The sequence below is a fragment of the Pleurodeles waltl genome, chromosome 1_1 (assembly GCF_031143425.1).
Source record: "Pleurodeles waltl isolate 20211129_DDA chromosome 1_1, aPleWal1.hap1.20221129, whole genome shotgun sequence".
NCBI lineage: Eukaryota > Metazoa > Chordata > Amphibia > Caudata > Salamandridae > Pleurodeles > Pleurodeles waltl.
In genome coordinates this window covers 252,962,814-253,224,906 of record NC_090436.1, presented here as the reverse complement: position 1 = coordinate 253,224,906, position 262,093 = coordinate 252,962,814, and the positions used below count along the sequence as shown (strand labels likewise).

At 45.0% G+C, this 262,093-nt stretch overlaps 1 protein-coding gene across 2 annotated transcripts; it reads right to left on the bottom strand.

Moving 5' to 3' along the window:
* Window positions 1-20,276: 20,276 nt before the first annotated feature.
* Window positions 20,277-144,484, bottom strand: ZNF131 (zinc finger protein 131). Of its 2 annotated transcripts, XM_069221490.1 has the most exons (8): window positions 144,347-144,484; window positions 127,797-127,926; window positions 117,905-118,006; window positions 115,972-116,116; window positions 97,944-98,304; window positions 97,619-97,841; window positions 47,851-47,981; window positions 20,277-22,094 (listed from the first exon to the last, which is right to left on the bottom strand). In XM_069221490.1, exons 2-8 carry the CDS (start codon window positions 127,918-127,920, stop codon window positions 21,441-21,443), a joined length of 1,740 nt encoding a protein of 579 aa, XP_069077591.1. In that variant the 5' UTR covers window positions 127,921-127,926; window positions 144,347-144,484; the 3' UTR covers window positions 20,277-21,440. The 2 variants fall into 2 exon arrangements, with proteins under 2 accessions (XP_069077591.1, XP_069077590.1); XM_069221489.1 differs by having other exon boundaries at window positions 20,397-22,094; window positions 97,619-98,304.
* Window positions 144,485-262,093: the final 117,609 nt, after the last annotated feature.

Sequence of the window (262,093 nt, the reverse complement as noted above, 5' to 3'; positions counted from 1 at the left end):
ATGGCACTCCCCTCAGGGTGCCATGCCAACCTCACACTGCCTATGGCATAGGTAAGTCACCCCTCTAACAGGCCTTACAGCCCTAAGGCAGGGTGCACTATACCACAGGTGTGGGCATAGGTGCATGAGCACTATGCCCCTACAGTGTCTAAGCAAAACCTGAGACACTGTAAGTGCGGGGTAGCCATAAGAGTATATGGTCTGGGAGTCTGTCAAAAACTAACTCCACAGCTCCATAATGGCTACACTGAAAACTAGGAAGTTTGGTATCAAACGTCTCAGCACAATAAATGCACACTGATGACAGTGTTGGATTTATTCGAAAATGCACACAGAGGGCATCTTAGAGATACCCCCTGTTTTTTACCCAATTGTTCAGTGCAGGACTGACTGGTCTGTGCCAGCCTGCTGCTGAGAGACGAGTTTCTGACCCCATGTGGTGAGGGCTTTTGTGCTCTCTGAGGACAGAAACAAAAGCCTGCTCTGGGTGGAGGTCCTTAACACCTCCCCCCTGCAGGAACTGTAACACCTAGCAGTGAGCCTCAAAGGCTCAAGCTTCGTGTTACAATGCCCCAGGGCACTCCAGCTAGTGGAGATGCCCGCCCCCTGGACACAGCCCCCACTTTTGGCGGCAAGTCCAGGAGAGATAATGAGAAAAACAAGGAGGAGTCACTGGCCAGTCAGGACAGCCCCTAAGGTGTCCTGAGCTGAAGTGACTCTGACTTTTAGAAATCCTCCATCTTGCAGATGGAGGATTCCCCCAATAGGATTAGGGATGTGCCCCCCTCCCCTCAGGGAGGAGGCACAAAGAGGGTGTAGCCACCCTCAGGGCTAGTAGCCATTGGCTACTAACCCCCCAGACCTAAACACACCCCTAAATCGAGTACTTAGGGGCTCCCCAGAACCTAGGAAACTAGATTCCTGCAACCTAAGAAGAAGAGGACTGCTGAACTGAAAAACCTGCAGAGAAGACGGAGACACCAACTGCTTTGGCCCCAGCTCTACCGGCCTGTCTCCCCACTTCTAAAGACACTGCTCCAGCGTCGCGTCCCCAGGGTCCAGCAACCTCTGAAGCCTCAGAGGACTACCCTGCATCTAGAAGGACCAAGAACTCCCGAGGACAGCGGCTCTGTTCACCAAAGACTGAACAAAGTTGCAACAAAGAAGCAACTTTGAAACCACACACGTTTCCCGCCGGAAGCGTGAGACTTTGCACTCTGCACCCGATGCCCCAGGCTCGACTTGTGGAGAACAAACACCACAGGGAAGACTCCCCGGTGACTACGAGACCATGAGTAGCCAGAGTTGACCCCCCTGAACCCCCACAGTGACGCCTGCAGAGGGAATCTGGAGGCTCCCCCTGACCGCGACTGCCTGCTTCAAAGACCTGACGCCTGGTAAGGACACTGCACCCACAGCCCCCAGGACCTGAAGGATCAGACCTCCAGTGCAGGAGCGACTCCCAGGTGGCCCTCTCCCTTGCCAAGGTGGTGGCTACCCCGAGGAGCCCCCCCCTTGCCTGCCTGCATCGCTGAAGAGACCCCTTGGTCTCCCATTGATTTCTATTGTGAACCAGACGCTTGTTTGCACACTGCACCCGGCCGCCCCCGTGCCGCTGAGGGTGTACTTTCTGTGCTGACTTGTGTCCCTCCCGGTGCCCTACAAAACCCCCCTGGTCTGCCCTCCGAAGACGCGGGTACTTACCTGCTGGCAGACTGGAACCGGGGCACCCCCTTCTCCATTGAAGCCTATGCGTTTTGGGCACCACTTTGACATCTGCACCTGACCGGCCCTGAGCTGCTGGTGTGGTAACTTTGGGGTTGCTCTGAACCCCCAACGGTGGGCTACCTTGGACCCAAACTTGAACCCCGTAGGTGGTTTACTTACCTGCAAAAACTAACAAACTCTTACTCCCCCCAGGAACTGTTGAAAATTGCACTGTCTAGTTTTAAAATAGCTATATGTGATTTATGTGAAAACTGTATATGCTATTTTGATAATTCAAAGTTCCTAAAGTACCTACCTGCAATACCTTTCATTTAAAGTATTACATGTAAATCTTGAACCTGTGGTTCTTAAAATAAACTAAGAAAACATATTTTTCTATACAAAAACCTATTGGCCTGGAATTGTCTCCGAGTGTGTGTTCCTCATTTATTGCTTGTGTATGTAAAACAAATGCTTAACACTACTCCTTTGATAAGCCTACTGCTCGACCACACTACCACAAAATAGAGCATTAGTATTATCTCTTTTTGCCACTATCTTACCTCTAAGGGGAACCCTTGGACTCTGTGCATGCTATTCCTTACTTTGAAATAGTACATACAGAGCCAACTTCCTACACCCAGTAATTACTGCAATTTCTTAAGTGTGTTTGGAGGCTGTAGTTGAGCACACTTCTCTAGAAAGTGCGGGCCAGGCTCTTCCCCTCGTTTGATAGCTCATATCCCAGGAATAATACGCTAAGAAAGGCTATCTTGCTTTTCGTAAAATTGAATTTGTAACCAAGGTCTGCAAATCCCATAATGATCCGATCGACCCTCGCAAGATGAATGTCGAGGACGTCGTCTGTGAGATAGATGTCATCCACATAGGACAATGCCTCGGAATCAATATCATGTAATATTGATGTTACATGGGCTGAAAATAGTCCTAGGCTATTTTTATAGCCTTGAGGTAAATGACAAAAGCGTTTTTGAGAGCCAAATGAGAATGCACTCAGGTCCCGACTTTCATGTGCTAAATTCTGGCAGAAGAATCCATAGATATGTCTAATGTTGTTTTATATGTTTTACGCACTATATTGTTTATCAGTGCCGTGCTGTGTGAATTCTGTATAGCATACGTGCGTGTATGACTATTTAAGTGTCTATAATCAACAACTATTCTATATGAATGGTATGGCTTTGCAACGGGGAATAACGGATTATTCATTGCAGATGTACAGGGCTCAATCACTCCCTGGTACTCAAGTTGGGTGAGGATCTCCTTCACCGGAGCTTTCGCTTCATGTTTGATAGGTTATTGTGGCTGCGGTTGGGGTGTAGACCTAACAGGAATAATATGACAAGGAGACTCCTTGTCCCATCCTACATGATTGCAGTATAGCGCAGGTGCCTGCGCTAAAGCCCATTCAGCAGCATATATTTATTTTGCTGCTTCCGGAACAAGATAGGAAAAAGGCGGCAAAATGATATCTTCCCCATGCAAGAGCTTGCGGACGTGTTCAGGTGGCCAGTCTCTTTCGGCCAATAGGATATCACTAGTAAGTTCATCCCAAAATATCACACTAATAGTGCGCTCCACGTCTTCCTCTATCTGAATTTTTAAATCATAAACCCCATCGGGAGGGAGAACGGGGCCATCCGCTGTTTCAACCGCGACGTAATCGCTATTTGCATCCAGATGATCTTTCAGACTCTGGCGACATATTGTGACTTCTGCCGCGCTGTCTAACAGAGTCACTGCCCAAGTCTTGTTCCTCAACAGTGTTCTCAATTTTACTGGCATTTTTAACTGTGAGTGCTGCCACCTTCTTCTTTTTAAACTGTGGCTTTTGCTGAGAAGTCTTTCTTCTTTTTTAATGGTAGACTGTTGTGAGTCTTTCTTCTCTTTCACGTATTCCGGACGTCGATCTTGACGGCCCCCTCTCTCGCTACGTCTATCCGGTGCGTCCTGAAAGGAACGAGACGTATATCTGTCTGGAGTTTTAATGTTCTCCCTATTTCTGAGATTATATCTCCTTTCGGAGTTTTCCGGATGTGAAGAATCAGTTCTCTTATTTCTTCTTTCTTTGAAATCTTTTGGTTTGTCCCAGCGCTTCTTAGAGCACTCTTGTGCCTGCTTTGTACCCTCCTTGTGGGCGGTACCTTGTAACTCCAATTTTTTAGGTTTGGCTCCCAAACTATCTCGTCCTATACTAGTATAGGTATCGGAAATTATTTTCGGTAGCTGTCTCTCTTGTTCCTGGTGTGGAGTTTCCCAGAGACGCTGGCGAATTGCCAGTGCTACCGCTTCCCCCTTAATATTACTCAGTATTATTGAGGATACAGCATCAAAGTTACGCATTAATTTCATCCCCAAATCCAGGGCTGGTGCAGCCCCATGCTCATTGTGTATTTGTTTGAACACTTCCGGTAAATTGGCAAGTGTCGGGGTACCATGTGTGGTAGTATATATGGCAGCGAAGACTGTACCCCATGTGGCACAGTCATCCTCCGAGGGAACCATCCCAAAAGGCAAGCACATAGTGAGCAACCTATGTTTTTCCTGTGGTCCCGTATGGGGAAACAGCTTCCAGCTGATTTGTTTTCTGGGCAATCCAGAACGGTATTTTTTCCCGTTCCGTGGGCACTTTACCCATAATAGTATGCACTGTTTTTGGATTAATCCCAGTAGCCAATTGATACCCACCAGCTACTGGCGGTGCTGGACGCGCTGGTGTTGTGTTCAATGTTCGCATTACGAACTGGACTAATCGTCTATATAATGCCACTAATTCATCATATAAAACTCGTAGATCTGCTATTGGCATATTCTGTATGCCTGGGTGAGGTGTGTATGTGGCAAACATAGGCCATGTAGGTCCATCATTACCTAAGGGACCTAACCTCACTCTTCGTAGTACATGTGGTAGGGCGCCTTCAAACCAGTTCGGATGACCCTGGTATGTGAGCGATATTTCATGATACTGGTATGCTTGGTACCGTATAGGTACGTTTGCAACTTCATATGTGTGGAATGTGTGCGTTCTTTGGTCAACCTCAGGAAAGGTGACCCAACAGTAAAATGTTTGTTTGGTATGCTTCATTAGCTTCTATTATCAGAGTAACATCCCCTCCCTCATCTGTAAGCCATGCGTTAATAAATGTTGTGTTAGTGCTTGTCTAGCATTTTCAGGAATGTCAATGGCATAAGCCATATTTGTTTAGAAAAACGGAACACCAAAAATGGGTAGTAAAGTCCTTTGATGAGTTCGAACAACCTACAGCTTAATCAGATGTTACCTTTTCAGCTGAGGAGGATTCTCCCAAAGACCACGGACGTCTCCGTATAATGGTACTTAGGGTACCTGTTGTCTGTGAGACAGTGATAGTCGGGGTATCCGTAAATTAGTGCCTAAACACCCACGTTGGGGGCGCCATGTCGTAGTTTGGACTCTTGCTTTGAGCAAGACTGCTGGTTTAAGGATGACAGTACTTTTGTTTGTAGGCGACTACGCCTTGCCTACAACAAGTCGCAACTGTTGTCCCAACCTTACCGGCTCACTAGCAGCACCTCACCAGAAACACAATAGTAAAAGGTGATTTAGGGCAGCCGTTACGCATGGACTCGAGAATAAGACATCTCAGGGAGTGTCGTGGTTAAACGGAGATTACCCCTTTCTCACAGATATAACATGTCTCATACAAACACAGGCAATGACAAAGATGCAGTAGAGTTTCAATAGTTTTTATTTAAGCAATTTGCGATAAGTTGCATGGGCTGCAACGACGAGGATAATGAATAATGCAAGAAACAGAATTGTGAAGACGAGAGTCATTATTACGAAGACCCCTACCATCTTGTCATACGTAAAAAGACATATAAGATGTAATATGCCCGAATACCCTAATGTGAAAGGCCTAACCTCCTACCTAAAGGAGAGATGGGTTTTCTAAACCTAATCTGCCAATGCCATGTCCATGAGAGGAGCCCCTAACCCTCGTTACCTTGGAATGAGGTCTCTATCTCAGACTCCGCTGGGACACGAAGACTGGGTCAGCGTCAAGACGACTGCAGCATCGGTATCAGCGATGGTGGCGAGGCCCTCTGGTCGGAATCCCTCTGATTATCTGTCTAAAGTCTGATGTATTTATACAGATCTACAAGGACCCCTGACGTAGGTGTGTTCCTAAACAATAGATAACAGACATGCTTGGGACGGCAATTAATATAAACAATCCCTCGAAAGTATAGAGAGGGAAAATCCCTAAGTGAACACCTACTGTTAGTTTGTCTTTGGTGCTTGATCTTGACTCCTTGGGCCGGTGACGCTGATAATGTTACCCATAACAAGTGGCCTATCTATAAACAAGGCAGCCATCTTAGAAGAAATAAATAATTAAATGGGCTAAGACAGAGCAAGCTAAGTAGGTTAAAAGTCACTAGGTGACGGGGGCACGAGTCTGCGAGCCAGAGGCTAAGCTAACTCCTGTTATCCCATTAAAACAAACTAGGATTCACTACAGTAGAAGACTCTTTACTTTTTCCCTTGGATGTCTCAATACTCTTCCCCTGCTGAGGCTTTGTGACCCCTTTCTTTTGGTCACCCCCCTGTGGAAGTCTTGGTCACCCTTGTCTTGACCCAGTGATCTGCCTTCTTTCCCAATTCTTGGGGAGAAATTGGACCTAGGTCTACCAGATGCTGATGCAGTTTATCATTGAAAGAATTACTTAAAAGGTGTTCCTTCATAAACAAATTATACAGCCCTTCATAATCATTTACACCACTGCCATTAATCCAACCATCCAGTGTTTGACTGATAAGTCAACAAAATCAACCCAGGTTTGGCTTGAGGATTTTTGAGCCCCCCTGAACCTAATCCTGTACTCCTCAGTGGAGAATCCAAAGCCCTCAATCAGGGTAGCCTTCATGAGGTCATAGGATTCTGCATCTTTTCCAGAGAGTGACAGGAGTCTATCCTTACACTTTCCAGTGAACATTTCCCAAAGGAGAGCACCCCAGTGAGATCTGTTTACCTTTCTGGTTGCACAAGCCCTCTCAAAAGCTGGGAACCATTTGGTGATGTAATCACCATCTTCATATTTTGTTACAAACCCTTTGGGGATTTTTAGCATGTCAGTATTCTCTCTTACCATATTTAAGTTGCTGCCACCATTGATGGGAGCGAAACCGATCTCTTGCCTTTCCCTTTCTATGGCTAGGAGTTGTCTCTCCAAAGCCAGTCTTTTGGCCATCCTAGCTAACAGGAGGTCATCTTCATTGAGGCTGACCTCAATGCTTCCAGAGTTACTAGTCTCCCCTATGGAAGAACCAACATCTCTGACTAACACTTGTGGAGTCAGGGTTTGAGGAACCCTGGTCTCCCTAACTAGGACAGGAGGTTGGGAATTATCCTCCAGGTCACTAGTTTCCCCCTCTGTAAGGTTATCCTCAGAGGGGTGATCTCTAGCAAACTCTGCCAAAAGCTCCTGGAGCTGTACTTTGGTAGGGTTTGATCCAGTTTTTATATTTTTTATTTTACAGAGAGTCCTTAACTCTGATATCCTAAGATGCAGGTAAGGGGTGAGGTTGAGTTCTACCACCATCTCATCTGTGCTAGACATTATCTTTCTAAAAGTTGGGATACTTTTTAAGAATCTAAAACTATCTCTAGAACTTAATCCAAACTTTCAAAAACTTTTAAACTCTAAAAGAAATTCTCACAGGGACTTACACAAGGCCCTAGTAGGACATTGAAAAATTAAGAAAAATTGCTCAAATTGCAGAAATCTGTTTCTAATGACAATTTTTAGAATTTAGTTGTGTGATCAGGTATTGGCTGAGTAGTCCAGCAAATGCAACGTCTTAGATCCCTCCGCTGATCCACCAATGTAGGAAGTTGGCTCTGTATATACTATTTCAAAGTAAGAAATAGTGTGCACAGAGTCCAAGGGTTCCCCTTAGAGGTAAGATAGTGGCAATAGTAGATAATTCTAATGCTCTATTTTGTGATAGTGTGGTCGAGCAGTAGGCTTATCAAAGGGTATTGTTAAGCATTTGTTGTACACACACACAGGCAATAAATGAGGAACACACACTCAAAGACTTACTCCAGGCCAATAGGTTTTTATATTGAAAAATATATTTTCTTAATTTATTTTAAGAACCACAGGTTCAAGATTTACATTCAACACTTTAAATGCAAGGTACTTCACTTAGATATTTTAGGATCTTTGAATGAACACAATATCATGTACAGTCTTGGTAAAAATGGCAATAAGCTATTTCAAAAGTGGACAGTGCAAAAATCAACAGTTTCTGGGGGAGGTAAGTGAAGGTTAGTTTTGAAGGTAATTATCACACTTTTAAGTCTCAAAGTTGGGTCATAGGCAGCCCACCGTTGGGGGTTCAAGGCAACCCCAAAGTTACCACACCAGCAGCTCAGGGCCGGTAAGCTGGAGAGGTCAAAGAGGTGCCCAAAACACATAGGCGCCTATGGAGAACAGGGGTTCCCCGGTTCCAGTCTGCCAGCAGGTAAGTACCCGCGTCCATGGGGGGCAGACCAGGGGGGTTTTGAAGGGCACTGGGGGACACAAGAAGGCACAGAAAGTACACCCTCAGCAGCCAGGTGCAGTGTGCAAACAGGTGTCGGGTTTTGTATAGAAAGCAATGGAGAGACCCGGGGGTCACTTCAACGATGCAGGCAGGCACAGGGGGGGCTCCTTGGGGCAGCCACCACCTGGGCTAGGCAGAGGGTCACCTGGGGGTTGCTCTTGCACTGGAGTTTGGTTCCTTCAGGTCCTGGGGGCTGCGGGTGCAGTGTTGGTTCAAGGCGTCGGGTCCCTTGTTATAGGCAGTCGGAGTCAGGGGGAGCCTCTGGATTCTCTCTGCAGGCGTCGCTGTGGGGGCTCAGGGGGGTCGTCTCTGGTTACTCACGGGCTCGCAGTCGCAGGAGAGTCCTCCCTGAGGTGTTGGTTTTCTGCAGGTCGAGCCTTGGGCGTCGGGTGCAGAGGGTGAAGTCTCACACTTCCTGCGGGAAACGTGAAGTCTCTGTAAGTTGCTTCTTTGTTGCCAAGAAGTAGCTAGTTTTGAACAGAGCCGCTGTTCACAGGAGTTTTTTGGTCCTTGTGTGCAGGGCAGTCCTCTGAGGCTTCAGAGGTCGCTGTTGCAGTTTTCTTCGAAGTTGGGAGACAGGCCTGTAGGGCTGGGGCCAAGGCAGTTGTTGTCTCAGTCTTCTCTGCAAGGCTTCAGGTCAGCAGTCCTCCTTCTTTGTTAAGGTTGTAGGAATCTAGTTTCCTAGGTTCTGGTGTTTAGGCCTGGGTGGGCAGTAGCCAATGGCTACTGTCCTGGAGGGTGGCTACATCCTCTTTGTGCCTCCTCCCTGTGGGGGGGGGGCACATACCTAATCCTATTGGGGGAATCCTCCACTCTCAATATGGAGGATTTCTAAAAGCAGGAGTCACCTCAGCTCAGGACACCTTTGGGGCTGTCCTGACTGGTGGGTGGCTCTCCTTGTTTTTTCTAATTATCTCCTCCAGCCTTGCCGCCAAAAAGTGGGGGCAGTGGCCGGAGGGGCGGGCATCTCCACTAACCGGGATGTCCTGGGGTGTTGTAACAAAAGGGGTGAGTCTTTGAGGCTCACCGCCAGGTTTTACAGTTCCTGCAGGGGGAGGTGAGAAGCACCTCCACCTAGTACAGGCTTTGTTCCTGGCCACAGAGTGACAAAGGCACTCTCCCCATGTGGCCAGCAACATGTCTGGTGTGTGGCAGTCTGGCAGAAACTAGTCAGCCTACACTGGAAGTCGGGTTAGTATTCAGAGGGCACCTCTAAGGTGCCCTCTGGGTGTATGTTACAATAAATTGCACACTGGCATCAGTGTGCATTTATTGTGCTGAGACGTTTGATACCAAACTTCCTATTTTTCAGTGTAGCCATTATGGAACTGTGGAGTTCGTGTTTGACAAACTCCCAGACCATATACTCTTATGGCTACCCTGCACTTACAATGTCTAAGGTTTTGCTTAGACACTGTAGGGGCATAGTGCTCATGCACATATGCCCTCACCTGTGATATAGTGCACCCTGCCTTAGGGCTGTAGGGCCTGCTAGAGGGGTGACTTACCTATGCCACAAGCAGTGTGAGGTTGCCATGGCACTCTGAGGGGAGTGCCATGTCCACTTAGTCATTTTCTCCCCACCAGCACACACGAGCTGTGAGGCGGTGTGCATGTGCTGAGTGACGGGTCCCCCGGGTGGCATAAGACATGCTGCAACCCTTAGAGACCTTCCCTGGCATCAGGGCCCTTGGTACCCGAGGTACCAGTTACAAGGAACTTACCTGAGTGCCAGGGCCTGGTTAGCAAGGTCCTAGCACACTTTCAAATCATAAATCAACTTCAGCAAAGGCAAAAAGTCAGGGGGTAACCATGCCAAGGAGGCATTTCCTTACAGTACTGATGAAGTATGTAGGGAGTCATCTTGCCTTCGTTTGTTGTTGATGTGTCATGCTTATCAGGTTCATTAAATCGCAGTCCATTTTGCCAAATGCTCCACTAGTAGGAAGAAAATGTTAAACAGCCCAATGTCATATCTTTAGTTCAGAGGTTGACAGCTGGGGTGCATGCCCCTGTGGTAGCTGTATTGTCTATGTGGATGATCACTATTTTATTGTGAAGAATGCTTGTAGCACAGCTTGCTCTACCATTATCTCTAGGAGATTAAGGTGCATCATTTCTTAATGAGAGGACGAGATACCATGAATTCCAAAGTGGCCTAGATCTGTGGTAATGGTCACCTGCAGTAGAGGTTAATGTTCTACAGAACAAGTTACTTACCTTCGATAACGCTTTTTGTGGTGGATACAATGGCTACCTGTGGATTCCTCACCCTATGAATTCGTCCTTGCGCCAGCATCCAACAGAAGGTTTTCTTCCCAGCTCTCCACGTCGACGTCACAATTGCACGGCTCCACGTGACTCCGCCTGACGTCACGGTGCCAATAAGAGGTCCTCGCCGGTGTGCTGACGTCAGTTTCACCCATTTTTACGTGCCTTTGAGGCGAACAGGTGATAACCGACCCACAATAACACCAATAGATGTATACATACAAAAAAAAAAACTTCATGATGCAACATAAACGCATCATTAACAAATACGAGAAAAACATCAAAATATACATATAAAATTCATATATCCAAATACCACATATCCTAGTGCAATCAGGCAGGCAAAGGGGCGGGTGGGACTGTGAGGAATCCACAGGTAGCTATTGTATCCACCAGAAAAAACGTTACCGAAGGTAAGTAACTTGTTCTTCTAATGGATACAACTACCAGTGGATTCCTCACCTTATTAATAGAGTCCCAAAGCAGTACCGCACTCTGAGGAGGGTGCCTGCCCGATTACACTAAGAAATCCTGTAAGACAGAACGCGCAAAATGGCCGTCCCTCCTAACCTTCGAATCCAAACAGTAATGTTTTACAAAGGTATGCAGGGACGCCCAAGTTGCCGCTTTACAAATGTCCATCACTGGAACACCCCTTGCCAGTGCCGAAGTGGTTGACTTATCCCTGGTGGAATGGGCTCTGATACCCTCTGGGGGAACTTTCTTTGCCAACGAGTAGCAAACCTTGATACAAAGAATGACCCACCTGAAGATTGTTCTTTTATGGACTGCTCTGCCCTTTCGCTGTCCAACATATCCCACGAACAGTTGATCCTCCAGGCGAAAGTCTTTTGTCCTCTCAATATAAAAACTGAGAGCCCTTCTGGTGTCCAATCGATGGAGTCCCTCTTCCTCCTTTGAGGGATTAGGAGGGGGTAGAAAGATGGAAGGGTAATCGTTTGCCCCATATGAAAAGGAGTGACAACTTTTGGCAGGAAAGCCCTCCTGGTTTTCAGAACCACTTTATCAGGGAAAAACAAGGTAAAAGGGGGGTTTCACAGAAAGAGATTGAAGCTCTCCTACCCGCCTAGCTGAAGTTATTGCAACTAGAAAAACAACCTTAAGGACTAACAACCTTAACGAACATGAGTGCATGGGCTCGAAAGGCGAACCCATCAAGTAAGTTAAAACGAGATTTAGATCCCACTGAGGCATATGAAAAGGCGTGGGTGGAAACATATTAAGCAAACGCTTTAGAAACCTAATTACAATAGGTGACTTAAACAGAGAGGGCTGATCTGGGAGGCAAAGAAAGGCTGAAAGGGCAGTCAAATAACCCTTAACTGTAGCCACTGTACAGCCATTCTTTGCTAGTTCTAAAGCGAATAATAAAATATCAGAAAGGTGGTCCTTCAAGGGACCAATCTCTCTCTCTCCACACCAAACCACAAATTTTGCCCACCTACCAGCATAAATGGTCTCAGTGGAGTGTCGCCTGGCCGATAAAATAACATCCACTACATCCGGTGGGAGAGAAAAGGAACTCAGGTTGCCCCGTTCTATCTCCAGGCATGAAGGTGCAGGCTCTGGAGGTGAGGGTGTAGAACCTGCCCCTGCAACTGCGAGAGGAGGTCTGCCCTGTGAGGGAGACGGCGCAGTGGGCACAGTGAGAGTTGGAGAATGTCTGTGTACCACATCCTTCTTGGCCCGGAGCTATTAAAATGACTTGGGCCGGTCTTGGCGCATCTTCCTCAGAACCTGAGGAATCAAGGGTATGGGCGGGAAACGCATAAAGCAACTGGCCGTTCCCAGGACAGCTGAAATGCGCCCCCAAAGCTCCTTGTACCGGATACTGGAGGCTGCAGAATGTCGGGCAGTGCGCGTTCTCCCGAGTGGCAAACAGATTTACCTGAGGAGATCCCCACATCTGAAAGATGTAAAAGGACCAGGTCTGGATGGAAACGCCTCTCGTGATCAGCCGAGAAGTGCCGACTGAGACTGACCGCACGTACATTCAAGACTCTGGCCAAATGATTTGCCATCAAGCAAATCTGATGTTCCTGAGCCCAGGACCAGAGCCAGAGCCGCAGAGCCTCTCTGCAGAGAGGGTAGGACCCTACTCATCCCTGCTTGTTAATGTACCACATCGCGGAAGTGTTGTCCGTCAGGACTTGAATCGATCGACCGTGAAGGGAAGGGAGGAAGGCCTTGAGAGCCAGACGTATCGCCCGCAATTCTAACAGATTGATGTGAAACATCTGTTCCACTGGAGACCAATGACCTTTGATCTCCAGGTCCCCCAGATGAGCTCCCCACCACAGAGTGGAAGCATCCGTTATAACCGTTGTCACCGGTGGTGGTAGCGAAAACGGCCTTCCTCAAGAAAGATTGCTGTTCACAGCCCACCACTGGAGATCCGCTGCAGCATCCCTGGAGATCTTTACCGATTCCTCGAGATCTCCTCTGTGTTGAGACCACTGCCAGCGGAGGCACCACTGAAGAGCCCTCATATGCCAGCGCGCATGAGTGACCAACAGAATGCAAGAAGCAAACAGACCGAGCAGGCGTAAGACCTTGAGGACCGGAACAACCGCTCCATTTCGAAATATTGGAATCAACGCCTGAATGTCCTCAATCCGCTGAGGTGGAGGATAGGCTTGATTCAATGTTGTGTCCAGTACTGCCCCTATAAACAGGAGGCGTTGAGAGGGCTCCAGGTGAGATTTGGGCACGTTTACCGAAAAGCCCAGATCGAACAACAACTGGGTTGTCATCTGCAGGTGATGCAGCACGAGCTCTGGAGACTTGGCTTTGATCAACCAATCGTCCAGGTAAGGGAATACCGCTATTCCCTTCCTCCTGAGACTTGCTGTAAACACCGCCATCACCTTTGTGAAGACTCGAGGTGCGGAAGTAAGCCCAGACTGAAGGACCGCAAATTGGTAGTATTGCAATCCCACCACAAACCGGAGATACTTCCGGTGTGACTTGAGTATAGGGATATGAAAGTACGCATCTTGCAAGTCGACAGACACCATCCAAACCTCTTCGCCCCAACGCCAGAAGCACCTGCGCTAGAGTCAGCATTTTTAATTTCTCTTGCTTGAGGAACCAATTCAAAATCCTCAGGTCCAGGACTGGTCTTAAACGACAGTCCTTCTTGGGGCTCAGGAAATACCTTGAATAATAGCCCTGACCCCTTTCCTGCTCTGGGACCAACTCCACTGCACCTTTTGACTATAGGGTATGAACCTCCTGTTGCAACAACAGGAGATGGTCTTCTGAACAAAACGAGGGACGGGGAGGGATGGGAGGAGGAAACTCCTGAAAAGGGAGAGCATATCCCTTTCTCACAATACTCAGTACCCACGAGTCCGATGTAATCGACTCCGACGCGTGAAGAAAAAGACGTAGCCTTCCCCCTACAGGAGAGGTATGGTTGATAAAGTGGGGAAAACTAGGACTGCTTCCCTTGCTGTTGTACTCCAGAGGAAGAGGTTGACAAAGGGTGCTGCTGGAGGCCCCCTCAAGCTCTAGCCCTCCCATACCCTCTAAAGGATCGATATGGAGGATTGGCAGGCTGCTGGACTGAAGACTGGGGCCTTCGAAAAGCTGCCCCACGACCGAACCCCCTAAACCTGCGAAAGGATCTAAAAGGGGTAGCAGAAGTGGCTTGTAACCCTAAGGAGTTTGCCGTGGCCCGGCTGTCCTTAAAACGTTCCAGGGCAGAATATGCTTTCTCGCCAAACAGTCTTTCTCCATCAAAGGGCAAGTCTAATAATGTATTATGCACATGAGCTGAGAAACCCGAAGACCTTAGCCAAGCGTGTCTGGCAGCAATAGATGTTCCCATTGCCCTGGCCACAGAGTCTGTGGAGTCCAGACCAGACTGAATAATCTGCTTTGCCGCAGCCTGTGCATCAGAAAGGAGCGCCCCAAATGGTCTTTGAACCTCCTGAGGCAGATCTACAACCATAGCCTTTGCCGAATCCATGAGGGTGTGGACATACCTGCCCAGCACACAGGTAGCGTTCGCAGCCTTAAGTGCCATGCTGCAAGATGAAAAGGTCTTTTTCGCAGATTGCTCCATCCGCTTAGATTCCCTGTCAGATGGGTTCACAGGGAAAGACCCAGGAGCAGACTTTGTGGAGCAAGAGGCCTGAACTACCAGACTCTCCTGGGTTGGATGGCGTGACAAAAACCCTGGATCACCAGGCGCTCCTCTATGCCTCCTAGCCAGAGCTCTATTAACCGCTGGAGACGAAACCGTCTTTCTCCATAGGTCAAAGATGGGTTTTGTTAACACCTCATTGAAAGGCAGCAAAGGGTCAGCAGAAGTTGTAGAGGGATGCAGCACTTCCGTTAACAAGTTGGTCTTTATCTCAGCTGCAGCCAAAGAGTTGTGATGGTGCCGCTTCTTATGCTTCTTCAAAGAAGTATGGGAAGATGATCTCTTATGGCCTCTATGACTCTTTATGACTAGCTTTTGCCAAAAAGAGCTTGGCCTCCCTCTCCTTCAATGCCTTAGGGTTCATGCTCTGGCGCGACGCACACTCCTCGACGTCATGCTCAGATCTAAGGCACCAAAGACAATCTTCATGTGGTCTGTGACCGACATCCGACCACGGCACTCTCTGCATGGCTTAAACCCAGATTTCTTCGGGGGAGACATTGTAACCACAAGAGCTACAGTAGATACACTAACCGAAGCTAGCCAGGAAACAAACATTAGCGTCGAAGGCACGGAAAAAAGGAAACTGACGTCAGCACGCCGGCTAGGACCTCTTATTGACACGGTGACGTCAGAAGGAGTCACGTGCAGCCGTGCAATTGTGATGTCCTCCTCGACGTGGAGAGCTGGGAATAAGACTTTCCGTTGGATGCTGGCGCAAGGACGTATTCATAAGGTGAGGAATCCACAGGTAGTTGTATCCATCAGAAATTTTTGTTTCTGCTGAACTCTATGCCCTACCAACACTACACCCTCTTCCTTAACTTGCCACTTGTGACCATTGTCTAACAGTACACTCCTGTAGCAGGCACATTTGGAAGTCAGCATTGGGAATTATAACTAGGCAAGAAGCTAGTTTTCAGAGCAGTTTTGTGTTAATTCATGATCACTTTTGTGATCTAAAGAACATGTTCTGCTATAGATATCAGGGCAGTAAAATTGTTGGGCCTGTCAGAGAACGTGGCATCTGGTAGATGGGAAGCATCCTTTGAAATGCCATCACTATGTTGTTGGAGCCTGCTTAGCCTGTCACACTGTTTAGTACGATTTCCAAGATGGGTTGCATCTGGTGTGGAGAGAGGCATGACTTTTGGGTCTTTACCATAAAGCCTAACTTATGAAGGAGTGACAATCCTTGCTGAGTGTGGGTTTGGCATGCTGTTGGCTGTTGCTCTTTATTTGCAAGTTGTCCAGTTATAGAAAAACATGAACGGTAGTGCAAGGTAGATGTGCTGTAATTACCAAGAGACATTTTGTAATACTCATGGGGCTGGTGCGTTCCCCAAGAGGTAGTACTTTCAAATGATGGAGATGCTCACTTGCCATGAACCTGCGGAACTAGTGGATTGCTGGGCAGATGGGGATGTAAGTGTGTTGGGACAGGAAAGTCCTCTGCATGGTGAGAGACGTGTACTTCTTGTCATGAGTGCCCAACTGAGTTGACTGTATCCCCAATGCTGATTTTTTTGTCATAGGCAAACAGATCAGGTGTGTGTGCCATAACATAGGCCTATGCACAGACTGCCGTCTTGCTGGATCAGCTCTTAGTGGTGGAAGGCTACTGCCTTCACCGAGAGTTAAACAGCAGAGGCAGTGGTGACAGCATCCCATGTAGTGGTAGTGAACAGTTCCTTTAACCCTGGGTCACCGAAGTGAGACCTACAGGCTGACTCACCTTTTTTAAAAGGTCCGCTATTGTGTGTTTAACTCATCCCTGGCCTACATCAGGTTGATGTGGAGGTGTGGGCAAGGTGAAAACATGTTAAGTTCATGTATGCTCCCAAGGGTGTACACTATGCATAGGATGAAGTGTGCTACAGTGCTCACACGGTAAGTATATGGGTGCTGGTAGGGTGTGCTTTTAAATAACATTCTGGAGCTGTACAGAGGCTACATTATTGAACAGTGTGCGCAGATTAATTGTGCTGCATGTAGGAATGCTGGTGGTAGTATGATATACGAGGACAATATTAGACTTTGGAGTGTGCTGTGGACATACACTTAGTGCAGAGGTGCCTGCGCAAGTACAGGACATGGAGGACCTTGGTTTCCATTTTAGGAAGCCCAGGACTGCCTGGTGACAATATGAGCAGCAGCATCCCCAAGACAGAATTGTATATTGTTGCATTCCCGTAAGATGGGCTGGACATGCACTGTAGGATGGGACAGCCAGTCCCTGTGTATTTCAAAGCGCTCTTCGATTCAGTGACCGATCACAAGCAAGCGGCCTGGACACATCTCAGGAAGAGGGAGATGGGGCTGATAAGAGACTCATAAAGGGTAAGGCTGAGGGCCCAGGATAAAAACCTTTGATGCACATGTCACTGTCTGACCTTCAGGTGTGAACTCTGGTCACTCCCATGATGGGTTAAATCAGCTTTGGAGTCCTACATGCTGATATGGCAGACATTCTTCAGGAAGTAGAATAAAGGGGGGGGGGGGAAGATGTCCATTAAAAAAAAAAAAAAAAGCACAACACAAACAAACAAAAACTTCAAATGTGCAGACCGTAGATCACATTTTGCGTCTTGAAAAGAACTATTAGTAGGGGAGTCTGAGAACCCATACTTTGTCATCTGCTGAGCAGTCAGCTGAACTTTATGCGGAGAGGAAGCAGTCTTCTGCCTGTGACCAGAAGAAGCGGGCCCTGTCTGCTAGTCACCATGCTGGTTGAAGGGACATCAACCTAGGGAAGCCAAGATCACCTCCTTGGAGCACCAGTGCCTACTTGCTTGCCTAGACCAGTGTGCCTGTGAGCATTGGAGAGGGCGATGGCCAGAAGTGAGCCCTGGTGTGAGGAATTCAGCCTGCACCGATCAGGCCATAGCCAGTGTGCTGGAGTGATTCGGCGACCTGGTATGCCAGGAGGATCTGCCGACAACTAATTTACATGAGCACAGTGGGAGAAACCTGCTCCCTGCACCAACCAAGCAGTTGCCAGTATGCCTGCAATCCCGTATGCTAGTAGGACCCACTGCAGACTGCCGAAACGTCTGGGGCAGGAGAAGCCAAACTCTGCAACAATCGGGCCATTGGTGACCCCGTATGCATGGATCAGAGTCTGTGGTGGCAGTACCCCATCCCTGAATCGATCAGACCATTGCTTGGGTGTTAATGTGGCTTTTTAACACCCACCCCCCTCACCCCCAAATGCCAGGAGAGGCCATCATGACCATCTACGTGGTGCTAGCATGACTGGCGTGTGAAGCTGGAAGGGTGAGCCCATGTGCCAGGAGGGGCAGCCAGAGACATTAAAGCTGATGAGTCTGGGTCATTGCCCAGGAAACTGTTGTAACCAAGGTGGCCTCAACCTGAATTTATGGACTGCCCCCACAGAACGCATCAAAGCAAGGAACCCCTCCATCCTCCGCTGAGGAAGGTAAAGACTTACTACATGACTGCCGGTCCCGGATCACTTCACCTTTCTGGAATTTGCAGGTGGCACAGCTCAGGAGGAGAGCTGGCCCCTGCCAGGTGCTGCCATGTGTGGCTGCGAGAGGCCCAACTCAGCCAATCCCGAACAGGATTGCACTACACCACTGTGGGATACTTGGCTGCAGGAGTGGGTACGCCGAGAACTGGGCCTTTTGGGCCCTGGAGGACATACCACCATTGGTGCTACTAATTCCTAGTTTGAAGGAGGAAATCTGGAGTATGGCCTTTGAGTTCACAGTCCCTGGATGCTGCCAAAAGTGAATGAAGAATAAAAGCGAACCTGTTGCATTAAAGGTAGGAGGACAAGGGGTGGCCTAAAAACCACTAGACCCCAACCTCACAGGGACTGTGTTATTGCTTTTAAATTATCGTGTATCTTTACATGTGTAGATTAGAATGTGTTCCCTTCACTGGCTCTCCACTGAACAGCGCATTAACTTTAAAGCTGCCTGTTACGTGCATTCCACAATAGGGTTCCAGCCTTTCTTAGGCAAATTATAACTCCTTACAACCCCCAGAGATCACTTAGATCTTCCTCCTCCTCTTTGATCAATACACTTTAGTGTAATAAAGTAAGATGGGGAGACAGGTTGTTTGCCTTCAAGGCGGGTCACCTATGCAATTCTTTACCACTGGAGCTTCTTTCACAAAACTCAGAACTTCAGTTTCGTAAAAAGCTCAAGACCTTTTTTTCCCCCCTTTGTAGTTTGTCAGCTTTATCTGTTTAACGGTCCTGCATTAGCGCTGGGAGGCCTCTGGGTAGCCATGCGCTCTACAAATATCTAATAATAATAATACTTTTTATATCAAAAACAAGTCTTGACCCTGTTCCCCATGGGAACAGTCCAGCCTGAACTGCCAGGTCCTCCTTGGATCATAAACAAGCATCCTGGGACCGGTTTCAGGGCATCACCCCCTGAAGACTGATTTGCATATGGCTGGGTCCAAACTGGAGTGGTGAGCAAGAAAACAATGGATTAAACCCTGATCTTTGTGACTGGGGGGAATGTTTGCATTGTTCAGCATTCCGTCTCTCATCTGTTCTTTTTGCATTTGTCACCCTAAGTGGGAAGGGTACGCCCAGACGTGGGTCCCGTGCTCACTGCACCACTGGATTCAAGATAGCCTGGCTGATGAAGGGTGATACCCTGAAACCGGTCCTAGGATGCTTGTTTCCAGTCTAGGGAGGGCCTGGCCTGAAAGTTCGGGCTGAACCCATGGGGAACAGGGTCAAGACTTGTTTTTGATAAAAATAAGTATTCTAATCTACACATGCAAAGATGCACGATAATTTAAAAGCAATAACAGTCCCTGTGAGATTGGGGTTCTAGTGGTTGTTAGGCCACCCCTTGTCCTCCCACCTTTAAAGCAACAGGTTCGCTATTATTCCTCATTCACTCTTGGCACAGAGCACATCCCTCAGAGCGCATGCGTCTCTGGCCGTCTCAGGCAGGCCAAACACACATGCGCAGTAGGCTCTCTCCAGCCCAAGAACACAGTTGTCGATTCCAGCCAATCTGGACACTGCTTTGGCCAGCGTCAGGATTGGCTGCAGCGCAGGCTCGGAACCTGTGCCTGTCTGCCTGGCCCAGAGACGAAGCAGAGGAGCGACACGGCACAGCGGTAGAGAAGGTAAGTGTTTTAAATGTATTTTATTTTTTTAATGTAATGTGTCTCACCCCTCCCCGGCGCACCGCCCCGCACCTTTTGCGACACGCGACTGGGTCAGAACAGTTCTTGCTAAAGGAACTGATGACATGCCATTAATATTTTCTACAACTCTTTTGAAAAGGTTCCCGCTTCCTACAACCTGACTCATTCAGATGTAAAAAATAACTCCAAAATCCACAGATTATAGAGCTTCTCTATAGGAGTATTTCAGAAGCGCTTCCTAAGGATGGACAGCCTCTTTCAGTCAAATGTACTTACTATGCAAGGTAGATGTAATATAATACCTATACTATACTACCTATAAGTATAGTGTACTCCATTTCAAAGAAGCTCAAATATTCAGTGTTCTGTGCTTCGTATTGTTTTATTGTCCAGTAATACCGATTAAAATATGTACACTCCTACCTTTAAGTCCACAGTTTAGTATTTCTAAATTTATGGCTTTAAGTTTTTTTTTTTTTTTTTAGCACAAGAGAGGTGGGTAGTAAAAAAATAATCTCAAACAGCTTGATAATTCTTATATATACAACTATACACATCTTAACCCACGTCATAATATAATACATTAATTTTTAAATTAGGCTATTTCTTCCCAACGTGTAAAAAAACTATCTGCGTGGCAAAATGCCCACAAAAAAAAATCTTTGTTTTCATATCGGTACTAATTACAGGAATAATCTATTATTCAATAAATCCCTTTCATAATAAAATAGTAACACTGGTCACCGTGTGGCATGCGCCCCATTTCGCTAATTGAGTTACTTCTGTCTAAGTTCTAAATATACAAAAAGCTTTTATCTGGAGATCATTGCACTTTCCAACAAGGCACATGTTTGCCGCCGTTCAGTCCACACAGAAAAATTACATTTCTACGCAACAGTTTGGACGTTCTGATGTTTAAGTGAGTGAAGGCATTCCAGAATCATTGGTAATTAAATATGTTTATCATAACAGCGTTGCTGCTGAAACCGAAAGAACTGTGTGTCTATGTAGGCATACAGTTCAACCATGTTGATAGAAAAAGCACAACTTGGGTCCTAGCGGCACAAAGGTGAAGAAATCGTCTAGTAGTACAACAGACTTTCAGTGCAAGCATTCGTAAAATGCTGAATTTGCATGGTTGCACTCGAGCTTTTCATTTAGAAGAAAGGGTGTTTGGACGTGCAAAAGAACAATATTCTTAAAATTAAAATGTCATTCAAAACGTACTGAAAACTTAATTTGAATACAAACAGATATAACCTATCTGAAACTGTATGACTTCTTGGCAGATATGACCATTTCTAGTTACAGCTGTTGCAACAGGACAAAACATAAGAATTGACAATATGTGGATTTACACCATCTGAAAAGCTTCTGAAATGTCCTGGCTTTGGTCCACCTGTCCAGTTTCCACCCCAAGGACAGATAATCATGAGCTGACCACGGAAAGTGTAAGACCCAACATTGTTGCTATTCAAGAACACATTTGGTATTTTATTTCACAACTGCCACATGCAGTTATTTGTCCTAGCCATCCATGGTTTCTGTTTCTTCTATATGTCTTACACTCAAACTGTCAGCATGCTCATTGTCTACTTCCTGGTGCTCCCCATTATCTATAACTGGTAGGTCCGACTCGCTCCCTTCCAGTTCTTCTACTTCTAGGTCGGCTTCCTCCAGAATTTCTGTCTGTACCTCTTCCATATGTATGTGGTTCATATGATCTACGTGCAGTTCTTCCATGTGCACTTCTGAGCCCGGGTCTATTTCTAAATGTTCCACCTCCAGTTGGCCCATGTCTACCTGGTCCTGCAGATCCTCCAATTGTTCGTCCTTCAATTCGCTGTCCTCCAACAGTTCCTGATGTAAATGCTCAATAGTCAATTGTGTTGTGTCCACTTGCACTTGTATCACTTGTTCAACAGGCACCATATGGACTTGCTCCACCTGCTCCACAAAAGTCATTGAAGCCAACTGTTCATTTTCCACTGCTTCTACTGGAAGAATCAACTCAGTCACTATTCTCTGTGAAATATTATGTGTGTCCCTTAGATGCCTTCTAAGCTCACTTCCTTGCATGAACCACAAGTCACACAATGTGCAATGGTTGGGTTTATCCCCTGTGTGCAATACTAAGTGATCCTTAAACTGGTCCCAACTGTTGAAAACGCTGTTGCAGACCTGCAATTATAAAAATATGCAAATTATTATTATGAACTGACACTTTCTTACAGAAAACAAATATGTATCTGGAGTCGGAAAAAATGTATTAGCTTTGTACAGGAAACCCATAGTTTCCAAATGACTAGATTACTGAAAATGTTTTACTTATGTTCTTGCAACATGCAAAATATTCATACTCTAATTTACTCAATAACCATGTCAATGTGCCCGACAAAAGGAGGCACAGTGCATGGCTGCAAATTAAATACAAGGACAGGAATTCTTTATTTCAAACAGGCGAATAAAGTGTTCTGTCCCATTCAGTAAGTGATTGCCTAATAAATGTATGTTCCAATACCGGCCCTTTGGTCCCTCACCATTCAGACAATACTAGGATAACAAACATGTCCAAAGACTGCGATTGCACAAAAGTGATGTCACATGGTGGCCAATGGAGTCTCAGTAAACATTGAACAACTTGCGATTATAAAGCAGAAAAACTGAACAGCCTCTATCGTAACCCACTCATATGTAAAAACGACACTGAAAGGAAAGCAAATTTCCTGTTTCATGCAATGGGGAAGGCTGCAATAATCGTGCACTGGTCCTCAGGGGTGCAGAATGACTGGACTCCAGGGGGTGGGTGTTGCCCGATTTCGGGACAAAGCAGCCCCCACCAAATCATTTCAAATTCTCAAGTATGCTACAATCACAACAGATAAGGATGCAGAACGGTATCGTGCAAACAAAGAAAATGTGCCTATGTTGGCCGGGGTAAAAAAACAAAACAAAACAAAACAAAAAACACACACATTGCCTTAGTGGAGAACAAAGTGTGGAATACACAATATATCATAATTTCGTACTTCTAAAACTAAACATTAGGGGGTGATTGCAATAATTATGTAGCTCAACATAATACATTGGCCAGTAGAACGAATGCAACCACACATTACGGTAGTATTGGTCTCCCTACAGACAGCTTTACCTGTCTGCAAAGATCTACTGTCACCATTAAACACAAATCCATACATACAAAGAAATGGGCTTTGAGTTAGCCTTCTTCAGGCACTAGTTGATTTGGCAGAGTCCCCTACTGGAACTAGTTTGCTGGGTTGCCTGCACAGATTCTGGGACCAGCCCAGGGAGTTTTGAGAACTTACAATGGTCTGCATACAAAAATGACAATGGAGACTGGGACTCAATGTAGCTCATCTACAGAAACGGTTTCTCTTCGCAAACCCGCTCAACCTTTTAAAATAAATACACTGGTAAAGTTAACAATAAGCTTTAAGTTGTCAGCACTGCCCTTGATCCTAGGCCCCAAGGGCTGCGATGGCGCAGCGGTCAACATAACACACTTTGGTCAATCCAGGCTCCAATCAGATGCCAGCCCGTACGCCATCCTTGTGAGGGGCATACAGGCTCTGTACATGTGATGTCTGACAAACAATTGAGGAGACCAGGCACTGTGGCTGGATTCTTCCCATAACATTCTCCCTCCTTTGCTGCAAAATTCTTCCTAATGTATGCTTGATAAAGGCATAACCAATCTGGTGGCAATCGTGCTGCCATAGATATAGTTCTCTAATTCATTTTTACCAGGCTAGCGGTCATCTTGCAATAGAGGCATTTCTCCTAGTTCGACAGAGAAACATACATTTGCTAAATATTCTGCTAAGTGGAACAATTATGCAACATTTGCCGTTACAGGAAGGGCATTTGAATCATACAGAAGGAGAAAAGTAAAAAAAAATAATAATAATAATAATAATATTTACATTACACATTTAAAGAAGAACGTACTGCAATGAAAGCATTAAAACGAAGAATGTATTTATACTTCATATAAAGAAAACTTCTTCAAATAAAGAGCCATTTCTTTCGAAAAAAAATGGCTTCACTGTTCAAGTAGTCGTGCTACAGCTGCAAGAGAAGACTGTACCCATGTCCACTGTGGACATGGGCCACTGCGGTTGGAGTTGTAGAATTAACCAGCATTTGCAGTGCAATGTGTCTCGCATTTGCTAGAGTTAGATCAATTAGCACTCTAAACTCCTCACCTGACATTTCTTGCCACATAAATTTAAAGACAAAAATCAGAGCACAATCGCGCTATGTAAAACCCAGCGCGATCGTGCTGAAATTGAAAAACCAAAAAAATGAGCGCGATCAAGCTATGTAAAACCCAGTGCAATTGCGCTGCATGGAAAATAAACAGATAAAGTAGTGCAGAAAACAGGCTGAAAACATAGAGCCTCGTATGTTTTCAGTAGTTGGCCGGTGCACTTGAGGAGGGCTAAACACCGGAAAAGGAATGACGTATGCATGCCTTTCACTAATGAAATCAAGTGGATTTTAAAAGGCAAGCCCACGAACCAATGAAAGTGACCGGTGTGACATGGGCATAGTTAAAAGCCTAAAGACAGATTACAACAGGGACGGAGCGCTTGTGTGTGCGACCCTAAAAATGGAGAACTCTGTGATAAGTCTAGGGTGGCTTGGTCTGTTCTTAATTGTGCAGGGTATACCTTTGTCTGGTAAAGCACCATACTCACTTAACCGTTCACATGCTTGCCAAGGCAGAAGTGAGGACTGAACCCAAGGACAGAAAGAGAAGCTGAGTTCAGAATGGCTGTAGAGAAATAGGAGTGGAAAAAAAGCCAAGCACGTTCATAAAAACAGCTGCTGCTGGCAATATTCGGAGCGGCAAGGTGAAAGAAGATAGACTTGCACAGAGAAAAGTGTCTCACCCTGATGTTGCCCGCAGGTAACAAGGCTTTGGGCCAATAGATTTGTGCCACCAGGTATCAAAGCGTACACCCCCCTGTGAATTTCGTACCCCAGTTCCGGGGCCTAGCATCTCCACTTGGACCGTGTAAGGAAGAGGTATTATATTTACCCCAACTGACATGGAAAATTAGAATTCTATTGCAGCACAGTCCATGGAAGGAGTTACACCGTCTGAACATTAACACCAGGGGTTAGACTTCTATTGCAAGCAGTACCAGAGAGCAAACAGCCCTGTCTAGTGCCTCATTCAATATTGCAGGTGCCTGAAATAAACCTACCAGTCATATGCACTGCATGCATATACAAAAGATGAATAATGCGAACAATTTTCTTTATGAAAAAGGAGTTCTGTGTACATAGTACAGCCCACAACAAACGTGCATGAGCTCAAAAGGCATATTCAGAACTGCCTGCTGGCCCTCTGGGTTTGAGCTGGAGCAGCGAAGCAAGGCATGACTGCTTAGAAGGACCATAGTATTAATCTCTCTGGCTGCAGTGTCTACTACATCAAGGACGTACCTGATGGAATTATTGGTGAAGGTTTGACACAACCAAGGACAAATTGCTGTCTCCCACTTTATGGTGCTCCTCAGGGAGATACTGTAGTAACTGCTTCATCTCATCCCAATGGGCCCGATTGTACCGGGCCAAAAGGGCTTGTGAAATGGAAAAACCAACCAATATAAGGCACTTGTTAACTAATGAAAACAATCTAATAGAAAATGAGATATGAATACCACATTTGTTCATAGGCTTAATATAGACATAAAAGTTCAAATATTGCAAAAACAACTCTTGAGGAAGTTAGTCAGTCTTTTTTGGATTTATTCACAAAGTAATTTGGAATCCAAGTATTGGTGAAGCTTCTTCAGAAGAATGCGTCAAATCCATATGATGCACCTCATAAACATTTCTCAGTACAATGTAGATATAGTTCCAGAAAACACAGCCCACCGTTGATGGGATCTTTAAATCTTGAATAACTCCCCAGCCAACATGTGTTTCGTCAAAGGGGAATAACCCCCTCAGGGCTGAAATATCATCAAAACACAAACTTGAAATAAACAATGCCATGAGAACTGTGTCAAAGCCAAGCCACCACCTTGTGAATATGAGACCAAAAGGAAATAAGCTGGACGCTGCAGATAGGAAACCAGAATAAAAAGAGAAAACCAGGGATAAAAACCCAGAGTGATTGTTATGCAAATTAGTAGTGACATGTGATAACACTGAAATAAACCCAAGAGACAAACACCCTGTGGGTCCCCAATGCTTACATGTATAGTAACAACATCCGTGCCTTAGTGTATTTATATGGACCAAATGTAACCATTACCTGATAGAAAAATCGAAGATCACGTTTATGATCCAGAATGGAGAACAATGCTGTATAAGCAACTCTTTTAGTACAAGTAACCACCAATGTTAAGCGTCAACACCAACTGTTGTATATGAACACAAGACAGAATGCCACAATGTATCTGATAGCCACGCAGAAAAATCGAACAAACAAAGGACAGGTCAAACCAGAAAATATATAATAACTATCCGGTTTCAAGCTCACCTGCATGCAGAGTACCTTGATTGCTTCAATTTCAATCAAAAGCCGATTCGCGAGTACGCTAACCGGACCGCCAAAAGGAAATCGTTAAATAGCCCACGTGAGCATACACATAGAAAGCGGACTACTGTGGGGAGGACGATAGAATAAAAATAGAAAACAGACTGGTATTTATGAGTTATAAATATCTTCCGGTGAAAGTCAGACTAAAAGAGGACAAGTAGACGAGAATTATATAAAGACTGTTTCTTCTGCTAACTCACCTCTGAAATAAATATTTCTAACTGCATCAGTTTCCATTAGAGTCTGATTCACGAGTACGTTAACCGGACCAATGAAAGGAAGTTGTTGAATAAACTACACGGATAAACATGGAAAACAGACTATTAAGAAGGGTATGAGGGGATAAACATGATAAAATACACATAAGAACTAAACTAATGTCTAGGACTTGTATCAAGACCATAATGTCTATCAATGAAGGCGTAAAGAAATATTTTAACGTGAGTACACTCAATTGACACAATGAAAGGGAATACTATAAACAAACCATGAACAAGAGGTAAGTGTAATAGCTGGGAACAATCACCATGAGGGAACTAGTGTTACTAAATTGCTAAAGGTCAACATGACATATCGTGTAAATCACCAATAATATAATAACACCAAATAACTAATGAAATCACGAACGTGTGTGTGTGTGTTAGTAAAGTAACAGAAGCATAGCGATTGTAATTTCAAGAGTGTTATGAGAAAAACATTTTCCCTGTTTGTAAATACAAACTAAAGCAATTGAAATCAATCATAACATACAATCAAAATTAAATAAAAATAGCAAATATCTATCATGAATAAACATAATACCAATACATTGTAATGAAATGTCCCTTTTGATAAAATAAAAGGTTAACAACAATATGCATCAAAAAATATCAACAAAGCTATAAGATCATGATTCCGAGATATATGTGTAAATTAATAACATCCAGTTAGACCCCCCAAAAATACTCCAATTCTCCATCAGTGTTAAGGCCCATTTCAACTGCTTGAAGTCTCATTTTCCAAATTGCCTCTTTACTATGTAGAGTAAGTTCCCTATTGCCCCCACTCGCATTCCTTGGAAAATGTTAAAAACCAAAAACTTATTTGCGACTACCCTGCGACTCACAGGCCAAAATGTGTGTCACTAAAGGATATCTCTCATCCTCATTTTTAAGTGCCCTAATATGTTTGCCAAGCCCGATCTTGAGAGGGTGAATAGTGCTTCCGAAGTAAGCGTGAGAACACTTGCACCGTATCAAATAAATCACAAAGGATGTATTACAATCAATAGCTGATTTAATCCTAAATACCTGATCAGTTGTTACCGAAAACCCTTTGGTACCAGGACAGGCCCAACGACATACTCCACACCGTCCACATTTAAAAAAAAAACCTCTCTATGCGTGGAAAGCCAAGTGTTAAGGGGTTTTCTCACTGTGAAAGTAGGACTAAGAAAATTTTGCAAGGATCTGCCCTTGCGGAATGTAGTAACCACCTTGTCCGTTATAAAGATTCTCAAAGTCATATCCAGATATAGAATGCTCCAATATTTGTTAATAATCCTACCTAGGGCAAAAGACACACAAGTATAATCTGTGACAAGTCTCACCTTATCAGATTCAGTCTCCAATCGGTCTTGGCTCCTAGACTTCAATGTATCACTTCTAGCAATATGTCTGACCCTATGTTGAGCTTTCTTGATCACATTTTTAGAGTAACCCCGTGTCTTAAATCTAATACTCATTTTATCAACACAATGTAAAAAATTGTCATCCTTGCTGCAATTACGTCTGGCTGTCACCATCTCCCCAAACGGTATTGACGTAATCTGATGTTTCGGATGTGCACTTGTAGCGTGTAAAATAGAGTTGCAAGACGTAGCCTTGCAAAATAATCTACTATGAATCCTGTTGTCTTCTATAAAGAGTTCAAAATCCAAAAACTCAATTACCTTGGAACTGTATTGATAAGTAAATCTGGCATTCATAGAGTTAGAATTCAAAAAGTTACAAAATTCAATTAATTCTTCTACATTACCTGTTCAGATCATTAGACAATCATCTATGTACCGACCCCAGTACAGAATATGTGTTTGCCATTGAGTAGAATCTGGTCCCCAAACCCATTTGTCCTCAAACCACCCCATAAAAAGATTTGTATATGATGGGGAAAATCTGGAGCCCATCGCTACCCCCTTGTCTGTCCACATCATTCCTCATTAAAAGGAAATTGTTTGTAAGGATTATATCAATCATTTCAATCAACATCGCTGTATGTTCCCAAAGGCTAACTGACCTCCTGTTCAAGAAATGTTGCACAGCTGCTTGTCCTAGTTCATGGTTTATACAAGTATAGAGTGAAACAACATCCAGTGCAAACAACAACATGTTGCTCTCCCATTCCACATCATTCAAAATATGCGCAGTGTTCTTAAAAAAATATAGACGATTATAAACAAAAAGGTTGTAAAAAAAAAAAAAAAAAAAAAGGAAGGTCCACATATTCAGAAAGTTTATCGGTTGGACCTGCAATGCCAGATACAATAGGTCGTCCTGGTGGAAATGGTAGTTTCTTAAGGATCTTAGGCAGAGTATAAAGACAAGGGAATCTCGGATGATCAACCCTAAGTTATAAATATTCATCTTTGTTCAATAAATCCTGATGGTACCATGTCAACAATCTACCATTTATTACATTCATTAAACCAGGAATTGGATTATACGTGATATGTTCATAACATAAAGCATTATTCAATTGTGATGTGATTTCATAGTCATAATCCACTTTATTCATGACTACAACATTCCCACCTTTATTAGCCTGCCTTATGATGATATCTTTCTCCTGTTGAAGTGTTTTAAGTGCCTGCAGTTCTTTAGAACTTAAAATATAGTGAAGTTTACGAAATTTGCCCCTAGAAAGCTATTTATCAAAATCGCTGCATACCAAGTCAAGGAACAGATCCACATTATTGTTACTCGTAGATTTTGAAGTCCAACGAGATTGCTTCCATAAACCACTAGCGATGCTAGTGTTGGATGTAATATCTAAATCCTCCAACACTTTCGAAAGTATACTAGGGTATACAGCAATTCATTTGCTGAAATATAAAAAGTTAAAAATAGGTATCAAGAAAACCTTTGTATTTCCAAAATGGCCACAAGATAAGGTGTTGAGAAGCAGTGGTTATTTGCACATCTCTGAATTCCGGGGTGACCATACTAGCATGTGAATTACAGGGCATTTCTCAAATAGACGTCTTTTTTACACACTGCCTTACATTTGGAAGGAAACAATGTAGAGAAAGACAAGGGGCAATAACACTTGTTTTGCTATTCTGTGTTCCCCCAAGTCTCCCGATAAAAATGGTACCTCACTTGTGTGGGTAGGCCTAGCGCCCACGAAAGGAAATGGCGCAAAACACAACGTGGACACATCACATTTTTTCACAGAAAACAGATGTGTTTTTTTACAAAGTGCCTACCTGTGGATTTTGGCCTCTAGCTCAGCCGGCCCCTGGGGAAACCTAGCAAACCAGCATATTTTTGAAAACTAAACACCTAGGGGAATCCAAGATGGGGTGACTTGTGGGCCTCTGACCAGGTTCTGTTACCCAGAACCCTTTGCAAACCTCAAAATTTGGCCAAAAGAAAAAACACTTTTTCCTCTCATTTTGGTGACAGAAAGTTCTGGAATCTGAGCGGAGCCACAAATTTCCTTCCACCCAGCGTTCCCCCAAGTCTCCCAATAAAAATGGTACCTCACTTGTGTGGGTAGGCCTAGCGCCAACGAAAGGAAATGCCCCAAAACACTATCTGGACACATAAAAATTATCAAATACAAAACTACCTGTTTTTGCAGGGGGGCACCTGCGTTTTTGGTCCTGGGCTCAGCAGCCTTCCAGGGAAACCTACCAAACCCAGACATTTCTGAAAACTAGACACCCGAGGGAGTCCAGTGAGGTGTGACTTGCATGGATCCCCCAATGTTTTCTTACCCAGAATCCTCAGCAAACCTCAAATTTAGCTAAAAAAATATCAAATTTTTCCCACATTTCTGTGTGGGATCACCGCACTGGGACACATTTCATACCACCCAATGTTCCCCTCAGTCTCCCGGTAAAAATGATACCTCATTTGTGTAGGTGGGCCAAGTGCTTGTGAAAAGGAAGAGCCAAAAACATGTTGATATTGAGGGGGAACAAAGGGGGTCCAAAAGGGCAGTTTGCAAAAAAACATTTTTAGGCTGACAAGTGCAGCAGAATTTTTATCGGTATAGATGAGACAATGCTGGGTGGTAGGAATTTTGTGGATTCCTGCAGATTCCGGAAGGTTCCATCACAAAAAACGTGGGAAAAATGTGTGATTTCCAGTAAAAGTTGGAGGTTTGCAGGGGATTGTGAGTACAAAAATGGTGAGGGTGCATGTGAAACACACCACCCTGGAATCACCCAGATGGTTAGTTTTCAGATGTGTCTAGGTCTTGTGGATTTTTCTACATGGCAACGTCCCAAAGTCCATAAAGTGCAGCCCTCACCATTCCAAGTGGGACGATTTTGAGAGTAAGGCAAGTTCTCATGGCCCAAATGTAAAACTAAAACCCAAAATAATGACATGTCTTCTTGCTTGCTGTGGGATAAGATGTTTAAGAGTGCGGGGGAGAGCTGAAAGACTGTTACCCCCTTCAGTTGAGGTGGGGGCGTAACCAGGCCCCTACTGGTTGGTAGCCACCACCCCAATATTTTTAGTTTTTTTAAATTCTCTGGCATCTAGTAGACTTTCTGCCCCCGGGGTGTGGATCAGGGGTAATTGCCCATATGCCCACTGGTGGGCAGAACAACTTTGGCTCAATTTATTTGGGGTGGGGGTATGGCCATACCCCCACCCTCTTTTTTTTTTTAAACTTCCCTGGCCTCTGGTGGGCTTTTTGACCCCCCCACCCCCTTGGGGGCAGATGGGCCTTCCAGAAATAGGCCCATCTGCCCCCAACAGGGGGCAGATATGGCCAACAGTAATGTGCCCCCATGGGGAGCGACCCTTACCCAAGGGGTTGCCCCCCTAAAGAAAACACATGCATACACACACACCAATCCCTGGTGCCTAACGCTCCCCATCTCTAAAAAAGCAAACAAACAAAAAAAAAAACACACAAAAAAAATTAGCCCTGGCGCCTAGAGGTTTCTGCCCCCCGGGGGCAGATCGGCCTAACAACAATAGGGCAGAAATGGCCTAAAACAAATTCCCCCCCCCCCCAAAGGGGGCAGAAATGGCCTAAATACAATTTGCCCCTCCAGGGGAGCATCCGTTGCCTAAGGGGTCGCTCCCCATCTGTAAAACAACAACAAAAAATCCCAGGTGCCTAGTGGTTTCTGCCTCCCTTGGGGCAGATCGGCCTAATTAAAATAGGCGGATCTGCCCCCCAGGGGGGCAGAAATGGCCTAAAATAAATGTGCCCCCAGGGGAACGACGCTTGCCTAAGGGGGTCGCTCCCTTTGCGTGAAATTCACGAGAAAAAAAAACTCCCTGGTGTCTAGTGGTTTCTGTCCCCCTTGGGGGCAGATTGGCCTCATAAAAATAGGCCAATCGGCCTAAATATAATTTGCCCCCTAGGGGAGCGACCCTTGCCTAAGGGGTCGCTCCCAACCTCTAAAAAACAAAAACAAAAAAAATGATCCCTGGTACCTAGAGGTTTCTGCCCCCCCTAGGGGCAGAAAAGGCCTTAAAAAAAATGCCCCCCCTGGGAGCAACCCTTGCCCAAGGGGTCGCTTCTTCATGTCAATTTCCAATAAAAAAATAAATCCCTGGTGTCTAGTGGGCGTTTTAGGAGCTGGATTGCTTCGCCCTTCCATTCCTGCCTGGGGGTGGGGAGAAACCCCTCAGAGGGAGCGGCTCTGTGCCCAGGACGTAATGGTTACGTCCTGGGCACACGAGCACTGTGCCTCAGGACGTAACCATTACGTCCTGGACACAGAAGGGGTTAAGAACACTACGCGTATTTTGAGCATTTTGAATGATGTGGAATGGGAGGGCAACATGTTGTTGGTTACATTGTATGTTGTTTCACTCTATACTTGTATAAACCACAAACTAGAACAAGCAGCTGCGCAACATTTCTTGAACAGTAGGTCGGCTAGCCTTTGGAACCATACGGCGATGTTGATTGAAATGATTGATATAATCCTTACAAACAATTTCTTTCTTTTTCATGAGGAATGGTATCGACAGACAAAGGGGTAGCAATGGGCTCCAGATTTTCCCCATCATATGCAAATCTTTTTATGGGGTGGTTTGAGGACAAATGGGTTTGGGGACCAGATTCTACTCAATGGCAAACACATATTCTGTACTGGGGTTGATACAAAGATGATTGTCTGATGATCTGGACAGGTAATGTAGAAGAATTAATTGAATTTTGTAACTTTTTGAATTCCAACTCTATGAATGTCAGATTTACTTATCAATACAGTTCCAAGGAAATTGAGTTTTTGGATGTTGAACTCTTTACAGAAGACAACAGGATTCATAGTAGATTATTTCGCAAGGCTACGGCTTGCAACTCTATTTTACATGCTACAAGTGCACATCCGAAACACCAGATTACATCAATACCATCTGGGGAGATGGTGAGAGCTAGACGTAATTGCAGCAAGGATAATTAATTTTTGAATTGTGTTGATAAAATGAGTATTAGATTTAAGCAACGGGGTTACTCTAAAAATGTGATCAAGAAGGCACAACATAGGGTCAGACATATTGTTAGAAGTGACACATTGATGTCTAGGAGCCAAGACAGATTGGAGACTGAAACTGGTAAGGTGAGATTTGTCACAGATTATACTTGTGCGTCTTTGGCCCTAGGTAGGATTATTAACAAACATTGGAGCATTCTATATCAGGATATGACTTTGAGAAACTTTATAACGGGCAAGGTGGTTACTACATTCTGAAAGGGCAGATCCTTGCGAAATTTTCTTAGCCCTAGAGTTTCACAGTGAGAAAACCCCTTAACACTTGCCTTTCCAAGCATAGGGAGGTTTTTTCAAATGTGTACGTTGTGGAGTATGTCGTTGGGCCTGTCATGGTACCAAAGAGTTTTCAGTAACAACTGATCAGGTATTTAGGAGATATCCTGTAGTGACACACATTTTGGCCTGTGAGTCACAGGGTAGTCGCAAATCTCTTGAATTTTTTGGTTTTGAACATATTCCAAGGAATGCGAGAAGGGGCAATAGGGAACTTACTCTACGTAGAAAAGAGGCAATTTGGATAATGAGACTTAAAGCGGTTGAAATGGGCCTTAACACTGATAGAGAATTGGAGTGTTTTTTGGAAGACAAATTCGATGTTATTAATTTACACATATATCTCTGAATAATGATCTTATAGATTTGTTGATATTTTTTTATGCATATTGCTGTTTACCTTTTATTTTATCAAAAGGGACATTTCATTACAATGTATTGGTATTATGTTTATTCATGATAGATAAATATTTACTATTTTTATTTAATTTTGATTGTATGTTATGATTGATTTCAATTGCTTTTGTTTGTATATACAAACAGGGAAAATGTTTTTATAATAACTCTTGAAATTACGATCGCTATGCTTCTGTTACTTTACTAACACACACACACACAAGTTTGTGATTTCATTAGTTATTTGGTGTTAATATATTATTGGTGATTTACACAATAGGTCATGTTGACCTTTAGCAATTTAGTAACAATAGTTCCCTCATGATGATTGTTCCCAGCTATTACACTTACCTCTTGTTCATGATTTGTTTATACTATTTCCTCTCATTTTGTCAATTGAGCGTATTCGCGTTAAAATATTTCTTTGCCTTTATTGATAGACATTATGGTCCTGATACAAGTCAGACATTAGTTTAGTTCTTATGTGTATTTTATCATGTTCATCCCCTGGTACCCTACTTAATAGTCCATTTTCAATGTTTATGTGTGTAGTTTATTCAACAACTTTCTTTTATTGGTACGGTTAACGTACTCGCGAATCAGACTCTAATGGAAACTCATGCACTTAGACATACTCATTTCAGAGGTGAGTTAGCAGAAGAAACAGTCTTAATATAATTCTCATCCATTTGTCCTCTTTTAGTCTGACTTTCACCGCAAGATTTTTATAAATCATTAATACCAGTCAGTTTTCTATTTTTATTCTATCGTCCTCCCCACAGTAGTCCGCTTTCTATGTGTATGCTCACGTGGACTACTTAAATATTTCCTTATGGCGGACCGGTTAGCGTACTCGCGAATCAGATTTTGATTGAAATTGAAGCTATCAAGATACTCTACATGCAGGTGAGCTTGCGAGAGGATAGAGTTATTATATATTTTCTGGTTTGACCTGTCCTTTGTTTGTTCGATTTTTCTGCGTGCCATTAGATACATTGTGGCATTCTGTCTGTGTTCATATACAACAGTTGGTGTTGATGCTTGACATTGGTGGTTACCTGTACTAAGAGAGTTGCTTATACAGCATTGTTCTCCATTCTGGATCATAAACGTGATCTTCGATTTTTCTATCAGGTAATGGTTACATATGGTCCATATAAATACACTAAGGTACGGATGTTGTTATTATACATGTAAGCATTGTGGACCCACAGGGTGGTCTCTTGGGTTTATTTCAGTGTTATCACGTGTCACTAATAATTTGCATAACAATCGCTCTGGGTTTTTATCCCTGGTTTTCTCTTTTTTTATTCTGGTTTCCTATCTGCAGCGTCCAGTTTCTTTCCATTTGATCTCATATTCACAACGTGGTGGCTTGGCTTTGATACAGTTTTCATGGCATTGTTTATTTCAAGTTTGTGTTTTGAAGATATTTCAGCCCTGAAGTCGTTGGGGTTATTCCAGTTAACGAAAACACGTGTTGGCTGGCGGGTTATTTAAGATGTAAAGATCCCATAAACAGTGGACTGTGTTTTCAGGAACTATGTATACATTGTACCGAGAAATTTGTATGAGGTGCATCGTATGGATTTGACGCATTCTTCTGAAGAAGCTTCACCAATACGTGGATTCCAAATTACTTTGTGAATAAATCCAAAAAAGACTGACTAACTTTCTCAAGAGTTGTTTTTGCAATATTCAGACTTTTATGTCTATATTAAGCCTAAGAACAAGTGTGATATTCATATCTCATTTTTTATTAGATTGTTTTCATTTGTTAACAAGTGCCTTACATTGTTTTTTTAAATGTTTGTTTACCATGTAAACTAAAGGGGTTCGGGTGTTTCCCCTGTGAGTGCACCGTAATTGTACTTTGTGCCTTACTCATTCATTGAGCACCTGTTTTGTTCCCCCTTTTTTTCACACCCTCTGTATTAAATGTACGGCTTGAGAATTGGCTATGCACCAGTGGATTGCGGCCTGTGCCGCCACCCTCTTTCCTGCAGCATCAATCCTTTTGCTCTTCTTTTCTGTAGGAGGAAAGCCCCCGGTGGCTTAACTGTTAGCCCATTTATGGGCAGTGGTTGCCACTATCGAACTGGGTGGTAATTGTGCCCTGATGTCAAGTGGGTCCCCCAGTGTAAGACTGTGGTGAGCCTGAGGTGTATGATCCCCTTGTATAGGTGACTGAGGTGAAGACTGGTAGAGGAGGAGGAGGAAAGAGGAGGTGAAAGAGTAGGAGGTGGAGGAAGAAGAGGAGGTGGGGGTGTGGGAGAAGATCAGCATGGTGGGCTAGTAGCCTTGTCCTCTTTTTGGAAGAGACAGGAGCATCCAGAGCCTCTTGAAGAGAGTTTCCTCTATGGAAGCACAGGAGAGGAAGGTGAGGCTATAATCTGACCTGTGCCTTCTTGGATTTGGAGCTTACGCTGACTAGCATACTTTTTCTCCAGAATAAGTTCAACTGGAGAGGGGCTGGTGGAGGACTGGTCTGAATCTTTGGTTTCCAAGGTTTTCAGCTCTGAAGGCTTTCTTGTGCTACGGAACCTTGGTCGGCCGCAAAGTCGAAGCTGGTGGCTGTTGGGTTCGATCCTGAGGTTCGGATTGACACTGAGACGATCTCTTAGTCTGAAGCTGCAGAGGTTGAAGCCAATGATGTGGCTTTAGCCTTTGCAGCCATTTTTGGCACCAAGCCGGAAGGTGGGGCGGCCGAAACAGTTTTTCTGTACGGACCATGGGCAGATGGCAGTGGTGGACCGGTGACCTACGCTATAGGTTGCAGGGACTTTTTGGAGGGTTTTGTGGGAGAGCGGCCACAGTACGCACACATTGGGCAGTGGAAAGTTCTTGGATCTCGATGTTGAACTCCACATCCAACTCAGAGTTGTCCTGGATGGGAAAGGTTTCTTCCTCCTTAACAAGCTCTTCTCCGAAGAGGTCTGGGGTGCGTCGGGTGTCTTCTGAGCTATTTCCAGCAGACATGCTCGCCGATCCTGAAGGACCTTTTTCAACTAGAAAGACTTGCAGGCATCACAGTCAGCCTTGCAGTGGTCTGGAGAGTGACTGAGGTTGCACACCAGGTGTTGATGAGTGTGCATGAACTTGGCGTGGCACCGAGGACAGAAGAGAAATGGAGTCCGTTCAATCAGGGAACCATTACTGTCAATGCCAGAGCCAGGTGGAATGTAGGCTAGAGACAGGCACTGTCACATAGAGAACAGTGGGTTGAGGCCCGATTCGATGCAAGTGGCGAGAGTGCTAATACCGATGGTACACAAAGGAAAGATGGAAAACCCGAACGGAGTCGAAAGACAGAGCGGAGGCATACATGTCCGAGCCTGAAGGCAGAGAAAAAACTGCAAAGAGAAAAGGATGTCGATGCCCATGCGCAATATCACCGAGAGGAGTCACTCATTCGATGCTGTGACTCAAAACACTTCTTCAAAGGGAAACATGTTGCACCACTCTGGACCCAACACTAGATGGCAGGAGTATGTAGGGCATGTTCATCAACAGCCATACATGCCAGCGAACATTTAGTTTATTGGAGACAGCACAGTACCAGCCTGCCTAGACATCTCCACAGTTCTATAACAGAACTCTGGAGAACAGAAAGCGGGCATGAGGCCAGAATTGGATACACACAACATTGTAATGGGAACTACATAGAAAATAACACCTTACCCCTTTAAGAACAAAGAAATTAAAGTAATAGAAAAACCACCACAAAAAATAAAGAAAGGATATACAGATAAGAGAAAATACCTGAAAAATGATCAACACAAAGTCAAAAATATTATACATAGTCAACAAATTTGCAAGGAACACGCCTGGCACAAGCTCCATAGTGGACTCTCGATGCCACAGTCCCAAGCTGACTTTCTTCACAATGGGTGATGTGACCCTTCACTATTGTTACTTTCACATTTAGCTACTCTCCTGACATTTCAAACCTTCCCTTCTTGAGTGACTAAACTGTTCTTATTGACGCTGACCACTCAAACAGCTTTGCAAAATGTGTAATTTTCCTTGGTCAAAATCTCAGGTCTTCTAACTTTCCATTTGGCATCATATGCCTGTTTAGTCCTCTTCCGTTTCTCTTCCACTCTCAATGCCACCTCTTCCTCACTTCTCTCCCCATCCTTTACTTTTTGCCTCTTTTTAAACCACAAAGGGCATGATTTGGAAAAAGGATCTCTCCCTGTAAGCAATCTAAAAGGACTAACCTCTGTGGTGGTGTGAGGAGTAATATCATACAACAATAATTTCTCCCTTAGTTTATTTTTCCACTCCACTCCAAATCCACATGCCCACATGATGTTATCTTTCATTAAATCTTTCTACTTGACCATTACCTTGAGGTTCATACACAGCAGTGGTGACGTGAAGAATATGACAGTATCTAAGGAAACTCTCCATCGTAAACGCCTTCAACTTTACTCGATTATTTGTGAAAAGAACTTCAAGATACCCTGCTCTAGCAAACATCTCTTTGAGAAATGCAATCACAATAGCTGTGGTGACCTGAGGCACCAACTTTACTTCTGGCGATTTCAAATGGTAGTCTATCACAACCATGGCAAATCAACAGTCTCAGGGGAAAAAAAACTGAAAGGTCCTGAGATATCAAACCCAACATTTTGCTACAAAATGTTCGGCCAATCAACCAGGTTCAATGGTGTAGATGCCACTTAACATTTTTTCACACTCTGCCTAATACCCTTTTAAGTCCTGCCAACCAAAAAAATGTTCTTACCAATCTTTTCATGGCTGGCATTCCTAAATGTCCTTCATGGGCTACAGATAATATATAATCCCTCGAACTGAGAGGGGGGTTTACGTTTTCCTTCTTTGAACAACATGTCACCTTCAACCTCAAACCCCGACCTTCCAATGAGGGAATAATTCTGCTGAAATTTCCTTCCTCATTTGCAATTATTTAACATGTCCCATAACACTTTTCAATAATAAGTCACCCTCCATAGCAACCTTCTACATCTCTTCAGACACACCTTCAGATTTTCCAGCTATCACATCAGCTATGTTAGCTATTACTTCAGTGTCATCTATTGCACTAGCACACTCAGTACAAGGAAGTCTGAATGGACAGTCTGCTGTGACATTTTTCTTTCCAGGGACATATTCATCTTTAAAGTTGAACTCCTGGATCCTAGATATTAACCGTGCAATACATGCTGTGTCATTACACCCCTCTCCAGGAGGCAAAACGTTTACAAGAGGCTTGTGGTCAGGTCCCAAAATGAAATAAGACACACATAGTTTTGAAAATGTTCCACAGCCCATACACATGCTAACAGTTCCTTCTCTATCACAGCATAGTATATTTCAGTATCACTTAGAGTGCGGGAAACCAATGCTACATTCCACTATGCTGTGATAATACTTTTCCTACCCTGTACGTATTTATATCCATTGTAATAGTGCAGATTTTTTCATATGAAAAGGTTTCAAAGTGGGTGCCCCAATCATCTCTGTCTTTATGAGTTTAGAAACTTGTTGCTGTCTTTCAGTCCAAACAAACTTTGCCACTAAAACGGAACCATTAAGCGAACTAACCAGGAAAAACAAGTTTTTGATGATAAATTTACTATAGTATTTGCACAACCCAGCAAACCAAAGCAACTATCTTTATTTTCTGGTAGTGGTGTCTTCATAATGGCGTTGACTAAAGATTTTTTTGGTATCACACTTTTTTGGACAAACTGCCCCCAAAGTTTCCACTGTTTCATGGAATAATTTGCACTTACTTTCCTTCAAGGTTAGCCCATTTAATTTTTTTATTTTTTTAACATGCACACACACTTTCTTTAGACGCGCCAAATTTTCATGTAGGTTACTGGAGAAAATAAGGCTAGCATCCTAAAAACACTTAAATGCTTCCATGCCTTCAAAGATGTGGAACATAACCCTCTGAAACACAGATGCCACAGATTCAAGGCAGAATGGCATCCTCTTAAATAGGAACAAACCTTGCAGGGTGATAAATGCAGTCAGACTTTTAGAGTCTTCAGTTAATTCAATTTGAGATATGACAACCTGTGTGGAAAATACACTAGCACCTTCCAACATGCTCACTCTACCTCGTTAATATTTGGTAGTGGATGACAATCCACAACAATATTAGCATTGAGTGCTCCAAGATAAATATATAGCCTTAGAGAAGTGTGCTTTACATGCCAACATTATGGGAATTATGAGGAGGGCACCCATTTGGAAGAACCCACTTCAATATCATCACCACAACATTTTGTTTAACACACTTAAGTTCATCACTCACATTAATAGGCATACTTCTTAGTTTTTGTTCGACTGGTTGAGCTCCACGCTTGAGCTTAATGCAATGAGTATAATCTTATAACGTAGCTAATTGCACAGAGAACACCTCTGGTAACAGACACAAATATTGCACCATTGACATATTAACCAATTACATGAACAGGTTCTTTAATGCATGGATTATGTACAATGCCCAATTTCCATTGGTCTCTCCATCCCAATACAATGACTCCCTTTTCTGCCACATATAATTTGATGTGTGCTTCTCTTCCTTCGAAAGAGATGTTAACAACAGAGCACCCCATCAAAATGATTTCTGAACCGTCAAAACGTTCAGCCACAATACCTGACCTGAGAAGACACAGTATCAGCCCTGAGTTCTAACTCTTTGCTAAGAATTTGAATTTTGCACATGGGAGTTTTCCTAACTTTACTCTCTTCTCCGGGAGTGTTCACAGATACTATCCCTTTTTCTCTCACTGCTGGTCTCACCACACCCACATTTCACACAAGAGACTTCTCTTATGGTGGCAGTTCTGCCTTTGGAGGAGTAAGCACTCTTCCTCTTGTCCTTACACACATTGGGCAAAGTGCCTGATCCTGCCTCATTTGCTGCACTCTTTCTCAATGGCAGGACATTGTGAAAATGATGCTAAATTACTAAAACTTCGGTATCTATAAGCAGCTGTAGGTTTATCACTGTTCCTTCCTTCTCTTTGGGCACCGATATGAGCACAACTGTTATTAACAACCCAAACCTCATCAACAGCATTTACACTCTTAGAAATGTTATCTTGAATGGATTTCATCCAATTTTCGGACACCTTAGCAGTGGTGATGGCATCCGGCAATTTAAGATCTCCCAATAATCAGCTATTCTAGTATTTTTTTTACTACTTGCATTTCAGGGGTCGAAAAATCTACTCGACCACTTCCTATGGTGAGTCATATTTGATCAGGTTCAGCTATTTTTAGGACTCGCCCCTTCTAGCGAGTTGACAAAGAACAGGTGTTCTGTTCAGCCAGAAAGTGGAGAAGCAATAAAAGACACTTACCTTTTGTTATTGTATGCCACATTAGCTCTTTGTTCACATAAATAGGTCAAAAGTAATAGTCTTACAATTGATTTTCCTTCTGACTGCAGAATTCCACGATTCTGTAAGGTGAACTCTGACCTGCTGTTCTGAGTGCTTAGTGTGTGAAATAAAAGGCTATATGGTGAAAGGCTTATCCAAACACAAATTTAAATGAAAAGTCAACTGTACAACAATTTTAAAATCTATTTCAGTAGCTGTGAAAACCCATTTTTTTTATTTCTGTGTGTTGAAAAAAATATTTTAATAGGATGAAAACAAATCAGACTACTTTAGGGGTTGATGTGCAAAGTATGTATTTTCTGAAACCCAGTTGTCACACTTTGTTAATACACTGTATAGTTTTATCAGTGAAGCTGCAAGTTAGTGGAAAGATTTTTGTAAATTTACAGTGTGTAGATGACAGTGTGCAGCTACATCATGGTTTAATAATATATTTATTAAAAGTGAGTGTTTAAACCAACTGAGAAACACTCCTGCCCTGGTGGCAATGCTATTAGTAAACTTAAAACAAGTCATAGGTCACGCGTCCCCTATATGTGGGCTAGATTCTTGTGATACGTGCAGCAAGCTTTAGTCTACTTAAACAAAAGAGGCTTCCTTGTACTGCAGAAATGCTGAGCTCACACATTTCAAGGCGCAATAATATGTGAGAAAGAGAAAAAGGAGACTCTGCAAACTATTTGCCTAGGACCACACAATTTGAGATGCATTTACGGGTCAAGTATATTAATGCTAGGTCAAGTAGATTATTAAAGTTACTCAACCTGCAGGTCTAGTAACATTTTAATGATTTTTCGAGGCCCGCATTTACAATTACTTGTTTTCTGATCATCTCATCATTCACCACCAAAATTAAAGTTCATAGAAATCATTGAAAGATTCACCACCACGTTGAGCCCTTGTGAAAAATGTAAACCTATTCAACGAAGTGGGTTTAAATCTGTGCTCCACGCATAACAAAGCCTCCTCAAAGAGTTCTCCCTGACCTTCTTGAGGAACAATTTAAGTGAAGTTCAAAATGTTACTTCACCCTCCGACCCTAAACAAAACGATTTTCTACTTCTCAGCGGTCACCATCAATAGCTTTCATGTACATCAAAAACACTTCTTTCCATCTGGTCCATGGAATAGAAGGTTCATCCTTGGCTCGTAGGAATTAAGCAAGAGGTTCAAACTGCACTGTAAAATCTGTACTACAAATATAATTACTATAACCTAAAAATTATGATGAAAGTAATACTCAGATAATTCACAAAATGCTTTCATCAAAGTTGTAAATGTCAAATAAAAGTGTGCATGTCACTGTTGACAGGAAAATGTACATTCAAATCTCAAATGTACATTCTAATCTGCCTGTCCTCCTCCCCTTTTCTCCTCATATCTTACTGTAATATTTGCAGAGCTCTTATGCTTATTTATTTACATGATTTATGCGGTGTGCATCGGTGAGGTTCAAACTACAAAAGATTGTTGTTGATGCGTGGCCGTGCGCATAGGCATAGTTAAACTAACTAAGAATAGGTGTGCCCAATTTAAAATGGCACCTGCAGTGGTCCCTCTATTTTTTTTTTTTTAATTAGTCATGCACACTATGTTTTATTTCTGATAGCTGTGCACATCGGTGTACAGTAAGTAATGCAAATTGTCAAGTCCCACCAAGCACAGCCCAATGAATGGTAGGAATATATATATTTTTTTTAATGAAATAATAGGGTGGGTCTGGCCCATCCTAATATCGGGCCCCACCCTTACCCCTAATGCCTCTGTCTTTCTGCTCTCCCCTGCAGAATAAATCATCCCATCCCCATAGCAAGTGAGAGAACATCAGATTCCTTTGGATGTTGTTCATATATATGGGCCAGGAGACTGTGACTAACTCCCAATGTTTCTCACTTGTAATGGTGCATGGTTACACTTTTTGGGCTTGAGTAGGCCACCACATGGGAACACTTACCAGTGCCAGGCAGTTCTCAAAACTAGACATCTAGAGGAGTCCAGGGTGGTGTGCTTCGCACGGATCCGACTCCATTTTCTAACACACAATGCCTTGTAAACCTTAAACTTTTACTAAAAACACACACAGACTTGGAGGAATGCTGGGTGGAAGGAAGTTTGTGGCTCCCCACAGATTCCAGAACTTTCCATCACAGAAATGTGAGGAAGATGTTTTTTTTTCAGTTAAAGCTTGAGGTTTGCTGGTGCTTCTATTAAAAAACAAAAAAAACAAAAAAAAACTGGTGAGAGCCACACAAGTCACCCTATCCTGGATTCCCCCAGGGATCTAGGGCCAGATGTATGAAAGCATTTTGCATTGGCGAATGCAAAATGCCATTTCAGAATGTATGAAAGACATTCTGAACACAATTTTAAGGACTCTATAAAATAGCTATTCCTAAAAATTGCGACCCTGTTTTGAGAGTCCTTATTTGCGATTCCTTAGCACATGTATGAAACAATTCCTAAATGCGATTTGGGCATTTAGGAATCGCTATTTACCACCAAGTTGAACTTGGTGTAACCATGTGCAAATTTAAAAAATGCATTTAAAACTTACATGTAAAGCACACATGGTGAAATAATTTTGGGGTTTTACATTTCCAAAATTGCAATTTCTAGTTAAGAAATCGCAATTTTGGAAATGCAAAAAATTTGCAGATAGGTGCGAATGGGGCCGGTATCGCAATTTGCAATTCGGTAATAGCATTTGTGATTTTTAAGAAATCGCTATTAACGATTCGCAAATGTGATACATGGCATTTTGCGAGTCGGAAATAGTGATTTCTTAAAAATCGCTATTTCCGAATCGCAAAAGGCCATCATGATACATCTGGCCCCTAGTTTTCAAATATGTGGAAGTTTGCTAGGTTTCTCAGGTGCCGGCTGAGATAGGGCCCAAAATACACAGTTACCCACTTTACCCACTGTGCGATTTCCTGTCGTCTGTACTAGGCTTACCCACATGAGTAAGGTACTATTTTTAATTGTAAGAAATAGAATAGTAGAATATTTATTACCACCAACTGGGTTTCGCTGCATTTGAGCCTTTCAAATGTAAGCCAGTGTGCAAGTGTCCTCTAAATCACTTTAGTATGGGTCAAATATGGACAAATAGCCACTGCTCCTAAATTCTCTATCTCAAGCCCTTTTCAGAAATACATAGGTTTCCTTGATACCCATTTTACTGTATGAATTGGTCTATACTCAGTACACAATGAAAAAACATTTTGCAGTGAAGCTTAGTTATTGGCTCTGGGTACTTCAGGTTCTTGGAGAACCTACAAACCCTATATATATATATATACCATTAGCCAGAGGTGTCTAGCAGACGGAATGGTACAACAATGTTGTAAACTGGACATTGTGACAAAAGTTCCAGATGAAAATGTTAACACAGATGGATGTTTTTATCCCCCCATTCTCAATATCTATTTCAACAGTTAATTTGGGAAAACCTTGAGGAATCTACACATATGAACACTTGCTGAACCTTGGATTTCTTTATTGCAGGTAATGCGAACAATATATGGAAACGGGAATGCAAGTGAATGAATGGTAAGCATTGTAAGCATGTACTCAAAGGAGATTTTTCTAAGTAATAATAAATCATGTACCTTCTACACAAAGCTCGGATAACCAATGCTTAATTTGTGCTTGTGATTTTTTCGGTGCAGGGCCGGAAATTATTTTTCTGTCTCTAGCATTTACTGCGAACAAAAAAAAAAAAAAACACAAATGGGAAAGACTGAGGAAGAGAAAAATTAAACGGGTTCTCAAATGGAGAAAGCAGAAAGCTGCAAGAGTGAGGCTGAAGGGGTAGGGGGTGGCTGTCAATGGATTAAAGAGGCCGGAGATGGCTTCAGGATTACTCTGCCTCGGTATTCCGTGCTCGCACATTTAATTGCAGCAACCGCATTTTTCAGAGGATAGCTGTGGGCACGGCACGTTTCTATTTACAAATTAAGCACTGCTCACAACCATGTCCTGAACAAGTAACCAGAGAAGGTGTATCACTGCCTGTGAGCCAAAACTGCATTTTCTCAGCCCACATACAGCTTTGACTATCAGATGTCAGATTCTCTGTAAATAATTAAATGAGGATTTTGAATAAATTAGAATGCATAATTTAGCCTGACTAAACTACTTGGGAATGTAACTGTTTCAGAAGATAGACTTAAAACTTTTAAAGTTTTGCCTTAAGAAAGCAAATTGAGGAGACTGTTTTTACCTGATGTTTCAAAGAAAGCTGTTCATCAAGGTCAAAACCCAATGACTTGACTTTATGAGTAGGGGGAGCCAGATCCTCAGATCAGGGCCAAATGGAATTACACCATTTGTAGACATAGCTACATACTGTACACTGGAGGGAATTTACAGACATCCACGTTTGTAATGCTGAGACAAGTTGTACATTTTTTAGCTGATTTGAAGGCACATGATCGGTTGTGTGTCAAAAAAAATTATCAAAGCTATTAGGGACTGCACAGATGTTAAAAAGCAGTGGAGACAGAGACGTCCTAAGTGACTCACCAAAAAGTCTCTGGTAAGGCTGAGCGAAAAGGTGGAAGCATGTCTGATTAGGACTGAATCTTTAGGGAAAAAAAGTGAATCAGGCTTAACTTTTTCTTAGTTAATGCAGACTCATTCCTTGCATCTCATGTTTTAAAATATGTTCTAGGATACAATAACCTCCATATAAGAGTAATTAAAATTGTACAACTATATTCCATCATTCATTTTTCCCAAGTTCTAGAACTGCAATAGGTTTCTCTTTATTCACTGCAGCATATGTTAGATCAGCTAATGTAAAAATAAAAAACATTATTAAACGTAGGGCAAAATATGTTTTAGACCATGTGCATACAGAAAGCTGTGTACCAGTCTGTGTACACAAACCACTTCCTCTGGGACAAAGACTTCTGTACAGTCAGTGTAAAAAACAAAAAAGCGCATCTTGCAAATGTATTGTCAATGGATCTGCTTTATCTGATGTTAGAAAGGGGCCAGTTAAGTAGATGAGGGCATTACTCGCAGGGGAAACATGAAGAGGGATTGCCAAAAAATGGGTGGGGAGAAGGTGGTGTGAGTATTGTCACCTCAATTTCCTTGCAAAGACTCAATTTGCTAACACCCTCTACTCACAATGTCTTAATTTTACCACCACCTTCCAGGTCTAAAAATTCAGTCAATATGTGCAGACATACAAAGTGCAAATACTATGTAAAACATGGAATACAAAAAAACTAATTCAGCTTCAGTAGCAGAAAGAAGGCTTTTTCCTTTAAGTTCATTTCTAAATCAATAGATTTACTTTATGAGGTGGCACGTTAAACAAACATTTTAAATGTAGATCTTTGAGGTAGGAGTTCAGAAATACACTGAGGAAGAGCTTCTGAAGCATTTCTTGTTTGGTTAAATATGGTATTCCTACTTATCAACTCATCTACTTTCTCTTCGTCATGTTATTTTCTTTTCCTGGCCTCGTAAGCTGAAGTTTCACACAGGGCTGGAGGCTCCGATATCAAGTGACCACAGGAGGCTGAGAAGCAGGAAAGTTATACTGTCTCTTATCATTAATACATCTATAAGCATATCCATGAGTATCCTCTAAACATCAGGTAAAAGTCCTGGATAGAGGCAGAAGTTTCTATAGGCACCAACTTCCTATAGTGCATATGTGTAAAAGACTTCCGCAAACCATCGACAACTCCTTTTGAAAGAGAAATTGACAAATCTAATCTCAAAATGGTGAAACAGTTTCAATTACAGGTTGGGCTAGTTCAGCCCACCTAAAAGCTGTACTGAGCCAGAAAGGTCAAAAGGAGTGAAGCAACCAAGAGCAGTAATGTGAACTACAGCACATGAAAATTCACCTGTAGTTCTCAGCTCTTGTGTGTAACAAAGTACTGAACAGAGCTTCCCTGCATCGGATACACAAAGCCCCATGTAACCACTGCAGGCTAAGAGAAAGAGACTATTGTATTTACATCAAACAGTAGGCAATTTCATCATGTCTTCTATAAAGTACTACAGAAGGGTCAACAACTGTGGTAAAAAGGCATAAGAAGAAAGACAACAGATGAAGTTTTAAAAAGTGAAATCATGGAACTATGTACACAAAGGCAGCAGAAAAAACATACATTTTAAAATCTTGTGAAAATGCACAAGCCATTAACATAAATCCTTCCCAAAAATAGGCGTGTCTGATCAAAAAACAAATGCCTATAGATCCTCACAGGGTTTTTTTGTACACTTTGATTTTTGGGGAGCCTGCTCAATATTTACCCCTAGGCGAGAAAAGAACAACATTTCTCCCCTAATGATGGTGTATTTTCTAACCTGTGCTTGGCTCTTGTAGAATCAAATCCATTTAAGGAGACGCATTACAATGGATACCAGGATAATAATATGTTAGTTGAGCTCTATACAATAATATATCATTGTAAGAAAACATCCATTTGTACAATGCTGAAAAAAAAACAGAAAAGGCAAGCGGTTTAAAAACGAATCTTCGTAGATGTGTTTCTAATAAATGAAACAATGGTTAATTTTAAAGCCAAATGAAATTCATACCTGACATTCGTAGAGTTTCTTCCGCCCCTTTTTTGCACCTATTCCAGACTGGCAGGCTGTCAAATGACATTTTAGTGTACTATTTCTGGCAAAACGTTCATGACAGTTTGGGCACTGGAAAGGTTTTTCACCTGTGGTGGGGGATAACATTGCATATATTGCTTTGAGCAAATAACTTTATATAAGTCTACTTATATGTTCACATTAAACTATATACTTGATTGAACAGGTAAAGTTACTTTAAAATGGTACCCTCCGAACGTTGTAAATCACTGGATACAAGGAGTACACTTAGACATTGTAGAGACTTTACTTGTTTCACAATACCAGTACAACGTCTGAATATTGCCTCCAATACACTGGTGCTTACTATGCTGGTGCAGATGCTTTACGATGCAGTAAATCCAAATGTTAAGGTTGCAATATTCATTTTATTTTTTCTTCCCAAGAAAAAAAAAAATGTGTACAAAGTCTTCCTGTCCCTCAACCTCAATGGAAAAACCTAGGTATTGTGTGCAAAATAACACTTTTGCATCATTTAAGACTAGTGCACGTAGTCGTAAAGTTTGAAGCATAGGTAGCTGGGGGAAAGACACTGCAAACGTTTTTTCTTTTTTTTAGGTACCCACCATGTGATGACGTATGCAGTTACTTCACAAACTGCTTTTCCAACATAGCCCCAGTGACACTTCTAGGAATGTATCACTTATGAATGTGGACATATCAGTACATTTTCCATAATTTCAGTATTTTTTATATCATGCTTTATTGAATCTGTTTCATCTTCTTAGATTCGTAAAGTGAAAAATAACATTAAAAATAGCAACATAAAAGAGTACATGAAATGGATATGACATATGGTCGCAGCATCTATTTTGCACCATGTGCTGCATGTACAAGATACCTTATGAATTCAACATATACGTCTACATCATGAAAAGTATCATGAATGAAGCAGGTGTGTTGAAGGATCTAATCCTCCTTCATTTACATGTTCATAGTCATTGATTCCCAATCATTTTACGGCATACACCTCCTGTTCCTTCTGACCATTTCTAGTCATATTTTATGCAGTATTTTTAGCTGGAATGCTTCGGAATCTTGACTTCAATAAAACATCTGTAGTGTGCACCAGAAATCTTTCATTATCCCTCCTCCAGGGAACCAAGGCCAGTCTCCCAGGAAGATTTCAGCCTTATTAGTCTTGCTGCATGTTATTCATTAACATGCTACATATCTTTATTCACCATCCATCCAAGAATAATTTAAACATTCAAGTGACAAGTCTTCAAGAAAGCAAAACACTGATTTTACCTCTTTGAATCAGGAAATTTTGATTGCAGGGTTGGAATATTTTCTTAAGGCAACCTTAATTTTATCACAACCAGGTGACAGTACCAAATACGGCTTTATTTGTTAAATGGCTATTCTGAATTACACTTACAGCAAAATGTGTGCCTGTACTTTTCTAATGTCCACCCTCAGTTACTTAGAAAGGATAACTGATGTTGCCAATTTCTGAATGTGATTGGAGGATGTAAGAGAGAGTAAAAGACTACTGGAATCAACCAACATATTTTGCACACTTTTAATGTACAGACGTTTCTTTTTTCCAACTTTGGAGACCTTGCCATCAAGCAGAAAAAAACCAAATCCTGATGAAACGGAATATACACAAGTATACACAAAATAGGCAATTCTAAGCATTCATAGGCTATTGGTTCCTGAAGTCATGCAGATTAAGCCACAGGCAGATTTTCCAGACTGAAGCAAACCTAAATTAATAGATGATCCATTAAGAAGGATAAATGGACATGGCCTCTCTGTAGAGTAAAAAAAAAAAAACTCCATAATATAATAATGGTGTGTGATGACGTAGGTCATTCACCTCAATATAGATGCCTTGGACGTGTTTCTTGACTGGGGCATTCTTGCATGAATGAAGAATCCATTTGTCTAAGTTGTCATTTTAATTGCTGATCAGAAATGAATATTGCAAAAGGTCTCCAGCTGAGATAGAGACCTGTAAAATTAGGCCTATTAACAATATCATGAACAAAGGGGTGGTGTCCATTCACGGTGATCTGACTGGAGTGAAACATTACAAAAAACCTAGCAAGGTACGTTCTACATTGGTACCAAAGATGCAGTGCTCCTGGAAGTAATTTCAACAACATTTCCTCTCAATCAAGCTATTGTATCTGGAAACATGGCTTCTATATACAACATAATGCTGCATGAGGGGTTTGTGATATCACTGTACTCCCAGTAAAGATGTGTGACGTGTTGTATGCTCCAGACTTACTTGGTAACAACTTTTGTTTCTTTAGCTGTGGTGATGTGTTGTTTACCTGTCCCTGGTTTGTAGTAATATTATGAACAGCTCTGGTCCTAAACAATGACTTGTATGATTATGCTGAACATGTACTAATGACTATCTTGATCGCACAATATTAATAACAATATGTAAAGAAAATGCAAGATCCACGACATGATTCCACTGTGGTGCTAAATAACCCCTTACGGAGTGGCGTGTGTATCAGCCTGGAATTATTTGTCACTTAACTAGTTAACACAATTCACCTGGATTGTTTTTATGCACCTACAGGGCAAAATCTTAATTCAAGAAGATAACATGTCTATTCTACTCATTAGGCATTTAAGTTTACCACGGTCATCAAAGAGATGAAAATCTGAACCAATCTGGTAGAATCATAAAAACCTCTAAAATGGTGCAGGGGAACACCAGGTTAGCAAACTCGAATTCCTTGGAAACCATGAGTTCAAGTTATGCAATTAAAGTTAAGATTTGAACACCTTGCCTTCACTATAGCAGTGGATATAAGAGTTAGAAAAAAGTTTAAGAGTGTACATGGCAGGAGGTTAAAAAATATAAGTGTATATAACATCTGCAGTGCTACTTCAGATACACAAGGAAAATGGCTGCGCCCCATCTGGAATCAGCTCGAGATGTGCTCTTGTAGACAAGCAGTCCTGGCTTATCTTAACTTGGCTGACACAAGAATAATTGTGTGAATGGTGAAATACCTATTGGGAGCTGAGAAATCTCTAACACAACTAATTGTTGATTCTGAAAATGTTCAATGTTGAGATACAAGGGGGGGTGGCCAAGCAAGATGGCTGGCGGGACGCACTTCTCGTGAGCTCCCGCCATCCCGGCCCGATCTTGAAGGAATACTGGGGTGCCTGAGCCGTAGGGTGCCCCCCATTGGCTAGGGGAAGTGCTCTGACCTACATGATAGGCCCATATCCCGCTTTTGGCCTTTGGTGAGCCCCATTTCTGTGGTGCGAGGACCATGGACCCAAGCTGCGTGGAGAGCAGCCAGAAGGAGTACGGGAGAGGCCTTGGCTCGGCCGTCCCAGCTGGATTTTCTTCCCTGTCAGGACCCTGTGCTGGTGCCTGGGCTCCCTTGGGGGCGGATTCGTGGGCCCACTGGACCCCCTGGAATGGGCGGTCCTGTGGCTGGGGATGGTGGAATTCAGCGTGCCCCGTTGCATTGTTGTAGAGGGGGCCTGACCTGCTTCCCCCTGGGTTGGTGATCGGCCCGTGGTCGGGCCTAGGGACAACATCAGAGGATGGTGAGGAGCAGGGGCCCGGGTGCCCAGCAGTGAACAGTTTCTTCTGGGCTGCTGCGGAGTGGCTGGGGGCAGCCCAGCGGACTGTGGCGCTAACTGGAGGTGACACGGCGGAGGTTGCTATTTGGAGAATTGGCGTGTGTGTGTGTGTTCTGCACTGCTGGAGTGTTCTCTGTGGACCGGGTGTGGCGCCATTGTGTGGAGGAATCCGGGACCTGCGACGCAGCATATATCTACCACACCTGAATCGTATAAGGTCTGGGCTGGCGGCATGAACATATTGACATTATAGTGGCACGTTGTTGTGGTTATTCGGGGCCAGACGACTGACTTGCATTATTTGAAGGGTGTCGCAGGTCAACGGTGCTTCATCTCTGCCCCTCTGTGTCAGGTACGGTGGTGATACATCCTATGTTTTCTAAGTTGATGGTGAGATGGGGCGGCATCGGCAAGCTACTGCGTCACAGGGGAACCCTATGGAGCAATACATTACACGTACCCCATTGCTGCAGCGCCAGACTCGTGCACTGAACTTTTGGCTGCTATACAGGGCTCTAGGGTGGCTATTGATAGGAAGATAGACACGGTGGCTGTGGAGGTGAACCTTCTTCAGGCAGACTTCTGCAAAGTATCTGATAATGTCAAAGTGGAGAAGGGGTCTATTGTGGACTTGCAGACCTAGGTAGGCGCTTTACGAAAACAGATGGCGCAGGTCACTTCCATGGTTGGGATGTTGGGAGGCCAGATTGGAGGACTCAGAGGGCAGATCCCGATGGAACAATGTGTACCTCGTTGGCTTTCTGGAACGTGTGGAGGGTTCCACGGCAGAAGGTTTCGTGGAGCAATGGATCAGAGATCTATTGCAACCTGAGGGGTTATCTAAGGTGTTTGCGGTGGAGCGTGCACACAGGGCTCTGGCTGCGCCTCCTAAGCCTGGCGCACCTCCACGTGCCATCATTGCACGCCTTTTAAGCTATAAAGATAGGGACTGTATCCTGCAGACTGCTTGTGAAACCGACAAGGCTGTGTTTGAGAATTGCAAAACCTCCATTTATTCGGACTACGTGAACAAGGTCCAGACCTCTAGAAAGGGGTTTTTGGAGGTGAAGGCCAAGCTTCGTACCAAGAACATCGGATATAGGTTATCCACAATGAATGTCATCATTGTAGGAGGCTGGCCTGGCTTATAGTGGGTACCCTGTGGTACTTACACCCTGTGCCAAGTCCAGTTATCCCTTATTAGTAGAATAGAGGTGTTTCTAGCAGCTTAGGCTGATAGAAGGTAGCTATGGCAAAGCAGCTTAGGCTAAACTAGGAGACATGCAAAGCTCCTACTATACCACTTATATCATATGCACAATATCATAAGAAAACACAATACTCAGAGTTACTAAAAATAAAGGTACTTTATTTTTATGACAATATGCCACAAGTATCTCAGTGAGTACCCTCAGTAAGAAGGTAAGTAATATACACAAGTTATATGTACACAAACCCAAAACAGGTAAGTAAGAGTCAGAAAAGTAATGCAAACAGTGTAGAATTACAATAGGTTGCAATAGGTGAACATAGGTCTAGGGGCAACACAAACTATATACTCCAAAAGTGGAATTCGAATCACAAATGGACCCCAGACCTATGGGAGCTTGTAGAGGGCCGCTGGGACTGTAAGAAAACAGTCAGGGTGTCCAAGATACCCCACCCAAAGACCCTGAAAAGTAGGAGTGAAGTACACCTACTACCCCAAAAGGACACAATAGTCGTGATAGGGAAATCCTGCAAGAACCACAAACCACAACGCACTGAAGATGGATTCCTGGACCTGAGGACCTGCAAGGCAAGGGGACCAAGTCCAAGAGTCGCAACAATGTCCAGGGGGGCAGGAGCCCAGGAAACCCCGGATGAAGTGCAAGGAAGCTGCCTCCGGATGGAAGAAGCTTAGGATTCTGCACCAACGAAGAGAGCTAGGAACTTCTCCTTTGGATGGAAGATGTCCCACGGCGTGCTGAAGGCTGCTGAAGTGTTCCCAAGCAGAAATACCGCAAATAAGCCTTGCTAGCTGCAAGGGTCGCGGTAGAGGTTTTTGGGTGCTGCTGGGGACCAGGAAGGACCAGGATGTCGCCCCTTTGAGGAGGAGACAGAGGGGGGCGCTCAGCAACTCAGAGCCCCCACAGAAGCAGGCAGCACCCGCAGAAGTACCCAAACAGGTACTTAGAAGATTTGTGAAACGGAGCTGGCTCAGAGTCACAAAGGAGGGTCCCACGACGCCGGAGGCCAACTCAGAGGGTTGAGCACTGCAGGACGGAGTGCTGGGGACCCAGGCTAGGCTGTGCACAAAGGAAATCCTGGAAGAGTGCACAGGAGCCGGAGCAGCTGCAAATCACGCAGTACACAGGTTTGCAGTCTAGCGTGGGGAGGCAAGGACTTACCTCCACCAAACTTGGACTGAAGGATCACTGGACTGTGGGAGTCACTTGGATAGAGTTCCTGTGTTCCACGGACCACGTTCGTCAGGATGAGAGGGGGACCCAGAGGACCGGTGATGCAGTCTTTTGGTGCCTGCGTTAGCAGGGGGAAGATTCCGTCGACCCACGGGAGATTTCTCCTTGGCTTCCAGTGCAGGGTGAAGGCAGGAGACCCCCAGAGCATGCACCACCAGGAAACAGTCGAGAAAGCCGGCAGGATGAGGTGCTACAATGTTGCTGGTAGTCGTCTTGCTACTTTGTTGCGGTTTTGCAGGTGTCCTGGAGCAGTCAGCGGTCGATCCTTGGCAGAAGTCAAAGAGGGAAGTGCAGAGGAACTCTGGTGAGCTCTTGCATTCGTTATCTGAAGAATTCCCCAGAGGAGACCCTAAATAGCCAGAAAAGGAGGTTTGGCTACCAAGAAAGGAGGATTGGCTACCAAGAGAGATATGAGCCTATCAGAGGGGGTCTCTGACTTCACCTGCTGGCACTGGCCACTCGGAGCAGTCCAGTGTGCCCCCAACACCTCTGTTTCCAAGATGGCAGAGGTCTGGGACACACTGGAGGAGCTCTAGGCACCTCCCCTGGGAGGTACTGGTCAGGGGAGTGATCACTCCCCTTTCCTTTGTCCAGTTTCGCGCCAGAGCAGGGCTGGGGGATCCCTGAACCGGTGTAGACTGGCTTATGCAGAGATGTGCACCATCTGTGCCCATCAAAGCATTTCCAGAGGCTGGGGGAGGCTACTCCTCCCAGCCCTACACACCTATTTCCAAAGGGAGAGGGTGCAACACCCTCTTCTCAGAGGAAATCCTTTGTTCTGCCTTCCTGGGCTGGGACTGCCCAGACCCCAGGAGGGCAGAATCCTGTCTGAGGGGTTGGCAGCAGCAGCTGCAGTGGAAACCCCGGAAAGGCAGTTTGGCAGTGCCCAGATTCTGTGCTAGAGACCCGGGGGTTCATGGAATTGTCCCCCCAATACCAGAATGGTATTGGGGGGACAATTCCATGATCTTAGACATGTTACATGGCCATGTTCGGAGTTTACCATTGTGACGCTATACATAGGTAGTGAGTGACCTATGTATAGTGCACGCGTGTAACGGTGTCCCCGCACTCACAAAGTACGGGGAAATTGCCCTGAACGATGTGGGGGCACCTAGGCTAGTGCCAGGGCGCCCACACACTAAGTAACTTGGCACCCAACCTTCACCAAGTGAGGGTTAGACATATAGATGACTTATAAGTTACTTATGTGCAGTGAAAAATGGCTGTGAAATAACGTGGACGTTATTTCACTCAGGCTGCAGTGGCAGGCCTGTGTAAAAATTGCCTGAGCTCCTTATGGGTGGCAAAAGAAATGCTGCAGCCCATAGGGATCTCCTGGAACCCCAATACCCTGGGTACCTGAGTACCATATACAAGGGAATTATATGGGTGTACCAGTCTGCCAATGAGAATTGGCAAATTTAGTCACTAGCCTGCAGTGACAAATTTAGAAAGCAGAGAGAGCATAAACACTGAGGTTCTGGTTTACATAAAGGGATGATCCAGAGAGCCCCCTGTTTGGAATATGCAGGGCATTGGAAGAGGACGTGGATCATAGATTCTTCATTCTCACAACCCATTGGGCATGTCTTGGACTTATTAGTTGTATTAGACCATTTGTAAGTTAGGGTACACAAAGGAAGGGACCCTATTCTAAATCTGATATACAGAGCACGTGCAAGTGGAGAAACTAATGTGTCCATAAAGTGCTCAAACTTGTAGTGGCATTTGATTTGTAGGAAACTGCCAGTCATAGTAGAAGAGGAGACTTCTACCAAATGTGAGGTTTGGGCATTAAGCCAAAATGCATCCTTCAATATCTGGATAGCATTTTTTGGAGTAGAGGAAGGGTCCTTCCAATAGTTCCCCAGACCAAGAGAAGAAAAGGTCCGCTCTACATAAGTGCACCACTTGATTTTTGTAATAGAGTTGGTGCTCACCAGGTTTATCAGCCCAAGTCTATATGGGATGAGAGTCTGATGACCAAAGTCGGATCCAAAACAACAATGGCTTAGGGCGGCAATCTGGCTAATTGGAAGGAGATTTAAATCCATTTGGATTGGCAAGGATAGAGTGCTAGATGGAACTCTTAGCAACATCTTTAAGAAAGAATTTTCCACCCTTACCAAATCCTCCATGTTGCAATGGCCCCACAGCTCCGCTCCATATGCCACCCCCCCGCCCCCTTGCTTGAGATTTATATATTTCTAGAGCGGAAGTCATTGCAAATCTGGGGGATCTAGCTGCAAATCTCGCAATGCCACCTGCCCTTTGTTTCAAACACATTGCTGATTTCTGGAGATGAGCATGCCATGTGTGTGAATCTTCCAATTTTAATCCTAGATAATCGAAAGCACCCACTCTTTCCAATGTGATATAGGCTATTGTATCTGGCACGCTTGAAGGTACTTTGCGGGGGCAAGTCACATTTTTTTAACATACTGAGGAGGTCTGGAGATGGCTGGAGCTGTGGGACAAAGTTGGCCTGGGCCGATCTGGGCGGTCTGGTCTGGGGGTTACTCGTGTTTCTGGTGTGGATGGCACAGACTGGAGGAAGCGTGGGGAAGAGCCAGATGCAGGTCTCCGCACAGTCCGCACATAGGAGAGTCGAGTGACAGTAGAATTGAAATTCAGCAGGATGGTACTATGACTGCGGTGGTTCCTGAGCTGGCTGCCGAACTCACTGTGGCGTCTGATCAGGGAGTGGAAATGATTTCCGTTGACACTTGATCTTGTTGATCTTCAGTGGCTGCTGCTCACACATACCACTGGAGGGGGAAAGGGGGGGGGGCTGTGCTCGGGTCTGAGACGCACACCTTCCACAGTAAGATGTACTGGGATCACAATCGATATGGATCTAAATGGGCACTTCATGAATCTGTGCTTTTCTTAGACTATGATTGGTTAGGTTTATAGGCACAGCATAATTTGTATACGGGGTGGGGGGTGGTTACTTCAATTGTGGTGGTAGGGTTCTGGAGTGTTGGGGCATAGGCTGTTGTCCTGGCAGCATTTAAACATATGGATCTACAGTATGTTTTGATACGTCTGTTTTACTGTTTATTTGGGGTGGGCATAGGGGTTTGGGTTTACCAAGTTGGTGCAGGTTTGTATGTGTTTGATGTTTACGGCAGCAGTGCATGGTTGTGCGGGGGATGTGAAGTAAGGACTTGTCTTGCCTTCTCTTTATGGGAGGGAGGTGGGGGACGCAAAGGGTACAGAAGATATAAAGCTTTAACATGGGTCAACAGATAAATACACTGACATGGAATGTCAGGGGGCTGAAGAGAAATACTGCGCGCTATAGGTTGCATTCCTTCCAGAGGAGACATAAGGTTAGTATAGCTTGTCTCCAGGAAACGCACATGACTGAGGAGGAATCACAAAAACTGGCTAAGAAGTGGCGGGGTCAGGTGTTCTTCTCATCCATTTCCTCATGCAAGAGGTGTGACGATATGGATTGTCCCTGGGGTCCCATGTACACACCTCTATAGTGAACCGGATGTGGAGAGGAGATATGTACTTCTACAGGGCACATATACTGGAGTCCCCCCTTAACATTCTTAACACTTATTCACCCAACATAGATTCCCCTAGGTTTCTAGTTTTCAAAAATGTGCTGGTTTGCTAGGTTTCCCCAGGTACCGGCTGAGCTAGAGGCCAAAATCCACAGGTAGGCACTGTTTTCTGTGAAGAAATGTGATGTGTCCACGTTGTGTTTTGGGCCATTTCCTTTCGTGGGCGCTAGGCCTACCCACACAAGTGAGGTACCATTTTTATCAGGAGACTTAGGGGCACGCTGGATGGAAGGAAATTTGTGGCTCCTCTCAGATTCCAGAACTTTCTGTCACCGAAATGAGTGAAAACGTGTTTTCTTAGCCAGATTTTGTGGTTTGCAAAGGATTCTGGGTAACCGAACCTGGTCAGAGCCCCACAAGTCACCCCATCTTGGATTCCCCTAGGGCTCTAGTTTTAAAAAAAATGCACAGGTTTGGTAGGTTTCCCTAGGTGCCGGCTGAGCTAGAGGCCAACATCTACAGGTAGTCACTTTGCAGAAAACACCTCTGTTTTCTGTCAAAAAATGTGATGTGTCCACGTTGTGTTTTGGGGCATTTCCTGTCGCGGTCGCTAGGCCTACCCACACAAGTGAGGTATCATTTTTATCGTGCTAGGCTGACCAGTTTCTGTCAGCCTGCCACAACCAGACGAGTTGGGGCAGGATGCCTTTGTCACTCTGTGGCCAGGAACAAAGCCTGTACTGGGTGGAGGTGCTTCACACCTCCCCCTGCAGGAACTGTAACACCTGGCGGTGAACCTCAAAGGCTCATGCCTTTTGTTACAGCACCCCAGGGCATCCCAGCTAGTGGAGATGCCCGCCCCTCCGGCCACTGCCCCCACTTTTAGCAACAAGGCTGGAGGAGATAATGAGAAAAACAAAGAGGAGTCACCCACCAGTCAGGACAGCCCCTAAGGTGTCCTGAGCTGAGGTGACTGACTTTTAGAAATCCTCCATCTTGCAGATGGAGCATTCCCCCAATAGGATTAGGGATGTGCCCCCCTCCCCTCACGGAGGAGGCATAAAGAGGGTGTAGCCACCCTCCAGGACAGTAGCCATTGGCTACTGCCCTCCTGACCTAAACACACCCCTACTAAATCTAGTATTTAGGGGCACCCCAGAACCCAGGAAATCAGATTCCTGCAACCTGAAACAAGAAGGACTGCTGACCTGAAAGCCCTGCAGAGACAACTGCTTTGGCCTCAGCCCTACCAGCTTGTCTCCTGACTTGAAGAAAACTGCAACAGCGACGCATCCGACAGGGAGCAGCGACCTCTGAAGCCTCAGAGGACTGCCCTGAACCAAATGACCAAGAAACTCCAATGAACAGCGGCTCTGTTCAACAACAGCAACAACTTTGCAACTTCCTTGCAACTTTTAAAGACCTCACTCTTCCCGCCGGAAGCGTAAGACTTCACACTCTGCACCCGACGCCCCCGGCTCGAGCTCCAGAGAACCAACACTACAGGGAGGACTCCCAGGTGACTGTGACCTCGTGAGTAACCTGAGACAATCCCCCTGGACCCCCACAGCGATGCATGCACAGAGGATCCAGAAGCTCCCCCTGACCGCGACTGCCTGTAACAAGGAACCCGACGCCTGGACCAAGCACTGCACCCGCAGCCCCCAGGACCAGAAGGAACCGATCTTCAGTGCAGGAGTGACCACCAGGCGACCCTCTGCTTAGCCCAGATGGTTGCTGGCCCGAGAAGCCCCCCTGTGCCCTGCCTGCACTCCCTCCATTGAATCCTATACAAAACCCGACGCCTTCTTTGCACACTGCACCCGGCCGCCCCTGTGCCGCTGAGGATGTGTTGTGTATGCCTACTTGTGTCCTCCCCAGTGCTCTACAAAACACCCCTGGTCTGCCCTCCGAGGACGCGGGTACTTACCTGCTGGCAGACTGGAACGGAGCACAGCTATTACTCATAGGCGCCTATGTGTTTTTGGCTCCTCTTTGACCTCTGCACCTGACTGGCCCTGAGCAGCTGGTCTGGTAACTTTGGGGTTGCCTTGAACCCGCAACGGTGGGCTGCCTATGCCCAGGACCTTAAGACGTGTAAGTGTCTTACTTACCTGACAAACTAACCATTACTTACCTCCCCCAGGAACTGTTGGTTTTTGCACAGTGTCCACTTTTAAAATAGCTTATTGTCATTTTAACTAAAACTGTGTATGTTATTGCTCTAATTCAACCTATGTGGAGTACCTTGCATTTTATGTATTTACTTCAAATCTTGAACTTGTGGTTCTAAAAATAAATTAAGAAAATATATTTTTATATATAAAAACTATTGGCCTGGAGTTTAGTCTTTGAGTGTGTGTTCCTCATTTATTGCCTGTGTGTGTACAATAAATGCTTAACACCACCCTCTGATAAGCCTACTGCTCGACCACAAAATAGAGCATTCAAATTATCTAATGTCGCCACTATCTTACCTCTAAGGGGAACCCTTGGACTCTGTGCACACTATCTCTTACTTTGAGATAGTATATACAGAGCAAACTTCCTACAGTGTAACCACCTTAGGAAGGAAGGAAGCTCTAGTGCGTAACTCTACTTTGTGAGGGTGTACAGACAAGTATGGAGGCTTTGAAGAAAGGGCCTGAAGCTCACTCACCCTGCGAGCAGAGGTGATAGCGACCAGAAAGACAGTTTTGAAGGTGAGGAGCCGCAAGGGACAATTATGCATTGGCTCAAAGGGGGTACACATCAAATAAGTAAGAACAAGATTAAGATTCCCCGAGGCATGATAAATGGAGTGGGAGGAAATAAGTGGTTGAGCCTTTTAAGAACCTACTCACAATAGGAGATTTAAAGAGTGAGGGCTGATCAGGTAGCATAAGAAAGGTGAAAATGGCAGATAAATACCCTTTAAAAGGTGCCCAAAGCAGAGCCCAGCTGGGCTAAAGAAAAAATGAACAGAAGAACCTCTGACAGAGGGGCAGAAAGGGGATCAACAGATTTGTTGGTACACCATGCCACAAATTTATTCCAACGACAGGCGTGTACATTTTTAGTCGATGGACGCCTGGCTGCCAAGATAACATTGCAGACTTTGGGTGGAAGGGTAAAAGCCACCAACTGTTGCCGCTCAATCTCCATGCATGAAGGCGGAGGTTGGACAGGTTCTGGTGCAGAACCGTTCCCTGTTGCTGCGACAGAAGATCCGCCCGAAGAGGCAGTCTGAGTGGAGGATCAATGGACATGCTCAATAGCTCTGAATACCACACTCTTCGAGCTCAGTCTGGAACCACCAAGATGACTTGGGCCCGGTCGTTCCTGATTTTCTTGAGAACTCTGGGCAGAAGAGGGATAGGTGGGAAGGCGTAAAGGAGGCCGGAGCTCCACTCGAGACGAAAAGCGTCTCCGAGCGAGTGTCGCCTTGGAAACTCCAACATGCAAAACAGCTGACATTGCGTGTTCTCTGCAGAGGCGAACAGATCTAACCAAGGCTCTCCCCACTTGCGAAAGAGACCTTGCGCCACCTCAGGATGGAGACGCCATTTGTGATAGACTGTGCATCAATGGCTGAGTTCGTCCGCTCTGGCGTTGAGAGCCCGCCAGATGTTGAACCATCAGGGTAATGCCCTGATGTTCCAGCCATGTCCAGAGGCGTAGTGCCTCCTGACAAAAGGTTCAGGACCCTATCCCGCCCTGTTTGTTGGAATACCACATGGCAATAGTATTGTCCATGAACACTCGGGCCACAATCCCTTTGAGAGAGGGAACAAATGCTTTCAACGCAAGCCTGATCGCCCAGAGCTCCAGCAGATTTACATGAAGCCCTGACTCCGCCACAGACCAGAGGCCTCTGATCTCCACCTTTCCCATGTAGTCGCCCCAACCCAGAAGTGACGCATCGGTCACTATAAAGAGATCTGGTTGGGGAAGGGAGAGGGATCTGCAGTTGACCCAATTTGGGTTTGAAAGCCACCAATGCAGGTCTTTCGCAGTTCCCTCCAAGATCTGGACCATGTTGGAGAGATTTCCCTGATACTGTGCCCACTGGTACTTCAGGTCCCACTGCAGAGCCCACATATGCCATCTGGCATGTGTTATTAGCAGGATGCAGGAGGCCACGAGGCCCAGCAGCCTCAGAGTCAGTCTCACTGAAACCCAAGACTGAGGCTGAAAGATCGGAATTATAGCCTAGATGTCTGGGACTCGTTTTCGAGAGGACAAGCCCGAAACTGCACTGTGCCTAGAACAGCTCCAACGAAAGGGAGCGTCTGAGAGGAAGTCAGGTGTGACTTCTGCACGTTTATAGTGAACCCCAGCGTGTGCAGGAGGTTCGCCGTAGTCTGAAGGTGGGAGACTACTGTGTGGGGCGAGTGCGCCTTCAACAGCCAGTCGTCAACATAGGGGGAAGACTGAGACCCCTAACCTGCGCAGATGAGCTGCAACCACCGCCATCACTTTCGTGAACACCCGAGGGGCGCTGGTAAGGCCAAAGGGGAGCACAGTAAACTAAAAGTGCTCGTGACCTACCAAAAATCGTAGGTAACGTCTGTGGGCAGGCAGGATGGGGATGTGGAAATAGGGCGTCCTGCAAGTCCAATGCTACCATCCATTCTCCTGGGTCTAAGGCAGACAGAACCTGAGCCAGGGTGAGCATTTTGAATTTCTCCTTCTTGAGGAACTAGTTCAGGTCCCGGAGGTGTAGGATAGGACGTACGGCCTTGTCCTTCTTTGGTATCAGAAAGTAGTGGGAATAACAACCACGGCCTACTTCTGGCACAAGGACCCTTTCTATAGCTCCCTTGGAGAAGAGAGCTGCGACTTCTTAGTGGAGAAGCGCCAAATGATCCCCCGGAAGATGATGGAAAGATGGTGGCATGTGTGGTGGTGCAGATTCGAAAGGGAGGGAGTAGCCCTTTCAAATGATCTGCAAAAACCACCTGTCCGTGGTGATATGTTCCCAGTGGGGCAGGTGATGGCGGATCCTGCCACCAACTGGGTGGGAGTGAAGGGACGGATTAGGAGGGTTTGGAGGCTGCAGTGGGGGCAGAGGTGGACTGGATAGACCTTTGGTTCCCTGTCCCACGGCCTCGTGGGATTCCGCGACCTTGGCCACGCATAGGCTGGCTAGCGTGCGTGGCACGGTGGCACGGTGGCTGGGTAGAGGACGCAACAGGGCACCCCTTCCATGTCCACGAAGGGGAAGTAAAGTGGACTGTGGTGGGCGAGTGGCCGAGGAAAGACCGAGGGACTGAGCCGTAGCCCGGGAATCCTTGAATCTCTCCAAGCCCAAGTCCGCTTTGTCTCCGAAGAGATGGGTGCCATCAAAAAGCATGTCCATGAGTGACATCCCCTGAGAAACCAGAAGTGTGTAACCAGGGATGGCGCCGTAAAGCCACTGTCGTTGCAACCTATCTGCCCAGGGAGTCAGTCGTATCCAGCCCACAACGGATTGTGAACTTCACTGCGTTTCTCCCATCGTTCACTGCTTGGGAGACGGTAGCACGGGCCTCCTCCGGTATCTGCGGCAGGACTTGCGCAACCGTATCCTACAGCGAGTGGGTATACCGGCCCAAAAGGCATGCATTGTTCACAAACCATAGCGCTAGACTGGAGGAAGAAAACAACTTCTTGCCAAACTGTTCCAGCCTTTTGGATGCCCTATCCGGGGGTGCGGAAGGGAACGCGCCTGAAGAAGAGGAAGCCTGGATAACAAGACTCTCAGGCCTGGGGTGTTGGGACAGGAATTTTGGGTCTTTCTGAGCGGGCCGATGACTGAGCGGCAGTCCTATTCACAGGAGCCCCTGTGTTGGGTTTGGACCATGTACCCAAAAGGACATTGGTAAGGGCCTCATTGAATGGTAAAAGGGGTTTTGAAGTAGAAGCCCCAGGCTGAAGCACCTCCATCAGGAGATTAGACCTGACTTCTACAGTAGGTAGCTCAAGGCCGAGGACCTCAGCTGCCCTACTGACCACCATACTATAAGTTGCTCCCTCCTCCGTAGCCACGGTAGGAGGAGACAGCATGCCAGCTTCAGGAGAAGTATCCAGAACACTGGCTTCGCCCAAATCATGTGCCCAGTCCATAGCAGGTTCATCCTGGTATTCATAAGGGTCCAGGGACCCCCTCCAATTCCTCCCCATATTCGTACCCATAAGAAAAAGGGTCCGAGTCCGACCTGGGGCGAATAGGCCCCACCGAAGCTGAAGTTGGCCGACGTCACTCCGACTCAGAGTCGTCAGGGATAAGAATTGGGTCGACGTCGATAGTGGCCACTACAGACGTCAGGAGCGGCGATAATCGACCCGGCGCCGGGGAAGGTCTTGCGGGATCGACTGGCGCGGATTCGCGCACGGATCTGGAGGTGACCTCGGTGGGCGGGGCCGAAGCCGCGGAACTCGAAGGCCTCTCAGCCGAAACCCTGGGGCCCAAAGGCACCATATCGGGGTCGCTCCGGCTCGGGGAAGCGCGGAGTTGACCCAGACGCAGGGTCCGAGGACGGAGGCTTAGTGTGTGGACGCTCATCCCACGTCACGTCGGCCGAGCGATGGGGCGAAGTCGGAGAGCAATGGGACTTCTTCGACGACTTCTTCTTACCTTGACCCGAGGATTTTGAAGAAGACGAGTGGTGATGACTCCGCGACCAATCTCAAGACCTTTCTCTCGAGTGAGACCGGGACCTACTCGGAGTTGAGTGCCAGGCCGCCATTAGCTTTAGGGAACACTCCCTCATGGCCTTCAGGTGCATGGCCCGACACTCGGAGCACGACTTTGGGTCGTGGTCGCGCTCGATGCACCACAGACAAACGCGATGAGGATCCGTCACCGACACTATCCGATGGCAGTACTCACAAGGCTTGAACCCGGTCTTCGGGGACATCTTGACGCACCAAAGTCGTACCCCTAAAAAACGTTGACAAAACGGTCAAATCCGGCCCAAAAAAATAGCCCAAGGTAGCTCTTCTCCGGATCATCATGTGGCGCGGAAAGAAAAGAACTGATGTCACTGCACGAGGGCGGCGTCTACGTACTACTCCCGTCGTCATCACGGCGACCACGACGCGTGCGGAGTCGACCGATGCCACCTACCAACGTGCAAGGGTATTGCTCGAAGAAAAATCTCCGGATCCAGTCTGATGCCTGGGGGAAAATTCTAAGGTAAGGAATCTGCAACTAGTTTATAAAAAATAAAAAAAAATTGAGATACAAAATATAAATTAACAGAGTGTAAAGATATAGACAGAAACTTCATACCAGGGACTCAAGACCGAGGGTCATATAAAGATGTAGTTACTTCCTTTTTTGAAGGCTACGGCTAATATAAAAAGAACAGATTATGGGTGTAATGCTGAACAATGTCACACATTAACCACCAAGTCAGAGATCGGGGCTTAAATCCATTGTTTTTTTCCTCACCATGCCATTCCAGTTTGGATCCAGCCATATGCAAATCAGTCTTGGCCCTGCTCCCCATGGGAACAGTCCAGGTCGAACTGCCGGGCTCCCCCCCATGTACTGGAAACAAGCATCCTGGGACCAGTTTCACGGCATCACCCCATATCAGCTAGGCTAGCTTGAATCCGGTGGCATGGTGAGCACAGAACCCAGGTCTGTGCTATTTATGGAGAAAAATGCAAAAATAACATATGACGGACGGAATGCTGAACAACTCAAACATTCACCCCCAGTCAAAAGGCTACAGGAAAGCACATCCAGCCTTCAGTCGGGGGGAGTGAGGGGGGGTGTTATCTGCCATGCTGCACATACAGACTAGAACTGCATATACTGTTTCTTTGTTGAAATCTTCGCCCTCCTCAAGAAGCCCAAAGCAGACCCCAACGACCTCAAGAACTTCCGACCCATCTCCCTGCTCCCTTTCCCAGCAAAGGTGATTGAAAAAATCGTCAACACACAACTAACCAGCCACCTCGAAGACAACGGCATCCTAGACCCCTCCCAGTCCGGCTTCAGACGAAACCACAGCACCGAAACCACCCTTCTCGCCGTCACAGACGACATCAGACGACATCAGACGCCAAATGGACAACGGCGAAACATCAGCCCGCATCCTCTTGGACCTATCTGCCGCCTTCGACACAGTCTGCCACCGCACCCTGGAATCACGCCTCCACGAAACCGGAATTCAAGGAAAAGCCCTCGACTGGATCGTCATTTCTCTCCGGCAGAACCTAGATAGTCTGCCTCCCCCCCTTCCGCTCCGAAGCCACCAACATCATCTGGGGCGTCCCCCAAGGCTCATCCAGACGCTGATCAACATCTACATGGCCCCCCTCGCACAAGTGGCCCGACAACACAAGCTCAACATTCTCACCTACGCCGATGACACCCAGCTCATCCTCTCACTCACCAAAGACCCGCGCACCGCCAAAACCAACCTCCACGAGGGAATGAAATCCATCGCCAAATGGATGAGAAACAGCCGTCTGAAACTGAACTCGGACAAGACGGAGGTCCTCATCCTCAGATCCACCCCCTCCGCCTGGGATGACTCCTGGTGGCCCACCGCACTAGGAACCCCACCGACACTAACCGACCACGCTCGCAACCTGGGCTTCATCCTCGACTCCTCCCCCACCTTGTCCAAACAGTTCAACGCAGTTTCCTCCTCCTGCTACAACACACTCCGCATGCTCCGCAGAATCTACAAGTGGATCCCGACAGAAACAAGAAGAACAGTGACACAGGCCCTCGTCAGCAGCAGGCTGGACTATGGCAACGCACTCTACACAGGCATCCCAGCAAAAGACCTACTACGCCTCCAACGCATCCAAAACGCCTCCGCCCGACTGATCCTCAACGTACCCCGCCACAGCCACATCTCCCACCACCTGAGAAACCTTCACTGGCTCCCCGTGGACAAAAGGATCACTTTCAAGCTTCTTACCCACGCTCACAAAGTGCTCCACGACACCGGACCAGCCTACCGAAACAGACTCAGCTTCTACACCCCCACCCGTCAGCTCCGCTCCACTAACCTCGCCCTCGCATTCGTCCCCCGCATCCGAAGAAAGACCTCCGGCGGCAGATCCTTCTCATACCTCGCAGCCAAAACCTGGAACACCCTCCCCACCAACCTGCGACAGACTCCAGACCTACTCACCTTCAGAAGACTCCTCAAGACCTGGCTCTTCAACCAGTAAAACCAGCTCCTCCACCCCCCCACCCCCCAGCACCTTGAAACCCTCACGGGTACGTAGTGCACTTTATAAATCCAATGATTGATTGATTGATTGATTGAAGCACGATGAATTCTGAGGAACATAACACTTATCTGGACACATACTAACCTTCTTTTGGAAACAATACAAGGCAATTAACATAAAATGCTAAGAGCAATACTGTCAACATTAAATTGCTCACTACTGTGTTTCTGAAACCATTTATATTTCTGGCAGACTGCTAGAAATGGTCCCTTCTCTTTCAGCACTGACAGCAAAAATTCAAGAGAGCCTTCTGCATTTTACAGACTTTGGAGGTTGTGCCTCTGATCTTTTATATCCCTATAAATGAGATGCTATATTCAAGCCAAACATGTCAGATCCTATCAGACTAACTCTAACCTTTTTTTGTTAACAAGTTGTATTAACTTTTTGAGATTCCTAACTTCTATAGACCCTTAGTATATCTTTGTCCATACTTGCTAACATGCAACTGAATGCCGTCACCAAAGGCTATGCAAGCAAGTTCAGAAGTGGAACCAAATTGTTATTAAAACCATGTCTAAGAAAATCCATTTTTAATTCTACTGTGCACATCTGGTGTTTGTTAGATCTTTAAAGTAGCTGGGGCCAGCTCACCAAAACGGAGAAGCATGTGCTCAGTTTGAAAATGGCAATCATTTTCAAACTAAAGTTGTTATCAACTGTGTGTGCAAAGGTTTTTCCCATTTGCACAAAGTGCAGTTATGGAGTACGAGGTAAGAAAGCGTTTCCCCACTTCAGCTAAAAATATAACTTGTTTTGGACACTGCATCATTTCTGCTGCCTGGATGTAGATCCTGCTTTCTTTGCAAAAACATGTATTTGAACCATATTTTAGTAACTATTGGAAGAAAAATTCATTCAAACTGAAATCCAGACCATGTAGACAATTAAGCATGACAAGACAATCAGACTGGTCACTTCGATTACCTATGTTACTCTATACATACTGAGTTAACAAATATGGTATTCTCAAGTGCGGCAAGTCTATTTCACTACAGGCCATTCACATTCTAAGCGGACTTCCTACTTAATCTGCCCTGTGGCTCAGGGCAACATCAAAAAAAACAAAGAGAAGGCCCATGAAAGTGAGAGTAAAAGAGCTCCCAGAGCTAAGTCAAAAATGCCTGAGAACCATCCCCTCACCTAACCACATCAGAGCTGGAAGAGATCCGGGTTTGGCACTGGACGTTTTCTTTTCTTTGATAGCTAGAAAGGAATTCACTTTAATTTGTGGGGTAACATCAATTTGGGCATGATGGGATGGGAATGCCCTCTGCATGGCTCAGTAGAGCATGTGCCTCTACTCAGAGTCCCCCTAATACAAGGTCCCTCCTGTGTATTTTTGATCACCACACACTTGAGAATTGTGCGTGTACACTGTGGATCTGCAGGAAAGAGATATGAGTCAAGTGTTAAGAGGGCATAAGCGGTGATCAGTTTTAGGTCCACTAGTAGGTCAGACTGCAGGATAATAGCACCAAACAACTCAAGCTGACACAATGAAAGCACACTTGTCCCCTGTAACAACACTGTTGCCCCTGAAGAAGCATTAAAAGTACTGAGGAAATTCTAGGGGGTTTTAACTGCACAAATTCTGACAGGTAATGCATGGTGAAAGTGGTGTAAGAAGGGGAATGCTGTCTAATTCAAGAAAACTACTTACTTTAGACACGGACACGAGCGCTTTGAAACTCTTCAGGACTAGTTTATCAGGGCTTCTTTCCAACTCATGTGGGGGCTTTAGCTAACACATTTAGAGCTACTACAGTCTACACGACTTGTGGTCAACTATAACTTACCTAGACTGGATGAAGTCTACTATCTACCAATTTGGTCTACCTTTATAACCAGAACGCTTTTTCTCCAATTGCACACAATTTCTTGACTTAGACAGCATAAGGAGAATTTCTCATCACTTGCTCAGAATACACAACGCTTTAGCTTTGAAAAAGTCACAAGTGTTGGCTGCTTGTCTAAATGATATATTGCATTTTGGACTGCATTAAGGACTTTACCACCATTTAATAAACTCGGATCCACGCATTTAAGGAGAAAAGAAAATATGGACTACTATCTACTTACGTTGATGTGAACCATCTCTACACTGTTAATTGAACAGATTGTTATTGTGCTGTGGTACTAACATATGCAACTGGGGAAGCTGGCCTTCGTGGTGGAGGGATATTTTGATAGTGAGAGGATAATCTGGGTGTCCCCTGTGTAAAATATGATGGTCATTCTGTGGGTTTTGATGATGTTGGCTAAGCGGGTCATGTAGATGAACAGGGGCTGTGGGGAGACCCTTAAGGGATGCTGCAGATTATGTTCTTTGGTTCTGAGGTGAAAGGTGGTAGGCGGATTCTCTGGGTTCTTCCGGTGAGGAAGGATGCAATCCATTTGATGGTGCCTCCTTGGATTCTGTTGTCATGAAGCCTTTTGATAAGCCTGCGGTGGGATAGGTTGAATGCTGCTAAGAGGTCGAGGAGGATCAGGGCTGCCATTTCTCCCCTGTTCGGTGCTGCGGTTGGTGTGGAATCCGGATTAGAAGGGGTCCAGAAGATTGTTGATCTCTAGGTGTTCTCAGAGTTAGTGGTGGTTGGCCTTTTTAAGGATTCTGGTGGGAAAGGGGAGCAGAGAGATGGGACAGTAGTTCTTGAGTTCACTGAGGTTGGTTGAAGGTTTCTTGAGAAGGAGTTTGACTTCTGCGTGTTTCCATACTTCGGGGAAGGTGGTCGAAGTCCTGGATGAGTTGAAGATGGCGGTGAGCTCACTGCTGATCATCTTGCTTCAGAGGTTGAAAATGTGCTTGGGTTGGGGTCCGAGGGTGCTCTTGAGTGGACAGAGTCCATGATGGATCTGGTGTTTGTTGTAGTGAGCTGGCCCGAGGCGGTGAGCGGGTGGTCAGATATAGCATCAGGATTTGCATCCATGGGAGTGAGGAGGCTGAGGGTGTCGGCAGCAGTGGGCTGGGGTTTGAAGTTTTTTGTAGGTTCAAAGTTGTAGATGGTGGAGAGCTCGCTGAGGAATTGTGAGGCTTCAGAATTAGCAGGTCAGAGAAGCACTTGCAACAGAAGAGTGAAGAATGGCAAAAATCAACTACAAAGTAAATAGGATTGGAAGGGCAGCTGTGAAGGAGGATCAACAGCAAGTCTCAGCAGCGACTTATGCTTTGTGTCATGATGGACCCGTGCTGTGAAAAATAAAGCACCACAGGTCAGGGGTGGTGCAGCTGACAGAACTGACCGCCCAGATAACAGTGCCAACCCTTGGAGCAGAGGGATCTATTGACAGGAGCCCTAGTTAAAATCAGGTGCAGTAGCATTAGACCTACAGGAACCATGGGGGTCAGATGGTTTTGTGCTCATGACTTCAAGTGTTGTCCATCCTGGGACCATGGAAAGACACTGGTCGAGCCCAAGCATTTTACATAATATTCCCAACAAAAGAGTTAGCTCTTTATAGGGTAGGGTAACAGGAAATCTGCTGAAGACCGTGTGGATGAGGTAACTACACAGTGAGCAATATAACTGCCAGTTCAGACTTTGCACAAAAAGCCACTTGGCAAAATCCAAAAATAGACTTACCTCCATTACGCAGTTGTAGTGGAGAAATACAAAATGTTGCCACCTAGATAGTAAATCAACCATAAAAGAGACACTCCCTAACTTAATCTGCTCACTGACAAATTTGGCGTTTCTCTGTCATACATACATAGACACAAATATATGGTTAACCAAGCCAGCAGCAGTAACCATGAAAATACAAAAAAAAAAAATACCTACCTGCATCACAATAAGAGACGTTATTTCTAATTCCATTAATAGTTCTGTGTCTCTTTCTTATGGGTTTATTTTTTTTAAAGTTAAACATGTAGACTTGAAACATCATAGGATTAGTGGGAATGTAATTTCAAGCCATAATTAAATTCAAACCACTCCACAATAATTTGAATCTGGGAAAGGGAATGGAGCACATTAACCGAAAGTAGAAATCCATACAAGAAAATGATTTTACAGAAAACAAATGGTTGAGATCTACTTTTACATTCTTTACAATGCCTTGATTAGAACGGAATACAGAGCATAGGAACCTGCTGAAGGAGGGTAATGAGAAATAAACATTCTCCCAAAAAATAGTCATTTGACTTTTGGGGAAAATAGTTCTAATGTACACTAGCCGAGCTTCTACAGTTTCTTAAATTTAGTAACCCCACTCTACAAAGATGAACCAACCAAAACTTTGAGGTACCCTTTGCTCTCCTTTTAGTTAGTACAGCAAATATTAAGAGCTAAGAGGATTTGGGATATTAAATTAACAGCAGCAATCAAGCTAACCATTCAAGCAGATAAAGAACGTAAGGTCTAGAAAAAGACAATGAAATTAGCAGGATACGTGAATGAAAGCTCATAGTGGTAGTACATATGGCTGTATGAATAAGTATCTATTACAAGAGGTCAATTAAAGTATAGGGAATCAATTCACAAAAGGGCTGCTCGTAAAGTTTGAAAGTTTCACTGAACTCTGAAAGAGTCCCAGGAGCAGTTGTAGACATTTGTGACAGCAGCAGATTTCTAGGTGTAGTCAACTCTAACTATTGCAGAATTATAACTAGGAGTACTACTGCACATACGGAATTATGCATGAACGCTTAAAAATGTTTTTGTTCTGCACAGTTAACAGGTTTTTCCTGATGGAAAAACAGTTTCCTGAAACCCATAACAATTAGCGCGTTTTCTTCCCATTTCTACACTGGAAATTCACTTAGTGCTGCCAATTACAGTCCATTTGTTAGCTTTGCTAAATTGGTAACCTACTTTCAGTTTGACTGTTTTAACAAAAATATACTTGTGGAATAAACCAGGAAAGTACACAAACCTGCCTCTACCACTACACTGACTGATGTCACAAGTCTGTCCCAAATGGATTTTTGTGGAAAGTGAACACCTTAGGACAGGATCAGATGTAGCCTCACAGTGTTTCTCAAACACGATTCCACATTTCTACAACCTTGGAAAACTATCATCAAATCAGGTATGGCCACGTGTACGTAAAAAATTCCCAGTCCCAAATTATACAGTTCTCTGCAGGATGCACAGTCCTGCAGTATTCCTCTCAGTGATCTGCCTTCTGTATCCTGAGGACAGTCGGTATAGTTCTTTGTTAATTATACAATTTAAGTTGCTATTCACCTTACTCTTACAATACTAATCAAACAAACATTACAACGCATTAAATGTGCCAACAGCCATCAATGCCTGCTTGCCCTTAAAGAGTGTTCCTCCCTTAAAGCCACCAGTATTAATACCCCTCCAGAATGTGAATATGCAAAATGGGAGCACTTGTTTTTGCAAACCCTTTCATTTGGAAAGTTCTTTCTTGGGCCTATACGAATCTGACACCCATGCTTTAGACCCGCCCCTCTTTCTCTGCCTCTTCAAATAGCAGTTCATAATCCATGCATAACCAGTTTGAATCGGCACACTGCAACACTCTTTGGCAGACATTCTGGTAAGTGCTGTGCTTCATCCACCTATCTGTATCATCCTCCTACCTGGGCCACAGTCATACCAGAGTCTGATGGCATCAGCAATGTGCTTGGCACCAGCCCAGATATCCTACACCATCCAGGGAAGATCCATTTCCAGACAGGTAGAGCTCAATTGGAAAAGGTGCTACTATGGTATGCGTTCTATAGGATGTAGAATTGAAAGTTGGGGGGGGGGGGGGGAGGAACTCAGCACATAGAGTGTAGAACGTGGCTGAGGGAAAATTTTGGGGTAGGTAGCTGGTGACTTAACCTCAAAGAGTTGTGAAGCTGCCCTTCATGTTCTTCTACTACTTTAATAAATCTTCCCAAACCTCTGATTGCTTGTATGGAAATTAGATTGTGTGTGGATTTATGGTGCCTAAACGAGGCTATTTGGATTGATACGTTTCCATTACCAAATTTACAAAAATAATTATCGTCTGTGAGGCAGGCTATTGTTTTTTCTACAACTGACCTGTCCAGTGCGTATCATCAGATTGAATTAGATGACAGTTCTAAGTACTATACTGCTTTTATAACAACTGAAGGGGCTTTTCAATACAAAAGAATGCCTTGGAACGCGCCAGTGCATCAGCAGTGTTCCAAAGAGAAATGACAACAATATTGGCAGGAGTGGAGGGGGCTACAATTTTCCAGGACGACATCTTGATGTTTGGGAAGGATAAGAGTATGCATGATGTGACGATGAAACGATTATCAACTCTCCTAGATGAGGGGTTGACAGTAAAGAGTGAAAAAAGCTAGACTGGACAAGACCAAATAGAGCATTTGGAACATGTTATTTCAAAGGATGGTATCCGTCCTAAAGTTAGTCACGTGGAAGCAATAGTGGATGCCCCTGAACCAATTTGAAAAGCACAATAACTATTTTGGGGTCTTAGAGAATTTTATTTAAGATTTATTGAAAATTATGCAATGAAAGTAGAGAAACTAAGGAAATTACTCAAGAAAAATGCTGAATTTGAGTGGAACTGGGAACAATGAGACTGTTTTGCATCAATGAAGAAAGAAGAAGTTATACAAGCCCCTTGTTTGAAACCATTTGAGATGGATGTTGATTGTGTGACTTCAGTGGATGCGAGTAGTTATGGTACTGGAGCGGTATGGTCTCAAAAGAAGGGGAATGACAAATGGATATTGGAATATGAGTCATGTACTCTGACTGATCAGTTATTGAGAAGAACTATTAGCAGCATCTTGGGTCAAGCAACAATTTCAATTGCACATTTGGGGAAGGAAGTTCAAGAGGTGTATGGACCATAAACCATTGGTGAAGAAACTAAAGCCAGGAGGGGAAAATGGTCTCCTACATTAGCAAGGCTAGCCTCTAAATTACAAAAGTATTGTTTTGAAATGTAATTTGTACCTGGCAGTAGTAATGTGACTGCCGATGAATTATCACGTCTTCCAGTTAGTAACACAGTTACTGGTGAAAAAAATAAGGATTTGGAATGGGATGATGCCTTTACATATGAAGACATGTTGTGGGGCATGGGAGAAAATGTGGAGCAAAAAGTGATGTCAGGAAAAAAAAAAAAAAAAAAACATTGGCAAGAAATGGAAAAATATGTAGAAACGCAAATAGTAAAAGAAAATACGCTACAAAAAGTTAGCATAATGAACGTATGATGAGAAGCGATAGATCTGTGATTTGGAAGTTGAAGGAGGAATTGTCTTTATGTACTGGAGTGGTGTTAAGAGATGATAAAATCGTTTCTCCTAAGAGGATGTAAAAACATGTTGGTTAAAAAAAAAAAAAAGTCATGAAAGTCACGGGGGTATGCACAGTACCAAGAGGAAAATCAAGGCGAATTTTTGGTGGCCAGGAGTTGATGTGATGGTTGATAGATGGGTGAGAAACTTCAATGTTTCCGCACAGTGTGATAAAAGTACTAAACCATGTAAGGTACCATTGGTTATTGTATAATTACCAGACTGACAAGGGTGGAAACTGGCTATTGATTTTATGAAGCCATTTTATATGTAGCCAGAGAAAGAGTGCTATGCTATTGAATTAACTGATTATTTCTCTACTTGGCCTGAGGTGCGAATTGTAGGCAAGATGGAGGTCAGGGTGGAATTCTTAGAGGAAGTGTTTGAGAGAAGGCGTTCCTGAGTAATTGTTATTAGACAACGGTGTACACCTTACATTTGACAAAATGAAATTGTTTTGAAGCATATGGGATTAAGAATTCTAGCGAAGCTGAAAACTGTCAGCTGGAAAGGTTTTCTATGGTAATAAAAGAAGCCATACAACTAGCACTGACGTCAGAGCTTCCCTGGAAGAAATCATTACTAAGCATGTTTTTGACATGTAGGAGAACTCCTCGTTCAATAAATGGGAAGACGCTGTTTGAACGCTTGAGAGGAAGGAAATCTGTCACTAGTTTAGCACCATGGGGGACTGATGGAGAAGAACAAGAAGAAATTTGGTATTGAGCATGATAATAAATTGACACAAAGTAGAGGAGTATCAGATGCGCACTAAGAAGTGTCATAATGAGGGAGTGGAGATACCTAGTCAGAGTAGGACAGTATGTTCATGTTAAGAGATCTGGATTTATTGACAAAGGGAAATCTCATTGATCAGAATTGTTGAGAATGAATAAAGTGATGGGAAATGCAGTCCAGTTGGAGGATGGCAAGGTATCGAATTTGGGCCGTGTATGGGTGTGTAAGAAGTAAAGAAGCAAATACATCATGGATGATGAGGGACATGACAATGAGTGTGACGGGTACACGATGGAGTGTGTTGGGAAGAGAAACATACTGAGTGTAGAGAGAGTGTCCTCGGAACACAAGTGGGCGCAAGATGTGGAAGCAGGGAGTTGGCTGGCCCCAGTAATGTGCTGCAGTGCAGTGAAAGGGGGAAGATGTTCAAGCTTATGGAGAGTTTTGTAGTTGGTTGAATACTGAACTTTAATGGTGTGGATGCACATCATATTGTAGTGTTTTGCACATAAACATAGCAGAAGATTATTCATGTGGGGCTGTGTGTGTGTGTTTGTGTGTATATATATATATATATATATATAGTATTGTAGAGGAATATTATTCTGTATATAAGACAGTATTGTTTGACACACATCTTCCACTTTATTGACTACAACAATACAACACAACACAATATATATATATATTTGTTTTATTAGGTTGTGTTGTATTGTTGTAGTCAAAAAGTAGATGATGTGTGGTATGTGTTCTAATGAATGTAGAATGTGAAGGGGTATAGCATGCGTGTGTAGAATGTGGCTGAGGGAAGGTTCTGGGGTACGCAGTTGATGACTTAACCTCAAAGTGTTATGGCGCAGCTCTTCATGTTCTGCTACTACTTTAACGAATCTTCCCAAACATCCGATTGCTTGTGTGGAGCATTGCTCATTTCAACAGCTACCTTAAAAGATTTCACGGAGTTCAGTCTTGCACATGTCACATTTAACTCTTTAACATGTCTTGTCCTCTTTAAGAGTCATGGATTGAGAGCATGGACGGGCTGAGTAATACTGTGCTGTAAAATTCCTTCTTAAGCCATCATGAATCAGGCACCCAGGCAACACACATGCACTCGGAGAGACAACCTATAAGATTATTTTTTAACCGCATTACCGAATTCTGCTTCACAGAGAATGAGAATTCTCAGTTACACTTTATATAGAAATGTTGATGTCACATTAAATGTGCACCCCTAAATGAATAGTCGGTTCCATACTGTTACAAAAAACGTTCTATTTCAACTCTTTCACACAGCCGTGTTTGGGGAGGGATGTAGTATTCTTAGAGTGACCTCTGCAGGACAACGAAGGCATTTCCTATATGTTTGTTACTTCTCATTTCCATTGAGATTCTGATATATGTTGTCGTCTGAGGAAGACGGGTCCCTTCTCTGAGAGACGCTATGCTACATTATATTGGCTTGTGTATCCCATCTAGTCTTTTAGTTCTCTTCAAGCACTGAAGAGGTTTCTCACATCACTGTCAGTGAAATTTGAAACGTTGCTTAAGAATGCTCTTCGTAATCGGACAGTGTTCTTACTTTTGACTCAGGTGTGAGTATGGTAAACAAGCTCAATAAAGTTGTCACTTTTACGATGGTTTGTTTGGTACTTTTTAACAAATTTGGTGGCGAGGAGACCGCCACTGTCCATTCGCATCGCAGGATAAAATAAAGCCTCACTTTTGTTTGCTTTGAACACACTGTGGGTCAGTTTGAGGTTCCCGCTGCCCTGACCGCTGTCCAGGATGTTGGATTGGGCCCCGTACACTGTGGGAATCAGAAGCGGGGTCCAATATGGGGCTGCCCGATCCTCGCAGGCTGTGTGCAGTGGAGCGCACAAACGGCTCAGGGAACAAGTTTCGCGGACATTCAAGGAAGCATGTCTTTATGAACTTACACAGTCACCGCGCCTTTGATTTTAAGGGATTGAGATACACGTAAGGTATTCTGAACGTCCTTACAGGAAGCATGGAGCCTCCCTAAAACGATGAGAAACCTTTCAATCATTTTTTTTTTTAACCTAAATTGCAACAGTCACTTTTCACTGGGACAACATGAAGCAATATTGAAAGTGTCTGGAATATACCACTTTCAAGATGATCAAACCGTATTTTCAGTGACGAGCAAACACACTTCATTATGAGTTCGTTTTTTCAAGTACATCGTTCTGCGAAGAGCAGTGGCATGCACACCTGTGCGTGATGTAGACTTCAAAATATAATAAGCGAAAGAAGATAACGTCATCGTTGATTAGAATTGTAACGGTCCCGATATCAGGTAATTAATAACGTGTCAAGATGCACCGGCAACACAGGAATGATACCACGACACAGACCATGGGAATTAACTAAAGTCTGATTTATACGAGATGATTATCATTTTTATAAAATTACAATAGTCAAAGTTATGGGGGAGTCCTTCTCCATGCTGAAATGCTAAACATTTGTATTATCTTACAGTTTTAAAAATTGGCCCTGTGGTGGTGAAAGTGCAACAGAATCAATCACTGTAGCTTTATTTGCACAGCACTTGATACAGCTTACAGAAAGGCCTATGAGCCAACAGCTGGCAATAGAGGCAAATAACTACTGATCATCCACAATCAAATCAAAATCACACATTGTTTACAATGCACCCAATTACTGAATCTATAAATAATCATAAATAACAAAGCTCTAAATTAAAGACTATGGTGGTCATTACAACCTCGGCGGTCTTTTAAGAAGACCGCCGAGCGGAAAACCGCCAGTAGTGGCGGTTTGCCGCTCGGCGTATTGTGACCGTTGGCTGCCCTCCGTTGTTTTTTCCGCCGGAGAGCCGCCAACAGCCATACTTGCGGGCGGCGGGGAAGTGGAGGTTGCTCCACCTCCACTGCCACGCCAACAGAACACCGCCGAGCTAATCACGTCCTGTGATTCTGCGCGGGGGTGTTCTGTTGGCGGTGTGGTGTTGGCGGAGCTGCCCCCATGGCTCCCGTCCCCTCCCAGAGGATCGACGGAACAGGTAAGTCGATCGTCCGTTAGGGGAGGGGGTGGAGGGTGTTGTGTGTTGTGTGTTCTGTGGGTGCATGGGGGTGTGTGTGCGTGTATGCTTGCAGGGGTGTTGCGTGTTTCGGAAATGTGTGCGTGTCTGTATGTATGTGGGTGTGCGTGTCTGACTGTGTGTGCGTGTATGTGTGTTGGTGGTGCCTGTGTGCGTGTCGGGTGTGTGTGTGTGTAAGGTAATGTCGGGGTGGGGAGGGGGGCCCTGGCACCTTTGGGGAGTGGCAGGGGTGGTGGGGGAGACCCCTATCAGTGCCAGGGAAGGAATTCCCTGGCACTGATAGTGCTTACCGCAATGGATTTCATGGCGGTTCCTACCGCTGGAAATCCACAGCGGTAAGCCGGGTCACAATACCGGCGGCGGGATTGTCATGGCCGCCGGGCTGGAGACCCAGGTCTCCAGCCCAGCGGTCGTCTCCGCCCTGGCGGGCGGAACGGGGAAGCGGCGGATGACCATGGCGGTAACCGCCATAGTCATAATACAAAAAAAAAAAAAAGACCGCCAGCCTGTTGGTGGTCTTACCGCCGCTTTAACGCCGTCCGCCAGGGTTTTAATGACACCCTATGTCCTCTCCCATAAGATTTTTTTGACTGTGTGGACAATAAGGGCTTTTGCTTTGTTAAGTTGGGATTCAAGTAGGTTTCGCTAGAAAGAGACATGCTTCTTTTTGCAGTTTTATGTGGCTCTTCGAATGATTTTTGAGATACAACCTACAAAGATTTAAGTGGAATCAAGCCTAAAACCATAGAAAAGGAATGTTTCCATGTAAGCATCCGTTCATAGTGTGTAGTGCTTTCGATTGACATGCTCTGCATAGCTCCTGTAATCTAATGTTGGGCTTGGAACTTGTCTTCTAAGTTGAGCACGGGCCCCATTGTTAGACTGTTTTCCGCAGAGCAGATATGTAGAGATGGAGCATTAGATGATAAAATGTGCCAACTATGCAAGAAGTTATATACACAGTTTCAGTGAAAGATGTACTACTGCAAAAACAACAACTCGACTGCAACAACCAAAGAATTCAGAGGAAGTGGGTGGGCACATGTGAATATACAACACTACAGATGCTTAGAGGGTAACTAACAAACTTAGTTCACAATAGGTGTGGCTGTAGATACACCTGCCTTGCACAGACTGTAAAGCAGTACTCTCCTAATCAGTGGTTAGTTGATGGAGGTTGGAGAAGATTGAAAGAAATAACTAACAGCTTGGCCAACTCTTGCTTGTTGGTGCACTAAGATAGCTACACAGCAGTGCCTGGTAAATGTGTGTTTAGTGGACCTTGTAAGCTGCCTTTCAAATATCTACTATATGTATATTTCCAAGGATGCCTATAGTGGCTCCAAACTTCACCCCACCCCCCCGCCCACCTCAACTAGCAGGTAGTGTGAACAATAAAACAATGTCCAGTGAAATACTTGTTTTATATAAAAAGTATTTTAATTCTTATTCCACACATGCAAAGGTAAACGGAAGTTCAGTCACAGGAGTCTACAGGGTCACAGTAGGGTCACAGTACCGATCGCAGTAGGTCTCCCGAGGCCCAAAGGCCCAGTTCATGGCTTAGCCGCTACGGCAATTTGGAACTAGTCAATGGCGCAAAAAAGTCCTGCTACGGATTGGCAAATTTAAGCTGTGCGTGTCACAAGTGTCAGCACCCAGCAGATGCACGATCTCCCCTCTGAGCCACGCTACCTGCTGGTTCTAGTGATCCCCAGGCTTCCTTCAGGGCAGTTCGCAGTATGTGGTCAGTACCCGTCTTGGTCGAAGCAGCAGTTTCCAAGTCCAGAGTGATGGCCCAAACACTTTGCCTCAGTTTCTCTGGCAGCCCCGCCTGGTATATAGGGTTGCCGCCATGGCACTCATAAGTCTGGTCACGCTGACCTGGCACTGATGTTCATGGTGACCCTCTTTCTGGCACACAGGGACACCCTCCACAAGGTTGTGCAGGCCTGGCACCCTCCACACAGCGCTCGTTCCTCAGCTCACCACGACAGCCCCTTCTGGCACACAGGGGTAGTCAAATCTATCCAGCACACAGGCTACAGCCAGATCAGTGCAAGAACGGATTCCTCACACCTCAACAGGTAGCTTCCTCTTCCTCACAGGGTACATTGGTCTTAGCGAGCATGCAGGTACTGGTGCTCCAGGCTAGGTGGTCTTGGTTTCCTGGGTGATGTCTCCTCACCCAGCAGGGAGACTAGCAGGCATGGACCCCTTCTCCTGTTCACAGGCAGAAGTCTTGCAGAGCTTCCCCTTTTCACACAGTCCGTCTGGCTACTCAGTAGATGACAGTCTGGGGTCTCAAACTCCTGTAACTATTCCAGACACAAAATGAAATTTAGTGCCTGAGGCTTTGAAGTTTTTTGTTGGGGTTCTGCTTCTTTGAAATGGACAGCTTTCCCCTTTCTTTTTCCTCCTGAAGGATATCTGCCACTGCAGGCAGAAGTCTGAAGCTGATTAACCCACAACAAGATTCATGGGAGTGACCAGAGTTCCCACTTTGATGTCAGTCACAGTGATGTGTGCATAAAATGGTTCATCCTGGGCTCCCAGCTTGACTCTATGATTCCCTTATCAGCCCCATCTCCCTCTTCCTGAGATGCATCTAGGCCCCTTCCTTGTGATGTATCATTGAATCATGAAGTCCTTTGACATGCACAAAGAGAGCCTGGCTCTCCCATCCTGCAGTACATGTCTCGCCCTGCTTAGCTAACGGGACTGCAGCAATACACAAATATGTCCGGGGGCTGGGGCTAGAGGAATTATTCGTCCACTCCTCATGTTTTTCACCAGGCAGGCCCAGGTTTCCCAAAAACTCAAGATCCTCCATTTTATATACCAGCACAGGCACGCTTGCACTCAATGTATATCCACAGAACACATATTGTACAGCACTGTTACCCTCATGTCTTATGCCACCACAAGCATAACTACATGCAGCAAACACTTGCACACTGTTCAGTACTGCAGCCTCTCTGTACTGCACCAGTGTTATTTTAAAAACACACACACTGCCAGCATACACACATTTGCCATGAGTGCACTATACCACATTGCAACCCTTGTGTAATGTACTTTGTGAGCACACGTACACTTAGCACGTACACACGTTTCCCTCACACACACCCTTCTACATCCTCCTGATGTAGGCCGGGGGTGAGTTAAGCCTACAGCACTGGAACTTTTAAAAGGGTGATTAAGCCTGTAGCCCTCACTCCAGTGGCATAGGGTAAAAAGGTCCTGTTCACTCCTGATCACTATACACTGCCACCACTGCACTTGGGCTGCTTAATTCCTGGTGAAGGTGGAAGCTTTCCATCATTGTAAGATCAGCGCTTTCGTCGCCACGCCTGGTACAACAAGAGTGCAATTCGTGAAACAGGCCTGCGTCATGGCACACATGCATGATCTGTGTTCCCTTATGACCAGAAAAATTTAAGAAACAAAAAACAATTAAAATACATAACAAAAACACAACATTAGGGATCCAGACAATGGTACCCCTGCCCCGAAGGCCGCAACTGTACTCACTCCTTACCACAAGGGACTTTTCTGTCCAAAAAACACCAATGAACAGAGTTTGAGAGGTGTGCCAAAGATTCTGGACCAACTGCGGAAGGAGTGGCATAGGGAAAGATGCCTGACCAATTTATCCATACAGCATGGGCCATGGAAACCTGGAGACGAGCGTTTGGTATTTTGCACAGTAGAAAAGAGGCCAACCTTTCCGCTCAGCCCTCCACAGGGCTTGGTCGCCCCACTCACTGCTGCCGCTCCTGCCTGCCTTTGCCGCCTCCTGCCTGCAGATTCCTTCGCTCGCTCGCTGCTCCTGGGATTTCCCGCCGCTGCCTCCCTGCGGCCCCGCCCCCCTGTGATTCCATTCGCCGGACCGCTCCCGCCACCCAGCTGCTCCTCCCTCCCGGCTCCTTACTTATGACGCCCCCAGAGCGACCGCGCAGCGGACGCGCGCAGCGGGAGCTCCGACTGAGCGCCGAAGGTGCGCCAAAGGTAAGCCCGTCTGCGCCCGTCTGCGCCTGGACCGCGCCCAGCGCCAGACCCCCTGGTCCTCGCCCTCGCCAGCACACCCTGCACAGCTACGATGCCAGAACCCTCCACGCACTCAACGCCGGCCGAAACACCGCCTGCTACCGAGCCACCCCGAGACGCACCCACGGACCCTTCACCTGCCTGACCTGCCGCTTCACCAGCCTACGACCCAACACTGCACCTACTAAACCGAGCCCCAGCAACAAACACCTGATGTGCATCCTGCTCAACACCCGCTCCGTTCACAGGCATGCCGTCGAACTCTGGAACCTCCTCGACTCGACAGCACCAGACATCGCCTTCCTGACGGAAACCTGGATGAACGCCTCCTCAGCACCCGACGTCGCCATCGCCGTCCCAGAAGGCTACAAAATCACCAGGAGGGACCGCGTCAACCAGACAGGAGGAGGCATCGCCATCATCCACAAGAACACCATCCGCATCACGACCAACTCTGATGACACCTTCACCTCCGCCGAACACCTCCACTTCCAGATACACACCAACCCCAAGACCACGCTCAGAGGCACCCTCATCTACAGACCACCGGGACCACGCACACAGTTCAGCGAAGACATCACAGACTTCGTCAGCCCCCACGCCATCAATTCCACCGACTACATCCTCCTGGGGGACCTCAACTTCCACCTGGAGGACGACAAGGACCGCAACACCACTGCTCTACTGGACAACCTGGCCAACCTCGGACTCAAGCAACTGGTAACCACCCCTACACACCACGCCGGCCACACGCTTGACCCAGTCTTCTCATCCAGCAAATATGTCACCTTCAGCCACTCCACCAATCTCCAGTGGACTGACCACAGCTGCGTCCACTTCAGCTTCAGTAAAACGACGACCCACCACCACCCTCAACAAACCCCCCGCAGGAGCTGGAACAAGATCACCGGCGACCAGCTCACCACCTTCCTCAGCCAGAACCCCCCCACCAGCTCAACGGACCCCAACGAAGCCGCCAACAACCTCACACAGTGGATCACCAACTGCGCAGACGCCCTCGCACCACTGAAGAAGAACCCCCCCAGCAGACGCAGCAGCAAGAAAGCCTCCTGGTTCACCGACGAGCTCATCACCTCCAAGAAGAACTGCCGCTCCCTGGAGAACACCTGGCGCACCAACCAGACCATAGACAACATGACGGCCCTCAAACACGCCACCCGCAAACACCACCAACTGATCCGCGCCACAAAGAAAACAGCCTTCAAGGAACGACTGGACAACAACACCCACAACAGCAAGGAACTCTTCAGCATCGTCAAAGAGCTCTCCAACCCCGACGCCGGAAACAATGACATCACTCCCTCGCAAGACCTCTGCGACTCCCTCGCAGCCTTCTTCCACGACAAGATCGCCAACATTCACAACAGCTTCGGCCCACCAACCACACCACCGAACCGATGCCCCCCACCGCCACCCTCCGCACCTGGACCCCAGTCAGCACCGAAGACACAACACGCACAATGAACACCATCCACTCCGGATCCCCTACGGACCCCTGCCCACACCACATCTTCAACACGGCTGACCACATCATCGCACCCCACCTCCGTGACATCGTCAACGCCTCCTTCAACACCGCCACCTTCCCGGAGTGCTGGAAACACGCCGAGATCAGTGCCCTGCTGAAGAAACCAACTGCAGACCCCTCCGACCTCAAGAACTACCGCCCCATCTCGCTCCTCCCGTTTCCTGCCAAAGTCATCGAGAAGACCGTCAACAGACAGCTAGCTGCCTTCCTCGAGACCAACGGATCCCTCGACCACTCGCAATCCGGCTTCCGAGCCAACCACAGCACGGAGACCGCCCTCATCGCAGCCACAGACGACATCAGATCCCTAATGGACAATGGGGAAACTGCGGCCCTCATCCTCCTGGACCTCTCCGCAGCGTTCGACACTGTCTGCCACCGCACCCTGGTACAGCGCCTGAACAACACCGGCATCCAGGGGAAGGCCCTGGAGTGGATCGCCTCATTCCTCGCCGGAAGAACCCAGAGAGTCCGCCTCCCCCCGTTCCGGTCAGCGGCCACCGAAGTCATCTGCGGAGTTCCACAAGGGTCATCGCTCAGCCCCACCCTCTTCAACGTCTATATGAGCCCCCTCGCAACCATCGCACGTCAACACAACCTCAAGATCATCACCTACGCCGACGACACCCAGCTGATCCTCTCCCTCACCAGCGACCCGGACGCCGCCAGAGCCAGCCTACACGAAGGGATGAAAGACGTCGCCGAATGGATGAAGAACAGCCGCCTGAAACTGAACTCAGACAAGACGGAGGTCCTCATCCTGGGATCATCACCATCCGCCTGGGACGACTCCTGGTGGCCCCCCGCCCTGGGAGCCACCCCCAAGCCAACGGACCACGCTCGCAACCTAGGCTTCATCCTGGACTCCTCCCTCTCGATGACCAGACAAGTCAACGCCGTCTCATCTTCATGCTTCAACACCCTGCGCATGCTTCGAAAGATCTTACGGTGGATCCCCACCGAGACCAGGAAGACGGTCACCCAGGCCCTCGTCACCAGTCGGCTGGACTACGGGAACGCCCTCTACGCCGGCACCGCCGCCAAACTCCAGAAGAAACTCCAACGGATCCAGAACGCCTCAGCACGACTCATCCTGGACATCCCCCGACACAGCCACATCTCCGAACACCTGAGAGACCTGCACTGGCTCCCCGTCAACAAAAGAATCACGTTCCGACTCCTCACCCACGCACACAAGGCCCTCCACGACCTGGGCCCCAAGTTCCTCAACAGCCGCCTGACCTTCCACAAGCCCACCCGCCAGCTCCGCTCCGCCAGCCTCGCTCTCGCCACCGTCCCCCGCATCCGCAGAGCCACCGACGGAGGAAGATCCTTCTCCTACCTGGCAGCCAAGACATGGAACTCCCTCCCCATCCACCTCCGGACAACGCAAGACCATCTCGCCTTCAGGAAGCAACTCAAGACCTGGCTGTTCGAGCAGTAGCGTTTCCCCCCCCCCCCCCCCCCAGCGCCTTGAGACCCTCCGGGTGAGCAGTGCGCTATACAAATGCCTTTGATTGATTGATTGATTGATTGAACCTCTGACGTAGTGTGCGAAGTTCCCCTCTTGAGGACATACTGCTGCGCCCCACTGAGCAGGTCGGCAAAACTGTAGTCCACTCCTGGAAGGTCATTTTATCTATTTTTATCAAAACTTTGTGCTAAGCCTGGTGAAAGAAAGCCTTGAAAACGAGCTGGATGTCCAGGAACTCGAGGTGAGGTGATTGAGGCAGAGGCCCCTTTTTCTGCAGAGACCACATACCCTGGATGGCCATTTAGTGAAGATGCGCTCCCCACCCAGAGTGAGGCATCCGTTGTAATGGACAACTGTCAAACAGGATCTATGAAGGGCTGGCTCTTTAACCCCTGCAGTCCTGACCATCAAATGACGACTTGGCTGAAAAAGAGACAGTATCTACTGGAATGCTTGCACCCAGCCATGACTGGGGTGAGCCCTGGCAGTGTCCGAGTACGGCTCCCAGAAAAGGCCAGGTCTGAAGGTGGGACTTAACAGTATTTATAGTAAAGCCCATAACTTGGGGGAAATTAATGAATTAAATGAAAATTATTTTTTATAAAAGCGCATGAATGCCCGGAGGAGTCTTGGTGCTGCTGCTGTTCTGGGAGCATTATGACAGTTCAAGAAAGGCCGCTCTTGCTGGCAAATAATCAGGTTTTTAAAGCTTTCCCAAAAAGCAGGAGACTGGTCATTGATTTAAGATTAAGGGGTAGGCTGTTTCAGAGTTTGGCAATACAATCTATGAAACTTCTGCTGCCCCAAGATGACTGCCTGATCTTGGGGACAGTGACATTTTTGGCCAAAGTGAAATGAAGTGTCCTAGTGGTGATGTACCAAGTAAAACTGTTCTTAAAATACTCTAGGCCTGTATCATGAAGGGCCTCGAAGGCAATGCACTTTCTGACTGGTAACCAGTGCAGTTTGTCGAGAGCATGAGAAACTGACTGGAACACTGGGAATCCCAAAAAACATACGAGCTGCTGCATTCTGCAGTGTCTCAAATTTGTTAAGAAGTCTTTGTTGCATGTTCAGATAAAGAGCATTTCAATAATCTATTTTTGATAAGACAAGGGTTGTTATAACAGTCTTCTGTACTTTGAAGGAAATGCAAGGGAGAACTTTCCTAACTGTCCTTAGGGTATAAAAGGATGCGGAGGTGACAGAATTCATTTGAACTTCGAATGAAAGTTTGTCAAACATGACCCCTAGATTCATTACTTTCTTAACCAGGGTCAGAAGAGTACAGAGTGCTTGCGGCCACCAGGCGGAGGACCAGAAGGAGACATCGTTGTCAAAGAGAAGAACCTCCGTCTTTCCTGAATTCAACGGGTCACTCGTCCGGTTGCCTATTTCTAGCATGCAGATGTGGAATCTAGTCACAGTATTGTTAGGATGGCTGGAAAACAAGACTACAATGTGTGTCATAAGCATATAACACAATAGAGAAGCTGAATGCTTTGATTAAACTGCCTAGTGGTGTGACATATGTTAAAAAGGGTAGACAGAGCTCAAGGATGACCACTGGAGGACCTCACAGAGCAAGGAAAAGAGATTGGAAACGAATTCATTTACGGCAACACATTTTTCCCGTTCTGAGAGGATGATTCCTAATAGGGCTAAAGCAGATGACCCGATTCCACGATTATGGAGACGGTCACTTGAAAGGTCATAATTGACAGTGTTGAATGCTGCTGGTAGAGCGAGTAGAATGAGGGCTGCTCTTGTTCCCCTATCCAGCATATCCTCTGAGGCCACAATCGGGGCTGATTCAGCACTATGCCCGCTCCTGAATCCAAACTGAGTGGAATCAAGGAGATGTTCATGTTGACAAAGGAGGCTAGCTCCTGGTTCGTGCCCTTTTCCACAATTTTGTCCGGCAGTGGGAGGTGCAAAATAGGACGAAAGCTACTAGATTTCTGAGGGATATGTTTTTTTTTTTTTTTTTTTTTTAAATCAGAGGAAGTACAGGTGCCTTTTTCCATCGTTTTGGGAAATACCCAGAGCTAAACGTTCCACTGAATGTGTTTGTGGAGTGAGTGCCTATAAACTCCAGCGCTAACTGTACCGTTTAAGGTGGGGGGCAGGAGTCTAGCGGAGAGCCCGAGTTGATAGAATTAATTAGACATTTTACCTGCTCAACTGTGAGGGTGGTAAAGGAGCAACACGTTTCAAAACTTGAGCAGGAAAGTGAATCGTCATTTACCTCTGAGGTGGTTTATTTGAAGAAAAAATATTCAATACATCGTCTACATCGGCATGAAAGACATTTGCCTGTGTGTTACAGAAGGACTGATTGCAGCCGGTGGTGTTTTTACTAGTGATTGTTAGAGAGGTTTTCCGACTGTCTGAAAGAGTTATTTCCCTGAGTTTTTTTTTTTTTTGAAGATTCACTCTTTTGTATGAAATACGTGGATTTTTCTTTCTGAATCAGGGTCTTATAGTCTCTAACCATTTGTCTATACTTATCCCTTTATAATTTTTCATACTTCTCCCTCCATCTTACATTCCTGTCTACGACAGAGCTGTTTTTGGGTTCTTAAGTAATCTGTAAACCAAGGTGCAGATGGAGGGGTGATATATTGTGGCTTGGGTGAATGCAAGATACTGGTTTGCTTGCACTCTTCATCAGCCATTCATCTAAATAGGGGAATACAGGAATGCTGCCCTTCCCGAGTTGGGCAACCTGCCACAGCGAGGCATTTCTTAAATACTCTAGGGGCAGTGGTGACATCAAATGGCAACACTCTGAACTGATAATGTTAAACATGTATCACAAAACGTATTTAACGGCAATGAGCAGGGTGGATGGATATGTGGAAGTAGGCATCCTTCAGATTGAATGCAGTCATGAAGTCACCTTGCTGCAGCAGAGGGATGACATGCTGCAGAGTGACCATGTGGAAATGATCTGATAGGATGTACTTGTAAGGGGTGTAAGGGTGAGTTCTGTAACTAGTGCCTGCCCACACTGCCTATACTTCCCAGGGAGCATTTAAGACGTTTTTCCATCTTATGCCAATGTGCCCTGTCTTATTGGGAATGCAGACCAACTGATCTGGAAATCCTACAAAGTGTGGATGATTGTACTGCCCACCCTCTTGACCACTGCACCTATCTGTCTGCTCTCTATCAGGAGGTGGAGAGTTCCCTCTACCATGGGCAGTGCTATGCTTTCACACCTTATGTCTCACAACTAAGGCTGAAGGAACGTGTTGTTTTTCTTGGCAACCTTAGGTGTGATGACCCAAGTCTTGACTGGCTCTCTGAAAGTCGCAGATGCAATCTTAAGCATCCCTTCCTTCCATAGGAGGAACTGGAGGGTGCGTTGGGTCTCTGAAGGTGTTTCAACCAGGATGTCACTTTCCTGGACAAAATGTATATCTACTTTATGAAAAGTAGCTGCCCTACGTATGATGTCATGACATGAAGTAGTGTCATGGGGGTGTATTGGGGGAGTTGTGGGATGTTTTGCCAGGTACAGTTCAGGGTCTGTATCAACTAGAAGATCGACATCATAGGCGTCCCACTTGTCATCTGACCTCAGGGTCTTAGGGACACAGGTTTGGCATTCCTATAGCCCAATGGCAAAGACATATTGTTTGGTGTCAAGGACAAGAAGTTTTCAGGATGATTTTGTCCTTTGGACAAGTAGGCCCAATTCTCTGCAACGCAAACCCTTTGACTGCCAGTTTACAGTACCACATTATGGAGCAGGGAAAGGAACTGTCTGCAGTTGAGGTAACAATTGTGTCCATATGTTAATGTTGTTCAAACTTGTATTTATGGTTTATTACTGCAAAGCTTTTATTATTCGGGTGAGCGCTCTAAATAAATGTTTTAAGCTCAAACTGTACTACTAGCAGTGGTTCCAGTAAAAACAAAGTGTGTACACATTAGCAAAAATTAACAATATGAGGCTACGTATAATGCTCCCAGTATGCTCTCTAATTGGATGCAGATATTTGCAGACACTTGAAAGCAAAACTGATGATTTTTTTGTTTTCAAAATAAAATGTTCACAAAAAAATGCAACTAGGGAAAAATCTGTGTTAATGCATGCTAGTATTTCCCAAAATATTTATAATGGAATATCAGTGTAACCAGTTTTAACAAGACTATAGGAAACATGAATATAAACAATCTTTGGCAAAGAAGATAGATGACATTGGTGGTCAGTCTTTTGGTTTTGTCAATGTGTCTCTTGTTTTGACATGGCTTTTGCAAAACTTTGTCGTGGGAGCTGCTGGTCCCTCACCATTGTAACTAATATTAGCAAAAAGTAAAATTATTTTTTTGGTCTCAGAAAGCTCACATTGCCACAGTAGTTTCTGGCACTGAACAAAACTACTCTGTGTGCCGATAGGCTCCTTGTGAAAGAGCAGATTGCGATTATACACAGTGAAGCCAGCTGATGGATGGGTTGAGAGAGAGAATTTTAATGAAAAACGAATGGTCTTAGTTAACACCAGACCTAATTAGGGCCCAATTCTTAACAAAAGTCTCAAAGTGCTCCCATCGTATATGTCTTTGCATTAGTGCAGATTTACATATTTCATGAAGTCACAAGAATTTATAGAAGTAAACTAGGAAATCGTATTGCTAGAAAACATTTGTGAACTGTATTTTAGCATTAGCAAATATGCATGTGTAGATTTGCTCATGCGAAAATCTGTTGAGTTTAAAAGTTTACTTTCCCTTTAATCACTTTTTTCCCCCAACTCCGGAACAAGTTTTACTTCTGACCCTTTTTTTCCAACCTCTCTCAGTAAAGGAAATAATAAAAGAAGAGCTGGTGCAAACCTATACTACATGCATTCTGGTAGGTTTGCAGAGACTCAAAAAAGGCATTCAAATCCAGGAACTATTGCTTACCGCTACCTCCAGCCCCAGTATGCAGATCTGCATAAAGATCTGCAAAATAAGGAAATCACTAGTATTTTAGTTTTGGCATAATCAGAGATGTTATTATCAGAGCTCTTATATAAGGAGATTGCTGCAATAATTTGCTGCCGCGCTACCTGGCCTCAAAGGGCAAAGATGATTTTTGTTTTTTTACAGGATTTTTTAAGCATCCTGTCCCATCAACAAGATGTATTATTAAATTCCACAACCCTGTAGAGAACATTATAGGATTTTGCAGGATAGAGGGGTTTGCCCTCTCCAAGTGAAGAGTGTGGTGACGCCTCTGGGTAAGCAGGAAAATATGGTGGTGGTAGTGGTGGAGGTGCCAGTGAGGGAGAAGGCGGAGAAGAAAGATGAGGAAGAGGCAGTCAGGGAGCAAGGTGGCAAGTGCCCTTGTCCCTCAAGGGTATTTGCAGTTTATGTGCAGTTTTGTGGCCAGACAGGGAAGCACAGCCAGCTCAAAAGGCTTCTGTCAGCGCAGACCGTGGCCCAAGGCAGTGGTGGCCTGGCAGGCTGCTGTTGAGTCTCTAGGCTTGCGGCTGACCCTACGCTGGGGTGGCGCTCTGCCTCTGCATAGGGCTGCCAGACAAGTTACAAACGTCCGAGCCAAACAATAGATGGCTGGAGTGTGCAGACCATGTGCATCTATAGCCGATTCATTTGCAGTGACAAGTAAATTTATCACACTCTTACATTAAATGGCAAGCAGGAGACAACTGTAAAGAAAGGAAGTCAGGCAAAACCAGAAGGAAGGAATGACTTTGGCAAATGCCCAACAACTGGACTGATTGAGTCCACAATACAACTATCTGGGCCGATCACTAATTCTTCAGGGACTGCCTGAAGGAAGTTACAGACGACATGGGGAGTGAATTCCAAATTAGCTTTTAAATGGCTCTTATACCCTTAAAGGAAATAGTGCAAATTTTGCTGAGGTCTGTAAGGCAAATTCAGTTTTCAAGGTCTGACCACTTAGATATCCAGAAGTAAAGCACAATTCTATAATTGTTTCTGCTGTTAAAGGGAGGACAATAAGTGATCTTCTTACTGGAGGAGTGCTAAGTTTTTTTTTTCAACCAGACCCCGACCCGCCTCTCTCCCCCCCCCCCCCCCCAACCAATTTTTGGCCTTTTTGTGAACTCTGAAATTTTATGGCTTTACTGTGAGTGATAGCATTCTGCTTTTCCACAAGGAGCATATTGTAATTTTGTTTAGCGCCAGGAACTACTCTGGTAGTGTGTACTTTGAGACCAAAACATTTTTTTCCTCCTTTTTGCCAATGTTTGTTACAATGGTGAGCGCCTGGCAGCTCAACTGTGAGGGCCTGACAACTCCCCCAAAAATAAAGTATTACAAAAGCCATGTCAAAACAAGACACGCATTGACAAAACCAAAAGCCTGACAACCAATGTTGGATTGGTTGGCTTTGCCAGTGCTTGTTTATTTTCTTGTTTCCCATACTCTTGTTAAAACTGGTTACACTGATTTTCCATTATGAATATATCTATATATTTCAGAACTACTACCATGCATTAAACATATTTTACTAAATGATGCTTCAAATACATTTTTCCTACTTGCATTTTATTTTCTGAACATTTTATGTTGAAAGAAATGAATCATCAATCTTGCTAAAAAGCTTCTGCAAACATTTACATCTAATTAGAGAGCAATCTGGGAGCAATATATGTACCCTTATATTGTTAAACATTTAAAACTTGTGTACACATTTTATTTTTACTGGAACCACTGCCAGTACAGCAGTGTGACCTTACAACATTTATTTAGAGCGCTCTCCTTAACTAGTGAACCATTAATACAAGTTCAAACAGCATTAACACATGGGCACAAATATTACTTCGACTGTTCCCTTCCCTGTAAACTGACAGCCATAGGGTTTGGACTACAGGGAGTTGGGCCTGCTTGTCCCAAGGACAAAATAAACATGAAAACTTGTTGACCTTGACCCCAAACAATATAAGTTTACCAATTGTGAAGCTTTTCTATAGACAATGGTTTGCACAAAAGAAGATCAACTATTATTAGCATGCATATGCAGGAATGCGTGGTTAATGGTAAAAAGGAATACAATGGACGTGAATTACTGCATAGGTCACAATTTCATTCAAATGTGGGAATGTGTACAATTGTGCAACCATCACAAAGTTACCAAGTTTTCCAAAAGTTAGGAAAGAAAAGCTGCAGCAAATGCAAGAATCCCTACTTATTAGCCCTTTGCTGCCTGGCAGAAGGAAGTTCACATTTTCCTCAGTCTGTTTAGCTGATGAAAGTGCTAAGCTGGAGATAATTATCCAACATCGTTGGACATTATGGATAACTGGGTGTTATCAGCGTTTCACTTTAGAGGAACCTATAAATCCTAGAAGATGTTTAAAAAGGGAGACATATAGACATACAAATTGCAAGACAACGGAAAGGCCTAGGAGTACTAACAGCAGAGTAACCTCAGTGGACCAAAACATGACAACATATCAACCAATTAAATTGTTGACACAGAAATTGTGTGGTATCTGGATATAATGTAAATAATGCCAATGCTGTGTATGCATGGGAACACTTGCGGAGTGATATGTATTATATGAATGTGCTCTAGATTAGTGGTTGTTCAATCAGTCGGGTACGTAACAGAAGGAGAGCTGAGCTAGGGTTAACTAGACAGCTGCTGGTGGGGTATGTGCATAAGAATGATTATTTAAACAATAGCTTATCAGCATATTGACACTATGAAGAGCATGTTGAAAAAAGATCAAGTAGTGTATGAAGGGGATGAAAATGAAGAGGTAAGAAGTAATTTAAGACGACTAAATACTCAAGCTAGTGACCTTGGAACATAACTCACACTGCCTACAGTTTAGAAGAAAAAAAAAGCAGGAGTTAAATATTTAGCTGTACGGAGTTGCATGCTTTTGCTTTAAAACTACTTCGGTTCCAAGAGGCAAGAAGCAGTGAGAGGTTTTAAAAAAATGAGAGCATTTGAAGTACCTTTAGTATGAAGGAAGGTGGTGCTGAAAGGAAGGAGTTCCACTATTGAATAAAAGCACTATAGCTGGACTGGTGGAAGGGACATGGTAACTGTTCTGAAAGGATACTTAAGGTCTATGGCCTGGAGGACTGCAGGGAACCAGCTTAAGAGAGGCCAGCAGCAATGGAGGTGTTGCTGTCCTTACTCCTTAATATGCCAGGAAATGTCAGCTGGGTGCTGGTGGTTCTCCACCAAGGAGAGTTTAGGAAAGGAAATTGGCAGTGGGACTTCATGCAGGACATTTGATTCAGAATGTCAATACCCACTGCTCTTACGCCGTACTGCTTGACTGTTCTGTATTCTGAGAAGGAAGTTTGATAGGAATGGATTGTTTACAGGAATTCCAGTTCATCCTCTTAAAATTGCAATATATATTTTTGGGAGGTAGGTTCAATATGGACAGTTTCGCTGTTTTATGCATGTCATTGATAGTGTGTCCAATGATATATTCTAGCTCTAATTACCTCTCCCAGCTTGACACATTAAGTAATAAAGACGGCAGGGCAATCAAATATTTCTTTCCTCTTGCTACTTTATTCTAAAAGAAAAGCTCTGAAGAAAAAGATTATGATTTTATTGTGCTACAGTACAACTTTGTAAGCTACAATGTATTTACAAACTGATTAGGTTTACAAGAATCAATAAGTCTATTGGACTTCATTAACGATTTGATGGAATCTTCAGGACTAGTATGAGTATCACATACTCTTTGGTTTCAATCATTTTCATTAACATTTTATAATCATGGTGGTTGGCATTCCGCTTAACAAGTCCCCCCCCCCAAAAAAGGCCCTCTGACCCCGAACCTCAGAGTACCACAATAGTCCTCATTCCTGTTTCAGCCCCATGGCTCTATTCACTCCAAGCCCCAAACCACCGTGGGTCACTAAAACATGTTAGACACACCATGGAGAAGGAATAGGTCTCCATCCACCAGGCCAGTGCCCTCACCCTAAGCATGAGAGCCCTATTGTCGATGTTTAGGTAAGATACGAAGGAGCTGCACAATCTGTTATATACACGAGCCTTCTCTTTCAAATCCACACTAACTTCTTTTAAGCCACTTAAGTGTCCAAAAGCTTTGAATCCAAAAGTTACAGGTGTGGCAAGCTGTTTTATCCCATAATTATAAAAGGGCCTGTTTTGCAGTCACTAGGATTCCCAAGATGATTATCTCTGGACATTTGTCCAAGCCCATCTGCTATTTGGGAAATGCCCATATGAACCTCTCCCAGTATGCTGTGCGAGTTTCGGGCACTGCAATATGTGCATTTGTGCAGGATCGTTCCGGCTTCATCACACTGTCTACAACACATGGCAGGTATGGCCTTGTTGAAACTGGGAAATCTTTGAGGGAAATAATCCCACCTATAGTCTTGTACATTTCCTCTTTCCCCTGTGCAGGTCTTACTGCCTAAGGGTGATTTTTTAGGGTTTATAATTGGTAAGACCAACCCTAAGTAAGGGAAGCTCAAATTTGACAAAATGTAGGGCAACACACATTACACCAGCCACGTAGTACTTTTAAAGCAACAGCATGCAACTCCGTGCAGCAAAATTGTAACTCCTGCTTTTTTTTCTTCTGAACGGTAGGCAGTCTAACTTATGCTGCAAGGGCACTGGCTTGAGTATTTCGTCTTCTTAGATTATTTCTTACTCCTTCATTTTCATCCCCTTCATACACTACTTGAACTTTTTTCAACATGCTCATCTCAGTGTGACACTAGTAAAATACACAGTAGGGGAGTGATGCCTGCTTTGCTCTATTGTTTCACTGAGGCACCGGAGGTGAAAAGGAGGTAGTGAAAGGAAACCAGAGAATCCCTAAAGTTAAACTCAGACAGACTAGCACCAAGATGAAGTCTTTCTCTGCCCCCTCATTCTCCTGAAGGCGTATTCTTGACAAATTGGACTCTTCTCACTTCATGACTGCTCACCATAGAAACTACGAAAAATGTATGTTTATACAACTTTCAACCGCAGAGCCCTTGCCAAAAGATCCCACATGGTAACTGGAAAAAGCTTCAGTTTAGATCTCCACTGCTTGTCCAAGACCTTCAAGGGGAATTACCCAAATCCTTGTGCTGTTGATCTACTGAAGGTTAGTCAACAGCAACTGCACAGCACATTTGGCACTCATAGGCTCACCAGATGGCTGTTTTCAATGCACTTAATTGATTACTTAAGTAGATAACCTAGAACCACACTTGTCATTCACCACTACAGTTGTTCTTTAAACCAAGCATGGCACATGCCAAATCGCACAGTAAAAATGTAAGCAAAACATCAGAACCAAATACCTGTTTTTGGATATTTTGATATTGAATGTAGTTGTGAGCTGCAAAAGCAGACCCATGGTCAAGGTCCCACAGGATGCTGAAGCACGTTGCAGTCTACTCAGTTAGAAAGACGTGAGCAGTGCAGGGTGAATGGATAGAAAGGCCTATTTACAAAAAAAAAAAAAAAAATGAGTGTGTTCAAATTCCAAGAATCCAGGCGGGCCCAACAATTGAGTAAGATTTGATGTTCAAAATATTTTTTAAATCAAAGTTTGGTATGGAAAATATGGTCATGTCTTTTCAGATATAGACTTAGGAGTAATCTGAATACTCAAACAGCGAATGGAGTAGTTTAATTGTGCACCTCCTTTTACAGTTTTGCTGGAAATGGGAAAATATTTTTATGTTTGCCGATTATTTTCAGGTTTACCAGGCCTTGCACAATATACAGCCATTGACAATACAATTTTGCCATTTGTCCTTTTACTACCATTTATCATCCCCCATTGCACTTTTGGAGCCTGGATGTTCTTTCCACATTATACTGGAATTTTCAGCCAGGTCCCAGTATTATGTACAAAGGGCACCCAGACTCCAATAGTGCTATGGGGAATTACAATCGGTAGACAAATGCTGATAAAGGAACATATGCCAATATGGTTTTGTGTGGGTAATTAATAGAAGTTTGTCTAAAGTACTACTTAATAATGGTTCATGTTGGTAAGTGTAAAAACAAAAAACATCCAAACCCTCAGGAACCTTTAGAGTGTACAATGCGCCAAAGTATGCAAATGGTGAAAGAATTAGCATTTTTTTGTTTTTCATTGAGAGGAGCGCTTGAACACTGATTAGAACATTGGAAGTTGGCAGCTCCATTGAAAACAATGGAGTGCTGCGGGCTTTTACTGGCCGGTAAAAGCCCGCAGCGCCAACATTCCAATGGGCTTTGTTCACAGCAGCAGCTGTGAACAAAGCCTCACGGAGCCCGAGGGGATTCTAATCCCCTCGGGCTCCGTGAGCAATTTGTTTTTTTTAAGAGAACATTCTGCCCTGAGTGGCAGAATGTTCTAATAGCCTTAGAACCCGCCGTAGCCTTCGGCTCGGGCATTTAACTCGGGAGCGGGCCTTTAATAGCCGGTAGAGCCCGCTACGGTGGGTTCTAAGGCTAAATTGGCCTGAGCAGACATATCTCAAAATTGGAAATGATGGACGTATGGCAAACTTATGCTCAGGGTAAGCACAGTGGGTGAAATGCTAGCATGATTCTGTTATGACTTTCGTTATCAGGTTTAAAATATAAGTTCTCATTCCGTGTGACAAAGTCAGTATTTCAGATTGGCTGACCAAAGGATAATGTCAAATAGAAGATAACAAATCTATTTATAGACTGCTACATTCTGTCTAAGAAAAAATGGCCTCTTGGTTGTAGATACAACAGGATGCTGAGCAATTAAACAAATGTGAATAGGAGAAGACAAGGCATAAAACAATCGCAATACGCATAGTGATTTCAAGAGGATTCTCAGTCCCCCAATTTGAGCCGCTGATTACCACTATGGGACAAGGGCACTCATTTTTGGGTCCAACACTAATTTTTCCACATCAGACATTTACGAGTGCATAAAAGAGGGTAAAAAATACACATAAAAACGAGAAGACTGATGAATAGAAAGACGGAAAAATCGTCACAAACGGAGAAAGCAGGAACTTGCAAGAGTGAGATAAATGGACAGGTAGTGTCTTGGAAGAGGATTAAAGAGGCATGAGGTGGATTTAGGATTACACAGCCTTGGTATTCAGCGCGCCAGCATTCAATTGCACTGACTGCAGCTTCTGAGGAGAGCACTGGGACCCGACACTCATTCTTTTAAAAGTTAAGCACTACCGATAGAAAGCAAGTGGATCTTGCTGATCTTTGCAACTCTATGGTAAGAAATCCAGAGCCTACAAAGGATCACAGTAGCAGCATTTTGGATGTGTTGGAGGCGGATGATAGATTTTGCAGGTATACCCAAATAAAGAATTACAATATTCAGTTTATAGACAAATTAATGTATTAGTCATCATAACTTTCAAATACGGGAGTCATTTCCTAAAGATAAAAATGGCGGTACTTGTAAAATCTGAGATTCTAGAACTGGTGCAGTTTAAAGTTGGCATGAAAAAACACTCCAATACGTTCTCAGCAAGCAAATGCACAGTTTGTCAAAAAATTATTTACGATTTTCAAAGACTACGACCTCAGTAAATAAACACTTCAGTATTTGTAGCATATTGGTGCCTTTTAAAATGGATCACCGATTTGATAACCAGGGATAAGATCTTAACAGCACGCTAGTGAGAACACATTATTTTGGAAAACACTGCATTTGATAAACCTTAGCATATTATTAGACTGTGACAGGGACGGCGGATTGGTATGGAAAGAAAAAGAGAGAAACTAATAGGACATGTGACACAGCAGACAAACCACATTAAAGAAGAAAAATATAGGTTACCTGTATGCTTTCGAAGGTGTTCTTTAAAATGTCCAAAATGGTCAAATTGCTTTTCACAGTATTGGCAAACATGTATTTTTTTCCCCGGTCTCTGCTTCTTGTTGGCTCCATCTTCATCAAGATGGTAACAGGTGAGGTGCTGTTTCCAGGCAATCTCCCGCACGTACCTTTTATTGCATATGTCACATTTGAAAGTCTCAGTGGAGTGTGACTTCATATGTTCCTTAAAATGGTAAAACAATTTAAATGAACGGTTACATTTCTCACAATGGAACAAGTTGTTGGCATGTGACAGCTGTACTTCCATAATTTCAATGGCTTCTACCTGTTTGCAAGTCAGCTCTGTGTCATTGCTACCTTCTTCTTGTAACTGTCTTTTTCTTTCTCCGTGCCGATACTTGCTAGTGATATCTGCTAAGAGGGCCAGTGCAGAGTCATCTGACGAACCTGTGCTTTGTATATATTGTATGGTCTGTTCTGCAGAAGTGTCCTCTTCTAAGGTATCTATGGCATCATCTTCTAACTCAATTGCCCCATCGGCAATTTCCACCTCAATTTCCACAGGCTCCGCTTCAACGGACGGTAGAGTTTCTGTGATGACATTTGATGTTTCTGCAATTTTCCGCTTTTTGGTTTGATCATTCCCTGGTGGACTGTCTTCGAATGGTGAGGAATTTTCATTGTTCCTGAAATAAATATGCAGTTATGAAACAAATTACCCATGACATTCTTTGTCACAAGCAGTTATTGATAAAAGACTATATATTGAGTACCTTTTAGAGTAAGGTACTCACTCTGTCGTCTGAAAAGCTAAAATCAGGGCACTGCATAATTTTACATTTATATTACCCATGTACCTTTACATGCATATTTATGCACAATCGAGTTTTGCAAAGTAGAAAGTGAACAAACTATGATTAACAATGTATTAACTACACAAATGGACAAGGCTTTGTGATTCTACATCAGTCTCACAATGGTTGACAACATCTCCAATCAGAACAAACATCCAACCTCGTACCAAGAGTTGAAATTAATGACTCACTAATATTGTAGATTAGTCCGTTTTATGCTGAACTCAAATGCTTTTACCATTTTCTCTAACCCGTTTGGCCTGAGCAAGATTTCTGGACATGTACAAAGATGGAAGACCATAAGTTTGTTTTAGGAACCTTTGGAGTTTTTATTCTGCACTTGTAATAAGATGAAAATTCTCTGCTGTGTGACAAAATAAAACAACAAGCTGATGGATGGAATGCTTGAATTAATCTCAGCCACAGGCAATCGCTCGGGCCGTATCCAAATCCATTGTTTTCTTGCCCACCATGCCACCTCAGTTTGGACCTAGCCATATGCAAATCAGTCTTGGCTGGTGCCAAAATAAAGTGGTATGATGGTCAAATAACAATGGAATGGGATGCAGGGCCGAGCGAACGGCTGAGATTAACTCAAGCATTCTATCCATCACCTTGTTTTTGCATGACAAAATGAAGTATTAGTCTTCCACAGTACAGGACAATGTACTGTTCACGTTTAAAACCAGCACAAACATTTAATCTGCATCCACATACCTAGCAAAAGCAAAAGGGTGGCGTCTAATGTATTTACTACAGTGCATTGACAGCATACCGAATCAGATCATTTATTTCTTGGAGCAAGCCTCAGAGCACTTGTTCTATTGTTTTGTGGGAACACAACGTGCCTTTGCTATAATACAATCCACAAGTCAGTGTAAAGTGTAAAAAAGTTGTAGTGGTGTTCGATATTTAGCGGTCCTTGAGTCCTAAGGTAAATGTGGTGATCAAAGGCCTACATTTCAGTATACCAGGCAGAAGAAATTTCTTCCACTGCTCAAGACAAGCCAAGATGCATTTAGTGTGATTAATTTGAACAGGTGTTCCCGGGTGTAAACTCAAAATCAGACCCGAGGATCCTGTGCTTCATATATTACACTGAAATAGAGTACTAATAACAGTAAGATCTGGTCTTGCAGGGTGTTCTAAGGAGGTACAAAAGTCGATTGTGAATCTGGACAGTATGTATAGCAAAGGTGTAAACCAATCTTCAACTGGCCACTCAAAATCACATTGATAAAAGATTACTCACGAGAACAGAACGGAGTACATTTCTACCCACTAAACAGGCTGTAGGGCTACAGGACGAGGCTAGTTGGCCTTCTGACAAAAAAATGTGGTGCAGGGCACTAATCTATGCACAGCCGCCCCCGAAAATGACTGAGTGTGAAGATGGAGGGAGCACAACACAGGCCTTAACAAAACACCAACCTCCACCTCCATAGTTCCTCCACAACAGACTATCTCTGAATAAAGTACCTTTGAACAGGTAATTATTAAGAGCTTGGAATCATCCTTACGGAAATATAAACATCCCTTTCACAACCTTTTCTTCAGAGAGGTTGAAGTTTTTAAGTCCTTACACACAGACTCAAACACAGAGATCAAACAAGGAGACAACAGGGGACAGATGTTCTCCTTAGGTATGACTACAGAACAGAATGCTTGAGATTACTTAGTAATAGACAGAATTACCAAAAGGTAAATTGTGATTCAACCATAAGACTAAACTTCAAGATCAAATTTTGATAAGTCACTGAAAAAAATTGGACAAACAAACAGAAAACCTGACTACTCTCTAATTTTGTATTTTCCCCAAAATTCACAAACACTTCCACCAGCCAATAGTATTGGGTATAGGATCCATCGAAGAACACAAATTTAATGACTTTTTTTCCAACACCACTTGTAAGGCTTTGACCTCGTTCACTACAAGCATTGCCACTGGAATTATGCGATTGTGCAGCCATTGTGGTTTTGGCATATTTATACATCTTCTGCATTCGCCACATAATCCATCATTTGCTACATAGTCTGCAGATTCTAACTAAAAAAAAAAAAAAAAAACCTTTAGCTCAAATGGTTCAAAAAGTTACTAAAAGTGCAGCAACTTGGGCAGGCCCTTTGCATAGATTGACTGGTCACATTTCTGTTGCTTATTGATATATTTAGGTGTAAAAATGGTACCAATGAATTGTAACATATGCCCAGTGTTAAGATGTGTAAAAAATTAGAACAAATGCAGCAATACTAGCACAAAACTTGCCACAAAGTTTGCCTTTTGTCGCATAATTTAGACAACCCTGCAGCATAATTTGGCCTTCCCGTCTCATCAACTCCGCCCCTGCAACCGGACCAAATAAAAAAAAAAAACAATATCTTGATTGATTGGTTTGAATCTGCAAGATTTTTACACTACCATCCCACAAAAGGAAACTCTGAATTCAGTACTGCATCTTCTACTAGCAACACCACCAGGCAACACCTGTGGACTTAATAATGCAGTGTGCAAAACTGGCCGTGACCAACACCCTTTCAATTGGAGGACAAGCTGTAGCCACAGATCACAGGTACTTCTATAAGGGAGTACTTTTGCATCAAGCAAGGCTAATCTCTAAATGCACCATTTTCACACCACACATCTATCCAATATACCAATCTATGATATTTTTGGAAGGAAGTGAAAATAGTGCTATACCTTTAACATGCGGTTAAATAGTTGCAATCCCCATTTGAATTGTATGAGCTCTTTAAACAGGCAACATACAGTTTTTCAAGAGTTCAGGAACACTGCTGACAATGAGATTGAGACCGGAATCAACAGAAAACCCACAGATAGAGACTCCCTTTAACATTTCTGCAGTTTTCACCCACGATTCCTGTTGGAGAGCCTATCAGTAGGGCCGTTCTTCTGTTGAAGGAGAAACAGCTTTGAACCACAGATATACCAGTTCCTTGCCAATATTCACACAGAATGCAAGAAATTGGGTTATTAGTTGTGAAGGATGAGAGTCCTGCACAAGTAATAAGTCCGAAACGGTCCTTTTACTAGGAACCAAATACCCTATTGTAGCACTCAACTTTCTCAGGGAAGGAAAGTAGAGCAGTTCAAGGCCTATTCAGGAGCGGTGGCGTGGGCTAGTGTTAGGAAAATGAACATTATTTGTATGGCCTTTACAAGTAATGGGTTCACATTTGATCTTCACTGTGACCAAAACACCCCACTGTAGACCATGACTCTCTAAGGGTAGTGGAGCAGAGCAGTCCAAGGCCTACTCAAAGGAGGTTGTCTAATAATTACTGTTCACTGGCATGCAGTAAGAACACTAAATAAATAATTCTCTAGTTTGTGCTTTTCTTCAGAAAAGTAAAAGTACATTTATCTCACACACACACACAAAAAAAACTTGATACTACCCATTAATTTACAAATATACATAAGGCTGGTGAAAATACCTCTGGCAGCATTACATTTGACTTCTAAAAGGCCATAACCCCAGAAGCCACAGTGCAACCTCATTCAGGTACCGTATGAGGCATAACTATACAGGGGAGTGCCAGTTCGCATTAGGCTAATGTCACATTTCAAGATGAGGATCACATATTAAGGTAACATTTCATTACCTTACTTACTCCAGTAACCATAATCCCTCCGCACCTACTGCGACTAGGCAAGCATTGTAATAATGCTCACTCATCAGAAATAACACAACATCCCTCCATTACTAGAAGTAAGAGATGACATCCCCTTTTGCGCTCATCATGAATAATCAGGCTTTGGAATGAGGTGCTATCATTAATAATACAATGCAGCATTCGACGATTATGAATCCCTGTAACTCATGGCGCATAATACTTTGAAAACTGTCAGGGGGCCATTACTCAAACCATTTTCAATATGAAGCATGTCTCTGAGTCTTTCTTTACAGCCTTTAGGCCACAGAACCTTCACCATAGCCCCTAGAGTGTGGTGCACTCCGAGCTGTAGAGCTCCAGCCTAGGCAAATCTTGAAAGAGGAAGGCAATCCTGGGTTGATCACAATTCTTTTGACCCTTCACTCTTAAGGTCAGCTTTTACAGTAAATTCCTTCTGGGCTCCTTAGGGGAAGCTGCAGTAATCTTGTCGCTCCCCTGCACCTATTTTTTGTTTTCATCATTGGTGGTGCCCCCCCCCCCCACGTCTTGGGGGTCTATGGTCTGCGAGAGTTGAGAAGACTGTCACCCCCCACTTCAGTAAATAATAAATGGCTATCATGTTGTCCATGCAAACTAAGACAACCATGTGAGGCAGAGGAGAAAGGAAGGCTTTCAGTGCTAGGAATCCTACCTGCAGCTCCAGGCAGTTGATGTGTAGAAACTGGTGTTTGGCATCCCAGAGTCTCTCCACTGTCGGGTCTTGAAGGTGGGCACCCCACACTCCCAATTCAGTGTGACCCGAGGCACAGGATCTAGAAAAGACCACCCTTTCAAAAGGTTATTGGTGTTGCACCATTGCAGAGAACGGTGAGCCTGATGGCCTAATACTAGACCTTCCAGATGACCCTGTGACTGAGACCACTGACGAGACAGACATTGCTGCAGGGGATGCATGTGAAGACTAGCATGGGGAACTACAGCAATGCAATAAGCCATCAAGCCCAAAAGACGCATAATGGTCCCAACATTGTAGGAACGGTTTTCCTGAAACTGAGGAAGCAAAGTGTGAAAATTTTGGACAAGAGCCAGGGTGGGATATGCCAACCCTAACTCTGCATTCAGAATTGTACCTTAGGAAGGTTGAAACTGCAGGGACTGGGGATGTGATTTGGTAATATTGTGAATGAAACCCAGGCTGTGAAGAAGATGCAGTGTCAACTGAGTGTGGTGTTGGCACTGTTGTGACTTGCTGGCTTTGATGAGCCAGTCGTCGAGGTAGGGAAAGATGTGAACATTGTGCCTTCTCAGATGTACTGCATCTACTGCCAAGCACTTTGTGAATATCTTGGGAGCAGTAGTGACTCCGAAGGGAAGGACTTTGAATTGGTAATGTTTGCCTGCAAAGACAAATCATAAATACTTTCGGTGTGCAGGGTGAATGGACATGTATAGGTATAAAATAGGTGTCCTTAAGAATGAGCGGTCATAAAGTTGCCTTGCTGTAGAAGGGGAAGAACATCCTGAAGGGTGACCACGTGGAAGTGTTCTGAGGGATGTATGTTTAGAAGCCTGATGTCAAGTATGGGTCTGAGAGAGCCATCCTTTTTGAGAACCAGGAAATATAGGGAACATACCACTAAACCTTGATGTTGTGGCTGAACAGGCTCTATGGCCCCTTTGAGAAGGAGGGCTTGGACCTCTTGTTTGAGAAAAGTTATGTGTTCCTGAGATAGCCTGCGAGTGCGAGGGGGAATATTGAGGGGAGTGGTAATGAGCTCCAGACAATAACCATGTTGGATAATGGCAAGGACCCATTGGTCTGTGGTGATGGTGTCCCAGGTGGCGAAGAACTGAAGTCTTCCCCGGACAGGTGTTGGATGATTGGGGGAAGATGGAGATAGTCACTGCTTGGCAGTAGGGAAGGAGCCGCGTGAGGCTGTGCTTTTCCCTCTCCCTTTATTGGTAGACCCCCTGTAGGAGCCTGGGTAGAAGCCTCTGGTGTAGGTGGGCTGAGGCCGTCTGTGGTCTGAGGTGGAAGACTTGTATGACCCCCCCCCACACCCCTTCCCTCCCAAGGAACCGCTCTGTGGAGTGGTCTGAAGGGCACCCATGTCCTTGGCAGTGTAGGTGTCTTTTTTTAGTTTCTCCAATGTTTTGTCTATCTGCAGCCCAGATAGGTACTCTTTGTCAAACGGCATGTTGAGGCCTGCCTTCTGTACATCAGGTTTAAAACCTGAGCAAAACAACCAAACATGGCACCTTCAAAGAATGATAGTGTTAATGCAGCCATCGTCAGTGTCTGCAGCCCCAAGGGTGGACCTCATGGAATTGCTGGAGACAGTCTGACCCTCTGAAACAATCTGTTGACCCCTTATGCGATGCTTTCCGGGAAGGAACTGCAAGAGCTCTTCTATAGCATTCCAATGGGCCTGGTCATACCGGGTCAAGAGGGCTTGGGATCAGAATATCCGTTATTGGTTTGTGGAGAATGCCACTACAATCTGTGTGGCAGCATCAATTTATTTACTCTCCTTCTCTGGGGGAGGAGAGTACAGAGTGGCCTGACTACTAGCCAGTTGCAGGCTGTCGTTGCAACAATGATTGGGTGGTACCTATGCCCCGATGTAAGGCGGCTCTGAGGGGGGCCACGTTATACCTTTTGGCAAACCGTTGCATGATCACCCGGGAGCAGGCAGTCTTCTTAATGATTTGTCAGCATGGCGAATCATGCCAGGGAGCAGGGGGGACGTACTGAGAATCTCTATGATCAGTCACTAGAGTGTCAAACTGGAAGTCACAGCTCAATGGGCTTCCTGTGCAGCTTCACGTAAAAAGAGGCTGCCCTGATGACTACCTGTTGGTACAAAGTAGTGCCCTCAGGTGGTGAGAGGAGTGCGGAGTAGAGGTCAGGGTCATTGGAATGAATGGGTTCAGGGTCATAGCCATGCCAAGGGTGTATGCCATCTGGAGGAATCCTTAAGCCCCCCAGTGTATGAGTGCGGGAACCCTGAGCAGTGTAATCCCCCTGCTGGGTGACGTGGGGGAATCAGGAAGGGAAGGGCCTGTAGGTGAAGAAGGAAGTAATGGAGGAGGAAATGAAAGAGAAGGAGGTGGGGAGAAGGCCCGCGTGGAAGGCTAGTAGCTTTGTCCTTGGCCTTCATCTTAGAAGGAACAGGAAAGTCGAGAGCCAATTGAAAGGAGAGTTCCCTTTTAGGGAGCACAGGTGAGAAAGGAGTGGTGATGATCTGACCTGTTACCTGCGCTGATGAGCGTCCATTTTCTCCAGTATGGGCTTGACTGTAGATGGCCTAGTGCAAGACTGGCCCGATCTATGGCTGCCAATGTTTTCAGAGGCTTTCGGCGCTGAGGTCTTTGGTTTCGGGAGCTTGGTCTTCACTGAAGTAGAGGCTGGCGACTTAGTTCCAAGGTCCGGATTGATACCGAAACAATCTCCTGGTCCGAAGCTGTAGAGCTCAAAGCTGATGCCATGGCTTTGGCAGGGATTTTTGGCGCGGAGCCAGAAGGTGGGGCGGCTGAAGCAGGTTTACGGTCCCGACCATAGTCAGATGGCAGTGGTAGACCGGTGATTCAAGAACAGGCTGGAAAGTCTTTTTGGAGGACTTATGTTGGGACAGCAGTGGCCACAGTACTCACGCCCTGGGCAGAGGTCACCTCACAGATTCAAAGTCAAATTTGGTGTCTGACTTGGAGCTGTCCTGTATGGAAAGGGCTTCCTCCTCCTGCTTAGGCTACTCCAGTTCAGGCTCCTCCTCAGCATGTCTTCTCTGAAAATGTCCGGGGTGTTGTCTGGCATCTTTTGGGCCATTTCCAGGCGATGGGCACATTGAACCCGAAGAGTGTTTTTGGAGTCGAACACCTTGCAGGTGACACAGTCGGCCTTGAGATGGTCCAGGGAGAAACAAAAGTTGCAAACCAGGTGTTTGCCGGTGTGCAGAAATTTAGAATGACACCAAGGACAAAATCGGAATGGAGTCCGTACCCTTAGGGAACCATTCCCGTCAGTGCCGGAGCCACGTGGAAGGTAGGCACGTAGCAGGTTCTGGCGCCCCGAAGGGCTGACGGTTAGCTGACGGAATGACAAAAGAGCTAACTTGGGAGAAGAGCGAACAGTAACAATACTGTTGAAATTAGAAAGAAAAGACTGGAAAAACCAAACAGTCAACAGACTGAGCAGAGGCACACACTTCCAAACCAGGTGGCTCAGAGAAAACCATCTAACAAAGAAATCGATGCCCATGCGCAATATCACAGAGAGGAGGAGTCACTCGATCTCGTGACTCAGAACACTTCTTCAAAGAAAAACAACTTGCACCAGGCAGGACCCAACACTAGATGGCAGGAATATGCAGAGCATGTTTATCTACAACCACACGCAATTGAACGCAGATATAAGCATTAACACTTTGTTTTCACCTCCACAGAGGCAGCTAGAGCTCGTTTGAGGGTATTAGGTACGGCATGCCCAGGCACTGTTTTCAATAACTATTGCTGACAACTTATGATGACCACAATCGTACACTAACTATCTTATTAGCCTACCTTATTTACACCCCACTTATGCCTTGAGGCTGCTGACCTCAGGCATGTCATGTCAACGTACATTATATGTCCAGATACTGCTTCTGATAACTATTGTTGACAAATCACAACAACTTCACCTTTATGCTTTATAGCATATGTGCATGCCCTTTTTGCCTACAACTACAGCCTTCTAGAAACTGTTTCTGTCTCAGACGTTTTAATCAATGTGAATTCAAAATAACAGAAATAACGTCACATAGATCACAAGAGATCAATTATATACTCAATACTACAAGTGAACTGTCTTGGGATAATCAGCAGTGCTCGTACTACTTCACAATGGGAATTACAGCCCTACTATTCTTTAACCAGTTCCTTTTGCATAATCTATATATATATATATATATATATATATATATATATCCACATGAGCAAAATATGAGAAGTAGACACTTAACAGAACGCTTCGATAAGGTTATTCTGTTTTAGGATTCCCTTCAGTGGGTTTCCCACCCCTATGATTCCAAGTGTGAAGGCAGCAACACTAAAATCATTTCTCTGCATGGTGTGCCATCACAAATTTGCTTAACTTGCATTGTCTTTGTTACACTATCCTGCTTGTAGTTATCAAAAGGAGCCCGAATAAACTTACTTTCTTTTTTAACTCAAATTCTGTACATTGCAATGGAAAGACAAAGGGAGGTCACAGTACAAGCCATCTTCATTTTGAAACCAAGTAATGTAAGAGTCGGGACAACAGCACAAGTAAGGTTATAAGGTTACCACAAAAGTCCAACAGTGTACATAATGTTGATCCAGGCCAGTAAACTCCAGTTAAGGATGTCTGCTTTGTTGGGGGAGCCTGCAGATGTCTGCTGAGGTGTGGCAGGGGTATAGAGAAAGCAGTCCCAACCTGCGCTGGTGGGAAAGGAGGAGGAGGTGTGCCCAAACTGATGAACGGAGGGAAGGGGCCGGGAGAAACAGGTGGGCGAGGGGATTAACTTAGGGTGCAAGTTCACGATTGAGGCATTTGGGTTACTGGTGTAATGGGAATGTAGGATTAGCAGGGGAGAGAGTGGGTCACCCGGGGGAGTACAGATAGGTGGGCCTTCTGGACAAAGTGCCTTCGGGGGCTGAAAGGAGGCAGTCCCAATGATCAATCAAACAAGGGCAGGGTGCAAAGTACGGCCTAGACATATGATCTATGAGAGGCTGCCAAAGTCGTACAGTTTTTTTTAAATGAATTTTTTCTCTTCTTTTTTTTTTTTTTTTTTAAATCAGCGCCAGACAGTTTGTGTGTCATCTGTTCCATCACAGGGTATGCCAAAGTCTCATAAACCAGGCCACCACTGGGGATTTCCAGGGGAGAGCTATTGATAGTTTTGCAGCACTAGTCATGTGCTGTATCAGGTACCAGTCTGCGTATGTCATTGCATGTAGAGTCAATGGGAGTAGTCCCAAGATAACTGTATGGTTATGGTAGTCCACTGGGTTAGGATATGCGCTAGTGTGTCTTTGATGTGGCTAAGAATTTCCTTCCAGAATACAGTGATGTGTTGGCATGTCCACCACATGTGGATAAAAATGTCCTTGCTGCGCTTCACATCTCCAACAAGAGAACTATGCCGTTGGGTAAATGGAGTGCAAAAGGGCATGGGTGTAGTACCACTGGGTCAGGAGTCTGTAAGTAGTTTCCCCTTGAGGGATGCTACGATATATCATAGGTATATCGTGAGGCAGGGGCTCCCATTTTTTCCTGTCATGTCTAGCGAGTTCCCATTGTCTCTGGTATAAATGATTGCTAACACTGCATATGTTTTGGAGACCAGGCCTCAAGTACCTTCGAAATTACAGACTAGTCTTTCTAAATGGGGGAGAATGAGGGTGGTTGCTATCGCATTGAGGGGATGTAGTGTCCAATGGTGTAATTTGCGATATTGGAGCCTTGCGGTCTCAGGGAGGAGGAAGTCCGATATACACTGCTGAAAAGACTTGATTGCTTCTCCCTGGAAGAGTTCTTGTAATATTCTGCATTTGACCCTGATCAAATCCGGAAAAAGAGTCCTGGGGGAGCACAGGCATAAAGTCTGGGTTGCACGCAACAGAGGTAATTGCGGAGGGTAATGTTGTAAGGTTCTTGGCAAATCTCTAGTACTGTCCGCGTCAGGGGAGGGGGTAGGAACGTTATATAGGAGCTCCCCGATCGCAGGTGCCTCGAGAGCCAAGCCAAATCCCACAGCGGCATACACACTATAGTCCTGTCCATGTGTACCCAATGCTTTTTTGCCTTCTCTGACTACCCATTCTGAAATAAACCTGACGGTGGTGGAGAACTAAGGGCTCCAATGCCAGGACAAATAATAAGGGGAAAGAGTGCAGCCCTGCCGAGTGCCTCTGGAAACGAAGAAACGGTGGACGCATAGGGCATTAATCTGGATGTCCGATGTGGGCGCACTACAGGGAGCCATACGTTTGCTAATCATATTAGGGTCTAGCTCTATTTTAATGAGAGCTGCTAGTAGGAATTGCCAAGCTCACCCTGTTGAAAGCTTTTTCGGCATTCAAGGAAAGTAGTAGGGCAGGATGTTATGTCTGCAGGCTTTCTCTACCAAGTGGGCAAGCCGGTAGAGGTTATCCGGGTCTTGTCGTGTTTTATAAAGCCCACCTGATCTGAATCTTTTAGGCCAGGTAGGAGGATCGCAAGGCGGTTTGCCAGCATTTTGTTGTATATGTTCAAAAGGGGTATTGGGCAATAAAAGGGGCTTTAAGTAGGGTCTTGGCTGACTTTGAAATGAGCGTGATCTTGGCATGTGACATCATCGGGGTGAGGCCAGTAGTATGGGAGAAAGAATTAAAAAGAGAAAGTAGGTGGTTGCGCAATTGGGGGAAAAAGACTAAATAGAACGCAGGTGTAAGGCCACCTGGGCCAGGTGTAGCTCATCCACAGAGAAAGATTTCTTTAAGTCCTGAGCAACAGTGGGTGCCAAGGGCTGCCACGTGCAATCCTTAAAATAGGAGTCTATGGCAAGATAGTAATCTCCCCCTGCAACTTATAGGTGTTGCTAAAAGGCTTTGAAGGCTTCCCGTTTGTTCTGTTCTTTGATATCCCACCGTCCCACTGCGTTTGAGTTTTTGCTATATGAGAACAAGTCTGGTGTCTTCAAGCCAGAAGCCTTATCACCGGCTTCACAGAACTTCTGTTTAAGCACTAAAAGTGATCTTTCTGCTTTATTGGTCAGGAGCACATGGAGTTAGCCCTGCAAGATGGCTGGCTGCTGCTTTGCTCGCGGTGTGGGATGTTATTTGTCCATGTGGACTAGGGATCAAATTTAATCTGTGAGGTTGCCCTCGAGTAGTTGGGCCTCGAGTAGTTGAGCCTCTCAAGCCCTGGCAATGGAGATGGCAGATATATCTCTATGGATGGATGCCTTGAATCAATCCTAAAGCATGTGGTGTTAAAGGTCAGGGAGGGCGTTGTGTGAAGTAATCAGTGATGGTTTACACAACAGAGGCTCTGCCTACAGGGTCGTGGAGGAGTTAGGGAGATAAGTGCCAGTGCGGTGGGGTACAGGAATTTCCAAGGTGTGGTGTCTAGGCGAGCTCCACAAGTGCGTGATCGGAAATGAAAATGTCAGAGATTTGGGCGGAAGTCAGGCTTCCGAGGAGGGAGGTGACACCAACAGATAATCTGCGCGAACAGGAGAGGTATGCGTGAGAATAAAAGGAGTAATCTCCCTCGTTAGGATGGCGTCTACTAGTCAAGCGCAAATGAATTATTTTTTAAGCAGACCAGACATGGCTCCTGTACCTTGAAGAAGTAGTGTATTCCTGTCTAGAGTGGGATCCCAGACTATGTTGAAGTCACCCCTACTATGAAATCCACCATAACGTGTTGGAGCTGATCTCTAAGTAAGTGTTTCATGTAAGTGTTTTGGGACTGATTCAGTGCAGAGATTTCTGGGAGTTAGTGTGGTCCTGCCTCTTTCTACCATCAGTCTTAAGAATCTCCCCTCAGGATTTGTAGTGGCTTTAATCAATTCGGAAAAAGATGGCAATTCCCAGTGTTAAGGTGGGTGCATAGGCCCTGTATTGACAGGGATATCTGGGGTGCGTCATGAATCGGCAATCCTCATGGAGCAGAGGAGTCTCTTGTAAAAAGATTACAATTGAGTCCCGTTGCAATAAGTAAAGCCATACCTGCTGCCTTTTGTTGGTGGAGTTAAGTCCCCAAATGTTGAGCGATAAGAGTTTAACAGTAGTTGTTGCAACCAATTGAGCCCCGTTAAATTCACTGTTGAGATCTGGCGTCATGAGGGATATATACCAGTGGTGGGAATAATGTGAGGCGGACTGGCAAGTAGGGAAACAGGGGTGATAACAGGACAAACATGATGGGCCATTCCATCTGGAGCCCAGCAGGAAGTCCCACCAGATCCTTCTGAAGTGCCACCCCCAATGGAGACTAATCTGATATGTGGGAGTGTAGACCCAACAGAATAATGCACAATATCAGCCTGTGGAAGAAAGCATGGCAAGGTTAGAACAAACAACAGTCAAAAGTTGACAGTTTAGACTCCAGGCCGTAAGCCCGGATGTAGGAAGGGAAAGCATTGCGGTGTTCCAACAGTTTACTGTTCGAGAGTGATGAAAGCAAGCGTTGATTTATACGTGGCTCATGGGTCATTGGGAGTGAGATGCAGGGGTTCTTGTTTCAGACTGCTGAGGTGTGCAATGATGGATACTTCTATGGAGGAGCATGCTTCCAAAGCTTTTTTACAACCTGAGGGGGCCCCCCTCAGACAGTTCGCCAGGCCGCAAGTCCGCCATCAGAGCCGGATGACAGAGTTTGGGGTTGTCTTCCTGCGAGTCATCAGGTAGGCCGAGTAGACTCTTTGCCTCTGGGACTAAGTGGACCACCTTCCTCTGGCCATTCCATTGAAAGAACAATCCAAAAGGATGAGTCCATTGGTATTGGATTACTTTCTTTCAGAGCACCCCTGTGAGAGGTTTGAAATCACACTGTTTTTTAAATGTGGAGGAGTGAGAAAGAGGTCCTGGAAGATTTGTTTTGTATGGCCTCATCAAACAAGGTCCGTCCTACCCTGAGCTGCTTTGAAGACGGCTTCCTTTTCATGAAAGACATGGACGCGTGGGAGGATGTCCGGGGGGCGTCAGAGCAGCTCATTGTGGGCAACATGCAGTGAGCTCTGTCCAGGATGAGGGGCTGGCCTTCCACCCCACCGCGAAGGCTTACAGGACATGCCTAGTAAAAGTGAGCATGTTGTTGCCTTCTGAACCGAGGGGCACCCCTCCCCCTGATGCGGATATTGTTGCGCAGACCGCGGTTCTTTAAATACTCTTGCTTTGCCTGAAATTCCATTTGTTGCCCCTCCAGGGAACTGACTCACCTCCGTAAGGCCTCTTGGTCTTGGTGATATCCCTAGTTATTTCTTGGAGGCAGCTTTTGAAGTCTGACTTGAAGAATGTGATCTCTTATCAAATGTCACTAAGAAATCGTTGCATGGAGTCTTGCGTAATAGAGGGGCCAGAGGAAGGCACAACTGGTGGGAGAGGATCCTCTGACTTGACACTTATGTCTGCTGTAGAGGAGTTGGACCTAAGCGATATTACTCAACTGTCTTTAGCGGCTGTGCTGCGTGGCATATCAGGTTGGTGAGCCCTACCAGTTCACAAGAATTGAGCCACATGGTAGATGATGCTGTTCCAGGCATTCAACTGCGCGTTGGTGACAGAGAAAGGGCTGGAAGCAAGAGGCAGTAGCAGGGGGGGCCACTTTGCATGGAAAAGCTGTAGTCAGTGGCAAGAAAGGAGGCGCTTCTCAGGAGAGTCCAGGATAAGCTGTGCATCAACGCTTGTGTAGTGCCCAAGCCAGGGGAGGGCTAGGGAGCACCAATTTGAGCTTAGACAGGATTTCAGGCCCTTCTCATTTGTGGGACGAGGAAAATAAATCTTCCTTAGGAACCCTCTTGCTTGAACATCAGCCCAGGTGAGATAGTCGGAGTAGGTCATGCTCCCCAGTCTTACTGCAGTACAGTGTGTTCCCTCTACCAAACTCTTGGAGGAACCATTAAGCAGGACTCATCACAATGTGTTGTGGCCTGCCATATCAGAGAGGTATCGCTAGAGGCCTTTTGGTGCAGCACTGTAGGGCGCTTTAGGCTGAAGGGTAGGTGTAGGCCTCATGGCGGGCAGGGCTTGATGCCTGCTGTGCAAGTAGTCCAGGCTTTGTATGTGACAGGAAGGGCCTTGTGTGTTACAAAGATCTCATGTCTGTTTTTGTGGCCCTTCTGCCATGCTTATGATGTCTAGTGTCACACTAAGTTCCAATTTGGTACCAGGAAAGTCACAGGAGGGCGGGCGCCACCGCGGGAACGGTGGGAAGAAGGGAGAAGGCGGATGTCCCAGGCCAGCCAGGCCTACACCTGTCACAGTCCAACACCTTGTTCCAGGTGTGTGACACCTGTCACAGTCCAACACCTTGTTCCAGGTGTGTGACACAGTTGTGTATATTGGGGGAGCCTAGATGGAATAGACGGCACCAACACTCCTCCAAGAAGAGTCACTAAGTGCTAGAGGCTCCCCCATGCCTGGTTGCAGTTACCTTCCCCGCCCTCAAGGGCTAAGGCTGCGCTCTCTGCTTACCTTTTCTCGTTCTGGTGCAGCCAGAGTTATCCTGTTATTCCCAAGGCTTCCACGCCCGGTCTCGCCGCAACAGGGCACTCAAGCTGATGTGGAGGCCATGTCCAGGCAAAGGGGCGCCTTGCGATTGACAGCAGGTCACCAACTTGGACAGCGAGTCCCGTCGGACCAGAGGACCGAGAGCAGGCCTACTGCCTCGCACCCATTGAGCGGCAAGGTCTGGCCTGTGTTGGGTCCTGCAACAGGAGCGCTCACTTTCCGCTCCCTGGGCTCAGGAAGCCTTTGTGCCGGCGAGACAAGGGTAAGCATTGCTGGAGGAGGGCTGTCTTCTCCCTCGGCTCAGCAGGGGCCCCGGGCAAATGCAGTCGGGCCATGCAGGCCATAATCCTCCGCTAAAATGGTGGCCGCCCGTCTGGCCTGGAGCCCCCGCTTGGGAGTTTCTCTCCGGTTGTCGGCACTAGCAGCAAGTTGGAGGGTGCAGTAGGATCCTGATTACTAAGACTTTTCAGCAGGCCATGTTTGTGGGCTACTGAGCCCACACTGTAGCCCTATGGTGAAGCATGCCAATCCTGTGTGGGCGAGGACTTATGTCCTTAAGGGAAAATATTTCCTGAGAAATTAACATTTGATTTTTTTGTTGCCCACGTTTTCTATTCCTCAAGTTTGCTGAACACCTTTTGTTTTTTTGACACTGCATCACAATCTGTGACACTACAGCTTCTTGCTTAAAGGGTTAGTGTCAACATTTCCCTCGACGTTTATGACTATCTGCATCATTTCTTATTATGTATTTTCGTTCCGAAAGGGAAGTGGGAGGGAAGAAGCAAAACATACATACACAACAATTAAAGATTTCTCATTTAATGTATTAGAATTCAACTTACAGCCAAATGCATTTTAATGGTTAAGGAATCTGAATGATGCAAGACAGAGGAAACTACAACTGCCACCTACTAGAAGAATAATTATACTGCAGGGCTTCCACAAGGATGTTCCTACCATAGTTGGTCTCAAATTCAGCTTGTGTGAAAAATATATTTATTCAGAGCTTCTCTACTGCGTTTGGTTTCTTAACCAGGTTTTGCACCTTTACTACAAAAAGACAAAACAGCACATTGGGTCACTCGAGGTGCTTTTTACAGTTAGTACCTCATCAAACTTTTAGATGATTGCAGCTTGCCTCTCATAATTCCCATTTTTACTTTGAGCTCTGACAGATAAAGCAGCTGTTAAATTCTAGACACACAGCAATTAAATAACTGGAAACGTTCAGCAATAACAAATAATCTTCCTAAATGAGAGAGGTCAGGATTGGATTTAAGCTTTTGTTCTGGCTAATGGAGATTCAAAATTTCTTTCCAGGCCTTGTCCTTAAATGGTACGAACATATCTCATAGCTGGGCCAATAAATGGGATCTTGGAACTCTGCATTAAATATACTACGTCTCTTTAAGACCAATCATGCATTTACAAATACTTTCCTTTATGTATAAAGGAGTGTGGCTAGTCCACAAAAAACATATACATTACTTACCTAAAAGAGCATGTTTTGCCTCCAACCTGCTATCTCCAATCACGACCATGCCAGGTTAAAGCAGTAGAAAAAACAATGATACCACACTTTTACGGTAATTACCAAAAACAGCAATAACTCATGATGCGCACCACATAAGCAATTTAAGCAAAATGCTGTAAGAAAAAGTAAATAAAAAGGTGGACATCAAGAGTTTAGGAGTCTGGCTCGACCCAAAGCTGACCATGGAACATCCGGTGAAGAAAACTTCCTCTACTTGTTTTGGTATATTCGGACTCCTTAGAAAAGTGTTCAAAATTCTTTCACTAATTGCCAAAAGACTCATTATCCAGGCACTCATTATCTCCTGCCTGGATTATGGCAATGCCTTGTATCTTGGTGCCCCGAAATATGTTGTAAAGAAATTACAGGTGGTGCAGAACACTGCTGCCTGCCTTCTTTTCAACATACCTAGGCATGAATCGGTTAAACCAGCTCTCTCTGCTCTTCATTGGCTCCCAATGGAGCAACAGATAAAGTTCAAAACGTTGTGTTGTATCCACAGAGCACTTTACAACAAAGGTTCTCCCCTTTTGCAATACTTTGCCTCCTTTTACAATCCTCCAAGACAACTTAGGCCTTCTTCGGCGGCGCTAGCCATAATCCCCTTAGTAAAAAAGTATAAATGGGGTGGAAGACATATGTCCTACCTTGGTGCCAAGCTGTGGAACTCTCTACCCTTGGTACTACGACAAACCAGTCACGAACTATCATTCCGTTGTTTACTTAAAACATGGTTGTTTTAACCCCAGTTCCTAAGTCTGTATTCTGATTACTTCTGCTTAGCACTGGGAGGCCTTTGGGTAGCCATGCGCTTTATAAATACACATAACATAACATATAAAGTACCGAGCACACACTGCTGTCAAGCCGTTATGCCCAGATGTCAATAAAATCAGGCAGGTGGGCTGTGGAGGATCTGCTTCTGGTGGCACCAACATTTTTATTTTACGGGGTGAGGGGAAGGAGTGTGGGATTTTTCATCATTCAAACAATCAGATAGTCGAGTATAATACAGATACTAGAGTTCAGCTTTAGCTTAACAAGAACCGACATATGCATGCAAAAATAAAATAGATCTAAGCTACCTGATATCAAGTGCTTTAATGGCCTCATGCATCTGTAAGTATTCTGCTGCTTTCCAGACATCATTTACATCTTCATCCCCTTGAATCAATAACTTGGCAGTATATGTGAATTCAATCAGGTGACGGAATGCCATGTTGCTTACACCTGTTAAGGAGGAAAGGTATAAATGGACACTTGAAAACGAACTCCCTCACAAGCAAGCTTATTCATCATCTGCTTCAAAATACAATCCTCCCACCTCCTGTGTCAATAACTATATTGGCTGGTGAAAACACAATTAATAGTCTGAAATGTACAAATCATAGACAGAACGCTCTGCATCAAATATTTAAAACATCACATGAATTTAAAAAAGGAAAAATTAGATATAGACAGTCAGAATTCAAGCTGAACATGGATTGTAGGCTCAATAGGACAAGAATATTCTATGAAGGAAAAGAGAAAATGTGCATAATCAGTTCCAGCACTGACCATGGCAACAGGTGAACCATTTTTTTGTAATATTAATATAGTTGGGGACTTTGCTGTTTTCCTAGTCAGGAGATAGTTACTTTTATTCTTTTCTTTAGCACTAACTTCTAAATGCAATTTCTACATCTACTACTATGCTTTTGGTGTCGAAAGATAGAAATACTTAAAGAGACACAGTGGGATTCCCTAGAAGGTGACCTGTGAATAGACTCTAAAGTAAACATGTGATGGTGCTCGCCACACGATTTAGCTGGCACCCCTTCCATATGTATAATTTTCTATTTTCGCTGTAGTTTGTATTTCTATTCGGAGTGTCACCAGAAAATTCACTCGATGTACTTCTACCCTGACTGAAAAGTAGCTTAACAAACGTATTGTGTGTTTTCTAGATACTGCAAAGGTCACCTGGTCAACTGGAGTCTGTGCCTGGTCAAACCACAGTCTGTTTTTAAATACACTCACGTCCTTCTCCTCTCCACCTAAAGCCATAAACCTGCTGAGAACAGAGTCGAGAAAAAGAACACATACTCCGTGTCTTTCAGACACCGAAAATGATACAATTCTGGAACTCTTAGAATCAACTCCTACAACTATTTCCAAACAGGGTTGCAGTTTCTGCTCCGCATAGCCTGGAAATAGAGACAAACGACTGGAGGAATGCTAAAGAGTTTCCCTTATTAAGTATATAAAGAGGTTTGTGCACAGAGCTTTTATAACTCACCATATAGTAGCGATGCTCCCACTAAACCTCGTCTAGATACTTTGAACCTCAGAGTTTGTCTTCATTTGGAAAGCTGAGTTACTGTCCCGCACATCATCCTAAGATATCGACATCTAGTCCAGTGAGGCTTTTGCGGCAGCTGAACTCACTCCCAAATCAACCTGTTGGGTTCAGACCTTGAGCACATCCCATGCAGGGAAGCCAGCCAAAGGTTCATGAGAGCCCAGGATTGATAGTGGCAGCTTATCAATTACATTAAACACTATCTTACCTCACACGCTCCTTCCTATCCTCAATACCTCCAGCTACAAGTCCTTTCCCCTCCTATCTAGCTCACAATATCCGTGAATGAATGCAATCTAACAGCATGATTGCATGGAGCAAGTTGAAAAACTAAAATTTGCTGGATTCTCCCACATGTTCCATCTTTGTAATCTATGCAACCACCACAGAACCTTTATGCATTCACATAACCATCCAAGTGCTAAAAGCCATTCTAACAGGTGTGGCTTAATTCATAAGATAACATAAATGTCTAATAGTACATACAAATTGTTGATGGACTAGGAAAACAAGGTTTTATAACCAAAGACAGATTTCATTACAAGGTAAGAGCTCATTACATACTGAAATGGCATTTTTCTTTGACATACGTAGTATACATCTTGGAAGGCAGCAGAAGGAGTAAAGGAAAGGACAGTGATTAACAGAGAGGTGTAACAAAATAAAAAAACAATCACCTTCTATTTCCACTAGAGGCTCCTGGGTGAAATCCTGGAAAAACTTGTAGAAGAACTGGCTGCAGGCAGCAAGAACAGCCTTGTGCGCTTTGAATTGGTGACCTACGACGAGAAACAATCATATTGGAAGCAAATATAAAAGTACTTTCAGTACTATGTCCTTATATTGGATCATACATGCCACATTTTAGAGCAGGCATGTGGGAGATTTTTTTTTTTTTTTTTTAGAAAGAATGCATTTTCCCCACTGACTTGTACTGAAGCAGAGACAAATGGGTCTATTGGTATGTATGGTGACAATCAGCATTGCCAGTCAAATAATATAGCGCAAACAAAAACAGAATTATAAACTCTGGTTTTGTTAGCACTATGTAAAACTGCCAAAATAAAATGTTGAGGTACGTAACATGTTTTAATTTCTCCCTCCAAGAATTAAGAACAAAGCGTAACCTTTGATATCAGAGGTAATTCTTGGAGGGGGAGAATCGGATTTCTGCATTTAGGGAAGTGGGAGACCAGCCTTGAAATCCCTAGTCTCACGCCAGAATTGGGAGGGTTGGCATGTAGGATTGGATGCCCGTTTCTAGATTCTAATCGTGGGTAGCTTGGACACCATACAAGTAAAGCGCTTAGATCGCCAAATCTAAGGGCCTGTAGAATCTTAAAACAGTCCATGCTCTAACTTAGGGAGCATTCGTCAAAGCCCTAATCTAAAGCGCAGAGGTTTACATTATGAGGCAGTGTCAGCATGAAAACAGTGTCAGGAGTACAAGTTAGCACATAGGTTACAGAAAAACAAATCTGACACTTGTAATCTTTCCCCATAAATATCCAATATGCAGTGCTATAGGAGGCGCAAGTGGTTAATCAGTGAATGCTTTGCATTTAGTATTCATTTCATCATGGGCACAATAACATTATTTATTTCAGTATATCTCTAAGTGCGGACAAATCAAGAGATGAGGAAGCAATATACAATTAAAATGCACACATTGAAACGAAAGGCAACAGCCTTGACAAGTTGTGTCAAGAAGCTCAAATTATTTGTTATTTTAACAATAAAAATTCTACTTGAAACCCTGAAATGTAGTACGAAATGGAGAGTGTAATGTCTTCTGGCATGACATTAGACTTTGACAGTAATAGGAAAAAGCTCAATGTTTGAGTTTTAAACGATTTTAGGATTTCAAGGAAACATGATTTTCTCCATACCAAGAGAGCCCAGTTGGTGTAGGAGGAAGACTTTAAAAGGAAACGCTACGTTCTGGGGGAGCACATAAAGGTAAAACAAGGAGAATATAACATGGCTAAACGTATTGTCCTTTTGACCAGGGGATCACATTTCAATAGTGCTTTATCAAAATGCCCATATTTGACCATTATCAGAACGTAACCTTTTGTTACAAGTTAGTGTTCTGCAAAAGAGGGTACCTGAAACATGCCCCTCGATGGCTTAATAGGGGGTGGGGAGAAAGGGGCATTCTGTGGTTGGTGTGTGGAAAGAGGAATAATAAAAGGCCATGTAATCCTCTGTGAACACCCAGAAGCTCAAAGATTTCAAGGTATTCAGTTTTGCAAGTGTGACATTTACATAGCTCCTTCCACCTTAAAAGGGTTTCTTGCCACTGATCTATAAACAGACAAGCTGAACAGCCTTTTCCTGAACCCAGACAGTGTAATTAAAAGCTTAATGTTTGTAGGCCCAGTCCCAGTGTTCCCAAGTAAAGAAACCTGCTGAGATCTGGTGAATGTGCTTTTGGAACTCCGGTACTAATGGAGTAAGTTTGAGGTGCTACAAAAGATTTTAAAAGGCAATGCATTTCTGGACTAGAAGCTAGTGATGGGCTCAATGTGTACTATACACGAGGTAACATTTTTCAGTAGATATACGACATGCAGCACAGCATTTTGGACCACTGGTAATTTATCCACCAAGGAATTATGTATACCTCCATAGAGGTAAATCCAATAATCTGGTCCAGCATTCATGGCAACTCAAGATACAAGTGCTCAATTTTTCAAGAATGGGAGTGGTAAAGTAAGGCTAAAGTCTAATGATATAGTAGATGCAGCTTTTAAATAAAGGTCTAACTTGGAGATTTAAGCGAAGCTTTAGCATCAAATAGGAATACATTTTCAAACGGAGTTTAATACGAGATGGGTGTTATTGGCTTGTAGCATCTTACTACCATTATGCCCAAAGAAAATGATCAATTCAGTTTTAGCCTGCTTTCAACTGACTAAAGCTACAGCTCATTCCATTTTATATACCTTAAGTGTGAGAATCATACTTACACTTAGGTATTCTCTGCATGGGATCGTAAGGCAACTTTAAAGTTTGTACCATGGTCAAATAAAGGCCCCAGATAGATAAACACAGCCGGGTAAGAGTGAACCCCTGTGGTACACAAGAGAAGGGGAGGAAAGGGTCGCAATTTCACCTGCTGGGTTTGCTTTAAAAGGAACAAGTGGAAACATCTAATGTTATCTGAGGAAGCGGCCAATATCCAGAATAATCACCCTAAAACAGAAGTTTGATTAACAGTATCCAAGACAACACGGAGATTCAGCATAAAAAATAGCAATGCTGCTCCTTCAACCAAGGAGGAAAGGAAGGTTTTAAACTCTAAAACAATCTATTTTACTCTGACTAAAAAAGTTCAAATCACAGGAAAAGTCAAATACTAGTTACATTCAGACGAGCAATGCACAGTTAAGTCAAACATCTAATCTATAATACACTGCAAGTCTGAAACATACCCTATAGGGGTGAGGTGGGTAAAGAGAGGAGCACACATACAAAGAGTAATTCTATTATCCTAGTCAACTTTCTTTCCTCCCCAAAGGAGCGACCTCCACCCACTTCAAAAACCTGGTACCCTGCCCTTATCCCAAGCACTTATATTTGAGAATTACAACATAATGTCATTAGGCTCGTTCCGATGCTCATCCCTACTGCTCCTAAAAATATTGTGAATTGACAAAGCAGCATGTTGGATGGACACTAGCTGAGCTAGCAGTCTCAAAACGGTACTACTTACCAACTACCAAATACCTATAAGGCCTAAAACAAATTACAAAAGCTTTAACAATTGTGTTCCCAAACAATGAAGTGATGAGCTGTGATGCCTCTGTACATTTTCTTAGCACTAAGAGATCATCTGCAGAAGTCGATGTCATGTTATAAAATAGTATAATGAATAGGGGATGGAGAATGTTTGAGAAGCAGGACCCTCTCAATGACCAGTTTTTTTTAGTTTTTTTTTGCTAAATGTGTGTTCTTGAAAGTAATTACTGTGGAAAGACAAAGTACTTTAGCACTTCAGATATTAGGTAGGTCTAGTTTTGAAGGGACAAACATTTTAAAAATGCACCAAGAGCATAATCAAAAAGCACAACCCCAAATAACAGTTATGCAGGCAGCTTTCCAATCTGTTCAAGCTTCAGTAATATGATGCACAAAATGCATTCCTATTTAGGACATCAGTTTAATGACCCAGCTCAGCTCCCTACATATTTGAACGAAATTATTCTTCAACCGCAACTGACATTTAGGCTACTGAATCTCATGCCTACAAAAAAAAAATAGGTTTAGGACAGGACAACAGAAACAGCAAAAAGAAGACAGTTCTGCCTTGTAACATCTAAAGGCAGTACGACTCACACTTTGAAATAAAGCTTTATAAATACATTTTCCAAATTTTAAAAATGTTATCTGTATTAAACCATGAAAGAGGTCTGCATCACTGGCATACCAAGATAGATTTCTGTTGAAGGTGAGACGGACTGAATAAATTTCGCTTTGCTACAAATAATTTAGATAAAAAGTGTTGTGGTAAGTTAACAGCCCTTTCTGAAAATCTCAAATTGTACGGATCAAGGCCTAGTTTTCAAGTTTCCTTCCATAAAATAAACAGTTAAACCCTACAGAATCAGTGTCCTCTAAAATTAAACAAGCATTGGCAAAACACAATAGTTTGCGCCTATGCAAGAGCTATTACCTTTGCCAATGTTTTGAAGCTATGTTATACACCAGTGTTGCTGCTGTTCAGCATAGCTAAAAAGTTAGTGCAGTGGAGTGTTGTAGGGGGGAATGTTCAAGAGTGGAGTAGAGTAAAATGTGGCGTGGCATAGAGTGTTATGTATTGGAGTGGCATGGAACACAGTGAAGTGAACTGGTGTAGAGTGCATTGGTATAGAGTGTTGCAGAGTAAAGCAGCAGAGTGCAGCAACATAGAATTTAGCGGTGTAGAATGCAGCATAGTAGAGTGCAGTGGTGCAGAGTAGAGTGGCACAGAGTAGAGCATAAGGCGGCAGAGTAGGGTGGAGTACCTCGGGGTAGAGCAGGGCAGAGTAAAGTGGCATAGAATGGTAGAAAGAGAAGCACTGAATGTAGTGGCATAGAGTGCACTAGAGCAGAGTAGCATGGCATAGAGTTCAGTGGTCAGTGTTGCAGAGTCGAGTGCAGCAGTGTGAAGTGGCATAGAATGGCGTACAAGGCAGTGAGACTACAGTGGTGTAGAGTAGATTGCAGAGTGGAGTGATGTAGCATGGAGTTGTGCAGAGTAGAGTGGAGCGGCCTAGACTGGAATGGCAAAGAGTGCCAGGGTGCAGAGGGCAGGGGTGCAGAGTTCACTGCCGTAGAGTGGATAGGCATAAAGTAAAAAAAGCATAGAATGGAGTAGTGCAGAGTGGAACAGAGTTCAGTGGATCAAAGTGCAATGGTGTAGTGTAAAGTGGAGCGGTGCAGAGTAGAGTGCAGTGGCCTGGAATGGTGCAGAGTGGTGTGGTATAGAATGGGGCATGCCTGGTGTTGTAACATGATTGTCACGTATATCCTCTCACTTTGAAGCCAGAGAAAGAAAAGTAAACACGAAGCTCCCTGGAAGAGAGGGCCTGATATGTGACCTCTGCCTTTGCATGCACAGCAAATGTGATAAGATAAGAACAAGATTTAAAGCCCTGTTTACAGAAATTGAGTACTGGTGGATGAATACAGTAAATAGGGTTTGGGCAAGGGAAAGGATAAACTTGAGCTGTACGGCCTAAAACAGAGCTAGCAAACACAAAGCAAGCAAATGTGAGTTAAAAATGCATTACTAGGGAAGCTTTCTGAATGTCCCCAAGATGTTGTTAGCAAACTAGACAGCTGCGCTGTCTGATAGGCTTACACCTAAAAACATCCTGCATGGCCTACTTCTAAATATGGATGGGCGGTGATCTCCGCTGGTGGAGTTAACAAAGTTTTTGGCACTCGCACTCTGCTGGAGCACGGACAAAAAAATCCACAAGTACCGGCAGCGGAGCACAGCTCACTGTGTGTGCACTGCATACCAGTTATGGGCCACACAGTGCAAGTGCAGACAGTGTTTCAGGGAGGGAGGCTCAGTGCTTGGAAAACAGTCAACTTGCTGTCAGGACTTCACTTGAAAAGAACCGGTTTCCCCAGAGTCTACAGGAAAGGAAGTGGTATTATTGGGTACAGTGCTGAAGCCAGAATGGAGAGCTGCAAACCGGGGGGGGAGCATCAGCTTCATGCTGAGTGATAGTCCGGCAGCCCCCACCAGATAGAGAAATATGTGCCCTGAGAGAGTGCCTTGGAGGCCAGGTGCAAGCAAGACCGGTGGGCTGGGTCAGCACAAGAGGCCTGAAACGGCAGCTTTCACTGCCTAGGGCCCTGGCCTGAATGGGCCCGATTTCGGATGCGCTAAGCAGGGTCGGCCCTCTGCTTAGTGCTTCCGAGATCAGGCGCATTCGCGCAAGTGTGCCAGTAGGGCAGGCGAGACACTGCCACATGCGGAACTCAGCAGAATTCCACAGCGTAGAACTCTGTGACCTCCGCTCACCCTTACTTCTGAAGTGCTTGAATCACTGACTCAAAGTGCTTTACATCCATTGACAGATGAACAAATCCTTCCAAAAACATGGTTTTGGGGTGGATAATAAAAATGTCTTAAAATGTGTGCAAACAGACCCAACACAAACACGTTCAGAGAAGGCAATCACCTGATCCTGGTTAATGTTCAAGACATCATTGTGGAATACTAAAAAATGATTTATATTTTCTTACAGGTGATGAAGGCCCTGAGAAGAGAAGATAACTATTACCAAAACCATCTGAAATTAGACTGAAGCTGAAAGTACAGAACAAAAAGATGATTATGCATGACACAAATATTGTCAAAGCCAACAGGTCTGATGTTGGCTACCAACCTTTTGGCTTTGCCAATGGTTATTTTGTTTGTGAACAGTTGTATGAAGACACGCAACACATAAGTGGCCAGGTAGCAGTGTTGGTGGAAGATGCTGGTCCCTGGCCTAAGTAAAACAAGCACTGCCTAAAAGCAAAATGGATACTTAAAAAAAAAAAAAAAAAATGTAAAAGAAGATATTTCACCATTAACTCCTGGCAATTATGGGCATGAATTTTAGTGTGGATTTGTACACAGTGCAAGATTAGAATGCCATTGCTCACAGGCGAGCAAGCCCCAGTCTGCATTGGGTTGACCCTGGCCCCCATGTGGTAAGATGGGGTGGGCAGAAGCAAAATGTGAATGACATTACAGCACACCAAAGAATAAAGCGAGCTGCCTGAAAGTCCCTGTAGGTATACTATATACATTTTTATTACAAACAAAAGGTCTTTGCTGATCCCATACCTAAAAACTCAACATAAAGTGGAGAAACAAGGTCAGTGAGCTGAGACAAAACTCAATCTTTCTGTTCCAATTATGAGTGAAAACTGCTATTCTGTCTTAAAAGTCAACATGAGATCACCTGTCAAGCACGAGTCAAAATTAAGTAAGACAGATAAATATCTCAAAATAAACGTTGGAAAGTTAATTTCATTTCAACTCAATCCAAAAGAAACCTAAATATTCAGGCTTAACTATAATAAAAGCAATCCATGAAAATGTACTTAGACAAAACTCCGGTGTTCTAAGTTGTGGAACAAAGACAAGCTCTGCGCTGCATGTTAGTACAGCATACATTTGCTTTTGAATAGTGTTTAGTTTATTAAGCTTTACCATAATTCAAAAAGAAAAAGTACAACTTTGAATAATAAAAATAAAATTCAGTGGGGGGAGAAGAGATTATTTCAGGTTCATGTTCTTAAAATGTGGAAATCTTATTTGTTGTGGAGGAGTTTATTCTGCTTGCACAGGGTGTAAGCCTATATGAGTCTGTATGTCACCAATGAAGGACTGATGTGATACATCCTTGACAACAATTGTTTCGGCAAATAGGCAGTTACTTTTAAATCTGTGCTAATAACCATTGACAATATGCAAGTAGTTACAACATGTACTTGCAATCACATGTTCTGTTATATAACAAGTTAATCCACGTCTTGTTTATAGAACTATTAAAACGTTATGCAGTAGCCACTTCACTTATTTTTTTTTTTTTTAAGTGCGTGCTCTCCAATGTACATAGATCAGGAAGAATACAGGGAGTGCAGAATTATTAGGCAAATGAGTATTTTGACCACATCATCCTCTTTATGCATGTTGTCTTACTCCAAGCTGTATAAGCTCGAAAGCCTACTACCAATTAAGCATATTAGGTGATGTGCATCTCTGTAATGAGAAGGGGTGTGGTCTAATGACATCAACACCCTATATCAGGTGTGCATAATTATTAGGCAACTTCCTTTCCTTTGGCAAAATGGGTCAAAAGAAGGACTTGACAGGCTCAGAAAAGTCAAAAATAGTGAGATATCTTGCAGAGGGATGCAGCACTCTTAAAATTGCAAAGCTTCCGAAGCGTGATCATCGAACAATCAAGCGTTTCATTCAAAATAGTCAACAGGGTCGCAAGAAGCGTGTGGAAAAACCAAGGCGCAAAATAACTGCCCATGAACTGAGAAAAGTCAAGCGTGCAGCTGCCACGATGCCACTTGCCACCAGTTTGGCCATATTTCAGAGCTGCAACATCACTGGAGTGCCCAAAAGCACAAGGTGTGCAATACTCAGAGACATGGCCAAGGTAAGAAAGGCTGAAAGACGACCACCACTGAACAAGACACACAAGCTGAAACGTCAAGACTGGGCCAAGAAATATCTCAAGACTGATTTTTCTAAGGTTTTATGGACTGATGAAATGAGAGTGAGTCTTGATGGGCCAGATGGATGGGCCCGTGGCTGGATTGGTAAAGGGCAGAGAGCTCCAGTCCGACTCAGACGCCAGCAAGGTGGAGGTGGAGTACTGGTTTGGGCTGGTATCATCAAAGATGAGTTTGTGGGGCCTTTTCGGGTTGAGGATGGAGTCAAGCTCAACTCCCAGTCCTACTGCCAGTTCCTGGAAGACACCTTCTTCAAGCAGTGGTACAGGAAGAAGTCTGCATCCTTCAAGAAAAACATGATTTTCATGCAGGACAATGCTCCATCACACGCGTCCAAGTACTCCACAGCGTGGCTGGCAAGAAAGGGTATAAAAGAAGGAAATCTAATGACATGGCCTCCTTGTTCACCTGATCTGAACCCCATTGAGAACCTGTGGTCCATCATCAAATGTGAGATTTACAAGGAGGGAAAACAGTACACCTCTCTGAACAGTGTCTGGGAGGCTGTGGTTGCTGCTGCACGCAATGTTGATGGTGAACAGATCAAAACACTGACAGCATCCATGGATGGCAGGCTTTTGAGTGTCCTTGCAAAGAAAGGTGGCTATATTGGTCACTGATTTGTTTTTGTTTTGTTTTTGAATGTCAGAAATGTATATTTGTGAATGTTGAGATGTTATATTGGTTTCACTGGTAATAATAAATAATTGAAATGGGTATATATTTTTTTTTTGTTAAGTTGCCTAATAATTATGCACAGTAATAGTCACCTGCACACACAGATATCCCCCTAACATGGCTAAAACTAAAAACAAACTAAAAACTACTTCCAAAAATATTCAGCTTTGATATTAATGAGTTTTTTGGGTTCATTGAGAACATGGTTGTTGTTCAATAATAAAATTAATCCTCAAAAATACAACTTGCCTAATAATTCTGCACTCCCTGTACAGTCATCATTTTTTAGGGATACAACCGAATAAATCCAAATACGTAGCAGCATTTAGTAAATTATGCTTTGTCTGAATAATTTATACAATTTCAACGGATTACAAATTCTCTACCAGTCACCACATCCTACTACCATACATCCAAGCTATGCTCAATATTCTGTGTTACAAATTCAAATACCAGTCTAACTCAGAGCAATCCCCAGCATAACAAATTTGTATTCTTAAAAAGTAAAAAGGAATATTTATAGCATAACTAAATCAGGAAGGCAGTCTTGAGACCTGTGACAGGAATGAAACCCAGTAAGGGTCTCATTCGGAGTGGGGCCAATAATCCTCCTGCTAACTTTGGCCTGGGGAAGTTACCAATACTGAGGGTACCGGGAAGTCCTGAGTGCGGGAGTTATAAGGTAATTACAAGCTGGACCAGGAGTATCCACTCAGAAATAAGGAGTTACCAAGGGAATTGTAAATTCTTGTGCAAATTACCTCTGTAATTTCTCATTTCTCCTTGATGTTTCACAGTAGATTTTAGCCACTTTCAGAAAATGAAATTTCCAACTTGAAAATAAAAAGTTATGTGGTATTCCTGAAGATCTCATAATTCCAATGGGGCCGCTAACTGCTGGTACAGGTTCCATTGGAATTAAGAGGGCACTCATAACGAGGGCCTTAAAGATAGCAAGTCAACCTTGAGCACTTGGTATTGCAATATTTTTCTAAACATGCATTAGCAAAAAGGTAGGGAAATGTTATAACTATGACATCTTTCCGAACAGCAACTACAAAAATCTACAACACATGAAATTAGATTTAAAATCAAATCAGCAACATTTGTGACGACACACGTACTCTAGCACTTTAGATTAATACATACCATCTACAATAAGAGTGATATCTGTAAATTCGTCGTGCTGGCGCTGCTCGTTAAGTTTGTCCAGCATGACTTTGTAGTGCTCTGGAAACTCTTGAATGAATTCCATCGTTTCTTCTGCTTCCATAGTGAACTAGTTATTGCAGTACAGAAAACAAAAATGAATAAATAAATCCAAATTTAAAAACAAAAGAAAAAACACTGCACCAGCTTTTTCCATACAAAACATCTCCGTCGAGCAAAGATGCCACACTGTTTTCATATACCACCATGAGAATATCAAATTGGACAAGACGTTCGTGAAGAAATCAACACAATAAACAAAACTGCGAAACTCCAAAACGGCTAGTCAGCAGGTACTAATAATGCTGCAATGGCATAACCCATGAGTTGTGAAAACAAATCTTCCGTACCATGAGTCAGACGTTTTAGTCTATATTTCATACAAAGATTAAGTGGTTGTGTAAAAAGAGGAGGCTTGAGAACAAGAACAAGCCGACCACCAGTCACATTTGCCCTTTGCAATAGCTGGTGGGATTTTAAGTATTTTTTCAAACAGCATAAACTAGGGGAGCCTCACCAAAACCTGGAAGTGGGTGTACAGGACATTAGAAATTCTGTTTAACTGTTTCACCTGCTCTTCTACAAGTCTGCTCACCAGACTTCAAAGCTACATCTCCCTGCTTCTGGCATTACTTAAAGGATTGTACATGGATGTCTCAATGCCGTGTAAGAGTAACAACACCTAGCCAGGACTACCTCAAAAATCTTGGCTTATGGGTATTGGGTTCTTAACCTGTGGTCAGAGGACTCCCAGGGGGGTCTTCAAAGCCTCCTGAAGGGGTCCACGACAGATAGAAAATGAAATATTAACAGATTAGCAAAGGCTATATAAAGAAGCAAAGCATACAGCTGAAACTTTTAAAACGTACTGTAAATATGAAGGAGTTTGAAACTGGAGGCTATAAACTAAGCTGGCATCCTCAGACTGGTTTGTGGGAGCAGTGAATGTACATCAAGCAGAATGCAGTATGGAAGAGAAGTGGCCGAAATTGAATTTAGAAAAGCTCCAAACGTCCCATAAAATTTTAAACAATGATCGTTTTATATGTATTTGTGAATTTAAACAAACTACCTCATAATTAATGTATCTGATGGATTATGCATATTTCTGTATTTTACGTCTATTGTTTTGCAGCTCAAAGAACCGAAAATGCTTAGGCCGGGATCCTGGTTTCCAATAATGATTCAGTGGTGGTCTCCGGGTTCCAGTAATGATTACTTAGGGTTCCACAGAAGTCAAAAGGTTAAGAGCCACTGGCCTAATTCATTATACTACTTCGTGGTGACCTTAGGGGAGTGAGGGAATTTTGGGAGGATTCCGTTTTTTTGTTTGTTTTGTTATATAGAAGAGCCTCTATAATGGAAGATGAAATCTCTTGCATAAACCAGATATGGAAATCCTGAGTGACAAGGGTTCCTACAGCATATGTTTAGCCCATTTGCGGATATAGTAACATTTCCATTAAGAGGGAATTATTTGCCTATCTGAATAAATCAGTGGTCTGGTTCTGATATTGAGGGTACATTTATCACGTTACCTAAGCCTTTCAAGTAAGAGACATACTTAGCAACTCCCTTCTTGTTGCTGCAAATAAGTGACTGTAAAGAAATGGCTCCCTGTTGCAGTTACCCCCCACTTTTTGCCTGATACTGATGCTGACTTGACTGAGAAGTGTGCTGGGACCCTGCTAACCAGGCCCCAGCACCAGTGTTCCTTCACCTAAAATGTACCATTGTATCCACAATTGGCACACCCTGGCATTCAGATAAGTCCCTTGTAACTGGTACTTCTAGTACCAAGGGCCCTGATACCAAGGAAGGTCTCTAAGGGCTGCAGCATGTCTTATGCCACCCTAGAGACCCCTCACTCAGCACAGACACACTGCTTACAAGCCTGTGTGTGCTAGTGAGAACAAAAGGAGTAAGTCGACATGGCACTCCCCTCAGGGTGCCATGCCAGCCTCTCACTGCCTATGCAGTATAGGTAAGACACCCCTCTAGCAGGCCTTACAGCCCTAAGGCAGGGTGCACTATACCATAGGTGAGGGTACCAGTGCATGAGCACTGTGCCCCTACAGTGTCTAAACAAAACCTTAGACATTGTAAGTGCAGGGTAGCCATAAGAGTATATGGTCTGGGAGTTTGTCAAACACGAACTCCACAGCACCATAATGGCTACACTGAAAACTGGGAAGTTTGGTATCAAACTTCTCAGCACAATAAATGCACACTGATGCCAGTGTACATTTTATTGTAAAACACACCACAGAGGGCACCTTAGAGGTGCCCCCTGAAACCTAACCGACTATCTGTGTAGGCTGACTAGTTTTAGCAGCCTGCCACAAACCGAGACATGTTGCTGGCCCCATGGGGAGAGTGCCTTTGTCACTCTGAGGCCAGTAACAAAGCCTGCACTGGGTGGAGATGCTAACACCTCTCCCAGGCAGGAATTGTCACACCTGGCGGTGAGCCTCAAAGGCTCACCTCCTTTGTGCCAACCCAGCAGGACACTCCAGCTAGTGGAGTTGCCCGCCCCCTCCGGCCCGGCCCCCACTTTTGGCGGCAAGGCCGGAGAAAATAATGAGAATAACAAGGAGGAGTCACTGGCCAGTCAGGACAGCCCCTAAGGTGTCCTGAGCTGAGGTGACTAACTTTTAGAAATCCTCCATCTTGCAGATGGAGGATTCCCCCAATAGGGTTAGGACTGTGACCCCCTCCCCTTGGGAGGAGGCACAAAGAGGGTGTACCCACCCTCAGGGCTAGTAGCCATTGGCTACTAACCCCCCAGACCTAAACACGCCCTTAAATTTAGTATTTAAGGGCTACCCTGAACCCTAGAAAATTAGATTCCTGCAACTACAAGAAGAAGGACGGCCCAGCTGAAAACCCCGGCAGCGGAAGACCAGAAGACGACAACTGCCTTGGCTCCAGAAACTCACCGGCCTGTCTCCTGCCTTCCAAAGATCCTGCTCCAGCGACGCCTTCCAAAGGGACCAGCGACCTCGACATCCTCTGAGGACTGCCCCTGCTTCGAAAAGACAAGAAACTCCCGAGGACAGCGGACCTGCTCCAAGAAAAGCTGCAACTTTGTTTCCAGCAACTTTAAAGAACCCTGCAAGCTCCCCGCAAGAAGCGTGAGACTTGCAACACTGCACCCGGCGACCCCGACTCGGCTGGTGGCGATCCAACACCTCAGGAGGGACCCCAGGACTACTCTGATACTGTGAGTACCAAAACCTGTCCCCCCTGAGCCCCCACAGCGCCGCCTGCAGAGGGAATCCCGAGGCTTCCCCTGACCGCGACTCTTTGAACCTAAAGTCCCGACGCCTGGGAGAGACCCTGCACCCGCAGCCCCCAGGACCTAAAGGACCGGACTTTCACTGGAGAAGTGACCCCCAGGAGTCCCTCTCCCTTACCCAAGTGGAGGTTTCCCCGAGGAATCCCCCCCTTGCCTGCCTGCAGCGCTGAAGAGATCCCGAGATCTCTCATAGACTAACATTGCGAACCCGACGCTTGTTTCGACACTGCACCCGGCCGCCCCCGCGCTGCTGAGGGTGAAATTTCTGTGTGGACTCGTGTCCCCCCCGGTGCCCTACAAAACCCCCCTGGTCTGCCCTCCGAAGACGCGGGTACTTACCTGCAAGCAGACCGGAACCGGGGCACCCCCTTCTCTCCATTCTAGCCTATGTGTTTTGGGCACCACTTTGAACTCTGCACCTGACCGGCCCTGAGCTGCTGGTGTGGTGACTTTGGGGTTGCTCTGAACCCCCAACGGTGGGCTACCTTGGACCAAGAACTAAGCCCTGTAAGTGTCTTACTTACCTGGTTAACCTAACAAATACTTACCTCCCCTAGGAACTGTGAAAATTGCACTAAGTGTCCACTTTTAAAACAGCTATTTGTGAATAACTTGAAAAGTATACATGCAATTTTGATGATTTGAAGTTCCTAAAGTACTTACCTGCAATACCTTTCGAATGAGATATTACATGTAGAATTTGAACCTGTGGTTCTTAAAATAAACTAAGAAAAGATATTTTTCTATATAAAAACCTATTGGCTGGATTTGTCTCTGAGTGTGTGTACCTCATTTATTGTCTATGTGTACGTACAACAAATGCTTAACACTACTCCTTGGATAAGCCTATTGCTCGACCACACTACCACAAAATAGAGCATTAGTATTATCTATTTTTACCACTATTTTACCTCTAAGGGGAACCCTTGGACTCTGTGCATGCTATTCCTTACTTTGAAATAGCACATACAGAGCCAACTTCCTACATTGGTGGATCAGCGGTGGGGTACAAGACTTTGCATTTGCTGGACTACTCAGCCAATACCTGATCACACGACAAATTCCAAAATTGTCATTAGAAATTGATTTTTGCAATTTGAAAAGTTTTCTAAATTCTTAAAAGTCCTGCTAGGGCCTTGTGTGTTAAGTCCCTGTTTAGCATTGTCTTTTAGAGTTTAAAAGTTTGTTAAAGGTTTGAAATTAGATTCTAGAACCAGTTGTAGATTCTTAAAAAGTATTCCAACTTTTAGAAGCAAAATGTCTAGCACAGATGTGACTGTGGTGGAACTCGACACCACACCTTACCTCCATCTTAAGATGAGGGAGCTAAGGTCACTCTGTAAAATAAAGAAAATAACAATGGGCCCCAAACCTACCAAAATACAGCTCCAGGAGCTTTTGGCAGAGTTTGAAAAGGCCAACCCCTCTGAGGGTGGCAACTCAGAGGAAGAGGATAGTGACTTGGAGGAAAATTCCCCCCTACCAATCCTATCTAGGGAGAACAGGGTCCCTCAAACCCTGACTCCAAAAATAATAGTCAGAGATGCTGGTTCCCTCACAGGAGAGACCAACACCTCTGAAATCACTGAGGATAGCCCCAGTGAAGAGGACATCCAGTTAGCCAGGATGGCCAAAAGATTGGCTTTGGAAAGACAGATCCTAGCCATAGAGAGGGAAAGACAAGAGATGGGCCTAGGACCCATCAATGGTGGCAGCAACATAAATAGGGTCAGAGATTCTCCTGACATGTTGAAAATCCCTAAAGGGATTGTAACTAAATATGAAGATGGTGATGACATCACCAAATGGTTCACAGCTTTTGAGAGGGCTTGTGTAACCAGAAAAGTAAACAGATCTCACTGGGGTGCTCTCCTTTGGGAAATGTTCACTGGAAAGTGTAGGGATAGACTCCTCACACTCTCTGGAAAAGATGCAGAATCTTATGACCTCATGAAGGGTACCCTGATTGAGGGCTTTGGATTCTCCACTGAGGAGTATAGAATTAGATTCAGGGGGGCTCAAAAATCCTCGAGCCAGACCTGGGTTGATTTTGTAGACTACTCAGTAAAAACACTAGATGGTTGGTTAACTGGAAACGAAGTGTGTGACTATGTTGGGCTTTATAATTTGTTTATGAAATAACACATTCTAAGTAACTGCTTCAATGAAAAGTTGCATCAGTATCTGGTAGACCTAGGTCCAATTTCTCCCCAAGAATTGGGAAAGAAGGCAGACCACTGGGTCAAGACTAGGGTAACCAAAACTTCCACTGGGGGTGACCAAAAGAAAGGGGTTACAAAAACTCCCCAGGAGAAAGTGGGTGACACTAGAAACAAAGAAAAAGAGTCCTCTGTAGGCCCCCAAAAACCAGAACAGGTGGGTGGGCCCCAAGACACAACCCAAAACAAAGGTGGGTACCAGGGTAAGAACTGGGATGCCACTAAGGCATGGTGCCACAACTGTAAACAGTCTGGGCACCACACCAAGGACACTTCTTGTCCCAAAAACAAACCCCAGAACAAAATTCCAGGGGTAACCAGTGTAGCCATGGGAGATGACTCCTCAGATGAGGAGGTCTTCATAGCCTTCAACTGGAAACAGGGCCCAACAGGTGAGTTGGAGATTCCAGAGGGAAGTAGACACTTCCACCACCTACTGGTGAATGGAATCCCAACCACTGCCCTGAGAGACACTTGTGCCAGTCACACTATTGTGCATGACAGGCTGGTGCTCTCAAACCAGTACATCCCAGGTGAGACTGCCAGGGTAAGAGTTAGCCTAGACAGGGTCACTAAGAGGCCTGTGGCTTTAGTGCCCATAGAAGTGGGTGGCACTCTTAGCTGGAGAAGGGTAGTAGTCAGTACAGACCTCCCCCTTGATTGTCTCCTTGGAAATGACTACCCAGAGGTTAGTCAGAGCCCAAGAGAGGAACTGGTCCAGTGCCAGTCCTCTCCCAAGGATTCTGGAAGTCCTGCCTCTGCAGTAAATGCAAGCAGGCCCCAGAAAAAGAAGAAAAGAAAACAGAGTAGGAGGGGTGGACAACCTTTAGCCAAGGTTACAGCAAGCCAAGGAGATTCTGCTCCAGTAGGGGAGAACTCCAAAAATGGCCCTGATAAAGTCCAACCTGACCCACAAGAAGTCCTGGCTAGTCAGGCAACTGTTAAACCTGAGTGGGTGGCTCCTCAGCTAACAGAAGAAAGAGTGGAAGAAGGGTGTTTACTACAAGATGTGGTAACCCCCCACTCCAATACAGCAGACAGGCAACCTGAACCCAAAGAAGCCTGTAACTTAGCCCCTTCCCTTTTAGGTGAAGAGCTAAAGGTGTGGTTCTGGGCACTGACAGCTGTCAGTGGCCTCTGCTGGGTGTTAGCCTTTATGGCTGCACTATCCTTAGCATGGTGGTCTGACCCCATGCCAAATAGCAAGTTAGGCCCCCTGACCCTATTGGTCATGGTGGGGTTACTCCAGCTCTGGGTAACCTCTATGGGTAAGCTAGGGGTAACCCTGGCCAAGATAAGATTAGCAGAGGTGGATACCTCTAAACCCAAAATAAAAAGAATGGGTGGAGACATTGAAGAGGCAGACAAGAGGCAATTCAGACTAGGTCCTATCACTGTGGAAGTGGGTCAGTTCCCCAAAGGGAATGACCTGAACAGAAGGATGTAAGGCAGAGTAGGCCCTGCAACTAACCAGCCTATTTCTCCTACTCTTCCTCGCCTGACAGACTAGGAAGACTCTCCCAGCTTGGGCTGAGTCTCCTGGCCTGTAGGCTGGGGGGGGCTTGTGTAAAGAAATGGCTCCCTGTTGCAGTTACCCCCCACTTTTTGCCTGATACTGATGCTGACTTGACTGAGAAGTGTGCTGGGACCCTGCTAACCAGGCCCCAGCACCAGTGTTCCTTCACCTAAAATGTACCATTGTATCCACAATTGGCACACCCTGGCATTCAGATAAGTCCCTTGTAACTGGTACTTCTAGTACCAAGGGCCCTGATACCAAGGAAGGTCTCTAAGGGCTGCAGCATGTCTTATGCCACCCTAGAGACCCCTCACTCAGCACAGACACACTGCTTACAAGCCTGTGTGTGCTAGTGAGAACAAAAGGAGTAAGTCGACATGGCACTCCCCTCAGGGTGCCATGCCAGCCTCTCACTGCCTATGCAGTATAGGTAAGACACCCCTCTAGCAGGCCTTACAGCCCTAAGGCAGGGTGCACTATACCATAGGTGAGGGTACCAGTGCATGAGCACTGTGCCCCTACAGTGTCTAAACAAAACCTTAGACATTGTAAGTGCAGGGTAGCCATAAGAGTATATGGTCTGGGAGTTTGTCAAACACGAACTCCACAGCACCATAATGGCTACACTGAAAACTGGGAAGTTTGGTATCAAACTTCTCAGCACAATAAATGCACACTGATGCCAGTGTACATTTTATTGTAAAACACACCACAGAGGGCACCTTAGAGGTGCCCCCTGAAACCTAACCGACTATCTGTGTAGGCTGACTAGTTTTAGCAGCCTGCCACAAACCGAGACATGTTGCTGGCCCCATGGGGAGAGTGCCTTTGTCACTCTGAGGCCAGTAACAAAGCCTGCACTGGGTGGAGATGCTAACACCTCTCCCAGGCAGGAATTGTCACACCTGGCGGTGAGCCTCAAAGGCTCACCTCCTTTGTGCCAACCCAGCAGGACACTCCAGCTAGTGGAGTTGCCCGCCCCCTCCGGCCCGGCCCCCACTTTTGGCGGCAAGTCGGAGAAAATAATGAGAATAACAAGGAGGAGTCACTGGCCAGTCAGGACAGCCCCTAAGGTGTCCTGAGCTGAGGTGACTCTAACTTTTAGAAATCCTCCATCTTGCAGATGGAGGATTCCCCCAATAGGGTTAGGACTGTGACCCCCTCCCCTTGGGAGGAGGCACAAAGAGGGTGTACCCACCCTCAGGGCTAGTAGCCATTGGCTACTAACCCCCCAGACCTAAACACGCCCTTAAATTTAGTATTTAAGGGCTACCCTGAACCCTAGAAAATTAGATTCCTGCAACTACAAGAAGAAGGACGGCCCAGCTGAAAACCCCGGCAGCGGAAGACCAGAAGACGACAACTGCCTTGGCTCCAGAAACTCACCGGCCTGTCTCCTGCCTTCCAAAGATCCTGCTCCAGCGACGCCTTCCAAAGGGACCAGCGACCTCGACATCCTCTGAGGACTGCCCCTGCTTCGAAAAGACAAGAAACTCCCGAGGACAGCGGACCTGCTCCAAGAAAAGCTGCAACTTTGTTTCCAGCAACTTTAAAGAACCCTGCAAGCTCCCCGCAAGAAGCGTGAGACTTGCAACACTGCACCCGGCGACCCCGACTCGGCTGGTGGCGATCCAACACCTCAGGAGGGACCCCAGGACTACTCTGATACTGTGAGTACCAAAACCTGTCCCCCCTGAGCCCCCACAGCGCCGCCTGCAGAGGGAATCCCGAGGCTTCCCCTGACCGCGACTCTTTGAACCTAAAGTCCCGACGCCTGGGAGAGACCCTGCACCCGCAGCCCCCAGGACCTAAAGGACCGGACTTTCACTGGAGAAGTGACCCCCAGGAGTCCCTCTCCCTTACCCAAGTGGAGGTTTCCCCGAGGAATCCCCCCCTTGCCTGCCTGCAGCGCTGAAGAGATCCCGAGATCTCTCATAGACTAACATTGCGAACCCGACGCTTGTTTCGACACTGCACCCGGCCGCCCCCGCGCTGCTGAGGGTGAAATTTCTGTGTGGACTCGTGTCCCCCCCGGTGCCCTACAAAACCCCCCTGGTCTGCCCTCCGAAGACGCGGGTACTTACCTGCAAGCAGACCGGAACCGGGGCACCCCCTTCTCTCCATTCTAGCCTATGTGTTTTGGGCACCACTTTGAACTCTGCACCTGACCGGCCCTGAGCTGCTGGTGTGGTGACTTTGGGGTTGCTCTGAACCCCCAACGGTGGGCTACCTTGGACCAAGAACTAAGCCCTGTAAGTGTCTTACTTACCTGGTTAACCTAACAAATACTTACCTCCCCTAGGAACTGTGAAAATTGCACTAAGTGTCCACTTTTAAAACAGCTATTTGTGAATAACTTGAAAAGTATACATGCAATTTTGATGATTTGAAGTTCCTAAAGTACTTACCTGCAATACCTTTCGAATGAGATATTACATGTAGAATTTGAACCTGTGGTTCTTAAAATAAACTAAGAAAAGATATTTTTCTATATAAAAACCTATTGGCTGGATTTGTCTCGGAGTGTGTGTACCTCATTTATTGTCTATGTGTACGTACAACAAATGCTTAACACTACTCCTTGGATAAGCCTATTGCTCGACCACACTACCACAAAATAGAGCATTAGTATTATCTATTTTTACCACTATTTTACCTCTAAGGGGAACCCTTGGACTCTGTGCATGCTATTCCTTACTTTGAAATAGCACATACAGAGCCAACTTCCTACAGTGACCATGTCAGAACTCACACAGCCATGCAACCAGGTACCGCATAGGTAAGGTTAGAATGTTCTTTTCAGCTTCAAAATCTTTTTTGCCACTATATTGAACTCTAGTCTGAAAAACAATCAGACTAAAAAAGGTTAAAAAAAATATATATATATATATATATCAAATGCATAACTTACATTGAGTAAGTACGTGGTTGTGGCGAGTGAGGAAAATCAGATATAAGCAAGTACTAGAGGTGTTTCTTTAAACATCATGAAGACTGTAGTAAAACCTGAAACAGCATGATGGAAAAAAGCAAAACATGATTCAGAAACTAGTGCTAAAAAATATGTATTGCTGATTACAAAAAAAAATCGTTGCCATATACAACAATATTAAAAACTTTGCAGTTAGCATAGATAAAAGACAGCAATTTGTCCAAAACAATTTGCAGTATGAATTTTGCCATTTGGTTAAAATCCAATGCAAGAATTGGCTACATTGAAATCATTATTTCAAGGGACAGTCACGAGGATGAATGTACTGTAAGGTACAAACTGATGCAAGGAGTTTCACTTTAACAAGATTGTGGGATGGCCAGAAATGCAGGTAGTGGATCACAATCAACGGTGTGCTTAAGGGGGCCGGGATTGCTGTAGAAGCAGTCTTTTTACTTGCAGCAGAAACTTGGAAGCCCTGCAGGGGAGCTGAATGCTGTGACTGTTCAGTAGCGCTATCACTGCAGGGCGACAGGACCCAAGTTGAAGGGCCCTCAAAGCAGGACGTAGAAGTTTCTGTCTGAGGTGTGTAACAGCTGGACAAACGCACAAAAAGTGTAACACACTTTCTTCTGTGAAGCCACAGAGTTGACAATGGGCACCCGTCTAGAACTGCTTCCAGACAGGAATCTGGTCTTTTGATGGAAAAGCACACACATGAAATAGAAGTGCATGTTGTATAGGCGCTGCTATGTGGGTTGTAAGGTACGGTTGTGGGCTCCAAGCAGTGTAGGAGTGCAAGACTGTCCATCCTTGCCTTTTATGAGTAAGCTCTGCTTCATCAGTGCCCCAAGATTGGATTTTCACAGCCTTATTGGTGATTTTTTTTTTTTTTAAGGCAGTGACATTACGGTTGGGTTTCCAAGCATTGGCCATATTCAGGACGCTTAGAGCTTGATGACGGGCCGTTGGCCAATGAGCTTTGTAGTTGGGCTACCTTTCCTTTTCCGAACATCACAAGTCAGCTAGGGAGGCCAGTGGGGCTGCTTTGAGCTTCCAATATCGTTTGATGACTGCTCCCATCCTGTGATTGTGAAATGTTTTGAGGGAGCCGAGAGATGAGTTTGAACAAGTTGGATTGGAGTTGGTAGTGTGGTTGTCACTCCCCTTTAATAATTTGGAGCCGTAAGTGGGTGTGGGGAGGAACTTTGTCCCAATTACCTGAAGTAGGTGATATTGTTAAGTGTTTCCGATCTTTTTTTGGAGCGTACTGAGAGCAAACCGCAGTTTTTAGACAAGGACTCTCCTTTGGTTTAAGTGCTCCCTGAATGATAGTCTGGGGTCCATTACCATTCCCAAGTATTTGTATATTTTGGCCAGCTCTAGATTAATTCCAGTCAATTTCCATTTGAATGTGGAATGGCTGCAACTGGGGTTCGCTGAAGGAATAGAACTTTTGTTTTTACTATAGTTGAGTTCCGGCCCCAGCGTATGGATGTATTGAACCAGATGGGTGTTTAGACATTGAAGGCCAGTTGGGATTTGACTAAGTAAGACATGGTTGTCAGCATATTGTAAACATCTAAGTGATTTGTTCACTAGTTTAGGAGGGTCATCTTCTACTTCCATTAATCGTGTATCTAAATCTGTCATATAGATGTTAAATAGGCAGGGGGCTGCGACTCACCCTTGCTTTAGGCCGGTGTGGGTAGTGATCTTGTCGGTGGGTTCTATCGCCATTACCAATTTTAACTTGTACCCAGGTTTCAGAGTATAGTTTGATCACAGCTTCCAATATTGATGGTGCTCCCCAACTGACCATTTTGGCCCAAAGTCCATAAAGTAACTGTAAAGTTTTGAGGGTTTGATTTTAGCTTTTTCGATAAGAAGGCTGACTGCTAGAAGGTTAGCGTGTTCATTAATATCTGCATTTTCAGAATAATATTTGCAGAGGAGACCCAGGCTTTCAAGTCAACTAAAAGATTAGAGGCAACAAGTTTCACTTTGACCACAATGAGGGCGACAGTCTAATTTGCAAAGTCAGTATGCGAGCCCGATTTAAAGATGGGATGCAGAATGCTGCCTCTCCAGGAATCCGATATAAGGTAGGTAAGGAAGGCATAGTCCCTCAGACGGTTTTTGTGGCGGTGCTTCTGAAGGAATGCCTTTCGCATTTTTGAGACAGTCAGCGTCAGGAGTTCAGGGGGATACAAAGAATATACAGCTGAGATGTGGGCTATTCAATCAGCCGCAGAGATGTCGGCATTATGACAGCGAAATCGTCCGTTTGCAAGTGTTTTGATTTCGGACCAAAATTGTCTGCTGTTTTCGGTTTGATTGTGTAAGGGAGTTTTAATAATACATTTGTCTGATATGATTTTTTGGTTGTCCAGATAGAACTCCGAGGCCACCTACAGAAAGGCTAAGTCGCTTCTTTGTGTCTTGACAGAACTTAGGGACTGAGTTCCAGAGTCTTAGAGAGTCTCCCTATTTAGCTCCCTTTTTCTCAGTAGGAGCAATGTGGTTAACCAGGCTGTCCCTCTCCAAGCACTATTGGTTTGTTGAGTGGCATTTGAGAGGAAATTAGCAATAAGCGACATGGTCATGGACTCCCAGGCTTGAAGTGGTGTTGTCCGTTGTATAGGACTCAGTTGTGCTAGTGATGGGTTATGAAGGCCATAATTGTCTGAGTCGCAGGACTGTTTCATGCAAAGCGTTGCAGATTGTGGGTGCTTGGTGACGTAAGCAAGTTGTGTGCGTGAGCGGCTCTTGATGGGCTTGGCAACAGCTCTGCGTGCTAAAGAAAATGGTCGCTCTCCATGCTAGCTGTAATGGATGGTCATTGGAAACTTCTCTGTGTCTGCTGGAGTGTAATTGAGAGTGGCGTTGGTTTTAAGCAATAGCCTATTGAAAGCTGACGGTTGGTACTGGAGGAGGCGGTTGTTGGGTGTAAAAAGGCCAATCTTCTCTAGGGCCAGGATGCACGTTTTTCCAGGTTGATCAGTTCTGAGGTGGATTGAAGTTACTGGTAGTAATATTTGAGTAAGAGTGGTTAGGCACTTTTGACATGGTTGAGTTCTGCTTGGTAACAGGTGCATGTTAAAGTCTCTTGTGAAGACCAATCGAGCTTGGGGTAAATTAAATTGGAGGGATTTGAGGAATACGATTAAAGACTATTTTTTTCCAACTTTACTCTTCTGATTGGGGTAAATGTATATGTTGCAAATTAGAAGGCAAAAGTCATTATGTGATGTTGATGGAGCTGCTAGTTTGACACTTTGTGCCCAGGCTAGACCAAGGTTGATGTATCTTTGGGACCACTGAAGGTGAGTTTCAATGTATATGGAAAGGCTGCCGCAAGCTTCTGCCTGCCTTATTTGGTTTTGATGCTTCTTGATGGAATTCTTTAAATCTGGTAAATGGATTTGGGTGTTGCGACCAGGTTTCCTGCAGTAGAAGGATGTCAAAATTTCAAAGATAAGCTGTGAAATCATTTTCATCCACCTTGCTGCTGAGGCCATTTACATTCCAGGAGCACAGTTTTAGGGGCTAATGGCCATTGCAGATTCCCCCATGTTTTTGGGTTCATACCTCCCTCTGGCCTCCTGGAAAGGGACCCTGCTGTATTTGGAAGGAGATATGCCTCATGTGGGAGGGAGATCATGGGGTGGAGATTTGCTGGATGCTTAACTTCTGCAATGGATGAATTGATTGGTCAGTGGCTCTGCTGGCAGATGCAACTCTCTTTGATGATGATCTCTGTAGAGGGAGAAGGGGGCTCGGGTATGACTCTAGATCTTGCCTTATTTCAATGCATCATTTGGAGAAGCTCTCCCTATTTTGACATACTTTGGTGGCTACTGTTGCGTTGGTCCAGGTGACTACCGTTATTTCACTCCCTGGGATAGATGGATTTGGCTTGCATTCAACTCCTAACTGGTGTGTTTGAAGCAATTTAAGGTTGTCTAGAATACTAGCAAGCTTTAGAACAGCGCTCCTATTTAGAACGTCATGTCGTTCTCTCGTCTTATACCGTGGGATCAATTCAAGCTTTTCTAAGTCCTTGTACATAATATCTTGATGGGCCCTTTGGAAGAAACCCACGGCCAGGGTGAATAAATGGCCACGTGCAGAGCTCTTGACGTGGAGGCAACAAGTTTGTCACTGCTGTGTACCTTGACAAAAATGAAGGGTTTGGTTGTGCTGGGGCCATATAGCCATGCTGCATCTTGTTCTAAAACAAGCAAGTTTGATGCTGCAGTATGATTTAATGTAGAAGAGTGGTTCGACTGAACTGGGGGCATGTATCGGTTGGCTGGGCAGATGCAATTGGTTGGCTACTGGAGGACCTGTTAAGCTTGTGGCCTTGCAAAGTATGAAGAAACTTGGGATGACCAATCGTGAGTGAAAACTGAGGCATCTGTTATTGAATACTGATCGCTGATTCAGAGACTACATACTTTTGATTACTTATGTTCACTTCGCAATCATAAATACATACAGGAAAATTAATGAGTGAACACATTAACAACCAAATGAGATCAATGTTTGGGCCAGTACATGACGCAAAGTCTTACGTAAAGTATACCACTATTCTGGTGCTCCCCTGTCAGTGTACAGTAGCTAAAACATTAACCAAATGAACAAAAAGCATACACAGTGGTACCTAAGGAAAACACCACAAGTAGCAAAAGACATTGCAAATATAAATCGTCTTATTAGACTTGTGTGAAGGAAGAATGCGGAAGGAGCATTTATAGTAAATTGTGCAGCAGTCAGAGACGATTTCTCTAAAATATGAGCCATAACTTTCCGCCTTGCAGTTTCCCAATGTTCTACATAACGTGTTACTATTCACGTATGTAACACTCCATGTGTCGCACAGAGGTGGGTGAAATGCTGAGTTTGCCCTGCAGGGAAATGAGCCAATCATCAACAGGGCATAAAAGACAGCAGCACCAAGCACTTAGCTAATTGTGATGATTGAGAAAAGGTGTATGTTAATGAATAGGTGTTATTTCTAACATTTTAATTTGGATGGTAGTGTATTTGTACACGCTCTAAATGTCTGCATAGGATTGTGTTTTGAACGACAGGTAGGGAACTGTTGCGTCTGTCAAAAAGTTTACAACTTGAAATGTTGCTCATTGGCAAAACAGTTTGTGTAAGTAAATAGTACCAACAAAGGTGAGGTCTGTTGTATAAGAGTCATTTTAAAAATACATTGTATTTGCACGCTATAGTGGACCATGTACATTTTAGTGGCTGCGAAAATGAAATGGAAAACGCATGCATATTTTTTCGCCTTATTACCATTAAGACATCGCAAATGGAAGTAAAGAAACTCAATCACTGAGCATTTTGAAGTTAGGAAATCCAGCTATTACAAACGTGTATATACTGAAGAAGCGTGATGAGTGGTGAAACAAGAATAAATAAAAAAAAACGGAAAATAGAGTGAAAGGGGTGAATTATATGGGCCTCGATGTTGGAACGTTGGGAAAGGACGAGCCATTCATTGAAGTTACTACAAAGACTGGAATGAGCAGTCACAATAATCAGAAAATAGATGGCCAATTATGCTCCAAATATACCATCGGTCGAATATACAGAAACTCCAGTCATCAATTTCAAAATGCTTCAACCATCAAGAGGGAAGCCAGGAAGTCTCGTCGTGTTTTCTTCCAATAATACATTGAGCCTAATTAAATGTCTAAACACTGAAGAATGCAAGACAAAAAAAAGCTATTTCTGCTCGCTTGATCTTAATTCTATGCCCCTGAAGCCACGCCAAGGGCTACTGAGAATAGAAAAAAAAAACTCCTCGAAATTGCTCCTGCATTAAGACAACTTGATGCCAGACCGAATAATATAGGTGTGTTTTTAAAGTCACGTGTGAATATGAAACTATGACGTTAGATGACCCAGATGTCAAAATGTCCAAAAATATGCAGGAGCATTCAGAAATTAAAGTCTTTCTCTAACTGTGGAACCCGATAGGGACCCAGAACACAACTCTCCTATCAATTGTGGTTGCCTTCAATTCCTGGCTTGAACACACATTCCCTAATAAAGAGTCAACACAGTCTGTTTTAAAGGTTGCAAATGCCCCCACGATAAATTCCAAGCATTTCCAATGAGAACTTCTCTTAATGTGGAACTTCGAGAAAAACATTAGGGAAAAGTTGTTTAACTCAATATTCTGATGAGAAATGGTATCTGGGACTTTTCCCCTTGACATTTTAATTCTGCCACCTTACATCAGACAGACATCTACATCTTACTTCTGCTATATAAGAACTGCATGTCACCTTTTTACGTTCAAAGTGACTCTGAGCAGGTTACTACATTCCCGGGAGCAAGAACATATTATCTAAAATCTGACTGTTTTGTGGGACAGGGGTTTAGAGATCCGGCCAAGAGATCACATAAACTCATGGGTTGCAACTGCTTCAGACACAGGCAATTAAGAGAGTATGTAGGAGACATGTGGGCAAGTGTACATACAATGAAGAGTTTTACCTCTGTTTCTGAACTTATGTCGACTTGGCAAAAACACAAAACACAGGTACGACCACCACCTGCCCGGTACTAATACGGACCCTTCGTGAAATCATCCTCATGTCCGTCGTCAGTGACTAATCCTTTAACGGACGTCATTTAGCCGTAAACTTAGCACTTCCGGGTCGCATAATAACCAATACCAGGGCTGCGCATATTGTGGGTGTTGCCGGTACCGCTTATGTGTAAGATTAACTGCGATTGGAGCCTTGGAGATGCACCAGCCAATCCTAGTGTGCCATCACAGTATTCCAAAGGTCTGATTGGTTGTGGGTTACTTGTGTGTCTTTGTACTGTTAGTCTTTTCGTTCATACACTTTAGCGGGCGCCATCCCTGCGTGATGAGGTAGAGCGGGGTATTTAATAGAGCTTTTAACGGAGTGCGGGTACTTACGGAGCGGGTGGAGGACAGCCTACCAAATAGTGTCGAGCTCTTGAGTGTAGAGGGAGTAGATATCAGGGTAGAATACGATAAGACTCATTAGTCTGGCTGTTTGCCGCTGCCTTTGAGCCGCCGTATACCCGGCATTGGAAAGCTTGCCAGGAACGTTTTTTTTTTGGTACTCGTACCCCCGTGGGGTTGGGGGTCTTTGAGAAACATAACGTTTTCTCACATTCTTCCACCCTAAATCTTGAAGACTTTTGGTTATAGCAAAGAGGGGAGGGGAGTGGTTTTCCCTTTGACAGAAAATTAGGAAGTTCCAACTTCTGCATTATGGTGACCACCTGGCATTGAGGCAAATTCTGGACAGGACTGCAAAAAATTCAGGACAAAGAGTCAAAATTCAGGACACAAATTCAAGAACAAACGTCAGTTTTACAGACACACCCTCATTATGTTGTCCGTGCATTTATTTACTCTTTTTTAACATAGCACTATTTATTTACTGTGGTATTTTTGTGTTTGCCTTCTGGTATGCTACATTCAGGTGTCACATTACGTCCTTGTTCAGTAGTAAATTAATGCCCTTCAGCACTGTGTCAAGGCCATCACCCCTACCAAATCTACCCAATCTTTCTTGAAGAAAAAGTAACAGCAACATTTTGATTATGTTTCTGAACATTTTAAAACCCCTGGCAAACAGTTTGGGAAACATTAATGTAATTAACCTTATGCTAGTTTAAACTAATTGACCAAAAACATCTGGCTCACCCGACCGCCCATGGACTTTCAACCTAAATTTTTTTTTTATAGGGCAGGGTAGGTGACAGTCTTGCATCTAATGTCAGGATGTGAGGTACCCACAACTTGTCTGTAGTCTCTCAGCACTACAGTATATGTCTGGGACTCTACATTTATCTCAGAAATGGGTGCCAGGACTACCAATCAAAAATAATAAAAGAGGAGGATGAAATCCAGATCAAATGGGAGTTCCATGTCAAGTGATTCAAAGGGTTGTTGCTAAGAACTCGATAAATAAGGAAGAAAAGAACAAGGTGGGACAATTCGTAAAATCAGTCAAGATAGGTCCACCAAGACTATCGGAAGGCATTGGGTACCTGGGGAGTTGTCTCTGCACACAGGATAGAAACCGAAGCGGCACTGTCAAGTGGTTGAACAAGCAACACCCATCCACCTTGGCAAACTCTTCTGGCCGCTGTTTGTGCTTGTGAAGGGTGAGCAGGGGCCAGACCCCTTGCAAGGTTGTGCAAGGTAATTGCCCACTTTGTCCATGTATTTAAACAGTTTTGAAATTGAGCAAAAGCCAAACTAGTGATCTGGGTTATCCCTAAGTGTCAAGTACATATAGAATCTTCAAAATATTTGGGATGTAAATTGCACAAACAAAAAGTAAAAAATTTAAAATGTAATTAGTGTTTCTTTAACATATGGTACTGTTTTCCCCTTTACATACAATTAGATCTCCGATTGAACTGGGAACCAGTTACCTTTTGATACCTAGTGATTAATATCTACCTTTCTCCCACTGATTTGCAGGATAGAAATCTCGGCAGAGCGTCACGGTCCCTCCAAACCCAGTTTGCTTTTTGGTCTTCTCTTCTGCTTTCTGTAGTGGGCCACGTGGCACTGGTGAAGATGGTGTGCTACCACAATGATAGTATTATTTTGCAAACCTTTTGCTCTCCCAAAGCTACCAGTGATTGCAGGTGGATTAGGTCTTCTGAAGTTAGAATGCTATTATTCAGCTGCACAGGCCCAATGGGTGGCTAGCTGGCTTTCTGCATGAGATGGGGTTTATCAGTAAAGACTTTTAAGGAAGGCTTAATGCACTGCTCATTGTTTCCTACTGACCATTCTACGGATCACCATCCAGGGTTATCATGCGCAGCTTTGTCTTGCTTTGTCTTGCTTTGACAGAACCTGTAAACTCACTGACACCAAGAAACCATGTGCTCCTGCACTATCTTTAGTAAACCTTCCTACTCACACAGGATGACTGTGCTCAGAACAACTCCATCAGTGGCAAGGTGCAGGTGTCTTAAAATTGGGGCATTTGTTTCTGGCAGCGAGCTACTAAATTTTCAAACCCTTGTGGCAGTCTACCATCTTCACCGCGGTCAGCTTCTTACTTAGAACCACCTTAAATAATCATTAAATGCCCTATTTCATGTTTGCCACCTACACTAACCCTACAAGAGGTGTGCCAGAAGCTCTACATCATAGGAACTGGAGGCAAACTGATAGAATGGGTGTACAGACCTTTCCTGCGACATGGAAAACACTCCAGGTCTACTTTTCAAACTACCTAGGTAATTGATGTGGCCAAACATTTGCAAGATACGAACTGGACTAAAATACTGGACTCTCTCTTCAAAGTATCCAACGGCTGTCACTTTAAGTACATATAACCCCTTCGCTGCTAGGCCTTTTCCCCCTCATGTGCCAAGCCTTTTTTTGGCTATTTGGGGCAGTTCGTGCTTAGGCACTCATAACCTTTTGTTCACATAAGCTACCCACGCCAAATTTGCGTCCTTTTTTTCCAACATCCTAGGGATTCTAGAGGTACCCAGACTTTGTGGGTTCCCCTGAAGGAGACCAAGAAATTAGCCAAAATACAGTGATTTTTTTTTTTTTTTTTAATGGGAAAAAAGGGCTGCAGAAGGCAGCTCGTGGTTTGTTCCCTGAAAAATGGCACCAACAAAGGGTTTGCGGTGGCAAGATCACCAGCTTTCAGGAACAGGCAGACTTGAATTGGAAAACCCAATTTTTCAATACAATTTTGACATTTTACTGGGACATACCTCATTTTTACTATTTTTTGTGCTTTCAGCCTCCTTCCAGTTAGTGACCAAAATGGGTGAGAAACCAATGCTGGATCCCAGAAAGCTAAACATTTCTGAAAAGTAGACAGAATTCTGAATTCAGCAAGGGGTCATTTGTGTAGATCCTACAAGTGTTTCCTACAGAAAATAACAGCTGAAATAAAAAAATATTGAAATTGAGGTGAAAAAAACAGCAATTTTTCTCCACACTTTACTCTGTAACTTTTTCCTGCGATGTCAGATTTTTTAAAGCAATATACTGTTACGTCAGCTGGACTCTTCTGGTTGCGGGGATATATTGGGCTTGTAGGTTCATCAAGAACTCTAGGTACCCAGAGCCAATAAATTAGCTGCACCTTGCAATGGGTTTTTATTCTATACCGGGTATACAGCAATTCATTTGCTGAAATATAAAAAGTGAAAAATAGGTATCAAGAAAACCTTGGTATTTCCAAAATGGCCACAAGATAAGCTGTTAAGCAGTGGTTATTTGCACATCTCTGAATTCCGGGGTGCCCATACTAGCATGTGAATTACAGGGCATTTCTCAAATAGACGTCTTTTTTACACACTGCCTTACATTTGGAAGAAAAAAATGTAGAGAAAGACAAGGGACAATAACACTTGTTTTGCTATTCTGTGTTCCCCCAAGTCTCCCGATAAAAATGGTACCTCACTTGTGTGGGTAGGCCTAGCGCCCATGAAAGGAAATGGCTCAAAACAAAACGTGGACACATCCCATTTTTTCACAGAAAACAGAGGTGTTTTATGCAAAGTGCCTACCTGTGGATTTTGGCCTCTAGCTCAGTTGGCACCTGGGGAAACCTAGCAAACCAGCACATTTTTGAAAACTAGACACCTAGGGGAATCCAAGATGGGGTGATTTGTGGGGATCTGAACAGGTTCAGTTACCCAGAATCCTTTGCAAACCTCAAAATGTGACCCAAAAAACACTTTTTCCTCTCATTTCGGTGACAGAAAGTTCTGGAATCTGAGAGGAGCCACAAATTTCCTTCCCCCCAGCGTTCCCCCAAGTCTCCCGATAAAAATGGTACCTCACTTGTGTGGGTAGGCCTAGCGCCCACGAAAGGAAATGGCCCAAAACACAACGTGGACACATCAAATTGTTTCACAGAAAACAGAGGTGTTTTTTACAAAGTGCCTACCTGTCGATTTTGGCCTTTAGCTCAGCCGGCACCTGGTGAAACCTAGCAAACCAGCGCATTTTTGAAAACTAGACACCTAGGGGAATACAAGATGGGGTGATTTGTGGGGCTCTGACCAGGTTCTGTTACCCAGAATCCTTTGCAAACCTCAAAATATGACCCAAAAAACACTTTTTCCTCTCATTTCGGTGACAGAAAGTTCTGGAATCTGAGAGGAGCCACAAATTTCCTCCCACCCAGCGTTCCCCCAAGTCTCCCGATAAAAATGGTACCTCACTTGTGTGGGTAGGCCTAGCGCCCACGAAAGGAAATGGCCCAAAACACAACGTGGACACATCAAATTTTTTCACAGAAAACAGAGGTGTTTTTTACAAAGTGCCTACCTGTGAATTGTGGCCTCTAGCTCAGCCGGCACCTGGTGAAACCTAGCAAACCAGCGCATTTTTGAAAACTAGACACCTAGGGGAATCCAAGATGGGGTGACTTGTGGGGCTCTGACCAGGTTCTGTTACCCAGAATCCTTTGCAAACCTCAAAATATGACCAAAAAAACACTTTTTCCTCTCATTTCGGTGACAGAAAGTTCTGGAATCTGAGAGGAGCCACAAATTTCCTCCCACCCAGCGTTCCCCCAAGTCTCCCGATAAAAATGGTACCTCACTTGTGTGGGTAGGCCTAGTGCCCACAAAAGGAAATGGCCCAAAACACAACGTGGACACATCAAATTTTTCACAGAAAACACAGGTGTTTTTTACAAAGTGCCTACCTGTGAATTTTGGCCTCTAGCTCAGCCGGCACCTGGTGAAACCTAGCAAACCAGCGCATTTTTGAAAGCTAGACACCTAGGGGAATCCAAGATGGGGTGACTTGTGGGGATCTGACCAGGGTTTGTTACCCAGAATCCTTTGCAAACCTCAAAATGTTACCAAAAAACATGTTTTCCTCTCATTTCGGTGACAGAAAGTTCTGGAATCTGAGAGGAGCCATACATTTCCTTCCACCCAGCGTTCCCCCAAGTCTCCCGATAAAAATGGTACCCCACTTGTGTGGGTAGGCCTAGCGCCCACAAAAGGAAATTGCCCAAAACACAACGTGGACACATCACATTTTTTCACAGAAAACAGAGGTGTTTTTTTACAAAGTGCCTACCTGTGGATTTTGGCCTCTAGCTCAGCCGGCACCTGGGGAAACCTAGCAAACCAGCGCATTTTTGAAAACTAGACACCTAGGAGAATCCAAGATGGGGTGACTTGTGGGGCTCTGACCAGGTTCTGTTACCCAGAATCCTTTGCAAACCTCAAAAGTTGACAAAAAAAAACACTTTTACCTCTCATTTCGGTGACAAAAAAGTTCTGGAATCTGAGAGGAGTCACAAATTTCCTTCCACCCAGCGTTCCCCCAAGTCTCCCGATAAAAATGGTACCTCACTTGTGTGGGTAGGCGTAGCGCCCACAAAAGAAAATGGCCCAAAACACAACGTGGACACATCACATTTTTTCACAGAAAACAGAGATTTTTTTGCAAAGTGCCTACCTGTGGATTTTGGCCTCTAGATCAGCCGGAATAAATTTGCCCCCCCCACCCCCCTGGGGAGCGACCCTTGCCTACGGGGTCGCCCCCCCTGCGTGACATTGGCGCAAAAAAGAAGATCCCCAGTGCCTAGTTGTTTCTGCCCCCCTTAGGGGCAGATTGACCTAAAATCAGCCGATTTGCCCCCAAGGGGGGCAGAAATGGTCTAAATACAATTTGCCCCCCAGGGGAAGACCCTTGCCTAATGGGTCGCTCCCCATCTCTAAAAAAAAAAAAAAAAAAACATTTTTTTTTTAGCCCTGGCGCCTAGAGGTTTCTGCCCCCCCCGGGGGCAGAAATGGCCTAAAATAAACCCCCCACCCCCCAACCCCCCCTGGGGAGCGACCCCTGCCTACGGGGTCGCTCCCCTTGCGTGACACTGGCGCAAAAAAAAATCCCCGGTTCCTAGTTGTTTTTGCCCCCCATGGGGGCAGATTGACCTAAAATCTGCTGATCTGCCCCCAAGGGGGGGCAGAAATGGTCTAAATACAATTTGCCCCCCAGGGGAGCGACCCTTGCCTAATGGGTCCCTCCCCATCTCTAAAAAAACAAACAAAAAAAAAAACCCACAAAAAATAATTAGCCCTGGCGCCTAGAGGTTTCTGCCCCCCCGGGGGCAGATCAGCCTAATAACAATCGGCCGATCTGCCCCCAAAGTGGACAGAAATGGCCTAAATACAATTTGCCCCTCCAGGGGAGCGATCCTTGCCTAAGGGGTCGCTCCCCATCTGTAAAACAACAACAACAAAAATAATTCCCGGTGCCTACTGGTTTCTGCCCCCCTTGGGGGCAGATCGGCCTAATTAAAATAGGCTGATCAATAGCCTAAAATAAATTTTCCCCCCTGGGGGAACGACCCTTGCCTAAGGGGTCGCTCCCCATGCGTGAAATTCGTGGAAAAAAAACAAACTCCCTGGTGTCTAGTGGTTTCTGTCCCCCTTGGGGGCAGATTGGCCTCATAAAAAAAGGCCAATCTGCCTCCAAGGGGGGCAGAAATGGCCTAAATATAATTTGCCCCCTAGGGGAGCGACCCTTGCCTAAGGGGGCGCTTCCCACCTCAAAAATACAAAACAAAACAAAAAAAAAAAAAAATGATCCCTGGTGCCTAGAGGCAGAAAAGGCCTTTATAAAAATGCCCCCCCTGGGAGCGACCCTTGCCCAAGGGGTCGCTCCCCTTGCGTGAAATTTGCGGGAAAAAAAAAACCTCCCTGGTGTCTAGTGGTTTCTGTCCCCCTTGGGGGCAGAAATGGCCTAAATATAATTTGCCCCCTATGGGAGCGACCTTTCCCTAAGGGGTCGCTCCCCACCTCAAAAATATAAAACAAAACAAAAACAAAAAAAAACAAAAAAAAGACTCCCTGGTGCCTAGAGGTTTCTGCCCCCCCGTGGGCAGAAGAGGCCTTTAAAAAAAAATGCCCCCCCCTGGGAGCGACCCTTGCCCAAGGGGTCGCTCCCCTTGCGTGAAATTCGCGGAAAAAAACAACTCCCTGGTGTCTCGTGGTTTCTGTCTCCCTTGGGGGCAGATTGGCCTCATAAAAATAGGCCAATCATAATGGCCTAAATATTATTTGCCCCCTATGGGAGCGACCCTTGCCTAAGGGGTCGCTCCCCACCTCAAAAATATAAAACAAAACAAATACAAAAAAATATATATATATACTCCCCGGTGCCTAGAGGTTTCTGCCCCCCCCCCCCCCCTCGGGGCAGATCGGCCTAATTATTGGCCGATCTGCCCCCGGGGGGGGGGAGAAAAGGCCTCTAAAATGCTTTTGCATTTCTCTTCCGATCGCGCTGGGAGAGGAGGCCTTGTGACAATCAGCGCGCGCTTGCATGCTGATGTCACGGGGGTGGGGGGGTGGAAGGGGAAGGGTTTCCCCTTCCATCACTGCCTTGGGGGGGTGTGGGGGGAACCCCACAGAGGAAGCGCTAGCACTCCCTATGGGCTCTGTGCCCAGGACGTAATGGTTACGTCCTGGGCACACGAGCACTGTGCCTCAGGACGTAACCATTACGTCCTGGGCACAGAAGGGGTTAAAGAGCTTCCTTGGGAATGCATTCCGCCCGTTGCTTGACATTGACCTTGTGGTTTTTAACTCACATTTTATTGATTTCAATTTGCTGCCTTTATTTGTTTTAGGCTATGCAGCTTGAGCTTGTCCCTTCCCTTGTCAAAACCTTATTTACAGGATCGCTTCCTTTCTGCAAACATGCCTGTAAAACTTGTTCTCATCTCATCACATTTGCTGTACATTCAAAGAACAAGGTCAAATGTCAGGCTCTGTCTTCGGTGGGAATTTAGTGTTCACTTGTCTTTCTCTGATTTCAAAGTGAGAGGATTAATGGGACAATCTTGCTGGATACTGGGGTTAGGAAAGAGTTTTTTCTATCACATGACAACATTTAAATACACTTCAGAATATATCAGAATTAGGAGTATAAATGAAGCACACTTTTGTTAATTCTGAACTGTGCTGGAAACAAGTACCTTTATATGATTAAAATAAATTATTGCATTAGGTGATGCAATTTCCACACATCATAGTCTGTGCACCGTATGGTTTGATTTGAAAAACTGTATGTCTGTGCAAATGTAATGGTCTTTTCAATTAGAAAAATGTGTTGTCTCTAATGGCAGTGTGTTACCACACCATCCATACTCCACTCTGTTCTGCACCACTCCACACCGCTGCACCCTACTCTGCATCACTCCACTTTACACCACTCCATGCCACTGCACTGCACTCTTCTCCATTCTGAACCACTCCACATTAAGCCACTGCACTCCATGCTACTTCACACTGTGCCTCTCTACTCTACTCTGTACCACTCTACTCTGTGCCAATGCACTTTACGCCTCTCTACACAACTGCGCTCTGCGCCTCTGCACGCTATACCACTCCAGTCTAGGCAACACCAATCTAGTTTGCACAACTCCACTCTAAGCCGCTCTGCAACACTGCACTGTACGCCACTGCACTCTAAACTAATACACTCTATGCTAGTGCACTTTACTCTGTAACACTCAGCTCTATGCCCCTGCACTCTACATCAATACACTGTACGTCACTCTAATCTACTCTGCACTCTATACCACGGCACTCTACACCACTTTGCTGTATGCCATCACACACTATGCCACTCTTCGCAACTGCACTCTACCCTGCACCTCTCCACTCTAAGCAACTTATCTCTACTGTGAAACAATCTACTTTACACAACCGCATTCTGTGCCACTGCACTCCACCCAGTACCTCTCTACTCTATGCACCTGCACTCTACTCTGAAACAATCTATTCTACACCACTGCACTCTAAACCACTCTGACCACTGCACTCTAGTTCAGTGCACTCTACGCCCTGCACGCTGACCCTACTCTGCAGCACTACACTGGCTGCCACTATACACCACTCTACTCTGTACTACTACATTCTGCACCAATACACTCTTCCACTGCACTCCATGTCACTCTACTCTGCCCCATGCCACTCTATGCCACTGCACTCTACGTTAGTACACTCTAAACAACTGCTATGTATGCCACTGCCCTTTACTCTGCACCACTGTACTCTATACCACTCTACACCACTGCACTGACACTCTACTCTGCAACACTGCACTCTATACAACTCTACTCTGTACCACTGCACTCTATGCCACTTCACTCTAGGCATCATACTCTACCACTCTACAGTACGCCACTCTGCACCACTCCACGCCACTGCACTCTATGACACTGCACCACTCTGCATTTCTGCACTCTCTGCTACTCTATTCCACTGCACTCTGTGCTACTCTACCCCATGCCACTCTATGCTACTACACTCTGCGCCAATGCACTCTAAAAAATTGCACTCTACGCTACTGCTCTCTACTCTGCACCACTGTACTCTACACCACTGCTCTCTGTGCCATTTTACTCCATCTACATCACTGCGCTGACACTCTGCTTTGCAACATTGCGCTCTCTGCCACTGTACTGTACACCAATCTACTCTGTACTACTGCATTCTACGCCAGTGCACTCTGCCACTCTACATCACTCCATTCTACGCAACTGCGCTCTACAGCACTATACTGAGTCTACTCTGCACTCTATGCCACTGCACCACTCTACACTACTCTCTGCCACTCTATTGTATGCCACTCTATTCCACTGCACTCTATGCCATTCTACTCTGCCCCACGCCACTCCATGTCACTGCACTCTAAACCACTGCATTCTAAACCAATGCACTCTAGACAACTGCACTGCACCCCACTGCTCTGTACTCTGCAAGACTGGGCTCTACGCCACTCTACAGCCCACCACTATGCCACTAACCTTTAGCCATGAACAGCAGCCACTCTGGTGTATAACATGGCTAAAACACATTGGCAAAGCCAATAACTCTTGCGTATACGAGACCTATTTGCTTTGCCAATGTTTGTTAGTACTATGAGTTACAGAGGTCCCTGAAAGAACTGTGAATGTGTAAGTCCTTATTTTAAACATGCATTTGACGCTTCTTCAGGGGGTAGTAAGCGCTATATAAATACAATTACATCATAATATAGGCTGCTACAAAATGCGCAAATACATTTCGGTTAAGTAAAAAAAGTGCTTCTCAAATACAGATTTGAATAATATACAGTTGAGAGAGCGTATTTTGATATTACATATTATAGATGTGAAATGCTTATGTCTAACAATGCTGTATTAATAAACATTTATTAAAAGCGTATTCATAAAATGAAAAAACATTTACATGTACAAACTAATGTCAATCGTAAGGAATAATTGTTTATAGTTTGCCTAACTGAGCACATTAAAACGTATAGAACCGCATTCATTAAACTCGTATATCTTAAGTTAGCGTGAGTCAAGCAGAAGCTGTGTAGTTCTTATATTAAAGGCGTATTTTTCCTGTCTCTCTTCAGTATGCTGACTTGCAAACGACCATGACCCAGCTATTGTTCTTGCTGTATTAGTTGAAACATGGGGAGATGTTCCCATCCGCATGCTAGAATCTTTTAGTATAAAATGATTGTGCCTCGAAACATTTGTAGATACTTCCAAGGACGATGAGACGAGGGAACGAGAACTTTTAACCTGAGACGTGTGCCAAGCTGATGAAGTAACCCCGGATATGCCACCTACGGAAGACTGATTATGAAGACCAATCAGAAGCCAATATTTTATCAAGAAATGACAAATGCATTACTTAATGTATAATTTGATAGGTTAACAATGATGGGGTGTGTTGACTAACCAATAGAATTTTGGGGGAATGAATTACGAGAAAGGGATAAAAACCCATGACACAGGAAATAAACAGACATTAGGTAGGGAATGATATCAATTACATCCCGAAACTCTGTCACACTATTCTGTGACTTGAGACTTAGAAAAACCATCCTTGCCCATATTACTGCCCCTTACACTTTTCTCCTTATGAGGAGAGTGTCTCTTGCCTCTAACTTAGATAGACTGACGGCGATCTGACTGATGTCCTGAAGACGAAGACTGATCCTGAATGCTGACCTAATCAGAGGAGGGTAATTATATAATTGCTAATGGAAATTCATTTTGCCTTTCTTTCTAGGTACCAACTGCTGTATATTTTGATAGAGACCTTAGCTAGATGTTTTCCAAATTGGTGTTCAAAATTGTTTTGCATGACGCCCAACATGCTAATGCTAATTAGAGGTTAGACGAGGTATTCACTCCGACTGATAAACTGACGTGGTGCTATGCTGAACTAGTATCTTAGAAATTCAAAGTGCTATAATCCGCTTATATCTATCTGATTATTCTTGTTACTAATTTTTGCATTATCGAAGTCTTATTGTGGTTGCCATCTTATCATTGTGCTTATGTGTTTATTGACTTTGAGATTAATGCCTTTGCTACTAGATTGTAATCAATAGGGAATAAAACTTATTAACTCCAGTAAGGTGTGGTTATTCATGACTGAAAGGTCATGGTTGCGCCGAACGCCTAATTTGATGTTAAACGTTGACAAGGTTATTGACCTATTGATTGATGTTTTGATTAGTTATCTCGTCCTACGGTGTCTCACCACTGGGTCCAAAGATTCATTGGCCTAAAACGAGTCCTGATGTGTATAAATTAACATAGACGGACGCGTTAGCAGTTCTGGTAGCAGAGGACGGTTTGGCCCTTGGGGGCCCTAGGACGGAGTTTTCACTGTTCAATTGTTTTCTTATGATAATGCAATTTGGAAAGATGATGAGTTGCTAGATCTGCCATGGGCTTTCCCAGGATCTCGGAGCCTGCCTAAATGAGTTGGGAATGTTCTCGGCGCCATAGTATGTGTGGTTAGGGTTTTTGCGCTTATTCAATTTCATGCACTTTGCAGGTGATTGTGAATATTTGAGTGTGATTAGGCCAAATTAAGTGTTGTTTAGAAGGAGTGGGCGTACTCCACAGTATGAGAGTAGGGAAGTCGGCGTACTTCATGTGAATGTAGTGCTTGTTGCTCAAAATTATCCACGTGGTTGGTTGTTGTATACGGGCCTATTGAGGTCTAAGACTCCAGAGTATGATGATAAAAAGGTTTATGTTGTAATCTGTGCGGTTTAGTAGGTCAATCGGGCGTGGTTGACAGATCGAGTTTCGAGTTATGATGCACGTGTGTAACCTTCGATGGAGATTTGACAAGTTCTAAAGTGCACTAGAAGGAGTCATTGACAAGTCGAGAGTAGGATTTGCAGGACGAATTCTGCTTGCGTATGAGGGAACTGAGAAGGAGAGAGTAGCGGCCGAGGCTTCAAGTGAAATCTCTGTAAAGTTCTGAAGCGAATGTATTACCTTTCCTGTAGTAAACCGGCAGATTTGTGTTGTCATTCAAGTGCTAGCAATAATTTGCATTAGTTTGTATGAGTTGTAAGGAGTTAGTGAGGTGTGGACAAGCCGCAAGACTTTGTCAGCTGCAGTGTGCGTGAGTGTGACGTCAGTGGTGCCGCGCTGGGATAGGTCAGATGTCAAGAAGGGTCGCGCACGGATTGGCTGCCGTCCGTGAGAGGCAATAGATTGAGCAAAGGGTAGGTGAAGAGTGTCCTGGGAACTAAGCCGTTTTCTGAGTAAAAAATAAAATAAAATGAATTTTGTTAAGGCATTCAAAAGCGCTTTGAAAGGAGATGTGTATATCGTTGCGACTGATGGGGAACCTACACCACCTGAGGGTACGCCAGCTTACACGGTTATGGAAGAAAAGGGTGTTGCACCGTGTTTATGGATAAAACAATGGCGTAAACTGACAGAGAAAGAAGGGTGTCTAGCGTTTCCTGAACATGGAACATTTAATCAAAAGGTGTTAGAAAACCTGAGGTGGATGTTAAGTACGCAGCAACCACCTCCACGACCAGCACAGTATGAGGCTTTGGCAATTTGGGATCTGATGGCTCTTAAACATAGACAAGAAAGATTTCAAAGGAGACTGACAAGAGCTGAAAAATCCTATGCAGAGGCTAGGTGGGATAATGAGAACAAGATGTGGAGACGAGGAATAGTGGATGGGTTGAAGCTGTTTCCAGCAATAACCCAAGGAGAGGAAACACAGGGAAAGAAAGCTTCTTGCAAAACTGACAAAGAGCCAGTCAAACACAAAGAGAATAAAAGATCTTGGGAGGAAGAGGACGATTCAGATGATGAGGCATTTATGGATAGACTGTTACATGATCGTCCGCCACCTTACGCGGTGAACGACAATGCTCCAAGTACTAGCTTGGATCCTGGGAACCAGACGAAAGAGAAGGGTGTTACTGATACAGTGCAGAGTAGCGATACAGCGTTGATACAGAATGGTGTCAGTGTACCCACTGCTCCAGACCCGCCGATACAGTTGCAGCCTCCACCACAGATAAAAAGAATCTATCCTGATGTTCCAGTGCTTGAGACTACTACGAACTTGGTGGTGCAGCCAGACCCGATATATACAAAGCCAAGATTAGTACAGATTGCATCAACTCCGCAGTTAGTGTCACAACCGCCGAAACTGATACCTGGGTATAACCCAGTAGCGGGTCCTTTAAAAGAACCTGCACCAGGATTATTAAATCAGACCTATGGTGTTGAAGCTCCGAGAAGCTTGGGAGCTGGCCAGACACCTGCTGCTATATCACTACCCATTACAGTTGGTCCCCCAGTGCCATTATACGCACAGGAGAAAACAAGGATGTGTGAGCAGGGAGTCCTAACACATGAAATGATAAGAGGAGGGTCTCTTATAACTCCACAAATAATGACACAGGGAGGACAGGCTTGTGAACTATCAAGACCCTTAATGGACCTTAGTCCAATAGGGGCACCTCTTGAAGCAATGCGACAAGCAGGATTGGGAGTCCTGACTCCCCAAACCATGAGTACAAATACCTCATACACTCCAATGATACATGCAGGGAACATTTCACTGCAGGGTTTTACAGTACAACAGCTAAATGAATGGTTAGAGAAAACCTGCACATCACAAAGGGTTACAGCAACTGCAATCGAACCTGAAAAAGAGAAACAGGATGAATACCTAAACCTAGTACGACTAGGAGCAGAAGCTGCTGAATTGGTGGATGGAACCATGGGAGTAAATAGGTTGGAATCTTACACTGAGGCAGAATTAAGGTACCTATGTCCTAAAATAACCAAAGAGGTAGGCAAAGTACACCAGAGATTAACGAATTTGGCAGACAAATACAATATCGACATTGGCAACACAAAACATTTGAAACAGAGTTACAGATTAGATTTTGACTCAAAAGATTTTGAGCACATGAGATCTGCAGGCATGAAGACACATTTGAAAGAGCTGCTGCAAAGCGCACAAATTTGGGGAGCACTAGAGAAATGGGAAGGCAGATGGATGAAGAAAAAGGATAAGGGAAAAAGAGATAGTCCAGTATCTAATGAAACAACTGTCACACCGAACTTAGAGACAGTAAAAATCCTACCTATGAGAGAAACAGCTGGTGGTGTTTTGGTGCATGTGCCTTGGTCCAGGGGAGACATTTTGTCCTTTACAAATGATTATCCCAGGTTAAGAGAAAAACCCATCGAGTGGTATCAACAGACAGATAGATTCGTGAAGCTTGCGAAGTGTCTCTGGGAAGACTTGAATACCTTGTTTGAGATTATTGTTCCGCCAGACTTGTGGCTTGAGTGTAAGAGAGGGGTAGATTGGCCCACAAGGGAACCGGCAAGGGATAAAGTGACTGGAGCGCCTTCTGAAGAGGTGATGAAATATTATCACAAAGTAATTGAGTTTTTGAAACAAAAGGTGTCGCCGAAGGTGACTGATTGGCAGAAAATTGACCGGACCTCTCAAGAGGTTAAAGAGTCAATACATGCATATTACGAAAGATTGTTAAAGGCATTCAAACATTACAGTGGTACTGAAACAATTGAGCCGAAGGACATGAATCATCTTGTGTTCAGATTTGTCGAAGGGCTGAGACCGGAGGTCAGCCAAATGATTAAAAATCATTTGATTTGTTGGCAAGCTAAACCGATTGATGAGGTATTGCAGTATGCGAAATACTGTAGTGACGAAATTGAGTTAAAGCAGAAAAAGTTGAAGGAAAAGGTGATGGTGATGCAGATAAGAGCTGCACAAGCTGGAATACAGGGAAACGGTGTTCAGCAAATGATACAGCAACAACCGCAATTGAATGGTGTGTTTCAGGCACAGCCGAGAGGTAGAGGTCAAGGGTTTGTGAACCGTGGTGCGGACATGAATAATGTTGTTGTCCAAGGTGATGGTCAAGGAGTGAAAAAGATGTCACCATGCCATGCGTGCGGGGCCGTGGGACATTGGAAACGGGATTGTCCAAATATAATGCAGGATGGTACAGTTCAGCAGAGTAACAATGCCGGTACATTGCAAAATTCACGAGGTCCAAGAATGAGACACCCGAATCAGAACTATCAAAATAATTTGGTACAAATGACAGGGGTGCAACCTATGCAGCAAATGCAAATGCCGCGTTTCCAAACAGTGTCAGTACAACCGATGCAACAGCAGATCCCTATGGTGCCTAGACAGCAAATGCAGTTACCCCTAGCTCCGATGGGACAGCAACAGGTGATGCTTCCTCAACAGGTCACAGGTCAAGTAACAAGTCAAAACAACACTGTACAACAATTCCCACTAAGAGGTGAAAATGAGATGAATGGGGACTGGTCAGATGATAGCTCAGACAGTGAAGAGTGCAGACTCGCCGCATCTTTAGAAGTAGACCAGAGAGGCCCATATGTGGAGGGAAAAGTAATGGGCTACAAAGTCTCATTTTTAGTTGATACAGGAGCTACGAGCTCTACTGTTCGCAGTGCAGAGGTACCAAGATTACCTCTCTCAGGGCGCACCATACGAGTGGTCAGTGTGGCAAACCAGTACCTGACAAATCCAATCACTGACCCAGTGCAGGTTGAAATTGGAAATTTCCAGGGCCTGCATAGATTTGTTGTGTGCGATTCAAGTCCAGTATCCTTGCTAGGAAGAGACTTATTGTGCAAAACTAAATGTTCAATTACCTGTTCCGATGGTGGAATAGAGGTTCAGACAAACAGTGATGACGAGGCAGATGAGGGTCAGCTTATGGAAGAAGGAAAAGAGATGAACGAAGATTACCCTCTAATTACCCTTTTTCCAGTATTTACCTTGATCGATCTACCTGCTGATCTGCAAGGATCGGTGATAGAGAAAGTATGGGATTTGACTGGAAAGGAGGTTGGATTAATAAAGGGAGTAAAACCAATCAAGGTGCAGATAAAGCCGAATGCAGTGTTTCCACAACTGTCACAATATCACATGACTCAGGATGTCCTTATTGAAGTGACACAGATAATTGCAGATTTCCTCAGACAGGGAGTGCTGAAAGAAGTCCTGAGTAGTCCGTGTAACTCTCCAATTATGGGTTTGAGAAAACCCTGTGGGAAAGTTCGAATTGTGCAGGATTTGAGAAAAATAAACGAAATTGTGTTAAAATGCTGTCCTGTGGTTCCCAACCCAGCAGTAATAATGTACCAGGTTCCTTGTGATGCTGAATGGTTTACCGTAGTAGACCTATCGCAAGCGTTTTTCTCGATTCCACTTCATGAAGACAGCCAGTTTTTGTTCAGTTTCAAATTCCTGGATAAGGTATACAGTTGGTGCAGAATTCCTCAGGGGTTTTCTGAGTCACCATCCATCTTCAATCAGATATTGAAGAAGGACTTGGAACCTCTTGTGCTACCTTACAATTCGACTTTTGTGCAGTACATTGATGATTTGTTGATTGCATCTAAAACCAAAGACAGCTGCAAATATGATACAATTGCCTTATTGAACCATTTAGGGAAAAACAGACATAAGGTGTCACCTAAAAAGTTGCAGTACTGTCAAAAAGAAGTAAAATATTTGGGGCATCTGATTGAGAAAGGGTCCCGAAGAATATCCAAAGAGAGAATAACAGTTGTTTTACAAATGAATCACCCAACAACAAAGAGAGATGTCAGAATGTTCTTGGGAATGGTGGGCTACTGTCGCCAGTGGATACCCAACTTCTCGATTATTTCAAAACCATTGACAAAACTGACAGGAAAGGAAGTTAAGGATGAACCCTACACAATCACATTGACAAAAGAAGAGCTTGAGTCATTTCTAGAGCTGAAAGAATGCATGTGCAGAGTTCCAGCTCTGGGAATGCCTGATTATGAGAAGCCATTTTCGTTGTTCTGTCATGAACGTGATGCTTGTTCTTTGTCTGTTTTAACACAGGTCCATGGAGATGCAAATCGCCCAGTAGCATATTTTTCGGCTACTTTGGACCCTGTCGCAGCAGCCTTACCGGGTTGTTTGCGAGCAGTCGCAGCAGTTGGTCAAAGCCTTTCACAATGCGAGGGCATAGTTATGGGTTATCCCCTGACAGTATTGGTTCCACATTCTATTGAAATTTTGCTGACACGAACTAAGACACAACACATGACAAATGCCCGACTTACCAAATATGAGACAATTATTCTGGGGTCACCAAATGTCACACTGAAAAGGTGCACTGTATTGAATCCGGCAACTCTACTTCCCGTTGAGAATACAGAAATAAAAGATGGGGAAGAATTTGAGCATGATTGTCTGGAGGTAACTGAGCTCAGTACCAAACCTCGCTCAGATATAAAAGATACCCAGTTAAAGGAAAACGATTACATTATGTTCGTTGATGGGTCCTGTCTAAGAGATTCATCAGGAACTTTGAGAGCTGGTTATGCAGTATGTACCATGTCCGGTATAGTCGAAGCCTCCTGGCTCGAGAAAGTGTTTTCTGCACAAGTGGCAGAATTGATAGCTCTCACAAAAGCCTGCCATGCTGCTGTAAATTTAAGGGTCACAATCTATACAGACAGCAGATACGGATTTGGAATTGTGCATGATTTTGGCCAACTCTGGTCACAAAGAGGGTTTATGACATCCTCTGGTTCACCAGTGAAAAATGGAGAACAAATAAGAGATTTGTTACATGCGATTCAGTTGCCTCTTGAAATTGCTGTGGTGAAATGCAATGCTCACACCAGATCACAAGATTTTGTGTCAATGGGGAATGGTTATGCAGACCAGGTTGCCAGATTCTGTGCATTAAACTGTATATCATTTAAAGAACAATGGGAGCTGTTACCACAACCTGAGAAGGACACCCCCTTAAGTTTAGCATTACGAGTGGTTGATACCTTAGACGAATTAAAGACACTACAAAGCCACGTTGGTAAGGAAGAAAAACGTTCTTGGCAGAAAATGCAGTGTGTACAAAGAGAAGACGATATTTGGGTATCGAGAGAGGGAAAGCTAGTGTTGCCAAACAGTCTTCTGTCACAATTTGCCCGATTGTATCATGGGCAGGCTCATTTGGGAAGAGATGCCATGATCAGATCATTTAAAATCGATTGGTTCAATCCAAGATTCAGACATGCCGCAGAAATTACTTGTCACAGATGCGTCATTTGTCAACAAATGAACGCTGGAAAAGGAACTGTGGTAACTTTGAGCCACATTGGGAGAGCTGGTGGTCCATTTAATAAGATCCAAATGGATTTAATTGAAATGCCTGTTTGTGGAGGTCTGAGATACGTGTTGGTGATTGTGTGTGTTTTTAGCCATTGGATTGAGGCATATCCCACACGTAGGAACGACAGCCTTACAGTTGCAAAGCTACTACTCAGAGAATTAATACCCAGGTTCGGGTTTCCGGTTTCTATAGAATCAGATAGGGGAAGACACTTCGACAATGAGGTGATTAAACTTCTGTGTGCCGCACTCAACATTGAACAAAAGCTGCATTGTAGCTATCGCCCTGAAGCTTCAGGACTAGTCGAGCAGATGAATGGTACTTTGAAGTCAAGAATAGCAAAAATGTGTGCAGCAACAAACATGAAGTGGCCAGATGCATTACCTCTAGTGCTGATGTCTATGAGAAACACGCCAGATAAGAAAACAGGATTGTCCCCACATGAAATCCTCATGGGCAGAGCAATGAGGTTACCGGCGGTACCTGCAAATGCACTAGTGAATATTACAGATGATATGGTGTTGGATTACTGCAAAAGTTTGGCTGACGTGATTCGCTCTTTCTCTCACCAGGTGGAAGCTAACACGTTACCACCAATCGGCGAAGCAGGACACTCTCTGCAAGCTGGAGATTGGGTGGTTGTCAAGAAGCACGTAAGAAAATCGTGTCTTGAGCCGCGTTGGAAAGGACCATATCAGGTGATATTGACGACCACTACTGCTGTGAAGTGTGCCGGGGTTCCCAACTGGATACATGCCAGTCATACAAAAAGTGTAGCGTGTCCTGTTGAAGAGGAACTTGAAAATTCCGGTGCAGAAACCTCAAGAGGAGAAGTCTCAGAGTCAGAAATCAGTCAAGAAGGATCTGAGACTACAGGAGAGCCCGCTGAGAACAGCCGTGTCCCTCAAACTATCAGTGAGTTCGAGAGAGGTGACGAAGTGCCAATCTCAGTGGAGGCAGCAGGAGAACAAAATCAAGGAGAGGTTCTCCCAGAAGCAGACGAATACAATTCAGAAACTGAATACAGTATCGAACAAGGAGAGAGAAACGGAGAAGTGTCAAATTCAAATCAGAATAAATCAAGATCTGCCAAACAAGTTCCAAGCCTATCAGGAGGAAACACCATATTAACAGAGGAGGGTGCTGTCCGAGGTACTGAAGGAAAACGCCGAAGCAAGACGAACAGAGGTGACAATTGGCCAGAAAATTCACACTTTAGAACAAGAGAAATAGCAAATGAAACAATAATAGAGGAAAGCGATACCTCACGAACAGACGATCTGAGTGAAGGAGAACAGCAAGGTGAACGAAGAATAAAAAGAAAAAGAATAGCAAACAGAAGATATACCGGTCCTGAATGGGCATACGCTACAACCGCTGAATGGCAACAAGAATTCTTAGCGTTCTGTTTTGATAGAGAAGTACCAGGCCAGTACTACGGTACCTGAAGAAAATACAACAGGAAGATTGAAAAGAAAAACATCGAAAAATTGTGAAAGCTAAAAAGAGAAAATTTTACCGGAAAGTGACATTAAACCTGGATTTGACTTATAGAAATCTGATTACGACAAGCTGCTAACCTGAATTGACGAAAAGGGTCCTGGGTTGAGTGAAGACGCTGTAAATTACGCAGAAAGAGTTTGCTACTCAGAGTTGATTGTTGATCTACTGTTTGATTCTATACAAACATGGCTTATAATAAAAAGGGAAGTAAAGTGTGTGGCTGGTTAGGACTTATGATAGGTGCAGTATGTGCAATAATGATTGTGGGAGTGATTGTAGGAATGCCATGGAGAGAGAGTGAAACTACTAATGCAACTTCAAAACCTGAGACTACTACTACAACTAATAAACTATCACCATGGGAGAAATTTGAGCAAGACACAAAACATCTGCATGAGGGAACTAATCCAAACGGGGAGCTTTCTACTAATGTTTTCTATCGCCTACTAAATGAGTATGTGGAAACTATGAATGCGAAAGACTGTTATGTGTGTACTAAAATTCCTTCATCTGTGCAGGAGGGGGTTACTTATCATAGCCTCCCTCTTACGTATGGGATTAGTTGTAGCTTGCTACTAACAAGATTTTATAATCAAGAGCATGTGCAATATTTTTATTCAAATTTGGATGTTGTGTTCTCTTCTGTGCCTGTTATTGAATTCTTAAATAAGTTAGCTAAGGAACATGATATAAAACTAGTTAGAGGATTCTTTGAGCCAACACTAACATTTGGAACTGCTTATGCACACCGCAATAACCTGACATGCTTACTGTCTCCTGTAGAGAAAAGATTTTTAGATCATACAGATGATAGACGCAAAGCACTAAAAGAAAGGTTAGAAAAAGGTTTAGAAAAACGCACTAATGCCAATGATTATGCTTATACTGAAATCAAAACCCAAGGCAAGTTAGCTATAGATGCATTACATGTAGGTAGACTCTGTATATATAGACCAAAATCTGATCAAGATAATTTGTTTGTAGGAACGAGTGAATGTAGACATGTGTTTTTGTTTCAGAGCAAATGGACCTTTATGTTAAATGGACAAGACCCAGCGATTCCTGGAATCTATTACATCTGTGGGTTAAATGCGTATTACCGTCTCCCTAAGGGATGGTATGGGACATGCTATTTGGGAATAATATTCCCAAAGATTTACCAGATTGATGACTTAAAACAACTACCTAAAAAGTCTGAATTACAACATACCAGACAAAAACGAGAATCAGTGGCGGCTGTCATTGGTGACATATTTGGTGCAATAATCCCTTCAATAGGGGTTGTCTTGAATTCTATGAAAATCCAAAGGTTGTCTACTATTGTGGATAACATGCTGACAAATTTCACAGGAGCTATACTCCTGATGGATACAGAACTTGCTGCAGAAAGAGCTATGACTCTTCAAAATCAGCTTGCTTTAGACATTCTTTTAGCAAAGAGTGGAGGTGTGTGCAAAATGCTTAATGAGCAACATTGTTGCAAGTATATACCTGACAATAGTAAGAAAATTAGAAGCATGCTTACTAACCTGACTAGAGATAGTACAGATTTGAAAGATCTAAAAGAACTGGGTGTTTGGGAGAAATTTGGAAAGGGAATTGCCCGAGTGGGAAGCTGGTTTACCAACATTTGGAATGGGGTACTTGCAAAAATCATGATGGGATTATTAATTGTTCTGATTTGTTTATTGGGATTTTGGGGAATATGCAAAATTAATGAAAAAGTGAAAAGAAATTTGGCTAACAGAACCAAAAGAAACGAAGAAAGTGAAAGAGAGAAAATGTTTAATGAAATATGGGAAAGCTCACATAAAGGAAAAGATGTTGAAATGCGCATTATGCGCAAGACAAAAAGTTAAAACCTGAAGGTATTGTGATGACGAGCGTCATCAGAGGAGGGACTGAGAGAGCGTATTTTGATATTACATATTATAGACGTGAAATGCTTATGTCTAACAATGCTGTATTAATAAACATTTATTAAAAGCGTATTCATAAAATGGAAAAACATTTACATGTACAAACTAATGTCAATCGTAAGGAATAATTGTTTATAGTTTGCCTAACTGAGCACATTAAAACGTATAGAACTGCATTCATTAAACTTGAATATCTTAAGTTAGCGTGAGTCAAGCAGAAGCTGTGTAGTTCTTATATTAAAGGTGTATTTTTCCTGTCTCTCTTCAGTATGCTGACTTGCAAACGACCATGACCCAGCTATTGTTCTTGCTGTATTAGTTGAAACATGGGGAGATCCCATCCGCATGCTAGAATCTTTTAGTATAAAATGATTGTGCCTCGAAACATTTGTAGATACTTCCAAGAACGATGAGACGAGGGAACGAGAACTTTTAACCTGAGACGTGTGCCAAGCTGATGAAGTAACCCCGGATATGCCACCTACGGAAGACTGATTATGAAGACCAATCAGAAGCCAATATTTTATCAAGAAATGACAAATGCATTACTTAATGTATAATTTGATAGGTTAACAATGATGGGGTGTGTTGACTAACCAATAGAATTTTGGGGGAATGAATTACGAGAAAGGGATAAAAACCCATGACACAGGAAATAAACAGGCATTAGGTAGGGAATGATATCAATTACATCCCGAAACTCTGTCACACTATTCTGTGACTTGAGACTTAGAAAAACCATCCTTGCCCATATTACTGCCCCTTACACTTTTCTCCTTATGAGGAGAGTGTCTCTTGCCTCTAACTTAGATAGACTGACGGCGATCTGACTGATGTCCTGAAGACGAAGACTGATCCTGAATGCTGACCTAATCAGAGGAGGGTAATTATATAATTGCTAATGGAAATTCATTTTGCCTTTCTTTCTAGGTACCAACTGCTGTATATTTTGATAGAGACCTTAGCTAGATGTTTTCCAAATTGGTGTTCAAAATTGTTTTGCATGACGCCCAACATGCTAATGCTAATTAGAGGTTAGACGAGGTATTCACTCCAACTGATAAACTGACGTGACTGACGTGGTGCTATGCTGAACTAGTATCTTAGAAATTCGAAGTGCTATAATCCGCTTATATCTATCTGATTATTCATGTTACTAATTTTTGCATTATCGAAGTCTTATTGTGGTTGCCATCTTATCATTGTGCTTATGTGTTTATTGACTTTGAGATTAATGCCTTTGCTACTAGATTGTAATCAATAGGGAATAAAACTTATTAACTCCATTAAGGTGTGGTTATTCATGACTGAAAGGTCATGGTTGCGCCGAACGCCTAATTTGATGTTAAACGTTGACAATGTTATTGACCTATTGATTGATGTTTTGATTAGTTATCTCGTCCTACGGTGTCTCACCACTGGGTCCAAAGATTCATTGGCCTAAAACGAGTCCTGATGTGTATAAATTAACATAGACGGACGCGTTAGCACAGTTTATACCTAGTACTAACATTTTTTATAACACTCCATTAAAACCATTTGGTGAAAGGCTAAAATTACGGACAAATGCTGTCCGTTAAGCCTTTCATCGCAGTCAGCGGATGGCAGGGCGAAATTATGGGCAGTCCGTGAAATTTACGGACGGGTGGTCACCATATTCTGCATCCTCTTAATGTTGTAGTGCACAAGTGGTAAGGATAGGTTAAAGGAAATCAGTCACTTAGGTAGGAGGAAATGTTGCGTGCATTATTTCTAATTTGTCATGAGCTTCTGGGTACCCTAGCTTGAAATTTGCAGTGGGGACTGGAGTAAAAAAAATCTGCAGGAAAATCTCAGCCTAAAGCAAAGTCTAGAGAAGCTTCGAGTTGTGCAAGCAATTTGTACGACCGTAAAGAACTGCAGGGAGTATATTGTAAGCAGGGGTCAGCGAATCAAGTTGGTTAGAGGATGGGGAGTTGAGTGACTTGGGATAAAATTCGTGCAGTTTGTTGTCATTTAAGTAGGTAAACACAACCTCATAAATTGTGGTGGTGACCTGGAGATGCGTGTTATGGAGGAGATATCTAGCCCCATGCCTTTAAGAACCATAATAAGATGGTATAATAATAGGGAGTGCAGATATAAAGGATTACTTTTAGAAGGTTGAGTGCAAGAACTTGAGGCAATGCATAGTCAGTCTTGCGCATATAGATGACGTTGTCAATTCATGGTAGCCTGTGCAGAACTTAGGATGTTAGACATGGACAAGGCAGAATATGCCCTACTGAGCTTGAAACCAAAATTCTATTTGAGGGGCAATAAGGCAGGTATGTTGTTAGCACACCGCTGACGTGCACAAGCGATCAGTCATAGAATAGCAGCAATTGAATGGGAACAAGGGTAGAAACTTTACAAAGCCGGTCGCATTGCACAAGCATTCAGACACTTTTATGGTCAGCTTTATACAGCAGAGGCACTGACGGACACAGATACGCCCCACTACCTAGCTTCTATCGATCTGGACACCATACCCCCTCGTGATGCCACACACTTAGATAGAGACATACATGTGGATGAGGCAAAGCTCCAGGGCAAGATGGTTTCCCCTCAGACTTTTATAAATGGTTTGCACTGCTGCTCGCCCCTATACTGGCCCACTTCTATAAATTGTTTAGCAAGACCGGGACCCTTATCGAAACTATGCGCCATGCCACAATTACAGTGATCCCCAAACGTGGTAAGAACCCAGGACAATGTGCCTCATAACGACCCATTTCACTGTTAAATGTGGATGCCAAAATCTTCACCAGCGTTCTGGCGCCACGTTTGAGCCCTCAAATGCAAGGGCTCATGGATCCAGACCAAACTGGATTCATCCCCAAACGGAGTTTGGGTGATAACATCAAACGCCTTTGTCACCTTGTAGAAAAGGTTCCCACACACCAGTGCTTTGATGGCAGTCGATGCCGAAAAGGCATTTGATAGAATGCACTGGCCATACCTTAGAACAGTGCTAACGAAGTTTGGGCAGGCCCCTGCTTCTGTAGATGCGTCTGGTGTAACTACGTGGCCCACAGACATAAGTCCGGGTGAATGGAATACTGTCCCAACCATTGCAATAGTGCACGGTACGAGGCAAGGGTGCCCCTTATCTCCCTTTCTCTGCGCTTTATATGGAACCCCTAGCAGAGAGAATTAGGCATTATTCCCAGATAAGAGGAATCCCCATGAAAGGCAGGGAACACAAATTAGCGATGTACGCAGAAGATGTAATGATTTCCCTCACACAACCTCATTCATTGCTCCCACCAGTGGAACTGGGGGAGTTTGGAGCAATATCTGGGTTCAAGGTCAGCCTCCGGAAGATGCAGCTATTGAGCCTGACCATTCCGCAGACAGATCAACGCCTCACTCAGCAATTACATTTCACTTGGGCAACACAAGGGATCACTTATTTGGGTCTCCAGATATACTCCACATTAGAACGGACAGCCGAGCGAAACTATGCAAGGTTAATGTCCACGGTCAAATCAGACCTCCAAGCTTTGGCTGAAACTGCTCTTCCTTGGATGGGACAACTAGCAGTGATAAAAATGACACTTCTTCCTAAACTTCTGTATGTGATGCGGACACTACCCCTATCACCACCACCACACAGCCTAGGGAAAATGCAAACACTAATCGAATCATGTATGGGAAAGGAGGAAGGCGTGCATCCCTAAGAAGCAGGCCTCCTGGTTGATGAAGGACGGAGGGTTAGGGCTTCAGCATCTACTTCATTACTATCAGGCTGCTCAGATTAGATACATCGTGGAATGGTCCCAGCCCACATTGGAGAAGTATTGGTGCCTCATACATCAGGCGATAGCCAGGATCCATGACGTTCTAAACTGTTCACACCAGTCTGGGTGTATCTGTCTCCAGTGCACCAAACAAGAGTGGGGGCGTGCGATAGGGTACAGACCACAAAGTAATTGTCAATACGACTATCCCCACAGACACCGCTGATGAGTAATCCGGACTTCCAGCCAGCAATGAACGGCTTTCCCCCAAGTGCTCACTGGCAATATCTTGCGATATGTCATTGGCTCACGCAACCTCATATATGTCCACATGCATGTTGCCCGCTCACACCATTTGAAAAGTGGTTGCTCACTAGGGACACAGATAGACATATAATATCTGACCTTTATGCCTTCCTCAATACACCCACATGAAAGACAATTGCATCGGCACAGAAAAGGTGAGAACAACAATGCAAATGCAAATTTACCCCTAAAGAGCGGTCAGACAAAACATAACTGGCCCAGACAATGACACGTAGTGCTGATGGCATGGAACACTTTCTGAAGATATTACATTACTGATATAACACCCCAGTCAGGCTCACCAGGTGCAAAAGACACATGCTGGTGGCTGTATGAGCAGCAGGGAAATCTAACACACATTCTTTGGCAATGCCCCAAACTGAAAGATTTCTGGCAAGATGTCCTGACAGACATTGACAAAATGTATGGTACAGAGGTACCACTCTTCCCTAGTTACATCATAATAGGATTGCCCAATGCGCTGACCTACCCACTGCTCGGTGCGAGATCAAGCCACTTCCTTGCCACTGAGCGCCACTCGTCAAGTCATTATGGTGCATGGAGCACAGACCAGCGACACTTTTATTGACGCTGCAAATTTTGGGGCGTATTGGAATGGAGAAATTGATGGCTGTAGTGGAACGTAACCTCCCGCAATTCAATGAAACATTGGGTCCTTGTATTAGTTACTTATCTCAAGAATTTCGAGAACTTACATGCCCACGATATCTTAGAGTACTTCGCCTCACACAGAAAGACTAAACCCCACTTCCTACTCGGCCTCTGGCTTGTGACTATGATTATAGTACCTCCTCACTTCGATCTATAGCGTATAGCCAATTGCATGGTTGACCTCCCCAATTGTTATTCTTGTTGTCTTTGCCCTATCCCATCCCCCTGTCTACCTCCTCCGCAGCACTCTGACCTGTTGCTTGTATAGATCTGCAGGCCTGTGGATGTGGCAGAGATGTTGTAAGTTATCTTTATCTCTAAAAAATAATACACAGAATTAAACCATAAAAACAATAATAAAATAAACCTGGGACACTAGAGCTCTACATTGGACATTAAAAATTCAGGTTATCTCTGGTAAAATGAAGGGTCTTGATAGGTCGGGAAAAGGGGGTTATGTGAGGAAAATGGCTCACGAACTATGAGAGAGGTGATCTTGATAGTTTCAGGCCATATCCCAGTAGGTTACATACATGACCTTATGTGAGCTGCATTTTCTCCCATTTAACGTCTTGTGATTACTGATAAACACTGAGTGGGTACCAGTGGTATATACAACACGTTTGAAATGCTACTAAAGAAATACAATAAAAAATAATTTCGGGCACAAATATAATCATAGACCATACACAAAATATCAAATCCTTGAAAAACCTTATTTCATTGCTCACAATTGGGAAGAAAGAAGAGTGATCGCATGCCAATAGAGTTTAAGATTAATAAAATATGTGCTTATACAGAGTTGAGCAATGAACCGTTTAGACTTCAAAATTATGATATGGAATAAATCAGTGAATGAATAGGACACTTATAAATTGCAACAGGTACCCAAAACGAGTATCCCAGCTCTACGCTAAATCGGAGGAGTCATAATCATGGTATGTGAGAATTGTTTTTTAATTATGTTTTGAAGCAAATCTCAGTGCCACATAAAGTAATAGGAATATCTTTCCAAAGTTTTGCGGTTTGAAGGGCAAAGGGGCACGCGCCTTTCCTCACCCACTTGATCCTAAGAATTGATAACAGTTGTGGATTTGATGACCTCAAATGGGACAATACTTTTTTACACATTTAGTCAAATACTTAGTGTTGTACATTGATGATGTGGTATCCTTAAAATCAGCCTGGCCATGGCACTTTTCCCTAGTAGAAGCCACCTAATTAGACACTGATGAAGAAACCTACGCGAGGCTTACCTTAAAGGTATCCGGAGAAATTGCATGATTTTTTTTATCAGTTGAGAACAGCTGTGTACCATTAGTATACAAAACACCCTAAAGCCCTAGACCTAAAGAGTTATAGCTTGTGGGGCCACATAGACATTAAATAACGTTGAGCTCAATGAAAAGCCCTGTGGCACTCCATAGTTAATCTTTTTAGATTTTGACCTAAAGGAAGAGAATGTGATTGATTGACGTCTGTTGGAAAGGAATGATTTTATCTAGCTGAGGGCCAGTTCATCGACCCCCCCACACTTGCAAGCCATGCAAGAAAGATGGAGTGCAACATTGTCAAATGCTGCAGATAAGACCAACAGTACTAGAACAGCAACAGCTTGATCCACGCTGAACTTAATACATTTGGTAACTTTGAGCAGTGCTGATTGCATACGGCAATTTGGACGAAAATGTGACTGGGTGAAATACAGTAGCTAGTGGTATTCTAGATCAGTGATTCCCAAACTTTTCAGAACCACACAGCATTTAAAAAAAAAAAAACGTTCATAAAACATCTAGCTTTGATGGACATGTAGCAAGCACGTTTTTAATGTAACTAAAGCATCATTTGGTAGTGCACTATTTACAGAGCACTTTTTTTAATTGAAATGGGCACTAAATTTGCACAGATATACCGTTGTACTGATAAAACTATATTGCACACAAATGATAATGTGTAGGAAGCAGGTTTAGGTGAATATAATTTGTGAATCACCAAGAAAACTGTCGATGGGGGCGTTGCCAAGGGGGTGACCCAAGATGGCACACTTTGCTTAGGCTCCCGAACTAGGGTCTCGGAAGCTGCATCCAATCACTGCATAGCCCATGCTGTGGGGGCTGGAAGTTGCTGCGGCATCAGTTGTAGGTGCGGGAGACCCTCAAAGCTGTTTGGGGTTCCTCCCACAAGTGGCGCTTGCCTCCATTTTGCCATACGCCATCCCGCAGCACTGATGAGAGGGCTGCCCACGAGACAGCGTGAGTCACCACAGCGATTCTCTGAGCTGGGGAGAGCACACTCAGCTGCTGGTTCTACTCAAGCCTGTGGCTGCGAGGCCTGATATCTGCAACTCCTCATCCCTGGCTTATCTTACTGGTGGCCATGTGGGACACTGAAGACCCTGTCCCTGTCTAGCGATGTGGTGAAGGGCCCCTGCCTGCTTCTTGCTCCCGCTGGTCTGCTGTTAAGCCTGTGTCCGAAGAGGCAGCAAGGGCCTCTTTGATCGCAGCATACTGCACTCCCTCACCTGGGAGCGTTACTCATGGCATCCTCCCCTGGTAAGCGCCAAAGAGCTTCCACAATCAAGGAACTGCTAAACAACGCTAAGCCTGGGGGCCAAGTGGGGAGCACTGGAAAGATGCTGACAGGAGATTGGTCCATTGCAATTGGATCTCACCGCTTCTGCTACGAAGGGAGACATTCAGACACTCTTCAGTAGATGTGAAAAGACATCTCGACCACCTATACTACCTTTACTAAAGCCCTCATGGAGTTCAACCAGTTGGTGAAGGAGGTGGAGTCCCTCATGGATTCAGTGGAGGGGGCAGTGCCGCAGCGAGAACATAATGGGCTGGTGGAGAGGATTAAGGCACTAGAGACCCATCAACACACACTATCAGATGCTTTGGAAGGCTATGAAAACCACTCCCTTTGTAATAATATTCAGAACTGAAGCATGACTGCTACTATCCCGAACTCCGCACTTGAAAGCAATGTGTGTGCCCTGTTTCGCCAGCTGCCTCCCTGATGCTACAGATCAGGATTTCACCCTTGACCACACACCCATGTTCTTCTCCTACCAACCGCAAAACCAAGATGCTCCAGACGTTCTCACTAGGGTCCATTTTTACAAAGCCAATTTTTTTTTAATGAAAACAGCCAGGGCCCTAGACTCTTACATTTCAAGGAAATGCAATTTCACTGTACCAGGACCTCTTTGTCCAAACCTTGGGTAAACTATGCATTTTTGGTGATGTTTTGCGCTGCCAGTGAGAGAGGAAGGTCCCTTTGATAGAGCTTTCCATTGCGACCGATCTTCACTATTGATAATAAGCAGGTCCTCAGAGATTGCCCAAGTCAAATACAAGATGGCGTGACAAACAAATGGATTTGCCCTCCATGAATAGTGACTAGTGACTGACAGCTCAACTGAAGACCCTTTCTCTCTTTGGATTGACCTGTAGCTCAGTGACTATTATTTATACATTTATGCTATCAAGTAGTAGGATCAGCTAGGCTGTATGTGTTGATAATAAGCATGTCAATATGTGGACACCAGCAGATGCTCAACTTTTTTCTGCATATGATTTCCCCCAGCTGCGGATGGAGGTGGGGCCAACAGAAGTCTTGCACTGCCCAACTACGTCTGGGTAACAGAACACCTTGCGGAAAATGACTTGGAGATTGCCCAAGTCAACTACAAGATGGCGTGACCAACGAATGGATTGGCCCTCCAGGGATAGTGACTGACAACTCAACTGAAGACCCTTTGCTGCTTTGGATTGACTTGGATCTCATCAACTCTGAATTAAACATTTCTGCTTTCAAGTTCAAGTAGTAGGATCTACTAGGCTGATCTACTAGGCTGTATATGTTGGCTGGCGAGACAGCAGCAGCTGCTTGGCTCCTTGTGGATGCACAGTGATATCCTTAAATCTGGCTTTAGGGTGGGCGGGGACCTTGGACACATTATGGGAATACTCCCCACTTAATTCTCTTTAAAAAAAAAAATTAGGCCGATAGTTCTTATTCGGTCACTGTGTGATGGTGCTAATTTTCTTATTCATGTTGCGAGTTTCTCTTTTCTAACTGGTTCTCCTATTCTTGTAATTGTTTGGTATTTTATGTTTCCTCCAGGGTATATATATTTCATCACTATGAGTTTGCCAAGAGGGTGGTGCACTTGTGAGGGATGGCTGGATATACAATCACAATTTAGACTCCTCGCATACACACGTAAATCATGGTTGGCACTGCTGCAACTCCCCCAACCCCACACACTACACCATGCAACAGCGTAGTATAGTCTCTGAATATTCAGGGGATGAATTCCTCAATTAAACAAAATGCATTGTTGATATGACTCCACACCAAGTATGTGGATATAGCTATGATCCAATAGACACATTTTCATTGAGATGCCCAACGACTCCATTCTAATTGGTACCCACTCCATGTACATGCGTCCAGTCACCCGTAAACTAAGGTACTGGTCCTTCTGTTCAGACGCGACTTGCCTATCACCTTGGATGGTACACATGTAGACAGAGATGGTAGGGGGGTTGGTGTGAGAGTCCGTATGGGCTTCCGCCATTCCACAGTTTTCTCTATCTATAGCCCTAATGGACATAAGAACGAGTTCTGTGACTCCCCAAATCACAAGCTTTGCTATGGGTGATCTGATTATCAGTGTTGATCTGAACACAATTTTGAACCCGGAGATCGATCGCTCGTTGGCACATTACAGTGTACACCTGGCCCCCTTTTCCTTATCTCAGGGGATGTTAGACTTGTATTTATCAGATGAATGGAAGGAGAAAGGAACTACACTTTCTTCTCTAACATGCATAAAACACACACTCAAATAAACTTTTTTCTCATCTCCCAATCCCTCAGATCACACATTATTTCAACGACTATTGGTACCCAGACCCTGTCTGATCACGCTCTTGTGTTCCTTTTGCTAGATGCAAGTGTACTTCCTCACACTCAATAAGGCTCCCTTGAACACTATTTTAAAGAAAACAACACCGTGGACATAAAAAATGCAACCCTGTGGGATGCAGCCAAGGTGTAGAGCTGGAACAGCGATACATGCATAATGTGGCCTAGAAGCTGCTCTATATCAAGCAACGAGAAAGGTGACATGGCTAATACGTTGTTTGCCTATTAAAACAGATGAGGAACCATGTCACTTCCATTGGAGATGATGAATGTGATATCTATACTGACACGGACAAAATCATTCAACTCTTTACTTCTTATTATTCCACACTATACCAGGCCCAGACCCCCTCCGCTGATATCTATGATGACTATTTGCAGGGCTTTGCTATTCCACACATTGATCCCTCACTTCTTCAGGAGCTAGGGGATCCCATCATACCAGATGAGGTGAGGGTGGGTATGTTGCAACTGAAACCCAATAGGGCCTTGGGGCCCGACTGGTTCTCTGTATCCTTTTATAAAGCATATTGCAAATTACTCGCAGGCCCATTGTCCAAGGTCTGTAACTCTTTTTTGCAGACCAAATATGTGATGCCAAACATTCTTGAGTTAACAGTTACCCTACAGATGAAACCGGACAAGGATCCCACCCTCTGCTCGTCTTATTGGTCCATTACTTAACTTTGAGAAGAAATCTTCACTTCAATTCTGGTATCCCGATTTCATGAGGTTTGGTCGCTGTTACAATCCAGCTGCCTGTCGGGATTCATAAGAAACAGACCTCTTAGGGATAATGTTAAACTGATAGATAATGGTATAGCTATGGCAGAATGCACCGTACCACAACCATCCTTCTCTCACTTCATGCATAGAAGGCTTTTGACCAGGTGGACTGGCAGTTCCTCCGGGCAGTGCTATCAAACACCAGACTGGGACCCCATATGGCGACTTACTTGTTGGCAAATTATATATCCCCGAAAGGCCGCCTCTGGGGCAATGGCGTCCTTTCTGCACCAAACCCATTACATCGGGGTGCCAGGCAGGGATGCCTACTTTCACCGCTTATTTTTGCGCTTACCATGGAGGCTCTCATCTGTCGCTTGGAATCTAATCCATGGTTTAAGGTGGATGGAGGTAGATGGTAAACAACATAAGCTAGTGCTATTCACAAATGACTGTTAGAAATTGGGTCTCTGGTTGGCAGAGGTATACACCCTTGTCCAAGTAGGGACCACAATCCTAGTAAGGGTAAATTACAACATAACCCAAATTATCCTATGCTCACCCTCCAGTAGCTTGGCACAGAGCAGCCAGGCTTAACTTTGAAGGCAATGTGTAAGGTATTTGTGCAATAAACCATACAGTACCACAGTGAAAACACCACAAAAATACACCACTGGTTTAGAAAAATAGATAATATCTCATTAAAATAAGGTTAGAACCATGAAAGCCCAATCTACACAAGCAAAGTAATGAATTTTTAAAGATTAAATTGCACTAACAAGCTTAGAAACACAATAGCTCTAACTGGGGCTATCATGGCGTCGTTGATGGAGTCGTTCCCAATAATCCTCCGCCACAGGCACCAGTCAGGGAGTCGCACGGACCCCCATGTACAGTACCTTTTGAAAAAGAAGAAACAAAGTTGTCGCACGGAGGAGGGGAGATGAGGAATGGCTTGGGCCAGTGCGGCATCAGTCCCTTGCGACGTCTGGGGAGATGAGGCATGAGTTCCGCACTGCGAGGCAGAAGTCAAAGAGGGAAGTGCAGAGGAACTCTGGTGAGCTCTTGCATTCGTTATCTGAAGAATTCCCCAGAGGAGAGACCCTAAATAGCCAGAAAAGGAGGTTTGGCTACCAAGAAAGGAGGACTTGCTACCAAGAGAGGTAAGAGCCTATCAGAGGGGGTCTCTGACGTCACCTGCTGGCACTGGCAACTCAGAGCAGTCCAGTGTGCCCCAAACACCTCTGTTTACAAGATGGCAGAGGTCTGGGACACACTGGAGGAGCTCTGGGCACCTCCCCTGGGAGGTACTGGTCAGGAGAGTGGTCACTCCCCTTTCCTTTGTCCAGTTTCGCACCAGAGCAGGGCCGCCCGGACCCCAGGAGGGCAGAATCCTGTCTGAGGGGTTGGCAGCAGCTGCAGTGGAAACCCCGGAAAGGCAGTTTGGCAGCACCCGGGTTCTGTGCTAGAGACCCGGGGGATCATGGAATTGTCCCCCCAATACCAGGATGATATTGGGGGGGACAATTCCGTGATCTTAGACATGTTACATGGCCATGTTCGGAGTTACCATTGTGACGCTATACATAGGTAGTGACCTATGTATAGTGCACGCGTGTAATGGTGTCCCCGCATTCACAAAGTCCGGGGAATTTGCCCTGAACGATGTGGGGTACCTTGGCTAGTGCCAGGGTGCCCACACACTAAGTAACTTGGCACCCAACCATCACCAGGTGAAGGTTAGACATGTAGGTGACTTATAAGTTACTTATGTGCAGTGAAAAATGGCTGTGAAATAATGTGGACGTTATTTCACTCAGGCTGCAGTGACAGGCCTGTGTAAGAATTGTCTGAGCTCCCTATGGGTGGCAAAATAAATGCTGCAGCCCATAGGGATCTACTGGAACCCCAATACTCTGGGTACCTAAGTACCATATACAAGGGAATTATATGGGTGTACCAGTGTGCCAATGAGAATTGGTAAATTTAGTCACTAGCCTGTAGTGACAAATTTAGAAAGCAGAGAGAGTATAAACACTGAGGTTCTGGTTAGCAGAGCCTCAGTTATACAGTTAGGCACCACACAGGGAACACATACAGGGCACATACTATGAGCACTGGGGTCCTGCCTAGCAGGATCCCAGTGACACAGGGGCTAAAATATACATACATACAGTGAAAATGGGGGTAACATGCCAGGTAAGATGGCACTTTCCTACAGGCTGCAAGGGGACTCTTGCTGTTTCCTGTGATCTGCTGCCGAGCCCCTGCCTGGCTTGGGGGCTTCACCCATCTGTACCTCACATGTTCTGAGCTAGCCTTGGCTGTGAAAGGCCCTGTACCAGTGCCTGGAAAGGTGTCTCTGCCTGGGGTTGGTCTTACTCAACATTAAACATACTAGAGTACTTCTAGAGTCCACAATGGACTCTAGGTCTCGCCCGGAGTCCACCCCACCACAGGGTGAACCACCAGAGGGGATTGTGGAGGGCTCACTGCTGTGGAGACTGTTGACATTACACTAACCCAGATCCTGAAGGCCATTAACAAATCCAGGACAAGATTGACTAAATGGTGGTGGATCAAGGGATCCTCTGTGAAGACCATCGCAAGCTGAGCACTAGAGCTTCAGACACTGAGGAGGCCTCTGCGGTGGCCCTGCCGCGGTTGGATGCCCTAGAGACACAAATATGTGGCCCACCGCGGTTGGATGCCCTAGAGACACAAATATGTGACCTCACTAGAAGGGTGGATATTCTTGGTAGACGAGCAGAGGTTGGCGAAGGTCGCAGTCCTCAGAATAATGTGCCGATAGTAGGACTCCTGGAAAAAGTGGAGTATTAGGACGTTTCACTACTTAGAGGCTTGGATTGAGTTGATGGTGGCACCACAGGTCTAAATTCTTTGCTCTGGAGAGGGTGCACTGGGTTCTGGCTCGGCCTTCTCCTCCAGGAGGGTCTGCTGCGCCATGTTGTGGCACACCTGCTGAACTATCGTGATCGGATCTCATCTTGCATGTTATCGTGGGGTGGACAGAATTCAGGTGGATAATGTCGAAGTGGCTATCTTCCTGGATTACATCATGGAAGTGTAGCAGTGTAGAGCCTTGGAGAGGAAGTGAAAAGGGCACTCAGAGAGGTGAATGTTCACTGTATGCTACTGTTCCAAGCCCGGTTCAAACTTATGGAGGATAACAATACCTTCTTGTTTGGCAGCCCTGTGGCTGCCTGGGAATGGGTCAAAACCCATAGGGCAGGTACAGATGGCACTCCTTAGCAGTGACCTCCGCAACCAAAGAGAAAGAGGTGCAGACGTTGTAGTCGACCAGCAGTGGTCAGGCCCTTGGAGACTCAGACCACACAAGGCCACCGGGAGGTGCTTGAGACAGCCAGCTCCTTTGTTGCACGGAGACATTTGGACACTAGCGTATGCATGCCATACATGACAGACAACCCCTACGATGCTGTGCACCGGCGTGGGCACATGTGAGCACTTGCATCTGATGCACCGACTCTGCAAGGTGCTCTCGGCTTCCACCCAGATATTCTATATTGATCAACAGTGTTTGGCAGCATGGAGCAATCATGAACTGTCTGTTTATGTACCCTGTCACTGGTTCCACAAGTATTTGTATTCATCTACTGTGGCAGGAGCAGGGCGGCTGGTGGGGGACTGCTGATGGAGCAGAACTACAAGCCACTCCCTACCAACTCCTCTCTGATGGTGGAGCTCATCATGCATGCTTGCATTGCAGTCAACTGTTTCTGGTTGGCTGACTGGTTCTGGATCGGTGGCCGTTGCCGCACTGTCCTGGGGATTGGGAGTCGAGAATGTTTGACAAAGGAGGCAGGGGACAAAATTCGAAGTGCTGGACTTGTCATCCAATGGGTGCCATTTATGCTATTCTGGGGGGCATACATCACTATTTAACAAAGCACACCTTACACTCTCCTGCAGCGGTGGAGATGGAGGGGTCGGGTATATATGTCACAACCTTTTTGTCTTATGCCCGCGGCACACTAATATGGATTCGGCTGGGGATGCCCTTGGACATCATGTCTGAACACATTGTTAGAACCGGGAGGTACATCTTGAACATGGGATGTCTAAATGGAATTTAGTTATTTGCACTGAACATCAATCAAACACAGTTCTATAACTCCCTGGCCCTGCTGGTGGTTCCTCACACCAGACATCCCAGTGCTTCTGGGTGCAGACTATAAAACTATTTCAGATTTGAACCTGGACGCTCTACCTCAACCCTTCCTTCAACAGTTAGACTTGCAGATGAATTCTGAGGATGGTGCTCCCACAGGGGGTTATTGGACACTTGTGACGTGGCATGTGCACCTGAGGGAATACACATTACTCCCCAGTTTATGACTTGCATGTCCACCTGAATGGCTTGTTGTGTAGCCCGACCATCCATAGGGTTGTCACCAGGGTAGAAAATTTTGCACGCATACTATCTGACCACAATATGGTACTTCTTTACTTGGCATGGGGGGATGTATATCAGCGGTACCAACATGGAGATTCCAAGCTGCGCCCCTCTGAGAGCCCACCTTCAGAGAACCCCTGGCGGCTCTCATCAGTGACTATTTTGATGCCAGTTCGGGTCAGTAGGGAAAGTGGCTACTGAATGGGAGATGTTCAAGATGGTGGTCCAGAGATTTTGCGTTGGGCAGTCAGTGGGGGTGTGTAGGTCACTGATAGACCGTCTGACAGCACTGGAAGGTGATGTGCCCAGGGTTGAGTGCTCCATCCCCACTGATCTGGCAGCATGCCTTGGGCTGTTGGAGCACAGGGAAGAGACTGCAGTAGTTGCTGAGCAATTGCTCTCCCCCTCAACTCGAGGGACTAGTTGGACAGCCCACACTTGGAGGGAGGGCGAGCTGGTAGGCTGCTGGCCTGGCTTATCCGAGAGGACCAGCCTGATCATGCCACCACACATATCAGGCATAGTCAGGGTCACCTACTGTACTTGAAGAATGATATACTTGATGCTTTCACATTCTACTATCGAGATTTGTATAGCACACAACCGGAGCCCTCGGCTGCTGTACTGAATGGGTTCCTGGGTAGAGCACAGCTCCCACGCCTGGACACCGAGGACCAGGATACCCTGAGATGGGGGTCCTATCCTAGGAGAAGAGATCAGGGCTGCCACAGCAGACCTAACAGGAGAGAAAACCCTGGGAACCATTGGCCTTTTGCTGAGTTCTATTGGACTTATGCTGCTCTCCATGCCCACTCTGAAGTCGAATGCCTGCCGGCTACCATTTGGAAGGCTCTTATTGTTTCATTGCCCAAGGTGGGAGATGATCGCTCCGAAGTGGGGGCAAATCGACCTTTATCGATGTTGAACATTGGTTACAAAATACTGAGGAAAATATTGGTGGGGTGGCTGCATGACCACCTGGACACCCTTGTCCACAGCGATCAGAATGGTTTAATTCTACAGCTCTATACCTCATATAAAATCAGTAGATTGTTTCAACTCCTGTAGGAGCAGCTGGAAGATTATGCCCGAGGCGCCCTCTCCATAAACTTGCACAAAGCCTTTGACACACTGGGCTGGTCCTACTTGCAGGAGGTGAAGCCGAGGATGAATCTGTGCCTTTGTTGGTGCCTTTGCGTTGCGCTTCTGCATACGGATACATGGGCCGGTGAGACAGTGGGGGGGGATGGGTCAGCATCTTCGAATCCTTTTGGGTGTTTCAGAGAACACACCAGGGTTACCATCTTTCCCCAGTGCTCTTTGCTTTGGCAGTGGAACCCTTTGCTAGTATAATGAGGATTTAGGGCATTCCCTGGGGGATACCATTGTAAGCACAAGTGCATATAGTGTCCCTGTATGCAGAAGACATGCTAATTTATCTGCAACATCCTGACTTGGGTGTTCCATGGTGCATGCCCATACTGGAGGAGTTTGGTGAAGCTCTGGGTCTTACAACTAATTGGGAGAAAACTTATGCCTTTCTTCTGCCCCCTGGTTGGACTGACGCACCTCTTTCTGTAGCGAACCAACACATTCAATGGGCACCGACTCAGCTGAAGTATTTGGGGGTACACGTGGGAAGCTAACCTGAGGGCAATGTTGCAGACACGTAGAGTTAGCGTTGGCTTCCCATTATGGTGAGAGTTGCCCTTATCAAGATTTTGGTCCTTCCACAGGAACTGTATTGCTTTACTAATCTCCAGAAGTTAATTTCCCGTCATTGGTTTAAGGCCCCTGATGCCGTACTCCGGGAATTAGCCCGGGATGGAGGGTGGAATCATGTGTCCCTTGCCACCCTGCACAGGCCTACCAGAAGTGGTGGCCTGGGTGTCCCTGACATGGAATTGCACTTTCTCTCAGCACAGTTGCAGTGGCTGGCCAGACGGTTAGCAGTTAGAGATGCTCAGGATCTTGGGGAGTTTACTGAGCCCCAGTGCAGGAGTGCCCTTGTGGATTCGATGCTGGGACAGAACACACTGGGAGCCCCACCGTTATGACTGTTTACCTTCGCAATGAGGTGTTGGAGGGCTTTGGCAGTGAGATTGCACCATCCGGTGCTCTACGCCCTGGTGGCTCCTCTGTTTGAACTTCCTAACTGTAGAGAGGGATACTTCACGGTATGCAGATTGGAGCAATGGCTTGAGGTGGGCATAGTCACTGTAGGGAAGTGCTAGGTGGAGTGGACTTTGTGTACAATGGACTCTTTAACAGAGGATGGTGGTCTCCCTGGTGACCAGCTCCTCAGGTCTGGGGCAGAGGGGATGTCCATGTGAAGCGTATGGACTGGGAGCCAGACAGAGCCCCAAACTCATGAGTTGCAAGTCTTTCTAACATTTGGACATGGGCGCAGCCTGGTCTTGTGGCTATACTAATCAGCACTGGAAATTTTCACAGACTATCTACCATGTAGACATGAGTGGTGGGAGGCAGCCCTGGGCAGGAAGCTCCAGGATAGGTAATGGTGGCTGGCTACGGAACAAGTCCACAAGGTCTTGCGTAACACTCGATTTAGCTATACGCAATTTAACTACATTCATACTGTAGGAAAGTGCCATTTTTGGCATGGTTACCCCGCACTTTTTGCCGGATATTGATGCTGACCTGACTGAGAGTGTGCTGGGATCCTGCTAACCAGGCTCCAGTACCAGTGTTCTTTCCCTAAACTGTACCGTTGTTCCCACATTTGGCACACCCCTGGCCCACAGCTAAGTGCCTTGTAAAAGGTACCAGAGGTACCAAGGGCTCTGTGACCAGGGAGGGTCCCTAAGGGCTGCAGCATGTATTGTACCACCCTAAGGGACCCCTCACCAAGCACATTCACACTGCCATTGCAGATTGTGTGTGCTGGTGGAGAGAAAAAGGTCAAGTCGGCATGCCATGCATCTCCGAATGCCAAGCCCAACAACCACCTCCAATGGCATAGGTAAGTCACGCTTCTAGCAGGCCAGACAGCCCTAAGGTAGAGTGCACTATTCAACAGGTGAGGACATAGCTGCATTAAGACTTTCTCGCTAGGCTGATTGGCAGAAACCGAGGTTTCCCTGGCGGGAAAGTGGCAGCAGCATTGTCTCCGGCTCGTAACCGAGCCAGCAGCAATGCTGTCGCCCTACGGGTGCACCAGCACCCTCACAGTATTCACTGTCTGCAAAGCAGACAGTGAACTTTGCAAAGGTTCTGGGTAGGGGGACTCCTGCACTGCCCATGCCAAGTGCATGGGGAGTGCAGGAGCCCCGCTGTGGCCCCCTGCACCTGTTCTATGCCAGCCTTTTCAAGGCGGAGAACCAGGTCATTATCAGCAGGGCGGTGCTACATGCAGTGCCGCCCTGGCGAATTCCGACCTCTGCTACTGTCAGCCCGTCGGGATCACTGATCTCGGCGGAGACAGTTGTACCCTGGCGGTCTGACCAGCAGCGATCCTGACCGCCACTGTGAAGCTGGCGGTCTCAAGACTGCCAACCTCATAATGAGGCCCTCTGAGGTGCATGGTGCCCATAGTATGTCAGTAATTACCACTGTTATGTTAGGTCCAGCAACATACAATTGATATATGTCATCATGGCATTTACATCCAGCCTAGGCCTGGAACTACCACAATTATGGCAGGGCAAGCATTTGTGTGATGGTTGGTACTAGCTATCCCTGGAATCCTCTGATATGCCACAAACGTATACCAATGTGCATTGGCAGTATTTTGTCTGGGGTGGCTCAATAACACCCACACCTGTGAAGGTGTTTTAATGCTTTTTCTTTTATTTACTTTTGCTAACCCATTGCATGAGTCCCGCTTTGACTGCATCATGGACTGTGTCCGGGTGACAGACCACTACTAAAAATTGCAAGGCAGCGAGCCCCCTCCTATGCCCTTTGCGGACCACTGTGGGAGCTGCTGCTCCTGTTTCATCCTGCGTGGTGGGTCACGTAGATGTTAATGGTTGAAGGAGTTGGGATTCGGGCACCACATCGGCACCACAGCTGCTGATGGGAGCGTTATTCTGTATGCCACCGTCAGATGGTCTGGTAGGCTGATGACTGCATCTCCCTTACGGTCATACTGAGCTAGCGCCTTAAACGATCTCCATTTATTTTCTTGTCTGCAAATGGTGCTCTAGTACTTACTGAGATTATTGGTGTAGCAGGGTGCTCAAGGTTTTGACATTTAGGTTTACTGGGGCTTAGATGTTCATGTGTTTTTTCACTGTTGAAAACTGTGAAGTAGTTGGCCTTTGCATAACAGAGAGCTTGATGAGTTCTTGAAGCTAGTCGGTAAGCAAATCTTTCTAGGTCTGACATGTTTGTGCTTGAATGTGTTTGTAGAGATGCCACCTGAATCCATAACAATATCGACAATGTGTCCATTCCTAGACTTTCATGTTGTAAAAAATGCATTCTCAAGTGCTGGAGTGTTGTTGTAGATTTAAACTAACACAATGACTGGTATGTGAAAAAACTCCAGCTCAGAAATGTAAACAGTGTCTGCACATGGAGTGAGGTGGTGTTGAAAGCTTAGTTGGTTGCGAGAGGTAGAAGGGCTCTGTAAAGGAGGGTGAAGGTGGCTATTTGGAATGGAGCTCAGTGTTGCTGGATCATTGAAAGATAAGGGGCAGGGTCCATTTGACTTGTGTATGATACAAGGTCCTCCAACTGTCTTGTGTGCCTGATATATTCACTGGATGTTGTATTTTGAGGGGATAAGGAACACATCTACGACAAGGGTGCCAAACAGGTCGATCGTGAGCTACCGGAGTAGCTCAGAGGCTGCCTGTGAATAGCTCTCACAGGAAAATGCCTATGAGTCATCTCTAATGTATATAATATCTAATATGTAATGTTATCTATATAAGTCCAATATATAAAATTACCTAATATATAATATTATAAATATATATAATACATAATTATAATATATAGTCATCTCCGATATTTTATAGGCCGGTTCTCCTCCTGCTAAGGCAATGTCTGTTATTTGAGGCAAAGGAGCCTGACAATCCACGCCTGTACAGCCCACCATCTTGTGAAAAATTGTTGAGCTAAAGCTTCTTCATTCATAGTAAAAGGCTGTTCCATGAATCAACTACCAATGCGAAAGTGTTCAGTTTTACAAGAAGTTTGGTTGTGCATCAGTACTCACACATGGGAACTGTGATACTTTCTTTCACCTGCTCTTCTGTTTCTCTTCTCTCTCTTTCTTTCTCCCTTCCTCTTTTAACTCCCTCATCTGTGAACTTTTCCCGATTTCCTTTCCTTTCCTTCTCTTCTCTCTTTTTCTCCAGTCCTTCTCTTTTTCTCATTTCCTTCTCTTCTTTGTCATTTCTTCTCTGTTTTCCCATCCCATCTTCTCCCATTTATGCTCTTTCTTTTTTCATTTCTTCTCCTTACCTTCTCTTCCCATTTATGTTCTTTCTGACTTTCCCTTTAACTCTTCCATTTTCTCCCTTTTATTTTTTTCTTCCTCCTCTTTTTCTCATTCCTTCTCTCCTTTTCTTCTTCCCTTTTTCTGCTGTAGTGAAATGTGTGTTTTGACCACTGACTTTGTGTTGCACCACTTTGCACCTGGATTAGCTGTCCAGTGTTCACCAGTTACAGACTACATTTTGTATTCAGTTTAGCCTTAGATTCATTCTGCCTATTGACTTTATCGTAGCATTAGACATTGCCATGTTAAAGGCTGTCCGTAATTTTCCACATTGTAAATTGTGCATTCTGTCTTGTTTTTGTTCTTTTTCTCACCCAGGGCTTTGGTTGAGAAAGATGTACTCAGACGGCAGGGAACAGCCTTGTTTTGATTTGACATCTTGGGATTGTGGCCAAACCCCAATGTGTTATTTTCAAAGCATACCTAAACTAGCCAGCATGTTTGAATTGCAAAATGAGGGTTTTTTTCCAGAAAAGCTCCTTAGGTTTTTTAAAAATATAACCCAGTGCGACAGTGAGAGGGTCAGTGGCCTCAATCAGGATTCTAGACGTCAGATACCTGATATATTTCCCATGAGGGTAGAGACCTCTTTCGCAGTCGAACGGGGTTATTATCTTGCTGGCATGAGAAAGATGAATCACCTGACAGGCCCTACAGTGATGCATTTTTAATTCATTATTTACTTTGCTTTATAACTTATATTTGTTGTGTACATTGCAGTGGAGAATCATTTTGGTATGTTTTGATTTCATTGTTGTGACTATTTTTGAACGTGTGCTTTCAACATGCTAATACCCTTTTGGTAACCTCACATAGTGAAATAATAAATGTCTTCTTTTGATTAAGAAGTGCATCCCAGAGATTTTTGTCAGATCAATTTTTTGTGAAAAGCAAAACACCTGCTCACCTTCATTTTCTTCCTCCTCTCTAGTTTCTCCTTTCCCACCTTTCCTCTCTTTTTTGTCTTTCTTTCTCTTTTTCTATTGCCCTTCTGACCCTTTTCTTTCCTTTTCTTCTTATGTGCATTCTCCCCTTTTTAATCATCCTTTTCTGCTCTCCTTTTTCACATTTACTGCAATTTTGTCTTTTCCTTCTGTTTTGCTATTCCCACTCTCCTAATCCCCTTCTCTCCTTCTTCAGATTTCCTTCACTCCTCTCCTTCCTATCCTCATTTTCTCCCCTTTCTCCCCTTCATTTTCTGATTTCATTCTATTTTTCTCTCCTTTATCACATCTTCTCCCTTTTCTACTCTCTTTCTTACCTTAGTTATTTTTCCCCGTCTATCCATTTTTAGGTCTGGACTATGACAGCATTGCTGCTAAGCAGACATATTGCTTACAATACGTGCAATTAGCGAATGGTTCATGCATTGATTTGCGATTACCTATTTGTGATTCACAACTTGCGAGATCTGGTCTACCGCTTTCAACCATTGTCTTCCTTTGACCATCCCTTGTGAAGTATTTGTCTCTTTCTTAATTCTACTGGCTGTTTGGGTGTGTCCTTCCACCTTCAGTCCAGTGCTTGCATTGTACTTTTTGAAGGACTGCTTTACGACAATATCCTTCCCTGTCCAATCCTGTTTGCTCCCTTCCCTGTTTCTCGCTCAAGTCTGGTCTCACTACAAGCATTCACACATTAAACCCAAACCTATTCATTTTACCAGTGCTTGTCTAGTTTCCTTCTCTCATTTCCTTTCCTCTATGTTGTTCTTCTTTGTTTCTTTCTTTTTTCATCCTGTTTTGTCCCTCTTTACTTTCTTTTCTCTTTTATTCCTTTTTTCCCCTTTCATTCTTTCCCTTTAATGTCTTCGGCCCAGATGTATCAAGCACCGCTTTTGCGATTACCAAATAGCGATTTTTACCAAGAGCCATGGATACTGCCTTTGAATCTGGCCACTGAATCAGTGATGAAGTGTGAGGAACTGCAGGGACCTGTATGTTCATGTAATGGCTGCATTTCCTATTTCTGTATATGTATTAATTATCAGATGGTGGACAGATTGCAACATGTGTCCCATCAATGCAGCCAATGGTGTGTGGGAATTGGGCTACCTGAAAGAACTGCAATTTTGTTGGCTGCAGGTCCTGTGGGATATTGGGAAATTTGATGTGCTTATTTATCTTGGTATCTAGGAATCCACTGAAGAAGCATGAGAGCACACGGTGGGACAAACCTCCAGCTGCTGCTATGACCCCCTGGTAGGTTCTTGAGGCTAAGAGGTGCATGGAACATAACACCTGCACATGAGTGGGAATTGCATGGGTTCTCTGTGTGTGTGTGTGTATGTTGCTGCAGTTGTGATTGCAGATCTGCTATTAGGTCTGATGTCATGGCAGAATTTAACCTAAACTTGTCCTATGTCCTCCTCTGTCTGATCAAACAATGTCATGCACACTAAGAAAATATGCTCCTGTCAACTCCTCGCCCTCCTCAAACCCGCCAGGATCCTCATCCACCTTTCCATGACGTAGAGTGCAGCCATTGTGGAAAAAGCTGAAGCACCCTGGGCTTCTTTTTTTAGTTTGCACCTGATTGCCACCTGATTTGAGTTGGTGGTAAATTGCACATGCAAAATCACCTTTTGCGCCATTCACAATTTGTGGATGGTTCATGCATTGATTTTGCGATTACCTAGTTGTAATTTTAGAGATTCACAAATTATGCAACTTCGCAAAATTGGATTGTAAAGGCCTTTCTTACATCAGGAAAGGTGATTTTGCATTCACAAACAGCCTATTTTTGCGATTCACACCGTTCATGACTGCAAAAACTTTTAATAATAATTTGACCCTTAGCTTCCCAGAGCAATCTCTTCTTTGATTAATTTGTGTTTCGTGATCACTTGAATTGTATAGCCATTGGTATAAGGTGACTGCAGAGATATATTTACTTGTAGAGAGCTATGAAGTCTGCATATGCTTTGTGAAATTTATTATTGGTAATGTACCTAGCTAAGAATGCAATTACCTGTTACATAAATAACTTACTGATTTGCTCTTTGTGGTCATCTGCCTATGAACTTCAGGGCAATTAGCTAGTTAGTGGAAGTATTGCTGGTCACGCTTTCAAAATCAGAGCTGTTTCATTATGTGCATTGGATGACAAAGAGATCACTCTTTATGTTGAACTACTTGTCAGAGGTGATTCGTAAACAAGAAAAAAGTGACCCAATATAGGCTTTGTCATTAATGCTGTGTGCTCTCTGCAGCAGTACTGAATTGTAGCAGCAGCATTCAACTTTCTTTACCCTTATCTAATTAACACATTATGCAGTAGCTTGGCATGGTTTTCATTGATCAGAAATAGATACTAGAGGAAAGGGGCTGGACCCCTGATCTAAGGTGTGTGTACATTGTAAGTGTGAGCCAAGTCTTATGAGTGTGTCAAGGTAATATTGTGTGATGATGTCTGTGATGTCATTTACATGGTGGACCATGAAGAGCATTGGTGAGCAGACTTTGGAGGGGTTGAACTTTTGATGTTAAGGCCCTGTTTGTGAGAGGGATGAGAAAGAGATTGATGTTTGTTGAGCAGATGAGGTGATTTCTGAAGATTCTTGGAAAACAAGAACGGTAAAAATGCTATTTACATTTGTATCTGACCATAACACTTCTGAGGCTCAACTATGATAACAAATAAATATAATCGTGGTAATAACCTTTTTTTATAATCTTACATCAAATATGTATAACAGGTATTACTGTTTGTATGTATTGGTATTTATGTAGCATGAAACCAGCTAAGAAGCAACAGAGCGTTGTACGTTACTTGGGGGGGGGGGTTTAAGTGTGTGGGGGGGGGGGGGTTGGAGGCAACCCTGTTGTACCTCAAGTGGGAATTACACAAACATATTTCACATCTTTATGGTGCACGGTGATTAAGTGACTTGCCCAGACTTCTACAAGGTTGACCCAAGCACCAGTGCCAGCATTCACATCTGGTTCCTAAGTTTGGGTCCCAGTGTTCTCCAATGAGAAGCTTTGGAGCTACTGGTAGCTCTCCAGCTACCTGTGAGAGTAGCTTCCAATTGTGTAACCCAGTCTAGTAAATGAAAAGATTTTGTTTGGTTAAATTAGGTATGTTTCCAAAATTAAAAAGGATGCATTTAAAAGTAAAATATGTCTGTCTCAGAACTGAGTAGCTGGTGGTTTTAGAAACTATGGCCCTCATTCTGACCTTGGCGGGCGGCGGAGGCCGCCCGCCAAAGTCCCGCCGTCAGGTTACCGTTCCGCGGTCGAAAGACCGCGGCGGTAATTCTGACTTTCCCGCTGGGCTGGCGGGCGGTCGCCTTCAGACCGCCAGCCAGCCCAGCGGGAAAGAGGCTTCCACGATGAAGCCGGCTCGGAATCGAGCCGGCGGAGTGGAAGCTGTGCGACGGGTGCAGTTGCACCCGTCGCGTATTTCACTGTCTGCGCAGCAGACAGTGAAATACATGTAGGGGCCCTCTTACGGGGGCCCCTGCAATGCCCATGCCAGTGGCATGGGCACTGCAGGGGCCCCCAGGGGCCCCGCGACCCCCCCTACCGCCATCCGGATCTCGGCGGTCCGACCGCCGGGATCTGGATGGCGGTAGGGGGGGTCGGAATCCCCGCGGCGGTGCAGCAAGCTGCGCCGCCGCGGAGGATTCAATGGGGCCGCGGTACACTGGCGGGACCCCGCCAGTGGTGCCGGTCCGACCGCGGCTTTACCGCCGCGGTCGGAATCCCCATTGGAGCACCGCCGGCCTGTCGGCGGTGCTCCCGCGGTCCTCCGCCCTGGCGGTCAAAGACCGCCAGGGTCAGAATGACCACCTATGTATTTAAGGCTGATATTTAAATGGTAATTCATGCTGCGGTAATACACATGTTCTGTCTTTGGAGCCTTTGTATATATCACTGTTATAAAATGTAGAGGCATTCAGAATTGAAAAACTTTTTTTAACATTATTGGTGATGTTCTCACCTGATGCACTGAGATAGTAACTACTACCAATCTTGCATGCGGTGGCCACTAATGGAATCTTGTCTGAAGTGGTCACTATTTAACACTGATAATTTGTGTTAGTAAGTCTGGGTGTTTTTTTTAATTAAACATAAATGGCTCTTATTTTAGATAAGGTTGGAGACCGCTGCTCTAGCTTTTAGGTCACATCACCTTCCAACTGTTACCCAATTTTATGATGCTAAGTTTACTAATCTTGGAGGTTGACCTTGCTGAATTTGAACTTGTGACTTACCTGTCACATCTAATGCCAGCAAATAACTTTTAACTGGCTGAGCACTTTTGACATTGGATTATTGTTGGATCATAAGAACTTATAACGTATATTTATTTTGCTCGGAGTTATTTAATGCTTTGGAAGGAAGTAATAGACTACACACGTAGGAGACCTTTGGGTTCAGTCGAATTGTTTTCATGTAAACATAAGGGTTTTTGAACAAATATCAATCTATGAGAGACATACTGTGTAAATTAGTATAGTAAAATGAGAGATGCTGTGGTGTGGTAATTATTCAGAAAATAAATCTCCTAGAACTGTAAAAATTAAAACACGCTTTAAATAACTGAATGAAATAATCAGCTCTTAATTATGAGTAGTAAATTGCTACTGGCGACTTCCAGATCAACATATGTGATTTTAGTTTCGACTTAAGGAGGTGTCTCGTACGACAACTTGCATAAGGCCCTACGTCAGCATGCTATATGATGCATAACTGGTTGACAGCATCTTTACAAACATCACTGAGGTGCTCCATCAGCGTAGCAAAAAGCATTTTAGAGACTGGGGGATTTTCCTAAATGCACACCCTTGTGTCTTCTGCCATCTGTTGGACATTCGGAAAATACACGTGCAAAATTATTTTAAGCTTTTGACTTGTGTCAATGTATTGATTACTTACACGTAATCTTCATTTAACAGATCTCTTTCTTCCTCAGAGTACTTAGTGAGACGCCCAACTTTTGTGACAGACTCATCTGAATACATCTGACATAGATGCCATTTTATACCATTTAACTTTTAAAATCCCCTCGATCTGTAGACTCTCAGTGACTATTCGGAGCCGCTCATGGTCGTCACTTGCTTTATTTTCACTTACTTCCGGACTCCGCCCGCCCCCCCTTACATCACATCCTTCTTTCACTCCCAAACCCGGCATCACCCCACCTCGACCATCTGACACACGCAGGGAGGGTGAGGCAGCGAGCACCCCTCCACTTGGACTGCGTTATGGTGTTCCCTGAATGCATCAACACTACATTCCTCCCCAACCAAGTAAAATAAAATGATAAAAAGAAAGAAAAATCCACAACAGTAAAGCACTGCCCTAGACGGAGTAAAATTGGAACAGAACTAAACAGGAGCCCAATGCAAAACTAGGACAACATACAAATTATCCCAACGGAGAAAATAGTCTTCTAGTCAGTTACATAATCAACATACCGCTTGAATGGGCCCGGATTGGACATCAGGTTGAAGCGGTGCCAGACCTTCCTGAAAGCAAATCATGGGTGCCACCATCCGATGGCTCTTTCCCCATTGAACCCTGAGTCGAGGCCACAGGAGAGGCTGGGGGTCTGGGTGAGAGTGGTCACTCCCACACCACCCCAACATCTTGTGAGTGACTTTTCGGTAACACGGAGCCAGGTGACGGGTCAGCATCCTCATTGTCGCTCTGAGAACAACTGCCTCGAAGACCGGGATACGTTCCTCCTGACACTTTCGCTACCATTTTCAGCAGTTACCATTGTTCCATTTACTGCTGTCACTGTCCACAGTTTAGTCTCAAAAGGGAGCCGGACTTTCACTTCGGGGTGATGATCCTTGACCAGTACAGGGTCTCTGACGCTGCTGATGCTCTCCTGTTCTCTCCGCTTCCGTGAGGTGTAATTTTATTGCTGAATATCTGTTCCATTGACCGGGTGGAAGTCTTGTCCTGGGTGGGCCACACCGGGTGGTGCGGGTTGGCGTCAGTCACTGCTCGACCAAAGCATAGCTTGCTCGGGGTGATCCCAGTGGTGGCATGGGGGATGACCCTGTACTCACAGAGAAAAGTGTACAAGGTACTCTCAACGTTGTGGAATTATGCAAGGGCTATGCGGATAGTCTTTGACAAAGCCTTCACAAATCTTTCCAACTCCTCGTTGGCTTGGGGCAACCTAAGCGTGATCCGCCGATGCTTATTGTTCCAGGACTTCAGAAAATCTGACCATTCATGACTGTTGGACGGGTGTCCATTGTCGGCGTGGACTTCATCGAAAAGACCGTGGGTGGCCATCATTTTCTCCATTTCCATCAGTGCTGATGCTGCAGTAGATGACACAATTTCACTTTGGGGTATCTGGAGTAGTCATCAACCACTACTAGCATGTGGGATCCGTCGGGAAGGCTCCAGAAATCCGCACTGACGCTTTGCCATGGGGCTGCAGGCCATTTTCGGTGATTACTGGTGCTGGGGGGTCAGGTGACCCACTGGCTTGGCAGACAAGGCATCCTTTGAATGCATCCTCCACTTGCTTGTCTAGGCCTGGGAACCAGACCTTACTCTGGAGTCGATTTTTCGATGCCCTGGTGGGCTAGCAGGACGGCCCGAAGACTCAAGCACGTGGGTAGCACAACGTGGGGGCCTCGTAGTAAACAGCCTCCGTCACTCACAGAGAATTTATGGCAAACTTGTTATATAGCTTGCAGCGTCGTTTTGGCTTCATTGGTGCAAAACATTTCTCGGCACTGTAGGTGTTGGCAGTTGCAGGATCGGATGGCGTCCACGGTTATTTGCATACAGTCATCCTGCCCGGTGGCTTCTACTACCTCTGACAGAGGCATGGATAGCGGTCTCCCTCTGTACAACACCAGCTTGACGTATTCTTCAGTTTCTCGAGCTTCTTCAGCTTCCTGTGAGGTGGCAGGACGGGCATAATGAGACAGGAAATCCGAAGGATTCCTGGTGCTCAGTTGATATTCCACATGGAATTCAAACTCCTGCACTTGAAGTATCCACTTCTCTAGTCTCAGTGGTGGCTTGGATGACGATCCCTTGAAGAGGGGAAGGAGCAGCTTGTAGACAGTGATAACAGTGAATGCCTTCCCACATAGATATAAGTGGAAGTACAGACATCCCCAGTGTATGGGGATGGCCTCCCGTTCTATCTGTGAGTACCGCTGTTTGATGGGTGTTAGTGCCCTGCTGGCATTTGCACTGGGCGCCCATTCCCCACAGTCTTGCCTCAGGGCCAGTACTGCTCCTAGTCCTGTCAGACTTGCATCTTGCACTTGAAAGTGACCCTTTTTTCGTTTGTCCTATTTGTACCCCAGACACCAGTCAGCTGCAAGGTGCACATTGAAGTAGAAGCACCTAGAAGAATGCCCAAAATTCCAGTCATCTAGGATCTCCTTCTGGGGGAAGGTGTGGCTAGCCCGAGCAAGATTGTGGGCGCGTCTTAGTGCAGCTCCACTCATCTGACCCATGATCTGGCAATTATACCCGCAATCCCCTGCCGAGATGCTTTAGTAGTGTAGCAGCTTGGGTGTGGAGGATGCCAGGCGCCTGCAGAAGCACTTTTTGAGGAGTTAGGAGGTATGGCATCGACCTAGCAGAACTCACAGCCTAGCACTGAGTGGGTTGGAGGGTGGTCTGGAGCCGTAGATGAGAGCAGGGCAGACATGTTGGAGCCTGAAAGCCGCTGAGCCTGAACACCTGGAGGCAAAGGACCAGAGCGCTTCCCAATGTAGGTTGGAGAAGTGAGCCTGTGACCCCCCTCGGAGGAGATCTGATGCATGAGGGCTGCAAGATGGAGCGGACTGCACAAAGTACAGCAGTACAATGCCTCTGCAGTGTGAGTGGGAAGGCCCCAATCTGAGATGCTCACCTGGACAACGAATTAGCGGTAGCGCTGGCAGTCAGATGAGGCTAGTTTCTGACACCTGTTGAGGAAAAAGGTAAGAGGACAGTGCATCGGTGTGGGTGCCTGTTGCACCCCCCATCAGACCTCCAGCCCCTGGAAAAAATGAAAGGCTCAGAAACAATTGCTGTTTCGACTGCTCTTGCCCCCTCACACTGATTCCTACTGTGGAGCGAGGGTTGAGGTGGGTCTCATAGTATCTATGGCAGTTCTTATGGAAGGGCAAGGCACTGTAGATTATATCCCTACGCTGATGAGGACCTGGGCTGCAGATGTCATGTCGTCTGCCAAGGTTTCACTGTGGTGTCACCAATCTGCTGTGCCCCTCTGGCAGCTACTGTCTGCTCTCTCGCAGCCAAAGTATAAGAACTTAAAACCAGAGTGAAAGATTCTGAGAGATGGTCCTGCGGCAATGATCTCCGCATTGTTGGCTTCCCAAAGAGAGTGGAGGGCTACAACCCCATAAAGTTCTTTGAGGACTGGTTGGCACAGACCGTGGCCTCTGTGCAACTGTCAGCATTCTTCCAGCTTCAATGGGCCCATCGAGTCCCAGCCTATAAACTGTCGGCAGGGGTCCCCCCTCACCCAATGGTGGCCAAACTACTGAATTATAGTGACAAGGAATCCATTCTCCGGGCCATCTGCTCGGCAGCGCCCATCATGTATGAGAACGCCCGTGTTCACCTCTTCCCAGACTACACACTTGCGGTACAGTTGCCGACAAGCGTCCTTCCAGGGAGTGAAGGGTAAGCGCCATCTGGCTGTTCTACATTACTCACTGCTGTTTCCGACTAAACTGAAAGTCATGTCTAGTGGAGCTAATTCCTTCTCTACTGAACCCACCGATGCCTGGGACTGGGTGGAGCACCACCATTATGATACCAGTATCCTGCCTACTCCTCTAGCACTGCTGAGCAGGCAGAAGAGGAAGACTGGCCATCGGGACTGGACCTGCAGAGTTGCTTAAGCCAACGGGGCCCTCACTCCAGTGCAGGTGAAGGAGGGCTGGTCCCAGGTGCTGTTGACTATGGCCTCCAGGTGGGCGAAGTAGTGCTCCCCAGACTGCAGGGACTTGGATGACCCCAAATCGAAGCCGTCTTCACAAGGATCGATGAGCAGCGCCAGCTCACTGGTACTCCCAGATGTGACCCTGCAGATGGCAGGCGACATGATATAGAAGAACAATTAAGCCCTGTGAATGAAACTGATCTTGGTGTGGGCCTAGTCGCATCCAGGCAAGATGCCCTGGAACTCTGATGCTTCGCACAGTGCTTGGCTGCCACGGGAGGGAAGCACCTGGCCCTTGCCTTGCCGTGATGAGCTCCAGAGACAACATAGAGTGGTGGTGTCCCCTATATCCTTTTACAAGTTGCACTATCTTTTGTATCTCAATTATTCTTCATTACAGTTGAGAGATGGGTCTGTCTTCCAATCTTGTGATAGTTGTTACTGTTTGTGCTATTTGGACCTTCAGAGCGGCACACACTGCTCTCCTGCCCACTCAACAGAGTGGGCGTCTGAGTCTATGAGAGTGGACTAGAGTCTCCTAAACATAGGATTGCCAGTTAACTGTTTGGGTAATCACCTTTCAGGGACTGCCCTGGTATGGGAGTTAAAGGGGGTTTATGTTCTCGTAGTTCACACAGCGCAGCAGCGACAGGCCCACTGTGGTGTTGTTCCCCTACACAGTGTTCTCCATATTCATCCATGAATGTGGTGGTCCCCCATGCTCATTGCTCCTTCCCATATGCCTTCCCCACCCCCAGCCGGCTTGTCGCATAATCAGCCAGCAGCAATGGCTAAAGTGGGTGTTTCGACCTGAAATCTATGTGGTATGGGCACAGAGCGCAAGCGATAGGCAGTGCAGCAATATATACGTAGAAGAGGGACACAAATAGCACTACTTCAGGAAACACGCATAGCTAGGGGTGAAGACTCCCGCCTCCAAAAGCAATGGTGTGGTCAGTGCTACAGCACCACCTATTGAGGGTTTGCGAGGGGTGTGCTCATCTTGTTCTGCTTTGGAGTACCCTTTTGATGTCTGTCCTCAGACGTGAACCTGGAAGGGTGGTATGTTTTTGTAGAGGCAGAGCTGGATGGCAGGCCTCTTTTCTTAGGAAGTATCTACACACCTAACACTGCACAACCCGCTTTTCCTAGGTAAACTCTTTAATATCCTGACCCACTGGGCCCAGATCCCTTGGCTAATAGGAAGGGATTCTAATTGTGTCCTTGATCTTCAGCTTGAACCTCTCATTCCCCTCTGCCAGCTTCACCAATCATGGCGACCACCACATGCCTGTCGCAATGGCTTATGCACTGGTCCCTACATGACAGTTGGCGGACACTGTTTCCTGGGTCTTGCGAATAGTCCTGTTATTCCACACCACATGACCTACATGTGAGATTAGATCACATAGTCTGCCGGATATGCTAGAACATCAGGCCTTTAAGGAGTAACTAGGTGAGGTCATTGTATGTTATGTTGAAGCTAATTGGGTCTCTGCCATGTCCACAAAACATGTGGAGTGGGAAGCCCTAAAAGTGGTCATCTGAGACCAGTGTATACGGGCTGTGGTGGGCATCAGGGTGGGCCTCAGGGCTTTGGAGGTGGTGGCTTGGGGTCACGCTGAAGAGCAGAGAGCTAACAGAGGCACTAGACCGTCACGCCCAACTGAAAGATGTGCTGCGCGGGCTAGATTTCCATGTTTATCAGGCACGTATTCATGCTGAGGGGGATAAATCCATTGTCAATGTTGGGAACAGATTATAAAATTCTAAGTAAGATTGTAGTAGTCCGTCTCCTAGAGTATATGCTACACCTGCTTTACCCAGACCATTCCTGGGAGATCCACCATGCTTAATATCCAGTGACTTCATAGGATAATGGAAGTGGCCCCAATCTGTTGGGCGTACGATGCCTGCCTTGTATTCTGTCTAGAGAAGGCGTTCAATACTGTGAATTGGGGCTACCTTTTCTTCACATTAACTAAACTGCGCATAAATGGTAGCCTTCAGAGCATTATTAGGCTGTTCTACACCGATCCTAGGGCCTGAGGTAAAATCGGTCAGCTCATCTTTCCAGTGAGTAGAGGGACATGCCAGGGATGTCCCCTGTTACTGCTTCTGTTTGCCCTTGCTATGGAGCCGCTGGCACCGCTGCTTTGTCAGCGGGCCCAGCAGTGGGGAATACCACTGGATGTGGACACACACATCGTCTGACCATACGTAGATGATGTCCTCATTTACGTGAGGGACATTCAGGAGGGAATCCAGGAGATTGCAGAGATATTGGCTGCGTTTCAGGAGGTCTCGGGCTTGGGGGTCAATTGGGCTAAGTCATGCGTCTTTCCATTAGGAGAGCATTGCCTTCCCCCACAACAGGTTACTGTTATACACCACCTGCTGCGATGGGAGCCTCACAGGTTTAAATATCTGGGTATACGTACTTACCACACCACACAAGATTTAATAGATTGCAACCTTACCAGAGTCATCTCCTCCCTGCGCCCACAAATGGACTTTTGGAGCACCTTGACACTCACAGTTGAAGGAAGGGTGATGGTGTCCAAAATGGTCATGCACCCCGCTATTTGTATTTCTCCCATAACCTATCAGCTCGTATCACATGATCTACTTTCCATGCCCTTCATGCAATGTTGGGAAAATTCATATGGAACTGAGGCCGCCGTCGAGTAGCATTGTGCACATTACAGCTGCCGGTGGACAAATGAAAACTCCTAATTTTGAGTCTTATTACAATGTGACGCAGTTACAATGGCTGGCATGATAGCTGGTGGGGAGGCAAATTTCTGAATTAGGGCAGTCATCGGTGCCCAATGCACAGGCACTGATCGGTAGACTATTGGGGCAGTGCGCGGCCCTTCCTCGTGAGACTAATGGTCTTCTGCACATTGTATGCACTAGCTACTGCAGAGGGCTGCGCTTTATGCTGGATATTGTCCCTTATTCTCCTGTAATTCGATTGGCCTTAGTTGAATCCTTTTGTGCGTTGATTGGGTCGGAGGGCCAGGAGGCCTGATCTGCAGCGGGATTGGGGACCCTGGGAGACCTGTTCTGTGATGGCGTACTTCTCCCTTATGATCAATTGCAGGCAGAATAGAATATCCATTGTAAACTGGGCATCTCTTAGCTTATGGCAGGTTAGTGGCGGAATGGTAGGCTATGGCACATCACCGACACAGAGCATGACCAACATCTATTAGTGCATGCAATTCATATGATGGGGAGGCCCATAGACTGATCACATGGTTCATCAGGGTCCTGGCCCCAACCTCTCTGGACCCATTGCAGTTGCTGCGTAGGAGCTGCGAACAAGATGTGGGGCATATCCTTACTCCCAAGGAATGGGACAGAGTATTACTTTACCCATGTGTTAGAAATGGGGTCTTTAGTTGGCAGAGGTATACACCCTTGTCCAAGTAGGGACCACAATCCTAGTCAGGGTAAGTCACACACAGTCCAAATTATCCTGTGCCCACCTTCTGGTAGCTTGGCACTGAGCAGTGAGGCTTAACTTAGAAGGCAATTTGTAAAGTATTTGTGCACTAAATCATGGAATAACACAGTGAAAACACCACAAAAATACACCACAGAGGTTAAGAAAAATATAAGATACTTATCTGAGTGAATTAAGGTCAAAACAATCAAGATTTGTCTTTTGACGCCCAGGGACGATGCATGGAAATCCTGGACATGCAGGATGAAGTCACAGGTGCTGCGTCGATCCGGTGGGTGATGCATTGGAGTTTCTATCGCATGGCAGGCACTGCGTCGATTCATCCCGCAGAAAGTTGGGCTGCGTTATTCCGGCTCCGCAATGCGTCGATCCAGTGGGCTGTGTGTCGAAGTTCCGGTCGCAACGCTGGCACTGCATCAATCTCCACTCGGGAAGCCAGGCTGTGTCATTCCGGTTCGGCGATGCAATGATTCTTTCACCACTAGGCAGGCTGTGCGTTGATTCCATCAGGCTATGCGTCGATTGGTGCAAGGTGTTCCTGTGCAGAGATTAAGTCATTTTGGCCCTGAGACTTCAGGAAACAGGAGGCAAGCTCAATCCAAGCCCTTGGAGAGCACTTCTCAGCAGAGCCAGAGGCCAGCAAGGCAGCAGGGCAACAGCAAGGCAGCCGTCCTTCACAGCAAAGCAGTCCAGGTGAGTCCTTTGGGCAGCCAGGCAGCTCCTCTTGGCAGGTTGCAGGGTCTGGTTCAGAGTATCTGTCCCAGGAAGTGTCAGAGTTGGTAGGGTCAGGGACCCAGTTTATATACCCAAAAGTGCCATTGAAGTGGGGGAGACTTAAAGAGTGGTTTTGAAGTGTACAAGGTCCCCTTTCAGTACAACCCTGTCTGCCAGTGTCCCAGTAGGGGGTTTGGCAGTCCATTGTGTGAGGGCAGGACACTGTGCTTTGAAATGTAAGTGTCAGGCCATCCACCCTTCCATCCCAGGAAGACCCATTCAGTATTCAGATTTGTACAGGTGTGACTGAGCATCCTGTGTTTGTGGTTGTCTGGGTGAAATGCACAAGGGAGCTGTCAGCCAGCCCAGATGTGGATTGGAGACAGGCTATAAGGCACAGAAGGATTTTAAGTGCAGGGAAATGCTCACTTTCTAAAAGTGCATTTCTCAAATAGTAATGTAAAATCTAACCCCACCAGTCAGCAGGATTTTGTATTATCATTCTGGTCATACCAAATATGACATGTCTACTCCTTTCTGATCAGCATCTACCACTCAAGCAGTATATGAGCGCAGCCCTAATGTTAGCCTATGAAAGGAGCAGGCTTCACAGCAGTGGAAAATGAATTTAGGAGTTTTCCACTACCAGACCATTTAAAACACAAAGGTATATGTCCTGCCTTTTGCCTACACAGCACCCTGCCCGATGGGTTACCTAGGGCCTACCTTAGTGGTGACTTATGTGCAGAAAAAGGGGAGTTTAAGGCTTGGCAAGTACTTTTAAGTGCCAAGTCGAAGTGACAGTGAAAGTGCACACATAGGCCCTGCAATGGCAGGCCTGAGACATGGTTAAGGGGCTACTTATGTGGGTGGCACAATCAGTGCTGCAGGTCCACTGGGGCCTGGGCACATGTAGTTCACTTTACTAGGGAAATACAAGTACATTACAAATGCCAATTGGGTTTGAGCCAATGATACCATGTTTTAAGGGAGAGAGAGCATATGAACTTTAGCACTGTTTAGCAGTGGTAAAGTGCACAGAGTCCTAAACCAGCAAAAACAGTGTCAAAAAGTGGAGGGAGGCAGGCAAAAAGTTGGGGGTGATCACCGTAAGGCTGTCAGGTCTGTGTTGTCCCAAAACGCTAAATTGCAATAAATCCAGCATAACATTCTCCATAGGGCCTACCTTACCCCGGCGAGCCTTCAGAAAATGTGTGGGTCCTCCTCACACTGCCTCAGCTGCAGTGCACCTAATACAGACATGGAGCACATGTTTTGGGGTTGCCTGGCAGGCATGGCGTTGTGGGGGAAGCCACAGAGGCACTATCAGAAGTAACTGGCCGCACCAGCATTTTGACCACTGAAAGGGTATTGCTTGGCCTCTTCAAGTGAAAACACGGTTGCAAATACATTGACAATTTATTTCCAGGAAAACTGGGACACGTCGAATAGTAAGCTCATAGATTGGGAGGCAATGAAGTCAGTCGTCCACAGAGTCTGTCTTAAGACTACCAAGGGGTTCTTCAGCAATTTGAAAGAGAAATCTAGATCCTTGAACGAGACCTGGGGGACATTGAAAGACCACCCATCCAAACCCGAGAAACTAGGGGAGTGGCGCTAAACCGTAAATACTTACTGGATAACTGGCACATATTGGAAAAGTACATTTATACAGCATATCGCCAATGTCTTCACTCGGAGGGTGATAAGACAGGGGCCATGTTAGCCACGTTGGGTAAACGGGAGGCATCCCACACCCCTATCCTCACGATGACTGACAGCAGTGGACATTCTGTCTACGTGCACAGGGCCATTAATAAGGTGTTCCGCTCACATCTCAATATCAGCTATGCTCACCCTCCACCGATAAGCATGAGTAGTCTTGGGGACTACACGTCCCAGGTATCTCTTCCTACTATTACCCCTGAAACCTGGGACGGCATGGAAGGGCCTATAACCAGGGAGGAGATGGTAGTAGCAACCCCCTCCTTAAAAACATCGAAAGCACCGGGGAGTGACTGTTTCCCTGTGGAGTTTTACCATAGATACGCAAATACCCTAGCGGACAAATTACTAGAGGTACATGGAGAGTCTCTATGATGGGGATGCCTATCCCACAACATACAGGAAGCTATAAAAATAATGGTTCACAAATCGGGTAAAGACCCCACTGTACCCTCGGCATATAGGCCTATTTCCCTCTTAAACATAGATGTTAAGCTACTCAATAGTATACTGGCTTCACGCCTCCTTCCATGCCTTCCCTCCCTTGTACATCCCAATCAGTCCAGGTTTGTCCCTAAACAAAGTGCCCTAAATAACATATGGCGACTCGCCAATATCTATCGTTCCTCACAACCACTTACCAACGCCATGGCACTTGCATTCAAACAAGCTTTTGATTCCTTGGCCTGATGGCCAGTTTTGCAGAATTTTGGGATTGGCCCTAAATGTATTCAATGAGTTCAGCCACTATATACAGAACCAGGTGTCCAAGTAAGAATTGGCAGGGAGGCGTCTGAATTATATAACCTCAGTAGGGGAATGTGCCGGGGTGCCCTCTCTCACCAATCCTTTTCGCTTTGGCCATGGAGCCCCAGGCGGAGAGACTATGGCCGACATTGAGCCCCTGGGGCATCACAATTAGGGAGACCACCCATGTTGTCTCCTTATACGCAGATGATGCCTTAATATACCTTAGCAGTACATCAGAGGCAGTACCTATCCTGATGACTGTAATGAAGGAATTTGAGAAAGTGTCTGTTTTAAGAGTGCACACTTTTAAGTCAAAACCTTACCCTCTGGGATCCCTGACTGGACAACCGTGGGAAGCTTTCCCCAAGTTGGAAATCCCCTGGGAACTCACTGATGTCTGATACCTTCGGATTTGGTTAGCACCCACTGATTAAACTTACCTAGACCTTAATATAGGCAGGGTGGTACAGGGACTTAAAGCTTCTGTGAAGTTCTGGTAAGAATTGCCTCTATCTCGCATGGGGAGGATTGCTCTGGCAAAAATGATACTGCTTCCTCGTTGTCTTTATATACTCCAAGGCTTGTTTTACAGAGAGTATTTTAAAATGATTAATAGTATCATTAAAGATTTGCTATGGGCGGATAAACGCAAATGCGTAAGTCTCCCCATGTTGCGGGCAGGGGGTCGGGGAGGTATGGATGTTCCCAATATGAAGCAATATTATATTGCAGCACATTTACAACATATTATCTCTTGGCTTGATCCAGGGGGCTCCTGGGAAATGGCCTTGCTGAAGGGGTCCTATGTGGAGAGAGAGTTTCCGGTGCTTCTAATGCGGGGTTTCAGGGTCCCGCCAAATACTCCCTATCTGATAAGACAAATGGCATACCTATGGTAAATCGCGTTTAAAAGGATTATCAAATGGCAACCATTTTCCTTCGACTTGCAATCATTTCATAAAATAGCAGAATCCATGGTGGTCCATAGATGGAAAAATGGAGGCTGCACTGTTCTCGGAGACTTGTACCCGGAGGGGTGCTTTATAACGATGGCTGAAGCGATTGATACATTCCAACTGGGGCCAGGCCAATCCCTGCAATGTAGTAAAAATCTCTGCAATGGTGCAGAAGCTCTGTCCTACTTTCCCAAAGGCCCCCCTCTGCTCGGACACGTTAACTGCACTCCTGGTAATGGCTTGGGGGCACCTTATATTGCATATATAAAGAGCGTTGCACGGGGACTTGCCAGTGACGCTTCTGCTGGTTCAGTCTAGGTGGGAGGACGTAAGGCCGGAACCATTATCTGAGTGTTTATGGAACCATATCCATGAAGGGGTATGCCTGGCTAGCTCTAATGCCAGCTTTAAACATATACAATATAATTTATCCACCAAACTTACCTCTCACCTAAGACACTTTACGTGATTTACCCTACGCATCCTGACACGTACCCACGTTGTTATAGGCTCAGAGCAGGCTTTGTGCAAATAGTGTGGGAATGCATGGCTCTCTAGACATATTGGAGCTCGATACTGGAGACCATCATTAGAGCCTTCGGCTAGTATTCCCTCTCCCGCTACAAAAAAACTAAGTAGAAAGTTTGTTCTCCTAGGCCTTACTCTAGCAAAATGACAAATAGTTCTTAGTGGACTGAGCTTGGAGCCCCCTAGACAAGATGCCTGGTTACGGGATGTCAATGACATATGATAAAAAAGGTCCTTTACTAATTGAGACACCAGAATAATTTTATGTCCTTGTGGTGGTATTTTCAATGATGTCATGTACCCAGGGGATAACAGATTGACTTGGAGCGGGATGGCAATACCATACCAATGAACCTGGTCTGTTTCACTCCTTTGGGCTGGATGATAAGTGGTGATTCTACTATTGGAGGCACATGGCTTTTTTCTAGGCATGATTACTTATTTTTGTCTGCCGTCCTTCAAATTGACGCTATAGATTGTTTGCAACAGAAATTGTTTGATCATTCCCACTTCCTTTTGATGTCAGGGATGAGGGACTGGAAATATATGGAAGCTAGATGTTTAGGAACTTGTTAAAACCCTCGAGGAGACTGTAACATATTATTTCAAAGAACGTGTGGGTATGGTGCAATCTGAGATTATGGTATAGGAGGGATATTCACTGTTACAGAAGGATGAAATTGGAGAAGGTGATCATCCTGGAAGGAACACTACGTTCAGCAGAACACCACTTGGGAAGCTCACCATCGCAGCTTGAGGTCTTTTGGTTGAGACATCTCTAAATAATGCTATGATATGGTCCATATGGCTAGTAAGGCCCACTGACTGACATGCTGCAACTGTTTATGAGGTAGAGAACTAGACTGTCCAACTCCTGACACAGCTGAGCCATAGGAGTGGTGACATGTAATTTTGGCTATACCATCATGCTTCACAGGAGTGACAATACATAGTGACAAAATGATGTAATTGCCAATACATATATTGTGTACCTTAATGTTACTAATGCAAAGTAGAGGATCTATATATATATTAATTACTAATCTACGATATATATATATATATATATATATATATATATATATATATATGTTGGTTTCGTGTGTTTAACCTTCAATGTGGAGTTTTGCTTGCGTTATACTATTCTTTATTTACTGATGCGTCCATCTGAGTCTACAGTTAATGGAAGGCATATTGTGCATCTGAGGTAGTGGGGTATGGGAGGATATTTTGGCAAGGACAAAGGAACACTAACAAACTGAAAAGAGAAGACTCCTTTTCTTGGAGACCAGGCTGCAAGAGACACTCTAGATCATCCTGATGTTTGATTCGTGGGATGAGGATTTGATGGGAGTTGCCAATTTCAGCTGTGGAAGATGGAAAACTACTGGTGTTTTAATTGGTATTCACCTAGTTAGACAAGAGTAGATTATCTTTAGCCTCTGATGAGAGCAGATTATTCCTCTTGAGGCTTGGGGGAGGGGGTATTGACCTCTCTACTTTTTATCCCTTTGTGGGGCTTTGGGGCTTTAGGGCTTTAGGCTACACAAACACCTCTCTGTCAGAACTTCTACTGAGGCTTCTGGTATGCTGAGACTTTCCTATATTTACTGAGACCTAATTAGGATTTTCCTATAACTTAATTTAGGGTACTTAGATTAATTTAGTTTCTCCAACGATTAACCAAGAGGACCACAATTTATATACTGATCAGCAGGTCTTGTTTTTTATCTTTTATATTGCTGCAACTTAAATTCTTGTATTCCTTATGCTTATACGATTTAACTTCATTTGACACTTTAACTCACCTTTGGTGATTCGGTACTTATATAGCTTTTTTTGAGAGTCATTTACATAAATTGGCCTCACATTTATAATAAGCTTGTGAAGCTCACTCTCCATCTCTGGGATTTAATCTGTGACCAAATAGGTTACACTGGTAATTCATTTGAAGTGTTGATTTTAACTCCCCTTTACACCTCGAGAGTCCTAAGAAGGTCTGTCGGAAGAAGGGAAGGAAGACTATGGGCCCTGAGTGTCATCAGGGGTGAAAGGTATAGTTGAGTGGGGTGACTAGGAAGCCCACATGGCAAGATGATCTCCAACAACGTGGGTAGTGCACAAGTTTACGTAGATTAATAGAAGTGTTTACATCAACCAAGTGAGAGAGGCACTATGGATGAAATAGGACATTTTCTCCAGGGTTCAGCATTCCATTGCCTTAATGCCAGAGGAGTTTGGAGCCCAAATAAATGAGGTGATCAGAAAGGTATGTGCTGGACTGCAATGGATTACTGGCTGTGATGTTCAAGCGAATATCATCTCTTCAGAGAGCGCATATGATTGATATTTTTCTTCAGAAAAGAATAGCTGCGGGCAGACCATCAACACATGGTTATTTCAGTAACACATAATAAAGGTAAACCAGCGCGTGGATATCATTTATACCACTATTTCACTCCTTTACGTAGAGACCAATGTCCTGGCCAGAATGCGGACCAAGAGATTCCCTTCGGTGACAACCTCACTAGAATATCCGGACTACTTCAGTTCTATGCCTCAATGCTCAACTAACTGAATCTGTGTAAACTCTGTGTTTAGATCGAAAAGATACAGCTACTATTTTCTTGGTATAGTGAATGGCTCTTATTGTGATGGAATGGAGTGGGGAAATAACTAAAGCTACCTCACTATCAACAGGGGAGTTATTGAGGGAGGTGGTCAGGCTGACATGCTTCTGGAGTTTAGATCTGATAGGGATCTCTAAGATTAGAAATCATTCTCTCATGCGCAAACTGAAATTGAATTGCCTTTACTCAGTGGTACCAATACTTATTCTTTTGGTGTGCACTTGCTACCCATGTTATTAACTGGTAAAGGATTTCAGAGGCACAGTGGAGTTCAGAGTACGTCAGGACTAATTAGAAAGTGGGTGTTTTTTCTGGTCTACGATCATGAGGTCACATGCCTACCTTTGTTTTCTCAAATACTATTGATACTGCAAACCTAAAGCTGCAGCCTAAGTCAGATCACTCGCTTATCACCTTCCATCTCTCAAATATGTCACAGCCATCTAGTCCTCACAAAATGATTTCTAAAAAGGGTCTCACAAGATGCTACAATATAACTGATACAGATAAGCGCTTACTATCGCAGTTGGTCTCTTGGCACTGGTCATAAAAAGCCTATTATCCAAATAAACAGAACTTTAGCATTTGTAAGCTGTTAACTTAGTGAAGTAGACCCTCTTACGTCAATTAAAGGTTATTCCAGAGTTGAGGAGCTTGAACTGAAAAGGAACGGCTGCCTCATGTCGATAGCCAGATTTTAGAGCTTCCAAAAGGTCTTAACTTTTACTGCAAAGTTTTCTGGATCATACAAATGGCTTGAAATTGAGAGGGAGATCAGCTGGTACCAGTTGGTTGAAGCATGTAAAGGCCAGACTGGCTGTCTTGAAATGGATACATGCTGCCACTAAAAGCCTGGGGAAGTGCTCTCCAGCTGAAATAGGACTAAGACCGCTTTAAAGGGAGCACTCTTCAATAGCTGTAGCTAGTGTATCAGGATTGGCAGAATCAGTAGTGCACTACTGAGTTTACTGTGAGGGAGCCCCATAGCTTGGGACTCACCCACAGTAAACTCATGGTGAAATGGACTGCACATGTTTATTGCCGGTGCCTCCTTTTTCAGACAAGGCTGCTGCGATGCAGCAAGGGTAGGAGGCCCAGGGCTGGATACATGTGTTAATGTGTGCACACGCATATATACCCATGTGAGGGCTGCATGGGGAAGACTCTTGCCATGCACAGCCCAAGAACTGAACAGAGGTAGCCGGGCACAGTAGGGACTATGCAGAGTGGGTGGTGACCTGGAATAGGCCTTATGATGTGGTTGTACACATGTAAGAGGTAGCCAGTGTGCTTTAATGTCTTGACTGTAGTAAGACTCCATTATATTCCAATGAGAAAGGGTGCCCCAAGATGTAACTCCAGTTTCTTAGGGTTCACAGACTCCAGAGTCACACCAGTATACACTGTAACCTGTATGAAAAGAACACTGCTGTTGGTTACAAAAGCCTATCTGTACTGCTTATGGGTCATCCAGGAATGTCATCTTTCTCTGCCTCAGCTCAGGATCAAGGTCCAGACTTTTTGCGACCCTGCTTGGCTGGATTAATTACTTTTTTCTGCAGCTGCAGGAACAGGGCCCTATACCAATCAGCCAGCCTTCATGCCAGGAACCGAGTATGCCCCAAAACACTCAAAAAGGGAGGGAGCCCAGACCTCTGGAGTCAAGCCACAGGGCTGCTCCTTTGAAGATTTGCTGCGGGGAAGGCCCTGGCAGGAATGGCAACTGACTCTTGGGCAATTCTGGCATGAAGATGCCATTGGGGGGCAGGGAGGTGGGGGAGGCACAGGACCCCATGTACCGGGCCCTAGGAAGGGAAGACAAAGTTAGAGAGTGCCGTTGCACTCCCTGTGAAGACGCACTGGGGTCCCAGGACCCCATCCCTCAGTTTCAGGGGACTTGAAAAGGATCACCCCTCAAGGGTTGCCAAAGTGTTCTCAAGCTCTGTCTCAGCTGGAACTTTTGTTTAAAGGTGGTGGAACTGCACCCTATAGGGCTGAAGATCATGACTGCAGTCATTGTGGTGTGAATGTGATTATTATGGATTGCTATAATGGTGAACACCCTCTCGGGATGAAGGGCTGTAGTTACATGTGTTTTAACAGAAATGGAATCTAGGAGTATGGTTAAAGTGCAGCATTTTAGGCTGAGTGTGATTCAAAGTGTATGGCTGCAGTGTTGTGGCCAACGATATGCCATGTGAATGGTCATGTGAAAAGGCACTCTCTAGGGGTGAGAGATGGTATTACCCAACTGTGAACAACTAAGTGATGTCCTTTAAGGGACTATGCTAAATGTGCATAATTTGTATGTTGAATGCTTCAATGTGGAATATGATGAAACTTTGCCAACACCCTTTAGGGGTGTGGTTAGACTGCATATTTTATGCTGAGATTAATCGTAAAAGCACAACACATTCCAACATGCCTATACATGATTGTTGTTAATGCTTTATTTGAGTGATGAGACTAACAGCTACTAATGATCAAAGTAGATGTACCTTATTCCCAGTATTCGGGGCTCTCACTACAAGTCCCCATGGGAACAGTCAAGCCCGAACTGCCAGGCCAGGTCTTCCCTGGACTGGAAACAAGCATCCTGGGACTGGTTTCGTGGTATCACACCTCCTCAGCTAGGCTAGCTTGACTGCAGTGGCATGGGGAGCACGGGACCCATGTCTGGGCATACCCATCCCACTTAAGGCAACAATTGCAAAAATAACAAGTGATGGATGAAATGCTGAACAATGTCAAACATTCACCCTCGGTAAAGAGATCGGTGCCTAAATCCATAGTTTTTTTTTTTTGGCAGCTTGGTTGAGAAATTAGACCAGTCTTGGAGAAGTGCTAGGCATTTGTTGTACTCACAGTATCAATAAAGGTGGACCCACACTCAAAAGAATAACTCAGGACCAATTTACAAAAATCAGGTAAGTACTTTTTAAGTTATGATTTTCAAAGTTTAACAAAAATAGTATTGTGTGTGTAATTACACACCATAGGAATCAATGGGCGAAAACTTTAAAAATGCATATAAAATCACGGAATGCTTTCACAAATGTCATGTTATGGTTTTAGGTCGGGGTCATCGAGATGTCCTATTGGCCAGCTGGAGAAGTTCAGGTGGTTCCCGGTTCAAGCGGGAGCAGAGGTTGAAAGTCTTGTTGCTGGTGTAGGACAGAGGAGTGGGACCACTTGGAAATGCACTACACAGGTGGAATTAAAGGTGTGTCCGGTTGGTCCCCTTTAAGAGCAGAGGTCACAAGGGGCTGGGGACCCCTAGTGCACAGCTGGTTCTCTGATGCAAGGGTCAGGGAGGCCGGATGTAGAGTGGATATGACCGCCAAGGGCTGTGAGCAAAAGGGGCCTTTGCAACCAGGGGGCAGGACACTTGGAGGGCAGTTTGCAGGTCAGCAGAGCCACTCTGGTGGTGGTTCTTGGGCGTCTTGAAGTCCCTTGACTGGTGCTTGCTTCTGGTCCACAGAGAGTCCGAAATGGACTCTTCTTCTGGACGTCTGACTTTGGGGGTCCAGTACCCTTGGCTATTGCACCGTTCAGCCCCTGGAGGTTGCAGTGCCACCAAACTTGGTACACTTGCATGCTTTGTCCTCCTGGACCGTCAGAGGAAATTTGATCTGGCTACTCTGTCTGATTCCTTGGTCAGAGGCCGGTCAGTGAACTGGACTTCACTGGATCTTGCTTGCTGGTTGCACAGAGTGATGCCTTCACTCTGGAGGGAGGTTCTTGGCAATGTTTAGAAGGTTGGAGTTCCTCTGGGGTTTCCTAGAGTCCCTCTGATGTCCAGTTGACCCTTTCAGTTGCGATTGCCGAGTCCTGGGATAGCAGGCAGGGTTTGGTGCCTTTTTCTTCTTGCAGCAGGACTTCTCTTCTCTAGCCTTGTGTCTTCTTTGTCGCTGGTCTTCATGTGATCGTCAAATCTGATCTGCAGGTCTAGGGATGCCCACTAAATACTGCATTTAGGGAGCGTTTAGGGGAGTACCTGGTAGTGGCAAATGGGCCATCTACCTTAGGGTGGCTACACTCATTATGTGACCTGAGGGGAGAGGTCACATCACATCCCTAACCCTGATTGGCTATTTTCCTAGCATGCAAGATGGAGGAAAATGAATTGGAAAGGTCACCTCACCTGCTAAACCTGAGGGTTGGTGCATTCCTTTTAGTCTTTGTGCATTTTCCCACCGTTGCTCCCGCCAAAAGTGGGGGTTTGCAATGAGGGCAGCCATCTGCTGCTTGGGGCAGGGCTGGGGGTCTAGTTTCAAGGGTGGCAAGCCCTTTGAAGCTCGCAGGCAGGGCAGTGCACATTCCTTGGGGAGGAGGTGTAATACCTCTGCCCAGGAGGGCTTTGTTTTCTGGTCCCAGAGAGCAAAGGCCCTCGCCCCAGGGATGTAGAATCCTGTCTGGTGGTGGCAGGCTGGTTGGGCCCAGCCATAAACCATGCCAGGGCTAGTTAGCTTTGCGTGGGTCACCTCTAAGGTGGCCCCTGAGAACATTTTGCAATAAATTCAATACTGGTACCAGTTTAGATTTGTTGTTCTGAGTTGTTTGATACCAAACAACCCAGGGTTCAGAGTGCCCTTCATGTAGCTGTGAAACTCTTATTGACCAGTGTCCAGCACATGCATTTAAAATGGCTGCTCTGTACACTTCGATGTCCCAGGTTTGGCAAGGACACAGTAGGAGCATATAGCTTTTGCAGTTATGCCCACACATGCATTATAGTGCACTCACACTCTACCTTAGGCTTTAAGGCCTGCCAGAGGGGTGGCTTACCTACATTGCATGCAGTATGTAGTGGACAGTTCACACAGGTTGTGTGCCATGTCATGTTTGCATTTTAGGATTGCACCAGGACACTCCGCCTGCAATGGCAGGGCTGAGTGCACTTGGATGCAGGGTCCTTTGAGGGTGACACAATCTGTGCTGCTGCCCTCAGGGGCCTACCCTTAGTACCCGTACCCTGGGTACCTAAGCACTATTTACTGGGGCTTATAGTGGCAGCTAAAGGTGTTGCCAATTGTGCCAATGCATCACAACAGCCCTGGGAACCCGTTTAGCAGGGGCCCAGGACACTTAAAACTCTGAAACCACATCATATACCAGGCAAAAAGTGGGGTGCTAACCATGTCAAAAGAGGCACTTTCTTACAGTACTTTTAAGTTTAACATATTCAGGTAGTGAAAAACTCTTAAGTTTTTTTTTCCACTGTTGCAAGAACTATCTGTATCATAGGCTAACATTATGGTTACATTGTAACACCTTCTAAGTGTAATTTTCAATTGGGAAACAATAGAAAAATGTAGTTTGGTGTCTCTGGACTCACAATTTAAAATATATATCTTTTGGTAAGGTTGGGTTTTAAATTTCAGGTCTGAAAATGCCACTTTTAGAAAGCGGCATTTTCTTACTTTAACCATTTTGTGTCTTAGCCTGTCACTGAATACACATGTGGGTTTAGGTGACAGGTACATTTGTGCATTCTCTCCAGAAAGCCACAAACAGGAAGGGCTGGTGTGACAGGAATTCCATCAGCGTTCATCTGCATACCGATAATCATCCTGGGCCGGGATATAAAAGACGACACCTACATCTTGCTACCAGCACCTGGGATCCTCTGCTGTGAGTCCTGCTCTGCCAAGTGTGCGAAATCCAATCCTGGGGCTTTGGAGGTGAGTGTGGTGCTGCAACACAAGAACTGACGCAACAGCACTGGTGCATTACTTAAAATTGATGCATCCCGCTGCAAAATTGCTGCTTAGCCGATGCCTGTACGAAAGCCGCAGACACCACTCGCCGACTGTATGACTTAACAACCCCGACTTAGAGTGCAGCCCCAGCTTGGCTGATGCAACACCAATGCATTAGAACCAATACTCATTGCTTCTGGATATAGAAGCATCAATGACGTTGCCCTATCAGGAAATGATGCATCGCCTACAAGCACGGAGCATCCCCTCCTCTGGATTAATGCATCATCACCGAGCATCGACACAACAAAAGTACTGTCAGCGGGTCTGCATGACTCCTGCACCCAGCCTGCACTCCATTGTGGTCGGACTGCACTTTTGGATTTGCCCCGATCCAGCGTGACCAGATAGCCCTGATTGGAGCTATTGTCTTCTAAGCTCTAAATTTTGATTTAATCTTTGAAAATTCATAACTTGGCTAGTGTATGTTGGATATTTGTTGTTTTAGGCTAGGTTAACTCAGGTAAATATTGCCTGTGTTACTGTGTGTGTATGTGTGTGTGTGTGTGTGTGCACAAACATGTTACACATTACCTCTTTAGTCTAGCCTAACTGCTCTGTCCTGAGCTACCAGAGGCTGAACCTAGGTAAACTTTTGGTGTGTATCTTACATGCCCTGACTAGGATTGTGGTCCCTAGTTGAATAGAGTACAAACCTCTGCCAAATGGAGGCCCAATTTCTAATACAGTATGAATATCTCAACCTATAGTATGAGCTAGTTGTTGGACAGGTCAAGCAGTGATTTCTCAACCACATGTAGTGTAACACTCTTTTACTCTGCTACAAAGAAACAGCAGTAGTGACCTCTGATGATAAGTGGCTTCCACGTCCAGTGTGCCAATTTATTATCCTAATTTGGCTCTGGTAGCTTGATAAGAAGAGTTGGAGTTGCAGGTAGTGGTAGCACATCATCACAGGACATATCTGAGACATCTTACTCTAAGTCTGACAACTATTTTTCAAAGATAGGGAACCATTGGGTGTTATAAGGACTTTTAATGCACTTGGTTTTGAAATTTTGGCCAGCTGTCCCACAGTCAAGAACTGATGTCTGTGAAGAACTCAGACACTCCAGCATCTGTTCTGTCAAATAACTCTACTCACATCCCGTTAAAACTCTGAAGGGGTTTATTTACAAAAACAAATTATAGCGTATGAATCACAGAGTTCATTGGCCAGCATTCCCCCCAGCATGTCTAAATGGAGCAAGCTCACTGAGAGTCAGCAAAGCATACATTTGTACACTGGTATTCATAAGTTCCAATAGGGTGATGTGATGAGATCTTAAAAAAATACAAGCAGTTGTCTAAGCTACGGTCATGAGAACAAGTGAAGACAACCTTCAAAGAGAAACAGTAAAATGAACAGTTCAGATGAGCAAGCTAGTTTTCATGTTTTTGCCTTGGAGAACAAAAGGTGGAGAGAGTTGAACGTCAGAAACAGACACTTCTGTGGACGGCATTAAAATGAGCAAGAAACCATGGCTGGAGGAATTGCAGGTAGGCTATGTCTACTTTTCAATTCCTTCCTCTTGCACTATTTATTTGCACAATATTAGAACATTTCAGTATTCATTCATTGATTCACTTCCAGTTCCATGTTGTCACCTTAACATTCCAAATCATCACAATCAGACCCTGATCATCATATCCTCGTCTTTATCATTCCGAACTCTTAAAATATGAAGGGCATGTACCACTTGCCTGTAGTAAGACATGAAATAGAGGGAAAGAGAGTCAGACTAAAATGTAAATCAGAAAAAGAATGATGAATGATGAAAATTTCACATATTTAAGAGGCTTCATTCCCTAACCCCCAAATATGCTTATTAACCACAACCAAATAACTTCAAAAGCCTATGTATCGTCAATATATGATCAATCTGTTCATGTATACCTAAACATTTGGGATAACACTGTACCGTTCTGAGCCTACAGTTACTCCAATTCTACCTTTGACAGCCAAGACAAAATCAAGTGACATTCAGTTTTTCAAAATTTATTTTGTTGACCTTCCAATAAGTCACAGGCCAAAGGCAAAGGCATTTGAGTTTGCTTCATCCTCTAAAACTCTGGCAACTTAGCGTAGCTCATAGATGGATAGTCCGATTCTGTACCAGGAGAACAAGATGGCAAAGACTCAGGCAGTCCCTGAAACGTCGCTAGGCTGGCTTTTGTGCAAAGGTGGGAGCTTTGTTGCAAAGTGTCTAATTGCTGGAACAACCTGAGTAGGGTAGCAAGATGCAGGCCAGTCTTTGAGTAAGAAAGTGGAATCTTGGTTCCAGCAGCCATAAAAGGTACCAGGTCAATCAATTGTGCTACTCCAAGTAAACTGCAGAATTAAATTTAAAATGAGAGAGAAAAGAGGTCAGTGTGGTAAGTGCAGGTAAGGATATGTCACACTCAGTGTACCTGTTAGAAATTGGGGTTCTGGTTGGCAGAGTTATGCACCGGGTACAAGCAGGAACCACAATCCTAGTCAGGGTAAGTCCGATACGTATCATAAATTAACCTGTGCACAGAGCAGGCAGGCTTAACTTAGGAGACAATGTGTAAAGAATTTGTGCAACAATTAAAACAGTAAAACAGTGCAAAACCACACAAACATATACTACACCAGGTTAGAAAATTAGATCTTAATATAATGAATGAAACAAGACCAAAATGACAAAAATCCAATAGGCAGAAGTCGCAATATGATCTTTTAAAGAATATCTGCAAATATAATGCATAAGGCGCCAACTGGGGCTATCTGGTTGTGCCAGACAGGGTCAAATCTGAAAAGTCAAGCCAACTGCAATGGAGAGCGGGTCAGATACAGAAACAAACCTTGTCTCACTGAAAAAGTACCTTTTGGGTGGAGGATGCGTCAACAACGGAGACCTGATGCAAGGAACACAGGAGGAGATGTGCAGGTGATGGGTCGTTTCCGATCCGGCCAGTCAGGATGTGTTGTCGGTGAACACTTGGTGATGAATGTGAAGCACCGTTGTCAAGCCGCACAGCCGGTGATGCATCAATTCCGAGCCACGCAGCCGGCACTATGATGTCCTTGTCCCCAGTGGCAGCACCGATGCATCAGCGTCAGTGAGAGATGCAGTATTCAGGACTGGATTGGCTCCACTTGGCAGGGCAGGACTCACAGTTGGCAGAATCGCGAGGCTATAGCAGGGGTGAGTGAAGCTTTTGATGTCCCAGAGACTTTGGAACAGGAGGAAAGCCAGCAAGCCCTTTGGTGTCACTTTGGTGCTGGCAATGTAGCGATACAGGTCCAGCCCTTCTCACTGAGGCACAGGCAAGGAGGGCAGCAGTACAGGCACAGCAGAGCAGGACTCCAGCATAGTCCAGCAGGATGTCCTCAGGTCTAGAAGTGAACTATACTTTGGGACAAAAGTCCAGGTTTTATACACAGTGGTCTCTTTGAAGTGTTGGGGACTTCAAAGAGAAGCCTTTGAAGTGCACAAAGTCCCTGCCCTGGCTCGGGACACACTACAGGGGGTTATGCAGCCCTTTGTGAGGGCTCACTACACAGCCAGTTCAGGTGTGTCAGCTCCTCCCTCCCATCCTGCCCAGGAAAGCCCATCAACATGCAGATGGCCACTCAGTCACATCTAAGCCCCCTTTGTGTGTGGCTGTCTGGATGGAATGCACTAGAGCCCACCTGTCACCCACACAGATGTGTATTTAGAGACAGGCAGAAGGCACTATATGATTTAAAGTAAGAAACTGCCTACTTCCTAAAAGTGGTATTTTCAGAATTACAATTTAAAATCCACTTCACCATAAGTTGTGATTTTAAATTGTGATTTCAGAGACACCAAACGTGGGAGCCCCATCCCTTCCCAATTGGAAACTACACTTATTAAATGTAATAAGGTTATCCCAGTGTTAACCTACTGAGAGATAGGCCTTGCAGTAATGAAAAATAAATGGAGTTTTTCACTACCTGAGCATGTAAAACTTAAAAGTGCATGTCCAATGTTTTAAGTACATTGCACCCTAACCTTGGGGCTGTCCAGGGCCTACCTTAGGGGTGACTTATATGTATTAAAAATGAAGGTTTGGGCCTGGCAAGTGAGTTCCCTTGCCAGTTTGACATGGCAGATTAAAACTGCACACACAGGCTCTGCATTGGCAGGCCTGAGTCCTATTTAAAGTTCCACTGAAGTGGGTGGCACAATCAGTGCTGCAGGTATTTAATTTACAGGCCCTGGGCACATGTAGTGCATTTCACTAGAGATTTATAAGTAAATTAGATATGCCAATTTGGATAAGCCAATTATATTTTTTAGGGGAAGAGCACACGCACTTCAGTGCTGGTCAGCAGTGGTAAAGTGCCCTGAGTCCTGAAGCCAGTAAAAACGAAGGGCTCCAAACAGGGGTCAGAAGGCTAAAAAGTCATGGAGAACCACACTAAGGATGCCTGGTCTAAAAGTACCCTAAGAGGGTTACTCCCACTTTAAGTTTCTCAGACATGTCCATGAGTAGCATCATCAAGGTGGGTGCAGGGGCAATTTCACATTCAGAAATGTGTGTGCCATTTGTTGCACTGTTCTTTATCGAATGGGATTGGACCAGGAGCCCTTCCCCATTGGAGTCTGGGGGAAAGTGGACCATGGGAAAATGCTAATAATCTGCTTGTACTGCTCCAAAAAGTTCAAGAAATGGTTGACCTTGTAAAGGGAACAATTGCTCTGGAAGTAGGCAACAGGGTCAGTGCTCCCCCTCCCAACCTAGGCACAAGCCAAGGAGGCTTGTATCGTAGAATGTCAGCCAGACCCAATAAATGATCAAGTAGCTGGGATGCTTCTCACTACCGGGGACACTGGCCATAGTTGTGAGAAGGAGGACAACTGCATCTTGATGTCATCTATACAGTGGTGTTGCAGAAACAGGTGCACTACGGTTTGCACGAGCCAGAACACTTTTGGTTACAGATTCAGGAATGCTCTAGGTTGCAGGTGCAGGACTGCTTCAGGTTCCAAGTGTAGCATCTCTCCGTTTGGTGGTCTCTGTGCAGTCCAGTCATAGATATAGGCAGGCACTTCACTGCACTTCACAGTTGTGTTCATGATACCCAGGACCTGGTACGGACCTCAACACAGGGGAACTGCTGGAGTCTGAAATTAGTGTTGGGCAAGAGGGCAGTCTATCTTCGACATGAGAATGAAATTAGTTGAGAAAGGAAGTTGATTGTTTGATGTATTCTAAGTTACATCACCATTCAGGAGTACATTGAGCAAAACTGGAATAGTGGGAACTACCATAGTTCTACCCTTTATTATTTCACATAGAATCAACAAAGTCCTTTAGTTAAGAGTGGCCTGAATTGGCCAGAGTGCAAAAGGTAAAGCATATGTCCATTTGTGCCCTGTTGCACTACAAATCTTAGATATTTTTGGGCTTATTTACAAGCCCTTTGCGCCTCCTTGCACCACCCTAGCCTCATTTCTTTTTTTACGGTAAGGAGGCATCAAGGAGGCCCCCACTGTGTGCCATATTTACAAAGTAGAACAATGCATGCATTGCACCATTTTGTAACTCCTTGCGCCACATTATACCTGCACCAGGTATAATGTATGCGGGGGCATTCCCAAGCAGGGAGGCCTAAAAAACGGCACAGTGAAATTTACAAGATTTCACTGCACCAGTTTTTTCGGTCATTTTTTACACCTGCTCGTTAAAGTGATGATGCCATTATACCTTATGGGCCTCCCTAGCCTTTGCTGGACCAGCATCAAAAGTTTTGACGCTAGTCCATCAAAGCGCTACAATATTGTCAAAAATGTTGACGCTTTTGTCCTAACGTGTGCCATATAGTCTAGTGCTACGTGGTGACATTAGGGGGCGCAGGGCGATGCAAGAAAAGTGGCGCATCACAGCTGATGCTCCACTTTCTTGTAAATATTCCCTTCTGTTTTTTAGTGTACCGTTAAACTTCTCTACTTGCCCTGGAGGCACTGTGTGGTATTTACAACAAATGTTTGGTTTAACCCTGAAAGCCTTACGCAGTTCTTGGACTGTAAAGGATATAAAATGATTCCTTTTTGACTCCCAGAATGGAATTCCAAACCTTGGGATATATCTAGAACTAATCTCTCAGATACACTGATCGCATCAGCTCGAATACATAGGTAGAATTTAATCTGTCTAGCAACTATGTCCACTACAACCAATGCATAAAACTTCAAATAACACCAGGGCCTTCGGATAAAACCAAACTGCATCTATACGAAGGGGCCCTATGAAGCCACGTAGACAGTATGAGTATTTTTGATGCCTTACCAGCATTGAAGCCTTGGCAATTCGCACAAGTGTGACAGTCCTGCTGGGCAACACAGGGGAAAGGAGGGTGAGAATCAATTTACACATACTGACATCCCTACTAATACGAGCAACACCTTGATGCACTAGAGCTACATTCAGGAGTAACATTTGAAGGCTAATTACATTTCAATGTTTATTCCCTGGATGTTTTTTACAATCATGATTCAGACAAGTGATGTTTTCATTGTCTGGGACACATCCTTTAAACATACAAGGCAAGGATTCCCACATAATTATAGGGGGTGACATTAATACCGCTTTTGAAGCATCCCCCATAATTGCGGATTTCACCAGAGACGAGGATGCATATTGGGCCATTTGTAACTTAATGGAGTCATTAACATTCACCAATTTACTAGGGTTTGTCTTAAAATAGTCCATATCACACTCCCATGGCCTACGTGTCTCTGATCGTCGGTCACTTTCTGGCACTAGTGTGACCCTCTATATATAAAAGAGGGACTTATAGAAGTACATTGACTATATACTCTGGGACCTAAAACTGTGGGATGAAATGATTGATAAACTGTGAAATTTAGATATGATAATGACCACGACTCCCCTGATCCTTTACTTGAACTACTCTTTGATTAACGCAGCGTGTGATCCTCCTGAAAAATGAGTAGCTGGGCTATCTGTTAACAGAAATAACTTAAAATGCGAACATGTACCCAATCGCCCGACTGTCATAGCAGCAATCTATAGAAGCCTTATTCCAGTTCGTCATCGCTGTAGCCTAAATTTGGAGAACACTCCTATCTTATTGGAAGTCCATGTTAAAGTATTTCAGAACTGAAATACTTTTTCTTACAAGACACTAAAAATGACACCAACATTATAATAGGATCACATATACAGTATAATAATCAATTTTGCTAAATCGCCAAGACGACACTTATTAATGCCATCAAGTAGGGGGAAGAAAGAAGTATACACGGGGCCAGGATTGAAAAACAAAGGACTCATGATATGGCTTCAGTAGCTTGGGAAACAAGAACCTGGGAAGATCTTTTGGAAGCTGCCAGATCCGGGGACAGCAAGACATTCTGGAATATGCTAGCCTGTGGGGAACGCTAAAAGTGAATGAAACCTCCGACCCGTGTTTTGTCCCACAAGGCGGTTGAACGCTTCAGACGGATATATATATTTATATAGCACCTATAGTGGGAAATAGTACTGAGGCTCTGACTATCAGTGGTACTGCACCAGTAAGAAATAGCACTGAGGCTCTGTCTATCAGTGGTACTGCACCAGTGGGAAATAGTACTGAGGCTCCATGAGTTGTACTGCACCAGTGGGAAATAGTACTGAGGCTCTGACTATCAGTGGTACTGCACCAGTGAGATATAGCACTGAGGCTCTGACTATCAGTGGTACTGCACCAGTGGGAAATAGTACTGAGGCCCTTACTGTCAGTGGTACTGCACCAATGGGAAATAGTACTGAGGCTCTGACTATCAGTGGTACTGCACCAGTGGGAAATAGTACTGAGGCCCTGACTGTCAGTGGTACTGCACCAGTGGGAAATAGCACTGAGGCTCTGACCATTAGTGGTACTTCACCAGTGGGAAATAGTACTGAGGCTTTGACTATGAGTGGTACTGCACCACTGGGAACTTGTACTGAGGCTCTATCAGTGGTACTGCACCAGTGGGAAATAGTACTGAGGCTCTATCAGTGGTACTGAATCAGTGGGGAATACTACTGAGCCTCTGACTGTCAATGCTACTGCACCTCCTTTAGCGTAGACAGAAATATTTCTCCTGGTGTTGGTTCTTCTACACCTGGGGCCATATGTACGAACACATTTTCCCATTGACACAGAATGGGAAAAACCCTTTGCTACATCTGGCCCCTAGTAACATAGACCCCCCCTTACATTCACAATGAATTATACCCATTTGGCTGTGTACCTTCGGAGAGCTGGGAAGGTTCCTTGACTGGATACAATTCCTGCGATGAATATCGATCTCAACCCTTTGTTTGGGAAGCTTAAATCAATGCATTTTCTAACACTACGTTGCAGGACCACCAGTTCCTCCTACTTGGAAAGGTGCAGGTAATGTGCCAATTCATAAGAAGAGATGTTGCAGTGTACCTGGTAACTACTGTCCAATTAGCTTAAGTGACAACTTACCAATTAACTTTTGGAAACAGGTCCTAGATAAATTGTCAGCCTGGATGCAAGAAAATGAAATCCTTTGACATTTCCCGGCTGGCTTTAGTCCAAGCTCTAGTACAGTGGACCATGTATTTTGCTTTTTTATGCTTAGGTGTAAGACAGTGGAAATTCATGGTGGTAGTCTTTATATAATCCTTGTTGACCCAAGGGCGACCTTTAGACATTTTAAAGAAATTGGGTGTCCCGTCATTTTTATTGGATAAAATGATATGTTTCATACAAACAATTTTGCACAAGGTCATTGGGGCCCAAATGGTGAATTAACAGACACCATAATGGTCAGCAAAGGTGAGCGCAGGGGCTGCATCCTGAACCCCACTCTTTTCTTACTGTTTAATAATATCAGTGTGGAATATTTGAGCAATTGTGAAAATGAATCACCTATTTTAGCCAGTCTGAAAACACCTACCCTGTTGTTTGCAGAATTATACCCTTTTAACCTCAAGTCCACCTAGAGGGATACAGACCTTTGTAGAAATATTCACCTCTTTCTGCACTGCTTATAGTCTAGGGATAAATGTACACAAAACAAAGTTTAAGACAATAAATCCACCCAGGTATTTTAGGGCAGACTGACCCTGGTCCATACCTCCTTGGAGAGAGTGTGTGAATTTGATTACCTTAGTGTCAGGCTCTCCGATTCTCAATCACGGACCTCACAAATTTCCAGGACAGGTTTTCTGTTAAGGTTTGCTAGCCAATCAGTTTTCCACCTAGTTTCCCCAGCTTTAGACACCTACAGAGCTCAGGCAGCTAGAATTGCCTTGTACGGGTATTATAACGTTGATGCCCTAGGGGTTGCTTAAAATAACTTCCTAGCATCTTTGCTGAGACTCCCAAAAAGAACCCCGTTAGTACCACTAAGATTTGATCCAGCTATAAATTCAATAGTTAGGCAAATTAAATTGAGACTTAGGGCCTCATTACGAGGCTGGCAGTCGTAAGACCACCAGCCTCGCAGTGGCGGTCAGGACTGCTGCTGCTGTAGCAGTCCGATCTCCACATTAAGATCCTTGCGGTCAGACCGCCAGGGTTCTGCCGTCTCTGCAGGGATCGGTTATCCGGACGGGTTGATGGCGAGTGAAGGTCGTAATCCGCCAGGGCAGCTCTGCATGCAGCGCTGTCCTGTGGATTACAACCTCGTTCTCTGCCAGCTGGCAGAGAACAGGTGCAGGGGGCCACAGAGGGGCCCCTGCACTGCCCATGAACTTGGCATGGGCAGGGCAGGGGTCCCCCTGCCCAGCACACTTGCAATGTTCACTGTACATTGCGAAGATGCTGGTGCACCCTGCAGGGGACAGCATTGCCGCCCGCTCGATTTCAAGCTCAAAATGAGGCCCTATTTCTCTACTGGTCTACATATGTTCCATATAGGAACTTGAACCATACAAGAGTGGTCTGAGTGACATTTTGGAAAGTCTGTGATTCCGTGGTTGTGGTATATTAAGATCTCACTGACTTCATTGGGTTTTGGGGTCCTCAGGTGTATCACCTCTTCTAGCAGCCCTATTTTGTTTAAAATTGTGAAAGAAATATTCCGGTTCTGTGAATGGGACAAGTTTTAAGTGACTCCATCTACAGGCAGTCTGACAAGCGCCTATGTGGTAATGAATTGCGAATCGAAATTTGAAGAGATCCTGGATTGCGTATTTCCTATTTAAACTAGAAGTCTGTACATCAAACTGAGGCTATGCACTCTTCCCTTATCCCATTTTATTTTACTAATAGATGGCGACATATGGGTCTGATTCCAGGCAGTATCTTTGTTGCCATCAGGCTATAGAAAATGAGGAACACTTATGATTAATCTGAACTGTCTATAGTAGGCAAAGATCATAATAGATTATCCTGCTTTGCCTCTTGCTGTCAAAAAGTATGAGAAGTTTTGAGGGTATACAAATTCGAAACCACTCCTTATGTGGTGTTTTCTGTCTCAAAATGTCTAGAAGCTGCATGGCATGTGAGATTAAGAATCTTCAGTTTAGTTTGGCAAGGTCACAAGCTGGCTGTTCTCTGCACAATATTTTGGTGAACCAGCGTTTTTATCCTTGTCCTTTTCTCCTTGCATATGAGATCAGGAATTTTGTGAATAGACCATTTGAGAGAACAGATATCTGTTCTTTTTCTTCTGAAATTGTATATTAATTGATGTTTTTATTCTCACCTTTAGCATTATTCTATACTGTTTGAATGCATATATACTTGAAATTGGAAAATGTGCTCTTGTGCACAGATTCATGGGTGTAGTGCTTTCCTCTTATTTAGTTTCTAAGCACTAACATAACACAACAGAAATGCACTTGTGAGGTCAAAGAAGACTTTTATTGTTGTTAATTCTTCCCCAACCACAATATTTATGAATGACGAATTAGTAGCTTTCAAGTCTGCGTTAATCAAACAAAATATATCAGTTTGCAATATACACAGCAGGTTATATTTATAAGATATTGAATGCAAAGCAAAACAAATACTTCACCGTGTGGGAACTATCTACAGCTTCATCTTTCTAAGGTCTGCAAGCTGATGACCCCTGTCAGCCGCGAGAAAGAGAGATTCATCTACCCACACGGGATTGCTGGCAGCCTGCGCCAAGCTCCAGCACGAGGTCCGGCAGATTCGAATCTGACCCTCTGCAGCCTGTTACATTCGTTACAAAGGTGTGCCCCCTCCTCTCAGACCTGGGAAACTGAGCAAGCCTTTTGGAGACTGGCCAGGTCTCCAAGACTACTCCTGTTCACAAGCTCAAGCAGAGAGAACAACACCCATGTACTTTCTCTTATCATGTCTAGTCTACTGTGAGAACAAAACATCTTGGTTCATCTTGTGCAAAAACACAGCTTGGAAAAATACAGCTTGGATTCTCAACTGCAATGTCTAACTCCACGTTAAAGGCAATAGGCAGCTAACCTAGATATCAAATGCAATGTCATGTGTCATGTCAAAGCCAATAGGCAGCTGAGCTGAATACAAAATGCAATGTATAATATCATGTCAAAGCCCATAGGCAGCTGAGCTGAATATAAAATGCAATGTATAATATCATGTCAAAGCCAATAGGCAGCTGAGCTGAATACAAAATGCAATATATAATATCATGTCAAAGCCAATAGGCAGTTAAGCTGAATACAAAATGCAATGTCTAATATCATGTCAAAGCCAATAGGCAGCGGAGCTGAATACAAAATGTAATATATGATATCATGTCAAAGCCAATAGGCAGCGGAGCTGAATACAAAATGTAATATATGATATCATGTCAAAGCCAATAGGCAGAATATCTAATAGCATGTCAAAGTCAATAGGCAGAATACAGAATGTAATGGCTAATGCAATGTCAAAGCCCATAGGCGGCTCAACTGAATACAGAAAGTAATGGCTAATGCCATGTCAAAGCCAATAGGGAGAATACAGATGCAATGTCAAAGCCCATGGGCGGCTAAACTGAACAAAACATACCATGTGCTACTGGTGAACATTGAGCGACTAATATGCGCAGTGGTGAAACACAAAGTCATTGGTCAAAACAAAATTTAACAAATGGCAGTACATTCCGCCCTTTGACCAATGAATCTTTGTTTCACATATCTCTTGTTTCAAACAAAAACAAAAAAAACATCAGATCAAAGCAATCCCTGTAAAGCAATAGAAGTGGATTAACACATTGATTTCATAACCTTTCACATCAGATACATCTACATAGAAAAGACTGAGCAATTTTTTTTTTCTCTGAATGAGTCTCTAATTCAACAGTGTTAGCAATTTGATGTGGCATGAGTTCTGCTCATGTAAAGGTGCACGGTCCACCTGAAAGGTTTTCTGGAAGGTAAGCAAAAGTCAGAGTTCCATACGAGAAGGGAAAAAAAAAAAAAAAAACACAGCTTAGTTCCAGTGGAAGAATGCAATCAAACAAGTTGAACTTGAACTGAAGGCGCAGTTTGCGCAAAATGGATCCATGGTGCTGGCACTTTACTCAGCCAGGTTCAGGTTGGGGATTCGGTCCCTTCCCCAACCCCACACGCACACACCGGAAGGGGGACCACACAGCACACTCAGGGACAGTGGCGAAACGTGGTAGGATCTGCAAAAGAAACAAGTATGACTTTTCTTGCAAATAACATTTTTCATTTAAACTGCACCCTTCCTCTTTCTTTCCCTGTTTTATAATCAGCAGGACGTTTTTGGGGCCCTTTGTTACATTCGCTGCAGGTTCTGGAGGATCACTTGGGGCTTCAGCCCACACATCAGTACTGAGGTTTTTATCTGCTGTGCCACAGCTTCCCTTTTCTTGCACTGTCAGAAGGGCTGGGGCAGACTCATTCTTTACCGAACCTCCATTCACTGCACTTTTGTCAATTTGGGCCATTCTGTCTCCAATTTGTATGAATGAATCAGATTCTTTTCTAGGTATCAGCATAATTTCGATTTTTCCTTGGTAATTTGCAGCAATCACTTTCCCTAAAACCTGATCAATTTGCCATTTCTGTCCTGGTAACTTTCCTCTCCCCAACTGCTCTGTGACTGCTTGCATGACAGATTGCTTTTGTGCATGCTGCACAGTTTTTATCAAATCTAGGGGAATGTGCATCCCTCTCATCTCTGCCCACCTGTAAGTGGCTTTTTCTCTCAGCTGTTCACATTTCTGGGGCACCCACTTAGCCATCCCCACTAAGGCAGAATTCTGGGTGTACACTTCTCTCTCTGAATTTTTCTCATTAACATCTGCAAGGTAATTGAACCAGTTAGGTGCTAAAACATTAGCAATGAACCAAAAATCAGCGTAAAAATGACACATCTCACGTAGCTCTTGCTTTAAAATCTGACACACATTATACAACGCTGTTCCTTCTACTGTGCCAGAAAGCAACATTTCAGTCAATGAATCATTAGTAAAACAAACATGCTTTTTATCTTCAGTAGACACGAATTCAAATGGTGCACACAACTTCATTGATAACTCTTTTACCTGTGGTACTCTAGCCCTGTCTTGCAAGTACCAGATCCATTGTATGATTCTAGCTAGGGGCACTATTTTCTTCCCTTGTTCTTGAATTACATGTACATCAGTTTTTTCTTCTTGCACTGCGCACAGAAACCTAAAGTTTGCATTATTTAATTTGCCAAATCACAAGCGCGCAGCTGCATATTATTTTTCACAGTGACCATATACAAAAGTGTTAGGATTTCACTCAAATGAGGGCTTTTCTGTTTCCAAAAATCAAACAAGCTAATGAAAGTCGGCTCTTGCTCTAAAATCTTTCGTTTTACTTGTGCATTTTGCAACGGTAACTCGTAAATCACATTCTGGTCTCTCTCGTCCGTGTTATCAGTTAAGGAATGCATTTTGTCTGCCAAAAACCCTGGCTCACACGAAAACTCAGTGCAGCTCGGAGCTGTCTTAACCCCCTCATTACTGGAATGGGACAAGAAAGATTCTTCAAAAACAGCCTTTTTATAACTTTCAGTCGGGCTAATTTGCTCGCGTAAATTCCTATTTTCATGTTCCAACTTCCTACATTTCTCCTGCATTTCTCTGTAAGCAGATAAAGGTATCCAGACCTTTCTGTCATCATTACTTCCAAAACACATGTTTTCTACATATGTACAACAGAAATTATTTCTCAAAGCATTATCAGGCATTTTAGCTACACATGCATTTTCTTCTGTAATTCCCCAAACAGAAAACAATTCACAGTTTTTCTTAGCACCATCAGGCAGTTTATCAATACATGTATTCTCAGACATGGTCTGCCGTGCTACTGTGATTCTCCCCAAAAAAAAATTCGGTAATTCTCCAAACAACAAAAACAATTACACTTTTAAAGTGTGCACTTAGAAATCTACCAACTCGTCAACACCCTCTTAATCACCTCTTAATGACCGACCCCACTCCTGGTACCAATTGTAGTGCTTTCCTCTTATTTGGTTTCTAAGCACTAACATAACACAACAGAAATGCACTTGTGAGGTCAAAGAAGACTTTTATTGTTGTTAATTCTTCCCCAACCACAATATTTATGAATGACGAATTAGTAGCTTTCAAGTCCGCGTTAATCAAACAAAATATATCAGTTTGCAATATACACAGCAGGTTATATTCATAAGATATTGAATGCAAAGCAAAACAAATACTTCACCGTGTGGGAACTATCTACAGCTTCATCTTTCTAAGGTCTGCAAGCTGATGACCCCTGTCAGCCGCGAGAAAGAGAGATTCATCTACCCACACGGGATTGCTGGCAGCCTGCGCCAAGCTCCAGCACGAGGTCCGGCAGATTCGAATCTGACCCTCTGCAGCCTGTTACATTCGTTACAAAGGTGTGCCCCCTCCTCTCAGACCTGGGAAACTGAGCAAGCCTTTTGGAGACTGGCCAGGTCTCCAAGACTACTCCTGTTCCCAAGCTCAAGCAGAGAGAACAACACCCATGTACTCTCTCTTATCATGTCTAGTCTACTGTGAGAACAAAACATCTTGGTTCATCTTGTGCAAAAACACAGCTTGGAAAAATACAGCTTGGATTCTCAACTGCAATGTCTAACTCCACGTTAAAGGCAATAGACAGCTAACCTAGATATCAAATGCAATGTCATGTGTCATGTCAAAGCCAATAGGCAGCTGAGCTGAATACAAAATGCAATGTATAATATCATGTCAAAGCCCATAGGCAGCTGAGCTGAATATAAAATGCAACGTATAATATCATGTCAAAGCCAATAGGCAGCTGAGCTGAATACAAAATGCAATATATAATATCATGTCAAAGCCAATAGGCAGTTAAGCTGAATACAAAATGCAATGTCTAATATCATGTCAAAGCCAATAGGCAGCGGAGCTGAATACAAAATGTAATATATGATATCATGTCAAAGCCAATAGGCAGAATATCTAATAGCATGTCAAAGTCAATAGGCAGAATACAGAATGTAATGGCTAATGCAATGTCAAAGCCCATAGGCGGCTCAACTGAATACAGAAAGTAATGGCTAATGCCATGTCAAAGCCAATAGGGAGAATACAGATGCAATGTCAAAGCCCATGGGCGGCTAAACTGAACAAAACATACCATGTGCTACTGGTGAACATTGAGCAACTAATATGCGCAGTGGTGAAACACAAAGTCATTGGTCAAAACAAAATTTAACAAATGGCAGTACAATGGGCTAACAGTAGACATCAGTATTTCTCCTTCTGTATCTTGGGATCGATTGCTGCTTATTTTTGTTTGTTTCTGTTTTATCTGAGGTAGTGAATCCTGTAGGTAGGTTGAAAATCCTCAATGTTTGGCTTGTTGGCTATGCATGCATTCTTGAACGTTATATATACCTCAACAAGAAACCAGTGAGTCATTTTAGTATTGGTGTTGGCTGCAATGTGCAAGATGCCCCAAATTTGAGAGATTGACGAATTAGAGAGGCGTCCTTGTATGAGGTGTCCAATTGTTAAAGAACCACCGCCAGCACCAAACATCTGAAGTCTCATGGGAGGATGGACATGTTTATTTTTTTGGGAGATTGTATAGTTGCTATTTATCGTTTTATGAGTGGTTGTTGATGGAATCAAAGAGGGATAAGGAACTGTTGTTCGAGAAGTTAAGAGATTAGCTCTAAGTACTAGATTCCTAAGGAGGTAGAATTTCCAGTAAAGTTTAAACTAGTGGAATTTGGCCTCTAGGGTGAAGTAGCATGAATTCATTCTTGCCTGGGTTGAGTTTTAGAGAAGGCAGAAGTCCACCCCATCTTTTAGAAGGAAACGTTTGATTATTGGGTTGAAGACTCTTAAACAGAGCTGGGTATCATTAGCATACTGATGCCTGGTGTTAATCTCACCTTGTATCATAGAAGCCATTGGCTCCATGTAGAGGTTAAGTAGGGTTAATGGAAGATTCTTGAGGAACCCCAAACTTCAAAGTGTTGGTTGACAATTTGAATGAGTTGAGTGTAAAGAACAGTGTGAGAAAGTAAGGACTGAAACCAGCTGAGTACTGTGCCTTCAATGTCCACCCTCATTGAAAGGCTGTTCAGCATTGTTGAGTGGCTCATGGTATCAAATGCTGTTAACAGGTTGAGTGTTGAAATTTGCCGGTTATACAGGGTAACCTGGTATTTGTTGCTGTACGAGGCCGATACTGTAAATACTTAGGGCAACACAGTCTAAAATGGGGAGATTGTTAATTTTGTCTGTCGCCGTGTCTTCTTTCTCCTCTGCTCCTCTCTTGTTTTTCGCATCCTTCTCTGCCTTTGCTGCGTCATCGCGCGTCAGCCTCTCCTCCTGAACCCGCAAGTCCTTGCCATTGGTCAGGTCTCCTCTATTTGAAGTGCCCCAGGGCACTTCCTGGTGACACCGTCCAGGGTTGCCTCGGCAACCTGCTCTGCCGTTGGCAACCCTGTAACCGGGTACTGTTACATAACTCCCTCTCCCAGGATGGCCGATCGGGCCAAGATGTGCCAGGGGTATGGAAGAGGAAATCAGTTGTGGCCAGGAGCTTCCCAGGGAGATGTGAGGTCTGAAAGGAAAAAGGTTGAAGAGCTAAAAACCACTGAAGAATCCTGGGATTAGTGTCCTTGTGTCAGGCTAGCCAGGTCAATGGGGCGTGGTCAGTGAGGATGGTAAACTGACGACCTAATAAGTAATATTGAAGGGATTCGACTGCCCATTCAATGGCCAAGCATTCTTTTTCAATGGTCGGATAGTTTTGCTCACGGGGTAGCAATTTTCTACTAATGTCAATCAGCGGATAGAGTTCATTTTGATCAGTAGGTTGCAATAATACAACGCCTAACCCGTGAATCAACGCATCTGTTTGAAGCATGAATGGCTTAGTGAAATCCGGGCAGTATAAGACGGGATGGGTGCATAAGTTTTGTTACAGAGTATCAAAACTAGATGGTTGTTGACTTGTTAGAGTATTAATGCGATTGGGGTGTTTTCCTTGCAGCAAATTTGTCAATGGGGTGGCTTTCTCTGCAAAGTGAGGTATATACCCCAATCTCAAAGAGGAATGTACTTCTTTCTTTGTAGTGGGGTATGGTATTTCTTGTATTGCCTGTATTTTCGATATCTGTGGACAGATAGTACCTTGTCCAACTTCGTACCCTAGATATTGAATCGAGTCCTGGGCTAACTTACATTTATTGGGATTTGCTGTAAGTTTGGCCTCCCTCAGTGTCCTCAAGAACTGATCTAAATGCCTCAAATGGGTGTTCCTTGAAGGGCTTAATATCTCAATGTCATCAAGGTAGGCGGCGGCATGTTCTCGGTGTTTTGACAAAAGCATATCCATAAGCCTTTGGAAAGTGGCTGGAGCGCCATGTAGACCAAACGGCATTACTTTAAACTGATATTAACCTGAGGCTGTTGAAAAATCTGTTTTGCATCGGTCTTCTTGTGCAAGGGGTATCTGCCAATAACCCTTGGTAAGATCCAGAGTAGACATATATTTGGCGGTGCCCAGTTGTTCTATCATTTCATCTGCTCCGGGCATGGGGTATGCATCAAAAGTTGATACGGCGTTTAATTGGTAGAAATCTAAGAACCGGCGACTATTGTCAGGTTTTGGTACTAAAACAATGGGAGAACACCAAGGACTTGTAGAATGCTCTATAGTATCGTACTCTAACATCTTTTTTTACTTTTTTTCGACATCTTTTCGTTGCGCTTCGGGAATACGATAAGGTTTGAGTCGGACGTATTTCCCGAGTTCTGTATGAATGTGATGTTGTGCTAATCTTGTGTGCCCGGGGTTGGGGGAAATACATCTTGATACTGATGTATGAGGACTAGTACTTGCTCTTGCTGAATTTGTGAGAGGTTACTATTGAGAATAGGAAATTATTCCTCCTTATTACCATCTAAGGATGGAAACTGTATCTGCAAGGGTTGTGAGGTGGTTATGAAAGAAACAGGGGTTGGAGTTTCTGGTTCTCTCCACTCTTTCAACAGGTTGATATGATATATCTGTTCTCCAGTTTTTCTCATGTGGCACTGCGATTCTGTAAGTAACTGGGGTCCCCTTACTGGTAACTTGGAAAGGTCCCTGCCATTTGGATAACAGCTTATAATCAGAAGAAGAAAGTAAAATGAGCACTTTGCTTCCAATCTGTAGGTTCCATATTTATTTCTATCATAGTAATGTTTTTGTTTTTGTTGGGCGTTCTCCGTCTGTTCGTGTACTGTGGCCCATAATGTATGTAGAGTGTCCTTGGGGGTCTGTGCATATTCTAAAAGACCTTTCCCTATTTTCTCTTCCTCCTCCCACTCCTCTGCAGCCATGTCCAATAAACTCCGGGGAAGTCTACCAAAGACCAGTTCAAAAGGGCAGTACCCTGTGGAAGACTGTACATGGCTCCGGATAGCATAGAGGACAAGTGGAAGTTTCTTATCCCAGTCTCTCCTGGTTTCCATAATGTTTTCTTTAGTAAAGATTTGATGGTGCAGTTATACCTTTCTATGAGACCATCTGTGTGAGGATGATAAACTGATGTCCTAATCTGTTTAATACCTAATAAAGCACATATCTGTTTCATTAAGTTTGACATAAAGGGAGTCCCTTGATCCATTAATATTTCCTTGGGGAACCCTACTCTTGAGAAAAACTCAATCATTGTTTGTGCTACCCTTCTGGTATTCATATTCCGTAAGGGAACAGCCTCCGGATATCTGGTCGCGTAGTCCACCAATACTAAAATATATCAATATCCCTTAGAAGATGGTATCAGAGGTCCAACTAAGTCCATACCCACCTGAGTAAAGGGAACCTCTATAATCCGTAAAGGACATAGTGGAACCTTCGGTTGTTGTGGTGTATTTGTAAGTTGACACCGGGTACATGTGGCACAATATTTTCTAATGTCAGATAAGACACCTGGCCAATAGAAACGGGTTAACAGATAAGTCTCTGTTTTTTCTCTGTCATAATGTCCTCCTCCACACTGACTATGGACCCGGTGTAATACCTGAGGTCTAAAAGGGAGGGATACGAGTAATTGAGTTTTAACCTGCTCTGGGGTTTTGACATATTTATAAAGCAAACCTTTTTTTTCAACAAAAAAATTTCCTACCTTGTCAGGTACCTCTTTAACCACATGTTCCATGCATTTTTAAGGGTGGGGTCCTCTCGCTGGCAGGTACGGAACCTCCCTGCGGGCTTACTCGTAGAGGATACGGTAGGGGGAAACAGGAGAAGACGTTATGAGCAAACACTCCTTTACTATAGTGTTTCTTATTCTCTCTTTTGTGTCCAAATTAGCCTTGTCGTGGTCTTACCCGCCTGTATATCCTCCCCTTCGAAAAGGTCCCTCCAACAACCATTGTGAGGATTTTTCTTCTGCAATAGCCTTCTCTAATAGTGGTACAAACTCAGGGTTATCAGTTCCTATAATAAGGTCTTGTATGAGACCTCGAATCCCTCCCACCTGAGGGGTTTCTCTGTTGCCCATCGATTCAAGGGATATTTGGGCAAGAGGGTAGGTTTGGGTTTCACCGTGTACACACGTTATGGCGGTTCTCTGTTTAGACTTCCATTGTTCTGGTGCTACTCTTTCGGCCTGAATTACTGACTGGCGACACCCCAGATCTATTAATACTTGCACAGGTTGTCCAATAACTCTTATCTAGAGAATATATTTAGTCTGGAGTCCCTTTCCTGTAGAAAACCCGATTTCCATAGGTTCTGGACTTGTAACCCGTCGGGGACAGTTTCTGGCGATATGGCCCCATTTTGCTCAATTATACCACTGAGGTTGGCTTCCGCTAACCCTTCCTACAGGTTTGGGAAGCCTAGAGTATTGATCGGTTCTTGGAATGATGGTTTCTCGGTGGTCAATTTCCCTGCAGGAGGAAGCGCCCAGAGGTTTCGTGATGGATAGGTTTTATAGTCTATAGATCTATAAAATTTATTCGCAAGTTCAAGAGCTCCAGTAGTGGATACATTTAGATGCTATTTTATCCAGTTCCTAGTGGAATTAGGTAAGGCTTCTAAATATTGTTAAAGGAGTATTTTCTGTATTATCACCTCTTTAGTAGACTCCTCAGGTTTTATCTTAAGCCTAAATCTTGGACTCAGAAAAATAACGCATTAGCATTATCCTGGGCACCCCACTTTTCTCATCTAAATCTTACTCGATAGTGTTCACTATCATATCCTAACCTTTCAAATATGTTATTTTTTATTTATTTTGTCATACGGGGTAGTTCCCCCAGGATTGGCGGCCTGATATGTGTTTTGTAATTCCCCTGTCAATAAGGGGGCAATATATCGGCCCTAATGTTCTTTGGGCCATGTTGCAGAGAGGGCAACCCTCTCAAAATTAGTGAAAAACGAGTCAGGGTCTTCTCCGGGTACATATTTCTGCAAAACTGAACTAGGAACATTTGGATGGACCTTAGCGCTAGCAATTGTCTCTGTCAGTGTTTGTATGGCAGTCTCATGTAGTAACTGATTGTTCGCCGTTATGGTTGCCTGACTTTTCAATGCCACCTGGAGTTGCTCACAGTCTTTTTCGGCATTCTCTACTTGTTCCTCAAAGACTAGCTGTAAGTGTCTCTGACTCTCAGCTAATTGGTGCATCATGTCCACAAGGCTAGTGTCCATATCCATTGTGCAGTGGGTATAGGAATAACACTATTTACTATCCCCTTACTTCCGTTCGTGTCCCTTAACCCCAATAGGTACACTTGTGTTAAAAAATGCCCGTACCTTGTGTAGCCACATTCCTCCAGGAACTTGGCGGGGTCTTCTCGTTGTGTACTCCTCTCTTTCTGGCTCCCAGTCCGCTTCTACACCTGGATTGTATCCTCTCCTCTGGTTCCTTTGCTTTCCTCCTCCTCACCGCTGCTCTCCTCTATATCTGTTTCCTTGTTGGGGTCTCCGTCCGACCCCTGCTGTTCCGTCGCAGTGTCTTCTTTCTCCTATGCTCCCCTCTCATTTTTCACGCCCTCCTCTGCCTTCGCTGCGTCATCACGTGTCAGCCACTCCTCCTGAACCTGGAAGTCCTCGCCGTTGGTCGGGTCTCCTCTATTTGAAGTGCCCCAGGGGCACTTCCTGGTGACGCCGACCAGGGTTGCCTCGGCAACCCGCTCTGCCGGTGGCAACCCTGTAACGGGGGCACCATTACACTTGCCTTTTTACTGAACCTTATTTTTGTTGGCTGTAGGACTCTGTGCACTTTAGCTCTGCTAACCATGGGTGAAATATGTGCTCTCACTTTTAAACATAGAAAAATTACGATAGCTCTAAATTTCACATTTAGGCCCATATTTATACTTTTTGACGCTAAACTGCGCTAACGCAGTTTAGCGTCAAAAAGTTTTGCGCCGTCTAACGCCATTCTGAAGCGCCAAGCGGGCGCCGTATTTATGGAATGGCGTTAGACGGCGCAATCAGACCGGCGCTGCCTGGTTTGCGTGGGAAAAAACCACGTAGACCAGACAGCGCCGGCGTAGGGGGAAAATGGCGCATGGGCGTCTTAAAATGGGGCAAGTCAGGTTACGTCGAAAAAATCGTCTTAACCCGACTTGCGCCATTTTTTAACGACGCCCATCCCCCATCAACATGACTCCTATCATTGTAAAGATAGGAGTCATGCCCCCTTGCCCAATGGCCATGCCCAGGGGACTTCTGTCCCCTGGGCATGGTCATTGGGCATAGTGGCATGTAGGGGGGCACAAATAAGGCCCCCCTATGCCACCAAAAAAAAATATAAAAAATAAAAAATTATACTTACCTGAACTTACCTGAATGTCCCTGGGGTGGGTCCCTCCATCCTTGGGGGTCCTCCTGGGGTGGGCAAGGGTGGCAGGGGGGGTCCCTGGGGGCATGGGAGGGCACCTGTGGGCTCATTTTGAGCCCACAGGCCCCTTAACGCCTGCCCTGAGCAGGCGTTAAAAAGTGGCGCAAATGCGCCGTTTTTAGCCACGCCAACTCCCGGGCGTCTCTTTTGCCCGGGAGTATAAATACCACGTAAAGGCCTGGGAGTCATTTTTTAGACGGGAACGCCTCCCTTGCATATCATTAACGCAAGGAAGGGGTTCACGCTAAAAAATGACGCACATTCCGGGAACTTTGGCGCTATTCGCCTCTAACGCCATAGTATAAATATGGCGTTAGTTGGCGTTAGTTTTGCGTCGAAATTGCGTCAAAAAAAACGACGCAATTTCGGCGCAAACGGAGTATAAATATGGCCCTTAATGTACTTGTAAGTCCCTAATATACGGCACTACAGGGCAGATTTCAGAGCCCCTAGTGCATCCTTGCGCCACATTAGTGTCATTTTTTTATGCCAATGTGGCCCAACAAGGCCAAAATCACCACGCCAACTATACAAAGTGGTGCAATGCATGCATTGCACCACTTTGTAACCCTTTGTGCTACATTATGCCTGTGGCAGGCATAATGTATGTAAAGGGGGCGTTCCCCCATTAGGGGGGGCCCAAAAAATAGTGCAAAAAAAATATAAGAGATTTCTTTGCGTCATTTTTTTGGTACTTTTAACGCCTACTCAGAGCAGGCGTTAAAAGGAGGCACACCATTGTTTACAATGGGCCTCAATGGACTTTGCAGGATTAGCGTACTTTTTTTTACGCTAATCCTGCAAAGCTCCGAACTAGCAGCAAAAAAAGTTTGATGCTAGTTCCTTAATTACCACCATGGTGCACCGTATCTTTGATACGGTGCTAAGGTGTACAAGAAAAATGGCACTGCACTGTGTACAGCGCCACTTTTCTTAAATCTGGCCCTACATGCATCCAGGGCCAACAAATTAAACGCTACCCCTGGGCTACAGCATTCACTGTGCCACCTACTACAGTAGCACTCCAAAACAAATCTCTAGACTTGCCAGTGCAGCCTGGCTGAGCAGTTGTAAAGTTGCCATTTCGAACTGGCACAGTTAACCTTTTGCCGAGCCTAAGCCTTCCCTTTTAATGCTTATAAGTCACCTCTAAGGTATGCTTTGAATGCCCATATGAAGCATGCCATTTAATGGTAGGATGTGTATGTTTAATGTTTTAAATTACCTCCAAATTCTTTTTTCACTGTGGCAAGGATGGGTCTCCCATATGGTAGCACTGGTTTAAACTAATACATTTAACAATTGCTATATTCTGTTTGGGAATGACTAGAAAAATATTTCTAGGACTCATTTTAATAGCAATTTAAAATCCAACTGAATGGTCCCTGGTTTACACTGATACATTTACCAAGTGCAAAATTCAGTTTGGGAATAGTTGGAAAAATATTTCAGAGACTCGTTTCAATAGCATTTGAAAGTCCAATTTAATGGTCAAGTTGGATTCTATATTACTATTTTGCAAATTACCCCTATAGAAAGCTACCATTTTCCTGAAGCTTCCATTTTCCTCCCTAGAAGCAAAAGGTTTCCCTGCCACATCAACGTCATTTAGGGGTCACCAGGGGTCGCAGCTGCAACCCCTGACTTGTCCTTTGCGACCCCTGGCACTGCCTTTGCGACTTCTGACCCATGGTTGGGTAATAAGTGCCAAAAACACAGTCATGGCTTTCATTGCCAGCATCAGTCTCCAGCATCCTTTTATGCTCATTTTTTATTACAATAATATTGATTAATAACCTATCTTTCACTATTAATGTAATAAAAAAAGATGGAGCAGCAGGATTTGGAATGGAACCTTCACTGCCACCTTAGATAAGTAAATTAAAATGATTTTCAGTTTATGTTGTGTGAGTGTATGTGTGTAAGGCTGAATTTGAGAGATAGAGCATGAGTATGTGTGAGCATGTATGTTAGTGTGTGGGAAAGTGTGTGTGTGTGTGAAAGTGATTGAGTGAGAAAGTATTGGGGAGTGAGAGTAAGAGCGAGCAAGAAAGTGCAAATGAGTGAGTCGGGGTGAGAGTGAGTGCATGTTATGTGATGTCATGAGTGTTAGGGTCATGTGACATCACTTCTTGTGACATCATCAAGGTCAAAGGGTGTATGATGTCACTTCTGCTACCCCTGGCATTTTGGTGAATCAGCGCCCATGCCCTGGCAGTGTCCAACTGTCACCTGATCCCTGATGTCTCCTCTGTGGTGAGATGTGTATTTTGCTTCCAGAACAAAGGACTCTGGGTGTGAGGACGATGACTCCTCTCTTGATAGGGTGGCTTGGGGGGCTGTGTTCAGCCCCTTCCTGAGCTTCAAAGGATACCTACCCTGTCGCAGATGAAGCACACACTTAGGTCTGCCTCCCTCTTGTCTCTCTAGTCAAGCTGGCTCCAGAGCGAGGGAGGTGAGGAAAAACTGGTATGAGGGGTGGACAGAGGATTTGCCCTCCATCCACAGGCTTGCACTAGGCATAAATGTGGACCCCACAGACCTCTCCGCAGAACACTCTGGACTGGACTTGTAAAGAATCTGAAGGACGACCCTGCTGTCCCAATCCTGAAGGAAGATTAGACCTGTTTGCCTTGAGCCCAGGACCCGAGAAGAGCTCCAAGGATCAGCTGGCTGACCTCCTGTTTGAGCACAAGGGACACAAGATTCCAGAGGCATCTCTCCCTGCAACTGCCTAGCTCACCAGTTCTGGTATTCAAGCGTATTCCTCCATCGCCGACGAAAATGCAACTACTGTGGCTCTGATGTGACCCTAAATGCTGTCTGCGGTGTGCCACAATGCTAATGCTATTCAGCAGCATGTTGTGTGAATTTTATACTCGGGACATAACAATTATCTTCATATCATTCGTGTACTTTTTACACAGTGCGTTACCTGGAAATGTATAAGTGCTGGCACTCACTATCCAGAGTATCTGTTTGTTTCTGAAATGTGCTTGTACTCGCTCATTAAATGTGTTGTAGCGGCGCTGAGAAGTGCACTTACTCTCTTTTCAAACTTAACAAGCGAAGGTGCTCATTGCCGGACACTACCTGCCGATTTAGAGCAGTTTTTTCAGGGTTGTTCCACTTTTTATACAATGGCAAACCATGGCTCCTCAAATTTGAGGCTATTTTTACCCCTGTTTTCGCGTGCCATTAGTGTTCCGCACACTGCTAGCTCGTGCTGCTCTGCGTGACTTTGCTAAGTCTGGATTCGTGTTTATTCCTACCACAGAACTTCCACTTTCCATTCCCTATCAGGGGTTTGGTGCTGCTTGCCTTTAAGGAAGCTCAGTTTCAACACTATCACTCTGATAAGGAGCACCAAGCACATGTTCAAGTTGTAGTTGCACAGATACACGGTTATGCACGAACTTGGAAACCAGCATCAACAAATCCTCCATTATTCTTTCTTCACAGTCAGGAAATACCGTTTAGCGGAACCGCTTTCACGTGATCATGAACCTTTCCGAGAAGTTCAGGAGGGTTAGAAGTTGTGTTACACCCCCATCTAGTGGATCGTTGACGCAACTGTTTATCATCTTGTCGAATGTAGCAACAGGTAGGAAGACAAATAATTCTGTCAGGATGGAGGCTCCGATTATGCATTCTCTTTCTTTTACTGTCTCAACACAGCAGCCAATCAAATAACAGTAAAACAAAAAACATCAATACCCATGATGCTTTACATTAAATCACATTTTCCAATCCCAACTCGGGACCTTTGTCCATATAAACCATGACCCCTTAAGTCACTTCCTCTTTCTTTGCTGCTCCGTAGCAGATAAGTACTTGATTGCTCACATTGCTTTTATGCTTGTGTACTGTAGTTTTTGCACTGTATATGTGATTGTTTGATATTCCGAGCGAAGTGATTCAGCTCGCTTTTTATACCCTCAGCGCTTTCGCACTTTGTTTATTTTACAATCGGATTCTTGCCATGTTGGCCCATTTGTGGAGTGGGAACAGGAGCGGACTACACGACTAGCGCGTAGTCCTATTTTTATTTTTAGTTTCTCCTCCTCGTGGCGTCGCATTGCAGTTTTACGAGCCAATCTAATTCAGAATGTTTCCTCTGGGTGATCGGCTCGTATTCCTGTGGCGAGTGCATTTCGGAGGCCCCTCTTTGTCCCCTCTTTGTGCTCCCTATATGCCCTGTTACTTTGAAACCGTGGGCTGTAATAAAATAAAAGGCTTTGCCTAGAGTGTTTGTTTTTTCTACAGGCTGCTCCCTCCACATTTGCCTGTCAGGGGTTTTTGCACTCCCCCTATATTAATATCTCCTGTCTATCATTTTGGATCTAGCTAAGTATATATCATGAGAATGGCTCAATGGGATGAGCATTGTTAGAAATGGGGTCTTTGGTTGGCAGTCAGGTTACCCCCTGTCCAAGCAAGGACCCTCACTCTAGTCAGGGTAAAAGAGAATCATCCTCAGCTAACCTCTGCTTACCCCTTTGGTAGCTTGGCACGAGCAGTAGGCTTAACATCAGAGTGCTCGGTGTAAAGTATTTGTACCAACACACACAGACCCTCATTACAATCCTGGCGGACAGTGATAAAGCGGCGGTAATACCATCAACAGGCTGGAGGTAAACAAAATGGAATCACGAGCATGGTGGAAACCGCCAACACAGACAGCCACTTTAACATTCCGACCGCCACGGCGGTAGAAACAAACACCGCGGCGATAACCGCCAACAGACAGGCGGAAGACAATGTACTGCCCTCTCTATTATGACACACCAATCCGCCAGCTTTTCCGGGGCAGTACCAACGCCATCGAAAGCACAGCAGAAACAGGACTTGGAACGGAAACCACTCACCTCGACACCCAATGAGAAACCAGGATGCCATGGAGCCCGAGTTACAGGTGTTACCAATGTTGGTTTACCTCCTCTTCTACCAGGAACATCAAAGACAGCGGCGACAACCATGGTGAGTAATGCACCTAGCACATAGGGGAGGGGGGAAGAAAAAGAGAGTGACTCCCCCACCCCCACCAACACACACATAAACACATGCAGCAACATTACATTGACACCCCGTGCTTTGCCCACTGCTTTATCCTGGAGAGTGCATAGCCACAGTCTCTCAAGTCTCTCAAGTGGGTGCTTTGCCCACTGCTTTATCCTGGGGAGTGCAAAGCCACAGTCTCTCAAGTCTCTCAAGTGGGTGGGTTGCCCACTGCTTTATCCTGTGGAGTGCAAAGCCACAGTCTCTCAAGTGGGTGTTTTTCCCACTGCTTTATCCTGGGGAGTGCAAAGCCACAGTCTCTCAAGTCTCTCAAGTGGATGCTGTTCTCCACTGGTTCTGCAGGAGGCATGGTGCCCAGAGTGCTTCATGCTGCCAAGGACTGGGTTAGTGGATGCTGTTCTCCACTGGTTCTGGAGGGGGCCTGGTGCCCAGAGTGCTTCATCCTGCCAAGGATTTGGGTAGTGAATGCTGTTCTCCACTGGTTCTGGAGGGGGCCTGGTGCCCGAAGTGCTTCATCCTGCCAAGGACTGGGGTAGTGGATGCTGTTCTCCACTAGTTCTGGAGGGGGCATGGTGCCCAGAGTGCTGCACGTGGGGTGTGGCAGTTCCCATTCCCTCACCTGGGTGTCTGAGCCACAAGATTTTCTGTGAACAGGTAGCATGATCCTCTATGGCGACAGAGACACACTCCTCCCTGCGGCGACTTAGCCTGCCACCTGGTGGTACTTCCAGTGCTGGTTATGATTCCTCATGTAGTCTGTGCAGGGTCCAGGACGTCTCCTGCAGCCTCGGACGACAGCCCACTGTGGATGATGTTGATGTCGGCTGTGGTGGCACTGGGTGGGCATGTCGCAGGGCAGGTGGCAGTGTCTGTGGTGGTGTCTGCGGCGGAGATGCTGCCGGTGGTGCTGGTGTCAGCACCTGTGGAGGGAGACAGCAGGATGTCTCCTGCAGCCTCGGGCGGCTGCCCACTGGGGATGATGCTGGGGACTGTAGCAGAGGCAGCAGACGTGCAGGTGGCGGTGCGGGTGGCGGTGGCCACGCCGTACAGGTTGCTGTTCTGTCTTGCAGAACGGGTGACACCAGTCCCTCACCCGGAGGCTCCGTGCCCTGAGCTGACTTTCCTTTGGCCTTGTGTCCCTTCCCCACCTTGGAGGTCCTGCTGGGACCTTGGCACTGTCCTCTTTTGTCTTGGAGGAGGCCTTGCTGGGTGGTTGGTGCGTCTTTTCTCTACGGCATGTGGGCCCCTTCTTCACCTTGGCAGGTGGTGGGATAGGGTGATCCTTGGCCTAACTAGGTGGCACACTGGCAGCCTGGATGGGTGCCGCACGCGATGTTGCTAGACTTGCAGTGACCACAGTGCTCGAGGATTTTGTGGCTGAGGTGCTGGGCAGGGATCTGGACATCCTGGCCCTAGGGAAGGACGGCGGGAGGTGTAGGGAAGAGGTCAATGTTAGCCAGGAAAAGTTTATTTGACTCACTGTGACGGGAAGATGGAGGGGGTTTGGGAGTGGAGGAAGAGGTAGTGGTTGTAGGAGGTGTACGTCTGCTGATTATGGGTAACGGTGCATGGGATGGAGGCTGTTGTGAGGTGGATAGCTGTTGAGTGGGTGTGTGCCTGCATTTGTGTACTTTGGGAGGAGGGCTCACAGACACACTGGGAGAGGACACAGGGGACGTGTGCATGGTAGTGGGGGTGGTGATTGCATGTGAGCGGTGTGTGGTGATGGGCGTGCTGGTGATGGAGGTAGTGGCTGAGGATGTAGTGCATGCAGGTGTGGTTGGAGGACGTGGAGGAGGTGGACACAGTGGAGGCAGTGGAGGTTGGTGTGTCTGCATGGGTATGGTGCTTGTGTGAGTGCCTGTGGGATGTGTGGGTGCTTATGTTTGCCTGAGCCACTTTTGTGTGTTGATGAGTGAGCATGCTGGTCTGATGGTGTGCTTCGGATAGGCTGAGGTAGAGGGGATTGGGTCTGGGTAGTGGAAGGTGGAGGGGGGAGGCTGGACACAGGGACAATGGCTGCCATCAGTTCTGAGGCCAGAGCTTGAAATGCTCGCTGTTGGGCTGCCACGCCAGAATGAATGCCCTCCAGGTATGCATTTGTTTGCTGCAAATGCCTCTCGACACCCTGGATGGCATACAAAACGGTTGACTGCCCAACAGTGAGGGATCTCAGGAGGTCAATAGCCTCCTCACTGAGGGCAGCAGGGCTGACTGGGGCAGGGCCTGAGGTGCCTGGGGCGAAGGAGATGCCCACCCTCCTGGGAGAGCGGGCACGGGAAACACGCTGAGGGGCTGCTGGGAGGGTGGTGCTGGTAGGGGTGGTGGAGGCTGTACATGTTGTTGCGGTGGGTATGGAGGTGCCCGCCACCGAAAGGGAGCTCCCATCAGAGGAGGAGTCGTTGTCGCTGGTGTCTCCTCCTGTCCCCGTCGTGGAGCTCCCCTCACCCTCCGTCCCACTGGTGCCTTCAGACTCCGTACATGCATCCTCCTGGCCCATGTGGGTTGCAGCTCCCTCCTGCTCCAGTGCCAATGCTCCTCCGCCAGATGATGCTAATGCACACTAGGACAGGGTGACAAAACAAAAAGGGGGGGAAAGACAGAGGAGACACATGGTCAATGCCAGCAACAACACCACCGTTGGCGGACACAAAACACAGGGAGCAGCCCCATGCAGTAGGCGATGCACTAACTGTACTTGGGAAAATCACGTGCCCATGGGGGACTGTGCCTAAGCCCATATGATGCACACCTGGAACGCACAGGAGCCTCACTAGGTGTAGATGGCCACTACCACTTTTGGGGTTGGAGTGCCACAGAGCCTGGCTAACAATGAACCTACCCTAGCAAGTTTGCCCTGGCCTAGGGGAGCCCACAGCCCACTTCCCCCACCCAGACACCTCATGCAGTGTGCAGAGTCAGCTGAATGTGACTGTACTCACCCCCCTTGTGGCTGCTGTGATGCCCTCAAGCGCCCATCCAACTCAGGATATGCTACCGCCAGGATCCAGTACATCAGGGGGGTCATGGTGTGACAAGCACCCTTTCCACGTTGGGAGGCCATCCCCAGCTGGGCCTCCGCCGTCTTCTTGGTCCTGCGGCGCAGGTCCTCCCATCTTTTGTGGCAGTGGGTGCTCCGTCTATGGTAGACCCCCAGAGTCCGCACTTCCTTGGTGATGGCACGCCAAATACTCTTCTTCTGGTGGGCGCTGACCTTCAGGAAAAATTAAGTTAGAATGGATTTAACTCCCCCGTCCGGTTCTTCTTCCTCATTGACCACAACTTCCCACCCTGGCCCAGAAACACATACACTGACCATCCTCACATGCTGGCCTCAGCCCACCCCGTATCTTCCATCCACCCCACTGTATACATTCATGTCCCATCCATCATGCTCACGGTGGACTCACCTGTTTGTCTGTAGGACCGTAGAGTAGCGTGTACTGGGGGAGGACCCCAGCCATCAGGTTGTCCAACTTCTCTGCGGTGAAGGCAGGGGCCCTTTCCCCAGACACTCTAGCCATTGTAGCTTTCAGACTCAGTTCACAGCAGCACTTGCAGTGTAGGTCCTCTCCTGTTGAAGGTCAGCTATCAAGTGAGTGAACAAATAGAAATTGGCGGTTACGTCCGCAGCGGTGCGTACCGTCACTGCCGGCGTACATCGTCATTGGCTCCTGGAACCCATGGGGCCCAATGATAACCAATGTGGAATTGCGCTGCGGTGTTCGTCCACCTACCGCGATGCTGCATAACGCTAGCGCAGTTACCTCATTTCCCCTTGTCCTCCTTATAGGTCAGGCAGATGCCATTTCAGAGGGCCTGGGGCAGGGCACCTAACTGCGTCACAGCACTTTTGGGCAGGAATACGGACAGACAGCGCCACACACCGATTACATCACAATTGTTCAAAACACCCTTGTGCAAGCTATGTGGTGTCTGACCCTCTGCTCACCCTTCTCCTCCATAGGGCATATCCGCTGGGGCAGAAGATGAGATGGCGTCATCCTCCGATATACAGATCCCTGGTGGACCTGTCGACAATGGAAGACAGACACATCATTATCACCTACAGACTTGATCGTGCCACAATCCAGGAACTGTGTGCCCCTCTAGTGCAGGTCCTGTCAGTACTCCATTTCCTGGCCAGTGGTTCCTTTCAAACAACAGTGGCCATGGCATCAGGGATGTCACAGCCAATGTTCTCTAACGTTTTGTCCAGAGTGTTGTCTGCCCTGCTGAAACACATGCGCAGCTACATCGTTTTCCCTCAGATGGAGGATTTGCCTATAGTGAAAGGTGACTTCTATGCCCTGGGACATATCCCCAACATCATTGGTGCCATTGATGGTACACTTGTGGCATTTGTTCCACCCCGCAGGAAGGAACAGGTGTACAGAAACCACAAAAGCTACCATTCCATGAATGTGCAGATTGTGTGTTTAGCAGACCAGTACATCTCCCATGTGAATGCCAAGTATCCTGGCTCACTGCATGACGCTTACATTTTGAGGAATAGCAGCATTCCTTATGTGATGGGGCAACTCCAAAGGCACCGTGTGTGGCTAATAGGTGAGCCTAAGGTCCCAACACAGTTTGAATAGGTGTCTGGGAGAGTCCCTAAGGGTTGGTGTGTGTCTAACAGTTCTCCCTCAATCTTTGCAGGTGACTCTGGTTACCCCAACCTGTCATGGCTACTGACCCCAGTGAGGAATTCCAGGACAAGGACAGAGGAACGCTACAATGAGGCACATGGGCGAACTAGGAGTATAATAGAACATACTTTCGGCCTCCTGAAGGCCAGGTTCCGGTGCCTCCATCTGACAGGTGGCTCACTATAGTACCTGATGGGCCGGGCTTGTCATCTTGATCCAGGCGTGCAGAGCTGCTGTTTTCACTCTGAGCCTCTTCTGTGGGGGGACTGGATGTGGCTGGCACCTCCTGTCCGGTGACGTTGGGTAGGGGTCCTGTTGGGGTGTAAATGTATAGTTATTGTATCTGTGTGTGGCATCTTGTGCAATTGGTGGGTTACACTCTACTCCTGTGCTTGCATTATTGGCTTGGCCCTTGTGTGATTGGTGATTTTGTGGCCTGGGTGAGTCTCTCGACTGGACTTGCTTTGGAGATGGGTGTCCATGCATTGGTGTTACATGCACGGCTTGTTATTGGGATGTGTGGGTTGTGATAGTGGGGTATCTGTGGGGTGCTGGGGTGATGGGTGTGAGGGTAGGGGTAGGAATTTGTGATGGCATGCAGGTAGGGTGTAGGGGATATTATAGTAAAGATATGACTTACCAGAGTCCAGTCCTCCTGCTACTCCTGCGAGGCCCTCCGGATGCATGATTGGCAAGACTTGCTCCTCCCATGTTGTTAGTTGTGGGGGAGGAGGCGGGGTCCACTGCCAGTCCTCTGTACAGCTACCAGGTGTCTGGATACCACGGAGCGCACCTTCCCCGTGGTTCGTTCCACCTCTTCCTGATGTCATCCCGTGCTCTGGAGTGCTGTCCCACTGCGTTGACCCTGTCGACAATTCTCCACCATAGCTCCATCTTCCTTGCAATGGACGTCTGCTGCACCTGTGATCTGATTAGCTGTGGCTCTACCCGGATGATTTTCTCCACCATGACTCTGAGCTCCTCCTCAGAAAACCTGGGGTGTCTTTGAGGTGCCATAATGTGATTTGGGTGATGTATGAGGTGATATTTGTTGTGCTGTGTGATGTGTTGTGTTGGTGTGTGTTCTGTGAGGTGTGTGGATGTTGTATGAGTGATGGTGTTGTGTGCCTGTGGATGATGGTGTTGTGTTTGCTATTCTCTCTCTCTGTGCTTCTTCCAAACATTTTCGTTGTAAGGGGTTGTGGGTAATGTGGGTGTGTGTTTTATATTGGATTGGGTGAGTGGGTGTGGTGTGTGTATGTGTGTCAGGTGTGTGTATTTTGAATTGTCCAATGTGGTTGTGTATTGTAAATGTGTGTGTAATTTGAGAGCGGTGGTGTGTACCGCCAAAGGTTTACCTCGGTTGATTGACCGCCGCGTTGATTCGTGGGTCGTGGTACTGTGGGCGTAATCCTGTTGGCATGACAGTGTGGGTTTTGCTATCGCTAGTTTATCACTGACCTTTGGTGTAGCGGAATTGTGTGGGTGTCTGTATTGTGGCGGATTATGAGATGTGGGTCGTAATACCTGTAGCGGATTTCCCCCGCGGCCACATGATCTTGACGGCCGTCAGCACGGGGCTAAGCAGGATTTACCACCAGGGTTGTAATGAGGGCCACAGTAACTTAATGAAAACACTACAAAATGACACAACACAGGTTTAGAAAATCGGAAAATATTTATCTAAACAAAACAAGACCAAAACAACAGAAATCCACAATACACAAGTCAAGTTATCAATTAATAAGCAAAAAGAGTCTTCATGTAGTTTTAAACACACACTAACACTGTTAGCGTGAAAATGTACGTTGGGTGCGTCAAAAATAACCCTGCATATGCGAGTGTGCATCAAAAAGGGCTTGAGGGTGCGTTGATTTCACTCACGAGCGAGACCATGCGTCATTTCTCCTTTCGTCAGGTCGGGGTGCGTAGTTTCTTCTCTCCGCAGGAGAACGATGTGTTGATCTGGTCAGCACTCTCGGGTCCGGGCAGGCCTTGCATTGTTTTTACACACCCAGCGGTACTTGCATCGGAAATCTAGCCGCACGATGATCTAAAAACCACGCAGCGCGGGTTGCGATCTCCCAGCCTCTGTCCACGATGCTGCACGTCATTTCTCCAGCTCTGTGCGTTGATTCTTAGGTCGTGTTGCAGGCGAGTGTCGATTTTCAGCCACAAAGCCGGCAGTGTGTCGATTTTTCAGCCGCAGACGGAGTTGCGTCAATCTTTTCCACACACAGCATTCTGTATTTCTTCCTCTTAGGCTGCCAGCTTCTCCTTTCAGGGTCCCAGGAACTGGATGGGCATCTGGTTGAAGCCTTTGATTGTAGGGTTCAATAATATGTCAACGATGCCCTTGTCAGGGCTTTAGGACCTTTTTCTGGCCAATTATTTGATTATGCTCGCACCGTGTTGGCTGCAGAAGCCCCAAACTCAGACTGAGGTTTCTAAATCTAAATCAACATCTAAGAACTTAGATAAAGGACTGGATTCTGCGTCTGTGGACGTCCATGCTGACGCTTTTGAGAAACTTCAATGTAAACGAGCTAGTGAACATAACTATAGTGCCAAAAAAGACGTTTTTTTCCCTCTCTTCGTCAAAAATTCCTCTTCTGAGGATTCTGATGACTCCGGGGTTCCAGGACCCAGCAAGAAGCCTAAAAACCAAGTTTCCCCTCTTAAGGTCCTAGATTTCGATCCCATAGAGATTGTACACCCCTGGGTGTCCAATTAGATTCCTCCCCCAGAAGTGGCGAAGTATGTTCAGTCCAACATTCGCAAGAGTTTCGATAACGAGGTGCGGTCCCACCTTCGAGCAGAATGCCCTAGACCAGATCTGGAGGGCAAGGTTGCAAACACTCTGGAAATTGACCCCACTATGGTGACCTTTATGAAAATATTTGCTAGAGATCCAAAAAAGGGTCTGGATAGGTCGTGGCATAACTGCCAGGACAAGTTGCTAGATATGTCTGGTCCTTTGACAAAGATTCTGGAAATGGCCTTCCACGCTAAGGAATCAGGGACTCCGGTGGACACCAACGTTTTAATTGGTTAGGCACAAAAGATCATTTGTCAACTTGGCAAAACTAATTGCCCGATCTCTTCAGAACGCAGGAAGTCCATACTCATGCATATCGACCCTAAACTAAATGATTTGGGCACCTCAGAGGCTGGCCCTTCGGACGACAGATTACTATTTAGGTCTTCATTCATTAAAGAACTGGCTAAGTTCTGCTCTACTTTTTCCTCGCTCGATAAGGCACAGATGTCCCTCAAAAAGGTTTTTAAAAGAGGCCTTTTTCTCAGGGCCAGTCGTTATGGAGGGCGAATGTCTGGCCGAGGATCTTTCTCAAGTCCTCAGAACTACTACCCCAGAAGGAGAGGATGGTTGGTATGGAGATCAATCTGCAGACTCCACCTTCTGTCCCACCCGCTCCAGAGAAGGACGCTCCAGATTCCGTAGAGGACCCTGCCAGGGACAACAGGGTGCAACTCAAGACGCTGGATACTCTGGTAAGCATTACACCACATTCTCAGGTACTTCTGGGGAGCAGAGTGGGATTGTTTTCGGACAATTGGAAACAGATTTCTGGGGATCCTTGGGTTCTTCAGAAAGTATCGGGGTTCCGGTTGAAGTTTCTCAGTACTCCGAAGCAATTGAAACCCCCTCTTCAAATTAAATTTTCCCTTGCAGATCAGTCCTTTATAGACTTAGAGGTTAAAGCCCTGATCAAAAAAGGGGCGGTATGTTTTTCCTCCCCTCACCCGTACGGCTTTATCAGCCCCATTTTCTTAGTAGACAAGAAAGGCGGGGTCATCGCCTTGTGTTAAACCTGAAAGATTTCAATTATTGGATCATGTACAGATACTTCAAAATGAAAGCAATACACATTTTGAGAGATATTCTACTGGATGGTCCGCCTAGACCTAAAGGACGCCTATCTCTCTATTCCCATTTTTCCTCTACACAGGAGATATTCACAATTCATGTGGAGGGGTCACTGCCTGGAATTCAATGCTCTACCTTTCAGTCTGTGGTCAGCCCCCTGATGCTTCACAAAGCTGATGAGACCAGTGGTAGAATCTCTTCGAGCCAAAGGGGTGCGCTTAATCATGTATTTGGACGACTTATTATTGATGGCTCAGGACGCAGACTCTCCTGACTCATTTAAAATGGACTGTTCATCTTTTACAGGAGCTGGGCTTCCTTATCAATGTGCAGAAGTAACTATTGAGACGGTCTCTGGTGATAGATTTCCTGCGTTTCAGGATAGATTCAGTCCTCTCACAGCTTATTCTTCCCTCTCAGAATATTCACAACATCAAGAGGGAACTGAGGTCTGCATTAGTCAGCCCGACTGTGTCTTGGAAGGCGAATTGCCAAGTTAATGGGTCTTCTGGCTTCATCTATACAGGCCATTTTTCCAGCTCCCCTACACTATCGTGCCCTGCCAATACTCAAAATCCAACACTTGCAGAAGGGTCTGAATTATTCTGAGCTGATTCCGTTATCCGATGAAGTGAGGTCAGAGATTCATTGGTGGCTCCAGCATATGGAAGACTGGAATGGCAGAGCCATTTTCAGTTCTTACCCAGATGTGGTGATCGAATCGGATGCCAGCCATTGGGGCTGGGGAGCTCGTTGTGGTTCTTCGGTGACTGGGGGTCGATGGTCGAGTTCGGAGAAGAATCTTCACATCAACTGTTTGGAGCTTCTGGCAGGCTCTTTTGCCATAAAGAGTCCCTCTCCTTAGAAGACAGACAGTTGAATATTATTGAAGATGGACAATATATCAGCAGTCCGGTATGTCAACAAATTGGGGGGGGGGAGTCCAGGATCCTGGCAGAAATTACCAAGGAATTCTGACATTATTGCCTCAGCCATCGTATGGTTGTCTCAGAAGATTGTCTTCCAGGTTCCCAGAACACTATAGCCGACTGGAACTCCAGATTTCTGAGGGATTCCAGCGATTGGACTCTGGATCCAATGATTTTCCTCCAGATAATCAGAGAGTGAGGTCCTTGCGACGTGGATCTTTTTACTTCGCGTCTCAACTCTCAGATAACAACATTTTTCAGCTGGCGCCCGGACCCTCTGGCAACAGTTGCGTTTTTTCAGGATTGGACGCAGTTTCAGGGGTATGCCTTTCCACCATTCCTGATGATTTCCAGGATTCTGTCTCACATACAGCGACAGTAAGTGGCGATTATTCTGGTGACCCCATTCTGGAGAGGCCAGCCATGGTTCCCGGTAGCCCTACATTTAACTTGCACTCCTCCGCTTCTCATTCTACCTCATCAGAATCTTCTGATGACTCCGGAGGGCCTTCAACATCCACAGGTCTTGTCAGAGAAACTGATATTGATGGTTTGGATGGTTTCAGGTCAAGATGGCATTCCCCAGGCCTTTCGCAGCAAGCTGCAAATTTAATCAAACAGGCTCGGGTGGCAGACACTCATAAGCGGTACACCTCAGCCTGGCGCAGATGGAGTAGTTGGTGTGACGGGTGGGGTTTCGATCCCATGGGGTCGGACATTGAGTTGATTGTAAATTTCTTAGCTGAACTTGAAGGTTTAGGATTGGCATATAGAACGATTAATAATTTCCGATCCGCCATCTCAGCTGGGCATGAGCATATTGAAGGTAAGCCTGTAGGGGAACATCCTCTGGTATGTAAGGTTATGAAATCTTCCTCAGGCCCGATATTCTTCTTTATTGGATGTGGATGTTGTATTGCAGTTTTTAGACCATTGGCCTTCTAATAGGTATCTTGGGGGGGACGAAGTCCAGGATCCTGGCAGAAATTACCAAGGAATTCTGACATTATTGCCTCAGCCATCGTATGGTTGTCTCAGCAGATTGTCTTCCAGGTTCCCAGAACACTATAGCCGACTGGAACTCCAGATTTCTGAGGGATTCCAGGTATTGGAAACTGGATCCAATGATTTTCCTCCAGATAATCAGAGAGTGAGGTCCTTGCGACGTGGATCTTTTTGCTTCGCGTCTCAACTCTCGGATAACAACATTTTTCAGCTGGCGCCCGGACCCTCTGGCGACAGATGTGTTTTTTCAGGATTGGATGCAGTTTCGGGGGTATGTCTTTCCACCATTCCTGATGATTTCCAGGGTTCTGTCTCACATACAGCGACAGAAGGTGGAGATTATTCTGGTGACCCCATTCTGGAGAGGCCAGCCATGGTTCCCGGTAGCCCTACATTTAACTTGCACTCCTCCGCTTCTCATTCTACCTCATCAGAATCTTTTGATGACTCCGGAGGGCCTTCAACATCCACAGGTCTTGTCAGAGAAACTGATATTGATGGTTTGGATGGTTTCAGGTCAAGATGGCATTCCCCAGGCCTTTCGCAGCAAGCTGCAAATTTCATCAAACAGGCTTGGGTGGCAGACACTCATAAGCGGTACACCTCAGCCTGGCGCAGATGGAGTAGTTGGTGTGACGGGTGAGGTTTCGATCCCGTGGGGTCGGACATTGAGTTGATTGTAAATTTCTTAGCTGAACTTGCAGGTTTAGGATTGGCATATAGAACAATTAATAATTTCTGATCCGCCATCTCTGCTGTGCATGAGCATATTGAAGGTAAGCCTGTAGGGGAAAACCTCTGGTATGTAAGGTTATGAAATCTTCCTCAGGCCCGATATTCTTCTTTATTGGATGTGGATGTTGTATTGCAGTTTTTAGACCCTTGGCCTTCTAATAGGTATCTTTCTCAAAACAGATTTCATCAAAATTAACTATGTTACTTTGCTCTATTTCCTGTTACAGAGTATCAGATGTCAGAGCTTTGGATCTGGCAGGGAGAGTTTATTCTCCTGAAGGTGTAACTTATCCGATGTTTCCTGATAATTCACAATTGTGTGTAGTTCAATGCTTAAAAGCTTATGAAGTGACCGCTGAAGAATTCAGACAAGACTCCAGAGGTCAGTTATAAATTTAATTTCAGAAACCATTTAAGGCGGTTTTGCCTGCTACATTATCTAGATGGATGAAATGGTTAATGAATGAAGCTGGTATAGATACAAAAAAATGTGGGGCACATTCAGCAAGGGGAGCCAAGGCTTCAAAGACATATGCCTTAGGTTCTTGTTTAGAGACCATTATGAGGGCGGCAGATTGGTCTTCTGAGTCTACTTTTTGTAACTTCTATCACAAACCGGTTGTTGATGTTGCTACAGTGGTATTTGGATAGCTTTAAACGAGCATAATCGGAACCTCCGATCCTGACATAGAATAAAACATTTTCTAGCTTATGCGTCAAGAAATTTCATTTCTATTAAGTACACGGAGGTGAGGATTATACCTCCCATATATATATATCCAACTCCACCAGGTCCACAAAAAAGGCGCGCTCAGACTGTCGGTGCCGGCATCAAGGAAGGACCTATTCCAGTAAATCTTTCTGCCAATTTAACATTCACGTTAAAGATGCCGCACTCACGGGATTGTGATTAGTCCTCTTTTATTAAATAAGAAAAACCCCACCAACTCACACCAATGCGTTTCGACCTTCCTGGTCTTGATCACGGTAAATCATTAATCCAATCCATGTGCTATTTATACTCTTCCACTAAGCTATGCCTTTAGTTGGCATTCTGGGATATGTAGTTTTTTACAAAATATATTGTACTAAACTAACCACCAATAACCTAACAATTACCCCAAAAGTGCTACTAATGTAACAGAAAAAAAAAAGATTTTTTTTTATACACCAGAAATATAAATACATCCATATGACATCTTAGTGCAATCAAACATAAACAATAAACAAGATCATAACTACTACAATACCTACTATGTTACATCATTATTTATAATAATATTCCACTGTCAGTTATCTTTTCTTCTTACAAATTTATAATTGCTATTGGTCGAGATCACGACATATACATCCTCATTTCATCATAGGGATACCAATCCCTATTTTGACCAACCTCAGATTGTTACAAATTGTTTTGATTATAGATTCGAACAAAGACAGTGAAATCTTATTATTATTTAACATTCAAAATCATAGATGACAATACAACTCCTCATCGTGATTAATCCCATATGGCATCTTGGTTTTTAATTTGATAATGTATTTGGACTCCAAGCGTCTTAATCTCTGAACCCTATCACCATCTCGTTCATGTTTTTGTATTGTTGCAATACCATAATATTTCATGGACAACCAATTCAAATCTGAGTGAGTTTTCAAATGTTTCGTTATAGCATATGTGGTATCCTCATTTTGTACTGCCGCTATGTGTTCTAGAATGCACTTTTTTAAGGGGCATATGGTACTGCCCACATATTTTAGACCACATCAACATTCCAAGATATATACAACAAAGGATGTTTCACATGTAATTTTCTCTTTTATCATTACTTCTCTTCCTCTGAAATCTGTTACAGATTTTTTATCACAGCCAATTTTGCATGCTTTACATTTTCTACAACAGAAGAAACCCTTATTGCCCCCTGATAACCAATTGAAAGTTTTAGGCACCCCAAAATGACTTTTTACTAACATGTCTTTTAGAGATGGTACTTTCCGATATGTAATTGAGTGGCAGATACCCACCCGATGTCCAATATCATTATCTTTTTGAATCAGGTGCCAGTATTTTTTCAGTATTTTCACAATTTGTTGATTTTCTTTGCTATAATCTAAAATTAGTCTAATCTCATTCTTTTCCCATTCTGACTGTTCCGAAATATTTCTTTTCTTAGCCAACACCTGATCACAGTTTTTTTTGCCTTGCCTTCATTTCTCCCTGCTTGATTGATTTTAATATGCATCCCCTATTTATGAACCTTTATTTAATAAAAGAGGACTAATCACAATCCTGTGAGTGCGGCATCTTTAACGTGAATGTTAAATTGGCAGAAAGATATATATATATATATATATATACTTATATATATATATATATTTACAACTCAGAATTCAATGTTAAGAATCTTTTGTATTTTATTGTTATCCGTGTTTATGGATTTTGTTTTTATTTAGATTTGCTCACAGAAATGTTGATATTGGTACTTCTATTTAGGGACATATTACCTTCAGTTATTTTTGCTATTTTAGGGTCTGATCAGAAGACACCACAAAGTTTACATCTTCTGCTGCTCAGCTATCAGAGAAGACAGCTCTGTGGACTTAGTTCTCGTTGGAAGGATTCTCTCCTTCTGGATGTGGCTCCTGTTGAGCTCGGCTTGTAGTTTTCCAGGATTCCGGATTTGGTGGTCATTGGAATAGTTCATCTGTAAGAAGTTTAGGTTCTGATGCTTGATGTTTATCTGACTTTGGCAAAGAAAGAGGAAGTGACTTAAGGTGTCATGGTTTATATGGGCAGGGATCTCGAGTTGTGATTGGAACACGTGATTTAATGTAAAGCATCATTGGTATTGATGTTTTTTGTTTTACTGTGATTTGATTGGCTGCTGTGTTGAGACAGTAAAAGAAAGAGAAAGCATAATCCTTGCCTCCGTGTCCTTATTAGAATTGAACATTTTTGACGAGTAAGCTAGAAGTTTTTTATTCTCAATCCACAGAATCTCCTCTATGCCATTCGCAATATTGGTTTTATTTTATTTTTGCAGTTTTATAAGCAGTTTTAACTCGACATCAGAGCGCCTTTACATAAACACCAGTTACATTACACAAGGTCAGATTCATATTTTTTAAAGGCACGGGTAGATTAAGGGCCACATTACGATCTCTGTGGTCCGACCGCGCTATTACAATGTTTCCCCTGGTCTGGCCGGTGAAACAGTGTGACAGCATTGACCTCGGCTGTCAGAGAGAGCCGAGACCAGTGTAGCCGTACACAGCACACTCGAAACGTGCCCTGTCTGCCATGGCAGACAGTGCATATCCTGAGTGTGCTGACAGGTGGGCCCCTGCACTACCCTGTGGCCCCAACTCTACCTTTCTGCCAGCCTTTTCATGACAGTGACACTGCCATGAAAAGGCTGGTGGAAAGGAAAGTCGTGTCCAGCATAGCGGTGCCGAACTCGTCACTGCCATGGCTGACCATGATTTGCATCACCACCAACCCATCGGGATCTCTGATACTGGCGGCTATGTGCTGGCGGTCCAACTGCCAGCATCATATTGTGGAGGTCAGACCGCAAGGATGCGGCGGTCCTACCGCCACTGCAGGTGCGGAGGTCCATGGATCCCCGTACTCATAAAGACCCCCTAAGTTATTTGTTCTGAATCAGAGGATGTGAACTGACTATAGAGTCCTGCTGGACACATATCTGTGTTTTAGCACATAGATGTTTTTCAGCCACTCTCTGAGGACTGGCTTTTACACCCATCCAGGAGCGTCTTGACCCCCTCCCCTTTATCAGTTACAGTGGGGGTGGAGTTCTTGATGGGCCTCTTCTGCCTGCAACTTGCCAGAAAAATGCTTGTAATTAACGTGATTGGTGGGTCAGAGACTGGGTTAAAGGAAGGATGGATTGATGTGTGAGTGAAAGGATGGATGATTGGGTGAGTGAAAGGCTAGATGGGTAAATAGAAAGATGAATGTAAGGATGATATGTGAAAGAATGACTGGATGAGTGAAAGAATGGATGAATGAGTGAAAGGGTCAATGGATAGATGAAAGGCTGATGGATGCATGAGTAAAGGGGGGGATGGAAGGATAAGTGAAAAGGTGGATGAGTGATGAGATAAATGATGAGTGAATGAAAGGATGAATGTATGAGTGAAAGGGTAAAATCATGGAGTGAAAGGATGGATGGATGGATGAGCGAAAGGAAGGATGGATGAGTGGAAGGTTGGATGGATGGATGATGAGAAAGGATGGGTGGATGACTGAGTGAGTGAAAGGATGGATGGATGAGTGAAAGAGTAAAGGGAAGATTGGTTGAGTGGATGATGGGTGAAAGGGAGGATAGATGAGTGAAAGGATGGATGGTCAAAGGAAGGAGCGGATGGATGGATGATTGGATGGATGGGTAGATAGGTAGATAGGTGGATGAATGGATGGAGTGAAAGGATAGATGGATGAGTGAAAGGATGGATGAATGGATGGATCGGTGGATGAGAGGAAGTGTGACTGATAGATCAGTGAAAGGATGGATTTAAAGATGAATAAGTGAAAGAATTGATAGATAAGTGAAAGGGAGGGTTCTTAGAAGGATAAAAGGATAAATGGATCGATGCTTGGATAGAAGAGACAAGAGAGCTCTTCTGTGGAGGGTTGCAATGACTTGCTTTGCTTGCTTGGTGCCATAAAAGCTTTGGTTCAAAGTGGTGGGTATTTACATTTTCTGGCTACTCTCTTGCACCCACAACACACCCATCCAACACAGGCGTCACCGGTCAGGTGACCCTGTCAGTAAAAAAGCCAAGTGCACATGCTCGTGGCAAGTTCTCTACCCGACCTACCAGTGTCCATGTGGTCATTTATTACAGCATGTGGGTGTAGGGCCCAAAACAACACACCGAGGCCTTAACTTGAACCTGGTCATGTAGAGCTGCAAAGCCCCGCTTCAGCAACAGCCTAGCACCATGAACAGGAATACAACACTGGACACCAGTATAGTTGCAGTGGGTGTGGCCACAGCGGCCCATGGCCCCTTTATTGGTACCCTTGGGCGGAGCCCAGCCTCTAGGGTGCATGCTGCATGGCTTCAAGCCATGTAGGCCTGGAGGACCTCAAGTCAGTTCGCAAAAGTGATCTCCATTCAGGTAGGCTTGCTGACTTCCGCCAGGTTCTATGCATAATTTCTCAGGATTCTGTTGGTTTCCGGGTTAGTTCACAGATAGTATGACTTTATCATCCTTGGGTCTGTTCCCTGAGTGCATCTGTGGTTTTTGCCTGGTTCTACTCGAGGCTGGTCATAGCCCACTTGTCAGGGAGGCGTGTTTGGAGTGTCATTGTCTTGTTCTTGACTGGTCGAGACTGATGCTTCCAGGCCGAAAGACATTTTTTTATGGTGATCACTAGTCTCCCTCTTCATGGTCTTTGCGGTGTGTGTCAGATCAAGGCTCTAATTGCCACTTGCTACTTTGAACCAGGATACATTTCTGGTCACAGTTTATCCATGGCACAATGCAGTGACCATTGTCCAGCGAATCTGGTGACCTCCCACGGTTTCCTCTCAAGTGGGGCCTGGAGCATGTTTCCAGGGTGGCCATCCTTGAAGAACACTGTCTCACACATGAAGTGCTGGTGTTATGGCCCACCCTTTTTTATGGGTTTTTCATTTGTCTCCTTGCACAGCCTCAGCATTTAATGCCGCTGGCTGCCAGCGGTTGCTGGCGAGGATGTTGTCATGGGCGAGGTGCTTCAGCAGAAGGCCTGCCGGGCACACCTCATCGTGGTGTTGGGAGTTGGCATTGGAGACATGCCTCTAGGTCTTTCCCCTGATTGACTCTGATTGGTATCGTTTTATTAAGGACCCACATAAATTCTCAACCTTCCCATTCACCCGGGGCCATTGTGGCAAGATATTTCTGTGTCACACTCCAAGGATGATGAGGTATTCCCCAAAGACTTGGCCTTGAAATGTGGAGGCCATCTGTTCCGACCTCTTCGGATAATCCAAATAAAGTAAATGTGTTCTCCAGTACTGACTTTGTTGCTCTGAATGCCATGGACTCTGTTATTTCGACCACTGGATATCTGGAGTGATCCTCCATGATGATGACAGTAGCCCTTGTGTCTTTGAAACCTGCCAAGTCCATACTTACGTGAGTCCAGGAGTGATGGGATGGTCTTCAGTCGCAACAGGGGTGGGTGCTGCTCCGACTCTGGTGATCTCCGGGTATGCATCTTTGGATGGTATCATCCACCAGCTTGCCCATTCCTGATAACCATACCTTCCTCCTTGGCCTTGCTTTTGTCTTGTCTCTCTCCTGTTTCCCCTTCTGCGCCATACCAACCATTGGTTTCCACAGTGCTCCATATCAACCACTGGTTTCCACATTGCTCTTGGAATTATGATGCAATATTCTCTCAACAGAAGTCTGTTCGTGATATAGTTGAGTTTATGGCGGTCGTGCCGCAGCTGGGTTAGGATGGCTCTGTTGCATTTCACCCTCGAGCACTGTCCAAGAAGGAGTTCTATGTCCTGTCGTGTAAGGCCGCCATTGCTTTCTGTACGTAGGCACCCAGCTGGTCGCCATCAAGATTTCTTCCTTGATCATCGCCAAGGGATAGACGCTCTATACTACTATGCTGATGATTCTTCAGCCCATTCTTCTTAATCTTTAACTCTTGTTCCTTCAGTCTGCAGGTGCAAGAAGTTAGCTGGATTGTGGGCTCCAGGCCAGTATGTGACTTCAAAAAATTACAACTGCAAGTTACTGGCCCACCTCTCAATTCTAGGTGGTGGATTCCAGGACAAGCCTGCGAAGAGCGGGGCCAACAGCTTGTGGTCCATGATGACTGGGAATCACCATATGCAGAGGTAAAGATGGAACTGTCGGAATCCACATTGGATTGCCAGGTCTTCCATTTTGATTTGAGCATACCTGAACTCGGTCCTGCACCAAGAAGGAAAGAAGAAGCCTACCTGGCTACAGGCAAGATATGCTCCATGGTGGAAAAGGGAACCACTTCACTTGTGTCTGCAGGAGCACAGAGAAAGGGGTGCAAAGCCCAGGACAATTCTAGACCATCAGCGACACTAAAGTGGATTACATTGGGCAATAATACCTGAGATGACGGAGGTATAGTTGCATGCTTTGGCAGGGGTGTCCAAGACAGCAAGGGCGACAACATATTAAACATCTTTGTGGTGCAGCTCCGGAGCACCAGGAGAAAGTCAATAATGCCTCAGATGACTGCATGCTCCTGCAGGGGTTTCCAAGGAAGAAGTGTGAAATTTAGAGCAGCTTGATGTAATAGAGAAAGCAGCTGATCCTACCCTGTAGCACCCAAGCCACAACAACCAGAAGTTGTCCGCCTCTGTGTGAATATGAGCCTCCTGAACGTGGTGATCCACAGTGAATGTCATCTCATGCCCACCATGGATGACATAATATCAGATCTGAACGGGACACAGTGGTTTTTGAAGCTGGACTCTAATGCGGCGTACCACCAGCTTGAAATGGATCCCTGTTGCCGATACATACCGACTTTTTCTATCATCTTGGCCTAAGGAAGTACAAGGGCCTCAAATTTGGCATCTCATCGACAGCCAAGGTTTTCCATAAGACAATCAGGAAGGCACTGGCCAGCCTTGCTGGTGTCCCTAACATCAGTGATGATATCCTGATATACTCCTGAACTCTGAAAGGCCACCAGAAACACCTCTGACTTGTCTCATGGAGCACAGTCTCGCATTAGACAAAGAAAAGTCTTCCTTTTTCGAGTTGTCCATCAAGTTCTTCAGCAACATCTTCTCCAAGGATGGCCTGCAAGCAGATCTGAAAACAATAGAGGCCATCCTCAGAGCACCGGTGCCTAGGAGTGCAGGGGAAGGACAGAGCTTCACTGTGGGCAGTTTATCCCATACCTGGCCACCTTCACAAAGGCAGACACCAGCTAGGAATAAGTTGACAAAGCAGAAGAGAAGGGAGCCCTCATAAGTGATGCAACCATGGATTACTATGACCCCCCACCTCACCACTGAACTGGTGGTTGATGCCAGCCCTGTTGGGTTGTGAGCCATGCTGCTACAAGAGAAGAGCCACAAGACAAAGGCTCCAGTCGCATATGCCAACATGCTTCTTACACTGCTCTTATGTCCTAGGCTGCACAGTTGGTGAGTGCCTCTTTAGGCAGCTGGGTAGTCAGTGGCAGGCAGGGCTCCCTCAGACGCATGACTGCCAGGAGCCAAAGCTGAGCATGACACTACTCATGCAGGCAGGCGGGAGCACTGTTGCAGCAGCTGGGATGTGAGTGGGGCCAGGTAGCTGGGTCCCCTGTCACCTGTGGTGGAGAAGCCACTGATGAGGCGAAGACATGCAGGGCAGAAATAATCCTAATCACCATTGTAGAGGTGTACAGACCCCTTGGGCAAGGGCCTAACACCATGCACAAGAATAGCACACTGGACACCGGTATAGTCACAATGAGTATGGCCACGAGTGGTCTACAACCCCTTTATTTGTGCCCTTTGGCCGAGCCCGGGATCCAGGGTGCATGCTGCATCCTACTAGGAGCAGAGAAGGGGACAAGGTAGGATAGAGCATGAAAGCACTTTATTCTTCAACAACAGAGGTCGGCACTGTTATAACCACAATCAATGGTCAAACTCTCAACTATCTCAATGTTCTAAACCAACCCAACAGAACGGGAGCGTGGGGCGGGAAGGGTAAATGGAGGGATAAAACATAAAGTGACAAGGAAGGGAAGGTGGAGGAAAATACACCAGTAGCTGAGAGATACAGAATGACCATGACAGATGTAAAATTGCACATAATGTAGCAACTGTAAAAATACACAAGCATATTACACATCCTTCTTTGTTATAGAACCAAAATCAACAATTATGGAATACCTTCCAAGATGGAAGTCTAACTTTTGTTCATATTTCACACTTTTGGCTACTGAGTTTGGTTCAGTTACAATGAGTTCAGACAATTCACTTGTGAGTATGATGAAGGTGTGAGCACCTGGTAGAGATACATCTGTTTCGGATAACTATGCAGGATTAATAGAGGATATCTCTGTGTTGTGACACCTTCAACACGGGGTGGGTTATGTCTCAAACTGGATGACATCATGTTATGGTCCTCAGTAGATGCTTTCCCTTCTGAATTTTCAGTAAAAATAGGAGTCATGTTATTGGGACATTTGGATACTCTTCTGAGGCCCCAACACTTACCATCTTGGGTACCGATGCTACTTTGTTGACCTTCACAACCTTGATGTTTTTGTAAAATCTATTGTTTCCTTTCCTTACCATCCTAGGAATGCGGATTCTAACTCAATTTCCTAACCTCTATACCGGTATGCTTCACCTTGTGGAACTCATCATAATGAGATTTAGACCATTCATGGCACCTGACTTTTTTGTCCTCAGTGGGGCTCCATTTAATGCAGGATATCTGGACCTGAGCTACCAGGGCCATATATATAATGTGGTTTCCCTGTTTTTCAATAGTAAGAAAGGGGACTACCAGTGACTGAACTGAAGGAAATCTTATATGCCCACAGCCTTTTCCTGATGGGTATACTAAAACGAAATCCCTCAACTGAAGCCAGGTGCACACTGTCTTTGAGGAATCTGTTGAGTCTTTTTACCAACCCATTATACCGTGGGTCACAAAGAGCGGTGGGAAGATGATTTTACATGTGATGAGAAATTCTGTCATCTCTGCAGACACATGCTGTACCCCTTTTTTCAGTAACAAGACACTCAGGATCATCCTCTTGGCTGAAAATATCCATAATAAAAACAAATATAATAGCTGTAGTAACTTTCTTTGTGAACATCTCCTCTGGCCATTTGGAATGGAAATCTATTGACACAATAGCATATTAGAAGGAACATTTTTGAAAGTACCAGAAATTTCTAAGCCCATTTTTTTTCCAAGGGGAAGAGGGCCACAGAACATGCTGCATGGGGGGGGGGAGCTCACTCGTTTTACATGACTTATTGGCAGACATACAGACAGCACAACT

Bases quoted from the DNA above. Each gene is read 5' to 3' on its own strand.
- ZNF131 (XM_069221489.1), bottom strand. From the start codon at position 127,920: ATGGAAGCAGAAGAAACGATGGAATTCATTCAAGAGTTTCCAGAGCAC. The intron at 118,007-127,796 runs GTATGTATTAAT...TTCTCGTCGTAG, and splicing joins TATCACTCTTATTGTAGATG to GTCACCAATTCAAAGCGCAC. The intron at 116,117-117,904 runs GTGATTGTTTTT...CCTCCTTAACAG, and splicing joins GCCTCTAGTGGAAATAGAAG to GTGTAAGCAACATGGCATTC.